The 288,358-nt window shown below is 45.2% G+C and overlaps 1 protein-coding gene across 1 annotated transcript; it reads right to left on the reverse strand.

Moving 5' to 3' along the window:
- Positions 1-38,416: 38,416 nt before the first annotated feature.
- Positions 38,417-220,629, reverse strand: ZFYVE1 (zinc finger FYVE-type containing 1). Its single transcript, XM_078659491.1, has 12 exons — positions 220,496-220,629; positions 183,955-184,560; positions 171,242-171,746; positions 108,337-108,551; positions 83,997-84,103; positions 81,638-81,746; positions 79,531-79,628; positions 57,439-57,556; positions 48,152-48,322; positions 45,460-45,640; positions 42,118-42,231; positions 38,417-40,425 (listed from the first exon to the last, which is right to left on the reverse strand). Exons 2-12 carry the CDS (start codon positions 184,444-184,446, stop codon positions 40,193-40,195), a joined length of 2,343 nt encoding a protein of 780 aa, XP_078515617.1. The 5' UTR covers positions 184,447-184,560; positions 220,496-220,629; the 3' UTR covers positions 38,417-40,192.
- Positions 220,630-288,358: the final 67,729 nt, after the last annotated feature.

A 288,358-nucleotide genomic window follows, 5' to 3' on the forward strand; every position in this document is an offset into this window, starting at 1 on the left:
CAACTAGCTCTGCTGCTTGAGCGGACAGGGTGTCAATACGGTGTGTCTCAATAACTTCGGTGTCGGTAGTCACTGCATACGCGGCGACTAGTTCTCCTGTACTTGTTCTCATGCATGAACCATCCACATAAAGTGTCAGGTCGGGGTCTAGTAACGGAATATCTGTCAGATCTTGTCTTGGCTTTGTCGTAATGTTAACTACTTCCACGCAATCGTGTGTGGCAGAATTCGAAGTAACTGATGGTAACAGTGTAGCAGGATTGAGAACGTTGCAGCGTCTGATTTCTATGTGTGGCTGAAACAGTGTCAATTCATAACCTGTTAAACGTGCAATTGTCAAGTGCTGAGTTTGTGTTCGGTTTAAAAGAACTTCCACGGAATGTGGAACTTGTACTGTCAGGGAGTGTCCTAATACTATGGAATCACTTTGTCTGATAGCTAGGGCTGTGGCTGCAACTGACTTGAGGCACGCAGGCAGAGCCTGGGCTACAGGATCTAATGTGCTCGAAAAATAAGCACAGGGCTTGTATTGTCCTGCTTGATCTTGTGTGAGAACAGATAATGCTGTACCTTCGCGTTCAGTGACGAAAAGTGTAAAAGGCTTACTGTAGTTTGGTGTCGCTAGAACTGGAGCTTGGCATAGGGCTTTCTTTAACTCATTGAAACTAAGTGTATGTTCAGATGTCCAAGGGAGTACAGTCGATACGGCTGCCTCCTGTGTCGTTAACTGTATCAGTGGCTTGGCTAGAAATGCATACTGAGGAATCCATTGTCTGCAGTAAGAAGTGAGGCCGATAAAGGCACGTACCTCCTTCTGGGTCTTGGGCTGAGGAAGACTCGCTATTAACTGGATACGGTCTGGTGTCAACTGCCTACCCCTCTTGGACAGTAAGTGTCCTAAGTAGACCACTTGCTGGACACAGAATTGAAGCTTAGAAGGGGACACCTTGTGCCCCATCTCGGCTAGGAAATACAAGACTGTAAGGGATGCTCGCTCGCAAGCACGTTCAGAACGGGCTGTGACCAGTAGATCATCGACATACTGGAGCAGGGCAGTGTCAGTTGGCATGTGAATGTTGTCTAGTTGTCTCTTAAGTGCTTGACTGTAAATACTAGGACTTTCTGTGAAACCTTGAGGAGCTCGTGTGAACATATAGCTCCTTCCATTTAAACAAAATCCGAAAAGGAACTGGCTGTCTGGATGAATAGGGACACTGAAAAACGCGTTCTTGAGATCGATTACAGTAAAGAACATGGCTTCGGAATCAATGGCTGTTAATAGGGAAGAGATATCTGGAACGACTGGGTACTGAGGAATAATACACTTATTAAGTTCTCGTAGGTCAATCACTAATCGATATACTGGGGGTGCATTTGGATCAGTACGTTTCATGACTGGAATGATCGGAGAATTGCATACATTGGAGTCAGTTTCTACAACCACTCCTTGAGCCATGAGCTCGTCAATAATTTTGGATAAGGCTGCTACAGCCTCAGGAGGCAATCTGTACTGTCTGATTCGTGGTAACACCACACCTGGCTTGAGAGTCACACGATGGGGTGTGATTTGCATATAACCAACATCAGTTGGACCTTGCGCCCATAGATGCTGCGGAACATTAGACAATCTGGGATCAAAATCTCGTAATACATAGTGACCCTTGAAGTCACGTAGGAACAGTCGTATTCCCTCTGGGGAACAGCATATAACTGCACCTAACTCTTTCAGTGTTTTAATGCCTAATAGGTTTTCTGGACATGACTTAGTAAGTAACAAATCAGTAGTACGGGACAATGGACCTACTTCTAGAGTAACTGGCTTTGATATTTCATTTACAATGGGTTTTCCTGAAAATCCAAGGGAAACATTTCTTGAGCCTGAGAGCGGAGCCCCTGGAACTTCGGCGTGACTAATTGTGGTCCTACTTGCCCCTGTATCGATCAAAAACTTTCTGTCTTTCCCTAATACTTGACTGTGAACGTAGGGACCTTCTTGATCTACAGGTATCTCGATGAGAGGCAAGCCTACCTCCCTCTCTAGGCTGTTTCATGAATATGGCTGGTACTCTGGATACTCAGACTGTGCATACTGGTACATCTGCTGTGTAACGTGCTGTGTTGCAGCAATAGGCTGCGGTACAGTAACTGTCTGTTGTGCATTCTGTGGCTGAGGAGTCTGTGAAACTTGTTCGTGTCTAGGCGGACGTGGTCTTTCTTTAGTCTTACCAGTGGCTATGTTGTGTTTCAGAACTGCACACTCATTTATAAAATGACCTGGCTGTTTACAATAATTGCAGTTCCCTTTAACGGGAGCTGCAGGATGACTGGCTTGATTCGGACCCCTCTTCTGACTGTCTTGAGGAACAGATTGTGCAACTAGTACTTTCATTTTCGTGTCTTTCATACGTTTTCTCTCGTGTTCTTGTTCTTCCCTGATCCTATTCTGGTGGTATTGGAGCATCTGTAACATCTGGGACGGGGTATTAGCTTGCCAGGTACTTTCGACTTTCAAAACTCGATTCCTAATTTGTGGACTTGAATTCTCGACTAATTTAGTAACAAAAAGGTGAGGGTATGACTCACTACTTGTCTTGAGGCCACTGTTGATGCTAAAACATTTCTCAAATCTAGAATAAAAATCACTAATGTCTTCGTCTTGTTTCTGTTTACAGGCTGAGATTGCATCCCAGTCTTCTTTTCTAGTTGTCAATAACCTAGGCAAAACTTGTATTAATAATTCCGGTAATTCTTTACATTTCGCTCCAAGACCGGTACCTGGTACTCGTGCCTTGTCTTCGGCTTCTAGAACTGCCCAATCGATCTTTTTCTCTCCCACCTCCCATTCTTTTTCCTTGAGCTTTTCATACACCCCTGCGGGCAACAGGACTTTTAACATTTTAATGATATCTGGATACGTGTATTCTCCCATACGGAGCATGTCTTTTAATTCTCTATGGAACCCTGCTGGATCTTTATCATGACAGGGGATTAATTTCTTCATCTCTAGGAGTTCCATCTTTGTAATCGGGGTGTAAACAAACACTCGTTCTAGTTCGCCACCCGTTCCTCTAACTGGGTGGACTTCTCGTAACGGATTCTGTCTCTCCATGTAAAATGGTTTACTTTCTGGGGGTGAGACATGAACAAAATGCGGATTCAAAAACGTTCTATATTTGTGACGCTGTTCTAGAATGACACTAATTAAATCGGTACCTAAACCTTTCCATCTATACTGGAGTAACTCGTTCAGGACATCGTGTAACGGACCTGGATCAGAGTGTTGACCCTCATACAATGTAATGAGGTGCTGAATCATATACATACCCGCCAGTCGTTGCTCGGCTGGGGGCATTTTCAGAAACATTTGTGCCACTATTTCGTCTGGAAAAGTGGTAGAATCAGTAGTCCATCGGACTGCCGATCGGGCTAGTTCTTGTTCATGCATGGTACTTAATTTACTGTAACCGATTCGTGATTTCAGAATGTGATCGGTAGCTTGAAACACTTGTTCTAGAGAACCTTGTTCTGGTGCTGGATGATGGAAAATAGACTTGTGTTCTAGGCGTAAATGGCGATCTGGAAATCTAGATTTTCCTACATACGCTATTCTGTCGGGATTCTCGTCGTCTAACTCTTCAGGATCAGAGTTACTTTCTTTCTCGCTTACTTGTGCTGCTTTACGTTGTTCGTGTAACTTTATTATTTCTTTACGGATTTTCTTGTACATACTTTCCATAGCACTGATGGTCTTGTGCTTACCCTCGGCTATATTATCACTCCACCTTGTCAGGGTTTTCATTTCAGCCGGATCTTTAGACGGGTAATCTTGTTCTCTTATTAGACAATTGATCAGAAACTTTAATATCATGAGCTGGGTCTCAGCTTTCCTTTGAGACATGGCCTCGCCAATGCTTTCTGGATCATCCCCTGTACGGATGAAACGATATATTCTGTCTAGATCTTCTTTCATATTCGGTAGGGTGACTAGATACTCGGTCACCTTTCTTACGCGGAATGAATATAAAACCATATTATCCTCGCCTGGGACTGGATCATAGCCGCATTCGGCAAGGGATTTTCTTATTTCTGCTACAGACTGATGTCTGGGCGTACGCTGTGACGCTTGCATATGTAATTCGGCTGTCGTTAAACGCTTGTGTGGCGGCGGGGTTTGAGGAGTACCTCCCCCTGCGGCCCCTAAACTGGAGTCGTCGACTGATCCTCTTCGTACTAGTGTGGCAGGAAATTGAAATGCGGGCTGAACTGGTATGGCGGGCTGGACCTGGGGGACCGTAGCAGGTACTGCAAGGGGTACCCCGGTGTCTGGAGAAACAGGGAGTGCCTGATTTACAGGGACTGGTGGAGCGGGGACAGGATTTGCATATTCTGGGACTGTGTCGTCCAAATAGGACGAAATAAAAATATCAGCTGCGGTCTGTTTGTGACGTAGCTTGGTCGGAACTAATGGTGGCGGGAAATTACTGGATGCCTCTGGGGTCGCTTTTGGCAAGCCCTCGGCAAGGAGAGGATACATACCCCTAATAAGGGCATTCCTCTGTCTGTCTGACTGTTCGGCTTTAACTTCTTCACCTATCTCGATTAATTCTTTTTCTTGTGCTCGTTCTAAGGATTCTCTACTTAATTCTGACTTTCTGATTTCTTTTTCGGTTCTTTTATGAGCTTCTTTGCGCCATAACTCGATGGCATCTTTCTGTGACTGTCTGGCTTTCTTTTTCCATAATGCCTCTTCTACTCGCATGATGCACTCGGCATCCCATGTACCCGATACGGGCCATCTATACTTTTCTTCTAACTGTTTGGTATAATCTACCCATAAATCTAGATATAGTATGGCACTTATGCCATGTTTCTGATACATAAAATTACCTGGACTGTCCCTAGGCGGAACTGGAACTGCTGCTTCCAGCAGACCCTTTCTAGTTTTTAACTGACGTAACTTAGAAAACAAGGGCATGACTGGACTGTAATCTAGACACAATACAATACACAATGAACACGATACTTATTCCCCATTCATACCACGACATTAAAATACATGAAGAACATTTAAAATAACAGTTCGAACAGAATACTACCTGGAATACGGAACACAGAATACATGAATTTTCTCGAGAACAGAACTGACTGGAACAGAAACTAGATGCACTGCTGAAACAGTACGAAACTTACCGGTCTCATAAAGAGACACGTCAGGACCCGCATCCACCGAAGTGGACACTTCGTTTGTGGGACTGTGTACCACCAACCCACGGACCAGAGTCAATCAGATTGACCCTGTCTAGATACTACCCCAGTAACGGTACTCACCGGGCAGAAAGAACGGAAGGCCTCAGACTGGACTGGACTGCCTCGACGTCGGACGGACGAACTTCGGACTTCTGTTACGGGTGGGCCTCCGGATACCTCGGACCTTGGACTCTCGGCTTGGGCTCTGGTCGGGACTCGCCGCGTTCCTCCACCGTCTCGTCTGGATGCTGGACCGCCTCCTCCGTCTCCTCCGTGGGCCTGAGGGATACTTGAAGCAGAAATATCTGCCGGTGCGCAGAAGAGTTCCGTCACGACTGCAGAGGGTCAGGGGGTCGGCGTGGCTTCACCGACGCGTGGGGAAAGGGCAAGTCCCTATTCGGGCGCCATTATGTGGTAAATAAATAAATAATACCCTATTTTTGAATGAATAAATGAATAACAGATAGCTCAATAAATAAGAGTCAAGATTCGAGGTAGTAGGAGTTTTGCAGGTTTAATACAGCATAAGGACAGGAACAGGACGACCTGCACAGGAATAGGATGGCAGGGCCCAGCAGCTGCTGGGGCTGGATCTGGGATGAGCGCGCTAAGGAAGGATGGACGGATAACTTTTTAATAACAGTGCATGAGCATATATACATAACGCAAACACATAGCATTACATTGCAATAGGCGTAGCAGTGGGTGGAGCAAAGGGTGTGACGCGTAGTAGTCGCGAAAGATAAGGGTGAAAAGAGGTGTAACAGGGCGTATACATAGACATGTGATGCAAACGTAACAGAATATGTCATGAATGGGGCGGAAACCATGGAGGGGGCTACCTGAGGAGCCGGGACCTCTAACCTGATGGTGCGCGCAAACTAACAATGACGTGTTACTAGGAGAAGCTGGGGGCTTCGAACTCTGTGCTAGGAGCAGAGACTGAAGTCTGGAGAGTCAGGGCGACATGTACCTAAACAGTATCTAGTATCTGATGTTTAGAGAACATGTTGATATAAACTAGAAGTCAGGAGGGGAAAGGCTAACAGACACTAAGACTGGACCATGCATTATTCTACATGTAGTGCGTGATGAAGAATACTAAATGACCATTAAATGCAGTATTTCTCTTACATGGAGACGTGAAGGCTAGACAATGACGGTAACTATTGATGCGATTCAGTAGCTTTAGGAATGCAGAGAAGGAGGACTGAACTGATAACTGGAATCATAACATACTCTTGGCAGACTCAGAGGCAGAGCCAGGCTGAGCCGGGCACTGCGAGGCAGGAAGTAAGTGAAGGGTCGAGGACACAGGTGGGGGCTGTATCGCTCCTCAGCGAGGCTTCAGGAGACAGGAGACAGGAGCTGAATCTGATGTCCGGGCCCTTTTGAGGCCTAGAAACGGGGACTTTATAATAAAATAACGTGCACACTGAGAAACGTGGCAACGTAACTTTACATAGGCCTGATATTCGTAGTATTCACGAGAACTGGAAACTGGCATACTAAAGGTGGACACAACTATAATTCCGTCTTTAATCGAACATAGGGAATACATATGCATATTTAATCATGCACATATAACATATGATGGATGACACGTAGGGACACAGAACATGACAAAATTTACTTTTCCACAGACCACCTGAACCTCCAGTTCATGACTGCTGCGAGACTCCTCTCTCCCCGCCAGCTGGGATGGATGCTCTTCTTCTCTGGTTTTCATTGTAACATCACGTATAGACCGGGTGCTGAGAACAGGAAGGCGGACGCCCTTTCCCGTCAAACGGAAGCATCGGCACGCCCCCCTTTGACGATCGGACCCATTATCCACCCGGCCAAGGTCGTAGGGGTGATACAACCGGACTCGTTCCTGCGAGGAGTTCAGAGGGATGTCCAATCCTTTGCTTGGAAGACCTGGCTGCAATGCCACAGGGAGTGGCAGGTAAAAGATGAGATTCCGATAAACGGACGACATCTGTTGGTTCCTACCTTGCGTCTTCGGAAACAAGCTTTTCGCTGGTGCCATGACGCACCCAGCGCCGGACATTTGGGGATCTAAAAAATGATAGAGTATCTCCACAGGCAGTTCTGGTGGCCTTCCCTGGGAGCAGATGTTAAGGAAGGGGTCATGGCATGCGACACCTGTGCCTCCATGAAATCTGACCATCGCCGTCCACAGGGACTGCTTCAACCCCTTCCAACGGCCTCAAGGCCTTGGGAGAACCTTTCCTTGGACTTCATCATAGGGCTGCCGGTGGATCAAGGGTGTACCGCAATCCTGGTGGTCGTGGACTATCTTACCAAGATGGGACATTTCGTGGCGTGCAGGCAAGTGCCTTCTGCAGGACGCTTGGCCAAACTGCTGCTCATGCATGTGGTGAGGTTGCACGGACTGCTAAGCGTATTTGTGTCCGACAGGGGTTTGCAGTTCACAGCCCAGTTCTGGAAGGGGTGGTGTTCTTCCCTACACGTCAAAACCGCACTGTCCACAAGCTACCATCCTCAGACGGATGGCCAAACCCAGCGTCTCAACCAGTCCCTCAAGCAATACCTGCGTTGCTTCATCGAGCAGGGCAAGGAGGAGTGGGTTGACTACCTATGGCTTGCGGAGATTGTGTACAACAACGCCACTCACAGCTCGACAAAAGCGTCCCCTTTCTACAGCAACTACGGACAGCACCCGCGGTTTCTCCCATTTCTACACCCAGTCAAAAATCAAAGTCTCGGCCGATAAGCATCGGAGACCAGGGCCGCTGTACCGGGTTGGGGACTACGTCTGGGTGTCGACCAGGAACCTGCACTTCCACAAACACAGCGTGTTCCACCCGCGGTACATAGGTCCATACCGCATCACGAAATGTGTCAGCCCGGTGAATGTGCGGCTGAGTCTGCCGTCACATATGCGCATCCATCCGGTGTTCCATGTCTCTCTGCTAAAGCCCTCGACAACGCTCCTACGGAAGACCCCTTACCCGGTGGTGGTGGATGCGGAAAGGGAATACGAAGTGCAGGGCATACGCGACTCGAAGTGGCGCAGAGGCAAGCTATGGTACCTGGTGGCATGGAAGGGTTACGGCCCTGAGGAGCGATCGTGGGAACTGGCTTCGGGTGTACATGCTCCTCGACTGGTGGTTTCATTTCACAGGAAGCACCCTACAAAGGCTGGCCCGGTGTGAGGCCTTGACAGGAGGGAGATGTACTGTCAGGTTCCCCCCTCCCTCCCCCCACTCCTCACCCCCTCATATTTCCAGGTATACTGGAGCAGCGTTGAGTCCAGCAGCGTCCGTAGGAGCCGCGGCACTACACCTCCCGGCAGGCGAAGCGCGGAGCTGGCTCGAGTCTCCGCCGCGCTGCAGAACTACACAACCCAGCAGGCCGATCGCGGGGCATGCGCAGGCCACCCCGAGCGGCATTTTCGGACGCTGCTTAGCATGGTGTCCTCCGTTGGCGAGTAGCCAGGACTAGTGCTCATGCGGAGGACGGTTGGTCCCTGAGAATCGCTCGGTATTGTCGGCCGAGTGGGTTCCGCATTGAGTAGCTGCATGGTGAAGGGTATCGCTGACCTTACTTTCTTATTGCTTCAGGATATTCAGGTTGAAGAAACCCTTTCTTTTGTGTTGCATTAAATAGTCTAACAGCACACTAACGAGTTGTTTGTATTGGCCTTCTTTGATCTCTCATTGCTCAGGGAACACAGTGTCGTTAGCTGTCATTACCTTGCAGATATCCCTCAGTGGCTGTTCCCATTGGCGTCAAACCAATCCCGAGGACCGGAGAGGATCACAGGAGCCCAGACTCTGCTGGAGACTAGAGGCCTCTGATCTCTGAATCTCTTATGTGGCCGCCCCATCCCAGAAGGGATGCGTCCGTCACCACTATGTGGTCTGGTTGGGGAAGGGAGAGGGATCTGCCATTGACTACATCCTGGTTGGTGAGCCACCACTACAGTTGTCGTGCAGTGCCCTCCGAGATCTGGACGCAATCGGACAGATTCCCCTGATGCTGCGCCCACTGAAACTTCAGGTCCCACTGCAGAACCCACATATTTCTACCTGGCATGATCGACTAGCAGGATGCAGGAGGCAATGAGGCCCAGCAGCCTCAGGGTCATTCTGACTGAAACCCGGGATAGAGGCTGAAAGATCGGAATCATAGCCTGAATATCCCTGACTCGCTGTTCTGGAGGATAGTGCAGAAACTGTGTCATGTCCAAAACCACTCCGATGAAGAGGAGCTTCTGAGAAGGAATCAGGTGTGACTTCGGCACATTGATGGAGAACCCCAGCAAATGCAGGAGGTTGGCCATAGTCTGGAGGTGGGAGAAGACTGCCTGGGGCGAACCCGCCTTCAACTGCCATGCGTCGAGATAGGGGAAGACTGAAACCCCTGCGAAAAACGCCATCACTTTTGTGAACACCCATGGGGCACTGGTAAGGCCAAAGGGAAGCGCGGTGAACTGAAAATGCTCGTGGCCTACCGTGAACCATAGGTAACGCCGGAGGGCCGGCAGGACGGGGATGTGAAAATAAGCTTCCTGCAAGTCCAACGCTACCATCCGGTCTTCCGGGTCGAGGGCAGACAAGACCTGAGCAAGCATCAACACCTTAAACTACTCCTTCTGGAGGAAACGATTGACATCCCTGAGATCCAAGATAGAACGCAGGCCTTTGTCCTTCTTGGGAACCAGAAAGTAGTGGGAGTAACAACCACGACGTACTTCTGGGACAGGAAAGTGCTCGATGGCTCCCTTAGCAAAGAGAGCCGTAACTTCCTGCTGGAGAAGAGCCAGATGATCCTCTGACATGCGGTGGTATCTCGGTGACATGGCTGGAGGCATAGTCTCGAAGGGGAGGGAGTAGCCCCTACGGACTATTTGCAAAACCCACCTGTCCGACATGATGGTGTGCCAGTGGGGAAGGTGATGACGAATCCTGCCGCCCACTGGCATTTGATGGGCGTGAAAGGTAGGACTAGAAGGGTTTGGAGGCTGCTGCAGGGGGGAGGGGGGTTGTGGTCTGGCATGCCCGCTGGCTCCCTGAACCACGACAGTTGTTCCCACGCCTCCAGCCGCGCAAAGGTTGCGTAACTTGCTGCGGCCTGTGGCTCTGGGTGGGAGGTAGCGGGACACCCCTTTTGTAGCCACGAAAGGGGTGAAAAGCAGACTGTGAAGGGTAGGTGGAGAGGCTCAAGGACTTGGCCTTAGCCCGTGAGTCCTTGAAACGCTCTAGAACATTGTCTGCTTTGTCGCCAAAAAGGCGACGGCCATCAAAGGGCATGTCCATCAAGGTGTTCTGCACATCCCCTGAAAAGCCAGTCGATCTCATCCATGTGTAGCGACGAAGCGCCACAGACGTTGAATTAGCGCAAAGAGTCGATGGATGGCAAACTTTGTTCCATCCCTTCCGTCGGCGACAGCCTGGTAGAGCACTGTCCAGGCCTCCTCTGGACACTGAGGCAGCACCTGCACAACCGTATCCCACATGGAGTGGTAATAGCGGCCCAAGAGACATGCAGTGTTTACCGACCGCAGTCTTAAGCTGGCGGAAGAGAACATTTTCTTTCCAAGATGGTCCAGCTTCTTGGATTCCCTTTCCGGTGGTGCGGTAGGGAATGTGCTTTTGGAAGTAGAGGCTTGGACTACCAAGCTCTCTGGGGTGGGGTGTTGTTAGAGGAAAGTAGGCTCGCACGCAGACGGCTGGTGGCGTCTGGCAATCATCCTGTCCACGGGAGCCCCCGTGTTGGGCCTGGACAACGTGCCCAAAAAGACGTCAGTGAGGGCCTCATTAAACGGCAGCAAGGGCTCTGAAGAGCTCGCAGCCGGTTGAAGCACCTCTGTCAGGAGGTTAGTCCTGACCATCACCGTAGGAAGCTCGAGGTTGAGAGCCTCGGCCACTCTACCCAACACCACTGCACATGACGCTCCCTCCTCCGTAGCCACGGTAGAAGGAGACAACATGCCAAGGTCAGGGGAGGTGTCCAACCACTGGCATCCCCTAGTTCCTCTCTCCAGTCCTGTTCACTGTCCAAATGGTCAGTCAGAGGGTCACCTGACCCCTCCCAGTCCTCCTCCTCTGGGTGCCATTGTGGTTGGAAAGGGACCCCAGGAGTGAACAAGGGCACAAAAACCCCTCTCGGCGCTGGATCCGGCATCGGACTCGCCGGTCCGGCTCCGGGTCCACGTCGGGGGATGGAGGCCAGGGTTGACGCTGGTCGGAGGGCCGGCTGCATGGCTGATCGGCGCCGATCGCGATAGTGGTGCCGCTAGGAATCGGCGCCAGTGAAGGCGTAATCAGGTCAACCGGCGCCAATCCGGATCCAGGACTGAATCCAAGGTGGGCCTGCAGGGCCAGGGTCGCCGGCAGAGAAGGCCCCGGCCAGGCCCCCAACCGAGGGTACTGCTGATGAAAAAACTTTCCGGATCCAGTCTGACAGGATCTGGGGGTAATTCTAAGGTAAGGAATCTATGACTAACTAATGTTTCTCACAGATGTATCGTTACCGAAGGTAAGCAACTTGTTCATTAAGACTTCAGTGACCAAACTAATGGTGGTTCATATTGTGTAAAGTGAATTGCACCATCTATTGTACACCAAATGGTATTGCTTTCCAAATGCCAGATGAGGATGTTTCTTTCAAAGTGATGTTAGCAAAGCAAGGGGCAGAAGTGAATGATTTGTGTGCTTTATTTACAGCGAAGGATCTGCCTGTTGAATTGAGAGAAAGTGATGAATGATGTGTGGGATTTTACAGGGAAAGATAATTGGATGATGAAGGGCGTTTATCCTATCCAAATTATGGAAAGTTTTGAATCCTAGCTGCATTGGGGGAGGCTAGAGTTGTGTGAGTGTTTAGCATTGCTCCCAGATATGTTTGCAGTTGTGAGGGTTGAAGATTGGACTTTTGTGCATTGACTGTAAATCCCAATTGATGGAGATGGTTTATGGTAGCTTGAGTGTGTTGTAAACACTTTCTCTGTGTGTTGGCTCTCATGAGCCAATCGTCCAGATATGGGAAGACATTAATTTGTTGTCATCTTAGATGAGCTGGTACTACTGCTAGACATTTTGTGAATACACTGGGTGCAGTAGTCACTCCAAATGGAAGTACTTTGAATTGATAGTGGTTTCCTGCTATCACAAATCTGAGATATTTGCGATGTAATGGGTGGATAAGAATATGAAAGTATGCATCCTTTAAGTCTAGTGTCGACATAGTCGCCTTGTTGTAGAAGTGGAAACACTTGTTGAAAGGTAACCATATGAAAGTGTTCCGACATTATGTATAGTTTTAAGGGCCTGAGATCTAATATTGGTCGTAGGGACCTGTCCTTTTTGGGGATTAGGAAGTAAAGTTATAAACTCCTAATCCGTGGTGTTGTAATGGAACTGGTTCTATATCATCTTTTGGTAGAAGAGCTTGTACTTCTTGTTTGAGGAGCTGTTGATGTTGTGATGGAAGCTTGTGATTGCGAGGTGGAATATTGGGAGGATTGCTGGTGAGTTCTAGGCAATAGCCATAATGGATAATGTCTAAAAACCATTTGTCTGTTGTTATTTTTTGCAGTTTTTTATATGGAGCGAACTTGACCCGAACCAAATAGGGTATCAGAGCGCTTTACATAGTACCAGTTACGTTACACAAGGACACGTGTTAGGCACGGGGAGATTAAGTGATTTGCCCAGAATCACAGATGTTATTGCTTGCCAAATGGGAAGAAAGTGTTGTAGTCTTCCCCCGACAGGTGTAAGGTGGTTGGGGGAAATTATAGGCAAGTCACTGTTTATTGGGAGAGCTAGAGGTACATGTTGGTGTGCCTTTTCCTCTGCTTTTGAAATTGTTTCCTCTGTAACCGCCCTTATAGAAACCCCTAGATGAAGAGGGTTGCATGCTTCATTTGTATGAGGATACATTTGAATCTGAGGGATTACTTTTGGATCCTCCTCTATGGAATGAGGGTGAAAAAAACGTTCATTTGATGGTGACTGAAGTGCTCCCATATATTTTGCCACCTCTGTATCTTTTTTTCATTTTCTCCAGTGACACGTACTCTTGAGACCCATAAAGGGGTTCTTTGTCAAATGGAATTTGAGCCATGCATGTCTTTTAAGGAGAATGCTGATGTTAATTCCCCTTATTACATAAAACAAAGGTACAAAGCTTGAGCGGATAATGCACTTGTATTATATAGACCACAATAGGCTGCTATATACCTTCCTTGCCCAGCCGGGCAGGAATTTTATTATAGTTGATTCAAGTGTTTACAGTTTAAAAATACATTTTTGCAGCAAAAAGGTTTTGCTGTAAGGCACAGTCCTGCGCCGTACTGGAAGATTGAAAAATTGAGGGAGAAAAGAAAAAAGGTAAAGACAAGTGCTTCAGGCAACAAAGGAGTGAGCAGTCTGGGCACTGTGAGGATCAAAGAAGTACGTCTACTAAGAAAGGTCGACGTTTCGATCCCGGGCTCTAATTAAAAGGGATCATCATCAGGACTTTAACATAATATTTGCCTGGTAAAATTATAAATGCGCCTGTTGAGGAAAAACAGGGAGAAAAAACAAGAAATAAACAGTTTAAAAACACTTCAGAAGTCAGCTAAGCCACGTTTCTACATCCGGAATCGCAGTGAAGAGTTGCAAGCAAGGCGACTTTCACACATTCTGATTTAAGGTGACAAATTGTGTTTTGCTCATTCAATTCTTTGGTGAGAAATTGTATGGCATGCTGTGACTTGCGACATGCCAAAATTACTGAGTGACGCTTAGTAAAGGAATATCGACTAACCGGCATCTCTGGGAGGGAGTGAGGTGGGTGATGGTGTCCGTGGATGGGGGTGTGTGCCGTAAGTGGGTGAGTCGAAGGATTGGTAGTGGTTTTTACCTTGGTGTTGGCTCGTTGTGACCACCAAGCATTCAGGGTCGCAGTTAGTGCAACGGGGGCTGCGTTGAGCTCCCGATTTGGAGGGAATGTTATGGACACTAAAAAGGGGGGTAAAGAGGATCGTTAGGTCACGGAATCACTATAGTGATTAAAGGGGGGGGTTGTTGAGTATCATGGCATACCAATTGCGCGGTACGTGTCGTTTTAGGCGCCCGTGTGACCCATTATTCTAAGGATGCAGAATGAAGGGCTTCCGTTGTTAGAGCGGTCGATTTCGGTGAGCTCGATCCACTGGGGAGAGAGGCATCAAGAGTTAGCGTGGCACGCATTGCGTTGGAGGCCGCCATGCCGGGAGAGATTGGACTTACCAATTGGGAGGTGCAAAGGAGAGGACCGCTTCAGGATTTGGGAATTTCAGCGTTTGGCGGTCGATAGGGTTGAGTCGATCCGCTGGCGAGAGAGGCAAGTGAATGTAGTTAAATGGACAATGCAGGGGGCGGCAAGCCGAGGGAGATTGGACTTACTGATTGATATTGGAGCAATGTCCAGATGAATACCAGTCTGGCTGCTGGTTCCTCGCCGAGTGGTGAGCCTGAACCGAGCGCCATCTTTGTTCAGGAAGAGGTGTGGCGCCGCGGCCAGGGCGACTGACGCTGGAATCTGGGGACCACGGTTCGATCCCCGGCTCCGGCGGCAGGTCAGCCCAGCACCATGTGACTCTGGGCAATAGCTCGCTTAATCTTCCCGACGGCCCCCCAGCGCCTAGAGACCCTTACGGGTGATTGTGCGCTTTACAAATGTGGACTTTACTTTTTTTTACTTTTTTTTTCAACCCCATTGCCATGTGATTGTGTCAGGTGACATTATCACATGTCCGGGGTGGATAGCAGTATACTGGCGGCCATCTTACAGTGGTGAGACGGTCCTATCGGGGTATTATTAACGTGCAAGTGCATTAATTGCCGTGTGGAATTAATTGTAGTTAATTGCCAAAATGTGACTTGCTGTTATACTATACGGGAGGCCAAGGTGACTGATTTTGTGAATTGAAATTGCGGCGCAGTGACATGGTGTAAGTTACGTTTTTGCATGTTACAAGAATATCAGTACACTAGTGAATTATTTCATCTCTTTGAACGGGACCAATCATGAGGGTGAACAGTTTGTTCATACAGTTTGTTTTTAAAGGAGGGTTGTCCAGTCCTCACTTCTGTTCAGTCCGGTTTGGATTGTGTTGAACTGGAATATAGTCTTTAGTTCTTCACGATTCAACAGTTGGGCTAAGTTGCCGCCTCTTTGTGGCAACTTTACAGTTTTTAGAATAGTTTGATATATATTTCGGGTTATCCGTAAAGATACCTGGAATATGAGTCCGCAATATTCCAGGTATCTTTACGGATAACCCGAAATATATATCAAACTTTAGCTACATTGGCACCACTTGCTCAAGGCATTGGCTCGCACTAGGCATTGACATAGCCACAGAGACTCTTAAATCTCTGGAAATAGAAATCAGTGACCTATTGAAACAAATTAACGATTCTGACCCAACTGCAGATTGTAAGAAACTACTTGACCAAGTCGAAAAGACTGTGGCAGATTTCCACAGAATAGAAGCAAACAAGAAATCAAACAAAATTAAGAAAGACATTAAGTCTTACAATATTGAATATACCTACCCCTATTTACACAAATATTTTTATACCAACAGGCCACAATTTAATCCAAACAGTAGGCCTTGGGGCAGGTACAATAAACGCCAGACCTTAGTCGGCTTCACTGACACATCGGAGGACTCCTCTGAGAGCTCAGACCCAGGCGAAGGAAGTAGCAATCCTCGACGTGGTGGTGGTGCCCAATCGAATTTTTTATCCATAGGCCAATCGAACACCCCTCAAAGGGGTCGAGCAAAGAAACCACAACGATGGTTCAATGCGCCAGGAGAACGCAGAACGAGGAACAATTGTTATCAGTGGTAGAGCAGACAGGAAGAAATGACCCCCACTCCTCTGGTCTGCAAATCTCCCAAGCGCAACTAATACCCATTTTTAACTTGTCTAAACACATCTTACAGGACAGTGAACTAGACGTTCTGAAAAAGGGATTCTCATTCGTACCCACTGTGCGTCCAGACTTCATGGAATTACAGACAGAATTGCTTAGATTTTTTTAGATTGGTTCGCTTAAAAGCGTTTTTTTAATTACACCCTTCTCCAACCACCATCCCAAATACACCATTTCGTCCTCCTTCCAGATTCTTGCCAACAGCCAGCATGATCCCACCAGAAATCATAACTTTTGAAAAACTGGTCCAGAAAGATCTTGTGGAAATAGAAAAGAAAAAACTGTTCATCCCATATAACATTTCTCGAAAGGAGAGGGACGCAATTAGTACACTCAAGAGCAATACATCGCTCATAATAAAGAGTGCGGACAAGGGAGGCGGGATCGCACTTCAGGACATTGACTCATACAAAAAATAAATCTTGCGCCAATTAGGTAACACTAATCATTACCAAAGGTTACCAGGGAATCCCACCAAAGACATCCAAGATACCATATTGAAACTTACATCGGACGCATGTGCCGAAGGATATTTGAGTAAAAAAAGAGTACATCTTCCTTAATGTAAAAAGCCCGCGCTTACCGGTGATATACACTCTCCCGAAAGTGCACAAAAATATGGACCAACCCCCAGGCAGACCGATTGTCTCAGCATGTGGTTCAGTGTTGGAACCCTTGGGAGCATATGTGGACTTTTTTATAAAAGAATTTGTACCTACAACAGCCTGCTACGTAAGGGATAGTATGGCAATGATTAACTTGGTAGAACATCACCCCTTCGATCCAGCATTGAATACACTCTGTACTTTTGACGTAGAGTCACTGTATACAAATATTCCGCAGACTATGGCTCTTCTTGTCATTCAAAAAACTCTTGACTCTCGTCCACGTCCACATAGGGTTCCCACCCTATTTATCCTCCAGCTACAAGAACTATGCCTTTCTCGTAACTTCTTTACCTTTGATAATGTTTTTTATCAGCAAATCAAGGGGACGTCCATGGGGGCTATTTTTGCCCCCAACCTGGCTATTTTGTTTATGGACGCTCTTGAGACTGGCTTAATCCTGGCAGGTGGTAACCCATTCCTACCAGGAATAGGGTTATGGCGGCGGTATATAGACGACATTTTTCTAATCTGGAAGCTTGACATTGCCACACTGAACCTGTTTCTCCATTGGCTAAATAACAATTGTGCGGACCTAACCTTCACTCTAACCCATGACAAAAACCAAATTGCGTTCCTAGATCTGACTATCTTCCATAATGATGGCGAACTCCTAACACGCCTCTACCGCAAGCCCACAGAACGTAACACCCTTCTCAGCTACAGCAGCAACCACCCTAGGGCTCTAAAAGACTCATTGCCCTACTCCCAATTCTTGCGAATAAGGCGCAATTGCTCTTCAAAAACAGACTATTTCAGGGAAGCAGACATCCTCGTAAACAAACTCAAGACCCGTGGCTATCCAAAGCGATTGGTCAAAACTGCATCAAAAAGGGCCTGGTATTGTCCGCGAGAGGTTCTGCTCACACCAAAAAAGCGTGACAAAAACGAGAGGATAGCGTGTGTAACTACATTCTCCCCGGTCTCAAACAAGATCCGTAAATCCATCTTGAAACACTGGCCTATAATAAATGCAGGTCCCATTAATCTAGAAAGACCTCTTTTTGCCTTCCGCAAGAACAAAAACTTAAGAGACCATTTGATCAGGGCAGCCTTACCAGCTCCCACTGCAAGAACGACAAGTGAATCCAATTGGGGCTTACCCCCAGTATTAGGTCATGTGAAATGTGGATGCTGCAATGTTTGTGAATTTACGATTGAGGCTCGTAATTTTTGTCACAATGGCATAAATGTAGAAATGAAATCATTTACAAACTGTAACACCTGTAATGTTATTTATGCTATTCTCTGCCCCTGCCCGAAAATGTATGTGGGTCAAACAACCCAAAAGGCAAAGACCCGCATCTGCCAGCATCGCAGCCGCATTCGGTGTGGCACACCCAATGCCCCTTTGGTGGAGCATTTTTCTGAACTGAACCACACGGAAGACGACATCAAGTGGACTATTCTAAAAACCGTGAAGTTGCCACAAAGAGACGGCAACTTAGCCCCACTGTTGAATCGTGAAGAACTAAAGACTATAATCCAGTTCAACACAATCCAAACCGGACTGAACAGAAGTGAGGACTGGACAACCCTCCTTTAAAAACAAACTGTATGAACAAACTGTTCACCCTCATGATTGGTCCCGTTCAAAGAGATGAAATTCTTCACTAGTGTACTGATATTCTTGTAACATGCAAAAACGTAACTTACACCATGTCACTGCGCCACAATTTTAATTCACAAAATCAGTCACCTTGGCCTCCCGTATAACAGCGAGTCACATTTTGGCAATTAACTACAATTAATTCCACACGGCAATTAATGCACTCGCACGTTAATAATACCCCGATAGGACCGTCTCACCACTGTAAGATGGCCGCCAGTATACTGCTATCCACCCCAGACATGTGATAATGTCACGTGACACAATCACATGGCAATGGGGTTGAAAACAAAGATGGCGCTCGGTTCAGGCTCACCACTCGGCGAGGAACCGGCAGCCAGACTGGTATTCATCTGGACATTGTTCCAATATCGGTAAGTCCAATCTCCCTCGGCTTGCCGCCCCCTGCATTGTCCATTTAACTAAATTCACTTGCCTCTCTCGCCAGCGGATCGACTCAACCCTATCGACCGCCAAACGCTGAAATTCCCAAATCCTGAAGCGGTCCTCTCCTTTGCACCTCCCAATTGGTAAGTCCAATCTCTCCCGGCATGGCGGCCTCCAACGCAATGCGTGCCACGCTAACTCTTGATGCCTCTCTCCCCAGTGGATCGAGCTCACCGAAATCGACCGCACTAACAACGGAAGCCCTTCATTCTGCATCCTTAGAAGAATGGGTCACACGGGCGCCTAAAACGACACGTATCGCGCAATTGGTATGCCATGATTCTCAACCCCCCCCCCTTTAATCACTATAATGATTCCGAGACCTAACAATCCTCTTTACCCCCCTTTTTAGTGTCCATAACATTCCTTCCAAATCGGGAGCTCAACGCAGCCCCCGTTGCACTAACTGCGCCCCTGAACGCTTGGTGGCCACAACGAGCCAACACCAAGGTAAAAACCACTACCAATCCTTCGACTCACCCACTTACGGCACACACCCCCATCCACGGACACCATCACCCACCTCACTCCCTCCCAGAGATGCTGGTTAGTCGATATTCCTTTACTAAGCGTCACTCAGTAATTTTGGCATGTCGCAAGTCACAGCATGCCATACAATTTCTCACCAAAGAATTGAATGAGCAAAACACAATTTGTCACCTTAAATCAGAATGTGTGAAAGTCGCCTTTCTTGCAACTCTTCACTGCGATTCCGGATGTAAAAACGTGGCTTAGCTGACTTCTGAAGTGTTTTTAAAGTGTTTATTTCTTGTTTTTTGTCCCTGTTTTTCCTCAACAGGCGCATTTATAATTTTACCAGGCAAATATTATGTTAAAGTCCTGATGATGATCCCTTTTAATTAGAGCCCGGGATCGAAACGTCGTCCTTTCTTAGTAGACATACTGTTGACCATTGTTATTATTGAATGTATGTTCTGCTCTGGGAAACACTGATAATCTTTGATCCTCACAGTGCCCAGACTGCTCACTCCTTTGTTGCCTGAAGCACTTGTCTTTACCTTTTTTCTTTTCTCCCTCAATTTTTCAATCTTCCAGTACGGCGCAGGACTGTGCCTTACAGCAAAACCTTTTTGCTGCAAAAATGTATTTTCAAACTGTAAACACTTGAATCAACTATAATAAAATTCCTGCCCGGCTGGTCAAGGAAAGTATATAGCAGCCTATTGTGGTCTATATAATACAAGTGCATTATCCTCTCAAGCTTTGGACCTTTGTTTTATGTAATAACTAATACCCATGGTCCACAGTTACCTATTGGGTCCCCCTTGTTTTTTTTTAAAATAATTCCCCTTGCTGCAGTGTCACCAGTGTCTAGTGCACATCTAATGGAGAAATGATATATTAATTTTCCCTCCTGCGCTAGTTCCTATCCTCTCTTTTCATACTCCTCTGGGAGGTGATGGAGTAGCTCCTCCATTTTGTCCCAGTGGGCTCCATCTTATCTCGCCAATAGTCGTAGTGTGTTGGCAATGCGCCAATGGTAGGCAGATTGTGCAGTTATTCTTTAGCCTGATGCATCAATGAACTTAGACTCTTTGTCTGGAGGAGGTGCATCTGCTGTAGTTTGTGAGTTTGCTCTCTTTCGAGCATTGGATACCACTAGGGAATCTAAAGGTAACTACCCCTTAATAAAAATTGGGTAAAATGGTGGAGGCTTGTATTTTTTGTCGAACCTAGGTGTTAAGATAAGGGCATGTATGGAGTATTCAAAAATATCATTGGCATATCTCATCATGCCTTTTAGCAGTTCTTGTGAGGAAAGTGTTTCAAATAGAAAATCCTCTTCTAAAGATTCCTAATATAGTGTAACTCCATGGTATGATGCTGCTCTTGAGATTGACTCCCTGTATGCTGTGTTGTCATTAGGAGGTGATGTTTTTGTAGGGTATAAATTTGAGTCATTATCCATAGGTTGATCAAAATTATCATCATTCTAGGGATCTATTGGTGGTGGACTATTGTCACCCCCTCCTCTATATCAGGCTGTGTATGTGGAGAACCCTGTGGTGTGATAGCTAAGGGGTCTGAGCTGGGTAGTGGTGCAGGCAGTGGAGGGGACTGTGTGATAGGGTAGACAGGACTTGTAGCCATGTCCTCCTTCTTTTTTAGAGGAATTTTGTAGCTTGTATCCTCTAGAACATTCTTTCTTTTAGGCGGTATTGCATCCTTGGCCAAAATAAATGTCTGCCAAAGGTTGTCTCATCACTTCACATCAAACTATTGAGCTTCCTGTTTTTTTCCCATAACAATAGTTAGTGTGTGAAAGTACGCTACATATTTTGGACGTTAAAAGAGCCCTCGTGTTTTATATTGACATAACTAAACCATTTTGAATATCCAATCAACTTTTTGTAGCATCTGCCAAATCCCCAAAGGGGTGTGCTATTTCCAAAGCTGGTACTGCTAGTTGGGTAGTTACATATATTCAAACCTGCTATGCTGTAGCCAATCGCACTCTACCTGTGCCTCCAAAAGCACTTTCAACATTTAAAAAAGTAGCCACATCAGCCTCTTTTTCAGTAATATCACTCTTATAGATATCTGTAAGGCTGATACTTGGTCATCTCCACACACTTTTGGATCACTGACGCAATATAGTGGTAAACCATATAGTTGATAAAAATATAATTTACTACAGTATCGTGCTCCTTTTCTTATAATGGTAAGTACAAACATAGGTGGAAAAATCTAGTTGACTCTAATATAGGCCAAAAATATGCAAACATTGTTTTATTTTAATATATACATTTAATATGTGAATTAAATACACTCTACTAATATTTAATACTATATATAAATATAAATACAAACACATGTGTGTTTATATAAATATATAATTTCGAGGCATGTGTGCTGTAGATAATTATGCTTTGTATACTCCTGCCATCTAATCTTGGGTCCGGATGTTTGCAAGTTGTTTTTCTTTGAAGAAGTCTTTCCAGTCATGAGGTAGGTGACTCCTCCTTTTGGTGATAGTGCGCATGGGCATCAACTCCATTGTTAAATTGTTTTCCCGCCGAGGGTGAGAATGGAGTTAGAAAAGGTAGAATAGAGATGTTCATGCGTATGTGTGTAAATAAGAAGAACTGTAACAGGTATAGGTACCCAGGGAGGCGGGTGGGTGGGCGCATGTGAACCTACAGCTCTACTTGCCAAGAACAGATGCTTACTGGGTAAGTAACATGATCAGTTTGAGGCACGTGAGCTGTAGATCACATGCTTTGCATAGACTATACAGCAGTATTCTCCCAAAGCGGTTGCTAACCTGTAGCTGTTGCAGTTGTCTTAAAAAGTGCTCCAAGTACTGCCTGGCCTACATTAGCTTGTTGCCTCGCTAACACATCTACACAATAGTGCTTGGTAAATGTGTGCGGTGTTGCAGCTTTACAGATGTCAGCTATGGGGATGTTTCCTGAGAAAGCCATAGTAGCCCCTAGTTTGCAGGTGGAATGCGCTCTAGGAGGTATTGGTAAAGTCCTCATTGCACATGCATAGCATGTTTGGATACATTTAACAATCCACCGGCAATACCCAATTTAGAAATAGGATTGCCTTTGTGTGGTGGAGCAAAAGACACAAAGAGTTGTTTAGTTTGACGAAATGGTTTTGTTCTCTCTATGTAATACATCTAAAGTGTGTAGAGCTTGTTCTGCCACTGAATCTGGTTTAGGAAAGAACACAGGCAACTCAACAGATTGAATGATGTGAAAGGCAGATACCACTTTGGGTAGGAACTTGGGGTTAGTGCAAAGAACCACTTTGTCTTTGTGGAGTTGGAAAAATGGTTCCTCTATGGTAAGTACCTGAAGCTCACCCACTCTCCTCAGTGATGTAATAGCAATGAGGAAAACAACTTTCCAAGTGAGAAACTGCAGTTCACATTTACGCAATGGCTCGTGGGGTGGACCCATAAGTCTGGTAAGGACAATGTTAAGATTCGACACTGGAGTAGGTGGAAGTCTTGGAGGAATAACTCTTCCAAGTCATTCCATAAAAGCCTTGATAACAGGTACTCTGAAAAGGGACAGATGCTGTCTATGTTGAAGGTATGCAGCTATTGCAATGAGATGTAAGCTTATGGATGTGTAAACCAATGCTGACTGCTGCAAGTGTAGTCAGTAACAAATGATATTTTAAATGGAAGCATCTAACGGGTTGATATGGTTATTATTTATTTGTATTTTCTGTGATTTGTAATGCGTACGGCTACTCAGAAGAGTGTCCTGGCGCGACCCAACAAAAAAACAGAGAAAAGGGAGGAAGACCAAGCTTAATTAAATTGGAAAGTTTCAAGTTTTTTCCTGAACTGAGAGGGATTTTGAAGACTACGGAGCTCCGGGGAGAGGGAGTTCCATGACCTAGCCTACAGATAAGATAGTGAGCTGCCATCTTTTCTTTTCAAACGAATTTTGGGTACAACGGCCAGACATGAATTTGAGGAACGCAGATGTCCGCCTGGAACATAAAACGAAAAGCGTTTCCTCAGATACATTGGACCGTATTCATAATGTGCTGCATGCGCTGTCACTAAAGCCTTAAACAAGACCCTAGCTTTTAACAGAAGCCAGTGCAAATCACAGAGATATTTAATAATAATAATAATCCACATTTGTAAAGCGCACAATCACCCGCAAGGGTCTCTAGGCGCTGGGGGCCGTCGGGAAGATTAAGCAAGCTATTGCCCAGAGTCACATGGTGCTGGGCTAACCTGCCGCCGGCGCTGGGGATCGAACCGTGATCCCCAGATTCCAGCGTCAGTCGCCCTGGCCGCGGCGCCACACCTCTCCCCTATTTCCTCACGCTAGTATGTTTGGGAAGGTCCAGCAGCAACTGAACAGCGGCATTGTGCACCACTTGCAATTTATCCATTAGAAAGCCAGGGAGACCCTCATATAAAGCATTAGCATAATCAAGACGAGAGGTGACCAAGGCCCTAATTACTGTTTCTTTGGTGGAGAGAGGCAACAGGGGCAGAAATTTTCTAAGCATCTTCAAAATGCTGAAACATGTACCTGTCAGTTTGCTAATTTGATTACTGACAGTTTTTCGTCAAAACAGATTCCCAGGTTCTTCACAGGGAGACCTGGGAGGATGGACGAGGGGCATCTGCGGGCCAACAGTCATGAAAAGACAGAGAGGAGAAGTCCCCAAAAAACAGTATCTCTGTTTTATCTTCATTGCATTTCAGCTGGGCCGCAGTAAACCAGTTGAACACCGCAGACAGACAGGTTCTAACGTGATCTGTACTATACTCGTGCTTTTTCCAAGTGAATAAAAGCTGGGTATCAACAGCATATGCTACTAGCTGGATTAGAGGGGTCATAAAAAATTAAATAGCAACAGACTCGGTGTGGATCCTTGAGGGACCCCTGTATGAGCAACTTGGGAGGTAGATGTAAAAGGGGGAATCCACACTTGCTGGGTTCTACCGTCAAGGAATGACTTTAGCCATTTCCATGCGGCCCGATGATACCAAGTCTCTGCAATCGGGCCAGGAGGTGAGCGTGGGGGACAGTATCAAAGGCGGCATATAGGTCCAATAGGACCAAAACTGCCCTGCCCAAAGCATCCAACGACTCCCGGATGGACTATGAGATTATTACAATATATAACAAACCACTTCCATTTATCTGTGTAGCAAGCCCTTGTAGTAGGCCTTCTGGCCTCCTTAATGATGTTCATACAGTCTGGTGAAAAGTTGAGATAACCAAACTCTATGACTTCAGGTGCCAGATCGCTAGGTTGAGTTTTTTGGGATCTGGATGTCTTACGTCTCCACAGCTCTGTGTGAGGAGACTGGGTGTGAGATGTGGTTTTTGATTCGGAACTACTGAGAGCTCCAACAGGGTAGTGAACCAAGGTTGATGGGCCCAAGTAGGAACTACTAGGATCAGTGTGAGGGATGTTTGTCTGAGCTTCCAAATCACTAATGGAATGAGTGGAAAAGGCAGAAAAGCATAGGCAAATATCCCTGACCAGTTCATCCATAGTGCATTGCCTTTGGACAATGGGTGTGGATACCTGGAGGCGAAGCTTGGGCATTTTGTGTTTAGGTGTGTGGCGAACAGATCTATCTGTGAAAACCCCCACATTTGAAAGAATGGGGGAGGAACTTGAGGGTGAAGTTCCCACTCATGAATCTGTTGTCTCTGCCTGCTGAGAAAGTCTGCAATTTGATGGTTTACTCCTGGGAGGTGTTCTGCCAAAAGAAAAATGTTGTGATGTATGGATCGCCTCCAAATGGCTTGTGCAAGGCATGTTGTCGGTGCGGACTAGGACAGCTTTGCCTGCAAGGTGAGTCTGGAATGCTTTGAGCGCTAGAAATACTGCTAGCAACTTGTGACGGGCGCAGGACGAAAAGGTAACACATGGGTTTTAGTTTTCTTGGGCTTTATTTGGTTATACAACAAATCAGAACTCTTCTTCTTGAAATGCACAGTCCGACGCGGTGAACGGCTTCCCTCGGCTCTTCGTGGACAGCGCTCTGTAGATTCCGGTTGACGGGTTCTCTCCGGGTTCCGTCGGGGTGTAGTCTCGTCCGTTTCCGTCGTGCCGCTCGGTACAAACAGAATGAGATAATACGGTGTAAGTCAAATGTCCTCTTTATTTTACCACTCTAGGGGGAAAGGAGTGAGGGAGCATCAACCCGTGCAACACATCTATATACAGTGCCGAAGTGAGGGGTCAGTGCTCAGGGTAGGGGACACAAAACCGGGGATGTGTGAATACCCAGGTTTCGCGGTAGAAACACTCTTACGACTGGCCCAGCCCTTGATTTTGTTTCGTACCTGTGTGAGCCATACACCTCCCCCAGGTGTATGGCTGGGCGACTCGTGATATCGGTGGCCTCCTGGCTTCTCCTTCTCCGCTTCCACTTTTCCGCCTCCCGTCTCCTCTTCCTCGAATTCTCCCAAACTCTCCTCCACTTTGCTTCTTCCCTTCTCCACGCTCCGCTCGACAACTCTCTCCCTCCGGGTGAACAAACACACTCCTGATTCGTCGTTCTCCGTATATGACGTCTCTACGTCCGGCTGTGACTCCTCCCACTCGTTGTTCCAGTCCGAGTTAAAGGGCCATTGTACTGTCTCCTTCTCTTGTTCTTCAAAGTCAATATCGACGTTCTGCGGGAAGTATAAAGAAGGAGAGGAGATAGTGGACATCTGGTGAAGTGAACCCTGGTCATACCCCTGAACCTGTGATGGACCCACGCCGTTACACAACACTAGATGATTTATGTGAAATTTATTTTGCTTCTGACTCCACAAGCCTTGAACTGTGTGAGTTTGGAGATGAGCTCCCCAAACGGTGAGCGGTGTGTCTGCTGTTAGCATTGTCTGCGGAACTGGGTTGATGAAGGACCTCCCTTTGGATACGTTTTGTGGGTTCCACCACTGCAGAGAGTGACAAGTTCCACCACTGCAGAGAGTGACAAGTGTGGCTATCTACCAACACTAGATCTGACAATTGACCCAGAGACTGATTCCACTGACGTGCTAAGCATTTTCAAAGGGGACGCATTTGAAGTCTTGCATGGGGAACTATTATGATGCAAGATGCCAATATTCCCAGCAGCTACATGTATAATCGAGCTGGAAGTGACCGGTTGGGCTGAAACTGTGAGATTAGAGCCTTAATATTGAAGATCCTTGCTGCATTGGGACAGGCTAGAGCTTTTTAGTATTCAGAGTGGCTCCCAAATAAGTTTGTGTGTTGGAGGGTTGGAGATGGGACTTCAACACATTCAGTGTGAACCCTAGATCGTTCAGTAATTGCAGTGTTATTTGAGTGTGCTGGAGACACTTTGGGTAAGAGCTGGCTTTAATGAGCCAGTCGTCCAAGTATGGGAAGACATGAGTATGCTGTCTTCGCAGGTGAGCAGCGACTACTGGCAGGCATTTGGTGAATACTCTGGGAGCAGTGGTTACTCCGAATGGAAGCACTTTGAACTGGTAGTGTTGTCCTGCTACCACAAACCTGAGATATTTGTGATGTATTGGAATACGGAAGTATGCTTCCTTTAAGTCTAAAGTGGACATAAAGTGGTGTAAACACTGGTGTGGACATAAAGTTGCCTTGCTGTAGGAGTGCGTTGCACTTGTTGAAGCGTAACAATAAGAAAGTGACCTGATTGAATATATTGAATTAGGTATCCGAGGTCTAATATAGGCCTGAGAGAACTGTCCTTTTTGGGTATGAGAAAGTACAGGGAGTACACGCCCGATCCTTGATGTTGTAATGGTACGGGCTCTATATGTTGTAATGGTACGGGCTCTATAGCTCCTTTTTGCAAAAGAGAGTGAACCTCTCATTTGAGTAGGTGTAAATGCTCTGGTGACATTTTGTGTGAACGTGGAAGCATGTTTGGGGGATTGTTGGTAAGCTCCAGGCAATAACCAGATTGGATCATTCCTAGAACCTATCTGTCTGAAGTTATTGAATGTCATACGGGGAGGAATTGAGAGAGACGTCCCCCAACCAGTGTAAAATGATCGTGGGAAGGGGAGGCAAGTCACGGTTTGTTTGTTGAGGGGGAGGTGTGGGTGTGGAACCTTTACCTCTTCCCTTGCCATTATTGCCTCTAAATCCACCTCGAAAGTAACCTTTTGAAGAGCTTGACTGACTGTTACCTTTATAGGATGTAGAGGTGTTGTCTGCAGATATGTTTTTAGAGCCCCCTCTGTAGAAGGAGTGAAGAAAAGAACCCCAATTGGATGGGGACTGTTAGGCTCCCATAGATTTTGCAACATCTGTGTCCTTCATCTTCTCCAAGGAAGTGTCTACAACAGGACCAAAGAGATGCTCTTTATCAAAATGTTTAAGTTTAAGATAGAAGCCTGTACTTCGGGTTTAAACCCTGAAATTCTAAGCCAGGTGTGCCTTCGTAAAAAGACACTGGTGTTGATTGCACGCACCGCAGTGTCAGCTGCATCTAAAGTGCATCTAATAGATGTGTTTGAAATTAACTTTCCTTCCTGAACTAGGTCATGTGCTTTGACTTATGTTCATCAGGTACAAATTGGGGCAATTGTTCCAATTCGTTGTATCTCGCTAAGAGAGCCTGGGTATTGGCAAACCGCCAATGATTGGCTGCCTGTGCAGCTATTCTTTTTCTGGAGGCATCTATTAGTTTAGATTCCTTGTCAGGAGGAGGGGCATCCCCCGATATTTGTGAGTTTGCCCGTTTACGGGCATTAGAAACCGCTAAAGAATCCAATGGTAATTGACCTTTGATGTAAACTGGGTCTGATGGTGCAGATTTATACTTCTTAACCACCCTTGGTGTAAGAATTTGTGTGCAAACCAGATCTTTAAAGATGTCACTAAGTATAGGCAGTATGTGAAGAGTTGGGAAGAGCTTAGTGCCTCAAAAAGAAAATCCTCTTTAAGTGTCGCTTTATGAAGCTGAACTCCATGATATTCAGCAGCCCTATTTATTAGGTCAATACCCTATATTATCATCAGGTGAAGAGGGTTTTGTAGGGTATAAGTTTGGATCGTTATCTGTGTTTGGATCTGTGCTATAATCGTTCGATGGATCAAGACTATTATCATCTATCCTGTCCCGTCATCCTGATTGTCAGGTGATTGTGGTGGTGGTGAATTTGTGGGAGTTATCAATAAATGTTGGTTAGGTGGGGTAGGAGGTGGAAGAGATGCAGGAGAGAGATTAGTACCAACATGTTTTATTTTAAGAGTAATGTGGTAAGCATCCTCCATTTCTGGTTTGCGTTTCAATGGCAATTTTGTTTGAATATGTCCAGTTTTGGGATTGATGACCAGTTTCTTTTGTTTCAGTTCTTTGTTTGAAGGCGAGACGTCGAAACGAGGCTCCTTTGATGGAGTAGAAGCTGTTTTATCTTTCGGTGACAATATTTTCAGAGCCGATGTTTTCAGCACCCAAGTGTTCAGATCAGAGGATGGTTTCAGTTTCGGTACCGAAGGAGTTGACTCAGAAACGTGTTTCGGTTTCGATGCCCGTATGTGGCCGACTCAACCCAGAGCCGGAACACTTTAATATTTGTTTCCGTGCCAGGCCCGAAGGCGGGGCATTTGAAACGTGTTCTCGGTGCCGACCTTGCCCCGGGGCCTTTTTCTTGGGCAGCAGTGGAGTTTGGGGAAGGGGAGGATCGGTACTCACGGTACGCTGACCCTGTGGAATCTCTTCGTCCATGTCGGAGTTGACTTCTTACATGGAAATGAACTCCTTTTCTTCCTCGGCTCCTTGTGAGTCGTCAACGCCTTGTTCAGAATCTTCCTTGAAGAGATCCGGAATGGAGCTGCTGTGTTGTTGTTGCATTTCGGGACATCGAGCCCGACGGTCATGGAGCGTCTTTTTGGATCGGAACGATTTGCACGCATCACAGTCTAGTTCGTCGTGGTCTTGGGAGAGGCATAAGTTGCACACTTCGTGCGAGTTGGTGTACTGGTACTTGACGTGGCACTGGGGACAGAATTTAAATGGAGTCTGTTCCATCGACTGCGAGATGGTCCGACACGGCTTGGTCCGACACAGCTAGGCCCGATGGTCTTCAACGGATTTTCCGATCAAAAGAGATTTTTGTGAACCAATACGATACCCGGAGAATGGGAAACGCGATCGAATAACAATACCGTTCAGGGTAAGTGAATTGTACACCAAGGGGAACCAGAGGAACGATTTTGAACCGGAGCGCAGCAATTCACGTCCGAACCTGATGGTGGAAAAAAACAATCTAACAATGGCGTCGATGCCTCGTGATTGAAAAGACTTCTTCTCAGAAAAACAACTTGCAAACATCCGGACCCAACACTAGATGGCAGGAGTATGCAAAGCATGTGATCTACAGCTAACATGCCTCGAACATGGTGTTTTTGTGCAGGTGGTCTGCCATGACTGTCACTTTGTAAATACACCTGGGGCTTTAGTAACCCCAAAGGGCAAAACCTTGAACTGGTAGAGTGTTACACTTCCCAAGACATGAACGTACGCCTTGTTCAGATACAGCGTTGCCATGAAGATGACATGGTATTGCAAGGGGATGCCATCCATGTGAAAGTGTCCTTCAGAGGCAAATCTATTAAGTTGATGCAGGTTGAGGATCGGTAGGAGTTAACCGTCCTTTTTGGAAATAACAAAATACAGGGAGTACACCCCTGCCCGGTTGTGTTTGTGTGCGGGTTTGGAGTTCTGTGGTGCCGTTTTCTAGGACCACATGCACCTCTTCCTCTAGGAGATAAAGGTGGTCTTAACTCGGACCATAACAGCGGGGTGGGATGTTGGGAGAGGGTGTGTGACATTTGAGGCTTTACCGTTTCAGCATAATGGATAGGGCCCACTGATCTGATGTAATACTTTCCCACTGTGACAGGATTTGCCTTATTCATCCCCTGACAGGAGTGTAATATAATATGGGGGAGAGGAGTCACTGTTTTAAAGCAGAGCATATCCATGTAGGGCCACCCTTTGCAAGGGCTTAGGATGTGGGGTTGTGAAAGGGACGTTGATACTGACAAGGAGGTTTCTCTCCTGGCCCCTTTGCTTGGTAACTACCCTGTTAAGCTGCTTACAAAACGCACTCCTTTAAGTGGGAGATTCTAGAGTGTTAGGTGCCCATAGACTCCGCTGTTTCCTTATTGATTTTCGAGAGCATTTTTTTTGGGGGGGGGGGGATTTTATATGGCGCGAGCTCAACCCAAAGGTATCAGAGTGTTTTACATGAGCAGTAGTTGCGTTACAGACAGACAGACAGGTTCATTTTGTTAGGCACAGGGAGATTACATGATTTGCCCAGAATCAAAGTGTTGAGAGTCCCTGCCAAGACTCGAACCTGGTTCCCCAGCTTCGAGGTTGGCCGCTCTAGCCATTAGGCCACATCCTCTTCCCTGATCAGCATCTGAGAATAAATAAGTGGCCCTGGGGTCCCCAGGGACAATAATGGCTTGAAAAGGGGGCCCCCCTCCCCTTTATTTTTAGATATGGCTCTGGGGGATGAAGAGGCTCGGAGAAGAGGGCTGCATGGGCCCCCTCTTCTTTAATAAAAATGTATAAAAGGCCATGTTTGATGTGGTCCCTAGGGCCAGGCCCTATGGTAAACTCCCTGCCGTGCATGGCCAAATGCTATATGCAGTAAGGGGTTGGCTGCCTGGTTGTGCAATGCCAGGCCTTGTGGCCAACCCCCGACCATGCACAGCCGAAGGTCGTGCACAGCTTGGGATTGGCTAGATGCGGGGGTTGGCCGCAGGACGTCATTTGAGATGGCATCAATGAGCTCACTTTGCCACTGGATTGAAGCAAGCCGGGCTGAAGACGGCTGAAATGCCAGAAACCGGTCTTCGGAAGCTTGTTTCCGGTCCAGGGAAGGCATGTTCTTGCTGGACTGTTCCCATGAAGCGCAGGGTCAGACTGATTTGCATATGGCCATGTCTGAACTGGGGTGGCAGAGTGGGCTAAAGAACGGTGACGGATTAAACCCAGATCTGTTGACTGGGTGTGAGTGTTTGATTGGTTCAGATGCTCCGTCCATCACCACCCCCTTTTGTACCACCATGGCATCAATGAGGTCATAGAATGTCATGAGTAATATCATAAGCAGTGCATGGCAGGGGCGAAAGTTATAGTTAGTTCTGCTAACTATAACTAGTGAATTTTTCTGTTCAAAACATTTTGCATCTCACCAAACTTTAGCGTTACTTTAACCTTTCGTTTTTTTCAGTATATATATAATACTTAGGTAACATAATTCTTATGTGTACTATTCATGCTTGGACTAAAAAAACAACAAATGGAAATCAACTAGTTCATAAGGCAGAGACTAACAGGAAACCACTGATTTGATACAAAGAATGTAAGGTCTTCGGAAGGGTTGTTTTTGTTTAATTAACATTGCGAGGAAGATACATGCACCTAATTCACAAATTGTTACAACATACACACTGCTAATGACATCATCTGTTCTTGTCATGTACTCTATAAAATAACAACTGCAAAGTGCATACTTATCCTTTCGATATACTCTACTAACACAAGAAGGATTCATACAGGTGTCAGCTGTTTTTTCGTGGAGATTCTTTCGATAACAGAAGTAGACACAATAAGAAGGAAAGGGAATAAACCTTTAGCCTATTTGTTGCAAAAGCTCTTCGTAGAGGACTTGGAATATTTGGTCTTAGTTTCAGAGGCTGTCCGCTTAAGGGTGAAGTGCCTGCACACATATAAAAGGACCAGCAGAGCCATAAACTATGTACATTTCCCCCCCACAGTGTTAGTTTACCAAATTACACCATATCAGCTGGGACACCATATTGCAATTCAGGATTTCCTCCTACAACACTTGTGAGGACCAATGCATCTACAATTGAGGAGAATGAAGACTGCAACTCCTAGAATGCATTGAGTTGTTAAAGTCCAGGACATATATGGAAAATGTTACTTACCCTGTAAGCATTTTTTGGTGGACTGTAGTGCTGTAGATTCACATGCTCTGCATATTCCTGCCATTAAGTGCCGGGTCCGGAGTTGTGCAAGTTGTTTTTCTTTGAACAAATCTTTTGAGTCAGAAGTCAAGTGACTCCTCCTCTCGGAAGGGAATACGCATGGGCATCGACTTCATGTTCTGATTGTTTTCCCGCTGGTGGGTAAGAAATAAGGATTTGTAAGTAATCCAATGACCAAGCTAAATGTATAAATAGTGAAAACTAATGAATGTAAAGAACTGCAACGGCCACATGTGTCCGGGGAGGAGGCTGAACGCATGTGAAACTACAGTACAACATGCCATAAATGGATGCTGTCAGGGTAACATATTCCAGTTAATGGCATGTGTGGCTGTAGATACACATGCTTTGCATAGTTGGTAAAACAGTCCCTCCTGGTAACCAATGGGTATTGCAGTGGTTTGTAAAAGAGTACGTAGCGCTGCCTGCCCTACATTGGCTTGTAGACAAGCTAAAAAAATCCACACAATGTTTGGTGAAAGTGTGTGGTGTTGACCACGTAGCTGCTTTTCATGTCAGCTATGGGAATATTTCCTAAAAAGGCCATGGCTGCTACTTTTTTGCAAGTAAAGTGTGCTCTGAGAGGCACAGGTAAAGGTATTTTAGCCTTAGCATAGCAAGTCTGATTGCATGTTACTATCCATCTGGCTATGCCTGCTTTGGATATAGTTACCTTTGTGTGGTGGTGTAAAGGAGACAAAAAGTTGCTTATACCTCCTTAAAGTTTTAGTTCTATCAATGTAAAAGAGCTCTTTTGAAATCTAAAGATTTTTTATGAAAAATATTTTTATTGATTTTACATTGACACGGTGAACACAGGAGTATGAGCATATAAAGCATTTACACGGCACTGCACAGGGTTGCCCCAAAGTCTGTTTGGTGTATGGTTCAAGTCCATTGTTCTGGTTAACATTGTAGACATACTCCTGGTGTGGCTCTGGTGGCGCTAGGTTTGTTCCTACACCTATAACAGAATCTGGTTGAGCGGAGAAAACTGGCAATTCAATGGATTGGTTGTGAGACTACCTTAGGTAGGAATTTAGGGCAGGTTTAAAGAACCACCTTTTCCTTGTGTATTTGGAATATGTTTCTTCTAGGATTAATGCCTGGAGCTCACTAACATATCTGAGTGACGTTACAGCAACTAAAAAAGCAAAGTTCCATGATAGCAATTGAAGACAGCATGAGTGTGGAGGCTCAAAAGGTGGTCCCACGAGTCTTGTTAGTACTATATTAATATTCAGGTGGAATAACATGCAAGTTCTTCCATGAAGGCCTTAATGACTCAAATTTTGAAGAGAGAAAGGTGTTGTCTATTTTGAAGACAGGCAGCCATGGCAGCGAAATGTAAGCGTATAGAAGTATATGCTAAACCTGCCTTTTGTAAGTGAAGTATATAATGTTTTGTATTGTAGCTGTGAAAGGGTCTTTTTAGTTTTGAACGGAAGTAGTAAGCAAAACGTTTCCATTTTGCTGCATAGCAAGTCCTAGTAGTAGGTTTTCATGCCTCTTTAAGAATGTCCATTCATTTTGCTGGTAAGTTAAGATAACCAAATTCTATAACCTTAGGCAGTCCACTAGGTTGAGAGTTTTGGGATCTGGATGTCCAAGATTTTGAGTGAGAAGGTAAAGCCTGTTATGGAGCTTCTCGTGTGGATCTACTGAACGGTCTAGTAATGTTGTGAACCGAGGCTGATGAGCCCACGTGGGAGCTGCTAGGGTCATTGAAAGGAATGGCTGCTTGAGCTTCCAAACCGGAAATGGAAGGAGAGGGAGACGGGGAAAAGGGTAGGCAAATATCTATGATCAGCTCATCCATAGTGTATTGCCCATGGATAGCAGGTGTTGGGTACATGGAGGTAAAGTTTGGCTATTTTGTGTTTTCTATTAGGGCAAAAAGATCTATTTGAGAGAAGCCCACTTTTGGAAGTAGGGTATGACTAGTGAGTGGAGTTCCCATTCATGGACTTGTTGCTGCATACTGCTGAGCAGGTCTGCAAAGTAGATGTCTGTTCCCAAAAGGTATTCAGCCAACAGGTAAATGTGTTGATGTAGAGCCCAGTTCAAGATGGTCAGAGAGAGTTGTATAGACCATGTTCCACATTTTTTTTGTAGATAATACATGGCTATCATATTGTTCATCCTGACCAGGACATCTTTGTGAACTAGGTGAGGTAGGAAAGCTTTCAATGCTAGGTGAACAGCTTGAAGCTTTAGGTAGCTGATGTGGAGAGATTGGTGCTTGACATCCTATAGGCCCTGTACTGTGAGGTGCTAGAGGTGAGCAAGCCATCCTGTCTTTGATGCATCTGTTGTGAGAGTGAGGTGTGGAACAGGGTCAAGAAAAGGCCCGCCATTCAACAGATTGGTGGTGTTCCACGATTGCAGAGAACAGCGAGTGTGGCGGTTTATCAGCACTAGATCTGTTAGTGCGCCCTGTGACTGTGACCACTGATGAGCTAGTCATTGTTGTAATGGACGCATATGTAATCTTGCATGGGGATCTATGGCAATGTAAGAAGCCATCATCTCTTAACAGATGCATGATCACTCTCCCTGTGAGTGGTTGGTTGGCCTGAAAGTGGGGCAGTATGGTCTAAAAGCTTTTAATTCTTACGGGACTGGGATAAGCTAATCCTGATTGCGTCTTTAGGATTGCTTTTAAGTATGGTTGAATCTGTAATGGTTGTAAACAAGATTTGGGGATGTTGATAGTGAACCTCAAATTGTGTAGAAGATTTATTGTCATCTGGCTGTCATGTTAGCACTGATTAAGAGTGCTGGCTTTGATAAGCCAATCATCCAGGTATGGAAATACGTGGACAGCTTGTCTACTCAGATACACTGTGACCACTGCTAGACATTTGGTGAATACTCGAGGTGCAGTGTGTTACCTTGTATGGCTAAACCTTGAACTGGTAATGTTTTACCACTATGACAAATCTTAAATATTTGTAAAGAGCCGAGTGTATTGTTATGTTGTAGTAGAGGTCCTTTAAGCCTCGTGTTACCATAAAGCCACCTTGTTGAAGAAGTGGAATGACATCCTGTAAGGTAACCATATGGAAGTGTTCTGATGGAATGTATTTGTTTAATGGCCTGAGATCTAAAATTGGCCTTAAAGACCTGTTCTTTATGGAATTAGGAAGTACAGAGGGTTTCCACCTGAACCCTGATGTTGAATAGGGATAGGCTCTATAGCACCTTTGAAGAGAAGAGCTTGAACTTCCTGTTTGAGTAATATCTGATGCTCGTGTGACAGTCTGTGAACACAAGGAGGAATGTTGGGTGGTGCGGTAATGAGCTCTAGACAATAGCCATGTTAGATAATGGCTAGTACCCACTTTTCTGATGTGATGGATTGCTATGCGGGTAGATAACTGAATTCTTCCCATGACAGGTGTTATGTGATCTGGGGAATGGGTAGGAGTCACTGTTTGGTGGAGAGTGTTGAACCACGGAGGAGGCACCCTTACCTCTACCTCTGGTGCAGTTTCCTCTAAAGGAGCCACAGTGGTAGTCCTTTAGGTGGGAGCCCGGAGTTTGCTGCTTTTGTTGGGAGGTGGAAGCATCAGAAGAGGTAGATTTTGAGGGTCCACAGAATCCCGCGCGACAAGAAAACCCACAGATAGCAGGTGTTTGAAGTGCTCCCATAGTTTTGGCCATCTCTGTATCTTTTTAAAAAGAATTCTGAGGAATCCATCCGAGGACCAAACAGATGTTCAGTTTCCAAGGGCATGTTTAAGACAGATTGTTGAACCTCAGTCTTAAACCCCGAGATTCGAAGCCAAGGGTGTAGCCTAAGTAAAATGCTAGTAATTACACCTCTGGCTGCGGTGCCTGAAGCATCTAATGCACACAGTATTTGAAGCTAAAGTTATCACTAACACTTCCATACCAACATTTGACCACGTATTTAGGGTTCTTCTGGGAGATACTGAAGTAGATCTTTCATTTCATCCCAGTGGGTGCGGTCATAGCATGCTAGGAGAGCTTGCGATCTGGAAACCCGCCAAAAGTTGGCAGCCTAAGCTGCAACTCTTTTCCCCGCAGCATCTATCCTTTTACTCTCTTTACTGAGAGCTGGAGTGTCTACAGTGGCCTGAGAGTTAGCACGCTTGCATGCCGTGGTGGTAACTAGGGAGTCTGGTGCCTACTGTCCTCTAATGTAAATAGGGTTGGATGGTGCAGGTTTGTATTTCTCATCTACCCTAGGTGTAACGATCCCAGCCCTAATAGGGTCTTTAAATATGTCCTCAGTATGCCTAAATATACCTTTCAACATGGGTAAGTATTAGGTAGGCTGATGCATGGTGGAAAGTGTGTTAAAGAGGAAGTCATCATCTAAAGACTGTTTTTGAAGCTCCACATTGTGGAAAGCAGCAGCTCTCGCTATAACCTCCTGGTAAGAGGCAGCATCTTCAGGAGAAGGGCATGCATGATAAATATCAGGATTCGTGTCAGCAGGGGGATCATTGTCATAGGTGTCCCGCACACCCACCCACCAGTGTCTGACTGTGGAGACCCTTGTGGGGAGTCATCTTGTGTGCCTCCCGGAGTAGATGGTGGTGCAGGAGACAGTGAAAGAGGCAGGGGTGGGGACGAAGGTGGTGGAGTTAGTATGGGAGGCGGAAAATGTGGAGGGCTAGTAGCTTTGTCCATAGTCTTCCTTTTAGGAGGAACTGGCATGTCTAAAGTTTCTTCAGAAGTAAGCTTCCCCCTAGGTGGTGGAGGAGAGGAAGGTGCAACCAGTATACTGAGCATAGAGGTTGGCTGGGACTGCTTTGGCTCTGAAGTTTTCAGCTTGGAAGTAGACTGTGCACTTGGTGCCGAGGTGGAAGATGGCCACTGTCAGCCCAGTACCGAAGATCGACTTGGTACCAGATTGTGGTCTTGGTCCGAGGAAGCTGAAGTAGAAGGCTTCAACTTCTCATGTGCTTTCGGTAACAAGCCTGAAAATTGGGCATACATAGGGGTATTTCTGTGCCAACCATAACCAGATAGCAATGGTGGCCCAGGGACCTGAGATGTTGAGACCAGCAGTGCCGAAGGTTGTTTTGTTAAAATTATATTGTTAGACAGGAGCAGGAGGAGGTGTACTCTCCGGTTGTTGAGCTGGAGTAATGTCCTCCACCTCAAAGTCCTCTTCAAACTTGCATCGACAGGGAAGTGGCTCCCGTCGATCGATGGCTGCTCTTCGGCATACTTCTCACCAAAGATGTTGGAAGTATCATCAGTGGCTCTGTAGGACATCTCGAGGAGACGAGCTCTCTGATCCCAAGAGGCTTTTTGGAGCGGAAGGACTTACAGGTGTTGCAGACCACTTTGTTGCGCTCAAGGGACAAGCACAGGTTGCACACCGAGAGTTGGTCTGTGTACTTCACATGGCAACATAGACAGAACCAAAAGGGCATTCGTTCCATTACCAGTGGATATTTTTCGAGAAGACTAGTGACAATGGAGAAGGTAGGCTTCAAAGGGCACCGATTCGAAGGGGTTTTGGTCGAACAGGCGGAGTTTTAATTGGGAGAAGGAGAAGGTAAGGCATAGGCGACAACAATACCGTCGAAAACAGAGAAAAGCATTGGAGAATCGAAACAAAACTCAAGACGAAAACGGAGCGGAGGCACACACGCCCGAACCCTATGGTGGAGAAAAAACCTATCTAACAATCGAGTCGATGTCCATGCTTTATACCACAGAGAGAAGGAGTCACTCGACATCGTGATTCGAAAGACTTCTCCGAAGAAAAACAACTTGCACAACTCCGAGTATGCAGAGCATGTGTATCTACAGCCACACATGACATCAAACATTGTATTCCTGATAACACACACCTTAAATATCCATATTGCTATGGTGCTACTGTGCCCAGTAGCTTTCGCAGACAATCTAGCACACCTGTTGAAAATACTGCTTCACCTGCAAATGGTTATTTTTTATAAATCTGCCCAGTGACATCCACCTATATCTCCAAACCACTCTCAAACATCAATAAAAGTCACAATTTTCAATAAATATTTTAGCTTTACAATCTGTAAGGGGCACCTTCCACTCATTTGGGAAGGCTAAACTCTCAAAAGGCCACAGAGATTTAGCCACATTTTCTGCATCAAGGATTCCTCTGCGTCTGACTCTGGAAGTCATAATCCAATAACATAACAAGAACATAATTTAAAACTGTGGCTTCTTTCTTCATTGATTATTAAAAGAATATGGCATATCACAAAAAATATGAAATGCGTTTGAGATCTGTTTCATCACTAAAGATACAGAATGGAAATTTATCAATATTACATTTGTAAAAAGAAAAAAATATAGCTGGAGGGAGCATTTTAAAACACAGCAGGTGTAATGTGAAAATTCACAGAATACCAATAACCTTGGATATTGGGAAGAGGGGAACTTAATAATAGGAATATTGCTATTTCAGCTAATTTAGTTCTGTGTAACCATGGACCTTCTTTACACTTTACACTCAACAATTTCCTAAAATAAAGGAAAACAAGGTATCCCTCTTTCCTTGTTTTAAAAGCTCTGACAACGCCCACTGATAGTTCATCCAGATGGCTTCCCTTAATTCAACTTAATTGGCATAGGGAACCCTGGAATATTTAAGTGGTTGCCTGCCATGCAATCCCAAGTGCAGAGTAAACTGCAAATACTCCAGGGCATTCCTGCATATACAACTATTCCATAACAATCTTTTGCTTCTGTCTTTGTCCGGTCCCATCTGGAGATATAATACAACAGCTCAACTGCATCACAATCTTGCTTCGACCAGGAAAGGGAGTTGTGCTTTAAAATGTACATGCCCCTTTGATACTTAATTTTGTGAGTCTTTGCAATCTAACTGCTGATCCAGTGTCAATAAATGTCCAGAAATTCCGACAGGAACAAGGATGTCTGTCGTCCTGTGTAAAATTAGAGTGGTATCCAATGTTGAGCTTCCCTACATCAAGACTCTGGTCCCATGATTCAGCTGCCAAAGGTTCTGCATGTACCCTGCTGCAAACACTGCCACAGTGCTTTGGATAATGTTGAAACCAGATATTTGAAAGTGTGGAGTTATTTCAAAATAGTCAGATTGCCAGCATTCATACGAATACAGTACTCCAAAAGGCATATCCGACAAAAGCAGCCTTTTCATAGAAGAGATTAAAGCATAAAACTAGAATGTGCATGTTCCAAACATTGCGACCTTGCACACCTTAACATACGCAGGTAAAAAATAGGTCGGTGTGATGCTCAACGGAAAGGCTGGCCAGGCTTTTTCATACATACGATACGTAAAGTGCTGTGGATTCATCTGTACACTCAGATTCTTCTGTGGTAAATACACACTACACATCCATGACTGCAAAACAAGGTTCACCTTCTGCGAATACATACTGCCCTTTTGTGATTATTTTGCACTGAAGTGGAGGACAATTCAGGCCATCTCTGACCATTTGCACTGCAAACACTTAGAATTCCGTCCTGTCCGGTCATTAAATGAAGCTCACACAACTGTGGGTGCAGGAACATACGACAGCCGTACAATCCACATTTGGAAGAGGTTTCCATAACATAAATTGTTATCACTTAAGGTGCATCATGTATTTAAAATAATAACAAATCCCTTATCCACGATGAGATGGCAGAAGAGGATGTGTTGTGGGTGATCAGAGTTCAGAAGTCAAAAGCATGCGCCTGCTTCCACAGGTTGAAGGTGAAAGGGAGATGCTATTCCTAACCCTGAGAACCTAAACAATTTTTAAGAGGCAGAAGAGGAAGCTAGGTGTTAGAGATCACCAGGCTTTTTATTGCATTTAAAGCAAACACGAACTGGATGGTCCCAGCCGCGGGAAGGGACGGGCCGCCGGTCACATGAACACTCGTCGCAGAAGCCTTGGCCACAAGCCCGGCAGTGGTGCTTGGAAGTCTTGACACTGAACTCCTTCTGACAGTGGTGGCAGTTTGCAATTTCATGGTCCGGCACCCAGTACAGTGGTCTGGCAGCGTCTTTCATGAGGCCTGCAAATAGATATAGCAACAGTTAAATCACTCGATTTACATGACCGTCCACTCACGCAACATCAGTTCCACAAGTCACTGAATTAAATGGCCCTATCTACCCAGCAACCAAAATCATGGCCATTAATCTTAATCCATCAAACTCTTATTGTAACATTCAACCTAGGTCTCAAAATTTATGAAAAGACTCAAGCACTACTGAATCATAACAAGGTGCGACCTAACCCCTTGGTTGATTTGCTTGTGGTCGCTCTCACCACACCATACCCTTACATGCGCTTTATGGTAGGAAAGGTGATATATAACTGGAGTTAATGTGCCTCTGTTAATTGTGAGGAATTTATTCATATCATGGCACAATAAAAGTCACTGTTCTATGCTTAACGTGCAGTATACCAAGCTCTTTGCAAGACATATGTTTCATTTCTTTCATTCATTCATCACTTTATGTGTCTCAGATGTCAAGCTATTTACAAGAAAGAAAAGGTTGTCCCAGAAGCAAAGTACAGATATAGAAGCTTGGCAGATTCCCATAACTAAGGACTGTCTAAGCTTCTGCTGGTCACACAAATGTATTTTGTGTCAAGCAGCCTACAGAGAGGGGTAGTGAAAGTGTTAATTTTACTTTCTGGCTTGGACTGCAGTATAAAGCAGACATTTCATCCCTATACATCGCAAACGTTACATGGTCACACCTTTACCGTCAACTTTACAGCGTCAATTACTTCACATCAACAGCATTTAAGATGACGTCACTTACACGTCACTTAACAGAGTTAACATTTGAGGACAGTGTTAGATTTTAGATGTAAGGGTAGGGTTGGTACTGGGGATACAGCTTTGGAACTGGGGTCGAGGTAGGGTAACGGGTCATGTTGGGGTTACGGTTATTGGAGCTGATAATATAAAAGCGCAATGGTGTCAAAATAGTAGTAAAATAGATGCAGGTATTGACAATAACATGCAATAAGTATGTGAAAGTAACTAAATGCTGATAATGAGGTGGTTATAGATGTACAGATAGGCTTGTAAGGAAATGTGCAGAGGGGTGCACAGCAGCACAGAGGTAGATCATTTATTTGAATCAGCATTGGAGGCCAAATACTCTAGAGGCACCCAAACTCACATGGGATTTGTTGAAAGATTCTGCAGATTTCTCAAGCTGCCAGTACAATTAGTATCTACTAATGATTAGTTTACTGAAGATTGAATAGGTTTATCCTTTAAACTAAAATGTAGAAGAGCCTGTTATCCTAGAAAAATCATCCAAGACTGTAGCATGTTAGTGACCACAACTTACTTTATTTCTCTAGTTGAGGCTCAAGAGTCAAATATGGAAAAACAGGACGGTGTAGCAAAGTAATCAGAGCAGCATTAAGCCACAGAGGATTCCGGAGTTCCTCAACGTCTGATTATACATGTTCCCATATTTACAACAAAATTCTGATTTAGAACAATTAAAGTCTATTCCAGATTTACCCAGATCAAAAATATGAAAAACACAAATCCATATACTACCCACATTTCAAAAACTTTGGGCCCTGCAAGCCTTACCAGGGCAGCAAATGCACAAACTTGCAAATGCAATAACAGATTTGTAAATTGGAGAGAGCAGACGCTCAAAGATGCCCAGTGAAACAAAGTGTCATAGCAAATGTCAAAGATGATAAACAAAAGGTGAAACAAACCCACCTAATGGGATATCAATGGCTGTGACCACCGCTCCAAAGGTGTTCTGCACGGCTTCCCCAACTTTTCTAGCAATGAGAGTGCCACCCTCTTCTTCGTCCTGTGTCTCATCAACATCTGTAAAACGAGGAAGAAACAGAAATGGATAGAGTGTGGTTCTTTCCATAAAGAAGAAAAAATATCACAGTAAGGTAATGTGATGCCAAATAAGGGAAGCATGGTTTATCCAGACTGACATTTTTCGGGCTTGTCAAAACAAAAACCATATGGTTTCTATCCTTAACCTAATTTTGTAGGCACATTTTCCCCATTTTAATCCAACACCAACACAAATTCATGTATGTTTGTCCTGCCACTTCTGTTGAAAAACTTGTATACACCTTCACTACCCTCTGTTCCAGTTACTCGTGAGTCTCCCTTTTTAAGTATCCTGTAGTGAGGCTTAAAATCGGTTGTATTATATGTTAATTGTGTGCATGACATAATCAGTAATAATACCCATCCTATCCTCATTCCTTTCCTAATAAATTTAAACTGTGCACCATTTTGATCATCAGCTTCTCTGCTGTCTTCGGTGTGTATCTATCCCAGAAAGTACTCCAGCGTTGCCCGTCCCAACTAGAAACAATACACCAGCAAAGCGTCCAGACGCAACACTTCATGAGCTAGTAATAGTACTTCAGATGTGGTATCCATTTCTAACACAATACTTTAGTTGTGGTCTCCAGATGTAAACACATCACCCAAGGATCTGGGGCCATATGTAGGTAAAACGTTTTTGCGATTCTCAAATTGCGATTTTTATGGAATCACAATTAGAGAATCGTAAAATGCAATGTAGGTGGGATTTGCAAAATATTTTGAGAATTCTACATATTCTTTATTTGCAAATCGCAAATTGAAATTCGCCAATAAGGAATGCCTTCCCATTCATTCCTATGGGCTAGAAGGCCCATAGGAATGAATGAGAAGACATTCTCAATTTGCGATTCTCAATTACAGAATAGCAAATTGAGAATGCAATTTCAAGGTTGCAACGGGGTCAGTAGGACACCCTGTTGCACCCCTGAAATAAGCATGTGTGCACATGTGGCGCACATACATGCCCTAACATGTATGTGCGCCACATGTATGACATGCAAAAAAGTGAATTTTTCAAAGAAATCGCAAACTATCACCATCCTGAAGTTGGTGGTAATTTGAGATTCCTTATGCCAATATCGCACAACTTGGGTGCTTCCTACATTGCATTTAAGGAATCGCAAATTGGGATTCTTTAAATGCATTTGCAAAATAAGGAATAGCAAATTTTGCGATTCCTTATTTTGCAGGTGGGTTTTTGTGTGCTACATTGCACACTGCCTAAATTGCGATCGCAAACGCTGAAATTCTGTGAATTTCAGCGTTTGCGATCGCAATTTTGTTTTCTACATATGGCCTCTGGTCTTCAAACTGGGTACAACATTCCAAATGAGGCCTGAACAGTGTCTTCAGACTATATAAACCAGTTTTATGGCACTTTGGCAACCGGGCCAGCTCCAGACAGTGTAGCATTTTCTACTGATTACAACACAGGTACAAATTTAATAAACGCGAATAGCGAAAACAAAAATCTATCTATTTTGGACAATGTGAAGGCACTACTATGGCTTTCAAGATGCCCATTTACTAAATGTCAAAGAAGAAAACCACACTTTTGGGCATAGAGGAGTACAAGCCCATATAAACAGAGACATGCAGCTACGCCATAAGAATTCAAGAAAAGGTTACAAAGAATAGGGTTAGAAGCAGGATAGAAGGAAGGTAGAATTAATGACAGGAAGACACAGGGTAAGGAAGGAAATAAAAACAAGATTCTTTATAAGCACCAAAAAAAGATCGCCCATAAAAACCTATAAAGACCACAAAAGAATTAACACACCAATAGCCACTCATTTTTACAATTTTTGTAAACATTGGAAAACACAGAAAAAGCCTCACCGGAATTCACTACAAATAGACACCCAAACAGGAAAGCCTATGGATAACCAAGTTACTCCATTCAGTAGCACAGCTGAGCAGTCATGGCCTACTCTAGAATGTTGTAGGGGTTAGAAACTGAAGGCTTGATTTAAAGTTTGGTGGACAGAGTAGTGACCTTCAGGATGCTGGAGGACATAACTATAACATCCTGAGCGTACTCCTTGCACCAGGTATAGAGCGGACTGTCAACCTGTGAGATAGCGCTGTACACTGAAAGGAACTGCTGTGTGGGTGGATCCTTTCAATGTACTAAATGTATGGTGTACGACTGCTGTACACAACAATCTGGCAGGGGTGGCAGCAGTTAAATTGAAATGGGCTAAGAACATCAGGAAAAACCTTGAGGTCATAAGTAGGGAAATGAGTGTTAGGATGCGTACCCAGAATCTGCACATAGAAACCTCGAGGAGCGAACTCCAAACTCTTAAAGCAAATTTCCAGGGAACACTATAGGTAGTATCTAAAGGGAAGCCTTCAGCCCAGTTTATGCTCAACTCTTGGCACAATGAAAATTATTAATTTATGTAGACTCACTACCTAACCATTGGCTCTGTTATGAACTGTTATGGTTGAGAATCAGCATTAACCCATGTTATAGTAGTGTCTAGATAAAAACGGATATGACAGATGTAGCGGGTAAAAGTGCACGTGGCTTGAGTGTAAAATGCGACTATTTGCACAACCACACAGATTGTCTAAAAGTCCTGCCCCTTCAGAAAACCATTTTAAGACCGCTTTTTAAAAAATATGGCACCAGTAACCGCATGCAAGCAGTGGAACTCTTAATGGACCTACGTTACTTGTTGCTGCTTGTGCCATTGGGAAATTTAAGATCACCGTAAAAACTGGATTGTGAGACGGTTTGCCATTTTTAAGTTGTTTTTAGGAAATGCCAGTGTTTGCTCCATAAGTTTAAGATATGATCCCATTCTTTGTATATTTTATGATGTTTAAGTTTTGCTTAATTTCATGATTGGCTTTTATTTTTTATAAACATTTATGATACTTTCTGAATGTATAGATTTTACGAGCATTAATGTTTGTGTATTTTATGCTATTTAAAGACTAAAGTTCTAAATAAACATTCTTTTGATTGACTGACTAAAATTCCTGAAGCTCTTTTTGGATCATTCAACTCAAAATTTTAAATCTGCCATTTACCATCGACCAGAAAAAGAATATCTACATTACGGGAATGACGCAGCTCATGAGTATGTTGTCATCGAAATTATTTATCACATATATCACTGTAATAGTTACACACAAAATCTGAAATTGTCCAAAAATTTCCACGGAAACCCATAAAATACAAATATGCATTACCTATTTGAGCCCCTCTCTGTTCATAGCAGCTGTCACACACTCGAACGGGAGCCAGGCCCCAACCTCGTTCTGGAACTGGGCGCGTCTTTTCTGAGCAGCCATCGCAGAAGCCCTCGCCACAGGCACGGCAATGATGCTTTGTGTCATTGTCTTTGAAGAGGCTACCACATTTATGACATTTCTGTGCAACAAAAAGAATACACTGTTTATTATAAACTAAACAAAAATTATTGGCTAAAATAAGAAGAGGCTCTCAATTATGTCTGATTGCTTACGACCAAAGTAACTCAGGACCGAGAACTGATGGGTATGTCAGCACAGTTAAGGTGGAAGTCGTCAATTGTAATGTACCAGAAGACACATGATCATTTATGATTAGGCAAAGTTCAGAGTGAACTATATCCACAGCTATGATAGAGACACATTTAATCATTCCAGCTCTAACTGAGTTGTGAAGGGTAGTGTTCTCAAATCAGATTCTAGTTGTGCCCTAGTTGTGCCCTTATACTTGCAGGATATCGGTCCAACTCAGACCTTTGACTGGCCTGACCATGGCCATGCTCCTTTGGGAGTCTTTGTGAGCCTGCGAAGGACCCGTGCCTGAGCCCAGGTGTGAAACTTTTCTTTCACTGGCAATGGAAAATAGACAAAATCTTAACTTTGAAATAAATAAATACCAACATTCTAACAGCCTTACTGTAGCAACTGGTTGTCTGCTCTGTACGGACTTAAATCTACCGAGGTCTAATATCCCTCCGGCTAGGTCTGCACCACATAACATGCCTGTAATAAATAATAATTTGTTTGAAGTGCTTATTCCAGCATCTAGCCACAAATGGAACCCCTTGTTTTGGCTAGAGTACAGGATTCTTTTCAGGGCCGGCTTTAGCACTGGTCGCGTCCTGTGCAACAATATTTGTTAGTCCCCCCTAGTGCCCTCATTCTCCATGGATTCCCTCACTACGACTCTCCAAAGGTGCCCCTTATCTCTCATAGCCTTCTCTCACATGTCTTTAATTTCTTTTATAGAGCTACTTATGCCAAATTAGTGCGTCAGAACACCTATCGCACACACCCATAATAGAAAGACAATTAATCATGTGTGTAAATCATTCTATAGGTAATGTTACATAAAACAATGTGGACAACAAGATGTCAGAGTCACGTGTCGTCCATATCAGTAGGTACTATATTTTACGAATGTTTGGATTGGAGAAGCACAAACTCAGGTTTTAAACATTAAAACAGTGTCTGGGATTGACTTTACTAATAAGAATTTATTTCCACCCAAACAAACCCTTTTAGCAACGAAAACTGGGTAAATTCAGTTTGCATGCAGCCTTTTAATGACAGTTCATAGCGCCCTGTGCTACATTACAAGGATTGTAACTAATAAACTGCAAGCAGAAAAAAGGTTCTCAGTGACAAAAGCAGTAACCCACTGACCTAGATGCATAACATACAATTCTGTGGTCTGCATGTTGCACATGCTTTCCAGTAGGCACATTAATCCTCGGTGCTTCTTTATGATGAGTCAAAACTCCCACTAGACAAGACTCTGATCTCTACAGCGGTTATATTCATCAACAGAGTTATCTTAACATTTTTATTACTGCATGAACATTGATAGGCACACATGGAACTCTCCAGCAACTGCTTTTAATTCTGCAAGAAATTTCAAAAGGCAGTGACCCTCGAGCTCTGCGCCTGGTGCGGTGGCACTGGCCACATTGCCCTAAGGCCTGCCCTGGTCCTTTTACAGAGCAAAACACACACAGATGATGGACGGAAAGCAGAGCAAATCAAACATTCACCCCCAGTCCAGAGATTTGGGTTAAATCCATCGTTCTCACCATGCCACCCAGTTTAGACCCAGCCATATGCAAATCAGTCTTGACCCTGCTCCTCATGGGTACAGACCAGCCCGAACTGCCAAGCCAGGTCCTTTTACCGAGGGACTAGGAGCAATAGATGCAAAGTTAGATCTTTCGGCTGGGTTCCAGACTCTGCTCAAGAGAAATATTCCCCTACCTGAACCTGTGTTTTAGTGACCAACAGCTGTTTCCATTACAGTGGCACGCTATGAATTCAAACTAATTCATTAACATCATTCTTCTAACTCAGACACTTGAGTCATAATATGCATGCATCTGTAGCACGATGAAAGGTATGGTATTGTCACAACTACATAGACTGCAAGCGTCAATACCTTCCTAGCCAGGGTGTTTGTGAAACCCAGTCCCAATGTTTACACAGACTATGCTAACATGGCTGGAACTCCTCCCTTGACATTGGTACCACGTTACTATGATATGTACACATACACAAACTGCATATTGTAAACACCCATTTATGAGGCAAATATAACAGAAGGGGAGACAAGGTGTTTAAATGAACATCACCTGGCCTTGTAAGTCACCCATATACTGCTAGAAGCCGCAGCACTGATTTTGCGTCACTGATCGACTCACATCGCAACCTGTTGTCAGAGTTTAAGTTAAACCACCCATACTATGTCACAAGAGCATGTTCTCTTGCCAATCTAAATGATGTTCCTGTGATACCTGTTAAACAATGCAAACAGACCACTCCAGTGCAGGAGCCATCAGGTAATGCAAGGAGCAAGGAATATTTAGTATAATGACAGATATAGACATGAGAAATCCTAAGAAGGAGAAACACAAATACTTACTAATATTTGGGAATTTGGTCTCCAGTATGCCGGGGCGATCTGATCCGTCAGCCAGGATGTCACCGCTTTAGTGGGGCCGATGCTCAGCTCGGTGACTGACTGTGCCATGAAGTTCATTCCGTCCAGGAGGCGCTGAGCCGCGTTGTTGTTGTCTTTCAAAAAGCCATCTGTCTGAAGACAAAAAGAAAGATTTGATGTGGTTCTTGGGTTAAAAAAAATATCTGCACCTTCATCTATCACATATCCCAATCACCAGCGTCAGATGCACAAGAAGACTGATGCACATCATAAGGAACTCATTTGGGGGTCACATTTTTAAAAAAACATTTGCAATGAAGTTCTTTGTAGTATTGTTAATATTATTGCATTAAGGCAGGATGATATTTCCTGGGTTAGTATGGAATGTGCTGATATGCCCATATTTGTGTAGCCTTTTTTATTAGTACTGTAAATTCTCGAAGTGCATCACAGGTCACTCCTCGCTGGTTTGCTGAAGTAGCTCCTTATGTGATACCCTGGGGATATCTACACTATCTGTGACATCACAGGAGTATTCAATGACAATTACACACTTCATTAATTGGTTACAACTTGATGTGCTAGAATCAGAAATACAATCACAATGCGTATATCTTCATTTATGAAGCAAATCTCATTTTATTACATACTAAAGAGTAGCCATGTTTACATTTAAAAATATATTTTAAAGGTCCAAAGAAGAATGCACTTCAATGCGGTGTAAGGGGTTTTATGTCCTGCAAGGCCTCCTCTCTAGGTGCTCGCTGCATGAAGAGTTCCACAGTGACCAGTCAAATTGTGAGTCTTGAAACTTTTATGGAAGGAGGAAGTTGCTCAGCGATGTGGATATAAGCTCATATAGTGACACTATCCTCTGGATAGGTCCTGGATTTCAGGACTAGAACAATTTTTGGATAGGCATGGAGAACATCCTAGGAAAAAGGGTGAAGAGAAATGGGCTTGATTTGCAATAGCAATGCGACGTAAATGGAAACATCAGTAGAAGACTAATGGTTTGTGAGAAGTACACCCCGTGGAAACTGAATTGAAAGAAAGCTGCAGAAAGCCTGATTGAGGCTGCTGCCGACATCCACTTCATTCCCCCTGGACTGGTAGTCACTACCATCAAGTTATGCAGTTGAACCAATCTGTGTTTTTTTTCTACTACACAAGATGGGAGGTGCATAGAAGGACTGTGTGGACATAGAATGGTCCTGCTAAAAGTCACCAAGCAGCACCTTCCCGAACCAAATAACAGGAGTGGTGCAGGAAGGTACTGGTGGGCAAGTGGCCTCAAAACAGCATAGCTGGAGAGGGATTGACTACAGCATGGGGCTGGAAGTGGCGCCATTTCAGGCTTGCAGATGCCCCCAGTAACATCGGAGGATTTAGCCGAAATGGGCTGATTATGGAGGCATATTACTGGCGCCTCTTTACACTGCTAAGCTTCAACTAGATAGTAAGATTAGACACTATGGCCATGATATAAAGGGGACCAAGATGGGATCCAGGACTGCAATTGACTAGACCTACAGTCCATGATTTGTGGTGGTGGGGGAAGGGCCTGGGGTTAGGGGTACACTTTGCATGTGTTCGTGTTTTGATTGTTCACGGGGTTCTATCGTACAAAATACTGTACATGTATATGGGCCGCTCTGGACCTTTTGTTGGCAAAAAACAAATCAAATTTGTTACGGAAAAAAAAACTGCATAGCTGGACCAAACATGCCCCACAAAGCCTTAGAACCTGATCCACTGAACTTGATGAAGAAAACCAAAAAGAGAATCAGCTCTTTAAAAAAAGTCTAGCAAGGTTATCAGAGATCCTTTACATGAACAAATAAATCATGTTGCTGCTCACTTATTCGGTAGATGTCTAGTTTTAAATATTTTGTAGGAAGAAATCTGCAGCCTTATAGCATGCGTAAAAAGTACATTTACATCGAACTACAACTGTAGCCTTCCACTTAGACCCTGCCAAACGCTCTCCCTGTTAACCAGTGTGCTCCAGACATCACAAATTTTAATTCACATTACATAAAAGTTGCACAAACAGTAAAGAAACAGCTGGGAGACTGAGGGAGAAAGGGAAAGCAGTGAAATGAAGTAAAGCAGAACATAGTCAGTGATTTTGCAGAAAAACATGGGAAGCAAGTGCCAACAGATAATACCAGCTCAGGATGCTTTCAGCTAAAGGTGACCCAACCTCAAAAAGTCCTCCTTTCCAATGCCTTTTGCATTCTTGCCACCCATCCTTAAAGCCATCGAGGCACATTTTTGCCTGGCCGCATTTGCATGAAGGAATCCCTTTTCCCTTCAATCACGCTGGGTATGTTACTTTGCCCAAGATATTTAAGTACAATTGGTGCAGAAAATGAACACTGCCTGGATCAGAACCAAGAATGAGCATTATGGACCAGAGTTTTGTTCTGTTGACAGTCACGCTGAGCTAAGGTCCATGAAGGCTAAGTGAACAGTACCAAGGTTGACTACCTTCTATTTGTTCAGCAAAAGCTGCATGTTAAGGCCTTGCCTGTAATATCCAGAACCATCATAAGGCCATATTTAATATCTAAAAGGACGTTATTTTTTTTAGAGCTAATCTATCAGCAGTCTTACCACAGTTTTCACAATCGAATCGATTAGTAAAATCAGACGATAACATTTTGGATCATCTTGGAAACTTTTTTTAAGACAGGCACAATAATGAATTTGGACCAGGGTTCAGGCAAACTTGAGCTACAAGCTTGTTTAATGTGTTTGTAAGTAATGGGACACATAGATGTAGACTGTGTTTATATAAATCCTTTGGGAAACGGTCTGGGCCGGGGCTGCCAGTGATACCCATTCGAATTTCTATTAGGAAATAAATCAAGGGCTTACAATGTGCAGTTAAGAGTGTTAAAGGAGAGGCAGGTGATGTTGCACACAGAGTAAATTCTGGAGAAGTGGGCTACCAGGCGTCAGCCTGGATTACATTATCAGTAACTATTTTAGAGTTATCACAAACACCCTCCCTAAAGGCATAGCTCCCAAAAATTCAGATATTATGTGTGACATTTTCATAATTTCAATGTAATTATGAGTGACATTAAATGACGGACACATTCCCGCGAACAAAATCAAGCAATGAAGATCAGGGAAACATAAATATCAGAAATCACACCCATTTGAACAATGAGAAACTCCAGGAAGATCTTGAAACTACTGCACAGGACCAGAAATGAAAGGGCACCTCAGTGCCTGTTCTGTCGGGCCATGGGATACTGCAGTACACAGTGGGGCAAGCGTTTTGCTGGAAAATAACAACACTAAGGTGCCGCCATCATTATGCACATGAGGGCACGGTCTCTGCCGGGGCCATGGGTCCAGATAAATGTTTATATTTATCAAAAGTTTCACTGAGAGAAAGAAAGGGGGCATATGATTCGCTCGCTCTGAGACAGACAGGGCAACGCTAGTTCATTGAGCAACCTAAAAATTCACAGTACAATATATTCAGTGGTTAACAATAGCCCCCCTCCACTGTGGGGCCGGGGTGGGTGGGGTCTCAGGGGGTCTCCGTCCGTCACTGTGCACAGAAGCAGTCCCCTGGCCTGAGAGCTCCTGACTGGGTCCGGAGCATGGGGGGCCTCCTCAATGTACTTTGCAAGTTTTGTAACACCACTGAATATATTCCCAAATGTTTGCAGACCATTTGCAGCAAGTCGTTCTAATAATAATAATAATAATCCACATTTGTAAAGCGCGAACAATCACCCGAAAGGACGCTGGGGGTAGTCGGGAAGATTAAGCAAGCTATTGCCCAGAGTCACCTGGTGCTGGGTAAATGTGCCGCCGGCCCCGGGGATCGAACCGTGATCCCCAGATTCCGGAGTCAGTCGCCCTGACCGCGGCGCCACACCTCTTCCTATGCACTGCACTGCAGAAGCTGCTAAAATTAATTAACTCCTGCGCAGTGAGATGATCATGACTGGACTGCCAATGAGAGACTGGAGCAGCAATACATTTGATGCTGCGGCTCCTGGTGCCTACACCCAGGGCTCTGCTCAAGTCACTGCAGTGCAGAAGCACTCATGGGTCACTGCGATATGCAGACACTCTCGTGGAATACTCATCAGCCCCGTCCTAGCCGCCCTACCACAGCGCACGGCCGATGAAGGGCTCGGAGCCGGCTGCCTGTGCAGCCCATGCCACAGCTCTGCCCCAGCCCGGCCTGCCCAACATGGACTCTCACAGTGAGAGTCTTGGACACAGCACGGCTGCAGTGCAACCGCGCCGCCACGGTCACTAACTGCTTTAGTTCACCCAGGCGAGGTGCGCGTAGGTGGTGAAGGAGCTAAAAATGGGTGATAATGCATTTTAATACGGTAATGCGGACCACCACAATAAAATGCATTAGTCTAACGCCTAATGCATGGTACTAGGAAGGGCTGTTTCTCACAAGTACAACCAAGCAGTGAAGTCTACCGAAAACCATATTAGCAGAAATTACCTGCTTTTTGAACAACAAAAAGCTCTAAAAGGCCTTGAAACTGCTGTAATCCCAGTGAAAGTAAAAGGCAGCCGTTTATAGGCTGTTAAATCAGACACAAGTCAGGATTTTGTACAACACACATTCTGGACTCAACAGATATTTGAAGGTGTCTCATACAGGATAATGAGCAACAAGCATTGGCATAGCCAATAGGTCTCGCTTTTGGGACCTTATAAGTATTTAGTGTATGCAGCACAATATCCTTGGTGCAACAACATCAACCGTTGCATGGCTAAACACTTACAAGGTGTCAAAGGCGAGACCTACTGGCTATGCCAATGCTTGTTAAACATGGTAATACTGTCTGGACAAGGATTTCACCTCTATAGTATCAATTTGGCAAACACAAAACTAAGCGACTGAAAGATGATAATTTAATCTTTGAAAAGGTGCTGCCGTTGTGTGCAACCATATTGATACGTTTTTGTAACTTTTGATCCGTTTGAGCTACAAACTTTAATTTTTCTTAATATCTGCACATTATGCAGCAGATAATGGATTATATGCATCAAATCCATAATTTATGTGGAAAAAAAGCAGCTGCCGCAGATATGCATAATTCCACTGCCATACACAGGTTTGACATGGAGCCATTTAGCGCCATCTCACTTCAGCTGGGGGGTGTGGGTGTTATACCATGCATGCAATGGGTCTGCAGAGGTGGTCTTGTGCAACAACAAACACTTGAAAGATGAATGAAACCAAGGCACAATGATCTTTGGTAAGACATGTTTCAAGGGCCAGGGGTTTGTGGATTCTTTGAGTTTACAGCTACTTTGGTTAACAGATTGATAGTTTTCTGAACTAAATTCACTTGTATATAGTTACAAAGTAATCCCTGAAAAAGATGTCAAATGCTTACAGAAAATTAGCTGCACCTCGGGAGGGCTTCAGCTGCACCTCGGGAAGGCTTCAGCTGCATTCCCTGGTTAGAGTAGATCCTGTCAACCAAAGCACCTCTCAGTTTCAGAGCTGCAGACAAAGGTGATAATGGTTGCGTGGAGGACGTTTCTAGAAATAAAGGGACATCTATGTTCCATTCAAGACCGGACTGGAATCTACAGGCCCCATCATTTTACGTCAACCCATGTATACATGTGTGCACCTCCTTCGGATGCTGTAGGTCCGTTGATGGGTTCGCCTGAGATGGGTGAAGTGCTCCGTCACCCCGCCGTTTCTGGCGCCCCTTTTGAGAGTGGTGTAGGCTCTGTCGATGCAGACTTTAGACTGTTCATAACAGAGCCTGCGGCCGCACGAGTAACTTCGGGGCTCGCTTTCGGGTAAAGTGTTATTAACAACAATTTACCTGAAGCTGCTGTTTATATCGCGTGTGAATGGCTCCGCTAACCCGACCAAACGATGGGTAGAGCATAGACCAAGGTTCAATAGACAGTATTGATTATTGTGACCTTTTTTTAACTTTCACACAGCTATTGTTGTTGAGTGAAGTTCGGATCGGTTGTAATTGTCTGTGCTGTCTTGTTTTAAGTAAAACAATGAAAGATGTGCTCGCTCGTCGGGCGCTGTGCCAGGCTCGTCATGCCTCAGCCCACAGAAGCAGACAATGCCAGCATTTACCTTACAGGGCGAGCAACGGCAGGCTCGATAACTGCAAACAGATGGCATTGCTGCTTGCTCCCGCAAGAAAATTGCCATACACGCACGAGGGCTCATAGGAAACAGTGCAAAAAATGCACGAGTTTCCACAAAACCCCGGAGTGATTCCAAAAGGTCCCTCCAAAGCAGCGCTTGCGCGCTGCATAGGCAAGACCTGAAAAGGAGGCTCAGTTAAATTATTTGTCTGAGATTTCACAATCTGGTCAAGCAGGAAATCCAGTAATGAACTCTGTTTTTCCTAGTTTTGCACTGTGGAAATTAACCACTAGATATGTGTCACTTTCTCACATCAAAATTTAATAAGCGGTCTTTGATATTATTTGCATTTATGCATTGGTACCAATTTGTTGGCAGTTTTATATTTGCGAAACATGATGCCCAGTATCAAAAGACTGCTTCATAACTGCCACAGAATGCTTTCTTATTCATCAGTTTAAATTGGGGAAAGAAGCATTACACATTTATTTTTCAGCAGTTTAAATAGTACAAACTTTGGCTTAGGGAAAAAAAGCGCTTCATAACTAATACAGGCTACATTAGTATCGTAGTCGGTCTTCGTTATAAAGCACTATTTTTACCCTTTCCGTATGCAAGGTTCGCGCTACTTAAGCTGCTGAAAAATAAACGTGTATTATGAAGCGCTCTTTTTTCCCTTTAGCAGTGCAATGTTAGCGCTATTTAACCTCCAAAAAAATAAAAGTGTAATAAGTACATGTTTTTTTCCCCAGCAGTTTAAATAGCTTGAATCTTGTCTACATACAAAAGAGCACTTCATAACTAATGCCGACAGCATTATATATTTATATTACAGCATCTCGTCCACCTGTACAGACCTCATTTAATCAGGCAGAGGCCGAAAGCTGAACTCTCTGTACCAATCCGTTGTGTGTGGCACTGATGGTGGGGTCATCTGGCAGGTGGATGCCTGTACTGGAATAGCTTGTGGACCATCTGGTCTGGGCACCACAGGGAGGAAAGGTCCTCGCTTTTACAACTCACTATGCAGTCTAACTACAGTAAAGAAGCTCAGCATGTGATGTGAGAGCCGGGTCCAGGCAGAAATGACTACATATACAGGACAGCCACAGTCCCGCCCCTCTTCAAAGCGTGGCCCGGCTCACGCTCTGACTGCCTACGAGGAAGTGAACGATGCGCGTAATACTTAGGAGTGAATCACAGATTATTCTGGGCCACGATTTTGAAGAATTAAGACAGTGTAAGGATAAAACAGAAATTGCCATCCAGCTCCCCTCTTTGCCACAGGAGCCTATGGGCCCAAAGTAATTATTTGACCACCACATACACGGGTGGATAACGGTGCCCCCCCCCCCCGTTCCTGAGGAAGACCCCTTTGTAAGGATCAAGGGTACCCTACATTTCCCTGGGTCGAAACGTCGACAATCTCCAATTTTATGCCAATGTGGACAACAGTGCTTTCTCACTGTGTCAAAGTGAACATAATGGTTGTGAATATGTGTTTTGAGCCCTTTGTCAGGCTGGACAGACTTTGTATATAACACTGTGGATGTATATATTGTCATTACCCTTCCTTTTCCACTGAAACCCTCACTTTTTCACACAACAACCTCCCTTTTGTCCCGCTTTTGGGGCACCTTTCCTAAAATTTCCAGATATGTGCTGTGTTTTGAACATATCAGTGTGTTCAATATGATTAAATAATATTGAACAAGAACCTTTATTGTGAGTAATTCAATGAATGTTATTATGCAAATAATTATTTTTCCACTGGGTTCACCATCTTTGTACCAATATTTACCCAGGTCCCAGTGCAGTCTCTGGGTTATACCCATTTTTTGTAACTACGCTCTGACTGCCGGAAGCACACAGCAGAGCAATTGTAATTGTTTTATATAGCGCTTACTACCCCTGACAAGGCGTCAAAGCACTTTTCAGCAAGTAGCACGCTACTCCGGAATCCAAAGAGGATTAGTGGAGAATTAATATAGGGAAATATAAAATTAATTTGAGCGGTGAACATGTGAGTGTGTTAGTTGGATTGTAAAGGATAGTGGAGGGATAGAAGAGGGAAGGGTCTAGAAAGTGCTTTTTTGGGGTGGGGATCAGAGCAGTAAGAGGAGGTATGGGATGAGTAAAGGGATGACGGAGGGGGAGAAGTCAGAGAGAATCAGTTTTGTGCACTGAACGTTCGCACACACAGGAGCTGCACGCCTTGACCAATTAAGGGCACTAAATGCATGAAATTTAATGCCATGGTGACGATTCGAGAATAGGCATTAAAATGCGTTTCCCTAATCCACGATGCGTGGCACTTGGCAGGGCTGAAAAGGCAGTGTTATCCTTAAGAAGGCTTGTTTTTGAGGATCAACCAAGGCTTCTCTAACCTCAAAGGCATACAGGATTTTAAGGGTGAAAACGTGGTAAATTGCTGCAAGGCAGGTACATAGAGGATTGAAGGGAGTTCTTCCTTTCTTTATTTAGGTTCTCATAATCAGAGGCTTGCAATGAATTAAACATTTTTAAGATCAGGAAAGTTTACCAGGATTGTTGTTTATTTACCTTAAAGCTAAACTGTGGAACGTTCTGCTTATAACTTTCAGATTGACTCCCAGACACCTGACCTTCAGAAAGCTTCTTAAACCCGGATAGTTCCACTATTCATTTTCTGTAATGCATTTGCAGCTGCTTCCCAGTGCCAGGACATATTCAACAGGATTTCTGTGCTCGATAAAACCATGACATAAATGACCAGTGAGGCTGATAACCCCTTCACAGGACCCATCAGGAACTGTGAGGTCCATGAAGTTACAGCGCACCTCTCATATTCCCCCCAGAGATTTAATAGTAGCCGAAAACTTTGAGGGAAACTGAGGGGGAGAAAGAGAAATGGCCAGGGTCAAATTAACCTGGAATTACGGATTCCTCTAGGTGATTCCTTATTCTTCAAGGGATTAAACTCTGGATACCCTTGAAATCTGTCCCTCTGAGGTAACGGAAGCACTGCATCATCAACTCTGGGGTGTGTGCGATCAACACCCATGTATCAGGGCCACTTATTCAACAGGATCAATAGTCACAGCAAACGTTAGTCAAAATATATCACGTTAAACAACCAAACTGAAGATGAATTACTCACTCCTGGCCAGACGTGGACAATTTCTGTCCTCACCACAGTGTCCACCGGATCCTGGTTACCAAACCAGTACTGTCGGCTTCGATAGATGACTCCACAGGTGGGGCACTCAATCACATATCTGAAAAATTGTGATAAATGGCAATCAGAAGGCAATTTACATGAGAGGTACAGTAAGGAGTGTTAAACTGGCTGTCACATCCCACGGGGAGGCACACTCTGCTGTTCAGTCTAATGAAACACCATGCTTAGTGCTCAGGAATAGATTTTTTGGGCTCAAGAAACAGATATCTCAGCGATCACAGGCTGCCTCTGTCAGATACACTTTGTCCTTTTTTCTTTGCATTCTAGCACACATAGTCGAACAAGGATTGGCAAAGCCAACAGGTCTTGCCTATGCAAGAGCTGTTAGCTGTGCCAATGTGTTTTAGCCATGTTGTACAACAGCATGACTGCAGTTCAGCATGGCTAAAAGTTAACGGCATAAAGGAGAGATGCGTGGCATAGAGTCTCAGAGTGGCGTGGTGAAGAGTGGTGTGGCTTAGTTTCATACAGTGCATAGAGTGGCGTGGCATGGAGTGTTGCAGAGTGGCATGGCGTGGAGTGTCGAGGAGGGAGCAGAGTGTCAGAGTGGAAGGGAGCAGAATGGAGTGACATAGAATGGAGAGGCATAATGCAGAGTGGGGTGGTGTAGAGTGGAGTAAAGTAACAGTGGTGTAGAAGGAGTTGTGTGGAGTAGATTGTCAGAGTGGAATGGCATAGAATGGAGGACTGACTATCGTACAGTGGAGTGGCATAGATTATTGTGGAGTGGCATAGAGTGGAGTAGTGGGTTTTAGACACCAGTGTAATGTAGGAGCATGGAGTGGCGTAGAGGGTGTTGCCTGGGGCATCGCAGAGTGGCACAGGGTGTTGTAGAGTGAAGTGGCATGTAGAGGAGTACAGTTTAATGGAGTAGTGTCATAGAATGGAGTGTAAAGGAGTGTAATGTCCTAGAGTAGAGTAAAGTGGCCTAGAGTGAAGTGGTGTAGAGTACAGTGGTCCAGAGTAGATTAGCGTAGAGTACAGTGGCATACAGTGCATTGGTTTTGAGTAAAGTGGTGTAAAGTGAATTGGCGTAGAGAGCAGTGACCGAGGCACTGGTTTAGAATAGATTGCAGTGGCGTAGAATACAGTGGTGAAGAATTGAGTAGAGAGGCACAGAGTAATGGCACAGCAAAGACTGCAGTGGCGTAGAGTGCAGTGATGCAGACTAGAGTGGTGTAGAGTGCCCTGGCATAGATTGGAGTGGGGCAGGGTAGAGTACAGTGGTGTGGGGTAGAGTGGCATAGAGATGAGTGATACAGAGTAGATTACAGTGGTGTCGAGTGGACTAGTGTAGATTGCAGTGGAGCAGAGTGAAGAGTAGAGTGCAGTGGTGCAGAGTACAGTAGCGTAGAGTTCAGTGGCAGAGAGTGCAGTCTTGCAGAGTGTCAGATTGCAGAGGTGTAGAGTAGAGAGGGGTAGAGTGGTGCAGAACAGAGCAGACTACGAGAGCAGTGGCAGAGTACAGTGGTGCAGTGTAGAATAGAGTGATGTGGAGTGCAGTATCAGAGTGCAATGGTGTGGACTGCAGTGGGGTAGAGTGGAGTGGAGTGGTTTAGAGTGGAGTGGAATAGAGTGCAGCAGAGCAGAGTGGTGCAGAGTATAGTGGTGTAGAGTGAAGTGGAGAAGAGTAGATTGACGTAGAGTGCATTGGTTTTAAGTAAAGTAGTGGATTGCACTGGCATAGAGTGCAGTGGTTTAGAGTAGAGTGGATAAGAGTAGAGTGGCTCAGAGGAGAGGGGTGCAGAGTGGAGTGGAGTAGATTATTTCAGAGCAGAGTGAAGTGGTGTGGAGTGGAGTGGTGCAGGGTAGAGCGGAGTGTTTCAGGGTAGAGTGTTGTGGCATAGAGTAGAGTGACAGAGTACAGTGGCATTCAGTTAAATGGCATAGAGTCAAGTTCCAGAGTGCAGTGGTGCAGCGTAAATTAGAGTAGTATAGAGTGGATTGGCACAGAGTGAAGTTGCGTATAGTGGAGTGATGCAAAGTAGAATGGAGTAGAGTGCAGTGGCATAGAATCCAGTGGTGCAGAGCAGAGTACCATACAGTTCAGTGGCAGAGACTTCAGTGTTGCAGAGTAGAGGGTCGTAGAGGTCAGTGATGTAGAGTGGTGTAGAGTGCAGTGGCTTAGAGTAGAGGTGCATAAAGAGTGGTGGCGTACAGTGTAGTGGTGCAGAATAGAACAGAGTGGCGATGAATGCAGTGGCATAGAGTAGAGTGTTGTAGAGTATTGTGGCGTAGAGAAGATTGGATTAGAGTGCAGTGGCATAAAGTGTATTGGCTGTGAGTGCAGTGGTGTAGAGTGTGTTGGCTTAGAGTGCAGTGGCGCAGGGTACAGTAGAGTGGCACAGGGTAGAATGGAGTGACAGAGCAGAATAGCATTGTTTACAGTTGAGTGGCGTTGTGTAGAGTGAAGTGGCAGAGTAGAGTAGAGTGCAGTAGATTGTTTCAGAGTAGAGCGAAATGGCGTAGAGGAGAGTGGTGCAGGGTCGAGTGAAGTGGTGCAGCATAGACTGCAGTGGCAGAGTAGAGTGAAGTGGCGTAGAATGGAGGAGAATGAAGAGTAAACTAGAGTGGCGTAGAGTGCTGTGGAGTAGAGTGGTGCAGAGTAGAGTGCTGTTGAGTAGAGTGGTGCAAAGTAGATTGAAGTGGCTTTGGACTGAGGCAGAGTGGAGAAGAATGCAGGGTGCAGAGAGCAGTGGCATAGAGTAGATTGTTTCAGACTAGAGTAAAATGGAGCAGAGTGGAGTGGTGCAGAGTAGAGTACAGAGTAGATTAGAGTAGTGTAGAATGGATTAGTGTAGAGTGCATTGGTGGAGAGTGCAGTGTTGCAGAGTGGAGTGGTGCAGAGTACAGTGGAGTGGTATAGAGAGCAGTGGTGAAGAGTAAAGTAGAGTAGAATGGTACTAAAGGAGCTTGGAGAGGCGTGCAGAGGAAGTGAGTGTAGTGGTGCAGAGAGGAGTTCACTGGCCTGTAGTGGTGTAGATGAGAGTGGCATAAAGTGGAGTAAGCATGGTGTAGTAGTGCACTGCCATTACAGACAACACATCTTTAATTGAAATGGCAGTCACATTTGCAAAGACATACAGTTTTACTGATAAAAGTATACAGTGAACAAACGACAATGTATGGAAATATCATCACTTAGAGTATTGATTTTCTTTGATTGTATTAAAAAAATTGTTTCCACCACACTTCAGATGTACCAAAAACGATGTTTTTGTGCCTGCCTAATTTTGATATATTCTTAAATATCTGCACAGTTCCTTTACAGACATTTAAAATTTGTTGTGTGCTGGACAAAAATCATATCCTACAGCCTTCCTCAAGCTCATTCCATTAGTTGGCATGATTGTCACATAAATCCTCTCACTTTGAAGTCAGAGAAAGAAAGGTAAACACCAAGCTTCTTCGAAAGACTAAGCCTGGCATTTAACCTCTGCCTTTGAATGCACAGTAAATGTTGCAAGATAAGAACAAGATTTGAAGGCCTGTTTACAGAAATCGAACACTGGTGGAAGGATACAGTAAACAAAACATGGGTCAAGGAAAGGACCAACTCAAGCTGGAAAGACAAAAAAAAAAGCCATCAAATAGAAACCAAGCAATTGTGAGCCACAAGTCGCAAAGCCAATGGTACGCAATGAGTGGAATGCATTCCCAGGGAAGCTTTCTGAATGTCCCCAAGATGTCTTTAGCAAACTTGACTGCTGTCTGGCAGGTTTCGACCTAAAAGGAGGAACAGATGAGTGACCTACATTTAACATGGGAAACTTGTGATCTATCTCTGTAGGTGCTCTTGCTGCTCCTAAAATGGCCCTAACAGTTGCCTTGTGTAAGGAAGTGGGTTTCTGTTGCAGTAACTCCCCACTTTTTGCCTGAAACCTGATGCACTTTTCCTTGGTGTGCCCTGGGTCCCTGCCAATCGGGTCCCCATGGCCTGTGTTCCTTCCCTAAAAACTGTACTAAAGCCTAAACCCAATTGGCATCTCTGGCCACATGTCAGCCCCTGGTAAATGGTACCCTAGGTACCCAGGGCATTGTGACCAGAGAAGACCCCTAAGGGCTGCAGCACTTATTGTGCCACCCTTAGGGACCCTGTACCCTGACACACACACACACACACTGCCTTTGCAGACTGAGTGTCCTGGTGCAGAACTAAACAAAGAGTCGACATGGCACACATCCCTGTGTGCCATGCCCACACATCCACTACCCTGGCATACATCAGCCATCCCTATAGCTGGGTGCCCTACGCCAGTGGTGTGGGCATAGGTGCATGAGCCCTGTGTCCCTACAGTACCCAGGGCCATTCCTGGGCACTAAGTGCAGTGATGACATTATGAGTATATGGTGCTGGGAGGTTGTCATTACGAACTCCACAGCACCATAATGGCTACACTGAAGACTGACAAGTTTGATATCAAACTTCTCAGCACATTTAACCCACACTGATGCCAGTGTGGGATTTAATGTAAAATGCACTACAGAGGGAATCTTAGAGATGCCCCCTGAAACCTAACCTACAATCCACATCTTGTCTAAGAGGCTGCCTAGGCAGCCACACAGCAGACATGCCCCCGCTCTCGTGGGCCGGCAACAATGCACATCCTGGGACGAGGTATCCAGCCTCCTCCCCCAGGTTGGGCAGGGGAAGCTTCAAAGGCATTCCGCCTTTGTGAGCTTCTCCAGACCACTTGCGGTACTCAGCAACTAGCCCCCACAAGCTCTGACCCCCACTCTGGGCGGGAAGACCGGCAGGAAACCCTACGTCAGGAAAGGGGGTGTGCCAGCCTGTGCAAACTCCACCCCTTAGGTGGGAGAGGCGAGGTGAAGCACGACCCCGGGCTACGGCGATCTTGAGGATGGGGAGCCCTACCCACTCACTAGGCTCCTGCCCCCCACCCATAAGAGAGGAGCAGGTTAGGGGGTGTACCCACCCCAGGATATGGACCTATTGGTCCCTGCCCTCACCCTACCTGTAACGCCCCTAAATTCAGTATTTAGAGGCACCCTGAACCTTCCTTCCTTAGATCCAGATTGAAACAAGAAGAAGAACAAGAAACAAGAAGACCTGCCATGCAGCTGCTAACAAGAGGACGACACCCACTGACTTGGCCCCAGAACCCTAGAGGCCTGTTGATCCTTTAACCTGCTCCTGCGAAACTCCGGCGTCTCCTGCGGACAGCAACCTCGAAAACCCCGGAGGACCTGCCTGCCTTGAACCTTCCAAAAGACTGGACTCCCACGAGCAGTGATTCTGCTTAAACAGCAATACCCCTGGTGCCAGCCAGGAACCGCGAATCCAGCCCACTCTGCACCCGTCGAGCTCGGCCTGTGCCGGAGTGAACAAAGACCACGAAGACGTCCTCCCGGCGACTGGGACCCAAAGTCCAGTGCCCAAAGACCCTCCTCGACGAACCAGACTACGCCTGCAGCCTCAGAACCAGGGACCCCTCCAACCGCAACCGCCTGAGGGTAAGATTTCACAACGCCAAAAGACACCCCTGCACCCGGCGCCTCACGGCCCCCTGTGCCTTCCTTTGGGGTACCAACCTCTTCTCCGAGATACCAACTTACCTCTCGAAGTGGTGGTCGCACCTGAAGAATCTCCGTCCCCGAGCCTGCAGCCTTATGTTCACTTTTGAACTTTCCCATTGGATAACATTGAGCACCCTACTGCTCAAAAGCACCCTGCCCCCTGAGTGCCGCTGGAAGTGCAACTACTACCCTACTCTACTTCCCCACTTGCCCCGAGTAAGTGACCAGGAGCTCAGCTCCCACAGCCGCATGGCCTGCTTGCTTGCAGCCACCAACCAAAGGCCCCTTACCCTCCATTGGATTGCATTGGGCCTACTCTCTCTGCACCCGGCTGTCCCTGTGCTGCTGAGGGTGTAACAACTGTACCTTTCCGACCCTGGGAGACCCCTGAGTCTATGCCCAGAACCTTAACTCCACCAGTCGAGTACTTACCTAAAAGAAGACAACTAATTTTCCTTCCATAGGTTAACATTGACTGGTCTCACTTGAAATTTCATCTTAAGTGTGGAGTTTTGAAACTTTAAAATATTCATCTAAAATCAGCCGAATAACGAATTCCGAATTACTCACCTGTGATCAAGGGAGAAGCCAGTACTGTACCATTCAGCTCAGTACTGAACCGCAAAAGTAATCGTAACTGTACTTACCAGCCCCCCTGCCTCCCCCCTCCCCCCCTCCCAGCAACAGGGATTTTCTACATCAGAGGGTGCTTCTGTGAGCTGTTGAAACTGTATTTACTGGGGCCTGTGAACTTCGTTTTTTGGCCAGCAGGGGGAGTAAAGCTTTATTCAATCAGTATTGTTAGATTTCGAGTTAGTGAAGCCTTTACCTGCTGAAGTCCAAATTTGTGGATTGAGCCTGTCTGTCTCCTAGGAGATTCTGAACAGGAGCAAGCAGCTCCCCAAACCCCGCCCCCAGGCCAGCAGACCATTGGCTATTCAGCTACCAGGCAAGTCTGAGCCCTCCCCTCACACCAGCCCAGGCCCCTAAGGCCTTGCTGGGTGCACCCCCAAATCATTCTCCTCCATCTTGTGAGTTGCAGCCTACATGTGGCCCAGATTGTAGTGAGCAGAGTCCAGGAAGTGGTAAGGAGACAGACTAGTGCTGTCTCTTCCCAAGACAAAAAGCTGTTTAAAAAACGATTTTCACTTTCTGTGCTTACTGTCTATGCCTGTGGTTGTTACAGTTTAAAATTTGTAGATTTAGCCTGCCTGTAATTGCATATTTTATCACCTGTGTTGTGTTTTAAATGTGTGGTTTTCCCTGCCCATGATTGCCTTCATTTAGTGTGTTGAATTGTGGGATTTGCAGTCCAACCTCTGTAGTTTGCCCCTCTAATTCCTTGGTGACAAATCAGTTTTCCCTCCAAATTTCTCCTTTGCTCTGTGCTTAGGCCTGTGTGCTCAAACAGTGCACCCCCAGCCTCCATTTTGTGTTCACAAGCCAGTGAGGCCAGCCCCCCTGCCTCCCTCCTCCCCCCCTCCCAGCAACAGGGATTTTCTACATCAGAGGGTGCTTCTGTGAGCTGTTGAAACTGTATTTACTGGGGCCTGTGCACTTCGTTTTTTTTTGGCCAGCAGGGGGAGTAAAGCTTTATTCAATCAGTATTGTTAGATTTCGAGTTAGTGAAGCCTTTACCTGCTGAAGTCCAAATTTGTGGATTGAGCCTGTCTGTCTCCTAGGAGATTCTGAACAGGAGCAAACAGCTTCCAACTCCCTGGCCAGCAAACCTTGTCTGAGGTTGCTGGGACCTTATATGGTGTGCTAGTGGTTGGCACATGTGTACACTGATTGGTGGTTGTACCAGGTATTTCTATTGGGTTAGGGTTAATGTCCTCATTGGTTGGGTATTTGAGGGTTCTGATTGGTTTCTCGGTCTGTGATTCTATCATTGCAGGGTTGGGACTAGGGCTAGGGTTAGAGCTTTAATTGGAAGTAGTGATTAGGGTTTCTGGTGTGATTGGTTGTTGGACCAGTTGTGGGACTAAGAGTAGGGTTAGGCTTTCTATTGGAAGTAGGGACTAGGGCTACCTGTACCAGTGGCTGCTTTGACTTGGGTTGGGACTACTGATGGGGCGAGGGCCTTTATTGGACGTAGAGATCAGGGTTTTTGAAATGAATGGATACTTGGACTAGGGTTAAGATTGGCTGCAAGGTCCTGGTCTCCTATTGGTTCTAGATGCTAGGGCTAGTGTTGTGATTGGATAGTGTTAGGGCTAGGGTTCCCATTGGCTGAAGGGGTCACCTGATTACTAGGGCTACAAAAAAGGCCAGGCTTAGGGCATCTCAGCCCGGGCGTCGAGGCTAAGGGTGTAGAGGACAAGGGTAGTTGCCTGTTTGGGCCTGTTAAGGGCAGAGAGGACAAGGGTAGTTGCCTGTTTGGGCCTGTTAAGGGCAGAGAGGACAAGGGTAGTTGCCTGTTTGGGCCTGTTCGAGCCTGGCCGGGACTAGGGCCAGAAATGCTGCCCTTATTCTCATTTAACAATACCCAGCCCATACCATCCACAACGACAAATAGAGCAATACACTCACACCAAATGTACACCACGCACAACGCAATGCACAGATTAATGTACCAGCATGCACTACAAACCCAACCAAACCACATCTACACACCCTACTATCCCAACTACCACACATATCCACCATCACCCACAAACAGTACACAACTCTATCCGATACCACTAACCAATACACTCATCACTAACACAACGCCAATCAACACCATAAATAACTACATCCCACTCAGACACACTCTCCCTGCTGTAATTACACCTAACAGTCCACCTTTTATCACTAACAAATATATAATGATTCTTCCATCAGTTGTCCAACAAACACCCTCCTCTCCCTTCTACCATAATAACACTAACACACAACACACACACTGCACACCACCTCACTTTGTAACTCTTGAAACAAACCAGGCTAAGATAAACACTCTCGCCTCTACTTCATTCACTCCTACACACAACATACACTTTACACATAAACACATCACCACCCCCTCTACGTCACACCCTCCTCTCACAAACAATACTACACAACCAAATCAGGTGCATGAAACATATACATCAGCACCCCTTTTCACCACACCTCAAAAGCGAAACATATCACACACACCAGCACAACAAGATCTTCAGAGCGCAACACCTCATAATACTTACCATCACAAAATACATACATATACCCACCTTTCAAACCACACAAAGGAACAAACTCCAATGCCAAGCTTTCACTCTTCCACCACACCTAACACAGATACAGCAATACAGCACCTCTCTTCTAACCGCCTCTCATCCATTGGACAATTTAAAACATTACGACATGACCCACATGCTGCACCACCTCCCCTGACTCATACACCTTCCACCTTCAACATACGCAAAAAATATAAGCAACATGCCACACCTCACAACTTTGCTTCCCCAAGTCTACCGCACAACAATGTTACACCACAAAAGCAACAGAGCACTCCAACTCATTCTCAAACACCATCTCCAACACATACACATGCAGACCCATCAAAATGCCTTCTTAGCATTCTGGATGAGGAACACGATACAGAACAGCTACACGATTGCTATCCTATTACAGCTAATACCAGCACTAAAAACACACCTGCTACACACCCACACAATACTGATCACTCTCCTACAAAACAAAGTCCCACTATCACAAAAGGCCACTATCTACACTGTCTACTAATAAATGCTCGATCCCTCTCTAAAAACAAGCATCACATCTACGACCTTCTCACCGATGCAAAACCAGACATACTATTCATAACCGAATCATGGTTGGGAGAGGATATGGCTCCAGTCCTGCATGAAGCCATTCCTCTAGGCTATCAAATAATCACCCAAAATCGTATAGCCAAAAAAGGAGGTGGTCTAGCTGTTGTATTCAGGCAAACAATAAATATCACTAAAATTGACAACATCTCCATAAAGAATTGTGAGGCTCTTCTAACAAGATGCAATCCTACACCGTCTTCCACCTGTAACTTCCTGCTCCTTTACAGACCTCCACCTAGCAAGGCAACATTCCCAGACGCACTTCTAGACACAGTTTCAAATCTGATAACAATACACTCCAACCTGTGCATTCTGGGTGACCTTAACATTTGGTTTGATAAAACCAATATGACCCATCCGAAAACAATAATCACTGGCCTAGACGCATTGAACCTGCATCAGATTGTCCCCAATCCGACACACATCGCTGGACATATCCTAGATGTCATTTTTGCTAATACTGAACTAGTTACCTTTCAAACTATAACTCCAGTCAGATGGTCAGACCACCACTTGCTTGCTTTCCAACATAAAACAACACTAAGCAACTCACCTAAAACTACCTTACATCCATCCACCTATCGGCCGTGGAACAAACTCAATTTGGAACACTTGGAAACACAACTAACATCCAGTATAAATCTGGAAACCATAAATTCTGTTCAGAATCTATACGAGTGGCTACAGGAAGCTTTTGACATCCTGATACCACTCAAAACCACACAACAGAACAAAAGGAAAAAAGCGCCTTGGAGAAACATAGAAATAAAAAACATAAAACAACAAATTAGAAAGCTGCAACGTACCTGGCTCAAAACAAACGCCAAACAAGACAAACTTCACCTACAAAAAATTAACAGATTATATAAGTCTGCTATCAAAAAAGCTAAAAAAAAGGTACTATTCAGACAGAATTCAAAACGCTAAATGTGCAAATAAAGAATTCTATAAAATACTCAATGAATTTCGAAAACCAAATTGCCTAGAAGGAACTCATCCTGTTACTCAAGATTTCACAGACAAACTGGCAAATCATTACAAGGACAAAGCAGACACGTTGGACTCGTACTTACAACAGAAACAAAGCACCAGCACTAACCCTTGTTCAAAACAACTATCCAAGAATGCTCTAATCAAGCCTCTCCGTTCCTTCCAACACATCTCACACGATGAATTTATGGACCTGGTCAAAGCAAGCAGGCCTGCCGGCAGCCCTTCTGACCCCTGTCCGCCACAAACTTTCAAGACAATTCTTTTATCAACGTCTGCTGCCATTCCAGTAAGAAGAATCAACAACGATTCCTTAACTACTGGAATATTTCCAGAAGAACTCAAAAAGTCATACATACGCCCTTTACTGAAGAAAACAAACTTGGACCCGCTGAACCCCGAAAACTACAGACCCATTACAAATGGACCTTTCCTGGGCAAACTGATAGAAAGAGCAGCGTTCGCCCAGATGTCCCAATTCATTGAAGAGAATGACATACTTTCAGATTTCCAAACAGGATTCCGTCCGGGAAGAGGCACTGAATCTTCCCTCCTTGCCATCTGGGATGACCTAAAGAATACAGTTGACCGCAACGGGGTTGCTGCGCTACTCCTCTTGGACCTCTGAGCAGCCTTTGACACGGTTGACCATGACACTCTGAAACAAAGACTTTATGAAGCCGGCATAGAGGGAACTGCTCTAGACTGGATCGCGTCCTACCTTCGAAACAGAACTAATGTCATCCACACCCCACCTTTCTCGTCCAAACCGTACTCCACAAAAGCAGGGGTCCCTCAAGGTTCTATCATCTCGCCCATGCTTTTCAACATCTACATGAAGTATTTACCAGTACTGATCAATAAATTTCACCTCACGTGCTACAACTATGCAGATGACACGCAAATACTCCTTCAACTGGAATGCCCCAAAGACATTGGAAAATCACCAATTTTCAGCTGTCTCAGAGCCGTGGATCAGTGGATGACTTGGAGCCATCTCAAATTGAATGCTTCAAAAACTGAAATACTCACGTGTGGCGATTGGAAAAATTACAACCCGCTTGCCGCATGGCCTGATGAACTGGGATCACTGCCTAAAGTATCGAAGGAAGTAAGAAACCTCGGAATGACCATGGACTCCAAGCTGTCGATGAATGTCCAAGTAAATAAACTAGCAAGATCAAGCTTTGCTACTATAAAAACGCTGCGACGAATTTTCCCTCATTTGGGATTTCCACACAAGGTCCAAGCTACCATCTCCCTTGTTCTATCCAAACTCGATTACGCCAATAGCCTCTACCACGGATCACCTTTAACGACCATGAAAAGACTACAACGGATTCAGAACTCGGCTGCCAGACTACTCCTGCATATCAAACCACAAGACCACATCTCCCCTGCCTTGAAAGCCCTGCATTGGTTACCGGTTGCCAGAAGATCCACGTTCAAGCTGCTTTGTATTACCCACAAAGCAATACATGGAGTAGGACCACTCTTCATCAGGAATAAAATCACCAAACACATTCAACAAAGGAACCTACGCTCTAAAGGAGCATCTCGCCTCAAAATCCCACCATACAAGAAAAAAACAATGGGTGGCACATCCTTCTCTGTTCAAGCAGCCAAACTATGGAACTCTTTACCCCCCAACATAAGATCCACCGACAACCACCTTATCTTCAGAAAACTACTCAAGATCTGGCTCTTCCCCACATAGGTACCATACGGAAATAGAAATTTACAGCATATCCCTCTGTATATAAGCATTTGTTTTCACTATAGATATGTATCTATCTTTGTGTATTACTTTATAAAACATGTAAAACAATGATGTTGTTAAGAGAAGAAAAAAATAATAATAATAATCATCAATAAATAAAAATCATTTTTGGTCTACATGTACATACTTCCATTGTACATCTATGTACCATCCATGTACTTGGATCTGTGTGTCTGTTACTTTTCTCCTGAAAAAAAGCATATCCAATGCACTACCCTATCTCTCATCCTGTGCCTCTATCAATATATTTAATCTAAATATACTTACTTTTTTATGTATCTATATATTTTTAATGTACTTATGGATCTATATACTTATCTCTTTCTTCTAATTTAGCATTTCCAATGCACTAGCCTATTTCTCAGCCTATACTTCACTCAATATATCTTCTAGCCCAACCTTCAGACTCCTCTCAAACTTCTTTCTACTACTCCTTCTAATGCACTACCCTATCTCGCATCCTATAGATCTATCAATATATCCTCTACATCCACTCTCTCATTTATCCCAAACCCCATACCACTACTATGATCGCCAAAATAACCTTTTCTAGACTCTCTCCTGCTCTACCCCTCCATGCATCATCTGACACCTTTTTACTACACCGATCCCCTAAAACAAACATTTCTAAACTCTCCCCTCTGACTCCTTCCCTCCAAAACTCCTTTTTACTCATCCAAAAGCCTCTTCCTACTACTAATATATATATAAAAAAAAAATCTTTTACTCTTTTATCCCTCCACTATCCTTTTTTCAATAAAAATTAACAGACTAACATGTTTCACTTCTCAAATTCCATATTCAACTATACTAATATACTGCCTAAATAACTGAATAACATATCTACTACTCAAATTACTTCATATTTATACTATACTAATTTTCAACACTAATCCTTTATGGGTTCCGGAGTGGCGTGCTACTCGCCAGAAAAGCGCTTCAACGCCCATCAGGGGTAACAAGTGCTATATGAATGCAAATCTTTCTTCCCCTTTTATCCATCCGCTATCCTTCTCACTCCAAGTAACAGACTAATATCCACCACTGAAATTACCTCATATTTCACCATATTAATTCACCACTAATCCTCTATAGGCTCCCTGAATAGCATGCGTCAACAAGCGAGCGATAGATAAATACGAACCTTTGTCCTACTCTATCCTTCTGCTATCATTCCAAATCCAAATAACTGATTAACTTATCCACCACTTAAAATGTACTTGCATGTTTCACTATACTAATTCAACACTAATCCTCTGTGGGTCCCGGAGTAGCGTGCTACCCGCCGAAAAAGCGCTTCGACGCCTCGTCAGGGGTAGTAAGCGCTATATAAATGCAATTACAATACAATACAATACAATACCAGTAACCTGCATTTTCTTTCATAGGAAACCATTGACTGTTTTTCTGTGAAATTTCTTTTAAGTGTCGATTTTTGCAAACTACAAATATTCTTTAAAAATCGTACCAACTACCAAAACGCAATTACTTACCTGTCTTAGGTAGAGGTCTCAGTGCTGAACCTAGGAGTCCAGTACTGGATTACAAAAGTAACGAGAACCTACTTTACCTGTGACTTGAATATCCTCCCATAGGATAACATCACTTGGTTTTCACTGAAAAGTTTCGAAGTGTCAACTTTGAAAATACCTTTATATTCTTTAAAAATCACTACAGTAACCAAAACGCTTTTACTTAACTGTTTACAGTACAGGCACCGAGACTGAATTTAGGATCCAGTCCTGGGGTTAGAAAAGTAATCCATACAGTAATCAACTGCATTTATCTAGAAAAACCCATTGAGCTCAATGTTAAATTGGGTCTGAAATTGTGTTGCCCATTGCAACCACTGTAGCTATTGTGTTTAAGATGTCTATTGCCTTTTTGCAAAGTAATTACCTAAAGTCACTCATATTGAGAAAAGTATATTTTGATACCTCTTGGTTCTTAAAATAAAACAACTATATCTCTTGATATAAAACCATTGGCCTAGAGTTCAGTTCTTGAATGTTTGAGACCATTTGCTGACTGAGTGGGTACAACAAATGCTTTACACTGTCCTCTGATACTGCCTTACTGCTCGACCAAGCTACCACGTTAGAGAGTAAGGTTCTATCTAACTTTAGCCTCTGCCAAACCTCTGGGGTCTGTGGACTCTGTACCTATTTGGGAACAGTTTATACAGAGCCACTTTCTTACATGATAATATATTTACATTAGTACTGATGCTTCATAACGTATACTGCAGCAAATATAACATTTGATACTGGTCATGCATGGGGAAACACGCATGCTGCCTGGTGTTTTTATTTCTTTCTGCCTTAATATAAAAAAAATCCCTTTGCTGGCGAGTACTACAGCTAAGGATGCATGTTGCTTTTTGGCAACAACAAATGGAGCAAACAAATACTGTGATTTATCACTGTGGCTGTCATTTAAAAGGGGGCAGTAGCGCAGTGTGTTGGTAAAAATGTTTGCTAACTAGGGTGTTGCATTCAATAATTTTGTTACGCAAGTTGACACCTCAAGGTAATTTTCTATCATGATAAACAGCAGCTTAAGGCTGCTACGAAAACATCTCAGTAAAGATAGACTTTATAGGTAGTAACCATATGATTAGCACTCATTATTTCATGACACAGTAGCCAAAACACCAAATGCCAGAATAATGCCTCACATTACTCCTATTACCCTGCAAGGCATTCCTGCATTTTTCAGCAAAACATGAGAGTATTAGCTGAGCTCTGTTTTTGGCACAAGCTGTGGGCAGTTTTCATAGGCATTGTCATCGCATAACTACCAAATTCTATGAGGACAGAAAACATTCTGGAACAACCATACCCAAAAAAGTTTCAGATTAACTTTAAGGCAAGATTCTCTAGGTCATTGCTGGAAAGAAGATGTGTATCCCACTTTCCAACACAATATAATTATGAAAAAAGTAATCACCCCACAAAACGCAAATGCCAGTGTAGTTTCCCATGTCTTCTACAAGGCATTGTATCCTATAGTCCACTGCCACTCTAAGCTGTCAACCACCTCCCAAGACCCATCTTCAAAAAGCCATCTTATTTATGTGATGGTCCACAAACTTCAAAAGTCTGAGAACAACCCCACAGATAAGAGAACATGCGTGTCTACAAAACCATCTAAAGCAGAGCAGAGAGGAATCCTTACTAAAGTAACCTCATTGCACAATGTCTCATACCTCAGACAGCCGGTAATACTTGGAGGGTAGTTACTCACACAGAATACTCAAAACACATAACTGTGCAACAACTGGGATTCTGGTCTCCGGATCCATGTGAAATCTCACAGCCCAGACTGCCCACAGCATCTCAAGGCTATCCCATATTCAATGACCTGGTTAATATTTACCATAAATCCTGCTTTTACCAGTAAATGAATAGTAGCCATCAAGAGAGATTTCATGTGTGAGACAGTATTTTTTAACAGGCTTCAAAAATTTGTGAAAACGTGGAAACTTTTGATATGGTACTTTACATCACTGCCTTTGGAAAGAGATTATACAACTGCAATAAGAGCATTGGGCTTGTTTGAGATGGGCAGTGAATGAACAGCACCTCCTTACTTAAGTGGTTTGATGTTTGGATAGGGTCAAAGAAGTGGACTGGTGTACTTGGTTTTGTTGTGAGTAAGATGGGGATGTGGGGGTCAGCAAACCAGCTGAATTTGTACTTGTTGAATCACTAATCTAAACTACGATAGCTGTGGACTTTCATTTTCTGAATTGCAAGTGAACTGGGCAAAATAACAATGGCTTTAGCATGCTTTTTCTGTGGTAGCACAGGCTGCATTTGGTGTGTTGTGTTTTTTTTATAAAAAATCTATAGAATATGTTAGAATTAAAGTGGGAGGCTAGAAGGTTTAGGAGAGCACAGTGCCCAAGGCCAACAATAGGAGATAAGGTGGTATGTGCACCCCACATTGAGATCCAGTTAGGTTAGGAAGGAATTAAAGCGTTCAAAAAGATCTTTGAGACAGAAGGATTTACCGGTTCCAATAACAATGATTTTAGATATGGCAGAACAAGTAAAAATGAAGCGCATGCCTCTTTTTTTTTAAAGCTTTATTTACGTTTTAAATGGTACAACAAGGAAAAAAAACACACAGTGACCTCTGTGGTGTGCATCATTTGCTGTCCAAAAAACAATACAGAAAACACCTGGTTCTACATTTTATACCAAGACATCATGACTGCAGAAACTCACAAGATTATCATATGCGACCCTCAATCCAACTCTCTTTATCATCAAGCTTCCACCTTGATTCTCTGACAGACACAGATGTGTCTCTAGTTTCCTTCAGGTCCTTGTACATTGTTTATCTCCTTCCTTCTGAAAGTACAATAGGTTCTCAGCGGGCCCCATGTGTCCCTAGGTCGCGAGTCCCTGGGCGACAATGTGCAATATGTTTCTGACATTTCATTACATAATTCTAAATCTGTGAGACAACTATCAACCATGGGTGGCGGTCCCTTTCCCTATTACATAGCCACACGTTGTTTTATCAGCAGTAGGACCTGGCCAACAAGATTTCTACAGTGTCTGGGTATCCCTTTAATATGGTTCAGAAATGCTATCAAGGCCTCTGGCCGTATTGGCAAATCCACGATATCGCTTAGTATTTGGAATAGTCGAGACCAATAATTTGCAATCCCCACACAGTTTCATACCAGGCATATAAAGTCTGCCACTGTTTCATTACATCTCTCACATGTATTGCTGCTAAGTATCCCATATCTATGTAGTTTAACAGAAGTGGAGTAGCTTTGAAGGAGGAAATTATAACGCCTGCCATTTATAGAGCCTTCCCTAGTGTGGTGGTAGCAATATTCTCAATATGTGTCTGTTACTCGGATGCCTAGATCCACCTCCCAGCTGTTCCTAGACTGGGGATCTACTCTGGGTAAGTCTCATGATGTAGTGGTGTACATAACATAAATGGTTTTGGTGTTCAATTAAGCCAGTGGCAGCAAGACTCAGCAATCACCAACCTGCCAATTCCTGAGGGTAAGTAGGGAAACAACTTCTTCGTCACTTCCTGCAGCCTGATATATGTGAATATCGCAAGAGATGTAGAGCTGCCCTTTTTCAGATATTAATTTAAGGGGAGAAATCCCCCTCCTCATATAATCTCCCCAGCATGAGGAGTTTTTTTATACCGTAATAGCGAATTACCAAAGGCTCTCTCCTGAGAAGTAATTTGGGGTTGTATATCAATTGTAAATGTGGGGAGTGCAAGATATCCACTCCAGAGACTCGAGCAAGTCATGCCCATGTCAATATTGTGCAGTCCACTACCTGTATGTCAGATCTTGGCCTTGTGGGGGTTTTCAGGATGACATTATTTAGCCTATGGGGGACTGGCAGGCCCAGTTCCAGAACCCAGTGTGGCACCTGCCCATAGTTATGAAACCAGTGAACTGCAAACTGAGGTTGTGCAATGTAATAACAAAGCTCTAAATGTGGAACAGCAAAGCCTCCCTGCTCGTACACCCTCTGCCATACCCTCAAAGCAATTCGTGGCTATTTAAATGCCCAAGTGAGCTTGGTTAAACAGGATTGTAGCCAAGTAGGAATTCCATGGATCAGTGGGACTGGAATATTCTGGAACAGATATAGGAGTGGTGGAAGGATCACCATCTTTATGAGGGCGACACAGCCCGCCATCATTATCCTCGTCTCTCTCTCCCAGTCAGTTACGTCGACTGCCGCCAACTTTAGATCTTGCATGGAGGCAGTCGGCCAATGGATGATTCACAATTCATTGAAACTGAACGGGGAGAAGACTGAGGTGATGGTGTTTGGAGGAAAGGAAGAGATCTGGTCAGCTGAGTGGTGGCCGGATTCACTGGGTGCCTGCCCTGATCCTACCTCATCGGCTAAAAATCTGGGGGTTATGATCGATCCTATCCTTAGCATGTGCCAACAGGTCAACAGGACTGTATCGACCTGATGGGGTATCATCCATATACTAAGGAAAATCAGGCACTATCTCTCTTTACAGGCAAGAAAGCAACTTGCCGTTGCGCTCCTGGGCTCTCGTCTGGACTACTGCAATGCGCTGTATGCTGGACTGAATAAAAGTCAGCTACAGCGCTTGCAGGTGGTCCAGAATGCAGCAGCCAGATTTGTTCTCGATCTACCTCGTCGTGCCTCTGCCACCTCTGCCCGGAAGCAGCTTCACTGGCTTCCCGTTGTGGATCGTATCTTTTTTAAGATCATGTGTATGGTCTACAAGGCTTTAGCTAAAACCAGCCTCACTGACATTGGATCTATTTTGTCCCATTATAATCCTGGCAGGAATCTTCGTTCCTCTAACAGACTTCTTCTTTCCGTTCCTCGTATTCGGAAGACCAGATGGGGGGGTAAAGCTTTCTCCAATCTGGCCCCTAAATGGTGGAATGCTCTCCCTCTTGAAGTAAGGTCTCTCCCCACTCTACAAGCTTTTAGATCTGCCCTAAAGACCCATCTCTTTGTACGCGCATACCTGTAGTGGTGCTTTGCAATTTCGACATTTTTGACAGGCGCCTTGACACCTTCGGGTTTAGTTTGCGCGATATAAATTGCATAATAAATAAATAAATAATTATGAGCAATTTGATCGATATGGTAGTATTGGTTTCAGTTCTGTCTATTAGAGTACCCTTAATTCACACGTAGAATGACTTGCATCCCTGTGGATTTGTATCTTAAAATAGTGGATGGAGTCTACCTGCCACTGGAGGGGATATTTAAGTTGTGGTGTAAACATACTGTTCATGAGTGGCATCATGAGTGATTTAGACCAATTTATGGTAAGGCCTGACCAACAACCAAAGCAGGTGATTCTAGCTAGAATGGGGTTTAAGTTACTGCTAGGGTCGCTAATAAGAAGTAGGATGTCATCATCATAGAGTGACACCAGTACTCTGTTCATCCAGAATTTAATGCGCCTATGTCTGTGCACTACTCTGAGCAAAGGCTCCAAATGCCAGACCAAATATTATTGTAGACAGGAGGCATCTGTGCTTGGTCTGCATTGTATTTCAATTGGGGCAGAAAGGCAGTCATTCACACATATGTGTGGCGTTGGTGAGGTATAAAGCAAAGGTATCCATTTTATCATTGTAAAGCTAAACTCAATTACCTCAAAACTGCAATGAGATATGGCCATTCTATAGAGTCGATCGCCATGGCGGCATCCAAGAGCACCACCACTGCATGGATTAATCTGGTGCAGAACCACGAAAAGGGTACAACAATTATCAGCCATAAGTCACTGCGGTATGTATCCCAATTGCTCTGGCAGGACCAGGCCAAGCAGCAGCGGAACCAACTAGGCTGCCAGGATTTTCACCAGGATCTTATTAGGGCTAGTGGTCTTTATGACCCACAGTCCTGGGCTGGTTTCCCAGGTTTGAGAAGAGTGATGACCAGCCCTTCCCACATGGTGGGCTAGAGCACACTGTTATGAAGGGCTTCATTATACATGTCTAACAAATAAAGAGCAAGGAGTTCACTGTATTCTTTATAAAACTCTGGAATGGTACGTTGCAGCCTGGTGCCTTACCATTCGTGAGGTCTCTAATGGCATAGAGCGCATCCTCTGTGGTGATTGGGAAGCACAGCATAGCAATTCTCACTCCGCACTTTCCGCCTAGGCTCGCAAGACCTGCTTGGATTAGTCTGTGAGCCCTTTCTCATGCGCTTGGTACAATTAAGCCTAAAGGGTCGGTAATAAACTGTGAATTCAACCAGGATGTCAGCTGAACGGGATTTGTAATCCCCTTTAGGGTATTGTAGTATTTGGGTTTAACCAGCCTAGCCAATGTGTGGCCAGGTCCTCTCCCTCCCCGTAGGTCCGGACAGCAGCATATTTTCCCATGTATTTGACCTTGTGGTCCACCTCTTCTCGAAATTCCTTCAGCTTCAACTTGATCTGCCGAAGTGTGTCCAGTTCCTAGGTCATTTCATACTGGGACTTTAGCTGTTTTAGGTGGCCCTCTATGCGACAGAGACTACCTGTAATCGATATGAGAATGCCTTGTCCCTTCTATATGTACTCCCCTCGTATCACGGTGTTAAAGGCATCCCATATTGTCCCACAGCTTTGCACTGAGTCCTTTTTGGTATCAAAGTAGTTTACTATGGCCTGTCTTATCTCTTCTTGGAATATCATATCTAGAAGCATGGCAGGTATTTTGTGCAGTCTTTGTTTGGCAAGTGCAGGGTAAGTGGCACCGGTGAATGATCAGATATTGTTTGGGGCATATGTGTGACTTCTATCCAGCCCAGTATGTCTTTGGTGCCCAACAAAAAGTTCAGTCGAGAGGCAGAGCCATGGAGCGTTTAATAGAATGTATATGCCCGCTAAGCACTAACATGTGCTCTCCATATATCAACCAACTCCTGGGTCTGCATTATATTAATCAATGTATGTCGGGCAAGCACATGCTGGCGGGGTCCGATGTTTGTGCTATCTAACATGTCGCTCAGCGTTAAATTAAAGTCCCCCCCACTACCCCTAGAGGAGAGTGCTCGGCTGGAGGCAGGTACAATGTGTCATGACCGTGCGGTAGAAATTGGAGTCATCAAGATTGGGCCTATAGATATGAATAATGGTAAGATGTGTATGATGTAGGATACCCTGAAGAATCAAATAACGGCTCTCTGGATCAGCCCAACCTGGGCAGGACGGAAGTGCTGGGTACCTCTAATTAATATGGCAACCCCTCTAGAATAGGTTGAATATGTAGAGATAAATCGGTGGAAGCTCCTTTGCCTGAAAACATGCTGGCTTTTATGGGGTAATAGGAGCGTCTCCTGAAACAGATGTACCTAACGTGTTTTTTAGGATTATTTGGGCCTCACACGTCCCACATCATCCATTTTATTAGAGAGGGTTTCCTTTCCCTCACTACATTAGGGCCGGCATATATTCGTGTGTGCTACAGAAGTGGTCATGTCGTGTGGTCACTCATAAACATATGCAACAGTTGTAACAAAAAAAATCCCAACGGGTACCCCCTTTTCAAGCCAAACCCTATCTGGTCTGTGACACATACCACATACTACCCCCCCACCCCCCCGCCACCCCTGCCCCAACTCATCTTCCCAACACCCCTTTTTGTTCCCAAACACAACCCTATAGCACAGGCATCTAGCACCTAGAGCTGGGTAGTAGAATGCTCACTGGGTCATTGCATGCATCAAACAAAATTCAAATTGGCAACACATTCGGAGTTCAAGGTTGTGACCACAGAACCCTCTGGAGCACATGGTTCTGCTGGGACTCATCACTCTGGGTCAGTTATAGGTAACTTCCAAGGGCATTCCTTTTGATGAACCATTACTCAAAAGTTGTAGCTAAAAGGTGATTTTTTTTTTGCCCTAGTTACCTTCATAACTATGAGAAGCAAAGCGGTCCTCATTCATATGAATTGTAAGATAGTTGTGAGAACAAGGGAATGCTGTGTGTTGAAATGACAGAGAATGACATTGGAAAGGAGCCACCCGTCAACACATTCACTGTTCCCAAAGAAGGAAATCTCTGTGGCCTTCATGGCTTGGAGGTGACTCCACATTGACAGAAAGCAGGCTGTCAATATATTGATATGTCCAGCAGTGGGTCCAGTGCTCATACCAAAGAACTGAAGTTGCACTCCACTGACAAGACCCAAACAGGGACAGTGATGGAAAATACAATGTATAGCTCGTGTGGTAAATAGGGTGATGAAATGCGCCCTTGCTGTTAATCCTCTTGTTGAGATCGCATTCTCTTTTTTTATGTTCTTCCCTTAGATAAGGGAATACATATATTTGTGGAGTGATGGGCCATTCATGCAGATTAAAAATAACTCAGAGCCTTAAAAGGGCACATTAGGATACATTTGATACTCACCCTGACCAGGCATACTTCGCTAGGCCCAACCAAGGCGAGTCAGAAGAAGCAGATGTTTTCGGCACCACATTAACCTCCTTCCCACCTTCATAGCATGCCTGAGAAACAGAATCAACAGATACAATTGCAGAATGCCAAACGCAGTAACCGTCTTTGCACAGCAACCCTCCTCAACACGCAGAATTGCCCAAAGTTCTTGAACATGTGCCACGAAAAATCTAGTAATTGTTAATTGCACACGCAGGCATGGGTCCTTAAGTCATTTTGCATCTAAGTTTACCTAAAGTGTGCAAATAGCAGCGTTTACATAATCAGGAATGCTGGGGTTTTGCTCTAAAACATGTGATGCGAAAGAGAAGAACAAGGGAAACCCTACTCACGACGGAACCAGGGTAACATGTGATAGCATGATAATTACACTAGTATGGTGAAAAGCCCATGTGACCACATCTCTTCGAAGCACGTCTGTAAACATTTTATGGTGGACCTACTTGTAGAGGTTAATGAAGGGGAACAAGTTTTGTCATGGGTTAAAGAGTTTTTTTTTCACTTTCTTTGGGGGAAATGTTCTCTAAAGTACTGCCAGCATTCAGCGTTAGATTCCCAGGAGTATTATTTTTGCAAAATCCAGTAAGGTGGGACATATACTCCAAACCTAGGTTTAAGCCAACTAAATCCAATGAAAACTTTTATCTTAGGAGTTTTGTGAATCGCCCACTCTATTTAGAATAGCTATAAATATTTTCAGCCTTATAGGCACAATATTTCGTAATCAAGTGAAAAAGGTAGAGCACACAAACAAGCAAAGTACACGAGAGTGCCACCTAATTGCGTCTGAACTTTCATGCCATGCAATTAGCAGAAGGCTGAAGAAGCCAAGACTTTCTTTGAGACTCGACCACCTTTCGAATGACAGCACTGGCAGCACTAACTGGATCAAATATTCCTCTCATGAAAGATTTTAGGTTTCATTTCAGAAAAATAAAATTTAGAATCATAGTACTTCAATTGTGGTTGCCAACTTGAAAAAGCTCCCAACATTCCAATGAAGATTTGCACCCTGCACAACATATGCTACAAAATCATAACTTTGCCAATGACCATTCACAAATGCTCATCAATCAGTCTTTGTAGCAGGATAAAAACACCTTACAATAACCTTCTTCCATGCCGCTTGAGCACAGTTACAAGCATCACAACCTTTTACATCCCAAACTCCACTTTGAAGACTTAGTTATCGCTACAGATAATCTTGGGAGACACTACCTCGAATATATAATATCAAAGACATATAAAGCCTTAAGATTGGTCTCATTTAGCAAAGGTTTTGACACTAAATGAAACGTGGACACAGCAACGTTGTTGCTTTGGAAGATCCCTGGCAAATGTTTGCTTCCAAAGCTATTCACATGGCAGCGTCCAACTTAAATACAGCTGAATTATTAGACTGTAGCTGCTTTATAAAGCCCTGGCCCATAATGGTTGGATTATGCATGCAGGGTGTGAGGCTATTAATCTGTAATTTGTTGAAAATCGAATTATCAGATGAAGTGATGTAAAAAGTGTTTGTCCACTCCAAGGAAGACTATATTGATTGTATATCTGCATCTACTGCCGGCCCAGCATAAACTGTACGTCGGCCAACCCATGTTTATTGCAAAGGGAAGGAGGAGCTGTAGACTAACCACAAGAAGTGAACACAATTTAGTTTAATCATAATCAAATTAGTCTTTTTGTTATGTTTTCCTAAACTAAGTTTCCTTTGCAAGGGACTAACCCTACTATTGACTGGTGCAATTGCACTGCTATATGGTTATCTGAACAGCTAAGCCTTAATATATAATTCATTATACATTTGCTCTTGGTGACACTAAGAAGCAGCAAACCAGAACACTGGCGCTGAACTTCTAGAAAAGTGAAATCAGAAAGAGGGTGACATAGGCACAGGAAGCAAATAATTTCCTTAGAGACGGGTGGTATCCTTTCCTCCTTATTCCAATGTCGCCTTGCGCCCTGTACCAAGTACCTCTGCCTCCCAACTACCCATTTTCTGTTACCCCCTCCACCATTCACACATTTGCCCATCGTCCATTTGCCCCTGCATCACCTTGCAAGTGTAGACCCGGTTGTCGTACTGGTGAGAGTATCTGCAGCGTCGATTAGCTTCGTGCGGGAGTCCTTCCTTCGTGTGATTCATGCAGTTCTTACATCCAGCTCTAGATTCCAAAGGGGAGACAATAGGTTGAGGGAGCAAGATATACAACAAGGAAGCAGAAGCATGGCTGCAGAAATGCTTTAATGAAAGAATATGCAAGGCATTTCTTTTATATACTGGGACAGTCAATGGTTACTGGGCTTGATAGTATACTGAGAATACGGTGTACTACTGGTATTCATGCAGCACCAATACTACTGCTCAGGCATTGAAGCATCAAGCCACACCCTCTCAGGGGCAGCAAACTCGAGCAGTCAAGGTTTATTCTAGGAGATGGCAGGGGTTACACACGCAGATACAGATTACACAGTAAATAACACCAAACCCAATATAAACCCCATGCCAAATCTTAAGAATAATATGGGTAATTTTTACAGGGAAGTGAAACAGATCAGATAAAATTTAAACACAGTAAAAAAGACGAGTCAGGAACCCAAATATTTTATTGTCTTTCCAAGATAGACACTAGACGTTTAGCAGGGAAATGTTTTCCTATGGGGCTGTACTTCCTAGGAAGTAAAGTCTTACTCAACGGGTTCAATGCTTAGTTGACTCAAGCTCCAACTGCTGGGCTTCCAGTTAAAATACAAACTTTCCTTCACCAAAAAAAACATTTATACAAAAAAAACTCCACCCAAACAATATGCTTTTTAGGGTGTCAACAGACTCCGTGTGCTGCTCAATGACTACGGAGGATACTCTAGCCGGTGTCCTACCAGAACAGAGTTTAAAGGTCAGTTAAGGGCCCAGCTAGTCTTAAGCATCTGCTTTTTGCCCCTTTCAAATGATCATCAGCAAGCATTATCATGTATTGCAAGAGACCACACTTTAAGGGCCAAATATATCAACAACAGCCAGCCAATTATGGAACCATGGGTAAATCCATTGGGCCTCTGACCCCCTGACTTCAACTAGGAACTGGACTTTAGTGTAATGGATTACCCAAGACTATAAAAAAGGATATATAGCGAACACTAGGGCTAAATAAATAGTTCTGAAATCAAGACTATCCACTCCGTGAAGGCAACTGTGAGGACGCAAGACCTCTAGGTTCCTCTGTGACTAGATGTTGGAAAATGTATGTGCTGCTGCACAAATAGGCATTTCTTGGTCTCTAATCTGTATTTCCACCTTGCTTCCAGGCCAGCTGGACTCCAGGGATCTCATAGCGCTGGGGTTTCCTAGCTTCCTTGAAACCTTCTTCACCCAGATATTTTAGTAGAGCCACATGCAGGTCTTCAAGATACTCAGAGAAGCTCCTCTCTTCAAAGGGCAGTACAGCTCTAAATCTAACACAGGTGTCAGAAGCAAAGTGTTCCATGATTTCATATTTGGCCCAACCAGCAGGATACCTCCGGCACTGCATCTGCCCACTACCGATGCGAAGGGTCCCCTCGCTGTCCTAACTATGAAAATGTTTTGCAAGTTCTTGGACCAGAGGACCAATATCTGCCTCATTTTAGATGCACAGGTGGTAGCTTTTGTGAGCCAACAGGTTCTCCAAATCATGTAGAAATGCATCTCCCTTCTTTTTTTCCCCATTTTCTCATGCTTTTCGAGGCATTCCAAGGTCATACCTGTTTAGACTGGGCAATGTGTTCATGTGGATTTATTCAAATTAGGTCCATTTTTGCTTGGCTACAAATAGCAACAAAGGGGTGGGTGGGAGTTTAAATAAAGCTATGGAACCCTATTCCGAACAAAGGCATGACAAACTTACCATGTGGCAGAAAAAGCCAGGTTCAAGTAGAGAGCCAGGAGTACAGGGATGTGCATGCTAACCTATCCACCATGGACAAGCCTACAACGTATCTGACCCCTATATCCAGACATTACCAAACTCATAGCTAGAATTTTCTATGACTGATTTACGGAGGCACTGCATCAACATTTGCTAAGCTCCACATTGACCCAAAAGCAAACCTCTATAAAGTTTGTCTTGACTCTCGATTAACAGTGCATAAAACAAAGATAGAAATACCACTGGTTTGCTCGTGGTTGCATGCAATTTTGTAATAAAAGACAGAGAACAGAATTAAAAAGACAGAAGTCTGAAGCACTCCCCTCTTCGTGAGAAAGGAAATCATATGCATGAGTTCCCCAGAGTAGCACACTAGTCACCAAAAAAGAGCCATAGTGCTTTTCCAGGGGTGACAGCATCAGGATGCAGTACGCCATCAATGTGTGGCTCCAACCACCCACACTAGGAGTATCCATGACAACACACTCACTCCTCAGTGTCACTACTTACCCACAGCTGAGGCAGATGGCCGAGCAGGTGAAATATTCATCTGGGAAGAAACAACTGTGTGCCATCTGATCATCTGGGATGTCACCACTGAAGCGGTCACTCAGCGCCTTCAAGACAAATAACAAAAAGATTAAAGTTATTTTGCCAGTGTGTCATTAAAAGTAATAAATAACCGTATTTTAAGTGACCAATGGCATACAGAAACAGGCTGTTTGTGGCCATTAATTGAACATTTTAGACTACCACTCCTACCTCAGTATAAGGCAATACCACCTCAACAAAATCTGTAGTAGTAGATATTCTCAAACTGAAATAGATGCATTGCAGCTAAATTGAGTTACCCGTGCACGTATATCAATCAAAGTCTAGGTGGGAAAAGTATATGGCTATGTTAAAAAACATACAATGAGCAAAATGTGTCACTTCGAAAAGAAAGAAAAGAAATTTCCTGTTTGCATGTTCCAAAAGCAACATTTAGTCTATGCAAATAGAAAAAGAATCATTGTTTTTATATATTTACATGCTTACTCCCATTAGACCCACGGATAAAATTATATATTATCAATTTAAATATCTCCTCTACCAAGGGCCAGCACAATTCTGTCTGACACAGATGGCCACCAAACAGGATGGTGCAATGGTTACTGTAAAAATACTTGTAGAAAGAAAAACATGAATAGAAGACTGTGCCTGACATGGTCATTGGGAAATCATATTTATTTAAAAAATATAGATGTTTTCCCAGTTTTACTTTACCATCAGTATATTCTTCACTTTGCTGGACTTGTCTGAAGCACAAGCTGTCTAATCAATTTGAGGGTCATGTGTTCAAGGCCACTCTAAGCATTTTAAACTGGAAAAGTTGATAAAAGAAGTGCAACAATTTTGATTTGATACCTAAAAGAATTAACTGACGAAAATTGCAACTTACAAATTATCTTAAAAGCAATTATGTTTGGTTTCTCGCAGAATTGTATAGCACTGTGGAGACCATTTAATGCCCAGCTTAATTTGAATATAGCCAGGGGTATTTGGGTGTTCCCTCTTTAGTTTAGAGATTCCAACTATTTGCTGTATTTTTTATGCCCTCTTTTAATTCTATTGTAATGTTAGGTAGCACAGTTAGCTAGATCCAAGTGACGCCACAATAGCTGTAGACATGCATGCATCCCATCAAGCAATCCCTTTCCACTAACATGACCCAAACGATCAAGAGTGATCCTGAGACAATATGAACATCTCCCGTTTCATACAACTGAGTATATGGCTGAATGTTAAACAATTTCTAACACCAGGCAAGTGAAAGCTATAAGAATGGCTGGGGCCTCTGGACCAGATGATGCTAGGCACACTTCTGGTTTTCGATGTGCATCATATTTTGAAGTGTTTTCTTGTACTTAACTGTAATACATTTCTTATATTCTTAAAAAGTAAGTACTTTGTTATGTTAAAAAAAGAGACAAACACTTTATTATTTACGATCACAGAAAAGGTCCAACTGTTCAGTAAAAAGAGCGTTGGATTACTCTACATTTACTAGATAATCTATTTCTTCTTGCAATTCTTCAATACACATACGTTCTGCGCACTACAACAGAACTTTGACTAGATTAGAACTGTAAAATATACCACACTTTGGACACTAGCTGCCAGTGCACTTAATCGATATATAGATTTCGGCACTGATAAAGTCGGTGATGAACGTAACAAAATGACGAAACACTCTTTGGCTACAAAAGTCGTAATTAACTGCTGGATGCATGTGAAGATACGGAAATTAAAGAGCCACTGATTACACTGGACTTTGAATAATTATACTTTAGGTGCTCAGGAGATTTTACAAATTATTGTTGGAAGCTTTGTTTCCCTCTTTGAAGTGTAAGGTGACCATTTAATCTCCTTGAAGCAACTTTATATATGGATCCTTTGTTTACACAAGAAGGCAGAAGCGTACTGGCGCATTGTTATGATGAAACTTAGGTTTACTAGTTGGTGGATCGAGGCAGGCTGGGTGGTGGGGTATTAAGTTGCATCAGATTGACACTGTTCTTATGACTCCCAGGATACCTTCTCTGAACGACACTACGACTACAAATAGTATGTGTTGTATTAGCAGAAAGGGCTTTGACCCTCTTGATATCACAATAGACTCTTAGCTGTTCTCTGCCAATTCTGAATGTGTCTTTACGTGCTAAGTGGAAAACCTTCAATGAAAAGAGTTCAATAAAAAAAAAGAAGCACAAGCCGGAGTTCAAGTTATTACCTGTTAGAAATTTTAGAGCCGTCAAACTAAATATTTAACTCCAATCCATATCTTTGATGGAGCCTCAAGTGTTTGACTCTGCTAACCTCAAGCGTCAAGTGCAAAACAAGCATTGGCATAGCCAATCGGTCTCGCCTTTGGGACCTTATAAGTGTTTAGCCGTGCAACAGTTGATGTTGTTGCAGGAAGGATATAGTGCTGCATAACTAAATACTTATAAGGCCCCAAAGGCGAGACTTATTGGCTATGCCAATGCTTGATTAAAAAGTGCTGTCATTAGGGAACGGGCCAGTTCCAAGTGCTACTTCCTGTGTACCTTCTAATGACAGACAATAAACAAGTTATCTTCAGGTAGTACCTTAGTTTAAATTGTGTGCCAGACATATACTTCAGTAGCATACCAACTGCCCAAACTGTGGCCAGCATGTATTCCATTAGCTAGTTGTAAAATAAAATTCAGCAGGGATTGGAGGTTTGTCAATAAATGCACGTTGGAAGAAGAAGGGAGACATAAAAGACGTTAGGTGGCCTGATGAGAAAATTGGGAGAACACCTAACTGTCCTGCAATGCTTGGGGCTTGCCAGGAGCAGCCATTAATAGTCTACGTCAGTCATTAAGGTGGCTCAGAGTCTGTTCATAGGGTTTGGTCTCACCTGCATTGTCAGGGGTGACTGGCACTTTGCAAAAGGCAATTTTGCACATATTGCTTTCTGAGGGAGCTGCAGAGATTCGTGTTTATTTACAGATGTCATGGAATGTAAACCTATCTGTGAGAGCTCCTTATCTGGTACTTGAGAAAGTAATTATATGGTACAGAGAGTCACAAACCACAGTTAGAAACACCTCTCATTTATACTGATAAACAGTTCTATTTACGGACCTGTATTCATCCCTAGTTCACTCTCTGCTTACAGTGTAATGTGCTGCAGAGTTTCAGAGAGGCAGTTGAGCTGTCTGAAAAGATTCGATGAATTTGTGGCTCTTGGCTGGGCTGTAAGCGGGATTAAAAAGGCTGTGTGTGTGGGGGGGGGGCTATATAAATAACGGCGTGGCTTAAACCTGTAAACTAGACTTCACCCAGTGTGCCACCATACCCAAACAACTGCAATTGGAACATGGACATTGCTCTGAGTGCTATGGAGAGAGGCCAAGGACTGAAAGAGCAAGTATTCTGAAAACCTTTTTAATCCACTCAAAGCATTTGCAGTGCAGCATTCCCACTCTCGACCTCTGCACTTATTGTTTTACAAATTAAGTGCTAAGCATGTGGAATATAAATTAAAAACGACATGGATTACACTAACGTTTTTCACACTTTTGTTCAAAAGATTCGTGTTTGACAGTTTTTGACTGTAAAATAAGGACATTAATATGTTGCCCATAAAGGACCTGTTTCAAAGTCCGTTTTTAATTACAACTGGATCTGAGACCCAACCCACTTCAAGCCCTGGCTCTCGAGTCAGCACAAGCACGCGCACAAGCAGCGCGTGACAGTGTGGCCAGCGAGACGAGGTCTGCATGGATGGATCTTATCACAGCTCAGGAGCTCACATATGGTTGGCTCACACATGGGATACACCCTGATCGGGCCACTGGAAAAGACTTTACGCAATTTGTAGCATAGAAGAATTGGGGGGAAGGGGGTCGTGTCCTGTTCTCTTGCAGCACAGTGATAGTTCCGGCTGTGTTAATCTGTGCCCATTCCGGCCCGGGACTCCTCGAGGACGGAGGGACAGACAAATATGATGATGCAGAGCAGGAGAATGCCTTCTGCTGCAAATTATAGAAATTGACTCCCGCTGCCCCCCCACAAAGGTGTTTTAAATATTAAACTTATTTCCACATATGGGTCGGTTATTTCTATTTAGCTGAGGCCTTGTTTAAAATCACAAACAGGATATCCTCGATTCACAAACTCGCAAAAAGCGGGGGATGGGTGTTGTTGAAGCAGTTACAGCAATAAAACCAAAGAGAAAAGAGAACAAAAATTGGTGGCCGCGAAAGTGAAAGTGGAGCAAGCAAGAGGAAAGCCAGATGGCTGCGCGTGTCCAGGCGTGCCTAACACCAAGCCTTAGGCCACAAGCAAAAGCTTGTGGTCGCGTTTCTAAAGCCCCCACTCACTAAATATCTCGCCAGAGTAGCACATGCGCTGGTTCAGGCGAGACCTAAAAAGACTCCCTTGATCACAGTCTGAATCAGTCACAAAAGGGAGGAACGTGAAGGACTATTGTTAAGATCTGCCAACTATATATTACAGACAAAAAATACAAAAAGATGAGACAAGATCTGGTTAATATGTGTACGGGTATCAAGCCCACAGCTTTACAGACTGTTTCTGCAGGATTCATTATTTAAAAGTAGAAGGTGCCTTCCCCCACAACTGTGGCATGCTTCATCATCAGGTTTTTGCTTCTCACCTTAGACCTGGATGTTGTCTGAGGTGGGCTCCCACTATTCACGAGTTGTCAGTGTGTTGTCTAGTAGTCTGATACACTATATACAAGAGTGGCTGCTTGTTATCGCCCCATGGTTATTGGTACGACTAATAGGGTAAATTTGCCTTGAGGTCTACAAATGTCCTCTATATTACGGTCTCCCTTTGGGAAGGTCAGAAGCACGAGGTGTATTGACATCTAACGTAATAATTAACAATCAATATCTAACCCTCACCCTCAAAGTGTTAGTATTTACAATATAGTAATGAAAATGTATAGAATAAATATTTTTTGGGCCCTCTGAGCAGATATTTTATATTGTTTTGCCAAATGTAATTTTGGATAGTTTTGCCTGTAGATAGTTATTTTATTAAAGTGAATCACACAGATTTTCGTAGTAGGTAAGGGTTTGGTATTTGTTACCCTAATTGACAAATCCTTCGAGTAGAAGATTTGCACTGTGAGAATCCTTATTAGGCGTTTCTACAAGGGGTTGTGGATTATTTTGCCAACTGTAAGTTTATAGATATTTGTAATGTATGGTTAGGATTTTGCAGTGTGCGTATTAGGACACTTTTTAGTCTGGCCTCACAGTTGTAGCCATTTGCCTGGCTTTTGTAATAATAAAAAAAAATCATTGAATGATTTACATATATATCTGCAAACTGCACTTGAAGGCACCCCTCTTCAGCTACTAGTCTATTTAAGTGTCATTCACATTCTACTTCCACCAATGATAGCTTACAAGATGGGGCAATTTAGTCTTTGCTCTAGTGTTACACTTAATCCTATGAAGCCACTACTTCTAAATTGGGCTGCTATCTTGGAATGCTTTTGTTCATGATGCATCCATGTAGTACTGATCCTAGAGAATGCACCATTTACAAGCAACAGGTTAGCAAATTTGGATCGGTTGAAGAATGGCACACCATGCACAATACCATCCCAAGATGGACGCACACTGGGATGTTTACCGAGCAACCATCATGAAATAACGGATCTTAAAAGATGGAACTTTTTAAAATGATGTACTATGCACAATCCCCCATCCCTACCTGGAGCATGCAGCATACAATATTGGAAGATCCCCCATTCAGACCCTCCCTGGAGTCAATGAACACAAAATATTTTGACAATAATGTTAAGACGGCTTCCACTAAATTGAAAGAACGGGATGTCTTCAAGGTGACACTGCGGGGCCACTGTCTGGGGATACAGGACAACATGAGGCAGCTATTAATAGTGATCTTTTTAGGTTACAACGTACGCATCTGGACCTTGAAACTCAGGCAACTGCTGATCCCAGTGCCACATAGGAATTAGCAGAAGCACAGCGCAAACACATTGCACTGTTAGAAAGACTGCATCACCTTAATTATGCTGCTCATTTGGCTCGTACACACAACACAGCTGATCGAGTTGGACAGCTCCTGAAAAGGCTTATCCAACAGGATCCGCCACAATGGCCCATAACTGTACTCCGCTCTGATGAAGGTTCCACCCCTTTAAACGCAGCATGCCATCCATGATGAACTAACACAACACTATATGAAGGTATTTCAAACAGTTATGGCCACTAAACCCGGAGGTCTATGACACCTTCTTTGCCAACCGGACACTACCCCGCATTACTGTTGACCTGATGGTTTGCCGATGGAGCTCTACAAGGCGTATGCATCCCAATAGCTCCAAACTTGTTGACGATGTACGAAGAGGCGTTGAATCTCTGCCACCCAGAGAGAGGCAACGTCTCAAACCGAACAAAGACCCAATGCTCGTAGGCTCCTAAAGACCATTAGTTCAGCTCAACACAGTTATAAGGTCCTAGCAAAAATACATGCGGATCGGCGGACACCCTTGGTCCCGTATATTTGGTCCACCAAGATCAAAATGGGTTTGTCCCCGCCCTTTATATCTCTCTGAATTTACACTGCTTCTTTAGAGTTATGACTTATGCCCGCCACACCTGGCCTCACGCATGATGTCTTGTCTTAGGCCTAGAAAAGGCCTTTTACTCCTTGGAATGGGATTGCCTTTGCTGTGCTGTCCCAATATGGCATCGGCCATCGCTTTGTATGCTTAGTACAATTATTATACACCAACCACCTAATGAGGGTCAAGACAGAGCCCTCCTATCAAATGCCATTTCCATGCACAGAGGGACGAGACAGGGCTGCCTGCTATCGCCTCTGTTGTTTTTCCTGACAATAGTACGACTAGCATTGGCCATGCGTAACTGCGGCATCCCACTAGGCAATAGGACTCATGTGATATCTTTATATGCAGACAGTATGTTACTTTACATCAGGGACACACACAACATTCATGCCACGATTGCTGCCACTCTGGCCAATTTCACAGCCATTTACGGGCTGCAGGTAAATGGGAAACAATCATGCCTATTCTCCTTTCTTCCCGATGTCCCCAATCCATGCTTTGCTCTTGATTGGGTGCAATTGGACTGGCAGCGAGACGCATTTAGATATTTGGAGGTGCGGGTGTACCAGTCCATGTCTGAACTTTTTGATGGTAATGCCACTCGTGCAGTAATGCACTCAGATGGCTTTCTGGTGCATACTTTCGCTGGAGAGGAGGGTGGCGTTGTTAAAATTGTGGTTTTGGCCGAACTTCTATATTTCTTTACCAACCTTCCTATTCACATCCCTGTTACATTTTTTGTGTGTGTTTGATCAATCGATTTGGGATTTTATTTGAACAAGTCGCAGTGCAGGGTGGCATTAGCAAAACTCTGCCTACCCATGGACAAAGGGGGTCTGGCAGCTCCGCACTTCGAGCAATATTACCTTGCTACCCAAATCCAAGCAATTGCCAAATGCCTGGCAGTTTTGCACCCATCAGACACAGCCCCATCTTCATCTGGTTGAAGGTTGCCAGTAGTTTGAAACTTATTTCACCCTTGCATGTGAACAAGAGTGTCCGATTCGCTACTGCTAGGGGTCACATACCGGTACTAAGTATGTGATCCTCTATGCGACAGGGTTTGCACTACTGGGTACGCCTAGAACTGGTACGCCCATATAGATCACTGAACTCATAACATGGCACGCTGCAGGTTAACACACACTGTGGGACCTGTACAGGGACGGCACCTATTCGACATACAAGATGTTGATGGGAGGACGATGGCCTTCCCCGGGTCAATTTTTATTCCATAATTCCCTGGTTGCCACACTGGGGTAATATGACTAATGAACTGCCCATCCATCACACAATCCAATATTTACAAGTGATGGGTAGGGGTAGACACCTCATACGTTGGTTTGCTAATTCCCTCCACTCCCACACTATTTCACAGCTCCTCCCTCTACGGTGACGCTGGGAAGCGGACTTGACTGGCCGCCTTGCTGGAGGGCCCAAGACATGTGCCGTGCAATGCCCAGTTTCAGATTATTCAGTTCTACATAAGGCTTATCTCACACCTGCCTATGTAAATTGGTTTTATCAGAGAGAGGTGGAGTTTGACTGGCACAGTTCATCCTGGTTTACCCTGCCCTGTGGGGTGCCACAGGGTTCTTCACTGAGCCCAACGCTTTTCAACCTGTTTGTTACCCCCCTCAGTTCGCTCATAAGGTCCTTTGGATTCAAACAGTGTTGTATTTCGATGACACGCAGATCGTGGCGTTCTTTTCTGGAGATCCGACGGACACTGCACTAAGATTCCAAGACTGTTGGCGCAAAGTCGGACACTGGATGTGACAAAACTGCTTCAAACTAAACGTAGGGAAAACGGAGATGCTCTTATTTGGGTGTGACACCTCTTTCTGGCAACCTAGCTGGTGACCTCAGGAAATGGACGAAACTCCCACTCCCGCCTCTAAGGTAAAAAACCTCGGAGTCTATTTTGATTCCAAGCTATCCGTTGAGGAGCAAATCAATGCAATCACCTCGTCATGCTTTTTCAGGAGCAAAACCATGAGAAAGCACCTTCCTTTTATCCCACTAGAGCTTCAGAAAGCGGTGGTAACAGTACTCATATTGTAGACGTGCAGGCTTTCTCAATAAAATGTAGGTCCTGCAGAATGCAGTGGCCATCCTGCTGCTTAATATCCTGAAACATCAATCAGTAGCACATGCCTTACCAACCTTACATTAGCTACCAGTTAAAAGAAGGATTGAATTCAAGGACCTCTGTATCGCCTTTCAGGCACTTCATGGACTCAGCTCTGACTTCTTGGCAAACAAGTTCAAGTGGTATTTTCCAGGGAGGGAGCTTCACTCTGCAAATCTTGTAGTCCCCATGGCCAAAATGGCATCTTGGGTGGGGGGTTGGGGGAAGGGGAGGGATTTTCGTTGCAGGCACAGCCAGATTGTGGAATTCACTCCCAATTGGACTGAAGACAGAAAGCAACCTCCTGGCCTTCCATAAAACCTTAAAAAGTCAGCTGTTTAACAACTAGCAGCTCCGCCTCCTCGAATCCCCATGCAGGCTCACACATCAGGATGAGCCACCGCGCCTAGACACCTTGGGGTATTCGCACGCGTTATAAATCCAAATTTCATTTAATTTCATTTCAGAGGGTGTAGCGTGCCCACATAAATGCTGACTTGTTGCATATGCAGTGGGCCTGTCCCCGCTTACATAACTAATGGACTAGCATCACATCCAGTTTATCGGCAAGCACCTGAATCTACACAAATGCAAAATATGCCTCCTGGTGTTGTATCATAGACACAAGAAAGACGGAGTGACTTCTCACTTTTTAGACTTGGGTTTCATAGTGGCTAAGCGTCGTATTAACCGCAAAATCCTCTGAACCCCCACTATTTGTAGCTTGGGAACGATCAATGCTTAACTGGCCCAAGCCGAAAGCGCAGACCGGCACAGAGACGAAACAGTAGGGCTGAGAAAGTCCAATAGCCACATATTGGGATACTATTCTATTTGACTTCCAGTCTAATCGAGCACGTGAGTCTGATGATAGTATTGATATTGTGGATGGGGCCCTGGACACATAGCCTGTTGGTTGCTACTAATTGACTTCTCCATTGGGATGCCCCTCATGCAAACACTTTCCCTTATCATTTGCACTGTGCATGTCATGCTATATCCTTCAGAAACGGCGGAGGTGAAGAGTGGTGGTGGGTCGCCAAGTTGTGCAGTCTTTTCAGTTGTTTTGTTAGAACTGTTGTTTCATTACTGCCAAACTGCATGAATCTGTTTTCAACACCACTAGTGTTTCGTCCTGCGCTTTGCCTTTGTATTATTGACATACCATGTTTAATGTGATGATTTTTTTAGTTTCTATGTCATTGTATGTTATGATGCACTCTGCGTTAACCGATGACGGCATTGTTGTTGTATTGTAAAATAAACAGATTCAAACAAAACAAAATGATATACTATGCATAATCCCATTCTAAGATGGCTGGTCACTGCTATGTTACTTACTTTTTACTTATTTTTATTTGTAAGAATATGCCCGCCATGTGAAGAGTGTACAGCAAACAAATGATGGATGGAATGCTGGCAATGCAAACATTCTCCCCCCGCCATGTGCAGAGAGCAGCATGTTTCCCATTTCAGCCCTTCTTCAAAAAGCAATCTTGCATATCCTTGTTGAGTTTTCATGACAGTTTTATTCTGGACTGATAAATGGATAAATGAAAGACTGGGTCAATTAGTGGATGAATGCAAGGGTGAGTAACAGAAGGCTTGTATGATGCTTTACTGAGTTTCTAAACTCCACAGTGGCTTAAGAGGCACTTTCAGTGAAAAGCCGATCCTACTGCCCCTTGCCAATGCTGGTTCAACTTTGAACTTTTATCCTTCTTTCAGACATTACTAGGATAGGAAGTTTAATTGTCTGTCTAGTTCCAGAGCACCATATACATTCTCGCCTACTCCATCATTTTCTTTTCCTTTCCATCTTTTTTATATCCTTCCTTAATGATTTGAGGTAAATGCTTAATGGCATTAAGCAATTCCCATAAACTCTGAATCAGGTGGTCTACTATTCCCAGCTGAACATTAGTATGCCACAACTCCAACAATCATTTGCAATGCAATAGGTCTCGCATTAGGAAAGTTTGAGCTATTAGTATTGTAAATGACAATTTTTTTATTTATGTGTTGGTTTTTGAGAATAGCGAAATGAATAGCTTTGTCATTTATAATGCCAATAGTTTTAACTTTCGCAAATGTGACATCTTTAGCATTTGTAATGCAATAGGTGTGGTATTTACATGACTTAGATGTATTGATATTACAAAGAACAATGGCTTTTATTTTTTTTAATAACTAATGAGACATTTAAAAAAAATATGATAACCTAACGTCCTCTATGTCAAATTCAGGTATGGAATGATGCAGAAAAATGCAATTTGTCTGACTTGGGATAGGGAATATAATGGGAGTGATGGCTGCCCTGCACGTAGGAAAGTTTCTGAAACATTGCTGCGCTTGATCTTCTGGGAATTTTTCTAATTCTGTGAAGAAAATAGATCCTACTTAATTAGTTACTTAGTTAGTTACTTAATTAGGACCCCTTTGCTTATTTGTATTATTTGTCTTATTACTCACATGCTTGGCTCTGCAGCCACCTATTTGTACTGTTTGATCTATTGATTTATCTGTCTGACTTTGCTCCCTCATGTACCCCTTCTATGTAAAGCGCTCTGATATCTGCAAAGATCTTGCCCGCGCTATATAAAACTTTCAAAATAAAATAAATAAATAAATACTTAAATAAAAGTGATTGTAATTTATAATGGCACTAGCTTAAATTTTTGTAAATAACTTTTGGGAAGATTATGTTCATTGTATTTTATTGTGACAAAAATCCAAGAACAGAAGTGAAATATGAACTTTTTTGGTGACATTTGTAATAAAGCGTGAAACATTGAGAAAACATATTTGAACCAGTTGTTGAATACCAGACTTCAACATCAGCCAATCGCGTTGATAAAGAGGTTTTAATGCGCACGATTCCAACAATTGCAAGTTGTGTACGATCGAATTTTGAGCAATATCTTCCTGTGACGTGCAGCAAGTTTTCCCTGTTGCAAAACACGATAATGGATGCCTATATAATGCGATATCTAATATTGCTGCGAGCGCAGACGGAACCTATGAACCGCCCCCCACCCCGCCCCTGCGAATCCAGCTCAGAGGAGAGGCGGCCCGCTGTGACCGCGGCGGCTGGGACACGCTAGTAGCCAGAAGGAGGCGTGCTCGCGACAGGCTGGAGAGCGCGCGCACAGGTTCCAGGCAGCGGCGGAGGCCTGGCACGCACCGCCTCCCTGTGCCGCGTCGCGCGCCTTGGGTCTCGTCCCCTTTTCCTCTTCACTCCGCGGGGGCCTGTTTCCTACGCTGGGGGCTGCAAACGCCGCTCCCTGCGATGTTGGCGGGGATGCGCCCCCGCGCCTAACAAGTAAGTACCGATCTCCCGATGCATGGGGCGGGGGTGTGTGTGTGTGTGCGTGCAGGGGGGGGTTAGGGGGCGGTGGCGTGTGTATGGATGCCTGTCTGTATGTGTGTGTGTGGTGGGGGGCGGCAGCGTGTGTACGTGTGCCTGTGTGTGTGTGTGTGTGTGACTGTGCAGGGGTGTGGGGGCTGGCTGTGTGCGCACGGGAATGTGAGGCACGAGATGGGCACGGCGCCATGCGCGCCCACGAGGTGAAATCTGCGCTCGTGCCCCTCTCATGTCTACATTCCCAGAAACGGGCAGCAATAGGTCTCGATGCTCGACCTAAAAACATCTGTCCATTCCTCAGACCGCAAATGAAATAAGGCAAAGTAGAAAATTGACATTTTGCATTGTGACCAGGAATTTGGAAATACAATGTCAAATGCCAACGCTCACTCTTCTGATCCCTGCTCCTCTCCACTGCAACCAGAAAGCCCGAAAGTAAATAAAATAAGAAGATAAACACATATGCCAAACTGCATGAACCATAAATTAATCCGATATCTGGAGTGAAATCTATGCCACTTCGCCACAATTCCTTTTAGAAAACACAATCTAAAAGGTACAAAAAGAGAGCAATACAATGTGATTTTGCAAATCCCACTGTGATTTTTATTATCAGTTTGGATTTCTCATTTATTTCAACACTTCTAAACTGCAGAATGGAGGTGGGACCGTTTGGGGAGGGGGGAGGGGTGCGGTGGAGGGGGAAGAAATCTCACCAAGTAATGTCCATGTTATACAGTTTTAAATTATTTGCCCCACCAATTTACCAAATTCTCATCAGATGAGTAGAAGGTCTCGGAGGACAAGATGTCCAAGAATCCCTGCACCTGCAATCTGTTTTGTTTACTGTATCTGAACTCCTAAACATCAATATAAATTCATATGAGGATCATAAACTACAATCATGTACTCCTAGTGGTCAAAACCAATGAATTTGCTACATGTGTTGTAACTGGCCAACAAGGCTTTTCTCCAAGTTGACAAATAAACAACAAAGCACTTACAGGCCACACTTCTTAACATTACGGTGCCACATTCAAATCTGAGAATCCGGCATCAACCCGGTGTCTGTTCCCATCACACTTGTTTAATGAGAAGTGTCACCTTGGGAAAGTAAAAGTGCGGAATGAGCCCGTCCCCATCCTCCTGTGACTCTTCATGAGAGCAAGGATGTATGATGGTATGTGCCCTCTGAGACCACAGTCTGCTCTTTGGGTGCCATAGCAACACAATGGAATTGTCCATTGTAACAAGAACTTCAGGCCAGGCTCTCAGCTTAATGGCAAAACAGGCTGAAAAACATAAGATTTAAGCTAAGAGGATCATAACTATGAGGTTTCTAAGGCAAAGTTGTGGCCGTACAGGTTCCCTCTGAAAATAATGGTGTTAATGGAATAGTTATCTATACATTCAGGGAGGAGGAGGTGGTGGATGTGGTGGTGGATGTGGTGGTGGATGTGGAGGAGGAGGAGGAGGAGGAGGAGGTGGTTGTGGTGGTGGATGTGGATGTGGATGTGGATGTGGATGTGGATGTGGATGTGGATGTGGATGTGGTGGTGGTGGTGGTGGTGGTGGTGGTGGTGGTGGTGGTGGTGGTGGTGGGTGTGTGTACAGAAAACTACATTTGAAAATGCACAAGAAGCAAGGAAGAGGTCAGGAGCGCATATTCAGATACAACAATTGTAAATCTTGAAGGAACGAGAAAGGTGTAAAAGAATTCTCGACATTACAATCAAGATAGGTAGCAAAGTTGAGGGGCTATGGACAAGCTGCAAAAGGCATATAAGAAGCAGCATAAATATAAGAAAAAGAGAGAGAAGGCGAAGTTAGCCCATTAACAAAGGAAAGAAAGTGGGTTTAAAAAACTTATTTTATGAAATGAAACAAGTAAATGCCAAGATTACGGCTCACTACAGCAGACAACGCCTTCTTTAGTCTCCACCATCTAGTTTCAACCTAAGACCGGCACAAAAAGATTTCTTCTTAATATCCTCTAGGATACTAAACAAGCAAAACATGACCTTTGGTACCTATAGATCTCAGCTACAAAGACAAAAGGTAACATCAGTAGCTGTCAACCCGCCAACTACCCTTTAGAGAACTCAGACAACTGTAATCCATAGAATCTGAAATTTACCAAGACTAACAACCTTAAAACATAAAATTGGCATGGACTGGGAGAGGACTTGTCACGTAATTAGTATAGCCAATGTCTGTGTAACAGGGGATTTTAATCTACACATGGGCAATCCCTCAGAGCGACTTCCAGCACGGTTCAGTGAAATCCTTGGAAAGTTAAACCTCTCTCAACTATTTAACCATCACCCACGGGGTCACACCCTGCCCACGGCACTTTGGTTGAGGGAGGGGTATGTGGATCAAAGACTCTTCTTTGTTCCTCTGTTTCATAAGGTTCGAACAGGAGGATGCTCCTTCACTTATGCAGCTGCAAAGCTATGGATGTCTATACCTTCTCACCTATGTTCCAAGACCTCTAAAATCTCTTTTAATGAATCCATTAAAACTTGCGTTTTCTCAACTTAGTTCTCCTTCCACTGCTGCTTCCCTGGGTTTTCAGCACTGTGACAATCAGTTTTGAGTACCTGCAAACTTAACAAATATTGATTAATTCAATGTCTGAGCTGAACATTGGGCTTCGGATTTGGGCTCCAGATTAGGCAACTTCCCAGCTCCTTTGAGCCAGACTCACCCAGAGTTCACACAACCTAAAGGAATACCTTGGTGGAGGTCTCTAAATGGTGGGCCCCTTCTCACTATGTGATATATAAAAAAACAGATATATCGTGTAGAGTCCATGGGTTCCCTTATGAGTGGACAGGGGGCTTTCTATGCAATCGCAAAGGGCTCCATTAGGGGTAGTGTGGTCAAGCAGCCTTAGGCTTAACACAGAGGAGTGCAAGACAGTCGCAAAATTCACACAATGCTCAATAAATGACACACACAACACAAGAAGAAGATCCTCACCAATTTATAAAAAGATCAACTATCTGTTTAAGCATCAGAGAAAAAACGTTCAGGTAAACGCGTTTTACATATAAATTATTTTCCCTTTAAAAGGTGGACACTGCAATTTTTGAAATCTGAAATGTTATCCTATGAGAAGAAGAAAAAGTTCTGCAAACAGGTACAGTATAGCGAATTACAGGACCAATCTCCAGGAGTTAAGGTGAGTGGAGGGCAAGGTCAAAAGAAGAACAAGCAGTACACCACCAGCGGCACGTGGGCGGCCCGGTGCAGATCGCAAAACAGCATATTTCAATGGGGATCGGTCACTGCGAGAAGAGGCTGCAGCCTCTGGCTGGAAGGCCAGTTGGGCTGAACTATAGAGGGGGCCTCAGGCCTTACGATGCTCAGGGACATAGGGACACCCTTGTTCTTCTTCTCCACGGTGCAGGGGCGATGGGTGCAGAGGTGTCCTTAGGTGTCGGGTTTTCTTACCCAGGAGCAGTCACGGTAGAGGGGGCCTGCATGCAGAGTCTGCAGGCGACGTCTGGGAGTTCATGAGGGGTGAAACCATGGTGGATTCTAACACTGTAGGGCTGGGGAACCTTGTTGGCACCAGTGGCCCACTTCAAATTGGACCAGAGGCGACGGCTGCAGTGGTTGCCTCAGGTGTTGGGGTTTGGTGGTTCCAGAGGCCTCAGTCTCTCTTCTCTGGATTTTCTGTAGGATGCAGGAAACAGTTCCACTGTTCTACAAGAGGTCTTGGTTCCTGGGTGAAGTGCTGGCAGGTCTCTCTGGGTCTGGGAATTCAACTGATGTAGGACAAGTTGACTTTTGGTGCAATGGGTGAAGGCAGCAGGCAGGCCGGCAGAGTTGGTGCCAAGTCAGTTGCTGGACATTCTGTTTTTGCTGGGGTGCAACTCTTCTCGTCCGTCTTAGTCTTCAGGATCTGTTTTTATGGTGCCATGGTCTCCCCTAAATACTGAATTTGGGGGTGTTAGGGGAGTAGCCAATAGACTACTGACCCTTGGGGTCACTATACCCCCTATATGACCACTTCCTGTGGGAAGAGGGCATTAACGTGTCCCAGAATACCCAAGTATGCCATCACAAAGATGGCTACTTCTGAAAAGTCATGTACACCTCAGTTTAGTCCACCTTTGGGGTAGTACTAGCCTGAGGGTGGCACGCCTACCAGACTGGCTAATTTTCCCACCTGTCCAGGTGCCAAGGGGGTCCTGGACAAATTGATAAACCCAACACTGGCATCAGTGTGGATTTATCAATACAAGACGTTTGATAGCAAATTTTCAGTGAAGCCATCATGTAGCTGGGGAACTTGTTTTCACCAGCATCCAGCACATGTCTTAAAATGGCTTGTCTGGTCACTTGCACTGGCAGAAATTGAACTGACCAGCATATGGGCGTAGCTGTTCATGCAGGTATGCCCTCACATGTAGTACTAAGTACCCGGCCATAGGGCTGTCAGGCTTTCTGTAGGGGTGACTTACAAGTATCACATGCAGTGGTAGCAGACATGGCAGACAGGGATGTGTGAAATGTTGGGTTTTCCCTTTTGTCTGCATCAAGACACGGAGCCTGAAATGACATGCTTGCATGTGCTTGGTGAGGGGGCCCCTTAGAGTGACAATTCATGTTGCAGGCATTGGGAGACCCTACTTTAGTTCCTCTGGCCCTAGGTACCATCTACTAAGGACTTACAGATGTGGCTAAAGGTTTTGTCAACTGGGAAACAATTGCACAGTTTTCGGAAAGAGTTCTGGCACTGGGGACCTGGTTAGCAGGAATCCTGTGCACTTTCAGTCACAGTCACATCATTTACTAGGCAAAAAGCGGTAGTGATCAAGTCAAAAAGGGGCACTTCTCTACACCCCTTGCAGCTTTAGAGGCCAGAGGCTTTTCTGGCAGAGCGTGGGCAAGTGCAGCATCCATCCAAAATATGATCTGATGTCCATTCTGGGAGATTAGCAAGGTGGGCTGCTTCTAGGTGTGGGGTTGGGGCGTCAGGCCGGTACACGGAGGTTCTGAAGTGGTCTTTGCACATCGCACCGGCCTCAATGCAGCCTGTGGTCTTCTGACAGCCTTCTTCAGAATAAAAGCCTTGCCGCCTTCTAGGCATGCAAGTACAGTACCAGCTTCCATTTGATATGCTTAAGGCCGCCGAGGATAGTCTTCCTGGGACTACATTCTGGAGCTGCCTCTCTCTAACAACCTTGTTAAGACTCGCCTCCTTGTTTCTCACCACAAAACGGCAGATTCAGGCTACGGCATTAGCGCATGCCTTCACAATAACTTGGCCTCTATATTTATCACACACAGCACAGTTCTTCGCTGAGTGACACTTGCTAGAAGACCCAAAGATCGGGACTCTAATGAAACTCTTCATTGGTTCAACTGCGGCGAATGTCTGAATTGACACCTTGAGTTTCTACATACTGAACTCTCTGTAAGGGCAGCAGCATGACGAAAGGCCCCTAAAATGAAGTCCATCAAAAGGAAATGCTAATCTTGCAAAAAAAACTCTAACCACCTAGCAGAGAAAAGCAGACTGGAATCCCAGATCTAAAGAATACAGCTATAAAGAGTGACATTTAACTCTTAGTGAAGGAATTTGAAAAGGCTATTTTGCAGCAAGGTGTTGCAAAGGCCCTATCCAAGGCTCAGCTAGAGGCCCATGTGCAGGCTATCTTTTGACATCTGCTCCAAGTGCCTGGGGGCTGTGAAATCATCCTGGTGCTCACTTATTGAGTGTTTTCAACATGCCAACTGCAGAAAAAAAAAAAAAGTTCAGGGAGTTCACTTTATCTTTTTTTGCAAATTTTTTTTTTAATTGAATTACCAATTGTGAAACAGACCATTATCATCGCAGATGATATTGACATAATAACAACATATATATATCAATATTTCAACAAATGTGGTACGCAAGGGTAACTGCACATGCCATAAAGCAGAAGTCCTGTAACGGTAACCTTATGCTAGTTTAACTATAGTAACACAGATGAATCCTTAAACTCAGGTCTATCTAGAACAATCCCATGTGGAACGTGTGAGTGAAAGGGCTTTTCCCAACATAATGCCACGTGGGGTTCCACTACCCAACCCGTACTCCATCCAAACCCCTCCCTGAGTTCACATTATAACTCTGTACACATTTGTCTTTACGTTTCGCCTATCTTACAACTTCAATGCAAAATAATATTCAGTTGATCGCCCAGAGAAGCAAAGGAGATCCTGAACATTGGAAACTCAGAGGCGATACTCTAGCATAGACCAGAGAGCAGCTAGGCAACTGCAGTGTCAACATTACAAATGGCTCCTCGATTAATCATTTGAGGAAGGCCAAGTACATGAAGCTGATCGAAGTTTATTTTTGTTTGAAGCATCACTATGTGACATTTATAATTGGCATCTTGAATTTGATGCTTTCGTTTATTTTTGTTTTCACTGTGTCCAGGATATACAGGATGAAGCTGTGGGGTGTTCAGCTGATGGAAATATCACTGCTACAATACCATTTTGAATACTTGCCAGAGTGGAAGTGCGCCCCCACAGCAATGCTGCCTATATAGTCTTGGCGTACCGTCAATGTCAGGAGTAACCTTAACTACCCATATTACTAGTCACGCTAAATGTACATAACCTAAAATCTATCATGAAATGGAAATGTCAGAGATGGTTACAATTAAAGAGAGGACCTTTAAGTACTGCAGGAATCCCATGTACTTGCTGGTGACCAGTCCCACTTGTGGTTCTCTGGTATCTACTATAGTTTCATTCCTTAGCACGGGGAAAATAGAAGAATCAGCAACTTTAAGCATGACATACCCTTTGTGGAATACATGGTCGAAATATATTAATGGTTGTGCATAAAAATTACTTCTTTGTAACAGAAGATAGCGTATTTCAAAATGTAGGGTATCCAGAGCTAGTGGATACACACATCAAGCACACCAAAAACTGCATATATATTTGATAGAAATAGAGTAAACTTGGAGTGCAGTTGATTGGGATACCATAACTCTTGCCAAAACCACAATTTCCCATAGAAAAAGAGAAATTGATAGGATTTTTCTGGAACAAGCCCTCGAGGGTATCTAAGGCATTTTGTGTAGAAGGCAATTTGACGGAGGCATTCCCCGTCAATGAACATTACATTTATGCACTGCAGTTATGATCAGCTCTCGACTTCAGCTGCAACCCCCTCCGACCCCCCGAAAGCTGGTTTAATATTAGAGAGGGACCACTCTGTATACCCTGTGGTTTTCACAAAGACATAGATGGCAGAGCAACAAGCTCCTATACTCTGTATGAACTTTATTAGACTATTTGACTCCTAAGGTGAGGCAACAACATTCCGCTCACAGCGCTGGCAATCCACAACCCACACATGGTGAAAGTGAGACCCTCCACGTTTAGGTGACACATTCGTAAACTGGAAGTACAGAGTAGAAAACAATTTAACCTCAGCCATATAGACAACTATGATCTTACGCAGCTATTATAGGCGGCAGGTCTGGACAGATAAGAGTCAGGCAATAGGGATTGCACTTCCATAATCAAACGAAGAAAGGATCTCCAACCCTTGACAATGTTATGATTAATTTACTACCTGCTACGAAGCATTATACTATGTTTAACTGAGACTGAGATCTAAACATCGAAATACCAGGCCAACAAGGTCCAAAATGTGGTCTAGAGTGACCTAGTTGTGTATATGTTCTCAGCACAAGGAAAGCACTTATAAAACTATAGTGATCCTAGCATACTCTAAGTTGTTGAGGGCATAGAACTTCCAATGACCCATCTGTCCTATTGCTAAGTGATCCAGGTGAGGATAGCATATACCAGATGATGACGTTAACAGGGAAACTAATCACACACCTTCTCCTTGCTGCAAGACTCAATACAGACCACAACTGCAAACTACAGTCCTCCCCACCTGTAGCTATGTGGCGGACAACACTGTGGAGGATCTATGCTTGGAGAAGTTGTCGCCCATTATAAATGACAGAAAGCAAAAATTTTACATTCTGCCTTTAAAAAAATACATAAATAGGGACAGTGTCATTACTGCAGGTACCTCATCCATGCCAAATATATTTGAAATGCTGTCTTTTCAAAATGTTGTCCTCCTCTGATTACATTATTCTTACAGATGTCCCCTGGCTATTGTGTAATGGCATCCTAATTTCTGAATGTGCTTAATAACTGATATCTACTGTACTGTAATCTTACGTGAAGTACGATTCAATATATTTACTGTCCTGTGTTCTATGTAGTCGAACTACAACGATGCAGTCGCAACTGCTCCCAAATAAAAATAAAGTTGTTTAAACACATAATATACCCAATTACCACAAGGTACCACCTTTTACCACTTGCTCCAGAGTCCACAGATAACCACACACCGATTAGCCACAGCCATTTTATGACATTACGGTCTACTTACTATCTCTATACAAAATATAACAATCCCTAGAAACCTGCACCCTGCCATTGAATCATAGATGACGGACTCCATGAAATTCAACAGATGCAAAGCTGAACATGGATGCAGTTGAGAGATGTTTCGACCAAGACTCAGCGCAGTCCATGGAAAATCAAAAGTACTTATGAGGGGCAGAAAATACATGGGAGGTGCTATGTGATGAAGCTGAAGGAATTTTTGGCACAAGTGTGTCACTAATGATCATCTAGGAATATAAACACATTAAAAAGGAGAGGTGTCACGGAGTTATCTTTCCAATAACTTCAATGTACGATATATATTGTGATAAGGCAGCTTGAAGATTCAGGAGAAAGATGTGATGCCCCACACTACGCCTCTGTATACCTCACCTTTCTGTTCTTCATTGTAGAAGCATCTGAAGTTAGAGCATCTAGTACTCTGCAGTCTAACTCCTATTGCACATTCCTAACATTGCCTCTATGTCTCCTTTGCTTCCATAGCAGAAAGAGGATTTATGGAGCACTGCTCTGTTGCAGACGTTCTCCATTACGCAATTTGGACACAGCATCCTAAACTCCCTTCCTAATCCCATCTTATCACGATTCACAGAGATCTTCCCAGTTTCTGTTGAGCGGTTGTACCAGCACTGAAGGCCAATGCAGACCTTCTTTCCACAAGGCATCACTGTGCATCATTATTCCCCTTTTCTTTTCTGAACAGGTAAAACATTGTTAATTCGTTGTAGAAATTGATAAATGCTGGATATCTTCATCGGCATCTAATCAATAGCACTTTCATTAAATAAATAATCCCAGAATAAGAGATGGCCTAAGGGAAAATATCAATATCATGCACATCCGGAATCAAAATGTATTATCCTGACATGAATTTGTAAAGAATCAGCTTATAGCCAACATACCTTCAGGTACAGAAGGCAGGCAGATGAACAGTCTTCAATAGTCCAAAGTAAAGGAAAGAGATGGGAAATAAAATAGAAGAATCTAAATCCCTCACCAGGAGTACTAAAGGTTCCGACACCTGGAATGCTGAAGAAAACGGAAACTACAGTACTAAAGGAACAAGGAACTAGAGGTAAGGATACCACAATTGGAGACAAAGTGAAAGGCACCAGCAGTTGGAGTTCTCTGTCGAGTCAGGAATTAAAGGCAGGATCACAGGGGCAAGGAGCAGCAAAGAGTATTGAAGACAGGAAACAGGACTAGAGACATAGGGCCAGATGTACGACCTGCCAAATAGCGCCTCGCAAATTGCGTCGCATTTGCAACTCACAATTTGCAAGGCGCTATTTAGCATGAACAGTGTGTTTAACACTGTTTGCGATTCCCAATGGGGTCGCAAATTGCGAGGCCCAGGAATATTAATCAGCCTTTCGCAATTTGCCAGCGCATTCGGAATGACAGGCCCTATTAGGGATTGTGGCCTGTCTGCGACTGCTTTTAAATAAAGCAGTTTTTTTAAAATAAATGCAAACCGTTTTCCTTAAAGGAAAAAGGGATGCATTAAAAAAAAACATGAAACGTTTTCTTTTCATTTTTTAAGAGCAGGCAGTGGTCCCTGGAACCTGTGCCTGCCCTTAAAAATAATATTGCATGCATTTGCAAAGGGGAAGGGGTCGCCTGGCGACCCCTTCCCATTTGCAAATGCATTACCACCTACTTGAAGTAGGTGGTAATTTGCAAATGTGCTTTGCGACCGCAATTGCAGTCGCAAAACGTTGGTACATAGCTTTGTGGTCGCTATTAGAAAGGGAACACCCCTTCCTAATAGCGAGCCGCAAAACAGTATTTTGCAAGTGGCAATTTATTTGCGAGTCGCAAAATACTGTTTGTTCATGGGCCCATGCTTTTTAGCATGTGCAAACGGGTCTAAGACCCGTTTGCGCACACTAAAAAGCATCGTACATTTGGCCCAAAGACTTGGAACAACCACTGGAAAATCAGGATGCATTAAGGCTTTGGAGGTACAACTGTCCAAAACATAGTGATGTAAAAACAAGGAGCGCCATTTCTGGTCCTGAAATATATCCCTCCAAAAGGAAATACAACACTATGGGTGAGAAAAGGTTACTTCCCTTTATTACTTTCCTTCCTATCCAAGACTTGGAAAGGAAAATGTATGCAGGGCCCTTGAAGGTGCTGGTGTTGCAGTTCTCAGAACAATATATACACTCTTCAGTGTGTCAGAACCACTTGCATGTACTCTGTGGAATCAGTGGTTCCAACAATGGAAAACAGAATTCCATCACTTTTTGTAAGTATTTCAAAAATAGGTTAAGTATTAAGATGGCTCAGAACTGACTACAGTATTAAAGTGTCACTTAGCTCAAATATGGTGTCTCAAATTATCAACTTGCTGAATTAGGACACTGATGTTGAAAGAACAGTTGCTTGGATAACCTGTAGTATACACCAAGAAAGTTCCCTCAGATGAGGGCAACTTTACACAGATAACATAGGGTTGCATGGCCTAGGGTCACGCAACCTTGAAAGGGATAATAACAGCCATGTGCGAGTCACTGAGGCTTCTAATAGCAAAATAGGCAAGAGCTTGCTTGCTTCTGCATACACTAAAGAAACAATTGATGGACGGAGTGCTTGACAATGCAAACATTCACTCCCAGTCACAAGGAACTGGGTTAAATCCATCATTCTTTCCCTCACCACACCACCCCAGTTTGAACCCAGCCATATGCAACTCAGTCTTGACCCTGTTCCGTGTGGGAACAGTCCAGCCCAAACTGCCAAGCCAGGTCCTCCCTGGACTGGAAACAACATCCTGGGACCGGTTTCAGGGCATCACCCTTCATAAGCCAGGCTTGCTTGAATCCAGTGGTGTATTGAGCATGGGACCCACGTCTGGGCAGCATACCCTTCCCACTTAAGGCGACATACCCAAAAGCAAAAGAATTATGGATTTCGGCCCAGATCTCTGTACTGGGGTGAATGTATGACATTGTTCAGCATTCGGTCCTTCAATTTTGATTTTTGCATTTGACACCCCGAGTGGGACGGGTATGCCCAGACGTGGGTCCCGAGCTCTCCATGCCACTGGAGTCAAGCTATCCTGACTGATGAGGGGTGAAACCCCGAAACCGGTCATAAGATGCTTGTTTCCAGTGCAGGGAGGACCTGGCCTGGCAGTTCAGGCTGGACTGTTCCCATTAGGCGCAAGGTCAAGACTGATTTGCATATGGCTGGGTTCACACTGGAATGGCATGAGGAGCAAAAAAACGATGGATTTAAGCCCAGATCTCTGTACTGGGGTGAATGTATGACATTGTTCTGCATTCTGTCCATCAATTGTACTTTTTTCTTCCGCATACAGGCAGGATGAAAAGGGTGAAATATAGTGAATATATATTAGGAAGGTAAAAAACAACAAATATACCAAAAAGTTCTTAAAAAGATTGAAGCATCAAAACACCAGAAAGGGTGCAAAATCCTAGTAAGTTGTCCCTCTCATTATTCCATTGTTGGAACACACTGGTTTTCAAAAAAGAAACATGAGCAATACCATGCTTCACTGAAAGTCATCTTAATTCTTTTGTCAGCTGTGATTTTAAGTTTACAATTACTATCAGCACAACACTTCAATCGGTTCGCTCCAGGTTAAGCTCAGGTCTGGCTAAAGAAGGCTGTTCTCAAGACTATGATTTCACCTTGTCTTTACCAATCTATGACACCCGTTTCCAGCTACTGTCTCCCCACCTCTCATTTTGTCTCTTCTTTGGTACTCAAATAAATGGTTTACCTTTAGAGCCTTATAAATGACACCTGGGTGCCGGGAAGAGCGTGTAGTGTTATTCTCAAGGTGAAACTCTACGGCCCGCCGCAGCCCTGAGAAGTCCGTTGGGGGATTATAGGTCCGTGTTCCCTTGTAGCGGATAGAGCTAAAGGCTTCAGGAAAGCGACTTAGCTTTCGAAACCTTTCTTGGATGAGCTTTTCTGGCATTTCCGCAGGGTGTTCTGCAAAAGGTTAAAAAGAAAAAAAGATCAACCATATTTTCACATTACAGAATAGTGTTAACATAGTCATACTTCAATATAACTCTATTTAGGGATAGGAAACTCAAAACATCGCAAACATCTGAGTTATTTGGTTTTGATAACTAAAGCTCAGCCAACTTGTATGGGTCCCTTAAAACAAAGAAAGCGCTTTAAAACCTTAGACCCCGACAAAACTCTCTGCAAAGACAGAGCAAGACTAGAGCGGAATGATAGGTCTGTACATTTCTTAGAGGTGTATTTTTATTGCACCTCTAAACAAATGCAAATTCTTATTCACTTTCTATGTTTGAAAAAGTTTTTCATTCAACACATAGTATAGGTTTTTTATTTTCTCATACACAATATTATTTTTGCATTTATTTGTCCTTATATCTTATATCTATTAGTGTTAGCTCTTTCGGAAGGTATTGGGTAAGCACTTGTATGATGTTACTCACTATTTAATTTACAATAAAACGTTTTGAGCAGAAACTTCCAAAGTATATGTACAATGCATACGCTACAGCACTTGCTTAAAATCAAATTTTTGCCCTCCATCCTGCATTGAAACAGTTTGTTTCTCATGTGTACCCTTACAGAATGCATCGATCATTTGCATATCCTCATAAGCGGATCATTTATTCTGTGATATGGAATCCAGAACTCACAATGCTATACAGACAAATGCTGCATCACACTCCTCAGGACGTACAATGCAGAAACATGCTTGGTTTGCAAGGGATGAAAGGCTTTGGAAATCCACTTGTCCACTAGAAAAAGCCACCTAGTGCCATGCAGGAAGGTGCCAAAGTGTGGCAGTGTTCTCATTACATCACAAGGTTGAACATAACTTCAAATATTATGCCAGGGCCAAAGTAAGTCAGGATTTGGATTCTCGTTATGCACAGGTTCCATTTACAAATGGTTTCGGTTGAGACCAGTTTTCTGATCATGTTGGTGTCTACATACACCAACTCTTTCATTATGCCAGACTTTAGATTATAGCAGAGTTCTGACTATCTAATGCTCCTAATTGTACTATTGCTCATTTTTGTGTTTCAAATTATGAGGAAGAGTCTTGAGAATAGATCTGATAAATTTACTTTTAAGGATTCAGTTTATTTCACAAATGGTTATTTGGACCAAACCTATATTATATTTGTGGTCCACTCCCTAGGTTGGCAGCTGAGGACCAACAAGACTCTACAGTCAGACCTTCTCCACTTGACCATATTGTGCACTTCTTTAGCAAATCAATTAATCTCCCTGCCTCTCAGTTTCCTTGCTTGCCCTTAGCATTCCATTAAGGACCGGACATTTACATTTTACAACTGACCAAACTCTGTAGGGTCAGAAACAAACTATTATGGGCCAGGTTTTCAACGCTATATTGATATGTAAGTTTGGCATACACACTCAAACTTTAGTTTTATGCTTTTTAAAAGAATTTGCAATTTTGAGCAATTCTACTCACAGGGGCGAGAAGCAGATGAGACGCACTGGTTTCAGCGCTGGACTGCCCCCGACATTGTCTGTGCTCACAAAGTAAATGTTTAACCCGTTCAGCGCTGCGGACGGCCGGGGGATTTCCCACATGACGGTGTGTGGAGGACGGCCTGGGGCCATCGGAACCCTGCCCACTGATTAATTCGCCCGCACCGCAGCGGAATTCACGCCATGGTCAACGGGTTAAACGAATTCCGCAACTTTTCTTCAACACCTTCTCACCCAGGAAAAAGTCAGACATTTACTCCTAACAAGGACAGGAGTATGTTTTCAAGGGTGGCTAGGGACCCTACACCACTTACAAAAGAGTGGAGGTATAGGTAAAGGAGTTTCTTTATGGAGGAACTATTTTCCACTTGGAAAAAAAGTTTGAATAAGTGAATTTACACTTACTCAGCAGATACGAATGCATATATTTTCTCGTGAGAAATAAAATGAATAAATATTTGCTAGATCTGCCCTAGTAAAACGGCAACTGTTGAAGGCTCCCAGGTCTACTTCCATAAACTGTTGTGAATTCTTGAAAGTTTTAAATCTGCAGATATTCAACAGTGGGCTCCCTACTTATTTTTTTTTAACAAGTTACCCATAAAGTTTTTACATTCATTCTCCATTAATATTATTTTAAAATATTAGCATGCATAAAGCATATTTTATTAAAAGATTGCCAGGAGAAATGGCATTTAAAGTTGCCCTAATAAAATGCACCACAGTTTAGCAAAACTGTCTGCACCTTCATTATTTTTTTGCAGGTAGCAAATATACTTTGGGAGCATATTATTTCGAATGCATAAAATCACTTATCTTGGTAACAATCTTTTGCATGTAATGCCTATATCTATGGTGCTGTTTCACGAATCGTCATGAAGTTTACTCCGAAAAGGTGTGCAGGTGATTCTAGTTGCGCATGGAAAGTTTCCGGGTGATCCTTCCAGTGGGGGCTGAAAAAAGGGGGGAGGGCTGAAAAAGGTGCATTTCCCATGCAAATTTCCATAGTCTCTTTGGACACGCCTGCAGCCCGAACTGAATTGCACCAAATTTGGCAGAACGCTAGATTTAGGTCCGCCGGTGTAAATCCGTTCAGTAGTTTGCGAGATATTAAAGAAAATCCAAATCTGTACTCGGCACAATCTCAAGCTCCTTATTATTTGTGAACACTTCAACTAGGAAATGTTGGTAGCCGTGTTTGGACTTTGAGTCAGTCGAGTCCCAAAAACAAATGCATAAAATAATAATAAATGGGGCAGGGTAGGAATACCCTGACCCCCAAGCCTTGGTCTTGAGGTCCTAGAGGGACCACGGCAGGGAAAAAAAGCATTTTTTTTTTTTTTTAATTCACAGCGATTTTCGCCATGAATTGAAAGAAGAAAATCAGACAAGCGCGGTCTCTCGCACAGGGCCCCCCTCCGAGGAATTGTTTTTGCCCCGGGGACCACCACCTCCTCTGGGATCATGTTAATATGAAGCAGGGGGCAGCGCCACCCCGGGTCTGTAATTAAAAAAAATATATGGGGAGGCCGCATGGTCTCCCTCCGTGCCCCAGGGACCACCAATTCCACGGGCTAACATACATATTGTTTGAGGGGCCTGTATGGGCCCTCAGCCCCAGGTACAATCACCTCCCAGAGGCTTTTTTGGGAGGGGATTTTTTGGAGGAGGAGTCACATAGCCCCCTCCCAGATCGTTCTCAGCCTTGGGGACCACCACCACCCCAGGGCCGGCTCCTGTTAGGTTCCGAATTGCACACCCCCAGGACATAGATGTTTGCCTCCGGTTGCAGTGGGCAGGAACTGTCAAAGTGCTCGCGCCTGCTGGCTGCGGAGATTTTATCTCTTTGCCTGCCCACAGATATGTGAACAGGGAAATAGATTAAACTATTGCTCCTGCACGCAGGGAGCTGCATTTCCAGCAACTCCCTACGTGCAGAAGCCATGCCGGTTCAGACTGTGGGTGCCTTGAAGCTCACCCCACGGTCCCCAACTTGCACACTGGGTGTCCTGGCCGGGACCAGGGCACCCAGAGACACATGGCCAGGCCCCGGGGATGGGGTCCCCAGGGACTAAATCAGCAAGAGGAGGAGGAAGATGGGATACCGGAGCCGAAATTGGGCCGAGGAGGGGGGCACCCCTCCACCATTAAGACAAGAACGGGCCCCGGGTGATGCGGTCACAGAGTCATTCTGGGCCTGATGCTCATTTCACAAAAATTAAATGTCAACAGTAAGCACTTACACACATAAACATAGCAGATGCCCCGGTTGATGCTCCACTTCTCTAAAGGACATATGGTCATAACTACTGGGCTTGGTAAAGGCAAAGCAAGTGTTTTCTTGGCAACTTCATACTGAAAAATGATCTGAAATCTTTGGTGGAGGTGAAAGCATCATTGTTCTATTGCAGCGCAATCTGTATGCAACTGTGACAAGTGGGTTCTTTCTTGTCCGTTCCTGGTGAGAGCAGAGTCTATGGTTCTCCCTTTAAATGACTACGAGTAAGGAAATGTGCAAATGACTTGAAAGCATCGCCTGTTTAGCCCCTCCCACCTTTGTAGTATGCAAAGGTCTTCCTGACTTTTGCCAGGATGATGCACAGCTTAACAAGCAACCCCCAGCACGCTTCCTGCTGACTTTGATGAGGAGTTCTTGATACGTAGGAGTATGAGGACATCTCTACCAAACAAAGGGGCATTTACTTCATATAGTTAAGAGGAAAGACACTTGTTTGGTGAGATTTACCTCTTTGTAGGCTTGTTGTCTTGATGTTATCGCATATTTCTAGATAAAAACGCACCAGGGACAATCACATTGCTTAATGCACACAAGGTCACTGGTGACATTTCATTGTGCTCCATTACGCAGCTGTAGTGTAGAATACGTACTCGACATTTACCCATGGAGGTAGCACTTAGTAATTAACCACTAGAAAGTACTCCACTTGGGTAGGTATTTTGTGTTGAACTGCAGACTTTTGTTGGATATGAGGGCAGGTGCAGCTCATTTGTGGCTGAGTCACTCATTCAGCTACTAACATATCTACACAGACACTTTAGACACCCACTCACACACTGACAGACCCACTCAGACACTAACACACTCACTCACAGTGGGACATTTATGCAGCCACTCCCAGACCCACACACTCACCTACACACCCACTGAGCCACTCATGCACTTACTCACACACCCACTGAGACACTCATGCACTCACACACTCACCCTCAAAGGTTACAGGTTAGAGTTAGGAACTAAAAACCATATGAATTCCCTGAAAAAACAAAAGATTACAAGAGCGTTATAGTTAGGCTCATATTTCACTCATACAAAACCAGTGAAATTCAGTGTAACTTTCGCCCTCACCATGCACTGCTTATGACCTCACATATTACACCACTCATGGCATGGTCAGTGATATCACTGATGACATCATCCACAGAACCACTCCCACACCCCTATACAACCTCTCATACACTCACTCTCACACAACCACTCACACACACACCCATTCACAGACCCATGCAAGTACTCACACAACCACTCACTCATCCAAAGAGCCAATCACACATCCACAGACTCACCCATACAAGCACTCACATGCTCACACTCACCCACACAACCACTTACATACCCATTCACACATCCATACCAGCACTCACACATCCACTCACTCACAAATCCATCCATTCACAGACACTTAATCTACAATACAGTCACTCACACACAAACTCACTTAACCAGCCACTCACTCACTCATGCAGCCACTTACACAGCCAGACACTCACTCATACAGCCATTCAGTAACCCACTCACTCATCCAGACAACCATTCACACAGCCAGCCACACAACCACACCGCTACTCACACACCTATGTATACACCCATACAGCCACTCAGACACCCAGTAATACATGGATATACACAGTCACACATCCACTCACATAATATATGCTAGAAATAGTATCACTCAGTAGTACACAAAGTATACTATTTTTAGGTCTCGTCCTTTACCATTGCGAAGCAATGGGAAATGGGGGAGAATTCAAGTGCTCGATCGGCTAGTGAAACCACTGGCGTTTCTTCACAGTGCATGTGAGGTCACGTGGCCACAAAGCGGGTCACGTGACCACACAAGCACGAGCATCTCCCTAATCCGCCTGCCCCCACCAGGCTCGCATTCCCGCCCCCTCACCAGGCCGCACATCTGCCTGCCACACTTCTCCTCCCCTCGCAGGCCGTGTTCCCTCCCACCTTTCCTCCTCTCTGTCCCTCTCTCTCCGTACATCCTTTAACTGTGTGACTGAAGCCTCCATTACTGTTGCCTTTATAAGGGTCGCTTGCCTTTATGTTTCTGGTGCACGTACATGTATCCTAAGCCGCACGCGCGCTTCCATGTATTTTCTGTGCTGTTCACACCGCCGCGTGACTGAAGCTTGCATTACTGTTCCCATTGTAATGGGCGCTTCCCTTTAGGTTTCTCGATACATGTTTCCAAAGCGAGGGAAGCACTTGAATTGAATTTTCTGTGCTATTCACATCACCTGTGCGAGTAAAGCTTGCCCTACTGTTTCTTGTTTGAGGGATGTTGCCCTAATGTTTCGATGTGCATCTATGTCCATGAACGCGCTTCTATCCGCCCGAGCCGCCTGCCTCCACATCAAAGCCGGCATTTCTCCTCCCCTTATTATTCACTGCATGGCCGGCCGGCCGGCACATCAAAGGCTGCTGCTCCCCATGCGTCTCGTCACCCTTCCTCCCTTGCTTCCAGTTAGAGCCTTGGTTTCCTGTTGCTTGTTGAGTAAGCGGTCAACTTAAAAAAATACAATTGCACGAGATACCAGCAGAAGACTGAAAGCATGTTGCTGAGAGACATGTTTTCTCAATTGCGAGGTGTGCCTTTGCATAAAAAAAAACTACAGAAGGTACCAGCAAACCGCCTTTTACTCTGTCATGGAATGTCACAAACCTTAATGAAAAAAGCTGCGATATTTCACACCCGTTTCCACCCGTTGTGCTTTCTTTGTTCACATTCGTGTTCTTTCTTTATTCCCTTCTTCTTTTACCCATGCCCTCTTGAGCCTTTTTCTGTTCTTCCCATTGTGTCGGCGCTCCTCGTTTCCGGTTTCTACTCCTCGATTCCCCCATTTAACCATCTTTCTAGCCTCTCTGCTCGCCCTATTTTTTCCCATCTGCCTATCCCACCCTAACCACTGTTCCTCCTCCCTCTCCCCATAACTAATCTTCTTCCCCTTTACCCAAACTCTCCCCTCCCCCGTCTCGCTCTCACCCCTCGCTATCAGTCACCCTAGGCCACGGATCAACAATTCAAATTGGAGGAAAGGTTTGCCTGCCCGGTAGCCTTTGCGACGGCTCTTAACATTATAGAGCAGATGCCACGCACCCACCGAGAGAGATAATAATACAAATAAGTATTGATCTGACTACCACTTTCCGTTTCCCCTTCCAGTATGTTTGACTCTTTCCATCCGTCTATCCCCCGTTGCTGGACCCCTCCCCTGCTTCTCCTCTGGGAGCAGGGGCGTAGCTACCATTGGTGCAGCAGGTGCAGTGACACCGGGACCTATTGCACCCTGATAAATGTTGCATTTTACTGCCACATCAGCATAGGGAGCATGTTGCTTCCATGCACCAAGGCCAATGGCATCCTTCTACACCACCGCTTCGGAGAGAGGGATTTTACTCTCTGAGTCTATCCCGAGTCTTTCTTCTTGTGTCATTGTCCTACTTGTGGGTCTCTCCATCTCTGAATTGCATGATCTCTTTTTAACCCTTACGGTTTTTCATTTAGTGGTATTTATTGCTATTCTAGACGAGATTGGTGTTTTATCACACAGCTGAATGGTGCAAAGTTTACTGACCTCACAAGGATGAGAGGCTGGGAGGGGCACTCGGGCTCGAACATACGACCTTCAGACTTCACATGCATGCCTGCCATTCATTTTGGTGCGTTGGTGTAAAGAGCTATCATTTGCGCCTTGTCTTGTCTCTCTTTTACCGCCTCTCGCTATTTCCCTTCGCCGCCGCTCTTTTCTCTTCATCGCTCCCGCTGTCGTCCTCTCTCTCCCTCTCTAGCTGTCTCTGTTGCATTGTGTTCTCACTGCCGAGATCAATCTCTCTCATGCCTTTTTGCCTCTCTCCTGATGTCTCTGTTTTTGCCCTCTCGCTCCCTCGGCCTGTTGAAATTCCTTGCAGTCCCATATTATCTATCTGCACTGTCTCTCCCTGTTCTGCTCTGTCTGCGTCGCTCTGTCACTCTCTGCTCAAGTCACTCGTTGGTATTCCTCTGCACCCTCTCACCCTCTCTCTGTCCCACAGTCTCTCTTCCTCCCTTTATCTCGCTGTTGTCTCTAGCTCTCCGCTTCTCGCCCAAACCGTTATCGCCCGACTTTGTCCTGCTAACTTCCTGGGTAGCCCCCCCCCCCGCCTCTATTCTATTGCCCTTTCATTCCTAAATCTCTGCCTTCATCTAATTTGTTCTCCGTGTCTCGCAACCCCATCTTGCCCCCGTGCTTCTCAACCATTCTCTACTGTTCTTTACCCCTTTCTTGCTCTCCCTCTCTTCTCCAGCCCCCCCTCTCCCTCCCCCGCAGACTCTCTGTTCGGGCAGTCTCTAACTCTCTCTCATCTCTTCATCATCCTCTCTTTTTTGCTGTTTCTAGCTCAACCCCTCAGCGCTGCGGCCTGACTGGTATGTTATCAGATGTTTGGGTAGCACCCATTCCACCTTCAGGCTGTCAAGACGCTGGGGCTCGCTGCGTCCCAAAACCAACAGCCACACAGGAGGCAATTGAGTCCCAAGCATGAAGTACCCCACCGTTCATTCACTCTGCTCCATGGACAGACAAGCCTGTGGAGAAAGGAGGGTGTGGATAAAGTTTGCTGGCATGTCCCTTCGTGGTTTAAGACACTTCTCGTACCGAGAAACATAATGCGCTGGGTGACATGACACAAATAAAATAAAACAAGCATTGGCATAGCCAATAGGTCTCGCTTGTGGGACCTTATAAGTATTTTGTTTGGCAGCACAATATCCTTGTAACAAAATACTTATAAGGTCCCACAAGCGAGACCTATTGGCTATGCCAATGCTTGTTTTATTTTGTAGTACCTTAGTTTATATGTTTAACACTCATAAACGTTTAGAAAACACTCACACTCACTGCATGATGTCATGAGTGATGTCAGTTGAGGTGTCATAAGTGATGTCACTGACCATGTCATGAGTGTTGAAATAAGTGAGGTCATAAGCAGGTCACTGCAGGGGCGTACGTTATAGTTAGCTTAGCTAAATACAACTGCTGAATTTCACTGGTTCTGTATGACTGAAATGTAAGCCTAACAATAACGTCCCTGTAACCTTTGATTTTCAGTGAAAATATATACACACACACACACACACACACAATGTACGTATACAACCACAAGTTAAGTATCAAAATCTATACTTACCTGCCTTTCAATATTTTGGTTTCTATCGTTTGTCTTCGATATTCGTGTATCTCAATATTCTAGCTTCAATATTCAGGGGTCATACCTTAAGCATCCCCTTTCATTTGTGATACTTAAGAAAAGAGCTAATTTAAATGTCTGCAGACACCCGCAATTCCTCTTCCGTTACAAGAGTCTACTTGGTTGTTCCTTATTTGTAGCTTGCCTTCTTGCATTTGACTAAGGTACAGGGATAGCATGTCTAGTGCTAGGCATAGGTCAGCTGATGGATTGGGAAAGACCTCATAAGTGTATCATTTGGGCAGAGAAATGCGTGGTAAACTCTTTGGCATCAAGGTCCACACAATCTGTAGCCATTCAGTCTCTCTACGATAGATGCCTGTGGGACAAATCACAATGATATGCAGAATTCTTTCTGGTGACAGAAAAGAGAACTAAAACTGTGGAAGAAGGCACATTCAAAAAAGTGTCTCTGTAATTGGATCAACAATGAAACAGATTTTAATAATTTTTTTCTTTAAGAAATGTTTTGACCTATCGAAAGTAATTGTTCAAAATGTTTTATAAAATGTAAAAGCTCATAACCATGCAGGGCTATATGTGTGGTTAAAAGTCAATTGGAAAAAGTACAATCCAAGAGCGTGATCATCAACTTCTGTTCATGTGTACAATTTAAAGAGAACGCTAAACGCACATTCTCCAAGAAAAGATGATGCAAGGGATGTGTAATTCCTTATTGTTAAGTGTAGGAAACTGGGTTTCTGTTACAGAAGTTCCCCCCAATTTTTGCCTAGTATTTGATGCAACTTTGACTGATGTGCACAGGGTTCCTGCTAACCAGGAACCCAGGACCAGTGTTCTTTCCCCAAAACATGGCATCTGGTCACTTGATCCCCAAGTGATCAGCCCTTTAGCACCTTTGTAAGTCCCTAGTAAGTGGTACCTCTGGTACCTAGGGCATAGGTACTAAAGAGGGTCCCTAAGAGCTGCAGTATATTTTGTGCCACTCTAAGGGACTCCGCACCAAACTCATATTGACTGCCACTGCAGGCTGCGTGACAAGGTGCTCTAAAAAGGGAAAAACCATGGCACACACTTGTGTGCCATGTCCCCTAACATTGCATGCAATATTTGTAAGTCAACCCTACAGCAAGCCTTACAGCCCTAAGGCAGGGTGCATTATATTACTTGTCAGGACATATCCGCATGAGCAGATATGGCCCTGTGCTGGCCAGTTCCATTAATGACAGTACATGTGAACTGGGTAGCCATCTTAAGATATGTACTGGGCACTCGTCAAAACGAGTTTCCCAGCTACATTATGGCTTCACTGAAACCTTTGGTGATTGGTATCAAACACCTCTGTATTAATAAACCCACACGGATTTCAGTGATGGATTTATTAATACATGCACCCAGAGGGTACCTTTGTGGTACCCCCCTGAACCCTACTAGTGTTTTCTAGTGTGCTGGCTAACTGGTCCAGTCCAGTCCAGCCTGCCACCACAGATGAGTTTCTGACCCACTAGGAAGTGAGAGCCCTGCTCTCAGAGGACAGAAACAATGCCTGCTCTTAAAAGAGGTGTTATCATCGCCTCCTCCAGGAAGGCGGGTAAATCAGCATATCAAGGCAGAAGGCTTCAAAGGCCTCTGCCGCCCTTTGATATGTGACCTAAGAATTCCCCAGACAGAGGAGATTCCATTCTCTGCCCTGGGCCCATCTGGAACCAGAACAGGTGGGGAAAATTAGCTATTCAGCAGACATGTTACAATGCCAGGCGTGACACACCTCTAGGGTGAACAGCCTGAAGTGAACACAAATTTAGGAATTCCATTATATTGTGTGTGGTGGAATTAGGAACTCTGGGACATGGTGATGCCCACTCGCCAAAGGAAGTGGTCATCTAGGGGAGTAGTGACCCCAGGGGTAAGTAGCCCAATGGCTACCGACCCTCAATCCCCTTAATGCATCTAAATTGAGTATTTAGGGGCCCCATGATACCGTGACTTTAGATTTTGACAGGCACAAAGGAAGAAGTGGACAAAAAAAAACTGCTATGTACGCAGGGGTTGCCCGAAAAAGTGGATACAACTATGGGAAGGGCGAAACATTCACAGGGGAGGGCTATGCACCTCACCAATCATACCCCAAGACCCAGAAGTATTGTAATGAAGGTTTTAACAACATTGTAATGTGATAAGCATGCATTGTATTAATATGTACTTATGACTGTGACAAAACAACTGAAGGTATGCACCTTTAACTGCAGCTCCACCAAACACGCCAACTGTAATGAGGAGTACCTGAATCTAGATATACTTTGCCTATGTATCATTTTAATGTGCAAAAAAAAGAAAAATATGTTAAAAAAAAAAAAAAAAAGGACGACTGCCCCGAAAACCATGTGGCACGACTGATTTGGTGCCAATCCTGCCAGCTGCACCCTGCCCTCGTGGAGCAACTGACTCGTCCTGCTGACGTCAATACTCCAAGAAACCCGGAGGGCTTTCAGTGCTTCGCCAATTACCAAAGAAACTCCCTTGGAGTAGAGGAGCTATTCCCATGCAGCAGCAGGCATCAAAGAAGCAATGCCCGGTATATCAACCTGCCACCTACGGGGACTGCCATTGCAATAGCCGCCCAGGAAGAGGTAGCTGTGCTCCTACATGTCAGATCCATCCTCCCACCAAGTATGGAGACTCCAGGACCAAATGAAGCTGCACAATGCCTGGGCTACTGGACCCCTTTCAGTAATCAAGGTGTGTTGTGCCCTGACCGGTCAGACCAGCACATTAAGGGACATCAAAGACACTGAGATCCACAATGACAGTGGCTCTGCCGTCCTGTTTGCCCCCTTCAGCAGAAACCAAAGACAAAGAGTGATTCCTCGACCACCGCCACACAATACCTCCAAGCACCCCTGCGCCCTTTCTCCAGAGTCTGAGTCTAAGGGAGGCGACGGTGCCCAAGGGGTCCTAACACCCAATAGAGCTGAGCCAATCCTTGGGTCTGGCCAGACTGGACTTCTAGTCACAGCCTGCAGCTTCTTTCTGCAGGCCCCATCCAACCTTGAGTGACTACAGCACCAAACCAGACGCCAAAAGACACCACTGCACCCGAGCCACACAGCCAGAGGAGAAGTGGACCAACGGTGTCCCCACATGCCCGAGCATCTTAAGGGTTGAGCCCCCTGTGGGTTCCCCCGGACTGGTCACCTAGACTCAGAATTGCAGCCTCTTTCCGTCCGGACCACTCTCCCATTGAAGTGAATGGAACACCAACGCCGTAACTCACCTCTGCACCCGGACACCTTAGAGACTCCAGAGGGGACCTGTTGGCGTGGCTTTGGACCTTGCTACATACTCACTGTAAGCCAAGAAGAACCATCCCATAAGTTGCTGTCAAGTGCCCGGATGCAGTACACGGTTTTCCCCCATAGGATAACATTACTGCTCCCAAAAATTGCACTGTCAACTTTTGAAAACTGCAAAAATTCATAACTCGAAAGGTAATGGCCTGATTCCGATGACCCCGGTATCTAAAATCATATAAAAGTATGTGTTATCATTATAAAATGTGTGTCTGACTTCTTTATTGAGCGTGTGTCTCACTTACTGCCTTTGTGTGTGCAATAACCTCTTCCCTGCGTCGGACGGCCTCTGGCCGTCTGACATCACGTTGGGCATGTGAGTCAGATGGCCAGGGGCCATCCGATTTGCGTATAATTCGCACACACAGCGGCAAAATGTGCGCCGCATTGAAGTGGCTAAATGCTTAGCACTAACCTCTGATATGCCTTACTGCTCGCATGCACTACTACAAAAGAGAGCATTTGGGGTGTCATTTCTGCCTCTGCAATTGGGGTTGTCCTGGACTCCTTACACAGTGTAGCTCTTTTTGGTCCTCTATATAAAGAGGCGGCTTCCTACTTTAAGGACTGTCTCAAGAGCGGTCGTTGGCACAGGATGTTCCACCTGTGCTTCTGATGACAAAGGCTAATGAACAGCTAAGATTGAAATGATAAAGGTGTATATCTGTCAATCAGTGGCAAGCAGCTTCCTTAGTGGGGTCTTATGCAGGTTTTAATAAACAAAACTATTTGTATAAGTACTTTTGCTTTACAAAATCCCCTTGAAAAAAATGATATACTTTTGCCTACTATTCAGCTGCTCACAGAACAAACTTGTGAGTTACTATAAGAACACATAAGCATGCACTGTACTTAGAGAGTATATCCTACATGTGGATGGATGAATGTAAATGACCTGCAATTAACCTTTGATCTTTGTTTTCTAGCACAATCTCCTAACGTTCATTAACTGTCTAATGTACAGCGTCCTGCAGAATCTGGGCCCTCTATGTTTGTTATGTATTTATTTTATAATGTTTTTGCATTATTTGACAAATTTGTTTGTTTGTATACCACCTCAAGCATTTATGTTCTTTTATTGTAAAGCGCTCTGTTACCCCATGGGTCACGTTCGTCTATATAAAACTTTATAAATAAATAAATAAAATAAATTTCTGTAAGACCAGAGACATTCATGCTGTTCTTGGAAAAATATGATTAATCATGCTTAAGATCAAAACATCACCTGAAAAATGATTCACCTGGTCTATTACTTTACGATCCACGTGCATCAAATGATGTGACCAGAAAACAATCTTAATTACATGTGACTCACACACGTTTGCAGTTACACAGGAGGTAGCCGGTGTACACTGCAAAAGGAATGCTTTGTTATGGTAATCTGTATAGAACCACTGCCCTCATCGGATTTGTTGGAGCAAACTTCAATGTATCATCCTAGAAAAACAGGAAAGTCTTGATCGGTTTCCCTTCAATCCTTCTGTCTAATATCTAGCAGGAATATTTAGGACAGCCAGATTGGAAGTATGGAGGCTCCTGGAAGGAGTGTAAATAGAGATTCTTGAAGAAATGTTTTCAGAAGCTAGCTGGTGATAGCAGCTATTAGGTAAGAAATTCCACCTTGTGCTGAGTATGTGCAGACACAGGGAGCCAGAGCATGGATCTCTCACCAGATTAAATACGGTGCTGTGTCCTAAGACCAATTATTAACTCGACCGTCACATATTTAGCTCCTTGGAGTCTTTGGATGTCTTCTCTATTCATTTGAGTATAAATACAACATTGCAGTGGACAACAATAGTAATAACAATCACCTGTGTTCCCCCCCAAAAACCTATTCACCTTTATCAAAGCAATCTCGAGTACCTAGAAATAATTAAAGTACAACTCAAAGATTTTTATCTAACCAGCCTCGCTCACCTTTCAAATTAACAAGTACATCACCCGGAGACATAGCATTCCAAGTTTCTACAAACCCCATTCATCAAATAAATGTGGTGCTCCCAAAATTGAAAGGCATTTTTTCCTCTGTAATCCTTGTCTATGTATTGCAAAACCAGCATCTATATCTATAGGAGATCTTCGCTGTGATCATGTATCTGGGCTGTCTTTCCTACGCCAGGTGTTCACAAACCATAATATACTACACAGCTAAAGTAGGGGTTTCCATAGGTGGGCTATCACAGTCTTTCTTGCTATTAAGACTTGAAATTTCAAATTTCAATCTTTATTTTGTAGGCTTTTCCATTATTCAGGACTGAGGCATTACTACGGTTACTGTGGGAAACTCTAAAATTGGAAGTCCTACAATCTCCCGGATTGCAGCTAGTACTTCTTTCTACATAACTGAAAGCCTTGGACATTCCCCCACATATGGAGTAAAAATCTTAACCACCCCCATTTGCTTTTTGATAAACAATGGCAACCATTTTGCTTAACTTCTTTAAATACCAACACATTACCACTTAGAAGGATGTCTCCATGCAGGGCCGGCTTTAGGGCAGTGCGACTGGTGTGGCCGCACTGGGCGCTGACCTGTGAAGGGAGACACTGACCTCAGGGAGTGCAATGTGTTTAACAATAAAACTTAAGATTGGATAGCTGAGGGGCACTTTTGCCCAGTGGTAGTGATAGAATCTGAGGAGGAGGTCATGGGGTTGCCAAAAATGATTGTCGCACTGGGCGCCACCAGCGCTAAAGCCGGCCCTGCCTCCATGAAAGGCCAATTTCTCATTTGAGGTAATATTCTCCCAAAGGATTTCCCAGTCATCCGTTATAGGTCTATCCATCATATGCTCCCAGCTCTTGCCTCCATGTGCCAGAGATTTTTAGAAGTTTGTAAATTTCCGACTCCACTCCCTTATTGCAGTCCAAGGACTTCACTAACTTTAATAAATCTGTGAGTTATCGAGTCAAAACATACTTGCTGAACTAGTATGTTGCCCAATGTCATAGCTTGCAGTACTAAACCCTTCTGTTTAATCATCCTACAAAAATATTTACAATTGTCATATGATCTGATCTGTCATCGTCATACAAATCATAGAGTAACCTGCAATGACATTGTTGCCAAGCCTCATAAGTTGTGACTTTGTTAACTGGAGTAAACGTTGTGAGCTGTGGTCAGACAGTAAGAGACTCATACATTTTAGGCAGTGCTAATGATGTGGCTGCAAAACGGTAATTGAGATTCAGAGCCCCTCTTCAGAAGTGACATAATCTGCCAAAATACTCTTGCCACCATTGTCTGAACCACATGGACACAATGACACAGGTGACCTTCTGGGACCATTCTTCCGGAATCCGGAGTTGGGGCGCCGGATAGTGTTTTTTAATGCAGTGGATTTCCGCTGCCATATGAAGTCTAATAAGGACCTTTCCTGGACTCAGAAGATTGCATCTTGATGCTTATTATGAATGGTTGAAAAGAACAGCTTACTTACCTTAGGTAATGCTCTTTCTGGGGGATACTCTAACTAACGACTATTAGAATACCCTTATGCGCCAGGGTGGATCTGGAAGAATTTTCAGCATAGGCCTTGTGCACCAGTGGGTAGCGTTGTGCGGCTCCGCGTCGACTCTGCTCTGCCCGGAACATGATGACTGAAACGGCATTTAGGGGCTACCCAAGTGCGCTGACGTCATCTTCTTTCTGGACATCGTCCATGCCCTCGAGTGCAGAGGCCTAAAAATGTTCATGTCAGTATGCAGAGCTCTAATTTGGGACGATCTTAAATGGAAAAGTGACCATTCGACAGAAGAGGGAGGAAGAAGGGTGGTGAGGAACCTGCAGTACCCATCAAACAGAGCATTAGAGAAGGTAAGTAACTTGTTCTTATGACAGATTACTCTAACTGCACCTTCGTCATAATTAGAATAGATACCCAAGAAATAATCCCACACCACTGAACGGCCAAAACGCGTTATCTATCAGACCTGTTTGTCAAGGCTGTAGTGCTTCATGAAAGTTTGCACTGAAGCTAATGTTGCAGCCTGACAAATATCCAGGACAGGCACGGCCCTGTTTGAATGGAGGTTACTTTTTATCCATTGCATAGCAGATTTCAATACAGAGGACTATCATGTGGACAAAGTCCATTTCTACAGTGCTTTTCCTTTCTTTGCCTTAAGCAACCCCTTGATCGTCCACGGTCCAACGGTCTTTGATGCAAAAGATGTAAAATCTGAGCTAATTCCTGGACTCCAACCAATGGCGTCTTTCCTCTTCTTTTGAGGTGTGCGGTGGGGCAAAAAACATCACAAGAGTGATGGATTGTCGGACGTAAAAGGGAGAGAAAGGCTACTCTATTACTCATCCCGGGTTTGTCTGGAAAGAAGGTGGTGTAGGGACCTGGAATGACAGAGCTTGAAGCTTACTCAAGGGACGTACTAAGGCTATTTCAATCAGAACAAGCACTGGCAAAGCCAATGGATACAGCAATCTGAGAGCTATTGGCGTTGTCAATGGCTTTTAGCCATGCTGAAGAGCAGCACAGCTGCTGTTCAGCATGGCTGAAAGTCTTGTCGATCTGTAGTCACATATGACTAAGGAATACAAGTCGCAGAATGCATAGCAAACTATGGGCCTGGTGATCTCTTCACTCATGGACTCATGAAAAAATGACAGCTATGGTGGTTCTTCCCCGGTTTTTGTATTTAACAATATTCCGATTCCCTTGACTAAGATATTTTTCACCCAGCTGAGATCACTGCTGCTACGGTTGATCTGGGGAAACAAAAACCCTCGGGTCACGTGACAGACACTGACCCTGCCTTACGAACAGTGTCGGCCTGTGTGTACCTAATTTTTATCTATATTTTTTAGCAGCAGTGTGTTCCTTTGCTTATGCCTGGTTTCACCCGGATGCCCGCATACTGTATCTGAAACCGGAGGCAGACTTGGCGCTACCGCACTCGCTGGCTACGCTTCTCCCTAAAGGGTTTCCTAGAGACCCCCGAAACATTCAGACCGTATCTTCCACATGCTGGGCGCGGGAAAAGCTCCTGAGGCTATTGAAGTTAGATGTTCTTTATTCACCGCTCCTTCCACTCCCTAATCCGCATTGGCTCCCTATCACTGGTGAAGCAGTGGTCCGTACCACGCTCTCCAAATTCGGCTTAAATACACTGGGCGACCTCTTCCCAGACGGGCATGCCTTTAGTCTGACGGAGGACCCCCGTTTTCTGGATCGCAACTTTATGAACTCCTTTGTCCTGTCCAGAATCCGATCCATGATGCGGGCCACGTTTTCTACCTTCCCACTGGCCCCAGAAGAAGCACTACCTTTGACAACTGTCATTCAACATCCCTCAGGGGCGCATTTGGTTACCACAATTTACAATCTTAGCATCGCGGCCACCCCCGCTTCTGATGTGAAGGTCCGACTGGCGTGGGAAAGAGATCTAGGGAAACCCATAACGGACGAAGAATGGGCACAATGCTGCACAATAATCAAACGGGTGTCGCTCAAGAGTAGGCACAAACTCATTCACTTTAAATTCTTGAGGCGCTTGTATCACACCCCTGCCTTGGCCCATAGAATAGACCCCTCCCGCTCTCCTAACTGCCCGAAATGTAAGGCTACGGACGCTGATTTTGCACATTTATCGTGGACATGCCCTCGACTGAGTGATTACTGGTTACAGGTACATACTACATTTGGTGAGATACTGGGTGTCCCCCTGACCGCCACCCCTGAAATTGCCTTGCTGGGCTATGTGTCAAAATTTCCACAAGCCGTCCGCAGACTGGCAACGCTGGGGTTTTTGTTGGCCAAGAGGGAGGTGGCCCTGCTGTGGTGCTCCAAGAGAGGTCCAAGTGTGAAATCCTGGCTAAAAAGCTTGGCCTCCTGCAATGTTAGCTGTGTCGAATATTCTTCCACCATTCCCACTCCATCTAGACCCTTGGACATATGGGGACCTTACCGTACTTATATTGCCAAAATTACGGCGGAGCGTCAAGCACAATTGGACAATCAACTGTGTGGAAGAGGTGTGGCGCCGCGGCCAGGGCGACTGACGCTGGAATCTGGGGACCACGGCTCGATCCCCGGCTCCGGCGGCAGGTTAGCCCAGCACCATATGACTCTGGGCAATAGCTCGCTTAATCTTCCCGACGGCCCCCCAGCGCCTAGAGACCCTTACGGGTGATTGTGCGCTTTACAAATGTGGACTTTACTTTACTGTATCCAACAGGGGTGGGTTAACCCACGGTATTATTGGACTCTTAACAATGTTAATAATGTACTAAATGCATGGGATGTATGGGGATGTTATTGAACTCATGGCTATTATGTATCTGTAGACCATTGCGATGGCTTTCCCCTTCCCTCTTTATTTTTATTGCTATGCTATGGAGTGACGGACTTGGTATATTTCAGTACACAGTGGTTATGTGCTATTTACACTGATGATTGTTTTTGTACAATGCTTGTGAAAATGACAAATAAAGTTTTTTTTAAAAATGACAGCTACGAAACTGATAAATTGCGTAGTTTGCTTTTAAACACTGTAGACTACATACAGCGATGACCTGTTTTTCATCTGGGAAGGACCTAAACGTGATTTGGAAGAGTTTTTGGTGCATATTGTTCATAATGATTTAAATCTGTCTTTCACACACAAAATACATCACAACATGATGGACTTTTTGGATGTTTCAGTAGAGGTCTGTGCAGGCCAATTTCACACCAGACTGTTTTGTAAGGAAACAGCAGATAACAGCATTTTACATGAGGATAGCCTTCACCCGCAGAATCTAAAATGGAGTATCCCTTATGGTGAGTTGCTACGAGCAAAGCGCAATTGCAGCACTTTTACCATGAATAAGGAGGAAAAGAAAAGGTTGTTTAAGCATTTTCCAGCCAGGGATTATCCAACCAAAATCCTTACAAGAGCCAGAGACAAGGTATCTCAGGTGGCACAGGACACCTTACTTGTGAAGAGGAAAAGGAATGACAAGGGTCGGGAATCGGTCAGATTTGTCACGACTTTCAATAGTGAGAGCCAGGTGGTCAGAAAGGTCATCGCCCGACATTGGCATCATGCAGGAAGTGATTCGGTCATTGGTAAAATGGTGATTCAATTTCCCTAGATCACTGTGCGGCAAGAATCCTCCTGGATATCCCCCGCCGAACTTCAGTCAGAGCCAGATTGAAGGATCTTCACTGGCTCCCGGTGAGATCCAGAATTGAATTTAAGAGCATGTGCATCGCACACCGATCCTACTGGGGTACAGGCCCCTCTATTAACTCCCCCCTGGTGAAAGCCTATCTACCCTCCCGCCCACTCAGATCTACGACCTCCCACCTCGCCTCAGTACCACGCATTAGGAAGGCCAGGTGTGGAGGCCGCTCGCTTTCTTACAACCTGGCGAGGATCTGGAACTCCCTTCCCCTCCCTATCAGATCAGAACCTAACCTTCTCACCTTCCGTAAACTATTAAAAACTTGGCTCTTCAGCAAAATTCCAATCTAACTTTTCACTCAGCTTCTCTTACTCCAGCCTCTCCAGCCCAACTCACTCTTTTCTATAGCGCTGGGACGCCCCTGGGTAGCCAACGCGCTTTACAAATCATCAATACAATACAATACAATACGTATCGCAAACCCAAAATATTACATGATACTCTTGTACATAGCTACCCAGGTACCCAGAGTAGGAGACAGGGATGGTTACAAGAACAATAGTTTGTTTTTAAATGTGGCAGGTGCAAGAGAAGTAGTAATACTAGAGCATTCACCACAGCCACAGGCAAACAGAGATGCATCAACAAATTTATGACCTGTGGAAGTGATTTCTGGGTTTATGTCCTCACATGTCAGAGTGGTCTCAAATGTTGGCAGCACCATTGGCTGTGTCAAAAAGTGCATCTTCGAACACTACAGGGCAATAAAGAATTTGGATCAGGCATACTGGGTTGCTAGGCACTGGGCTAGGATGCATCAACAAAATGCTGAACTTTTTGTTTTCTTTGCTACTGACAGGATTGAGAGAACAGTCAGAGGTGGTAACAGAGTGAGACACTGGGGGCAGAAAGAGTCTGCATACATCATTCTGCTGGGCAGCAAGTTCCCAGTAGGACTAAATGAGAGTGATGAGCTTCACATACACATCGGCTGATGTGGTACTTTACTGAAGTTTGATCATTCTGTTTTTCCTCATGATTTTCTCTAGGGCCCCAGTTCCTTCCTTCCACTATTTCCTACTCTAGCACATTACCCTGTGTTGCTTTGTAGTGGCCACTGCTTCTAGACATCCCTAAATACCACCCCATCGCCAACAGTCTCAGTGAGCTTCACTGGCTCCCGATCCAGAAGCGCATCAAATTCAAAGCGCTTTGCTTTGTGCATAAGGCACTGTATGCAGGAGGGTCTCTGGACCTTCAGCTACTATTTTGCTGGCATATCCCGCGTTGTGAACTCAGATCAGCCAATAAAGGACTAGTTCAGGTCCCAAAAATCTGTAGAGCTCGATGGTGGGGGTAGAACCCTTTCCTATGGGGCAGTCAAACTTTGGAACACAATGCCAATCTCATTCATGCTACAACCTAACAGAGTTCGGTTTAGAAGAATGATCAAAACCTGGCTGTTTCCAACTATATCATCCTAATCCTGTCCACTAAATACCAGTTATCACTCATTACAGCTCAGCACCAAGACGCCTCGACAATAGTTGCGCTTTATAAATGTATTCATTCATTCATTCAGGAAATTATCCCCATTTGGTTCTCCATAAAAAAGAGGTAAGAGCAGTCATTGAGAAAATAAAGCTTTCCCGAGCCGCTTGCCCCGATAACCTTCCAGCAGTAATAATTAAAACGAACAGTGTTTGATGGACAACGGTTTACTCATCTTTGTTCAGATGGATTACTTGATCCGTCCTCCACCCTTCTTCATGGAAAGGGTCCATAGTAAAACATATTCTAACAAGCATTGGCATAGCCAATAGGTCTCGCCTTTGAGACCTTATAAGTGTTTAGCCATGCAACAGTTGTTGTTGCACTAAGGATATTGTGCTGCATAACTAAATACGTATAAGGTCCGAAAAGCGAGACCTATTGGCTATGCCAATGCTTGTTTTCAGAGTGCTGGAGAGGTGCACCAGGAGCTAAAGCTGCATTGTCTTCCCTTTCCTCTTAAGTAGCCTCTCCAGGGCCTCCAGTAATGCAAATCTGGGCTGCTTTCAGCACCCATCATCCAAAATCCAATGGGAGCAAAGTGCTCACCCATAGCTTTCCCCCAAAGTTGTCTTCCTAAAGGAGAATGCATGTTTTGCTTAGTTGCTGGCTAAGGGCTCCCACGCAATTCCAGGCAGTCATAGGCTGCGAGCAAATCACAGGCATACACACTATTCTTGTGTCGTATGTAGCTGAAATGTCATTCAGCCTTCCTGATTGGCTGTAAGCACCAGTTTTCCGTGATTTAATGCCTAGTTATCCCCTGGACAAAATAGACATTAAATCGTGTTTGTATGTATGAATTCCACACCTCACTGCTTCTCACTGTTAGTCCTCAAGGTAGTTAACTCTGCTTTTTTGACTTTTAGTCTCTTCAGCTTTGAATATACTCTAACCTGGATTGACCGGAGTGTGCAAATGAACAGAATTTCAAATACTAGATGACTAGTTCATGTGTATGTCTGTTAAACTCTGATGGCATATCCATTTTTATTGCTTTCTTTGAGTCTGGTTCCCTAGTTGAATGGTCGTATGGTTTCATTGGCTACAGGCAACAAACATTTTACCCTATGTTGCAATCTGCATGTTTTTTTCTTTTAAATAGCTGTCAATGCTTGTGAACACATGTATTTGCATTATATTAAGCGTATGTATGTTTGTTTGCTTTAAACATGTATTCCTGGGTATAGTCGCAGTCGGTTGATGAATGGTCTTGGAGAAAGTTGCTTACACTGTTTTACGGATTTCTTGTTTCCATTCCAGTAAGTGTAGTATTCAAATAGAATGTAGCTATACATTTTAAGTTGGTGTACTGCAGTTTTGCAGACAAAGCCAAATCATGAATCTACTTTTCATCTTTATTCTGCTTTTAACAGAAATATCTACTCTAATATAGTCAGAGGGTTTTCCTTCCTATCCATTCCACTAAACAACATTACATTTCTTGTCTCTTCCTGAAGCAGGAAGGGAGTTCTGATACCATTTGTTTAGTCTGTTATGCAAAAAAAAAAAAACATTGTTTGAGGCATGTGTGCTGTACATACACATGCTTTACATACTCCTGCCATCTAGTGTTAGGTCAAAGACTCCAACTCCGAGCTGGAGATTGAACTGAAGTCCCATGATGTTTCAGCCGGTCAAGGTGCTGTGAGTACCAAAGCTCTTTTACCCACAAAACCCGCTTCTACTAAACATAAAGCTTCCGGGCCGCAACTGCCATCCAACCATGGTATATCGAAACAAACAGAAATGCCAGTACTGATGCCAATTCAAACAATTTTGCCGAACACAGAAGCTCCTGGTCAGTCTGTATCTGATTGGCTAGTAATCTTTATTTCATTATAAACCACAATACAAAATTTATTTGCAATCAATTTTTTCAACAAATACGACGCCAGTTTGCACAAAAGAAATGTGAAAAAAGTTAATGAAGAAAAACAACACAACTAATGTTCAAATGGAATAGATCAATATACAAAAAAGATCAAAAGGAATCAAAAAGCCAATTCATTCACCCAAGAATTTCATCTTTCATACCACATTTAATCATCCTACTCAACATTCATACACATACTAACGGCCCCATACAGAAAGCGAAAAAGGTTTTCAAAGTTTTTGTTCATAAAGAAACTAGAGGGGCCCAACATCAAACAATGCGAGAATATATATACAAAGGCTTGGATGTGCACACATTTTGAATAAAATTAATCAATTAAAGACACAATTTAAACACCGCACAGCCAGCCCTTTCTGTCGCAACAGAGCAATTGTTTGATAGACAAAAGAGGGTCTCCTCGTTTCGAACCCCTTTAAGTTTTGTGGGGTTCTCCTCAGGACCAGAAATAAGGCTGAAAAAGAAAAGGAAAATAACTTGTGTTTAGAGATTCAGACTTCCAATCTCAGGAGTTAGCCACCTCAAAGCAACATGCCACTGACAACCCTTACCTACTTTGTAGATCAACGAATGGTCAATAAAGTTACATGTTCAACCAAGGGAGAGTGGTGTATTCTAAAAATAAAAACCATGAACACCCAATGAAAAAAAGAGAGAGGGAAAAAAAGAGAGAAGTCGCACGGCTGTCTCCAAGAGTTTGTACAGTCGATCGCTGGATGAAACCAGCAGTCATGAGCTCTTACCGGATTGTAGCTTGAAAGCGTGATGTGGTCGTTGGATTTACTGTTTTGTAAGTTGATTACGTTTCCTGGGGGACAGAAATGTAAAAGGAAAAAACTTGTTGGAGCTGGTTGCTTAATGACTAATGTGTTTTTTGTACTAGCGGTATAAAGTGATTTCATACCTGGAGACACAAGTTATTTCAAATACGTCCGGAACTCAGGCGCGAGGAGCCGATTGATTTGATATGATTCTGAGAGAAACGCGAGCGAGTTTCAATGAGCCAGACTTGTCACTTAATTTAACGACGACTGCGAAACTCTTTATCAGAGACTATCATCTACTTGTGACCGTCCTCTCAAGTGGCGGTTTCGTGTCTCTAGGGCGGCTAACTTGTTTAAAAGAACGCCTTGTCAGCATACCTTATAGCTTTGAATTTCTGCGTGAAATGCAAAGCTGCCGTAGTCGCGGTCATGTGCCTTTGTGCTTTTTCGAAAAAGGCTGTAACAAAAAATTAATACCAATTACAACACTTTCGTTGCGGCGAGTTGATAGCTGCATAGGTTTCAAAAACGGATTAGGCGTCATACCTTTCTATACCGTTATCGACGAGAGTCGTCTAGGGTGTGGCAAAGTCTAAAACTTCCTGCGTTTAAAGCTGCAACAGAAACGACAAGGCATTCAGTCCTGACCTAGCGTCAGCTTGTCAGAGCGCGAAGGTTTTTTTTGGGGGTGGACAGCTTACCCACATTGGATGTAAACAACGTGGCTCTTCGAGATAGGAGCGAAGTCTCCTGCCTGTGTTTCCGGGTGTGGCTTGCCTCTTCTCAGGCTCGAAGCCATATTAATGAAAACAAGCAGAAACACGAGAGACGGCCTGCGGCCGTCAAAGTGAAGTGGACACGGCGGGAGGGGGCGGAGCGGGGAGAGCGGCATGAGGGTGTGAAGCAGCAGGGGCCTGAGATGCGGCCGCCCTTGATGTGATAATGCGAGGCAAGCAGCTGGTGGCATTGTGCACGCGCTTTCACATGCACGGCAAGAAATCGCCTGGGAATCCCCTGATCTCGGTAAGCTCTGTTTAAGCCGCAATAGATCGAGCTCCCGCTCTCAATGCGCATGCGCATTGAGATAGGTCGCTCGACCTAAAAAGGGAGCAGCTCAGACCCCAAGCATTATAGGCTTATTAGCCTCCTTGATATCTTGCTAAAGATCTTCTCAAAATGTATTTTATCTAAATTGGAAGACTGGGCTACCGAATTCAAAAGAATCCCAATAGAGCAGGGAGCTTTCAGGAGGGCCCCTCTACCACAGATTACTGCTTTGCGTTATGGGCCAGTATCCAGAAAACCCAGGAGGTAATTCAAGGGCTGTGCTTCTGTTTTGTTGACATCAGGACAGCCATTGATTCTGTGGACAGGGACATGTTATGGGGAAAACCTGCCGCATGGGAGCTCCCTTCAACCTCCTCAGTGTACTTCAATCCTTGCACTCTGACAACTTGGCTCAAGTGGAATTTGATAAATCAGGCCAATTATCTCAAAGAATCCCTATAGGAAACGGCCTTCAACAGGGGTGTGTCTTAGCACCCTTGCTGTTCAGTCTACTTCTACTAGTTCTCCCCACTTTTATATCTCAAGTCATTCTTCACCAAAGTTGGGAAACAACACATTGACTGTCTGCTCTATGCAGATGATCTAGTATCATTAGACTGTACCCAAATTGGTTTGCAGAGGAAATTAAATGGCCTTGCAGCTTATAGCAAGAAGAACCAGCTCCAAATTAATTAGGAGGAATCTGAACTGGAGCATGCATAGGGACTGCACAAAGCAGAAGGCACTATTGCAGGCTAGTTGTCGGTCTAGATTCAACAGTAGATTTGGGGGTTTATCTCTTTTTCCACTACTAAGAGCTTACGAAGGTAAGATACCTATGTTGGCTCTGTATGGAAGAGAGATTTTTTCCTTTGATCCTGCCTATGAATGGGACCGATTAGAAGGGGCATTTCTTATGAGTCTTCTTTCACTTCCTCCAGGCACTATGGTTCAGGCCGGAAGGAGAGAGCTCAATCTGGTCTCCTGGAGATTGCTGGCCTTCACTCGGACCCCAAGATATTTTAATAGCTTCTCGGAGGGTGATGAAGCGCCTAAAGTATCTAAACTCTGCTGGGATGAGATACAAGGAAGTAAGAACTAGATTGACCTTTATCAAGTACCTCCATTTAGATAGTGGCACAATTACATCCTGGCCCCTCTTCCCAAGAAAACAAGCAATGAAAGAGTCTGTAATATTGGTGACTGAAATTAGTGACCTGACCTATTTGAGTAAGAAAACATCTATCAGTTTCTCGATCTCTACTCTAGGCCAGGACATCGTCTTCCCATACCTGACACAGTTACCTGACCCTGGCCTGTGAAATAAAATATTAAGGGCTAGAGTGGGATGTAACCAAACCCACTCATCCCGCCCATGCTTGGCCAGGGTTCAGGATAACAGTGGTCTCTGCCCCTGCTCCTTGAATGCAAAATGTTCCCAACTGCATATACGTATGGATTGCTTTTTTTATATTCTAACCATATTATGTTTTTAAGACCTCTGTTTTTTTAAATATGATACTGTCCATACCAGGACAGCTGTGGAGCGGTTATCCGAAATCTTGATGTGGCAGTAGGAATGGTTTGGTTTTTACAGTCTGTTAAATAGAGTTTTAATGATAAAATGTATTAGGAAGGGGGTTTTGGGCAGCCAAGATAGGGCCCTCTTACCGATTTGAACTGTTCATTTGTTTTTAGAAAAGGTTGTCTAAATACACGTATTTTTTACTACTACAAAAGGTTTAGGATGAAACATGTAGACCAAGGATTTGAAACAACGCAGCACAACAGGTGATTCGAATAAGGATGCTTGGCTCGTTAAACACAAAAAAGCTGATAGGGCCGGTACATAACATTTCACAGTGCCCACTGCAAGTACTTGATGGGCTAAAGACAGAACAAATAATAACACATCCAATGGTTTAGGCTGTATAGGGTCCGGGTTACAGGTGTCACACCAAACTATAAACTTGTCTCAGTGTCCAACATGAACAGATTTGGTAGAAGGAAGATTGGCCTCCAGGACGGTAGATTAAATTGTAGTCAACTGCTGCCACTCAATCTCCATACATGGAGGTGAAGATCGAGGAGGCCTGGTTGCAAGAATGAATGAAGGGAATCTTATACCGCGCAACTTAGCCCAAGGGCATCAAGGCGCCAAACAGGTCATCCATTCTGTAATTCTCCATGTGTAACATTACGGATATGCCTCAGTTAAAAAACAAGTTTTTAATGCTTTACGAAACAGCGCAAGGGAGGGTTGCCCCGCAAGTTCAGGGGTAAGCGAGTTCCATAGCCTGGGTGCCAACGTTGAGAAAGCTCTACCACCCCATGTCGCTTTTATAAATCTAGGAACCACAAGAAGATTTTTATTGGATGAGCGAAGAGCTCTACTGGGGGAGTAGGTGTGAATGAGGGAATCTAATACCCTCTGAGGCAGTGCCGTAAATAGCCCCATGAGCAAGACAAAGGATCTTAAAAGAGATCCTGGACTGGATGGGCAACCAATGCAGGTTTCTTCTGGCCAGCGAGGCCGAGGAGAACCATCTTTACCGCCGCATTCTGGACTATCTGCAAACGATGGATAAGACTTTTATTAGTACCCACATAGAGGGCGTTGCAGTAGTCCAGTCTTGAGAAAACTAATGCCATAGTGGCTTGCTTCTGAGCAACGGGGGAAAGATAGTGAGCGATCTTTGAGGACCCTGATGATACCGCAGCAGGTGGAAACAGTCCTGCTGACCTGACGGTCAAAAGAAAGTGAGGTATCTATGAGCACCCCAATGTTCCTGGCAAATTGACAAGGAGGGGCACAGTCCCCAAGTGAGGCTGGTCACCAGTCATTTGACCAGATGTCCTGATTGCCCCCGAAGATCAAGACCTCCGTCAAGACCCTGCCCTGCCGCTGTGAGAGAAGATCCTCCCAAAGTGCAGCATGATCAGAGAACAAATGCTCTGAACCAAAATTTCTGGGTACCACACTCCCATGGCCCAACCCGAAACCACTAGGATAACATGAGCCCTTCTTGATTTTCTACAGACTGCTCAGCAGAAGAGGTAGCAGTGGGAATAAATACAAGAGTACTGTGCTGTTCTGCTGTAGGCAGAATGCATCTCTGAGAGGGAGCCTTCTTGAGAACTCCAAAGCACAAAAGTGTTGACACTGCACATTATCTGCAGTGGCAAACAGATCAAGTCAGGGATCGCCATGTTGCTGGAAGCTCCTTGCGCCACCCCGAATGTAGCTGCCATCGTGATCTGCCAGTCATCACCAGCTTAGTTTGTCCGCCCTTGCATTTAAAGATCATGCCAGGTGGTGTACAACCAGGGACATGCTGTGAAAATTCAGCCTAGTCCACAGGCACAGAGTCTCTTGGCATAGAGCCCAGAACCATAACCCACCCTGCTTATTGCAATGCCACATGACCGTGGTGTTGTCCACCAGCCTCCCTTTGATGGACTGTAGAAAGGCGATCCACGCCAAGCGAATGACTGGGAACTCCAGGAGATTATTGTGGAGATGGGTTTCCACTGGAGACCAGTCTTCTGAGCTCCACCTCTTCCAGGTGATCTCTACAAGTCAGCAGTGACGAGCCTGTCAGAACCATCAGCTCTGGGTGAGGTAAGGAGAGAAGTCTTGTCCAAATGTGGTTGAGAGACCATCACTGCAGTGTCCTCCAAAACATGGGTTGAGTATGACAGACTCCCATTGGTCTGGTCCCACTGAGACTTCAGACCCCACTGCAAAGCCTCCATTTGCCACCTGGCATGGCTGACTAGCAGGATGTCGGAGGCCAGGAGGCCAAGAAGCCTTGGCGCTTTCCTCACTGAGACCCAGGACCGAGTCTGAAACATTGGGATCATAGCTCAAATATAGTTTACACATTGATCCAGAGGGAAGACCTGAAAATCCACTGTATCCAAGATAGCTCAGAAGAATGGAAACCTCTGCTGATGAGTCGGGTATGACTTCAACACGTGGACAGTGAAACCCAATGACGTCATCTGGATGTGGTCTAAAGAGTGATTGTGGTGAGCCAGCATTCAAAGAATTGGCTTGGTAGTTTGGTCTGCCCTGTTCCCATGATGCACTGGGCCAGGGACAGACTAATTTGCATATAGCCAGGTTCTGAGCTGGGATGGGGCAGTGAGATAAATAACGGTGATGGATCAAGCCCTGATCTTTGGACTGGGTAAGAGTGGTCTGCTTAATTAAGACACTCTGTTCATCACCACCCCCTTTTCTGAATCGTTTTTGGCCACTATAGGTGTGGCAGGGTATACTCAGACATGAGTCCCTTTCTCACTGCTCCATCAGGATTCAAGCAAGCCGGGCCGAAGAGGCTGAAATGCCAGAAACCGGTCCCCGGTAGCTTGTCTCCTTTCTGGTGAAGAATTGGCTTGGTAGTTTGGTCTGCCCTGTTCCCATGATGCACTGGGCCAGGGACAGACTAATTTGCATATAGCCAGGTTCTGAGCTGGGATGGGGCAGTGAGATAAATAACGGTGATGGATCAAGCCCTGATCTTTGGACTGGGTAAGAGTGGTCTGCTTAATTCAGACACTCTGTTCATCACCACCCCCTTTTCTGAATCGTTTTTGGCCACTATAGGTGTGGCAGGGTATACTCAGACATGAGTCCCTTTCTCACTGCTCCATCAGGATTCAAGCAAGCCGGGCCGAAGAGGCTGAAATGCCAGAAACCGGTCCCCGGTAGCTTGTCTCCTTTCTGGTGAAGAATTGGCTTGGTAGTTTGGTCTGCCCTGTTCCCATGATGCACTGGGCCAGGGACAGACTAATTTGCATATAGCCAGGTTCTGAGCTGGGATGGGGCAGTGAGATAAATAACGGTGATGGATCAAGCCCTGATCTTTGGACTGGGTAAGAGTGGTCTGCTTAATTCAGACACTCTGTTCATCACCACCCCCTTTTCTGAATCGTTTTTGGCCACTATAGGTGTGGCAGGGTATACTCAGACATGAGTCCCTTTCTCACTGCTCCATCAGGATTCAAGCAAGCCGGACCGAAGAGGCTGAAATGCCAGAAACCGGTCCCCGGTAGCTTGTCTCCTTTCTGGTGAAGAATTGGCTTGGTAGTTTGGTCTGCCCTGTTCCCATGATGCACTGGGCCAGGGACAGACTAATTTGCATATAGCCAGGTTCTGAGCTGGGATGGGGCAGTGAGATAAATAACGGTGATGGATCAAGCCCTGATCTTTGGACTGGGTAAGAGTGGTCTGCTTAATTCAGACACTCTGTTCATCACCACCCCCTTTTCTGAATCGTTTTTGGCCACTATAGGTGTGGCAGGGTATACTCAGACATGAGTCCCTTTCTCACTGCTCCATCAGGATTCAAGCAAGCCGGGCCGAAGAGGCTGAAATGCCAGAAACCGGTCCCCGGTAGCTTGTCTCCTTTCTGGTGAAGAATTGGCTTGGTAGTTTGGTCTGCCCTGTTCCCATGATGCACTGGGCCAGGGACAGACTAATTTGCATATAGCCAGGTTCTGAGCTGGGATGGGGCAGTGAGATAAATAACGGTGATGGATCAAGCCCTGATCTTTGGACTGGGTAAGAGTGGTCTGCTTAATTCAGACACTCTGTTCATCACCACCCCCTTTTCTGAATCGTAGCATTCAAAAGCCAGTCATCGAGGTAGAGGAAAAACTGTACTTCCAACCTCCAAACGTACGATGCGGCAACCACCATCACCTTCGTAAACACAGGGGGTACTTGTGAGGCCGAAAGGGTGCATGGAAAACTAAAAATGCTCATGGCCCACCTCGAAACATTGGTAGCGCCTTTGGACCAACAGGATGGCGTAATGTAAATCTGTGTGCTGCAGGTCCAAAACCACCATCCAGTCTCCTGGTTCCAGGGCAGTTAGAACTTGAACCAGAGTGAGCATCCTAAATGTGTCCTTTTGCAGGAAGAAATTGAGGGGCTGAAGATCTAAAACAGGGCGAAGGCCTCCACCCTTTTTTGGCTCTAAGAAAACACAAGAATAGCACACAGTTCTGATCTGCAAGACCGGGACCCTCTCTATGGGTTCTGTCTCTAAAGAGAGCCTGAACTTCCTGCTGAAAAATTGACAAATGGTCCTTCTAAAGCCTCTCTGTTCTAGGGGGAAGAAGAGGCAGTACAGAAATGACTGGATGGGCATAAATCCTTTTACTATCAGCAGAACTCATCTGCCGATGTTATGGCTTACCCCTGTAGAGAAAATGGAATCCCGGCTGGGAGTTTCCGGTTATATCTGGCCGTGACTGCGGCCATAAAGAAACATTGGAAGGTGGGGCAATCAGAGCCTACGACCACGATGGCGTGCCAATATGTGGTGATGTCAGCGGGGACGTTTAAGGCGATTACGTGTTTGCATTCCCGAATGCTTCATGAAAGCCTGCCACCCCTTACGACGTTGAAACTGAAATGGGAGGAGAGTGTGGGGAAACCTATACCAGATGCCACTTGGGGTCAAATCCTGAGGAGGGCGTGGAAAGGTTGTAGGAATGCCCGTTTCCAACAAGTACACTTTTTTGTAATACATAGGGCCTACTTAACACCGGGCAAGATACAAAGGCATTTCCATGCGCAGGGGGCGGCGTGCCCAGGATGCTTCTTCCCAGGGGCGGAGCTGGACCACATGATGTGGGATTGCCCGAAGCTGGGCTTGTATTGGACGGAAGTGGGAGAGCTATTGAAGGGAGTGACAGATAGGCAGGTGATTTATGATAAGGCAGCCTGTCTGCTACTTTGGTTCCCCCATACAAAGAAACGAAGATTACCAGTAAATTCATGGACCTAGGACTTATTTTGGCCCAGAGAGAAATCACCTGGCACTGGAAGTCGTCGGAGGGCCCGTCCAGTAAGCGCTGGGCAACGGAATTGGAAAAATGGGCAAGAAGTGAAAGTATGGTCCGGCTTAGACGGGCGACCCGCGTGGCTGATGAGAAGGGTTTGGAGGCGGCAAGGGCATGGGAAGGTCTAGTACTTGCCCTGCATGAGTATCAATCACAGGAAAGAGACCAGGAAGACTGAACTTACTAGAGGGTTCCAGGTGGCGCACAAGTGTATGAGTGTTGCTCCCCCAGCTCCTGAGTAACGAGATTTCCTCCTGATTTCAGCTCACACCGGCGAGAGACTAGGGGGTGGGTGATGGGTGGGAGGGTAAGGGACCTCTGCCTAAAGAATGAGGATGATTGCTGAGAGTGGATGGAGAGATGATAGCAGGATGCTGGGCTCGTTGGGTAAGTCCCGTTAGAGGAGGCACAGGACATTGAACTAGTTCATTACTCTTTATCATGGCAGGGGAGGACATGTTACAGGTTGGGGTTAGGGGTTAGGTGGGGAAAAAGAAAAGCAGCTCTTTTCCACAAGCCTGAATGTACTGATGTCAAGTGAATATAGATGTTGTTGTCTTCTCGCCTGGTCTCTGTACGGACTCCTAGTTGTCGCCGCCCTGCCTCCGGGATGAGGGCTGATTGGCTGTGTGTTAATTTGCTCATGCATGGGGACCGGCGATAAGCTGATACAGGCGGAATTGTCTCTATGATTGTACAGTTATAAATCTGCAATAAAAATGGTTTAAAAAAAAAAAAATCATATTGTGGGTCAAAGTCCTTTCCACCATCACCAAAAGCTGGTTGGCTCTGGTAAAGTTCGATCCAAACATTTTTTGGAGCACTGGAGCGCTGCTCATAAGCAAACGCAGTGTCTTATAGTCAGAATGTATGGGGGCGGGGAGCGTAGGGATGTCTTCGGTCAAGACTGATTCGGCTCAGAGTCGGAAAGAACTATGGGATCAGTGTCCTCCTCTGGTGTCAGCAGAATCTGTGCTGACATCAATATGGCAGGAACTGGGATGGATCATGGTGCTGTCCGTGTAGTCTGCTCTGTGAGTTGGAGCCGAACCTGAAGTGGGTTCAAGAGGCACAAATGTCACAAGGGGGGGGACCGGCCGGCGGTAACTTCTGTGGATACATGGGGGCCAAAGTGGTGCCAGAAGGAACTGTTAGGGGGACAAAGATGCGCAGCATGGCCTTCTTAAACATTTCAATCTTTTGTGGCGTCGTGAACAGTCTGCAAATTTGGGATACATTGTAATCAGCTGAGGCACTGGCTCTTCTGTAGCACACTGGGAGTGAGATAGTGGGGAACCTCGACGTCCTCGTGATTTCTCAGAAGGAGTGGCAAGGCTGGGCCGATTTTCTCATGCAGGGCTGATTAATTGACAGTGAATGCAACACAAAACTCACCTACTGAATGGCTGTGGCATGGCTCATCATAGGTTACCTTACCCTGTACTGGTAAGATAATACTGCCTGGATAGACTCAACCTCCTCATTGAAGGAGTTCTTGATAAATTAATACTGGGTACAAGAGGGGATCCATGGTTATGAATTTAGAAAGGGAGGTCTCATAAGTACTAGGACTCAAACACGCTCATCACTATCTAACATGTTTTAGTCGGGAGCTTTGCTCATATGGGTCAAAAGCCTTCTTCAGGACTAGAAAAAATCCCTACATAGCTGCCACATGTACTCATACACACTAGGCCCTGATAGGGAAATATTTTCATACTTCACTGGATCAAAAGATCGCGATGGATGCAACCCTAACTAGGATATTATGTCATCATGGTCATAATGGGGAAAACACCCTTTGTAGAGGTCATGCCCATCTTTTTGCCCAGTACTTACTCTTGGTCGTGCAAGAAGGCGCAGAAAGAAAGGAACGAAGTTCAGTGCACTTGGGTAGTGCCTATATGCGGCTTTTGCTGTGACTTCTGTGGCACAGCAGATTTGATGCAGACACTCAAGGCAGCACCTATGGGTGTGCATGGGCTAAGCTAAAAATTCTTCAGGACCCAGCCTGGTGCCTGGGGTTATTCTAAAGGTGAAGATCCTGTGGTTAGAAATATATATATTACACTGGTACAGTTACCTTAATGTCACTATTCCGGCTTGCCAAGAGAGATCAAGGTACCAGCACCTATGCAAATCCATTTTAATGTTCTCTCCAAGTGGTTTGATGTTAGCTCTAAACAAATCTGAAATCCATATTACTCTGCATATTCCTCAGTGTTTACGGATCTACTGTTTGTTTTAGGGGGAGTCACACAGCGAAGTAATTCCTGCTCTGCTCTAATAATTTGTATTGGCAATATTTCTCACTTTACGGTTTGTTATTGCAAAAACAAGGGAAAATGTTGGGCACCTTTGTGCTGTGTCCCTCTTTGTAATCTCATATCTCAGAGAAATGTGTTCTGGGTATAAATAAGGGACAACTTTTGCCTCCAAATTCCAACATTATCTTCCTCAGAACGATCTAACTCACTCTATCAAGAGCCTCTTTTAGTAATCTATTACCAGTAAAGCCAGCAGTATTTTTATCTTACTGCACTTTATAACAAGGTTTACTTTGTATTCCAATTATGTCAATGTGTACGTGTTCAGGGTAAAACCAGACATCCTCAAATATAATATTTGGAATGCTTGGAGCAAAGATATTCAAATGTCCAAAGCTAATATACAGAGCGTGTTGTCTATGTTCAGTAAGGCGATATGGCAGTAGGAGTTTCATAGTTCATGATCCTTACCAGGCTTCAAAGAAGCACCATGTCACCTTCAAACAGTCAGTGGACACTCGCTATAGATTGCTATTGCATGTGTGTGTAGGCTCACTATGTTAGAGAAGGTCTTAAATAATTTGTGTGTAAAGCCACACAGGCATAGTAGTTTGTAATATGTTGTCTCTTTAGTGGTTACCATTACCTCGGTTTCAGTAAAAGTTATGAGGTGCCCATGAGTTATTTATGTTTTAAAACTATATGTATTTTCCATACCTCATCTAGTCGGAGGTGAAAGCTTGTTGACATTATTTGCCGAAGAACCCTTGGTGGGGAACGAGAAAACAAGAACTGTTGGCACCAGGTGCTTGCCCATGCAGGGAATGTATACAGAAAGAACCGCCTGGCTACAATACTGACTGTGAAATAGTGGCTAAATGCAAGTTGGTTCATTTATTTCAAGAGTTACTTCTTGTACAACATATTGGTTTGCCTTTCTCATTTCCTTGCGTTGATATCCAACTCCTGAATCACTGCCATTTCATTAAATATTGGCATGCTACTTGATTAATTAGCTACGTCTTCGTAACAGGAGCAAGTATTTTCTCTGGTCCACAAATATCTCGGGGCACGGCAATCCCTTCTGCACACCTTTTTTGGAAGTAATGGGTTTTGTCTCGCCTTGTTTATAGAAAAACCAAAATAGGTTCCCTTTTTTCGGTCTCTAAACATCAATATTCCATTACGTTTTGTGAGACATAATACCTGCCTCCATTCTATTCAGTTTTCAAAGCCCTCATTAGGAGGTTATATGCTTTACTCACATATGTATAGTGTTTTTGGACAAAGGTACGCTCAGATCTACTCACAAGTATCATGTACTCTGATGGATGTAACCTTCCTTCTGTCTGATCTAGTTCTGGTTTGCTTGTGCTTTTCCTCTGCCACGAAGTTCAGTTTCTAGTTTGAGTTGGACAAGCGCCCTTTTTTAATTGCCGTTTTAAATTAAACTATTACAATAAACAGTCATAAGTCATGCTGCTGTCTCATTTAATCTTCCCCTGCAAGTACATATCGGAAATACATCCAACATTAAGTCCGTAACCTTGTTTTTTGCCAAAATTATGAACAGTGAAAAAACATGCAGCTCGATTAACCAACCGGCCAATTTCGTATATTAACTACACCCTCTAACAGCTTGTTTGACTATCGCCAGTATGGAGTATGTTCAATATGCAAATTACATGTCTTCTCCAAAATGTATCATGGTCTTATTTAAATAGTAGTAGACATCTTCAATACACAGTTTCATTGACCTGATGGGGCTCATATCTCTTGGCCTGAATGTGTTGGCTTTAACGAAGCACGTCTCTGATCTATCTTTGCGCATGGCCACATCTTTCAACCAATCATCTTTCTTGGGTGAGTTACTTCCACCCCAATGCATTGCAATCCTGTGCTTCGCTAAGATCAAAACATTTGCTGTGAATCGGCTTGTCCTGTGGGGAATTCATTTAAAATAGCCCTGTAGGAATGTCATTAGGTTGACCACAATTCGACTGCCTACCATGCTGAGATAGTCAGAATAATCTCATTCCAATTAACCAAAATAGAACAACAGGATCAGGCCAAATGGAGGAACCCAGCATGTGCTGCTCCATATCTCAGTCACTGGCGCAGTTTGGATGGATCTATTCTATGCGGTCTCTCAGGTGTGACGTATGTGCTATGTAAAAGCTTAAAAGGAAGTCGTTTGTGATTCATGGACACCAACTGAGTTTGCACATAGTAGTATGTCAATTTCACTTTGATCAACTCTTTCCCAAGCTCAAATTGCCAGGTCGGTCTGTGGCGGGTGGCCTTGGTCGCCCCAAATTTAGGTCTCAAAATGTATAGCCTTGACACCCATCTGGTAGAGTCCATGGATCTAATTAACCAGGTTCATGGTTCAACATCAGCTGGTTTTCCATGGTATTCAGGTGTCTTCTTACAAATTGTGTTTGGTGTTCAAAAGTACGTAAATATGTTCAAAGGGGTGGGGTCACATCTACTTAAACTGTTCCGACATGAGAAATATCCCTTCAGTGTAGAGATCTTTCAACTCAGTCAACCCGGTTTTGGTTAATGCTTGCATGACGTTACCTTCTGTGTGAGTGAATAAGTGGGTTCTCTGCCAGAGGTATAAGTGGTGATTATAATTGAGAAATTCCGACTCTACAGCTGAGAGTTTTCAATGCCTAGTGTGTAAAAGCTACTGTGATAATGTTCCTTCCCCCCGGGCCTCGGTAGGCCTCTGGGTAGTACTGCTGTCAAAGGTAAGCCATCTGCCTGCTCTTTTTTGTGTATAAACTAAAGGATCCTTCTATCCGGGTGGTACCAATATCTGGCTTCATAACTAGGGCTCCATGTTTTATTGTATTTTTTTTGTTTTTAACATTTCTGTCTCTATTTATCCATATTTATTTTTTGTTTTGAGAATAAATGGAGTCGTAAAATGGTATATTTCCACATTTATCTAACTCTTAGACGTGCACCCATATATGGATGCCCGTCACGTTTCGGCAAAATAAGCAGCAACATATAACAATACCCTACACTCACAGGTATTAGCTTTAAACTACAAATGTATGATAACATATGCCTGTATTTAAGGAAATCTCATCCTGTTTTTTATCCTCCACATGCTGTCTATCTGCTCAGCTTTTGCCTGGAGTCAATGAGACAGCATGGAGAGTCTCTCAAAAGAACCACCATTTTCAGTATTTTACCACTTTTAAAAATAAATACAGAAAGGAAACACATTGCTTTCGGTCTGTATTGATCTGTAAAAACGGAAAACTGAGAGCCCTGTGTCACCAAGTAGTAGCGTACAAGATAGGGTACTTTAAATCCTCTACTGTCAAAGGGAAGTATCATAACCCCGGGGCAAGGACATGCCCAACATCACCCGTCAAAGCAGGACAAGCCAGGGCAAAGCCACCCAATTTGTTTCTGGCTTTCCATCTCCTCTCAGATTCCAGCTAGATTTGTCATACTCATCAAATGCCCAGCTTTTGGACATTCTTTTAACTATTTTAATGCTTAATTCTTTTTCGTTTGTAAAGCTACTTAATTCTGTTTGGGGGTTGGCGAGTATGCACGGACAAAAAAGTTGGCTGACAAAGTCTAAATGATAAATGCTTAAACATTTATTTACTCCCATTGCCAACACTTTAGCAGGTTGCTGGCGGTTTTATTTGTGTTCTAGTATTGCTAAGCGTATTTCACGTTTTATATTTTACATACTTACAGCTCCAGGACCTCATGTTACATAATCTACTTTCGTATTAGTTATTACCCGCTGCTGAAATGGATAAGTGAAAGGCCACAGGCAGTCCAGCAGGCCCACAAAGCCATATGAAGTTCAGCAAACATCAGCTGACAATTGTATGACAGGTAACATTGACTCATTGACAGAAGAGGTGGAATCATTCAGAAGGATAATGGTTCTGCAAAGGACACCCTGTTAATGGGAAAAAAATAGCAACAAGTTTTGAAACGAAGTAGAAACAGTCCATGAATAGTGTTCAACTTCCCAAGTCGATTAATTCAGTAACCATTGAAACTAACCAAAAAAATAACACAATCACATACTCAGTTGAGTTCGTATAATGGCAGGGTGCCCTTAGAACTTTTGGTTGTATGTTCTAATAGATATGAAATTCTACAACACCATCAAATAGATGTTGTAGACGTCCCAACTAAAGACTGTGGAAAGATCAGTTAAACTTTTCCCAGCGCAACTGCCCTTTACAATTGCAAACTGATGTTTGCAAACTCATCCAGAACTTTAGACAATAGATCACCGATCTAAAACGAGTTGTAAACAAGCTTGTTGGTATTTTTCAGTCACATCACACTACCCAATTAATTCCTCAATCAAATGTTTTGCCGAATGATGTTTCAATAGCTAGGGCACAACATGGCAGCACCGTTTATGGCCGCCCTATGCTAGAATACAACACTGTTGAAAAAGGCACAGCTAGGAGGGGAACAGGTGGATCGACGGTTACCAGGAATCAACCAAGATTAGTGAATCTTGGAAGCAAATGGGTACAGGCAATAGTGAGTTGGTAGAAAGGAGACATATACCAGGTGTAGCACCATTAAAGGTGAGCCAGTCTTAGTTTTTGGCTTGAAGACAACATGGCCCACTTGAACAGGGCCCATGGGTGGAATGACTTGGATCACTCCCCTAGTATTCATTTTCATACTCGTACCCCCCCTATCCACCCCCTAGTTTTCCCAACAGTCACCCTAAAAGGTCACACAACAAAGGTTATTTCCTTAACTCATATCACAAAACTATGGTGCAATGTACATAAAAAACAGGATTCTTTAATAAATAAGGTCATCTACTGGATCTGCTGCTGTTATTCTATTGTTAGATGGGATAAAGACCCACCGTCTAAAGACTCTCTTTCTGTTCCTGCCGTTGGTCTTAGCTACAGGAGTAGCACAGCCCTTCCAGTTAAAGCCCCGCTGAGTGACTGGGAGCGTGAGGCCGCAGAGGAGGTCGAAGCGCCGGCCCCAGGACTGCGAGGACCAGCATTCACCATCTCCAGCTGGTCCTCTTCCTGCGAGAGCCGCGCCCCCTTCCAGTGCCCCGCCCCCAGCAGAGCGCTACAACCTCTCGCGGCACCCGCTGCGCGGGTGCCACTCGTGGAGAAAGACCCACCGTCTAAAGACTCTCTTTCTGTTCCTGCCGTTGGTCTTAGCTACAGGAGTAGCACAGCCCTTCCAGTTAAAGCCCCGCTGAGTGACTGGGAGCGTGAGGCCGCAGAGGAGGTCGAGGCGCCGGCCCCAGGACTGCGAGGACCAGCATTCACCATCTCCAGCTGGTCCTCTTCCTGCGAGAGCCGCGCCCCCTTCCAGTGCCCCGCCCCCAGCAGAGCGCTACAACCTCTCGCGGCACCCGCTACGCGGGACGCGCGCGGGACGCAGCTCGGGGCGAAGCCCGGGCCAAGGGCGGGCCCGTTGTTGCCCGTTAGTGCCCGATAGAGTCCGGTCCGGGCCACCCCTCTTTTATCAACGACACAGGAACAAGGCAAACATGCCAGCCAAAACACGAAGTACCTCAAAACCAAAATCCAAACATGCGCAGGAGGTAGCACAGGTGACAGGCCCCATTGACCTTTTTATAACGCGGGTCAACGAGACTATAAATCAAAGCATAGCTCTCATGGAGAAGAGAGTATCATTGGACCTTATGAGCGCAAACGCTAAGCGATCCTCATTAGGTGCTATAGCAAACGCCGCTTCCCCAATCAATCTTAACACCCAAAATAGCTCCCTTCCGGTGACTCTAACAGCTCCAGACTTTAATACTGTACCATCGGTAGTCGATCTGTCGGTTACGCATTCTGAGACGGATCTTTCCATAACATCGGACGATCTGGAAGTAACTCCCGACTTAGCTGGCTGCCAAACTCAGGGAGATTCCGAATCCACCGACAACCTGCCCCAGCAAGGTGAGAGAGAAGGAGCAATACCGAAAACTCGACTAACAAATAGTGGAGATACACACAGCTTAGTCTGCCAGGATCATCCAACGCCTCACTCAAACTCCTCAACGCCTAATAGCATTCTATACATCCCCGAAACAACTCTTCCACACAAGGCAATCTCGAGTGATAACATCTCTAACCAATGTAAGACCTGCAGTATCACTTCGCAAGTACTTACTACAACTAAAGACTTACTGTATCAATACTTAAAGCCAATTCAGTTAAGTATTAGAAACCTTGAAGCCCAATTAACAATAATTTCGGCCACCCTTTTAGACTCAAATACCCGGATAGATATAAAAGGGCAGCGCAACATCTCGCACCCACCAAAAAAGCAAAATCAACTACAGACGCAGACAAAAGTCATCCACTCAAACCAGACATCATTAGCACAAAAGAACCCAAAGCAAACTGCTACAATACCCAAACCTAACGTGAATATTCCCCACCCCCAGAAGGTGATACCCCCTCATAAAACAGTACAGCAAACAGTGTCAATAGATACAACCACAGTAAGCACCCCATGCCCAGCAGCAAATATAGATTCCAGTAAAACCTGTCCAGAGAAGTCCGAACTCCACACATCGAAGCCCCTGCCCCTCCAGAATATACTTAAAAATACACCCAAAAACACACCAAAAAAATCTTTTACAGCTAGACGCCCTGCCCACCTGCCCCCGGAAGCCACTCCTCACACAATAGTTCTAACAGGAGTACCCGAGTTAACAGATGATACATCGGAAACTGCATGGTCACTTAAAAATAAGACCATGCAGTGGCTTAGCATCAACAGACCCCTCGAATCTCACCTGTCGGGAGGGATCACCGCAGCCCGAAGGGTAGCCTGGATAGGCAAAACGAAAAAAACAATACGCGGTGACTGTATCATCGTAACCTGTAGAGACCCCGCAACTGTAGACTACATTTGCGCTTGGCCTCAACTTGATAAGAAAGGGGGAATAGATGCCCGTCACCTTTCCTACTTCTACCCCCCAGTGAAGCAACACCGCAACCCTCTTCCATGGGTATGGCACCACCACCCCAAAGATCCTCGAAACCAGGATCCATGGTACCAAGAACCGTGGAATCAGACGGAATATCCGCACGACTATACAGTTAGGGGTGGACCTAGTGAAAGGTATTTAGAACGCCAAATTTCTTACCGGCAGGATAGACCGTACCAAGTATACGAAGGATGGCAGGGCTTCCCTACCCAAAACCGTTTCAATTGCCTCGAAACGGTCGACTGACCATTCCTGGATACATTTAGTCACGACAAAGCTGACACCACACAACACCCTGTGCCAGATAAGCAACATATAGTACAATCAGAGATGACCCTTATAACTGAGATACCATTCTCCCACCCAAACGACCTCCGGATCAGTATTCCCTTGGCAGAAGCAAACATCAGCCAAAGATCACATAACGAGCTAGATATAGCTAGGGAAGTCAACACTAACAACACGACAATATCCATTAATGTGAAAGACAAAGAAGTCATGAGCGTAGATATAGCCTATTGGAACATCGCAGGCCTAACCGCAAAAATAACTTGCCCCATATGGCTGAACACCGCAAGGACCCATCAAATCCTATGCCTTCAAGAGACCTGGCGTATAACCCCTCTCCATCTAGTAGGCTATAAGACCTTCTTCACTAAAGCAACGCCGAGCTCCATGGGAAGGCCAAAAGGTGGACTCATAACTTACTTCTCTAACACTATCCCACTTACAGTGAAATTAATAAAGGAAACAACTATCTTCCAAATCATCCAAATTACCCATCAGCTGGCAGAAACGAAAAACTCATTCATACTTATAAATTATTATAATAATGCAGACACCTTAGAACGCTGCTCTCATTTAGATGAAATGATGGAATTCATACTATCATTTCAAAGTGCAAATCCTAACATAACGTTTAACCTTATATGGGGAGGTGACTTCAATCAAACATTATGTTCAAATTACAAAAGTGGGATCTGTGGACTACAGAATGAATTCGAAAATCCCATCCCTCACTTTGTTCACACTCCGGGCGGAAGTAAGCTTAATGAAATTCTCTTCACGTTGGACCTAGACTTTGCCAACAAATTAGTTGACCCGGAGCAAGAATTTTTACCTACCTTTCACGGGCGAGGCTGTATGACAACTATTGATTTTATCTTAACATCAAACACCTGTAAAGGCTTACTAAAAAACTATGAAGTAGGATCCAGTCCAATTAGTGACCACTATCCCCTGAGCGTGGAACTCCTTATGGGAAAAGTGGGTTTATCTTCAACAAAAGCCACTTCTCTTGACCAACAATCATTGGCCATAAAGAAGAAGAACGGTTACACCATCAAGTGGTCAAAGATCGATCCAGAAGAGACCACACAAAAGATACTTGCAAAAACGCAGATATGGCTAACGGACTGTCTGTCTGCAGAAGCATCTCCTGAATTAATCATCGCTTCTTTTAACAACATTCAAGGAGCAATAAGGGAAGAGCTCTTCAAAAGCACATCAAATAAATTAAAACCCCCAACGACGAGATGGTTTGACTCTAATTGCCAAAAGGCCCTCACATCTCTCAAAGCAGCTCTTCGCCAAAAACCCAGAGATGCCCAACTTATTTCATACCGGCGGAAAAAGTATAACAACGCTCGGAATAACCGTAGGCGACAGATAAAGCAAGACCTATGGCGCCAACTACACGAGAGTGCATTAAAAAAAGACAGTATTTCTTTTTGGCAGACAGTAAGATCACCCTTCTTGGACAACCTCACTGACCCCCACCACTTAGACGTGGCAATAACTGAGAACGACTGGGTCGGTCATTTTAAAAAAATCTTTGGCTTAACAACGGACCCGCTCCAATCAGAAACTCAGGAACAAGTAACAAATAACGTCTACCCCACCAACCTACGTTTTACAGTTACTGAGATAAGTAAAGCCATAAAAGCCTCAAAAACCGGCAAGGCCCCGGGCCCAGACGGGGTACCTATGGATTTGTTTTTACATAAAAGCGACTATTGGTCACTAATAATCACCCGGGTAATGTCTGCAGTCACCGAAATCGGACTCCTTCCATCATGGTCAACATCTACCCTTTTGCCAATATTTAAGAAAGGGGATCGTAATGACCCTGCGTGCTACCGACCAATTTCCCTTCTGGACTCCACGGGCAAAATTGCAGGTCGATTACTCCTGGACCGACTACAATCTTGGGCCCAGGAAAACAACACCATCACAGACCTGCAATACGGCTTCCAGAAGGGGTTGGGGACGGTGGAACAGGCCCTAAACCTAATCCTCCTGGCCGGGAAATACACACGCGCGAAGGGAGGAAACATCTATTTGGTCTACGTAGACCTGAGCGCGGCTTTCGACTGTGTTCAGCATGCAAAGCTGTGGCAGACCATGACAAGCCTTGGGGTGGATCCATCGATATTAGCCTTCCTTAGGGAACTATACACCAACGCGGAGGGCCGAGTTCGTTATGGCACTGGCGGCTAACTATCACGCCCTTTCAAAATATCACAAGGAGTACGGCAAGGGTGTGTACTGGCTCCCTTCCTGTTCAATCTATACACCAACGGGATTGAACAGGCTATGTTGGAAGGGAGCCAGGACCTTCCACAGATAGCACGCCGCCCGATACCCATTCTTTTGTATGCCGACGACTCGGTCATCCTGGCTCGGACACCCAACCAACTCCAACGGCAGCTGAATAAATACGTGGCATACATGGATTCCCTGGGCCTAAAAGTGAATATCAAAAAAACGTTCACAATGACCATTGGACCAAAAAGGGGAGCATTAAAATCCATACTCATCAATAATAACAGACTGGAAAAAACTTCGGTATATCCATATCTGGGTATACTTGTGGATGAGAAAATGACCTTGCACAAAGCAATCGAAGCCAGGAACCTCAACTTTCGTCGAGCAGTATCAGCACTAAGTGCCTTTTCCAGGAAACTTGGTAAACCTGCACCAGCGGAATTGCTGACGATTTATTATGCAAAATGCCATAGTGTGGCCACGTATGGAGCAGGCATATGGGGCCACAGTCGCATTGATCAACTTCAGGTAACAGAGAACGCTTTTATTAAATATATTCTAGCCCTTCCTCAAAGCTCCCCGACTCTATCAACACATCGGGAGCTGGGCATGGAATATATAACAGACACCATACGATGCCAGCCCCTCGTACTATGGCATCGTATATGGTGTAATCCCGCAAGCCACATAACACGCTCCCTTATTACCGAATGCCTTGGCCTAGCACACTGGAACAAAATACCGTGGCTCAACTATATCCATAAATTTTTCCAAGATCTAGATCGTGAGCAATATTTCCTCGAACCACCCTCAATAGAAGACATCTCAAAGAAACAGCTTAAAGAACTCTGCATGGGCCATTTAAGAGAGCTTCGCAATCAAGCTGAGATTGCTAAAACACAACATGAAAAAATCCGCATATTGCAGCCAGAGAAATTGATGCAGCCCTACTTGAGGTTTTTTCTTTCGAACTATGAAAAATTCCTATTGACAAGATTACGGTTCGATCTTTTCTTCCGCATAGTTTCATTCCCCGAACTGAACAACTGGTCTAGGAACATGACATGCTGTCCCTGTGACGGACTTTCTAAACAATCAACGGTCCATGTCATTTTGTTCTGCAAATACTATAGACCAGTAAGGAAAAAATGGATTTTGCCCCTCCTCCGACTAAGTGGACTCAGATATACATATCCAGCACTTGCTTATCTCCAGACACCGAAAAACCCTCACGAAGCAAAATTGATAGCGACCTTTTTAAAATCAGTAATAATAACTCGTCGCAAAATCGTTTCTTAATATATAAATGTCCTATGTAAATGACTTTTCCTTTTAATATACTGTATTAATCTATGTTCTTTATATAACTGTACTTTTTATGATTATATAACTTTATAATCGAATAAAAGTTTATGAAACTGAAACTGAAACTGAATATAAGAATTACTCTTCTGTCCTGGGAAAATGGTGGGGCTACATAACAAAAACTAGTGATTCGGGTATCTAGCTTAAACTGAGGCCACTACACCTTATACAGACCCGAGCAAAACTAGGTTAACACTTATTGTGACATAATATGGGGAAATTCTGCAAATTCCACTCTAAACTAAGCAGAGATACATTGGTTAACTCTCATGCAACTGATGTAATGGATAATCAGAGTTCTGCAAATTAAACAGGATTATGCCTACATTCCTACTGCTATACCTAGAAATAGGTCCCCTGGCCGACGTGGTGGAATCCTGTGGAGTCAGAGTGGTCTCATACGCTGATGACACCCAGCTAATATTCTCCTTCACTGACCACTCTGACTCCACGTTTGCCAACTTCCGCCAATGTATGGACAACATCAATGCTTGGATGACTAATAATCACTTGAGACTTAATTCTGACAAAACAGAAGTTCTGTTTTTTAATCAGAAAATCCCCATTTCCCCTTCCCTATGGTGGCCTTCAGCACTTGACCCCGCTCCTATCCCAGTTCATTCTGTACGCAACCTGGGTTACCAATTCGACGATTCACTTTCATGCAAAGCACAAGTCAATAAGGTCACCTCTGCCTGCTTCATGAAGCTGCGGATGATTAAAAAGATACTCCCCTACCTCCCCTTGGCCGCCCGCCGTACGGTCACTCAGGCCCTCATCACCTCGCATATGGACTATGCTAACAGCCTGTACGCCGGCGCCCCTCAATATCTGATAGACCGACTCCAGATCATTCAGAATGCGGCGGCTAGACTAATTGGAAACATCCCCTACCGTCAGTCAGTCGCCGCCTATCGTAAGGAGCTACATTGGCTCCCTATTGCAAGCCGTGTCCAGTTCAAGATCCTAACTCTCACCTTTCGAGCAATCAACGGCCTGGGTCCTATTTATCTTCAAAAGCTAGTATCAATTTCCCACTCCGTTAGATCACTGCGATCTAACCACTTACGCCTCTTGACCGTTCCTCGCTTTCGACGTGCCAGAATGGGCGGCAGAGGGTTCAGCGTAATTTCTGCTAAACTGTGGAACTGCCTCCCAATCGACCTCAGATTCTGTTCGACCGAATCCATCTTCCGTGCCAGATTAAAAACATGGCTGTTCTCCGGACTCTGATTCCTTCTTCTGCTGTCCTTTCCCCCCCCCTTTTTCCCCTCGCGGATCTGGTTCCAGCGCCGGGACAACCCTTCGGGGGTAGCTGTGCGCTCTATAAACTACATAAATAAAATAAGGGGAACCCAGAGAGGAAGTCTAGCTTTGAAATCCAAATTGAAGAACACCTTTAATAAAGAAAAATTGACCATTCCACCTAGCACTAGTTACTGCTGCGAGAGAAATGGAAATAATAAACTAAATACTTTGACCCTTCGTCTACCGTGATCAAAAGTTCCAGAAACCAGATTAATATTCCTGTTAACCAGCCTGAGCTTTCCTTAATCAGTTGGAACATACTAGAGCTAAATTCTAAAATAGTGGCTCATGGATGAAGTACCTTCATTGAGGGTTTTGACGATTGCCTATTCCAGGAAAACTGGGCAGATATCCCAGTACACAAGATGGGATATAAAACTTTTAGTCTCGAGGCCCACCCACCTAAAATAAGTAGGCTGTCAAGAGGTCTAGTAATCTGGGCAGTTTCTATTAATTGTAAAATGAGCCTCATTAATACATGTTCTAAGGGCATCCTGGGATTGCTTACTAGTACAGTAAATGGAAAATCCATTGCTTTATTCAACATCTATAATAGAGGCATGTCCCCTACTAAGGAGACTATTATATTAACAAAATTGACCACTATTTGGAAATCTGAGAATAGGAATTGTTATATAATCATTGCAGGAGATTTAGATACCGATTATGAATCTTCTGTGGTGGTATCCAGGCTTATTGAGTTTCAGCCATGTCTTCAGCTGTCAGGTATAGCAGCTCCAGGGCAGCATTCCAGCAAACATCAATATCATTGCCATATGGTTTTCGTGCCTTCCTCAGTTGATTAAAATCAGATAGCCCTGTGCAGTGCACTTTCAAGAGGGGTTCCCATAAGAGTTATATCGACCACATAATGCTAGACTTTCGCATCTGGCACAAATTGGTGGATATGGTCGTACACCCAAGGACTGAGAGTGACCACAACCCTCTTCTATTAACCCTAAAAAATTACTAAAACGTGCACCTTGGGAGGTGGAATGGGTCATTAGTCAGATTCCATTGCAATGATAAACAATTGAAGAAACGTAAATTGGACCAAAATTATCTCATACCAGGACACCACAGATCAAATCTATGATGCACTTGTGCCTTTGTTCTCTTTATATGCTCATGATAATGTAAATGATGAAGTCATTATGGATTTAACATCTGAAGCAGTTTTTTTGCAAAGAAGTGAGAAGCACAAAGTCCACATATTGGTAAATACAGATGGTATGTTAACAAGTGTAGAGCAGCAAAAAAGAATTAATCTATGATATAAAGATGGGTGAGAAAGCAAAGATTCTAGGACCACCTATAAGAAGGTCAAAATGTTGTCCAAAAAACATTGGGAGGCTAAGCATTTGAATGATCTGCAGGAAGCTTGCATGCCAAATGATGAAAAGACTTCATTGCTTATGGGGAAAGGGGCTACTCTATGAAAAACTAAAAGTGAAATACACATCCAACTTTATGACTGGGTTTCCCATGTCTCCAACTTACATGAAGATATCCCTATTGAATATTTATTCCTTACTTGCCCTCCTTTATCTAAAGTTGACTCCTTAAGCCATAAAAGTACAAAAGATTGTCAACACTCCTGGCATAAATAAATTCCCCAGTGATTTATTTTACTCCTTTGGAGTGGGTTCAAATTTGGAGCTCCAATCCCTGATTCTTGGTGAGGAGCAGAGATCATACCTATATATAAAAACTGGCTCTTCTACCAGTAACAGCAACAATCGACCAATACGTTTAATTGATTATCTGCAGAAGATATTCTGCAAGCAGATGTTGGATAAATTACACCTATGAATGGAAAAAACCCAAATACTTTCCTATTAACGAAGAGATTTTTGTTTGAGGATTAGTACTATTGTTCAGGTCTTCTGTTTTCATATGGTTAAATCGAAGAACAATTGACCGGACTCCCAGATATCTTTATCTGGCCTTTCTTGATTTGAAGGTCACTTTTGACCTTGTGCTGTTGAAAAAAACTTTGGGTCGCATTGGAAAGCCAGGGAATCCCACATGGCTTGCTTAAAGTATTAATGTGGCTACATCCAGCAACTTTTGCACAGGTTCGCTGGGGTACACATTGCAAACTAACCAACAAAAGGTCCTTCAGAAGAGGGGTTCGCTCTCGCACCCATATTATTCCTGCTGTGCATAAAACAATAGTCTTCAATTTCTGATACATTGTTTGAATGATTCCCCAAGTATCTCTGGCCAAAAGGTACCTGGCCTTGTAATTGCAGATGATGCCATGCTGTTGTCTAAAAAACCCATGAGTGAGAGTATTATTGGAAAGATTCGGCTTATTCTCTTCTGAAATTAACCTAAGTCTTACTTTATGGTATTCAACCCTCACAATTGATTCAAAGGAACTATGATTTTAAATTATACCATCCTCGAGAAAGTGCATAAATTCTGCTATCTGGGCCTCCGCTTGTGAGATTCCAATAATTGGTCTTCACATATTCTCAAAAGCCATCTTATAATTGAATCTGGAACGACTTCCCTTCTTAGATCTAAAAAGAATATTACCACTATTCCATTTCCCTCTTACTATAAATGTATAGAGCTGAGGTAGTTATTGTGGCCCTTTACATGGGCTGAACATTGAGACAATTGTTAAGCTGAGAAACTATATATAAGAGAAAATAAGTTCATAATATCCTAGTGAACTTTCCCCACAGCTCCCTAACTATACCTATGCTGCTCGATGTTGCTCTTAATCCTATTTCACTTTTTATGAACATGAAACCATTAATTTATTGGAAGGGTATCTGGGCGACAGGGAAATTAATTGCGTTCAGAGAGGCCCTACAAGATGCAACAAAATGCAATGAATCGACTTGGTTCCTCGTGTTGTCTGGGCTTTATTAAGTAAGAGCTTGGTTTCAACTTCTCTGACTTGGGGCTACTGGGATAACTCCACAATGATACCTAAAAACACTTCTCAAATTGTTAAAATCAGATAATGGCAGGTAATATCCGGTATGTGGTCAAATGTGGTAGCTGATAGCCTAACAAATATATTTTAGAATCCAAACAGGATTTGAAATTTGAGGAGTTCTTGGATAACATCAACACTTCAAGCACAAGAACACTTTACGTTAAATTAAAACTGGGCACTTTACTTTTGACAGTTGTCACGCTTAAATGGCCGAATCCTAGCATGAGTTCCCTAATCTGTCTAATTTAGCGAATAAGAGCGAGGAGCACATGTTACTTTTTGGCAGAGGATATTTAAAACCAAGGAGCAAGGGGGTTATACCACTATGCAGGCTCCTGGGGATTAGATAGTGCAAGACAGCATAGAGGATATGCAAATTTGACACAAGTCCACAGACAGTATTTGCGGTTTCAAACTTCTTGGAATCGGCATCGTACAATAGAGGTAACATTTTAGATTAACTGTTTAATGTACCTTATGTACTATTGTGGTCATGCTGTCTTACAATTATTGTTTTACAATTATGTGTCTTGAAAATGTTATTAAATACTGTATTATATTATTGTTTTTTATTGCTGATAGATCTGTGATCCGATCAAACAAACAAATTAATAAATAAATAAAAAGGTCTTGTTAAGTAGGTGTGGGATGTTCATAAATAAATAAAAACATATAGGAAGGTCCACCATCTTTATAAGTGCCAACCGGCCAGTCATTGAGAGAGGCAGCTTTATTCAGATATCAATCATGTGAGATAGGCGTTCAATTGCTGTGCCGTGATGAATCTAATTATGGCTTCAGAGTCTTGGTGCAACACTATCCCCAGGTATTTTACGGTTTCCTCCACTCATTGAATCAGGAATTCTTGAGTGGTCTTTGTCGTGGCTTGCGTGAAGAGGACCTGTTTGGTTTTACTCCAATTCATGGATATACCTGATCATCCTCCATTTCTAATAACGTCACATATTATAGGGGAAAGAGTATTGTTTGGTTTACATACAAACAGCAAAATGTTGTCTGCATACTTCAAGAGAAGCTTTCTCCAAGAGGTAAAATACCGGCCTCTGCATATATGAAGTTTCATAAAGTGCCGGGCCAGCGGGTCCATCTCGAGCACAAAAAAGTAGTGGCAAATGAGAAAAGCCTTGCCTGGTGCCCTTCTCCGTTTCAAAAACTCTAGATGTTAGATCATAAGCGTGTACAAAGGCTACCGGCTTTGAATAAAGTAGCAAAAGTGTCCTTAAAAAAGACCCACCACTGGCAAATCTATGAAACTTGGTCAGCAAGAATGGCCACTCTAATGAATCCAATACCTCCTCTGCCTCTTGGAAATGGCTGCTGCTAGCCTAGGATATACATGGTGTAAAACAGCTAAAACACTGAACCAGGGAGGCTATGCTTTCCCTTAGTAGTGCTACTCAGTTGGCTAGTTCGTTTGCCAAGTTCTAGTTATCTAGACTGAACAGCGAAAGTGTGTGAAATGATACACATTTGGGGAGGTATTTTCTGAGTTTCTGGAGAACCAGAATTACAGCTTCTTTCATGTAGGGCGGCTGTTCAACTCAGTATGAACCTAGAGAAGGTGCAGAGCTATTATATGTTTATATACCTTGCAGAATACAGAAGTGAGGTTGTCGAACCAGATGCATTCCCACCCGCCAGGTTACTGTAATCTCATTTAGAGCAACTGGTTCATTTAAGAACTTCCTATTTCACCAGAGTATTTTTCAATGACGTGTGGAGTGGAAGCAATTCTAAACTAGTATAGGTTTCTGTAGTACTTCACAAATGCCTCAAAAATCTACTCACTAGTTGTGATTGTTTCGCCACAATCTCCTTCAAGCTGCAATTTAAGACTCCAGTGCCTGTCTTTCCTAAACATCATTGCCAATGTTCTACCATGGCGCTCTCCCACTCCATACTGCCTGGCTCAGGTGTATATGCCCATGGGAGCTCATGAAACCTCCGTAATAAACCATTAATTTCTCCCAGGTATGTGGCCTGCCCCGTCCGTCATTGAGACTCGGTCGTCCAATTTCCTCATCTCACTCACCATGGTTTTTCAGTGGGTGCATATCACTTTTAAAATTCCTGAATTGCAGAGCTTAATTTGCCCTGGAATACTGGGTCAATGTTAATGTTAATGTTCATGTTATTTTGGAATTTATAAAGGTCAAACTATCGCTCCGAAAGGAGCATCCTGGCGTAATAGAAAAGGAGAGGTCAACAGAAGTGAGATCTATATGGCAGCGAGTACATAAGCATCTGACAGATTAAAAAGCCAAGTTTTAAGTTGTCAAGAACAGATTATATACAGAATGTCCAGTAGCAGCCACTCAGTCTGGCAGAGGGCATAGATAATAGCATCTACAAAAGGGAGTGGTCTGATAATGTTCTGGGTAGATAGGTGATCTCGAATATCCAGATACACAGTGTAACCAGCCAATAATTTGTACACGATAATGTGTTGTGTGGTGAGAATTAAAATGCATACTCCTTCTTATTCCCGTGGCGATGTCTTCATACATCTACTAAATCTAGCATATATATCATGTTAGCAGTGTTACCTCACCGAGGGATTGTGAGCGCCGCTGCCTTAGGATGAATCTATCTATCTATCTATCTATCTATCTATCTATCTCTGGTTTAATACCAGGTTAAAGTCTCCGTCCTACACAACCAGCCCAGTTTGAGTATGTCAAATTCTACTGAAAATTGTTAAAAAAAAAAAGTATTCAGGCTTATCGATATTTGGGGTGTATTTGTTGATCAGTACTATCTTTTTCATTGAGAAGTCTTGTTAACATAACATATCTACCATCTGAGTCTTCAGTTATTTTATCAGACTAATGTCTAGGGAGTTTCTTATCAATATACAGACTCCCCCAGAGTATGTACTGTAGGATGAGAAAAATAAATGTTGTTCCCAGCATCTGTCAAAGCTAGTCAAGCCTCAAAAGCCTGAATATGTTTCCTGAAGAATGGCTAAATCTACCCTATGCATGTATAAGTATGCTGATATTTTCCTTGCTTTCTGAGGGTTGTTCTAGGATATTAGAGACAACATTCCCTGTCCGAATTACGTATGCATCATTGCTGCCAATCTCAGCTGCAATATTGTCTACTTGTTTCACCTTGTGTAACAGTGTAGAACCTACATTAACTACAACTTGTCTCTCAACTGCCAACTCCCACACTGATGACTCCAATCATTATTATTATTATTATTTGTATAGCGCTTTACTGTCACCCCAAGGGCATCCTGGCAATCATCAGTGCTAATTTCTCCATTTTCAAAACATACCCAGCCCTCTAGGTGTGGTAGTGGAGATACACACCAAAGGGGTGTGATGTGCCTGCCAGTGTCCGTGCTCTGTAAAGTATATCGTCACAACCTTTGTGTTATTGGCATGGTGTTGGGCTCTTAGCCTCTGGGGAAGCATTTGAATATTGTCATAATTATTAATATTGATACCACCGAAGGGAGCTTCAGTATTGAGGTTTGTGTACATACACTGCCTGCTGCTATCCAGCTACACACTTATGTAGCTCAATGATCTGTCTCTTCTTAATAGGGTCTTGAATAATTAGCCGAATAATTAGCCACACTCCATCACTTGATCTTTGCTCAGGCCTCCAGTCTTCTTTTGAGGGTAGCAGTTGCAGCTTCCATGAAGGCGCACAGTTCTTGCTAAACTTGGCCAACACAGTAGCATCAGTCTAGTAGGGTATTCAATGTTTTAGATAAGTTCCACAAAGTTGCATTAGGCCTCTAAGACGGCAGTAAATTCAAGCTATATGGATATGGTCATACCCTGATATTACATATGGCCTCTCTCTCACACAATCTGTAGAATTGTGTCGTAGTCCCTAAAGGTGAGAAGTTGTTCGGCTCCATCCAGTGAAATGTTCAGATAGCCTGTTGCTCTGTCATATGACCTAAAAGCGATGAAAGCACATCTATTTTGCGATTACTGCAATTGAGACTGGCCTTAAGATCAAATAGAACTGTAGTAGTAACATCACTGGGGGACTGGCTGCTCTTGAGTTTTATTTCATCTGCCATAGATCTGGCAATGGCTGTCACACATTGAGGAGCTTTCTGCTGCCTTCCGACTACATGGGTGTGTTCCCAGACCTTGGTGAAAATATGTATGGTATATATAGTGTTTTTTAGGTCGAGCTGACGTAGCATTCATGCGAAAGCATGAATGCTGTCAGCAAGACAACTAATGCTGCCCGTATTTGGGAATGTGGACAGCAATCAGGCGCGTGCCTTTACATTGTCAGATTTCACAGCGGGAGCGCGCTTCTGAGCCGCGGCTGCGCAGACTAACTCGCTTCCCTCGCATGCAACACAGACACAGCCAGCCCCCACCCCTCTGCACGCACACACAGGCGCGCGCACACACACACACGCCGCCGCCCTCCTCCCCCCCCCCAACCGTCCCCCTTACAACTAAGCCTTACTCACCGCATCGCCGCCACTCCGTCCTGACTTCTGCAGCCACCGCGGGTCATCAACTCCGTGGGCGCGGGCTTCGCGGAAAACGGAAGTCCCGCCCCACGACAGGCGTGACGCTCCCGAACTTCCGTTTTCGGGCTGCGCACGCTCGCAGCTTGTCTTTAAGCACTCTGCCCTAAATACACATGCCTGCGCACTTTGTGTAGCTGTCTTCTCCTCCCGTTAAACGTCTGAGGGTGGCGCGACCTGCATGTGGATTTGAGTCCCCTTGAGACTTAGTCTTCGTTACCGCCCACAACACTCTCTCCCCCTGGAGCGTGACTTTGCCTGGGAGGCCTGTTGTGATCAGCAAACACGCGAAGTATGACTTCGAGGAGAGGAGGGCTCTCTGCGCACCCGCCAGCCCAGGGCGCCAACAAAAGGGGTCTGCACCCACAGAAGGTGAGCAGGCTGGCGGCTATGCCACCCCCGCCCCCACAATTGCTCTCGTCGGGGGCTGAAGGCAAGGAGCCGGTTATTTTACCGAAATGCACACTGTGCATGCGGTGCCTGCATATGTGTGTGTTGGGGAGGGGAGTTACGAAGTGGCCAGGGTCAGTGGCGTTTGGGCGGCGTATTGGTAAAGCAGGGTTGCTGCCCCTCTGCCAGTGTGGTGTGAGGCAAGAGGGTTCCCCGTGAGAGGTGGGGGCGTTTTACTGCCTCCGGTGTGTGCTGCAGGATCGGGTTGTTTACAGGAGCCCCCGTTCTAGGTGGAGAAGCCAATAATTGACTTTAGTTTGAACTCCTTCAGGTGAACGGGGCAATCGGTGCTGGGGCTCCCCATACCTGCCTCTCTTTTGTGTGCGGACAGCAAGAGGCTCGTTTTCTGCCCTGCCCTTTTGAGATCATGTGTACCCAATGCCCAATTAGCTGGCTTTGGGAGCAATCCTTCCAGGGAAGTTGAAGCAGATGGGTGGTATTGTGCATGTGCCGTGGGTCCAAGAAAAACATCCTGGCCAATGCTTTCTAGGTTTAGAGCGAGCAGCGCAGCTAATAATACTGACTTAGTGTGTAGGGCGCACCTAGCTAAATTGTCTCGCGGGGGTTTAGAGTAGATGCTGTTCGGAGCGTGTCAGCACTGGAGCGCCGGGGAGTATTTAAATTCCTGAATGGCTCAGTGTACCCAATGCCCAATTAGCTGGCTTTGGGAGCAATCCTTCCAGGGAAGTTGAAGCAGATGGGTGGTATTGTGCATGTGCCGTGGGTCCAAGAAAAACATCCTGGCCAATGCTTTCTAGGTTTAGAGCGAGCAGCGCAGCTAATAATACTGACTTAGTGTGTAGGGCGCACCTAGCTAAATTGTCTCGCGGGGGTTTAGAGTAGATGCTGTTCGGAGCGGGTCAGCACTGGAGCGCCGGGGAGACACGGGGAGTATTTAAATTCCTGAATGGCTCAGCGCAGTAAACGAGGTAAGTACGCATTTGCAGCAGGGGCATACTTCAATACTATATGATATGCGCATTTCACTCGTCAGGAACACTTTGCTTAGCGCGCTGTGCCATTGTTAGTCTGTAGGTGCTGTGTGTTTGGGTTTGCGACAGCCTTCGAGCAAAGCATATGGAACATCCCCAGCGAACAAGTTGGCAACCTTATAAGCACAGTGCGTGGGTTGAAACATTTCCCGATAAGTGTCTTGGTAACACTGCTCTGTGCCCGCCCTTGTCCTGTCTCCTCGTCTACCGTGTTTCCTCCCGCCTCTCTTGTGCTCCCTCCCGCCTCTCTTGTGCTCTTTTTCTCCCTCGTCTACCATGTCTTTTTCTACAGTCAGAAGCCTCTTCTTTTCACCATTTATTAGCTTAAGTCACCCGCTCTTTTGCCCACGGTCCTTATACCTATATTTTCCGCCCTGATTTAAGCCCATCTATAACCTGACATCTCCGTTCTTCCTTCACCCCCTGTGCCAAACCCTTTCCCTCTCAGACAGCCACTACCTTGCGTGCACCTCCTCTCCTCATCCCTTACATTTACCCCCTTCATCCCCTTCTCTCCTCCTCTTGCCTCTATTGTCCTCCCTCCCTTACACACATACTCTGCTCCTCGAGGTTGTCTTGGGGCAGCCTGATAGTCCACCCGATCGTGGGCTAAAATAGTAAGCGGCAGGGTCGGGGCTCAGTTGCACCAGATGAACAATAAATATCCCACTTCGGCACTTCCGGGTGTTTTTCCCCAGAGTGTGTCACTTGTTTTTATTTTCGTCACAATAAAATACACTGAACATAATATTCACAAAAGTTATTTACAAAAGTTTAAGCTATTCCCATTATAAATTACAATAACTTTTATTTAATATTAATTATTTAAAAAAATTAAAAGCCATTGTTATTTGTAATATCAATACATCTAAGTCCCGTAAATACAACACATATTGCTTTACAAGTGCTATAGGTGTCACATTTGCGAAAGTTATAACTATTGGCATTGTAAATGACAAAGCTATTAATTTAGCTATTTTCAAAACCAACACATAAATGAAAAATGTGTAATTTACAATACCAATAGCTCAAACTTTCCTAATGCGAGACCTATTGCATTGCAAATGCTTGTTGATTTTAGAGTCATTGGTCACCTATCAACCGCCGGTCCTTATCAGGTCTGTAATTCTATAAAGGCCGAAATGAATCGACCAACTAGTCTTTGGAAACGCCAACAAAGGATGAATTTTGATAATTTCCTATGCTGTTGCATAATTTAGCACACAAAAGCTATTGGTAGATTACCTAGGCTACCCCATGTGGATTATAGACTCTTTGAAGGACAATTATAAGCACCATTTACTATTAGGTCGAGCATTCAAGACCTCTTGTATATACTTTAGTATATAATTATATGTGTATGTACTTTGTGGGCTCTGGAGATCAGCCCTAGGATTTGTCTGCTTCCGCTTAGGGACTGTTTTTTCTGTTCAACTGCCTCCATTTAACTTGATAGAAAACGACCACTAGAGATCGGTAAAATACCAGATTTGCTTTCTGTTTGTTCAAATGCCTCTATTTAACTACCTTGATAGAAAACGACCAGTAGAGGTCAGTAAAATACCTGAATTGCTTTCTGCTGAGGGACTTTCTTTTTTTTTCTTTTTCTGGCAACTAACTCTATTTAATTTTCTTGTTAGAAAACGACCAGCAGAGGTCAGTAAAATACGAGAACCACTTTAGCATTCTCTAGATTCCAGTCCATAGAAATTGTCTTCCACAAGCACCCATAGACAATAATATTTTTTTCAAATCTTGCATTTTCAGTGATATGACCACCGAAGGCCCTGCTTTTATATTAAGAACAGATCTTTGGACTATACCATTTCCCGCTGAAAGGCAATATTTCTCTCCATGTGTTCCCATACCTGCTGTGTCACGCAGTTTGGTGCTTACTTTCCCTCCATGTTAAAGAACAGTAGACGTTTCAGCACCCAGACTAATGTGCTGTATAGCTAAATACATAAAAAGTCCGAAAGGTGAGACCGATTGCATTGCAAATACTTGTTTTTTCAAAAGGTGTGGTCGGGATAGGCAAGGAATGACCACAGAATGTGTTTTTGTTCTTTGTGATTAGATGTGAACGTGCCTGTCAATATTTACCAAGCTTGTTTTTAAATGTATATATTTTTTTCACTACTGAAAAATAAAATACTCCAAAGGTCGAGCACAAAGACATATGGTTCCAGTGAGTCATTGTAACTCAGTTTGTCACAATGTATTGTTGTGCTGCACAAACAAATATTTGTTGTTTGGCATATTTACTTAGGATACATTTTTGTTCCTCCTCTTCCCATTTTTTATGGACATTATGTTCGCCCTATAGTGGCAGTGACTAAAGGGCACCGCCCCTCCTGTGTTCCCTCACAGGATTCTACTACAGGTTAGCTCATTGCTCACTCGCCAAGGCAGGGGCTGATGGCCACCCCTGGCTTTTGCTATCTTCCTGGCCGCTGTCTCTCAATGCCAAGGATTGCAACAAAACAGCAAACTAGTTGGGCACAAGCAGATCCCCCTGGAGCCAGCCCATGCCCGTCCAATGTATTGGCCGACCAATAACAACTAGGCCGCATAACACTGGGGTGCACAGACCCTGAAATCAAAGCTCCTCTAGGCCACAGTGCCATCAAGCCAAACTGCCTGTATCTGCAGGGAAAGCAATCGAGAACACCCATCCCCAGGGACTACGTTCACCTACGCCTGCCTACTCCCCTACTGTCACTACTAAATCTCTGGCATAGTCTTCACACCATGTTTTAAAAAAAATGTTTTGAATGTAGACTCATAGAGCTGCATTATGTGGTCATCTTGGCTGTGGCTTAATCACACCACCAACCCCACCAAGCGCTCCGTTTCGATTTTCAGTGAAAGCTTGGGCAATAAGATGACACCTCACTACTGCTTTTAGTGCTCCCGACGATATTTCCCATGAGATTTCTGGTGTATCATTATTGACCATTAAATCCTTGATGGTCGGAACTATCTCTACCCTGTGTACCTTGTTTTGCAGACAGTATTTTCCAAGTCGAAATTTTCTGTCTTTAGGAACAATATCAATTTTTTTTTTAAAAAGACTTAAACTGGGGTGTGACTGTAGATGGTAATACAAGTCCAATATCTATTTTCTCTACTAAGGGACCTAGGCCACTAGATAAACACTGTCCCTCTATCCTGTGCAAAGAATTTTACATTCTATTCGCATGTACCTCTCATTCAAGTGGAGCAATCATCACATATCATTATGCTCAGGTCTAGTTATATTTCAAAAACACTGGTCATTCCAATACTCCTTTCAAGTCCCTGTCCATGACTTGGATAAAGTCCCCTCCTGATTGGACTTCTCCCTCTGTGAACCCAAGGTGTTTTTTAATTACCCTAAGTAAAAATGTATCCAAGTCCTATGGTGGACATACACCAAGGCCAGCCGCGGTCTGTGCAGGTAACAGTGGGGACGGGTAAGGGGGGGATTTCGAGGGATGATGGAGAGGGAAAATTAATGATTTATTTAATTTTCCCTCTGCATCGTCCCTCGAAATCCCCCCCTCACACGGCCCCACCGATGTACCTGCATGGACCGCTGCTGACCAAGGCGATCATAAATACTTGCCCAGTCTACACTTTGCAAGGCATCCCTCCTGTCTTTATCAAGTACAGATTGCAAAATGATCGTTCCCATTGTGTTCCTGTATTGCTATCACACATTTCTTTACATCTGCTGCAAAATATAGCAGTTATTACGGCGATGGGATTTAAACCTCTCCTTCTCCTCTCCCCCTTGTTCTATATTTGTCTCTCTAAACATCAAACAATAACAAACAAGGAAAAAAGGAGAACAGTCAATGGCTCCTTGACCGGATCTTGTTCTCCACCCGATCTATCTTTGGCTTTCTCCCTACTCAGTTCATTGCCCTGCAGTACTTCACTAATCTTCAGTCCTGAAAAGGACAGGGCAAGACTGGTCATGTGTTCTTTCTGCTTTAGCTTTTCCATTGAGCTATTATAAACAGCCTAATTTTAATCTTGTGATAAGGCGATGAATGATGGATGGAATGTTTGGTTGTGCAAGTTATGAGCAGAATATGCCCGCCCCATAGCATTTGAGAAGGAACTCAAGTAGAAGGCTAACTGTTGTGACCATATTTCCACTGCTGCAGTGATTACCCAGCATTATGGATACCGCAGTGTCGGTTTACATGTTTTCAGCATTGTCCACAAGTGAATACGGAAGGAGCGTGGAATTGATACATCATGGGACACTAAGGGCCACTCTATTTATTGCAAGAGTCAAGTGACTCTTTATTTAAAATTGCTGTGGATTTTGCAGTACACTCTGCCTGAGAACACAGCTCAAGGCACGACAAAGAAGGTAACAGAGTTTGTAGCACGCCAAGGTGAGGCTGTGCATGACACATGTTTAAGTCACACATCACACACATGCATGGCACAACACCCTTCCTGAAGTTACTACACCAGTTGCACAACACCAGGTGCAAACCCTGCAGTAAGAAGATTAGTACTTTGATGATTTTTGTAAACCCCTTTAGGTAGGTTTATACATTGTTGTGCCCGAGGTAATTTTGTGCATAATTATAATATTCTAGCTGCTAAAAGCTTGAGGGTTACCTTGTGGGGTACACAGTAGACCAGAGTTGATGATGGTGTCACACCAATGATAAAGGTTATAGACCTAAATGGTTAATTAGGAAACTTTGTGTCAGATGCTACAGGTCTGATGTGTTTATTAAAAAAAGGTTTTGACAAAGACAGTAGGCCTGAACAATTAAAACATTTGTTAAAGACAATAGGCCTTTAATGGTGGATTTTCATTACACCGGCCTGAAGGGCATACACAGATATTGCCATCGTTGGCAAGGGTTTTTATGTTGGTTACCTCATCTAACATACACTTGGAGATGAAGATTTAAGAAGTGATAATCCATGTAGGGCCCTTTCAGAGGGGTTGTATATTGTTTTTCCAACTGTCATTTTGTATGTACTCGCAACTGAATGACTGTATGCTCAGTGGTTGGCAGTTTAAGTTCAATACAGGAGGCCCTGGTTGGTAATTGAGCCAACCCAATGATGAAGGCTATAGACCTCATTGGTTCATTTCAGATGCCATGGGTCTGATCTGTTTATTATGAGAAACAATTATGACAAAGATAGTAGGCCTGACTTGCTATCTTATTGTGGCCTTTATTTGTTAAAGCCATTAACAATGGATTGATATCACACTGTTGTAAAGTTTAGATTGGTATTTTATTACTAAATGAATCTATGAGATTCCAAGTAAGCGAGGACTTTAGTGTTGGTCACCCCTCAGACTAACCATTGGGATAGAAGATTTGCACCATGGTAATCCTGGTTACACCTTCATAAGGTTTGTATATTGTTTGCCAACTGTAATTTTATACGTATTTGTAATCTTACTGGCTGTTTACCTTATGGCTGTCTTGTGAGAAAGCTCATACGTGATATAGTAGGCGTGAGTGGTTATGGCGATGAGACAATGATGAATACTACAAGCCTGATTTGTTGATTAGGAAAAAAGTTATGTTAGAAAACAGAGGTCTGATCAGTTTATTATGAAAAATTAAACCGTATAAATATGCCCAATTTATTTATTGCGAGAACCATATCTTAAAGGCAATGTGCCTTTAAGGGTGGGTTGTTACAGTGTTAAATCACGTCGACAGGTAGGTTGTTACATGGAATCTCAGAGATCACTGGAGACGATCTGATACTGTTTCTTTTTACCAACCCTGGGGTTGAAGATTTGCACTATAATAATCCTTGTCAGACCCTCTCAGGAGAGCGTGGCAGAAATATCCTGCTAGGCCTTGCAATAAAATGTTTTTAAAAACTCTACCTACAAACATATACATAAACAGAGGGTATTTTGATCAGTCGTCTTTTGTTAGAATGTCACACTGCATGGGGCAATGTGTTAACCCACTTCTGTGCTTTGTGCTACTGCCCTTGAGTGAGGTCATTTTGTATAATCGCATGTGCACATTTGCCTAAAATTAGTGTGCTTCAGTGCCCGGGCTAGTTATTTATCTATTTTTCCTTATTCTATTCCTTCCAACCCCAAGAGTAGCCTGCAGTGCCAGATGGTCCTACTGTACCCCTCTCTTTGCTTTTAATCTTAGTTTATCTTGCATACTCTTGTTGAGTTTGTCTTTCTTTTTTATTGGGGATGAGTAAGTGGTGTATGGAAGAATCAATGACTGCAGACGACTTTCGATTGGCACTGTCGGGGTTGGTTTTTATTTATGAGTTATCCTTGAACTAAAAGGTACTGTAATCCAAAGCCTGTATTTTTCCTGTGATATGCAGGGAAAGTAAAAAGGGTCACTATACCTGTTCTAATTAAGGCCTACAGAAAAATATTACAATTATATTCAATGCTTACTTTTTAGTCAATTTTATTGCAAGTACATGGCCACGATGTTTAGGCAGCACATGTGGTTTTCTTTTCTTAATTGTTTGTGAAATATGATTGCAGTAGAAAATACAAAACAAATTAACTATCACACATGCTTGCGAGGGCCAGACCCACTGGTGCTGCCAATACTTCCTAATAAAATGAAAAGTGAGTTTCCATTTGTCAGAGGGTATTGATTTTTGTTTTTTTTAAACAGATTTTTATTGGGATAGAAAAACTCAATATTGCAGCACTTTCAATCGTAAAATATATATCAATGCACCTACATAGCGTTCTGTCCAATCAAATGGGACAGTAACTGTAGAGAACGACAAGAGCTAACAATGTAAAATATGTATGAAATCCCCACAGCAAGTCAAGATAAGCACATTCTAAAGAAGACTCAAGTGGTCATTGAATTGGCATTCATCATTTGAGATTGAATAGACATAGAATAAAACCTGAGCAAACAAACACCCAGTCCCGCCTCACCCCCTTTCTTCCTGGGGCATGTCACCTCCCCTTCCCTCAGAGAAAAATTAGGGAATCAGGTAATGGCGACAGAAAGGGGCATGTCTCAAAAGCACTGCATGGTGGGAGCGGTGCCCAATATTGGAATAATGATTCAGGGGAGCTGCAAGCACAGAAGTAAACTCAAATATCAGGCCATGGAGAGCCTTACAGGAAGAGCGCAGTGCAGGAGACATTCAGTCAGAGGTCTCATCTGCACTTTCAGTCTCATCTTCCTGGAAATCTGCCAGAATTACATCCCATGCCCTTGCTGTTCTAAAGGGTGTCTGCCCTGGTGTGCTTCACAAAGCAGAAGATACCGTCCCAGGTTGCCCATAGTATTACGTCTGCCTGCCAATTTTCAATCTGTAAACGCTCAGTGTTTTTCCATAGCATAGTGATTTTACGCTTAGCCAGCACCAAGGTCAGGTCAATAAAGTAGTTAGTGACTCTGTATTAAGTTGGCGAGGGTAGATAGATACCCAGGAGGCAAATCTGCAGCGAAGGAATTGGGTATTGAAGATGCAATAAATGTTGTGCCATGGCGGAGTTGCTGGTTGAAGAATCGGGAGAACAGAGTTCTATTCTAGTTCCCAACTTGTATGATCCTAGGTAAATTAAATTATCCAACTAAGCTTCAGTTCATCTGTCAAAATTGCCAAACCATCTACTAACCATTATATTATAATAAAAACTCCACAGTGGTTACAGTTAGCAGACCTTACTTCCAATATCTCACTTACCAGTGCCAAGGAGTTTGGTGTGGATCGTCTCATGAAAAATGATGACGCCTGGACCAAGAGTGGAGAGGGGAACATCCAATCCACAGCGTGCTGTGGTGGCTTTCAACTCCTTTGTAAAATATTTCAGATACGCTTCAGAAGCATCCCCAAGAAACTTGAAGAGGTCGTTGTGGAGTCTGTCTGCATGTGTCCGATAAATAACAAGGTCTGAAATGGCTAGAACCTTCAGCAGTAGGCGCGTCCTCTGGCTCAGGTTCACAGTGGCCCCTAGTAGCCCCTCGGTGTCAATCACCACCACCTTATGGATAGGATCGAAAGCTGCCCAGACACCCACCGTGCAGGACTCCTGGGCAGGGGAAGTCTTGAAGACCTCTCGACCATAGAAGAAGGTGTGATTGAGGGTGTGAGACTTGCCATCGCCTGTGTTACCAAAGATGGAGATAACTTTCAGATGCTCTTCTGGGTTGCAGTCCAATTTCTGGATAAATTCCTCTTCATCTGCCACCTTAAAAAAAGTAGACAAATTAATAAACTCCACTGCACACAATACTGTTCAGGAAAAAGACAATACCAAATGATCTTAAAGGTAGAATTAAGAGTAACTCCGTAGTGACCAAAGACCCTAATATTTTAGGATTTTTTCTGAGAGGTTTTAAACGGATAAGAGCGAAGGAAACCTGAATTAATGGAGGTGAGTACCCCATAGTACCCCAATTCTGAGAGAAAAAAAAAGCGAGAGAGGGAGAAGGGAGACAGTTACGAAATGGTGGACATGTCACCACACTTCTCAGGTCCTTGCATTGACGCATATTAGATTTTTAATTTGCTGCCATTCACTCATGATGTTCAATGAAAACTCATTTTTACCTGAAAATTTAAACAAAGAATCTATATCTCCGCCCGACCGTTAGGTGACTCTGCTGGTGGTACCCTCGTAGATGAACTATTTATTGGTGTATTCTGTTCCAGGAGAAACAAAAGTTTTCAAACCAAACACTTCCAGCTTGGAATGATACAACTAGTGATATGTGATTAACTAAAAAGGACTGGGCTTCTGAGGGAAAGGCATAAAGTTTACTTCCTGGTTCAGTTAGTTAATCGTCCACTAGGGTACATTCTGTAAGAAGGTGCTCTATAACTTTCCAGCAAGGTGACAGGGGTTGGCTTTACAAAAGAAGATAGCATAGAAAAGTTTTGAAAGAAAATAAGGAAGCTAGTCGAGTGAACAACAAGATAAATGAAGGAGGCAAAGAGTCAATGTAATGAAGTACATTTTTAGGTCTGGCGTTAGTAGACCATTTGATTTACTAAAATTGCATATCATATACATACTTAAAGGGCTTTCAGTTAGGCCACTTCATCCACTGGCCTGTTCGGTCATTCACATATTTCTTCTGCCCAATACTGAATGCATGGAGCATAAGTTCAGTCCACTTCAGCATGCTTTTGGGGGGGAGAGGGGGAAGACAGGCCAAAGCCAATGCTTATTGGTGATAGCCAGCTGCTCTTCAAAAATAAAGTTCCACAGCAACCATAACAAGCAAGCATTGGCAATGCCAACAGGACATTAGCCATGCTGCACAGCATCCACAATGTTGTGAAGCATGTCTGATGCTTTTTCTTTCCTCGCTAGATACCAGTCTATGTTAGATCTGTAACTAAAAAGAAAAAGAACGCAGGCGGGGGGGAAGTAACATGGGGTGAAAGCAACAGGAGTGGGGGGGTAACATTGTGGGTGAAGGTCGGGGGCAGCAGCAACACATGGTGCAGGGTGGAAGCAAAGCAAGGAAAGCAGGTAGGGGAAGCAAGACGGAAAAAGCGGGTGAGGGAAGCAACAAGGAAGGACTGACGCAAGGAGCAAACGGGCGAAAGAGCAAAGTGGAAATGGTGGAAGAAGAAGGCAGGCGAAAACGCAATGCAAGGGGGTGGGGAGAAGCGCACGGACAAGAGAGAAAGACAGAGTGGGGATAAGGGTTAGTGAAGTGCGCGAGGGAGACAAATGGAAGGAAAGTCCACACAATCTGGCGAATAAGAAGCAAACAAAGAAGTACAGCAGTAAAAGCAACCAATAGTAAGCAATGGGTGGACTATAAGCACATTGTAAGTATACAATATCTTTTGAATCAGACAACGCATGTACTGCCTCGTAGGCCTCGGCATAAACACAAAACATCCAATAACGAGGCCAAAAGGATGGCACCCAACGTCAGATCTATTTGCAGAGTCAATGCTAGCTAGCAGTGGAGTATGCTTTTCATTTTAATAAACACTTATTTTGCAACATAATATCTAACTATTTCTTTATACTTAGCCACTCTTGCATGAATACAAGACAGTAAATGGGTGGATACATATGCAATAAGCAGTATAGTTCACCAGCAGTGATCCATATAATGGTCAACAGTTGTCCTGAATGGTTACCAAACTTTCCTTGTCAAGGACGAGGATGGGCTTGGGTATTCTATGTTACACTAATGAATTCACGGTACAACCGAAGACTAGTTCTCTTCTCTTGCCTAGTGCAAAGTCCCAAATTAAAACATGTTCCAGTCTTGCAGTACGGGCTGCAACTCCACTTAAAGGGCAAGGAGCCCAATTCAAAAAATACTATTAATAATTAAGCCCAGGTTAAGTCCAGTAGAGTATTACATTTCCACCCATTGCATCTACGCCCATCTTCGAGCCTCCTGATCTTATACGGTAGAACGATGACAGCAGGCATGCCTACACGGAAATCAGATAGCTCAGGTCCTGCTCAGCATCAGTCAAGCTGCTAAACAGGTTAGAAAGGTTTGCCATTACAAACACATTCACCAGTGACTAATCACAAAAGCAGCTTCAAAACAAGGTAATGTCAGGAGGCCTTCTGTGTCAGCGAATGAGTCCAGAGGCAGAAATGAGTGTATCAAGATTTTAAAAAACACTGCTTTCAGTTAGTACCCAGGAATATCATTCGCAGTTTGATTTCAGCTAAATGGTGGACAATCTTTTTTTTCTTTAAAGAAACAGTGATATTCATGTTCATATCTGTGCTTTAAGTGCGATTTAGGACTCAAATGAAATAGCATATGAGAAATGCCATGGGCTGTGTTCATGTTAGAAATATTTTTACTACTAATTAGTTTTCCGCCGCGGTGTGGGCGTTCTAAAGGGTAGGCGTGGCTGCGTCGGCCGTTGGTCGTGCGCAGCACTGGGGAGGGAGTGCGTGCGACAGCCAACGGCAGACAGCAGCGACGAAGGGCTAAAAGATGCTCTATTTATAAAACAAGGAAAGACGAATGACTCCAATACCCATGGGCCACGACAGCTAAAACTGAGCTAATTTCCCAACTATTATACCCTATAATGAATAACTCTACACGAGTGACAAACTGACTGAAGAGGAGGTTTACTTTTAGAAAACTACAATTAATACGAAAAACCAGCTATGTTGGTATTTTCTACTGACTTCTTTGTGGTCTTTATTGTTTGTTTTCAAATAGCTGTAAAGGTTTAAAATACAATTTACAATAATCTCCATCCATATGGCTCTTCGTGGCCATGTTAAAATGCAGGATAACAGCAGGGTAACAACCCATGGCTCTGTTCATGTCCACAAATTATTTTACTTAGCGGAATGGTCTGCTATTACCATGAAGGAAGGGTCTGCAGGACATCATCCTTACCGCAAAGCCATGCTGGAGTGAATCTGGGCCTGAGGGTTCCTTCATCTTCCATTCTCCATCACAGTCTGTGCCCTACTGCAGAGCTCACCTGCTCTAGCCCTTCTTTTGACACAAACACAGACAATCTGTTGTGTACATTACAGCCATGCCAATAGTCTCTCAGACACTTCGAAAAGCCAGCAGCTTCTTGTGATCAAGACAATTGTCCATTTACGCTTTACCTCAGTCGCTTATTGTCTCCAATAAGCATCAGGCATTGTTTTGAAACCCCGGCTTCACAGGATGCTACATTAGGAAGGAATCTTCCAAGGGAACAGAGAAGATTACTAATTCCACAAGGGTGGCTCAGAAAACCAAAACAGATCCCATTTTACAAAACTAAAATTACCATCAATAAAAATACTACTACTACTACTACTACTACTACTACTAACAATACAGCAACGACGGATTGTCTATGTAGCACACCACCACAATGCTCGAAGCATCGGAGCTTTGAGGGGTTCAGAGTTTGTTTTACACAAAAATACCCCAAGCAGGAAGAAAGAAGGAAGAATTTCTTTTATGTTTGAATTCTGTAAAGTAATGCATACCACCATGCATTAGCTTTGGGACACTATGGGTAGAGCAAAATTAAGACTTCGGGATAGAGGGTGGTCAATCAGCCAGAAACATGGTGATGTCTGCTGGTATGACCCTTCACTCAACAGGCCAAGTGTGATATTGAAGCCTTGCATGGTTCAGCAATGTCATCTGTGGTCTGGAATAGTGAAAGCAGCAGCCAGTTATAGGGGTCTTGGTTTTCAGAGTACAATTTAAGTTTATATACCGGCCTGCATTCTCGAGAAATATGTTCATGTTTTATCAATTGCACTGATTTTTTTCAAAGGGATTCCACAGGACACAGATCCCACTCGTTTGATTTTTGCTGACATATGCTTGGGAGCAAAGTGGGGCCTCTTCTACCCCTAGCTCCTACTTCTCCTTCTTAATATTTACTGGATTAACAGCAGCATACAATTTCGATATTTTCAAGAGAATTTGACATTGTTCACGACGAAGGAGTAAAAACATACTGCTAACATATTTCTCTGTACGTATCCACCTGACAATTGGTACAAAAACCTGGAGTCCTCCCTTCAGGAAGCAGAATCCCCATAGATAACAATATAATGGCAGAAAACGTGTACAGATGAAGAAATAGACACAATTCTATCAGGTCTCTCCTTATTAACAGACCTTAATCTACCACAAATGTTGGCCCAAACAGTAGACTGGGATCACTTACAGAATTGAAAAAAGATCTAATGAAAACAGCCATCTACGAAGTAATGATGACGGAATATCTGCGTGTGAATGCAGCACCCAGAGGATTATGGGTACATAATGCTCCACACATCTTTCTGAAGGACTTAATATTCAGGAAAGATTGGGCATCCGTCTCCTGGCGTTGTACCAGGGACTGACTAGTGTTAATAATAAAGACAGCGACAAGATTATCGGAAGCGCTCACTATGAAAATACAGATTTGTGCAACCAAACTGAAATCAATGGGTCATATCTCTGTATTTAAGAAGGAATTGGATGATATGAACAAATAAATGTCTGAGCTAAAAGACTATTTGACACAGAGCAAGATACAGAAATTAGGAAAAGATCTTAAGCGATTTTCCCAAGTGAAACTTTACCCATACATAAGAGAATACTATTCCCCTCCCAGAAATAGAGTACTGAAACCAGTAGATTATGATTCATCTAGAGGAAGCTCCACAGACTCAACTGAATGGAGTAGCAATAAAGAAAACCGAGGACAAAGAAGATACAGAGGTAGGAACAGAGTTAGAGGCAGGGGAAGACAACAACCCTGGCAACAACCATATTTCAACCCTACACCCCACAATTTGGTGATTGGCTTAACCCCTACATTGTACGAAGCCCTCCCTATGTTCAATCTATACCTAGGCCTTTTTTAGGAAGGGGCCAGCAACAACTAAGAGGCAAGAGAAAAGAAGTACGATGGGAACTCAACTGTACCAATAGAGATCCTGTCTTTTGAACAAGCAATATTCAAGGAGGTTGAAAAATTGGAAGCTCAAAACATTTTCAATAACATGACCACCAAGGAGAGAACAGCCTTATTAACAATAACTAATAATCCTGATTTAATTGTAAAACACAGGGTCAAGGCTGATTTGCATATGACCATGTCTGAACTGGGGTGGTGTGGAGTGCAAAAAAAACGATGGATTTAGGCCCAGATCTCTGTACTGGGGTGAATGTATGACATTGTTCTGCATTCTGTCCATCAACTGTTTTTGCATTTGTCACCCCGAGTGGGATGGGTATGCTCAGACGTGAGTCCCATGCTCTCCACACCACTGGAGTCAAGCTATCCTGGCTGAAGACAGCTGATAGCTAGAAACCGGTCCTAGGATGCTTGATTCCGGTCCAGGAAAGACATGGCTTCGCAGTTCGGGCTGGACTGTTCCCATGAGGCACAGGGTCAAGGCTGATTTGCAATGGCCATGTCTGAACTGGGGTGGTGTGGAGTGCAGAAAAACGATGGATTTAGGCCCAGATCTCTGTACTGGGGTGAATGTATGACATTGTTCTGCATTCTGTCCATCAACTGTTGTTTTTAATTGTAAAACCGGATGATAAAGGAGGAGGGATCATATTACTAAGTAAAAGCGATTATGAACAACAGTGCACGGAACTGTTGAACGACACAAGATATTATCAGATCATTACAGAGGAACCCACAGATAGATTGAAAGGTATGATCAAAAGCATGGTGGAAAAAGCGGAAGTGCTTGGTTGTATCTCAAAGAGGGAAGCAGACTACCTATGTGCAAAAGAACCTGTAATGCCATATTTCTATTCCCTCCCTAAAATACACAAGGGAAGAATACCACCACCAGGACGTCCCATAGCATACGGGATCGTCCCAACTCTGGAACCTTTTTCGCAATTGGCTGATTACTTTTTACGACCTTTAGTTAAAAAACACCCACCTATCTAAAAGATAAATGTGACATCTTGAAATGAACGGAGGATCTATTCATTGACCCAAAGAACAACTTACTCATAGGACTAGACATAGAGTGTTTATATACAAGACTACCTCAGGACGCTACCCTGGACACAACTGAACAAATACTCTCAAGGAAGGAATGGAATTTCCAAACAGCCCGGCACTTTATCCTAGAATGCTGCAGACTAGCTCTAAAGGATAACCATTTCAGGTATAATGAGCACTGTACATCCAAGTCCACGGGACATCTATGGGCAGCACGTTTGCCCCATGTCTGGCAGGTCTTTATGTCAACGAATTTGAAAAGAAACATATTCTAAGCAATTATAACAACTTTCCCAAGCTCATAGTACTTTGGAAACCATTTATTGATTGGATCATAACGATTTAGAAAGGCACGGAGGACACAGCTCATTAATTTCTAAGATGGATCAACACTCTAGACAGACATCTTAAATTCACTAACACAGTAAGCAATGAAAGCCTGGCTTTCCTGAACAGAACTATATCCGAAGAGAATGACCATCTATGTACAAAAACGTACCAAAAACCAACGAACAAAAACAGCCTATTATATTCGACAGCTTCCACTCACGTACTCTGATAGAGAATTTACCCTATGGTCAATACCTGCACTTCAGACGCAACTGTGGCACACCAAATGATTTCAAAGCACAAGCTAAAGCATTTACCAGTAAACTCAAATCCAGAAACTATCCATCTCATATTGTAAACAAATGCCATAAACGAGCAAAGAATAAACACAGAGATACTCTACTACAAGATAAAACCACAACAGAGAGTCAGGAGCAACTTACCCATGTAACAATGTACGGTTCAACATCTAATCACATAAAGAAATTAATTTTAAACAATTGGAATAGTCAACACAGGCACTTTCAGATGGCAGAAACCATGCTTTGCCTATGAAAGAGAACGTAGTCTAAACGATATACAGGTATATATTCGACCAAGGAAAAAAGGAACAACTATGGGGGCCTTCCATCTGCAGTAGACCATCACTCCTGTGGCAACTGTTCAGTATGCCACCTAACAAAAACCACGAAAACAATAAACCTGAATCTGATTTGAATTGGACATTAAAGGAAACATACTAACTGCAACAGCTCTCATGTTATATACATGATAACGTGCCCATTAAATGATGGTGCATTGGGATGACCTGCAGAAAGGTGAAAACTCGCATCTGCGAACACAGAAGCAACATCAGATGCAAAAAAATTGATAATGAAAGTGAGTAACCATTTCCTTACTGTGAGCTACTGCCCCAATAAAGAGGAATGGAATGTGCTAGAGAGCCTAGATTATGCCAGCATTAATGTGGAAAAAACATACTCCAGAAGGAACAAAGATGGATTTATCACTTGGGCACATTTAAGGTTGGGCTCAACTACCAGATGCCCTGGAGTCAAGTAATTCAACAATAAAAGACTATACAGCCACGAGAGATAAGACCATCTCCAAGGAATTCAGAGCCTATGTAAAAGTTAAAAAATTGAACAAAAATCATGCCCAACTTCATTGGATAACAAGTAACAAGAGCTCCTATTCACTTTGCCGGCATATGTTTGAGGAAAGAGGACATAATACAGATAACATACCTTTACGCCAATTCCATAAGAACTCTATAACCATTCATATAACTAAGATATTTTATTATACAACACCAATCGTTGATACATGTCATTAAGAATATCCCAGTCAAAAGAACGAAATACATATACAAAAATCTTTTAACGCATTAAGCGGATAGAATATTTCAATAGATTAGTATAGTCCCAACACTGTGATACAACATGGTCTCAAAAACGTGGTAGAATTCCCTAGGGTGAACTGCCACCCCGATCGAAAGAAAGACTCAGGGCAACCTCCAACAGTATTGTCTCCATTTCCATACCAGCACACAAGTCCATCCGCCAGAACACTTCCATGTAGAAAAGGAGCCGACGAGCATGCCTGGTAACATCCTGGACGGGAGGAACGATCTGGATACGGTAGCTCAGTTTCACAGGTAAGTGTGGGCAACATGACAAAAGAGGATTGAGCGTCTTTTGATTAGACGCCAAATGTTTTCATATCCATAGACCGCCGTGATAAGATATGTAATCATTCCTTTCTCTTTAAGGAGGGCGGCAGCAACGTCTTACCTCCGTACCTATGGGGACCGCATACACCGAAAGAGAGGTCTTTTTTTATACTGTATCTTTCTAAATAAAGTAAAATGTTTAAATTAAGGACCTGCTAACAGGCCAATTATACAATTTAACATTCAAGGGAGAAATAGCAATTGTAATGTTGACACAAATCACCAGCCAGATGACATATACTGTTGGACGGTGAACATTACTGGAAATTGTGCTATCTAGCAGATAATTACTGACTAATTTACGTACTCGTAAAAACGCCTAATGTGTAAATGAAGCCACAAACGTACTTGAGTGCACCGTAGAGTACTGCCAAAACAACTAAAATAGACAATTTAATCTGTTACACATGACTACAACTCGCTGGTATACGATAAAAGAGAATTAAAAACAACCTATACCAACCAGACGCTGATACATAGACAGAAACTTTGGAAATGGCCCCAATAATGTGACTAACACTGGTCAGGACACAGAAAAACACAACACCGTCACATGTACATATGTTAGTACACGTATGCAAACATCTGAGATAGCATTGCACAACGAAATTACTGTCCATCTCCATTCTAGTCTTTCTTCAACTCTTTTCATACTGGGGACCCATACCCTAACAGGACTCAGGGGACAGTGTCACACCTGACCTTATTAAGACTAAGGCATGCTCTGAATTCTATCTTCTGATCGGGTTTGATGAAAGCCACCAACCCTTTATGGGTGCACGAAGGCTGAAACATGTAGACCGTGACCTCACTCAAAGATGTGATGGATACATTACACTCCACCGTACACATCTACTTTTCTTTTAACTCTATCCTTGTCCAGCTTTTATTAAATGTTTGATGCTGGACAAGAGATCATTTTTAGATCACTTACTCAGTTGTGGATCCCTACGAAACATTTCTCTGATGAAAAGAGATGACCTCCTGGTTGGAGGAAGAAAGATCCGATGATGATGCGATCAACTATCAATACACAAGTGGCAAAACGTAATTCACTAACCGTAATTAGTTGTTGAGGGTCCCACAGATTTTTTTTCAAAGGGATTCCTCAGGACACAGATCTCACTCTCGTTTGATTTTTCCTGACATATGCTTCGGAGCAGAGTGGGACCTCTTTACCACTAGCTCCTCCTTCCTCTTCTTATTATTTACTGGACATTTCATCAATGCTCCATTTTTTGAGAGGAGGCAAACTGCCTGTTGTCCACTTATTGTTTCTGGACTCACTTCCTGCACAACCTTTCAGCTCCAGCATCAGTGACTTTTACTTCCAGGCACATCTCAACAATATAAACAACACAACTGGATGTGAAGCTTTCAACAGTAACAACTCTGGTTGGACTGGGCAAACAGGATCAGATTAGAATAGTAACAGCTCTAGTTATTGAATCTCATTGTTTCTATGTGACTGAACAGGTTACTTGCAAACTCTTATGTTTTGTTCATAGGATAGTCTATACTGCTGTCTTTTTCCTGGCATGCACATATCAACTCTAACAGTCTTTACGAAGCAATACCAAAGTACTATGAAGCTTACATATTTATCAGGTTACCTGAAATGAGACCTCACAGGTTTTTCTTCCTGGAAGCATATGTGTCACAGGTTTATTGAATACATGATTTGGTTAACTTACAGGCTAGTTATATGAAGTCAATGACTGGATGACCTAAGCAGACATTTACAAAAATCAGGAACACTGGTTTTATGCTTTTTGTTGTTCGCCTCATATTTGGACTGCATAGGTCAGGAAAACACTGCTCCCAAACATGAGGGAGCAAATACCAGGCCAGGCCCACATCTTCTCAGTATTTCAACTGCCCAACATGAATATTGTGTGGCTGTTGCCTTTACACGGGGCTCTGCCCTGCCCTGTGTTGTCTTGCCACCCCATTTTCATTCCCTACTGGGGTAGTTCCCTCAATTTTTTCTCCTAAAAATGGGATTTCAGCCTTTGCTCCACTCATTCGGAGCCAGATGGCACCCATTCAGGTTTCAAATTCTCCCACGCACCACTATAAATAGTCACATTATCATACTAAGTGTATCATTGGCATAGGGTCGTTATGAGACATCCCACTCAAAAGGGGGGTTTGGTATCTGCAGTAAAGAGCAGCAATGAGACCAGTGATCCGTGTCACCAAAGACTAACTTACTGGGAGGGTGATCACAGACAAGCTCTCAACTTACGTTCCAAATTCGATACTAAAAGGAATGAGTGAAATTGTAAGAGTTCTTGGTCCAAAACGCTAGATATACAAGTCAGGTAAAAGAGGGGTACATTGTGATCAACAGCGTCATGTAGGAGCCCAACGAGAGTCAGTAACCCCAGGTCAGCGGTTAACCTGATGGTGTCTAACTCAGCAACATAGGTTCTGTGATCAGCCTGGCATCCTGAATGTCTTACATCCAAAAGCCCAGGCCCTTCCCACTGAGTTGGTGTGTTACTACCTTTTCTAAATCTTTGCTTAGTTTGGAAAAGGTATGTAGGGCATTGAAAGCTCTATGGTGCTTTGGGGTCTGACACTTTTTAGACCAACATGATGATGATGATGGTGGTTTTGTTGAAGGCATTGGAACCTTACTTTTCTTGAGCTATAAATTCTCTACATTGCTATTAATGGGGCCACAAAGAGCTGTGTTTCTCCTACTTACTGCACTTTGGAGTGAATGAGTTGGCTTCAGTTTTGATAGCAAGCCTATACCTTTCTCATTGTTGGTGTTCTGGAAATTAAATCTTGGAAAACGACTCTCTCTTCCCCAAAGTAACATACAGTTATTTGACAAATGACCTCCAGTACAGTGTGTTTACCTAGCCACAAGTAGGGCTAAGACATCTGAGAGGGTGTTGATTGAGGTTTGCAGACCCTCTGATGCACTCCCTTAACTTAGTCACCATTCAGGCAAACCACATCAATGTTGTCACTTCCTATGAACAGAGATATTTATTGTGTTCCACAGGTATAGAAGTTAATTCTGCGACAGTGAATGACACCTTTTGCTTGCTTACTCAATACATAATCCAAGAGAGCTGTTTTTGCCTTCTTGCCAAAAACTATTACCTAGTGAGCTCTTTCTTTTAACCTACAGGGAGGGGAAACTTATTTTAATGAATGCTTTTCAGTTTTTACCTGACCTTTCAGATGTTTTAGGATGGACTTTTCCTGATACAAAGCTAACAGCCAGTCTTGAAGAGAATCAGTTAGTCTACAACCCCTGATCTATTGCCGGGAGATGACTAATCCAGTAGAATGCTTCTCTGCCATTTTGAAACTAGAGGTCCTGCCCAAAACACAAAACTAAACATAGAAAGAAACGAAATGATTTTTATATCCAGCCCTCAATGTCAAAATGTTAAATTTAAAAAAGCAATCTGAAAACAATTTAGACCAGACGTGGGTGTTGCGAATGGGAACAGCTGCGCCAGTCTAGCTGAGATCACAGAAAGGCACTAAAACTCTTCTATTCCACAAAGCACTCCAATGCTTAATCCTATCAACTATTATAGTAGTATGTCCTATCCTTCCATTTCTTTGATAGCCGCCTTCTTGTCCTATAAATTAGCATGTGGCTAACAACATATCCCAACATTCATTCATGCCTATGAAGTCACTACAAATTACTTTGTTCAGTCATCCATTCATTCAGATGTGAAAGTCGAATTTAAACTGGATGAAAAACAGGTTACTGAGGCAACTCTTGAATGGGCACTACAGATTTCATGATTAATTCATTCAAGAATAAAAGGTTAGGAGACAGAGTGAATATCAAAATGTTCATGAATTCCGTCTACCTGAAGCTGATGACTCAATGCTTTCTTTCATTAGATGCAAACACATCAATGCTCACCTGGATACTTTCAGTTTCATCCACCAACAGGAAGCTTACAACGTTTTCAATCATCTTCTTCTTCTTGGTTTCTTCGTCCATTCCTTCACTCTCTTGCTGCTCACGGGCCTTGTTAACAGGATACACAGTGATGGGGTGCTTGCGCCTGTTGCCGCCAGAATGGGCTTTCTTTTGGCACTCGACACACAGGTTGATCTTGCATGACTGGCACCGGATAGCTGCCCGCTGCCGGGTGCCACTTGGCGAGACGTTACCACTGCTGTTTTTACAGGAGTCACAGTACGGCACATGGCCGGGCTTGATACGGATCCGTTCATGGTTTCGCAGCCTCTCCTGCCTGTGTAATTCCTGCTCACACTGCTGGCACTGGAGGCTGCCACACTCGTCACACTCAAACGAGGCTTCATCGCTGCCACCACAAGCATAGCTTTCCTGGCACATGAGTGAAGTGCTTGCACCCTTGTCCGCTGCTGGCGGAGTCGGAGCACTCATAATTCCTCTTAACAAGACAGGGTGCCGCTGTTCCTTAGATTTGTAAGAATTCCAGCTGTTCGGAGCACTGGGGTCCGTCTTTCAAGGATCGGCCAGGAGCGAACTTTTTGTTCCCTGTTTAAGAAAAACAATAGCGTAAACACACTTGAGGTCTACAGTAGATGAACAGCACATTTCAAATTTCTTGAAATGTGGGTGTCAAAATGATCACAAATAACAGAACATGGTATTTAGTACTTTAAAAAAAAATAAAGTAAAACAGTGAATGTTCTAAAACTAAAATAACACTTCACAGCTATGAGAAAGTACAGGTGTCCCAAATGACTTGAATATATGGGGACGCTTTGCCAAACCTTGGACCAAGTTGGAATTTCCTCTCACAGCCTACTTCTTGCGGAACCCGCTTCGCGGGTCCCGCTGCGTCAGGAGGGACGCCTGCAACTTGCCTAAGGGGACAACGAGGGAAACTGAATCGCCGGGGCTGCGAGTGTGTGCGCGCGCTGCACTGGGACTGCATATCCCAGGAGCGCCCGCCTGCCTGACGAGACACACCTGGGCCGCTCTCCCCGACCCCTCCCACCCCTTCACCGAGCCTTCATCTACTGTGCTCGCAGAGCTTGCGAGTGGGACGCTTTGCCAAACCTTGGACCAAGTTGGAATTTCCTCTCACAGCCTACTTCTTGCGGAACCCGCTTCGCGGGTCCCGCTGCGTCAGGAGGGACGCCTGCAACTTGCCTAAGGGGACAACGAGGGAAACTGAATCGCCGGGGCTGCGAGTGTGTGCGCGCGCTGCACTGGGACTGCATATCCCAGGAGCGCCCGCCTGCCTGACGAGACACACCTGGGCCGCTCTCCCCGACCCCTCCCACCCCTTCACCGAGCCTTCATCTACTGTGCTCGCAGAGCTTGCGAGTGGGACGCTTTGCCAAACCTTGGACCAAGTTGGAATTTCCTCTCACAGCCTACTTCTTGCGGAACCCGCTTCGCGGGTCCCGCTGCGTCAGGAGGGACGCCTGCAACTTGCCTAAGGGGACAACGAGGGAAACTGAATCGCCGGGGCTGCGAGTGTGTGCGCGCGCTGCACTGGGACTGCATATCCCAGGAGCGCCCGCCTGCCTGACGAGACACACCTGGGCCGCTCTCCCCGACCCCTCCCACCCCTTCACCGAGCCTTCATCTACTGTGCTCGCAGAGCTTGCGAGTGGGACGCTTTGCCAAACCTTGGACCAAGTTGGAATTTCCTCTCACAGCCTACTTCTTGCGGAACCCGCTTCGCGGGTCCCGCTGCGTCAGGAGGGACGCCTGCAACTTGCCTAAGGGGACAACGAGGGAAACTGAATCGCCGGGGCTGCGAGTGTGTGCGCGCGCTGCACTGGGACTGCATATCCCAGGAGCGCCCGCCTGCCTGACGAGACACACCTGGGCCGCTCTCCCCGACCCCTCCCACCCCTTCACCGAGCCTTCATCTACTGTGCTTGCAGAGCTTGCGAGTGGGACGCTTTGCCAAACCTTGGACCAAGTTGGAATTTCCTCTCACAGCCTACTTCTTGCGGAACCCGCTTCGCGGGTCCCGCTGCGTCAGGAGGGACGCCTGCAACTTGCCTAAGGGGACAACGAGGGAAACTGAATCGCCGGGGCTGCGAGTGTGTGCGCGCGCTGCACTGGGACTGCATATCCCAGGAGCGCCCGCCTGCCTGACGAGACACACCTGGGCCGCTCTCCCCGACCCCTCCCACCCCTTCACCGAGCCTTCATCTACTGTGCTCGCAGAGCTTGCGAGTGGGACGCTTTGCCAAACCTTGGACCAAGTTGGAATTTCCTCTCACAGCCTACTTCTTGCGGAACCCGCTTCGCGGGTCCCGCTGCGTCAGGAGGGACGCCTGCAACTTGCCTAAGGGGACAACGAGGGAAACTGAATCGCCGGGGCTGCGAGTGTGTGCGCGCGCTGCACTGGGACTGCATATCCCAGGAGCGCCCGCCTGCCTGACGAGACACACCTGGGCCGCTCTCCCCGACCCCTCCCACCCCTTCACCGAGCCTTCATCTACTGTGCTCGCAGAGCTTGCGAGTGGGACGCTTTGCCAAACCTTGGACCAAGTTGGAATTTCCTCTCACAGCCTACTTCTTGCGGAACCCGCTTCGCGGGTCCCGCTGCGTCAGGAGGGACGCCTGCAACTTGCCTAAGGGGACAACGAGGGAAACTGAATCGCCGGGGCTGCGAGTGTGTGCGCGCGCTGCACTGGGACTGCATATCCCAGGAGCGCCCGCCTGCCTGACGAGACACACCTGGGCCGCTCTCCCCGACCCCTCCCACCCCTTCACCGAGCCTTCATCTACTGTGCTCGCAGAGCTTGCGAGTGGGACGCTTTGCCAAACCTTGGACCAAGTTGGAATTTCCTCTCACAGCCTACTTCTTGCGGAACCCGCTTCGCGGGTCCCGCTGCGTCAGGAGGGACGCCTGCAACTTGCCTAAGGGGACAACGAGGGAAACTGAATCGCCGGGGCTGCGAGTGTGTGCGCGCGCTGCACTGGGACTGCATATCCCAGGAGCGCCCGCCTGCCTGACGAGACACACCTGGGCCGCTCTCCCCGACCCCTCCCACCCCTTCACCGAGCCTTCATCTACTGTGCTCGCAGAGCTTGCGAGTGGGACGCTTTGCCAAACCTTGGACCAAGTTGGAATTTCCTCTCACAGCCTACTTCTTGCGGAACCCGCTTCGCGGGTCCCGCTGCGTCAGGAGGGACGCCTGCAACTTGCCTAAGGGGACAACGAGGGAAACTGAATCGCCGGGGCTGCGAGTGTGTGCGCGCGCTGCACTGGGACTGCATATCCCAGGAGCGCCCGCCTGCCTGACGAGACACACCTGGGCCGCTCTCCCCGACCCCTCCCACCCCTTCACCGAGCCTTCATCTACTGTGCTTGCAGAGCTTGCGAGTGGGACGCTTTGCCAAACCTTGGACCAAGTTGGAATTTCCTCTCACAGCCTACTTCTTGCGGAACCCGCTTCGCGGGTCCCGCTGCGTCAGGAGGGACGCCTGCAACTTGCCTAAGGGGACAACGAGGGAAACTGAATCGCCGGGGCTGCGAGTGTGTGCGCGCGCTGCACTGGGACTGCATATCCCAGGAGCGCCCGCCTGCCTGACGAGACACACCTGGGCCGCTCTCCCCGACCCCTCCCACCCCTTCACCGAGCCTTCATCTACTGTGCTCGCAGAGCTTGCGAGTGGGACGCTTTGCCAAACCTTGGACCAAGTTGGAATTTCCTCTCACAGCCTACTTCTTGCGGAACCCGCTTCGCGGGTCCCGCTGCGTCAGGAGGGACGCCTGCAACTTGCCTAAGGGGACAACGAGGGAAACTGAATCGCCGGGGCTGCGAGTGTGTGCGCGCGCTGCACTGGGACTGCATATCCCAGGAGCGCCCGCCTGCCTGACGAGACACACCTGGGCCGCTCTCCCCGACCCCTCCCACCCCTTCACCGAGCCTTCATCTACTGTGCTCGCAGAGCTTGCGAGTGGGACGCTTTGCCAAACCTTGGACCAAGTTGGAATTTCCTCTCACAGCCTACTTCTTGCGGAACCCGCTTCGCGGGTCCCGCTGCGTCAGGAGGGACGCCTGCAACTTGCCTAAGGGGACAACGAGGGAAACTGAATCGCCGGGGCTGCGAGTGTGTGCGCGCGCTGCACTGGGACTGCATATCCCAGGAGCGCCCGCCTGCCTGACGAGACACACCTGGGCCGCTCTCCCCGACCCCTCCCACCCCTTCACCGAGCCTTCATCTACTGTGCTCGCAGAGCTTGCGAGTGGGACGCTTTGCCAAACCTTGGACCAAGTTGGAATTTCCTCTCACAGCCTACTTCTTGCGGAACCCGCTTCGCGGGTCCCGCTGCGTCAGGAGGGACGCCTGCAACTTGCCTAAGGGGACAACGAGGGAAACTGAATCGCCGGGGCTGCGAGTGTGTGCGCGCGCTGCACTGGGACTGCATATCCCAGGAGCGCCCGCCTGCCTGACGAGACACACCTGGGCCGCTCTCCCCGACCCCTCCCACCCCTTCACCGAGCCTTCATCTACTGTGCTCGCAGAGCTTGCGAGTGGGACGCTTTGCCAAACCTTGGACCAAGTTGGAATTTCCTCTCACAGCCTACTTCTTGCGGAACCCGCTTCGCGGGTCCCGCTGCGTCAGGAGGGACGCCTGCAACTTGCCTAAGGGGACAACGAGGGAAACTGAATCGCCGGGGCTGCGAGTGTGTGCGCGCGCTGCACTGGGACTGCATATCCCAGGAGCGCCCGCCTGCCTGACGAGACACACCTGGGCCGCTCTCCCCGACCCCTCCCACCCCTTAACCTACGTTGGACTATACTATATTAAGCTCCTTGAACCCCCGCTGTGCGGGAGCACGCGGGAGCGCCGGGAGAAGCCCGGGACAAGGGCGGGACCGTCCAAGGCCGTCACAGGCCGGAATAGGCTGGGCTGGGCCTACTCTCTTGGTTTTGTTTGACTGTGCTGGTAACTGCTGGAACAATTGATTTATCAATCTGTTTACCTGCCTTGTGATTCATATTGGAGTCTCTCTGAGTAAAATAATGCCTTCCCCGGTTAGGGAGAGTACCCCACAGAAACCGGGAGGAGCGAAAACTGGGACACTTGAAAAGTATTTCTCACGGGCAGTGGGGGAAGCTGACAAAGAGGGAAATCTGTCCAGGTTGAGGGCGGAACGCAGACGATCAATAGATAATTTGAAAAATACTCCCATGGGAGAACAATCTATCACAGTTAGGGAGGAGCTTACTTGTATTGAGGATGTCCCACTCCTGTTAAGGGAGTGCGTTGACACACCACCAGTTGGAATTAGGAGTCCAGCTTTGGTTACAAGCCTCAGTCCCGCCAGGGGGACTATTGATTTAATCTCCCAACTGCCTAAAGACCATAATGATAGAAACTCCAAACTGAAAGTAGTGAACACACAAGTAATCTTGGGACCCCCTCCAAAAAAGCGTAGGAGAAGGGCAAAGGGAGTGCAGGGAAGTAGTAAACCCAAGATTTCACACATGGATTTTGGCAAATCTCTTAAAAACCCTGCATCTACAGTAAAAGCACCGGCAGAGCCACTCCCAAAACCCAATGCTCTGGCGAACTCAGTTCCAGCCCGGATCGATAATGCAGGGACCAGTATTGTTAATGTCCCCCTCTCTGTTGTGCCGCTGGGAAATGTGGAATTCCTGTTAAGGTCGCTGCTACTCCCAATCAGCGAAAGTATAAAAAAGATTGAGATCAGGCTAACCATTTTGGAGGCTACACTGGGAAGTCTGAAAACTCGCGCTGGCGGACAGGGAAGTGACCCAGAACCTAGCACCACCACTGTACCCCCACAAGGGTCGGCACACAGGGTAGTAAACTCAGGCCCTACACAAGCTCCAAAGGGGGTAGCCCTGCATCAATCCCTAAACCCGAAACCTGTAACTACCAACCCACTTTGTGTAAATACACTTAATCCCTCTCTTGCACTAGTAGCTTCGGATCACCGGGTAGATAATAGTGGCCCAGACCACCAAAGGAAGCCCCCTGTAAAACCCCGTCGTCCTAACTTACCACCAGAGACTAATGACCTTACTGTGGTTATGGCAGGGGTCCCGCAACTTGATGAAGGAGAAGTAGAGGATTTTTGTGCCCTAAAATCCAGGGTAATCAAGTGGCTAAACAGAAATAGACCCCTCCCGAGACACCTCAATAATGAAATTATAATGGTAAGAAGGGTTCCATGGGTGGGGAGAACCCAAAAATCTATACCTGGGGACTGTTTACTGGTGAGTTTTAGGGACAAGGGTACGGTGTCACACATATGTCAAGGGGAAAACATATCGAGGGAATCCACTATCCAAACTCTTCGTGTGTCCTTCTTCTTCCCCATTGCCCCAGGTCCATTTTACCCACCCCAAATTCATGATAGATGGGAGAGGGTTGGGAGAAGGGGGAGTCACCAGGCCTTTCAACCTAGGCCATTATTTGGCAGACCAGTACCTCCCCTCCCTACTTATAACCGGTTTGATTGCCTGAACGGCCTAGAGGGGGTGGATTGACAAGCAGAGAAGGCCCCTAAGGAGAACATAGAAAAGGGTGTTCAGGTATCAACACCGGAGGAGCAAGGACACCGGACCCTGCAAGTTCAAATATTCAGGGAGGTGGAACCCATGTTATTTGAAGATAATGGTATGGCTGTGGATGGGTTGGTGGGAGGAGGTGGGGGGGACGTACAAGGGGAGTTGCAGGAGATGGGATCAAGGATCCAGGGGGGTGCAGTTTTGGGTGGAGAGGACATGAGGATTATCTCTTGGAATGTAGCGGGCTTAGCTGGAATATTTAGTAACAAGGAGTGGGTTGATTTTGTTAGGAAATTTAACGTTATTTGTCTGCAGGAGACATGGGCTGTGGTGAATAACTACCATCTTGAGGGTTACAAGTGTTTTTTTGTCCCCGCTCGAAAATCGAGTTCTGGGAGAGCAATGGGGGGCTTAGCCATTTATGTAGATTTATCTCTCCCAGGCATTTGGCTGTCTCTTGATTGGAATTTGTACGGAATACAGGCAGTTCGGTTCTCTGGTAAGGGGTTGAAATTGTCTGTTTTTAATTTTTATAACAGTGAGATATCAGACACTAATTCATCCCTATTGGCTGAACTGGATCAGAGGTTGGGTCAAGAAATCATATCTCAGAATAATGGGCCGTCTCATGGCGTACTTTTGGCAGGAGACTTTAACTGTCACCTCTGTCCGGCTCTGATAAAGGCAAATACAGACTGGGGGCAATGCCCGATCGAGAAGGGGCCGCATTTTGTACATACGTCGACCGGGGTTGCTCTTGGGCTGCTTCGGGCTAAGTACGACCTAGAGCATACCATCAACATGATAGACCCACAGCTGGACGGTATGCTCCCACCAACTTTTAAGGGTAGGGGCTGTGCATCTATTATAGATTACATCTTGGTCTCGAGACCGTTGATTAACAAAATAATTAGTGTAGGGATAGAGTGGAGTGGTTTTAGTGATCACAATCCGCTCACCTTAACGTTCCTCTATAAAGCGGGCAGTGTAACCAAATCCCGTTGTCAAATTGAGGAGAGGGCCACTGATCAAGGTAGGAGATTGAAGTGGTCTAAAATTGATGGGGCACAGTTTTATAAAACCCTGGGCGATAAGGGGCTAGTAGCCATTAATGATTGTTTGGATTTGGAAATACAGGGCCCAAGGGTTCTGGAAGCGTTTGTCCACATTGCTAGCCTAATTGATGAACTATTGAGGTTTAGTGGGCCAATACGTATCCAGGCAAGTCCCCGCTGGTTTGATAGAGATTGCTCTAAGGCACTGAGGGAACTGAAATGTTCCCTCAAGACGAAACCACGGGATCCACAGATTATTAGGCTCAGTAGAGAAAGGTATAAAAAAGAGACTAAAAGGAGGAAACTCGCCTTACAGGCAGAGGCATGGGCAGATCTAAGGGAAGCTGGGGAAAGAAAAGATTTAGCGGGGTTCTGGAGAATCATCAATAAGCCGACCTTTTTAGAAAACGATTCTCCGGAGATAGGGGCTAATATTCTACCGGAGCAATGGGTAACCCATTTTAGGGGTTTATATAATCATGAGTCGGGCACCCATGTGGAACCACCGGATTTTTCAATACAGGCCCCACCAGTTACATTCTCTCTTAAGGAGATTGTGACAGGGATGGAGGGTCTAACTAAAAATAAAGCCCCGGGTCCGGACGGAATTCCGCCAGACCTGTTCCTCAGCAACATAGATCTATGGGCTCCCTTGATGACAAGGGTCTTAAATACCGCTATTACCTGTGGTCTCCCCCCTTCATGGTCCAAGGCGATCATCGTACCAATTTTTAAGAAGGGCAATAGAGATGACCCGAAGTGTTATCGGCCCATTTCCCTGATTGACGTATCGGCCAAACTTTTGGGAAGGGCAATCCTGAATAGATTGACCGAATGGACAGAAGAGAATAACATCTTCTCGGATACTCAGTATGGGTTCAGGACAGGGAGGTCCACCAGTGACCAGTGCCTAAACCTGTATATGCTGACTGCCAAGTATACCCTGGCCAGCGACGAACCCATGTATATGGGATTCATGGACTTGGCAGCTGCATTCGACCACGTCAACAGAGGAAAACTGTGGGATATGATGTCAGGTATGGGGATAGAAAGTGGCCTAATCACCATATTGAGGGAACTGCACAGTGATACCACGGCCAAGGTTAGATTCAACAGGGAGGGAGGACTGTCTGACTCCTTTCCTTGTAGGAGTGGAGTCAGACAAGGTTGTATACTTGCCCCCTTCCTGTTCTCTCTCTATATCAACAACCTGGAGCAGTTCCTTCTGGGTCTAAAGACAGACTGCCCAAGGGTTGGGCTGCGGCATATCCCCGTCCTGCTTTATGCAGATGATGCGGTTTTATTAGCAAGAACACCACGCAGCCTACAAACCCTGATAGAAGGGTTTGTGGAGTTTATGAGTAACTTAGACCTATCTGTTAACCTAGGGAAATCATATGTGCTTCTGGCTGGCAAAAAACCTTCCACCAAATTCGTTTATACAATTGGCTTACACCGCCTGGAGCAGGTTAAGACGTTCTCCTACCTCGGGGTAACTTTTGATGGTGCCCTGCAATTTACCCCTTTGGTGGTAGAACGTTGCGCAAAAATGATTGCTTCCAACGGGGCAATAGCTGGATATGGTAGGAGGGTGGGCAGATGGAGCCCGGAACAGGTGATGAATCTGTACGGCTCCATAACATGTTCCAAAGTAATTTATGGGGCAGAAGTCTGGGGGTTTGTGAATACAGCAAGTATCCAACAAGAAGAAACTAGGTATTTGAAAGCTATCCTGAGGGTGCCACCCAGCACGGCTGGTTTTATAGCCCACAGAGAACTAGGGAGGCCATATTTGGAAGATTTGGTAAAACTCAGACCAATAGTGGCCTGGTTAAAAATATGGATAAACCCAGATGCGCATTTAAGTAGAGAAATCCTATTGGACTGCCTAGGTAGGACCTATTCAATGCGCATCCCCTGGCTCAAATACGTGAAAAATACTTTGGAGGAGATAGGGCTGGGGAATCTTTTCACAAACCCTGCCTCTATTTCAGCACAGCATAAGAAGCGGGTGGGGGAATTATTTTTGGGGCAAGTAACCCAACGTCGAGCGGATGCGGAAGGAGTGAAAAAGACTGTAAGGGCCCATGGTTTGGTAAAAAGTGTGGAGGGTATGGAGCCTTACTTATTCCTTCTGCATAATGCACAGGACAGATTTTTAATGTGCCGCCTCAGACTGAATTTGCTCCCCTTTATTCTGGCTATACCTGCAGGGTTTACCTCAACTATTGAGCAGAAGGGTCCCTGCGGCTGCGACAACCGGTCTCCGCAGGATACCCTTCACTTTGTCTTGCTCTGTCCCTATTTTTCCATGCCCAGGCGCAGATTCCTTGTAAATATTTTAAAAAAAACGCGATTGGAACACGCCAGGGATGCCCTAGTATTTCTGTTAAAAGCCTCTGACCCATTAACTCTGTGTAGCATTCTGAATTTTATTAAAGTTGCTATACGTTTAAGACAAACAAGCGGAGATGAATGAATGAATTTGCATTTATTGGGCCCTTATGTTGGCAAATCCTTTTATTATAACAATTATGTACAAGGATCTTAAATCAGTATTTAATAATGTTTTATCTGTTATATGTGTATATAAATGTGCTTTTATGGTGTTTTTTATTCACCGAATAAAGATTCTTGACTAGTGACTAGTGACTTGAATATATGCCTTTAGGCAGGCAAAAAGATGTCAAATGTTCTTGTTAAACAATACTTCAAAATTGAAACAGCTACAACAGAAGAAACCTCGAGGGTATTTTTCAAGTATTAAAAGATACACAGGTTAACATTAAGTAGCAAATTGATTCAGTTTCTAAATGTCACAATTACTGTAATTAAGGGCGGTGTTTCTGTCTGATGAATTCCACTCCCCAACCAACCAAACCAAAAAGCCTGTTGCTTGGACATTCCTGATGAAAATATCCTAATGAAATCGTTTCTAAAAAGGGTACTTTTTCATTATGCAATTTAGTCTACACCTCGTTTTACAGAACACATTCCTGCATAGCCACTATCCTCTCCCTTCCATGTACAGTTCACCATTCTATCACCAAACTCATGCTTTACCCTTGTCCTCCTTCCCTCCAATCCCAGGATTGCTCGCAACCCTGACAGGTTTCCTGTTCCTAACTGCAGGCTCAATCCCGGAATCACTGTATTGTCTCATGTCACCAAAGAAATGGGAAAGATACTCCTCCAACATAGTTTTTTTTGTCTTGCCTAAGGACGAGGATCCTTTTCCTTTTAGCTAATACAGCACTCTATTTCTGTCAAAATAAAAGCTGGTGAAAGTTTTTTTAAACTTATTAACATGAACTTATTTCCGCCATTCAGGATTCAAATCCTTAATGATTTTCCGGATATGGTAATTCATTGCAAAGCCTATATTCATCATCATTTTAGCAGGTAAGCTTTCTTTCAGCAGGTTTTTCATAGGACAGGCACAAATTATTTTACCACTACTTGTGGGGCAATAGATATTTCCGATCAGCGACATGTAGATGAATCCGGAGGTGTTAGTTTACAGAAATTAATTTTAAAATTTCAGAACAAGGTAACAGCTATTTTATATTGGCGGTAATTTCCGGTAGCTAATAATAAACAGATCTACCACAAATGGGTCACTTGCTTCTCTACAGCTGAACTGATCAAGAAAGTTTTATTCCTTAAAACGTGTGACATTATCAGTCTGTTAATATGTTCAATATGTGTTGCCTTTTTGGGTTGCTTTTTAAAATAATAGTGTTTGTCAGCACAATTAGTTAATCACTATTTATTAATATTATCTGCCAATTTAGCAAGGTGCATTAAAAACAACAGGGTAATGCAGTGACCTCTGAACCTTTTTATTTCGGGCTCCCACCTTCATCCTGCAAAATAATGTGGTGCGTCCTCTCAAAATTATATTTTCTAACAATTGTTACTTAAGATGTTAGATACTGTGATGAAATAAAATAATTTTACATATTCCAAGGATAGCCGACATAGGACATAACGTAATGTCATGGACATTTCGCCCCAATTATCAAGTGTTATTCATTATACAACATGGCGGGTCTTCCTCAGGACTAAAACAGACCAGAGGGCAGCCTTAAATGTATTTGGGAAACGCCATGTGTGTCTTTCTTTAAACAGTATCCATTAGTTATGTACCATGACATCCCAGAACCCAGTCAGGGTTCACTCAATGTGGGGATGGGGTTATTATTACCCTGCTTCAATTGCAGTCATCTTTGCCCAATAGTGGCTTCGTTTAAAATAAACTGCAGCAACTCCGGTCGTTTGCTGTCTCCCAGCTATCCTTGGAATATGTAAAGAAGATATAAGGATACACTGAACAAACCATTTTTGGGACATTTTGATTATTTGTGGTTCCAAGGTCTCATGTTTGTGTTTGTGATCACCGGGAGATTTGTAATTTTCACTATGTTTATGTGATATATTGTTCTTTATGTTCTCTGGACAGCTGTTGAAAAGAGAAATAAGAAAAGAGGTAGCTACACATGTTTTGATATATGAAAAAGAATATATTTGAAACAAGTTAATGGTTGTGTTCTGTCAGTGGTTTTTGTAAATCATTTTTCTTTAAAGATTTGTGCTTTTTGAGTAGGAGAAGTTTCACATACGCTTGAGGGATCATTTATAGGCCCTTTAAATGTTTAATGAAAAACATTATTTTACAATTCACCTTGAGGAGACTTCGTTCACCAGACATAACTTTTATTTAGCACAACTAATATGTTCCACAACCATGTCAGAATATTAAATTTAAATTAGGATACAGGGGCCAGGGTCGAAAGTTGTATATCTTAAATGAGATTTTTTTATTTATATTTTTGTTTACAAAAAGAAGTGATATTCATTGTTACTCTTAATGTTTTCATATTAACCGGTTTAATATTTCAAGCAATGTAATAATGTTCAGCTTCCCTTTTGAATAGCGTGCTATGCATACAACTTGGAAAAAGTGGTTGTGTTTTCAGAGACATTGGGTTGAGGCAACAATAGGCCATCTCTTTCCAACAGTCTAGTGCCCCCACTGACCATCTCTGTGTGTGCCAGGAATTGAAGACCTCTGAAATAACGTGTAGGTTACACAGCACGTTGTGTGTGACTAAACTATAATTAGTAAAGGGCACCACAGAGTTAAGGAGCAGCAGAGGTCGAGAGGATACAGGGGCATGAGGACAAGGTTCTTTTCACTTTGTATACATTACAGACAGAAGTCCCCAAATCTGCTGGTAATGATACTACAGGCCTTCAAGGATCCCTTCCCTCGCCAAGTGTCTTTTATTCTATTTTATTTACAATTGTTTTAATTAATAAGGAAGAATAGTCATAAAACTATTACTTATGTAATTTGTAGTGAAAGCAGTGATAGCTTAAAATCGTACAACCTGATCTGCTCCTAATATATTGCTTACACTATACCTTTTCAGTAGGATGAAGAAAACCAAATTAAAATTGACAATAAGGAACAGACAATTGGTCCCAACCAGTATAATGCTGGAGCTTCAGCTGCTAGCACACTGCAAGGGATTACCATGCAACATTAATATTCAGGGCAGGGTCAGGGCAATCAAGACTGTAATGTGCTTCCCTGCTTCCTCCTGATGAAGCATGTCTAGATGTTACTCACTGTGTATACCCAACACCTCAGCAGTGCCTGCAAAAGGGGTTAAGGATATTCAAGGCATTTAACTGCAGCATCTATATCTGGGAGGATGCAAATAATTGCACGTGCAACACTTCAGTCTCTAGGCTCCACACTAAGATAATAAGAATTACTTACTGATAGGAATACAATTGTCTTCGCTACTGGTATTAAGAATAAACTGAAAGTAAAGTCTGTAGGAGGTTCATGTTGGACGACTAGTCACAACAGTGGAATCAGTTTCTCTGTTATTCACCTACTGAGGTTTTCCAGACTTCTTCCAGATTACTGAGTTTGGGGATCTGAAATCTTGATTAATAAACTGCAGTATGTAGAAAATCTGCAGCAGATAGGATTAAGAGTGTCATTGGCAAAAGAACTTCACAGTATCCTGAAGAATTCAGGCAGGCAGGGACATGTATAACACCGATTTGAGGAAAATCGAATGTTGCCCTGTTATGTGTCCCTACGTGTTCCCCAACATGTAATATATGTGCATGATTTCTATGCATTTCCCCTTCATGACCGAATATAAAGACGCATTTACAGTTGCGTCCAACGTTAGTATGTCAGTTATCCAGTCCTCCTGAAAGCAACGTGAATTAGGCTTTTAGGCCTATGTTGCCAACGTATTTATATGGTGCACGTTAAATCATCGAGTTGCACCCGTTTCTAGGGCTCCACAGGGCCCGGACACAAGATCCAGGCCTCAAGTCTCCTGAATCACTCCGAGAGATGCAGCCCCGCCCGCATCCCTGACACTTCCCTTACTTTCTGCCAAGCAACGCGGTGCCCGGCTCGGCCTGGCCTGCCTGCCAAGAATATGTTATGCCTACAGTTATCTGTTCAGCTCCCCGGCTTCACATTCCTAGCTAACGAACAGGATAAACATATTCGTCTACAGTCCAGTCTTTCTATCTCTATGCAAGTGATTTCCTGAATTAGTATTCATAGAAGATCCATAGTCCACGCAAACACATGAAGAAATATATGCATACACTAGCCTTTAGTGACAAGCAGCCTTTGCCCTGATGACTTTTAGAATCAAGCAACATGTACTCTAAACACAAGATATCAGATATGCTATAGGTACAGGTCGTTCTGACATCCCAGACTTCAGTCTCCTCTACTAGTGCTAGAAGTCAGCGCCCCCCAGCTCTCCCCAGTTACACGTCATGACTCGTTTTGTGCGCACCAGTAGGTTAAAGGTTCCAGCTGCCCATGAAGCCCCCTCCATGTGTCCACCCACTTATGACATTTCTGTGACGTCTACATCACACACGCCCTGTGCACGCCTTCTTTTCACGCCCATATGTTCTTATCTTTTCTTTTCCACTTGTTACGCCTACTGTATTCAATGCAACTGTACTGATTTACTATATATATTGTATGATGTTAACGAAATATTGAGATTGTCCCTTCCTGAACCTTAGTAGGTGATGGAACCCGATGTCCATTGGCTCGAGCCACTTAATTAAAGCCCGTATGACTCAGATACCACGGACTCTGCCTCTCATTTATTGAGCTATCCTTTTTCCTTTAATGCATAGAAAAATAGTACCGGTAATTTATTTATTTACCACATAATGGCGCCCGAACAGGCACGTCCCCTTTCCCCACGCGCCGGCGATGTAACGCAGGCCCCCTGACCCCTTCTACAGCCGTGACGGACCCCTTCTGCGCACCTGCAGGTTTTCCTGCTAAACTCCCTCAGGCCCACGGAGGAGACGGAGACTGCGGTCCAGCATCCAGACGAGGCGGTGAGGAATGCGGGGAGTCCCGACCAGAGCCCAAGCCGAGAGAGCAAGGTCCGAGGTATCCAGAGACCCACCTGTTTCCGAAGCCCGAAGCGCATGCGTAGTGGGTGGCAGTAACCAGACGTCGTAGCAGTCCAGTCCAGTCCAGTTTCCGAGGCCTTCAGTTTTGCTTCCCGGTGAGTACCGTTGCTGGGAACGCATCTAGACGGGCTCATTAATTTGTGCCCGGTCCAGACGGGTTTGGGTACACAGATCCGGTCCGACGTGTTCACCAAGGTGGATACGGTATGACGTGTCTCTTTATGAGACCGGTATGTTCTGTACTGTTTTAGCAGTGCATCCAGTAATTCTGTTTTCTAGTATAGTTTCTCGAGACTTCCAGTATTATGTTTTCAATGTACTAGGTAGTATCTGTTCGAACTGTTTTCAATGTGTTTTAATGTCGTGGTATGAATGATTTGTTTTTCTATTCATTACTGTGTTCATAGTGTATTGTGTTCAAGTTCGAGTACGTTCAAATATGCCTCTGTTTTCAAAGTTACGTCAGATAGGAACCAGAAAAGGGATACTCGAAGATTCAGTTCCTGTCCCACCTAGGGACAGTCCCGGACATTTCATGTATCATAAACATGGCTTAGATGCCATATTGTACTTAGACTTATGGGTAGACTATACCAAAAATCTGGAAGAGAAATATAGATGGCCTGTTTCAGGAACCTGGGATGCTGAGTGCATCATGAGAGTAGAGGAAGCATTATGGAAAAAGAAAGCCAGACAATCCCAGAAGGATGCCATAGAATTGTGGCATAAAGAATCGCATAAAAGAACAGAAAAAGAAAGCAGAAAAGCAGAACTAAGTAGGGAATCATCAGAAAAAGCCCAAGAAAGGGAACTACTAGAAGAAGGTGAACGAGTAAGAGCAGAACAGTTAGAAAGACAAAGAAATGCCCTTATTAAAGGCATGTATCCCCTTCTCGCCGAGGGCCTGCATAAGGCGACCCCGGAAACACCCTGTAATTTACCGCCACCATTGATCCCGACTAAGCTACGTCATAAACCGACCGCAGCTGAAATTTTCCTTTCTTCCTATTTAGACGATACTGTACCAGAATATACAAATCCGCGTCCTCCCCCGCCTGCTCAACCTCAAAACCCTGTTGATAACGCAATTACTGTTCCTCCAGCCACCGGTCCCGGGAATCCTTTTAATCCGCCAGTAACCCAGGACCAATCCACATCACGTATGCCTACTTTACCAGTCACATTACCAGCGACCGCACATCCAGTATTAGTTGACGATTCTAGTTCAGGAGGAGCAGGGGGAGGTATCCCTATCACCCCGCCTCAAGCAAAACGAATGACGCTAAGAGACGTAGCATTACAACGCACGCCGAAAGTGGCTACATACGCAGCCCTCAAACAGTACCTTACTGATTGTAGATATGATCCAGTACCAGGCGAAGATCACATGATATTATATTCCGTACGTCTACGACGAGTTGCAAGCTATTTGACTCTCTTACCTGGAATGGGGGAACATTTAGACAGAATATATCATTTCATCCGAACAGGGGAAAGACCAGAAAGTATTCACGAGGCTATGGCCCACAGGAAAGTCGAGACTCAAAATATGATCCTGCAGTTTTTGATAAATTGTTTAATAAGAGAACAAGACCAGCCTGGTAAAGACAAAGATGAGATGAAAGTCCTGACAAGATGGAGTGACAACATAGCAGACGGAAAACACAGTAAACAAAGTTGTATAGAAACCATGTATAGAAAGATTCGTAAAGAAATTCTAGGCATACACGAAAGGGAGAAAGCAACGAGAGAACCCGAGAAAGAGAATGACATTTCAGACGAAGATGCAGACACAGACAATCTAGATAGAATAGCGTACGTAGGTAGGACGAGACCTTTTGATAGATCCACACGCCTAGAATGTAAGAAAACCTTCCTTCCTCCCGTACCAGAACAGTGTTCTCTTGAGTATTTATTCCAAGCTACCGATAGAGTCCTGAAACAACGAATAGGTTACAGTGAGCTTAGTACCATGCATGAACAGGAACTAGCCCGATCAGCAGTTCAATGGACTAGTAATTCTAGCACATTTAATGACGAAGTAGTTGCCCAAACGTTTCTGAATCTTCCCCCAGACGAACAGCGACTGGTGGGTATGTACATGATCCAGCACCTCATTACACTGTACGAAAGTCAGCATTCTGATCCAGGTCCCCTATATAATGTATTGGACGAGTTACTCCTAAACAGATGGAAAGGCCTAGGTACCGATTTGATTAATGTCATTTTAGAACAACGCCACAAATACAGAACGTTCCTGACTCCACATTTCGTTCCTGTTCCACCCCCAGTAAGGAAGACATTTTACATAGACAGACAGAATCCCTTGCGAGAAGTCCATCCTGTTCGGACAGAGGGAAGTGCGCCCGAACGCGTATTTGTTTACACCCCTTTAACGAAAATAGAACTACTGGAAATGAAAAAGTTAGTGCCCTGTCACGATAAAGATCCAGCAGGGTTCCACCGTGAATTAAAAGACATGCTCCGTATGGGAGAATACACGTATCCCGATATCATTAAAATGCTAAAGGTCCTGTTGCCTGCGGGCATATATGAGAAACTTAAAGAAAAAGAATGGGAGGTGGGAGAGAAAAAGATTGATTGGGCCGAATTAGAGAACGAAGATAAAACACGAGTTCCTGGTACTGGTCTTGGGGAAAAAGCCAAAGCATTGCCAGAGTTGTTAATACAAGTCTTGCCAAGATTACTAACCACGAAAAAGGAAGACTGGGATGCCATCTCAGCCTGCAAACAGAAACAAGACGAAGACGCTAGTGACTTTTATTCCAGATTTGAAAAATGTTTCATTATTAATAGCGGCTTGAAAACAAGTAGTGAGTCGTATCCACATCTTTTTGTTACCAAATTAGTAGAGAATTCTTTATCACAAGTTAAAAATCGAGTACTGAAAGTCGAGAGTACATGGCAAGCTAATACCCCGTCCCAAATGTTACAAATGTTACAGTACCACCAGAACCGAATCAGAGAAGAGCAAGAACACGAAAAGAGACGTATGAAAGACACGAAAATGAAAGTACTAGTTGCACAGTCTGTTCCGGCAGATAGTCAGAAGAGGGGTACGACTCAGACCAGTCATTCTGCAGCTCCCGTTAAAGGGACATGCAATTATTGTTAACAGCCAGGTCACTATATAAACGAATGTGCCGTTCTGAAACATAACATAGCTACTGGTAAGACGAAAAAGAGACCGCGTCCTCCTAGACAGGAACATGTTCCACAAAATACGCAACCACCGCAGAACGCACAACAGACAGTTACAGTACCGCAGCCTATAGCTGCCACACAACACGTTACACAGCAGATGTACCAGTACGCACAGTCGGATTATCCAGATTATCAGCAGTATTCATGAAACAGCCTAGAGAGGGAGGTTGGCTTGCCTCTCATCGAGGTTCCTGTAGATCAAGAGGGTCCCTATGTACACAGCCAGGTATTGGGGAAAGACAGAAAATTTCTGATTGATACAGGGGCAAGTAGGACTACCATCAGTCATGACGAGGTTCCAGGGGCTCCTCTCTCAGGCTCTAGAAATATTTCCCTGGGATTTTCAGGAAAGCCTATTGTTAATGAAATATCGAAATCAGTTTCCCTAGAAGTTGGTCCATTGTCCCGAACTACAGACTTGTTACTTACGAAATCATGTCCAGAAAACTTACTTGGTATTAAAACATTGAAAGAATTAGGTGCAGTGATTTGTTGTTCTCCGGAAGGAGTGAGATTGTTTTTACGTGATTTCAAAGGACATTTTGTGTTAAGAGATTTTGATCCAAGATTACTGAATGTACCACAGCATTTATGGGCGCAAGGTCCAACTGATGTAGGTTATATGCACATTACACCATATCGTGTCACTCTGAAACAAGGAGTTGTACTACCACGAATCCGACAATACAAGTTACCACCTGAGCCTGTAGCAGCCTTATCGAAAATTATTGACGAGCTCATAGCTCAAGGAGTGGTTGTAGAAACTGACTCCAATGTATGTAATTCTCCGATCATTCCGATCCTCAAACGTACTGACCCAAATGCACCTCCAGTTTATCGACTAGTGATTGACCTTCGAGAACTTAATAAATGTATCATACCCCAGTACCCAGTGGTTCCAGATATCTCTTCCCTATTGACTGCCATTGATTCCGAAGCAGCGTTCTTTACTGTCATCGATCTCAAGAACGCCTTCTTTAGTGTCCCCATCCATCCACACAGCCAGTTCCTTTTCGGATTCTGTTTAAATGGAAGAAGTTATAAATTTACACGTGCACCTCAAGGGTTCACAGAAAGTCCTAGTATTTACAGTCAAGCACTGAAACGACAACTAGACAGTATTCAAATGCCAACTGACACTGCCCTGCTCCAGTACGTGGATGACCTATTGATCACTGCCCATACAGAACGTGACTGCGAACGTGCGTCACTGACAGTCTTGTATTTTCTGGCAGAAATGGGGCACAAGGTGTCCCCTTCGAAACTGCAATTCTGTGTCCAGCAAGTGGTATACCTTGGACACTTGCTGTCCAAGAGGGGTAGACAGCTGACACCTGACCGTATCCAGCTAATTGCACATCTTCCACAGCCCAAGACACAGAAGGAGGTACGAGCTTTTATCGGCCTCACTTCTTGTTTCAGACAATGGATCCCTCAGTACGCATATCTAGCCAAGCCACTGATACAGTTGACAACACAGGAGGCAGCGACATCGACTGTCCTCCCTTGGACCCAGGAACATACACTTGTTTTCAATAAATTAAAGAAAGCTTTATGTCAAGCACCTGTTTTAGCGACGCCAAACTACAGCAAACCTTTTACACTTTTTGTTACTGAACGTGATGGTACAGCATTATCTGTTCTCACACAAGATCAAGCAGGACAACACAAGCCTTGTGCTTATTTTTCTAGCACATTAAATCCAGTAGCCCAGGCTTTGCCTGCGTGCCTCAAATCAGTTGCAGCCACAGCTTTAGCTATCAGACAAAGTGATTCCATAGTGTTAGGACACCCCCTGACAGTACAAGTTCCACACTCCGTGGAAGTTCTTTTAAACCGAACACAGACTCAGCACTTGACTATAGCACGATTGACAGGATATGAGCTGACACTGTTTCAGCCACACATAGAGATCAGACGCTGCAACATTTTAAATCCTGCTACACTGTTACCCTCGATTACCTCAAATCCTGCCGCACATGACTGTGTGGAAGTTATTAACACCATGACGAAACCAAGACAAGACTTGACGGACATTGCATTACCTGACACTTTATGTGGATGGTTCATGTATGAGAACAAGTACAGGAGAGTTAGTAGCAGCATATGCAGTGACTACTGAAACTGAAGTTATAGAAACACATCGTATTGTCACCTTGTCTGCTCAAGCAGCAGAGCTCATCGCTCTGACTCAAGCCTGCATACGAGCCAAGAACCTGAAAGTAAACATATATACAGATTCACGTTATGCATTCGGAGTCGTTCACGACTTTGGAGTCCTCTGGCAAGAAAGAGGTTTCATGACCTCTCATGGAGCCAAGATTCAACATGGCCCCCTCATTCAAGCTCTGTTAGAAGCAATACATTTGCCTACAGCTATAGCCATTATGAAGTGCAAAGCACATACGAAAGTCACTGACACCATTTCCCAGGGTAACGACCTGGCAGATCGAACAGCCAAGCTTACAGCTCAGACTCCAGACATTCCAGCTGACACGACAAAGACAGACGTTTCAGTCCTGACGACTTGCATGACAGTTAAGGATCCTACACAAGATGTATTAGACATACAGACACATGCTACTCCAGACGAAATCAAGAAATGGTCTGAACAAGGAGGGGTCCAGACAGATCAGGGATGGTTGACGAAGGGAAAAGCCACATGGTTTCTCCCCGACTCTATGGTTCAAGTCATCATTAATACAGCACACAGTCCAGCACATTTAGGAGAAAAAGCCATGTTAGACAGTATCCAGAACCTCTGGTTCAACAAGCATTTACGAGCAGCAGCGAAGCAGAAAGTGCGTACCTGCATGATCTGTTGTCAGTTCAATCCAGGTAAAGGTGTCCCCGTGGAACAAGGTGGATTCCATCCTCCTGACCATCCTTTTGAAGTCCTCCAGATGGATTATATCCAGATGGATCGATGTCGAGGATTCAAGTATGTCCTCGTAGTTGTCTGCGCTTTGTCCAGATGGACAGAGGCATATCCAGTCCCGGATTATACTGCCGTGACCACTGCCAAACAGTTGGTACGTGAGTTTTTCCCTCGATACGGTTTACCCCGTGTCGTGTATTCAGATAACGGACAGCCATTCTCGTCCGAACTCATGAAACAAGTATCACTTCTGTTAGGGTACCAGTGGAAGTTCCACTGCGTACGACATCCCGAGGCAGCTGGCCTTGTCGAGCGACACAATCAAACTCTAAAAACACGACTAGCGAAGGTTTGTGCAGAAAAAGGTGTAGATTGGATGGTAGCCCTGCCGGTTGCCCTCTTCTATATGCGGATGGTCGCTCACTCTAGATCTGGTTTGTCACCATACGAAGTCGTTTTCGGTCGTCCCCCGAACCTGTGGGGTACACCTATGCCTCGTAAAATCACCGATGTTGACAGTAACATGCTGACAGATTACCTAGCTTCCTTGATGTCTGCACTACTCTTGTCGTTCACAGGTCGCGGCTGCCTTCCCGGACAACACCCAGGTGAAACCGCACGAGGTCGTTCCAGGAGATCTAGTATTGATTCGGAATTTTGATCGCTCAAGTCCTCTGGAGCCCCGCTGGAAGGAGCCAAAACTCGTTCTGATGACCACAAGGACCGCCGTAAAGCTAGAAGGAAGAAAAGGCTGGCTCCATTCCAGTCACATCAAGCGTTTCCATGGACTGCGTCCAAAGACTTTTTTCAAGGACTGCCCCGATACTGACTCTAAACTTCCCCTGTTAGAGAAAACTCCGCAGCAGGAGTATAAAGTCAAATTGAGGTCTAGTAAGTCAGACAGCGTTTAATTGTTTAAGTCCCCCTCGGGTGAAGCGGTTAGACAGGTTTCTGACATGTATGAGATAGACCCACATAGTGAGAGAGATAGACGAAACTTCAAGAAAATGAAATATTGTAAAAGTCTCCGAAGTAGATGCATCGTTACATTATTGTTTATGTTTTTTCTGAGTCTTACGATCACATGTATAAGTTGTTTATTACACGTATTCTTTCCTCCTCTTGGTTCACATGTACACCTTTCCTCTAATGATACAGTAGAGCACACATTTAGTGAACTACCCCCTCACGAGTTATCTTATCGACTTGCAATGCGCAACAATACTTTTATTCGTATGTTACACTATTCGCATCAGACCAGCAATGCCACTAATTGCTGGGTATGTGGTCGACTCCCCCCTTTCCAGACTGAAAAGGGAGCTCTGCCACTCTTTCCCTATCCGTTTTCACACAATGGTTCGTGTGGAGCATGGTTTACATTAACGTCATCTTTAGACGATAAGTCCCTTCTGAATACAGTTATGAATGAAACCTGTTTCCCAGACAAGGACGGTTTTTCCCATAGGACAGGGTTAGATCTAGAAAATGAAGTATACGATCTAGGTAATTTTTCCTCTAACCTCATGATTTTGAATGTTCAGTCCGAGACTAATTCAGACTTGCCTTCTATAACAGTTCTACCAGTAAAAGGTGAGTTATGTGTTAGAAAGAATGGTTCAGTACACCTAGGTCACAGTGATTGTACTACTGTGGTCGAATACAGTGACAGTGGGAAGTCTACTTTCAAAGCTTCACGTCATTCCTATTTTATATGTGGTCAGACCGCTTATGTACGTTTGCCCCTAGATTGGGATGGGACATGTTACATTGCATTCCTACTGCCACCAGTTTTCCTAGCCCCGTCCGATTATCACCGAAATACACATCTAGTACACGTTAGACATAGAAGGGAGATCGAGTCCCCAATTGTCGATCAGACTGAAACTGCATTGGAACAGTATACAGATTTCAATAAAGGTTTCTTCTTCTTCATAGGCCCCGTCCAGAATAGTAAATTAATACGCAGGTTAACCAGAACCCTTGAAGTAGTAGTGAATGAGACTACTTCTGCCCTAGGTAACTTAACAGAAGAGCAGTCTGCTATGAGATTTGTTGTTCTTCAGAACCGCCTTGTTCTTGACGTCATACTGGCCGATAGGGGCGGAGCTTGTAGAGTCATCGGATCTAGTTGTTGCGTTTTCATTCCTAATAACGCACCGTCTGTATATTCAGCTATAACTAGACTTCATAAAATAGCTCATCAACTACACCAGAATCCAGGCACCTGGACTTGGTCCGGCTGGCTCTGGAGTGTACTATCTGCATGGGGATGGAAAGTACTGTCATTCCTGGGAGTAGTAGTAATGATCATATTCAGTTGTTGTCTCTGTTTACAATGTGGCCCAGCGATTTGCGGCTTGTGCGCTACATCTTGTATTCCACGTCCACAATCCCATTCCCAAAAGAAAAAAGACGAGCAAATGATGCTGTATGAACAGATAGATGGTCTCATGAATATTGATGTTTCCTGAATGGAACGTAGGGAACAAGGAGGGAATGAGGAAAATCGAATGTTGCCCTGTTATGTGTCCCTACGTGTTCCCCAACATGTAATATATGTGCATGATTTCTATGCATTTCCCCTTCATGACCGAATATAAAGACGCATTTACAGTTGCGTCCAACGTTAGTATGTCAGTTATCCAGTCCTCCTGAAAGCAACGTGAATTAGGCTTTTAGGCCTATGTTGCCAACGTATTTATATGGTGCACGTTAAATCATCGAGTTGCACCCGTTTCTAGGGCTCCACAGGGCCCGGACACAAGATCCAGGCCTCAAGTCTCCTGAATCACTCCGAGAGATGCAGCCCCGCCCGCATCCCTGACCCTTCCCTTACTTTCTGCCAAGCAACGCGGTGCCCGGCTCGGCCTGGCCTGCCTGCCAAGAATATGTTATGCCTACAGTTATCTGTTCAGCTCCCCGGCTTCGCATTCCTAGCTAACGAACAGGATAAACATATTCGTCTACAGTCCAGTCTTTCTATCTCTATGCAAGTGATTTCCTGAATTAGTATTCATAGAAGATCCATAGTCCACGCAAACACATGAAGAAATATATGCATACACTAGCCTTTAGTGACAAGCAGCCTTTGCCCTGATGACTTTTAGAATCAAGCAACATGTACTCTAAACACAAGATATCAGATATGCTATAGGTACAGGTCGTTCTGACATCCCAGACTTCAGTCTCCTCTACTAGTGCTAGAAGTCAGCGCCCCCCAGCTCTCCCCAGTTACACGTCATGACTCGTTTTGTGCGCACCAGTAGGTTAAAGGTTCCAGCTGCCCATGAAGCCCCCTCCATGTGTCCACCCACTTATGACATTTCTGTGACGTCTACATCACACACGCCCTGTGCACGCCTTCTTTTCACGCCCATATGTTCTTATCTTTTCTTTTCCACTTGTTACGCCTACTGTATTCAATGCAACTGTACTGATTTACTATATATATTGTATGATGTTAACGAAATATTGAGATTGTCCCTTCCTGAACCTTAGTAGGTGATGGAACCCGATGTCCATTGGCTCGAGCCACTTAATTAAAGCCCGTATGACTCAGATACCACGGACTCTGCCTCTCATTTATTGAGCTATCCTTTTTCCTTTAATGCATAGAAAAATAGTACCGGTAATTTATTTATTTACCACAGATTCCAGCTTCGCCTGAACTCCACGAAACTATCTTCCTTCTTTCATAACAAAATGAATGATCATTTTGGAGTCAAAGAGACTCAAAATGTTCTATGGCCTCTCTTCATCGGGCATCCCCCACAGGCTCACAAAGCCTCAGAAGGTTTGTTGAAATCACTGTAGAGGAAGAAAACTACCTGATTCTCTCTATTTTTTCTGTGTCTCCTGATGACCCTTGCCCTGTACAGTGATATAATTATCACAATCTCTGTTTTATCCTTTTCTCCCTAGCTTGTTTGATGTTTTTGCCCAACACAGCAAAGATTCTCACGAATCAGAAGCATGCCAATGTGCTTCCTATATCAAAGAAGACGACTGCAGATTCCTCCAATTTATCCAAATATCATCCCAGTACCTGGAAGAAAGCAAGATATTAGATCTGTCGCTATTCGGTTTCCAGGCAAATCACAGTATTGAAGCTACCCTTCTGCCAGTCTCAGATGTGATCAGGACCAGCATGGATAAGGGCCAACCTGTGGCCCTCATTATTTTAGATCTTTATGTGGTCTTTGACACAGTCTCACATGCAGTCCTGATCAAGAGGCTACATGAAATTGGGATCCATTTCTTGAAATAGACTGGGAAACTAAGCAGCTTTGGTGTCTGGGACTTACTAGGGATGTCCTTGAGGGTGGCAAGCTTATGTTGTTTCTCCCTCATTGCTCACTCTCAACAGGGTATCCCAGCTTTGACTGCCCAGATCAAATCGGGTACGTGTTAGGAACCCTAAAATAACCAGGTTTTGAGCTATTTTTAAAAATTCCTCAGATTGCTGCATGCACGGATGGATAATGGCAGTTTGTTCTAGTGATATGGGACAAGATACAAAAAGAATGGCCATCGCTTCTAGGCATGGTAAATTTACCAAAGCCCTATCTGAAGGACTAAGCATTTTACTGGGCTGGTAGAAGCTGGCCCTAGTCTGAAGAAAACAGAGGCTCCCATCATACAAAGCTCCGTAAGTATGACAAAGCAGTTTAAAATACAACACTTCTTAATGGGCGACCGATGATGGGCATTCAGAACTGGTCCAGCAGATGTCCTAGGAGGAAAATGGCTGACCAGCCTTGCTGCTGCATTCTGTACAATTTGCAGGCGCAACAGCAGCGACTCATTTATGTTTTCCCAAAAGTGTATTGCTATCTTTCAAATGATTGGTAGTGAGGGCTTGTGTGATAGTCTTCCGACAATGTATGGGCGTCCGGCTGAAGACTTTCCTAAGCATACACTAAATTTCAAAGCGGAAGCCGCAGACGCTGCAACTTGATTTTTCCATACTATGTGAATTGTCGAATCAAAGGCCTTGTTTTTGGCACCTTTTTGGTGGGGGAGGGGTGTCACGTTCTTGAGGCCTTCTTCCTTCTGTTCATATTTCATTGGCCTAGCCAAAAAGGACATTCTCTGACTTCTCCCCATTAAGCTGTAGTTTTCAAGAAAGATGCCACCAAGCTCAGACAGTTACAACATCTGCCTAGCCAAAAAGGACATTCTCTGACTTCTCCCCATTAAGCTGTAGTTTTCAAGAAAGATGCCACCAAGCTCAGACAGTCACAACATCTGGTTGCCTACTGAAAATAGAACATGTACATAAAAGTGCAATGGGCACCACAGAGATAGTAGGGATTAATCTAACATGGCATGTCAGTGATTAACTACTAAAAGAGTAAGGACAGTAGTGAAAGCCCTGGATTAACTTGTGCATTCGGTGTCAAGGACCTTCCTAGAGAAAGGCACTGGTGGCACAGGGGCTTCCAAATGATAGCATTATCTGCACACAAGAGGCTAGCAGTTTGCTTTGTGGCAGTACTTGGTGCATAGAACATTCCAATTAATGTAATAGTGGCAGTGCAAGGTGTACAGAGGAAGCCCTTTGGCTGCCTACTAATGAGGCCCAGTGGTAGTCAACCAAATTGGTAATGATATTGCAGAATTAGCGGCTGCTTAATCATAGTACAAGTTGTACCGATGATATGCAGCTGCTTCCTAAGAGGGCAATGCGCTTTTGAGAGGACCTAGTAATGCCTACTTACAGAGCAAACTTGCACAAAAGCCCCCAGGACACGCTGTTCACAGAGGTCCAGCAGATTCCTAGAGAAACTAAAAAGAAATACAAAGGAGAACCAGGGGTGGTGCAGGGACAGTGTAATAAGAATAAAGGAGGCCCAGGGTCTCTCTACTGCAAGTGAAATATATATATATTGGCAAACTTTCGTGTGTTGGATGTAAAGACGGCCGGCCCGGTCGTGGGAAAGCCCGCCATTTAGCGATGGACCAAGCTGGAGCAACTGTGCAGCCAGTTGGTGGACAGGAGGTTGTGTTCGAAGGATTATAATGTGCAGTTTGTTTTGAAAGGACGATTTACAAACACCAACTTTGGTTTTATTTTTATCTCACTAATTGGCAGAACGCAAAGCGGCTCACTGGAGTTTGAATCCAAGGCACTACATGGACCATCGGGCTCAGCACGAGCCAACGCCCATTGGGACTGGGAACCATTATGATAAGTAGTGCCTTTCACGCAGCGTATGCTAATGATGCCTCTGAGGAAACGCTCGCAGAGCGTGAAACGCGTCAGGCTGTACATTTCTTTTGTAAACTGCTCTTCAACACGCTGCAGCCTTTGAAATAAACACTATTGGAACCTACCTGTATGTGGCTTTCCTAAATTGGCAAACTTTCGTGTGTTGGATATATATATATGTATATATATATATATATATATATATATATATATATATATAGAGAGAGAGAGAGAGAGAGAGAGAGAGAGAGAGAGAGAGAGAGAGGAGGCCGTGGCTGCTGATTGATAAAGTGTGAAAAGATGTTTTAATCAAAGAGAACTAGTCTGTATAGACGTGATGAAGTCACAAGGGTGTAGGATTAATGATGTCTGTGTAAGGAAAAGTGTGTTTCCTTTTTATAAAGCCCTCACCCACCAACCTAGTTGGTGGCATGCTTCATCATCGGGCCCACCCGATGACACAGAGTGTGTCCAGGGTGTGCCTGTTTACAGCGGAGCAGGTATTTTTCTGAGTGTGCAGGGTTGGTGACGTGAGAAGTGAAAGGTTTAAAAACTGTCCAGTGGTCCCATATACCCAAAAGGATTTACTTTATTGTTTGAACCTCTGGCAGTGGTAAAAACAAGGCTTTGGATGTAGATGGGCACAGACTAGTTCTCTTTGATTAAAACATATTACCCCCGGGGATCAGGACTAGTCCGTAAATCCCATCTCTCTTTTTTGATAAAAAATAATAAAGTGTGAAAAGAGACATACAGGCTGATTATTGACAGTAAATACAGGAAGCTCAAGGAGATGGCTACTGTTGTTTAGCAGAGGCCTAGCAACTGCCTGTTTACCTTGTGATGTGTTGTATATATAGAAGGCCACAGCATTGTCTGTGATAAAGTAAGGTGTACACAGGCAGCAGTTGCTGACAGTACATAGCATACAAAATAGGCCAAGGAGCTGCTTGTGGAAAGTGAAATGTGTATAAAGGAGGATCAGTAATTACATACTGATAGTAGAACATGTATAGTGGAGGCCAAGAGAATGCTAATTTACTGCATAAGGTGTACAGGAAGTGTACACAAGAGACTCAGGGCAAAATCTGCCAAGGCTTTATGCAGTGTCAAATGATTCGATTCGCAAAATTGAACAGTTTTGAGACTACACAATGACCTTTTGGTATGTACCAAACACAAATTGCGATACTGTAACATGTAACTGAATTGCAATTTGGGTTTCCAACTACATACCAAATCAGTATCTACAAGGGGCAGGTATAGGGCGTCCCTTCCAAACACTGATCAGAATGGGACGTATTAATGGTTTGCGACCGAAATCCAACTGCAAAACGTTAATACTTTACCAACTAGACAAAAGTAGGGACTCCTTCCATTTTATGAATGTTGACAAAAACATTTTTCTAGAGTAAGTAGTGGTCCCATTGACCACACCCTACTCTTAAAAAAATGTTTGTTAAGCGGTTTTTTTCTCCAAAAATGCATTCAGCCTTCTTTAAAGGGAAACGGGATGCATTGAAAGAAAAATACTCTATTTAAAAGTAATCACAGACATGGTGATCTACTGACCCCAGCAGCCCACCATCCCAGCGAAGACTGCTAACTGTAGTAAGTCACAATTTGGGACCTATCTCATTAACATACATGAGGTAGGTCGAATTATGACCCACTAGGATTCAGTATTTTGCGAACCAACCTATTAGTACATAGTAAATAGGTTGAGCCAGCAAAAGCTTATTCAACAAGAGAGTAGTTTTTCTTGTAAATCATAGTAAAGCATTAAGGGCCAGATGTAGGTGGCCTAATACCGGTCGGTAACGGCCGAAATTACCGAATTTCGGCCGTTACCGACCGGTATTGGGCATTTGAGATGTAGGGGGGCCCTAAATTGCAAATTTGGTAATTTACCGATTCAGTATTTTAAAGAATCGGTAAATTACCGATTCCTTAAAATACCGAATCGGTAAATTACCGAATTTGCAATGTAGGGAGCACTCAAATGAGTGCTTTCCCCTTTTTGGGATTCGTTATTTACCACCAACTAGAAGTTGGTGGTAAAAAATGAAAACCTTTGAAAAAGCATTTTTTTGCTTTTCAAACAGTGCCATGTTGCAGACATACATGCCCTTAGGGCATGTATGTCTGCAACATGTGCACCCATACACAATTGAGGGGTGCAACAGGGTGTCAAAGTGACACCATGCCACCCTTCAATGTTTCCCCCTTTTACCGAATCGGTATTTACCGATTCAGTAATTGACATTCATTCCTATGGGCCTCCAGGCCTATAGGAATGAATGGCAATTACCGAATCGGTAAATACCGATTCGGTAATTACCGAAACTTACAGATTCGGTAACTTTTACAGAAAAATTACCTACATCCCATTTACCTGTTCTTAAATACCGAATCGGTATGATTCGGTATTTAAGAGTAGGTAAACTAGGATTACCTACATCTGGCCCTATGTATTGATAAACAGGTAAGTTGGCACTGGCCTCTAACCCCCAAGATAACTTATCGAGCTCACTGCTCATTGCGGACATTTGTTGCGAGCCATGAGTAAAGATTCAAACTGTTGGGAAAGCCAACTCAGCTTTTCACTATTTTCCAATGTCAACAAATTGAATAGCATTACATTAGGAAAGAGAAAATCTAGTTACTTGTTAGCAGTCAGAAACTCCAGTCTGCTCGAAAATAAAAACAAATTATTAAGTGCTGAGTGTAGAGTATAACAAAAATAATTAAAATTACAAGAAGTGTGAAAAGGTCGAACACGAGGTACTTGTTATTCTTGCCCCTCCGCCGTCCACAGTGTTGTTCAGCATGCATTCTAGATCAGCATCCGACTATGCTTACATGGGTGTCATTTAGTGGTTGCCAGGGGTTGCTGTTGCAACCACTAGCCTGTCCTTTGTTAGCCCTAGCACTGCCTTTGCGATCCCTGGCCTCGGAGGTGGCAAAATCAGTGCCAAGAACATATGTAAATGTAAATGTAAATGTAGTGTACTTGTATAGCGCACGAATCGACCCCAGCTGGGGTATCTCGGCGCTTGTACGAATACCGCTGTGGAACCCTGCCTGGCTTTTCCCTGTGAAGTGCCCACGCCTGGGCACCCCCAAGGTGAAGCCAGGCATCCTAGCGTTGTTGGGGCCGTTGTGGAGATTAAGCAAGCTATTGCCCAGAGTTGCAGAGTGGGACCCATGATTAGAATAGGCACCGAGGCGAGAATTATCAGGTCCGAGGAAATTGAGCCCAAGACCCGCTGTGGCGGGAATTGAACCCTGGTCCCGGGCTAGACCTCTGCATCAGGGTCTGCCGCTCTAACCATTGAGCCACACTTCTCCACATAGGGGTGTCGTGCATTATCAGAGTCAGGCTCTAACCTCATTTTCTTTTCATTTTTATTACATTAATAGTGAATAATAGTTTATTATTCACTATTAGTGTAATAAATCTGGGGCAGCAAGATCTAGAACTTTACTGGCATCTGAAGAAAATTCATAAATAAAATAAAATGGTTTTAATGTATGTTGTGTGCGTGCATGTGTCAGAGTGAGTTTGGGTGAGAGAGCGTGTATATGTGTGAGCATTTATGTTTGTATATGGGATTGTGAATGTGTGTGTGTGTCAAAATGAGTGATTAAGTCTAAGTGAGTCATAGTAAGAGTGGGTGAGAGTGAGTGCACAAGAGTAGGTGAAAATGAATGAGTGCAAGTCAGTGCTAATGATAAATGATAGAATGAGTGTGAATAAGTGGATGTGAGTGAGCATGTGTTGTTGTGCTTGCAGATCCGCTGTTGGACTGGTCTTATAGAAGCACCCTTGACAACATGTTGGCACTGGAATACTGGAGGCAATACTTGCATATGAGATACCCTCTGCAAAATACTACTATTGGCACTCTGTAAGTACATTTGGGCATGAAGAACCGATGAACAAAAGTAACCCCTGGACACTGGAGGAAATTCTTGGCATAGTTGGCACCTGCGGCAAATTGCTGTTGCTGGCATACTGGAGGAAATTCTAGGCAAATGGGAAGACAGCTGTGTCAATGTCATGGGGCCATCCATGACAAAATGAGGTCCTTGACATATAAGACATGACGGACCTTCATAGTGCAAGAGAAGCAGCGTTAGGAAACTTCTGGCACTGACATATTGTATATAATGTTTGGGCAAAATGGGCGACCATAACAATAGAGGTAATTTTTTACATAAGTGCCACCCATAGAACATTTCAAAAAGACAATTGGGTGAACTCTTGTGGGCTGTCAGATTTCAGTAGCTTGAAGGGGCGGCCCCTTCTTTAGGGCAGAGGAGTGTCACCTCCCCTGCTGCCAATGCCGCAAAGGGAAAAAATAAAATGACAATAAATTGTTATGTTATGTTATGTTATGTTATGTTAAGGCCATATTTTTTGAGCGCACGGTTGCCCGAGGGGGCGTCCCGGCGCTTTTGCAAAGAGGCCTAAGATCTACAAACACATAGAGGAGCAGCACAGTTGTCAAAAGAGTTACACAGAAAAGAGGAGAGTCTTCAACTCTTTCCTAAACGCCAGGAGGTTCGTAGCTTTGCGTAGAGGGAGAGGGAGCTCATTCCAACATCGGGCTGCCACAAATTGAAAGGCTCGTTCTCCCATCCGAACACGCTTAGCCGGAGGCACCTCCAATTTAGCCAGATCGGCAGATCGTAGCACCCTCCGTGGCACATAGAAAGCAATCCGCTTCCTAATATAATTAGGACCGATGGAATGAAGGGCTTTGAAGGCCAGCGTAAGAATTTTAAATCTAATTCTTTTCGAAATCGGCAGCCAGTGCAGCCTATTCAAAAGCAGATGTGCGCTGGCTCTCCTTGGCAAGCCGAAAATAGCTCTGGCCGCCGAATTTTGCACAACTTGCAGTCTGGCCAGAAGATACTTGGGCAGACCTGCAAAGAGTGCATTGGCGTAATCTAATCTAGATCCCACCAACGCCTGCACTACTGTCTTCCGATATTGTAGGGACAGCAGAGGAAGAAACTTCCTCAACATCTTGAGGATGCCAAAACATTTCCCGGATATCCCCATAACATGGGGGCTAAACGAGAGAGCATCATCAAGCAGCACTCCCAGATTTTTTACTTGGGAAGATGATTGCTCAGGGGGAAACATGTCCTGGGGCCACCAGGACTTCCAGTCCGGATCAGGAGCACAGCCGAAGAAAAGCAGCTCAGATTTATCTGAGTTGCACTTCAGGCTGTGCCTCAGAAACCACGCAAATACTGCATTCAAACAGCCCCTTATCCTGTCGCCGTCAAAAGCCTCACCTTTGCTGCAAGTGAACAAAAGCTGGGTGTCATCAGCATATGAATTTATTAACATTTTATTTTCCCCTTTCCCCAGCCCGAGATTGTGTTTGCGGGTGGGGTTACTGCTGATGGCTTGCAGCAGGGGAGTGGTGCTCATTCCATCCGTTTACACTAAGCATGTCACTTTGGCCAGCTGTCTTGCGAGGCCAGTCTGACATGCGCACTGTAAACCTCTCCACCCATCTGTCTCAGACAGCTGGGTGGAGAGCAGGCACAGGCACACAGTGCCTGTAGGAGCATTGAGGAAACCCACTCCAGGAATATTCTGGTACTGTTTCATGCTGCTGAACATTATCAGCAGCATGAGAGCAGCCTGAATTGGTTCGGAAGATTCAACTGCTTCAAACTTCCAACACCGAGGGACTGAAGCAGGGAAATGGAGGAGGCCAGCCAGCGGAGTGGGTAAGTACTCTCTCTGCTTGTTCTGCCTGTTATTTTGCTTCTTTCTGCTCGTTTCGGACCTTTATTTAGCCTCTTTCTGCTCTTTTCTGACCTTAATGCTAGTTTCTGACCTTAATTTTTTTTCCTCTTTCTGCTCGTTTCTGACCCTTAATTTTCCCCTTTCTGTCCTGGCTCCTCAAATGAGACATTGCTTCCACAGCGCCCAGACATTCATACTATACAAATGCTCATTGATAGATTGATAGCTCGTGATTGCAACCACCCATTTGCCTACCTCACCACTCTCTGGGGTTGCCAGCCGCCACTGGTAGCTTGGCACACCATGAAAGGATTTGAATATTTAGTTAATGTTTTTTAATAGCCTATGGCTTTTTGGCAAATTTATGTGAAAATTGTGCTTTTAAAATGCACTAGTCTAGCCCATTTTTTTCAACATTTTCTCTGGGAAGAGAAACCTCCACCCTTTGCTCTACCCCAAAAAAAATATAATATGAACTATGCAATTATGTAACTACAGCAATGTTAATTATTGTGGTGTCATCAGGATTAAGGTTAAGTGACATCATTTCTTGGGAAGATGCAGGGTCAAAGGTCATATGATGTCAGTTCTGGTGACATAATTAAAGTCAAAGGGTATATGATGTAATTTTCGCTACCCCTGGCATTATGGTTAATCAACATCCATGTGGGTTCATATTCGTTCATTTTTAGTATTGCAGGCTGACCATATTTCCCTATGAAAGCAGGGCGAATACTTGCTCCATCCCTTCCCTTAATCCAGATGAGTAGGTAATTCAGGTGTGGGAGAGTGGGGGGGGTATGATCTGTGGATGAATACAAAAGTTGTCCCCATCACGCACCCCCACGAAAAGCACCCCAAGCCAAAGGCTATGTCCTCATACTGCACTCACAGAGCCAGAGGAGACCTCTTAGGACTATGGGCAAAGAGGCAATATGATTACAATGTGTGAAGTCTGATACTACAGGTCTAAAAGGAGCAGTGCATGTTTAGATGTTTTTCACTTCGTCTGGTTTTTGTATCCGTCACGATTTACAAAATAATATATTGCAAACTATTATATATATGAGGTCCTGATAAAAAAAAAAATGAAGAATTCCCTTTTTTTATCCTTCTCTTAAAAACATATACAGACAGGGGCAAATAAACCAAGACCGGTCACAGTTTTTTCTTTTATTGGCCAAAGCGGTTAAGAAAAGAAGTTGGGGCAGTTTGCAAATGATTTGAAACAAACCTCCCATCTTCATTACATGCGGTCCCAATTCCGTTTAGGTTTTGGGAAAGAAAGCCATCATAAGGATTTGGGAAGGAAACATGTATTTGTGAAGATGAGCGGGAGACTGCTCTCCTAGTTGCTTATGTCATGTCAAAAGCTTTTGACACCACTGTGCTACTGAAGTAGTTGTCCACCAATTTCCATCACAATAAAATTAGCTGACAGCAATAAAAATGTTAATGCTATATATTAGTTCTGGGAAACTGGAGGATGATATGTAAGCACATAGCATTGAGCTACTGGGTAATAACTGTACTGCTTGTGTAATTATTCAACACATCATTGTAAAGCACAATCGGAGACCAGAGGGGAAGAATTGTTGCTGCGTTTTCATTTGCTTACGATGGGGAGAGGCCAGGCTCAGCTCGAGGATCATAGTGAACCTAGAGTAGAGACAGGCCTCTGGCTCGAGCCCTTCGGAACTCGCACACCACTTATGAGTAATAGGACAAGCGTTAGAGTATGTCAATGAGTTTCCTGAGGTGAGGACTGATGTGCGTCCTTCTGGAGAGGTCGAGGATGAGTCTGGCTGCTGCGTTCTGGATGGTCTGGTGTTTGGTCATGAGTTGGGCGGTGATTCCTACGTATAGGGAGTTGCCGTCGTTTAATATGCTGTTGTCAAGTACTTCACCTAGAGTTGGGTGCGAGCCATTAAAAGAACTTCTTGAGCATTAGGACAGTGAAGAAGCAAGCGGAGGAGATGACGCTGACCTGCTTCGTGGATAGCTGCCTGTTGAAGATGATACCAAGGTTGCAGGGATGTTCGGTGGTTTTGGGGGTTGGACCCAGCTCAGGAGGCCACCATTCACTGTTCCACAGGGTGTCCTTGCTATTCCCGAAGATGAGTACTTCTGTCTTGTCTGTATTGAGCTTAAAGACAGTTGTTGTTTATCCAGACGGCCACGTCTCTCAAGCATCTTTGGAACTTGTTGTTGAGTCGTTGGTCAGGGAGAGGATGAGTTTGTGTCATCGGTGTAGGAGATGATGTTAAGTCTGTGGCTCTTGACGATGTTGGCCAGGGGTGTCTTGTATATGTTGAAATGGGTAGGGCTGAAGGATGAGACTTGGGGTACACCACAGCTGATGTTCGGGGGGGGGCGAAGCATAGAGAAGGAGGATGACCACCTGCGTTTTTCCTTTTAGGTAGAATACGACCCACTTGAGGTTGCTCCTTGGATTCTAAACTGGTGGAGTCTCTTGATCATTGTGTGGTGGGATATGGTGTTGAAAGGGGCTGAGGTCGAGGAGGATGAGGGCTGCTGTTTCTTCATTGTCTAGCATCAACCTGCTGTCATCCGTGGCTGCAACTAGGGCTGTCTCTGTGCTGTGTTAGGCTCTGAAAGTGTAAGTTGTGTGCATGGCCAGGGACTAATGATTGACATTGTAAGATGTATACACGAGACTCAAAGGCATGCTTAATGACAGTGTTACACAACAACACAAGGAATTGTCAGAGACTACTTATTGGTGGTTCAACATATATACAAGAGGTCCATAGGTTGCCCACTGTAGAGAAGACTTAAGCACTTGCCTTTCTATGGACAATTAAAGGTTATATGGGAGTTCCAGCTACTGCTTACTGAGGAGGCCAGTCACAGGGTAAACATGTACACTACAGGAGGCTGGTGGGTTTTCAAGTCATAGTGTAGAAAGGAGGCCCGAGGATTATCGATGGCTTGAGGTTCATATAGGAGAGCAGTGTGCACAGAGAAGGAACGAAGGTTACACACTGACATTTAAAACGGTATTAAGGATTCAATAGACTACCTATTGAAGGCTAAGGTGTTTACATGGGGCTCATGACCCTCCGGTGGGTTCTGTAGGAAGCATTTGGGAGGAATGGGACGACTGCTTGGTGTACGAGGGAGGTCTACGGACACCCACAGGCAGGGCAAGTGCACACCGAATGGATAGGGGTTATGGAGTGACACCCTAAGTTGTGTACTGGAGGCCCAGGGGATGCCTATTGTTCACCCTCTGGACTGCCTTCTGCGACCTGGGCTTGGCTGCCTGCGCCCCTCTCCCTCCCAGGAATCCTCCTTACCAGCAGGGGCTAGGCTAGCTTGAAGCGCGGCTCCTCTGCGCCCATCCCCCGGCTCCTGCCGTCTTCCTTGGCTCCGCTCACTTAGGATCAGCTGATCGCACTGAACTTACTTCGAGGCTCTAATAGTGTATTCCAGTACACAGGAAAATGTTATGCTTCCCAGGCGGGGCCTTTCTGGGGCTTGTAGTTCTTACAGTTTTATTTTCATCCGGTCCTTCGTGCAATCCAAAGGTAACACTGAAAGCATGGACTAAATGTCCCGGCATGCAACGAGGTAAACCCGGAAAAGGTGTACACCAAAACATGTAAATAAAATGCAGGCACGAATGACAAGCGCGTACAGTAACTTGAGGAGCTTTGCATATAGTGTCCGCCATTTTAATTCTCCACCAACCCTTAAACAAATGCAGGGAAAAGGTTAAAGTGCACGCGATTTTCATATATTTTCTTCTAAAATGTGATTAATCAAATCAGCAGAATTTAAGTGCATCCTTAAAAATATGTTTGTAACAATAATACCAGTATTAATTGTTTATGTTTTTTTATGTGTTGATGTAAATGTTCATAGCAATGTTAACTGAATGCTTTAATTATTTTTTTGGTATATATGTAGATTTATTTGCTACTTCGTTCTTTCTTCGAAGCTCTATCGAGTGTGGGTTGTTTTGATTCCAAGATGGGCGCCACGTTGCCGTAACTGAAGTTATACGACGTATGAAAGGTTTCATTCATGGGAGACGGGGAGGAGGGCTAAACAAGGGATCAACTAGAATGAACATACTGAGGGTCTTGTCCTTAATCCCTACCCGAAGGAGAGTCAGCATGTAATGGGTTGGGATGGTGTTGTTTTTGTGACCACATCAGAGGTTTTATTATTCTCTTTATTTATTATGGCTGTAACGGCTGGCACTACTTACACCAAGCAGTTTCACTCCTGTGACTGATCTCATGAATGTGTCCTTGTGTAATGTAACTAGTGCTCATGTAAAGCGCTCCAATACCTTCGGGTCGAGTTCGCGCTATATCAAACTTCAAAAAAATATATATATTCTTTTAGAAGACACTTAACAGTAGCGCCGATCTCATAGCTAGTTATAATTACTAAGCTCCTAAGTTTCCTATGTTTTTTTGTTTACAAATGTTTTTATTAAAATTATTCAACAGAGCGGCAACAATGACAGTATACAGAAAACCACATAATATGGTTAGAGTACTTAAGTCCATGTACATTGCTGTTATAAAATCAAGAGTAAGTTGCACAATGTGGAATAATTACTTTGGCAGTGCAGTCCCTCCCAGGCCCCCCATCCTAGCCCTAGTCTTCATCTGAACTATCCACATCTGACTCCGGCAGTGGGTCACAGATGTCCCCCCTGGTAAGTATTCCAAGCCGCCCAAATTTTTGTCCATTTGCGGGGGCTTCCCCGATTAGCATATACTGTTCGTTCTGTGATCATAGCCAGATCCATATCTCTGCACCATGCTGTCAGCGAGGGTAGCTCCACTGCGCCCCATTTCTGCGCAATATTTTGTTTCGCCACCATCAGTCCCAACGTGACCCACGTCTGTCCATGACGCGTTAGATCATTAGGTTCCCATATGTTGAGTAGGCATCTGTGCGGTTCTGGCAGAAGGGACATCTCCACGACCTGTGACATTGTTCGCAATACCTGTCGCCAATATTCTGCTAGAGCTGCACACTCCCATATGGTATGTAGAAACGAACCCTCCTCCCCACATCCTCTAAGACATCTATGTCACCTAAGTCTGCCACCCATTTGTCCCGCAGAGAGACTGTCGGATCTGGTAGATTATTGATCAATTTCTTGTATGTGAGGGATGTGGCGCGTTTCTGCATGTAATCAGTAAGTAGCCGGTCTTCCAGCGGGGCGACCTCGGGGACAGCAGTATCCGGTGGGATCACCGTTAACAATCCATGTCGTATCTGTGCGTACCTGTAGGTCTCAGTCGGGCTCAAGTCATATTGCTGCTGTAGTTGGGTAAATGGTTGTGGGAGGGCAGGTCGGATATACAGACGCGGAGGCTGAATATATTGTCGAACAGCACTTTTATTATCAGGATTTAAAGTCTTAGGTTTCACAACGGGGTCCGCAATTCCTACCTCGGCAATTGTCTCTTCAAGGTTGAAAGGATTGGCCGTGATACTCAGAGTGGTTTCTCCCTCTTCTGCCAGATGATAGATTTCCTGGGGCGATGAGGGCTCGGTGGCGTTGGTTTACCCGGAGGTACCGAGAGGGAAAGAGAAAAGGGGCCGTCAGATGGTCTGTTCAAAAGTAACCCTTGTCCTTACACCCGGAGGTAGTGCTCGACAAATGGAATGATGATAGGTTGTGCCCAAAGGTTCGGGATGTGAAGGTTTGGGGAGAGGGAGGAGAAGGGAGACTCCAGGGTGAGATGATAAGAAATAGGGAATAGCCGTAGACCAAGTACTATCCCAAGATAAACAATCAGAGTGCCGCTTTCACGTACTATTGCCAAGATAAACAACCAGTGTGCCGCTTTCATGTACTATTTCCAAGAGAAACAACCAGTGTGCCGCTTTCACGTACTAAACAACCAGTGTGCCGCTTTCACGTGCTAAACAACCAGTGTGCAATACTTTCCCCTTAATCCATTCCACCCTCCACCCACGACATACACATCACCACCCACCACCCGTAACACAGAGCAATTCCAGAATAGTCCCCAGGCCAGTTTACTCACCGGCCCCGCCGTAACTCTCCTGAGTCACGGCACGCTCTCCAGCCTCCTCCGGGGGACACCACCACTCCTCCGTCCAGCGGTCTTCGGCCTCCCCCGCCTCTTCCTCACGCTCAGCAACGCTGTCTTGACTCTCGGCGTTCAGCTCCGGCTCCCGGCTCCGAGATTCGGCGTCTTCCGCGTGGTTCGTCCCAGGTCCCGCCTCCTCGACGTACGGTGACCCCTCTTCCTGTGTAGCGTCCGTTTTTACTCGTTCCCGCTCTGTAGCTCCTCCTCTCGACCTTGTCCCTCGCTGTGGAAAGAGAGGAGAGACATGGACCGCCGTCCGTGATTCCTGTGTGACGGGACTTTTAGGACATCGTCCTGTTGGTGCAGGTAAGTCTGGGTCCCGTAGTCCGACCCTACATGGAGTTCCGCCTGGTCCCTTCTCACATCCCCTTTCCCTTGCTGTCTTGATACTAGGGTTTCTTTCTTGTGGATATCTGGACAGAAAGTCTACGTTTCCCTGTTCTGACCCTTTCCGATGTTGTGTGCAGAATCTATATGGTTGTAATGCCAGGAACCACCTCAACACTCGATCGTTGTTTCCCTTGTTTCGGGCTAACCATTCTAAGGGTGCATGATCTGTGAACAAGGTGAATTCTCTTCCTTCCAAGTAATATCGCAGTGTTTCTATAGCCCATTTCACAGCCAAGGCCTCTTTCTCGATGACTGCATAATTTTGTTCTCTTGGGAACAATTTCCTACTGATATACAGAATGGGCTGTTCTTGTCCTTGACGGGTTACCTGAGAAAGCACCGCCCCCAACCCTTGGTCCGATGCATCTGTCTGTAGGACAAATGGTAGGGAATAGTCAGGACTAGCTAATACGGTCTCTGACGTGAGCGACCCTTTCAAGGTTTGGAAGGCTCCCAGGATGTCTGGAGTAGGATGCTTTAAACATTCTTCTGTTTTAGACACTTTTTTCAGGAGAATGGTGAGAGGGGAGGCTATTTGGGAAAAATTAGGGATGAATCTCCGATAGTACCCCAGGAGTCCTAAAAAAGCCCTAAGGTCTTTTTTTGTCTTCGGGAGGGGTATTTGGGATATGGCTGTTAGTTTAGAATCTTGGGGCCTAATCATTCCTTCACCCAGTAAGTATCCCAGATACTGTACTGTTTGTGCTGCCAAGTGACTTTTTGAGAGGTTAATTTTAAAACCATGATGTCCTAGCGATTCAATAACTTGTCTCAAGTGGTGTATGTGTTGGTCCCAGGTATCCCTAAAGATGACTATGTCATCGATGTATGCACTCGCGTACCTCTCATGAGGGCGTAGAATGCAATTCATGGCTCTCTGAAAAGTGGCTGGGGCATCATGTAACCCAAAAGGCATAACCTTGAAATGGTATAACCCATCAGGAGTGGAAAAAGCTGTTTTCTCTCTGTCTTGTGGCCGTAAAGGTATTTGCCAGTACCCTTTACACAGGTCAAGCGTGCTGATGTATTTAGCTCTCCCGATTTTCTCTACCATCTCATCCACCCTTGGTAAGGGATAGGTATCGAATTCAGACAGTTTGTTGACTTCTCTGAAGTCAATACAGAACCGGACCAAGCCGTCCGGTTTTGGAACCAAAACAATAGGTGAATTCCACTCACTAGAAGAGGGTTCAATGATGTCCATGTCTAACATCTTGTGGACTTCCTCACGTATGGTGTGACGACGTGCCTCTGGTATACGATAGGGCCGAAGTCTCACCCTTTTCCCTACAGGTGTCCTGATGGCATGTTCCACCAAGGTGGTTCTCCCAGGAGTCAAGGAAAACACTTCACCTAGGGGCATAAGGCCTCGGGCCAACTCTTCTTTTAAATGACTAGGAAGAGTGCTGTCTATACACTGGGCAAACAGGGGGTTCTCAGTCTCGGCTTGTACTGTTAGGATAGGCACAGGTCCTTCCCATTTTTTCAATAAATTGACATGATAAATTTGTGAAGTTCCCCTGGCTGCATCTAATTCTATTCGATAGGTTACTGGGGTGACCTTCTCTGTGATTTTATAGGGACCCTGCCATTGGCCAAGCAATTTGTGGTCAGAGGAGGCCATCATCAATAGCACGTGGTCTCCCACCTCGAACTTTCTCTCTTTCGCTTTTTTATCATACTGGGTTTTCTGAGTGACCTGGGCTTCTTCCAGATTACTACGGACAATAGTCCGGATCTGTCCCAGATGGGTTTTAAGAGTTGAGACATAATCAACCAAGGGTTTGGTATTGTCTGGTTCGCTCTCCCATTTCTCTTGAGCCATGTCTAAAAAAGTACGGGGTTGATGTCCATATAACAACTCAAAAGGAGAGTATCCAGTACTTTTTTGTATTTTACATCATATAGCAAATAGTGCCAAAGGTAACATGTCCTCCCATTTCCTGGTTTCTAACTCTAATAGTTTTTTCAGGGTTGTCTTAAGAGTGGCATTGTATCTTTCTACCAACCCGTCTGTCTGAGGGTGGTAGGCCGCCGTTCTAATTTGGTGTATGCCTAATTGTGTGCAGACTTGTTTCATTACTTTTGATATAAAGGGGGTTCCTTGGTCAGTCAGTATCTCTTTTGGAAACCCTACTCTAGAAAATACTGTTATCATCGCTTTGGCAATGTTGATAGCATCAGGACGACGTAGGGCTATAGCTTCCGGGAAGCGTGTAGCATAATCCACCAGCACAAGTACGTATCTACACCCACTCCTAGAGGGCAACAAGGGGCCTATGATGTCCATGCCTACCCTATTGAACGGTTCTTCTATTATGGGAAGTGGACGTAAAGGTGCACGGGGTGGTATGTACCTGCTGTGTCTCTGACAGATGGGACATCCCCTACAATACCTTTTGACTTGTTGATAGATACCAGGCCAATAAAACCTCTCCAAGATCTGTTTTTCTGTTTTCTCGGGCCCAAAGTGTCCTCCTAAAAGATGGCTATGAGCCAGAAACATTACTTTCTCACGAAAGGGCATAGGAATTATTAGCTGTGGGGTTTGATTAGGACTTCCTTTCCTATAAAGCAACCCATTTTTCTTGAGGAAATAGGGACCTACATGAAGGGGGTCTTCCTGGTCTAAGGCATTCATCCAAGCTTCCTGTAGTACCGGATCTTCTCTTTGCGTGGCACGAAAACTTCTGTCTGTTTCCCATGGGTTCTCTTCAAGTATCGCTGGAAGTACAGTAAATGGTTTCCTCTTTTCTGTTCTTCTCTGTTTTCGACTTTTCCGGAGTTTTGACAATGGCCACTCGGGTTCTTCTTCTTTGGAAAAGGGGGCTTCAGCCCACCAATCTTCACTTTTTTTACCATCATATGCTAGCATCTGAGAGAGATGTGGATAGTCATTTCCCAAGATGACTTTTTCAGGCAGATTAGGTATGAGGCCTACTTTTAGGGATGTTCCCGGATCAATAACATGTTGGATCTTAACCTGTGTGGTCGGGTATTGTTTGACATCTCCGTGCACACACCGTATAGCAACCATCTCTTCACTTGGTACAACCCTTGGGTGGAGATCCTGCGGTCGAACTACACTCTGTCGGCACCCGGTGTCTGCTAAGGCCAAGGTGGGCTGCCCATTGACCTTTACTTCACAGTGATACGGGGGTAGAGGTTCTCCTGATGTAGAACAGTAGTAATTCCTGGCTACCCCTATCTCCATAGGTTCCTCTTTTTGTGGACAAAACTTAGCAATGTGTCCTAGCCCCCCACAATGGAAGCACTGGGGTCCAGGATTCGGGGGTCGGAACACTGGGGTGGGTGTAACGGGTCCCGGGAAGAGAGTCACAGGTTCAGGTTTTTTTGGTGCAGAACTGCGGGGTGGTCTATGGTGTCCCGGTCCACTGACTCTCCATTGAGTATCCTCTCTACCCTTTTGTATCTCCTGTGCCCTGTTGTAGGCACTAGCAATCTCTACTGCGGTTTCTAAAGTCAAGCGAGGTTGTTGTCTGACCCACTTCTGGATTGGCGGGTGAAGGGAGGTCAGATACTGTTCTAAGTAGATTTTAGACATGATACCATCTTTATCTGTTGTAGCAGGTTTCAACCAACGGTCGGTCATGTCTTTTACCCTAAAGTACAGAGCTCGGGGTGTTTCTTGGGGTCCCTCTTTGATCTGGCGTAATTTTATCCTGTAGGATTCGTCATCCACTCCCAACCTTTCCATTATACACCGTTTAATGTCAGCGTATGGCACTGTCCCTTGTATAGTGGCTGCCTGGTATGCTGCCTGCAAATCCCCTGATAGGAGAGGACCTAGATACTGACCCCACTTATCAGCTGGCCATGCTGCAGCGGTGGCTATACGCTCAAAATTAGTAAAAAAGAAATCAGGATCTTCTCCACTGACGTATTTCTGCATGACCATAGAAGGAAGTGTAGTGGGTCCTCTTTGGTTTCCCAGGATTTCAGCTAATTTGTCCATAGCAGCTCCATGTGATTGACCTTGTCCTGTTAGAACCTTCTGTGTCTTCTCGCGGTCTTCTTCTACGACATGTAGACATTTTTCCATCACCTTGCCCAAATGTTCTTGGTGTTCCGCCATTCTAGCGAGCCCAGCCTCCATGTCTCCGTTGGATCCCACTTCTGACACCACTTATGGGAGGGCAGGTCGGATATACAGACGCGGAGGCTGAATATATTGTCGAACAGCACTTTTATTATCAGGATTTAAAGTCTTAGGTTTCACAACGGGGTCCGCAATTCCTCCCTCGGCAATTGTCTCTTCAAGGTTGAAAGGATTGGCCGTGATACTCAGAGTGGTTTCTACCTCTTCTGCCAGATGATAGATTTCCTGGGGCGATGAGGGCTCCGTGGCGTTGGTTTACCCGGAGGTACCGAGAGGGAAAGAGAAAAGGGGCCGTCAGATGGTCTGTTCAAAAGTAACCCTTGTCCTTACACCCGGAGGTAGTGCTCGACAAATGGAATGGTGATAGGTTGTGCCCAAAGGTTCAGGATGTGAAGGTTTGGGGAGAGGGAGGAGAAGGGAGACGCCAGGGTGAGATGATAAGAAATAGGGAATAGCCGTAGACCAAGTACTATCCCAAGATAAACAATCAGAGTGCCGCTTTCACGTACTATTGCCAAGATAAACAACCAGTGTGCCGCTTTCACGTACTATTTCCAAGAGAAACAACCAGTGTGCCGCTTTCACGTACTAAACAACCAGTGTGCCGCTTTCACGTACTAAACAACCAGTGTGCAATACTTTCCCCTTAATCCATTCCACCCTCCACCCACGACATACACATCACCACCCACCACCCGTAACACAGAGCAATTCCAGAATAGTCCCCAGGCCAGTTTACTCACCGGCCCCGCCGTAACTCTCCTGAGTCACGGCACGCTCTCCAGCCTCCTCCGGGGGACACCACCACTCCTCCGTCCAGCGGTCTTCGGCCTCCCCCGCCTCTTCCTCATGCTCAGCAACGCTGTCTTGACTCTCGGCGTTCAGCTCCGGCTCCCGGCTCCGAGATTCGGCGTCTTCCGCGTGGTTCGTCCCAGGTCCCGCCTCCTCGACGTACGGTGACCCCTCTTCCTGTGTAGCGTCCGTTTTTACTCGTTCCCGCTCTGTAGCTCCTCCTCTCGACCTTGTCCCTCGCTGTGGAAAGAGAGGAGAGACATGGACCGCCGTCCGTGATTCCTGTGTGACGGGACTTTTAGGACATCGTCCTGTTAGTGCAGGTAAGTCTGGGTCCCGTAGTCCGACCCTACATGGAGTTCCGCCTGGTCCCTTCTCACAATGGTATTACAGTTCCTATGTCCCACATATCCCCCACCGTGGAGATGCCTATGTTGTCCCACTGTGTAAATCCCTTGCTGTTTCATAGCTGTCCCAGTTTCTTTGTGTCCCAGAGCGGGGTACGTTTGGTTATAACCCCTTTCCATCCCAACCGTGTTTGCGCTGTATGCCGTCTGGGGCCCTTTAGTTTCGGTGTTAGCCCTTTATTATAAAGGATCGCTAGCATGTTATGTTCTCCCAAATGGGCTCTATCTGCCCTATATGCTGGGTCATCCCGAGGCGCGTAGATCCATTGGTTAATGACCTTAAGGTGCGCCGCCCAATAGTATAATTGTGTCAGGGACTGCTATTCCGCCGTCATACCAACTTTTATGTAGTTTTGCCTGTGATATGCGAACGGACCGGTGGCCCCAGAGAAGTACTGATACTTGTGCAGCTATTTGTTTAAAGTACCGGGGCGAGACCGGAAAGGGCGTAAAGAAACCGCGGTAGGGCCATCATTTTATATAATGCCGCCTTACCGAGGAGCGTGAGGGGCAAAGATGCCCAGTGTATCACATCTCTACTTAAGCGCTCCAGAGGGGAAGCCAGATTCTTGGAGTGGAATTCTGCTTCGTCCTGTGTAATATGTATTCCTAAGTACTTAAAAGGATCACTAGCAACCACTAACGGGCAATCTGCGGAAAGTTGTGGTGCGGGCCCTTTCAGTATATAGAGTCCCGACTTGGATCAATTTATTGTGTACCGTGACACTGTCCCGAAATTATCACAGATGTCAAGGAGCACTGGTATTGAGTGGTCTGGGTCTGTGAGGTACACCAGTATGTCGTCCGTCTATAATGAGAGACGGTTCTCCCATTCCTCCTTTCACCGAATTCCTCTTAGCAATGGGGCCTCTCTGATCAGTGTCGCCAGAGGTTCCAATACAAGCGCGAATAAGAGTGGCGACAGAGGGCATCCCTGGCGCGTCCCTCTTGCCAACGCTTTCTCACCCGAGAGGTGTCCATTAGCCGTCACCCGAGCCAGAGGTCTCGTGTATAAGAGCCGCACCCATGCACAAAATTTAGGACCAAATCCCAGATGCGGGAGTACCCCAAAGAGATATTGCCATTCCACCATATCAAAGGCCATTTTTGCATCTAGGGACAACACCCCCGCCGGTTCTGACAATGATGGAGCCTTTGCTAGTGTGCCATCTAAGCATCTGAGGTTGAGGGCCGTCTTCCTATTTTGCATGAAGCCCGTCTGGTCAGGGTGTATTAAGTGGGGTAAGTGGGTCATTAACCTGTTAGCTAACAGTTTAGCTAAAATCTTAGCTTCCGCGTTTAGCAGAGATATAGGGCGGTAGGAGGTGCATTCAGACGGGGCCTTACCACGTTTTGGAATCGCCACTATTGTTGCTATTCATTGGTCCAGCGACAGTTCGCCCTTCTCCAAAGTTTCATTGTACATTGCCAATAAAGGCGGGCACACAGTCTCTGGCATTTGTTTATACCATTCAATCGGAATCCCAATGGGTCCTAGTGCTTTGCCTGATTGTATCGATCTAATTGCCTACTGCAACTCTTCGGTCGTTAGGTCTGCCTCTAATTCCAGAGAAGCTTCCTGCGTTAGCGTTGGCATCTCTATCGTTCGCAGGGACTCCGCCACCTCTGCCTCCGTCACACCTGATGTCGGTGTGTAAACTACTCGGAAATGCTCTGCTAGTGTACTCACAATTACTTCTGGGTCTGTCGTGAGTCGTCCACCCGCCTGCCGTATATGTCGTATACCCTTAGCACTGCTCTCTTGTTTATCGAGCCATGCTAACATTTTCCCAGCTTTGTCACCTACATCATATATTTTATGTCTGGACGCTGTCAGGTTGGCCACCGTCCTCTCCTGCAGGTAGTCCTTATGCTGTTGTTGCCGAAGGTGCAGAGTGTGTGCCGTATCTGGTGTGGGGTCTGCTGAGTGATCTGTGTCGGCTGCCTGTAGTGCTAATTCTAAATCTAACAGTTCCCTTTGTTTGTTTCCCTTTTGTTCTGTGATCAAAGCTATTGCCTGTCTTCTAAGGACGGTTTTGTACGCTTCCCATACTATGGATGGCGACGCAACGGACACAGTATTCTCTTCAAAGAAATGCTTTGTGACTTTACGGAGTTCTTTTTTCATTTGCAGGAACGCGGAGTTAGCCGGGGTAAATAGGGTATAACCTCCAGCGCGACCTGTAGGAGAAAGTCAGTATCACCGGGGAGTGATCCGAGATGCCCCGGGGCTTGATTTCTACCTCCTCTACATTTTCTAGGCTGGCGTCTAGTGTCATAAAATAGTCTAAACTGGACAGACTGTTATGTACAGTGGAGTGGTACGTGTACTGGCAAGCCGTAGGATGTGTATGTCACCAAACATCAACGAGTCCCATCGCCTCCACAAAACTCTGGAGGCGAGAGGTTCCCGGTGTCGGGAGCCAAGCCGGGTATTTATCTACGGTGGTGTCTATTACTGCATTGAAGTCCCCCCCCAATGACAAGGTCTCCCTCTGGCAAAGCAAGGAGGAAGTCGCTGAATGCTGGGAATGCCACTGTGTGCAGTGCTGGTGGGATGTATACTGATACCACATTAATGAGTCTGCCTTCCCACTGACCCTGTAGTGCTGCGAACCGTCCCTGGCCGTCCGTCTTAGTCTGAAGAACTATGAAGGGGGAGTTTTTCTTTACCAGAATGCCTGTCCCCCTGGAACCGGAGGAGAACTCAGAGTGTACTGCCATTTTATACCCCCATCTGTCCATTGCTTTACATGCCGTCCCAGTGAGGTGCGTCTCTTGCAATAGCGCTAATGTGGAGCCGTGGTGTTTCAGGGCCTGCAGTACCAGACCCCTTTTTATTTTATCTCCCAGTCCTCGGACGTTCCACGTTTCAAACTTTAGAGGGGTTATTGGAGCATCTTGGGTTGCGTTCAGGGTCAGGTTGCGAACCTAATGCCATGGGTGCGTTGTATAGATACCGGGAACTGCTGCCTAACCAACTCCATCAATGGGCTGCTGATCAAACTTTTCTCTGCTCTATCATCAATGCCACTACAAACTAGAACCATTCTAAACAAAATCCAAACTCCCATCCCCATTATCCTCCCTTCCCACCCTGCCTCCCTGCTTAACGGACTGAAAACCGCCCGCCGCCCCAACTCAGGAGAGTGCTTCTCCCCAACCCCAACCATAGTACTTGCTTGACGGGGGTAAAGAGTCCAGTGGAGGTCCTAGTCCTTCCTCCTCTCCATGGCCTGCCTCATCCCAGTGTCCAAGGTCGGCGTGACCGTAGCTTTGTCTAGATGGGAGTTATCTCCCGGGCAGTATCGGGCTCGCAGGATTATCCTTGACCGGTCTCTTCCGCTTCTGACCGTGGTGAGTGGGCCGGGTCTGGGTGCCTTGCTGCTTGGCTATCTGTGTCTTTCTCCTCTTCTCGGTATTGATGGCCCCTAGTCCCGCGTCGCGGTTTGTCAACTCGTCTCCAACCTTCAAGCCAATCGTAGGCCTCTTCCGGAGTCTCGAAGAACCAGGTCTTGCCCTCTGCTACCACTCTGAGTCGGGCGGGAAACAGCATGGAATAGGGCAGTTCTTGCGCCCGTAGTGCTTTTTTTACTTCCAAAAAGCTGCGCCTACATTGGGAAACCGCTACTGTGTAGTCCGGGAAGAAGGCGATTGTTGAATTGTTGATCCGAATTGGTGGGGAGTTTCTCGCTGTTTGTAGAATGGCATCTCTGTCCCGGAAATTAAAGAGTCTGGCGAGCACCGGTCTGGGAGGTGCTCCCGGTTTAGGCTTCCCGTCCGGAACCCTGTGTGCTCTCTCAACCGTGAAAAAACTAGAGAGGCCTTTGGGCTGCAGGTGCGTTTTCACCAGTTCTTCGATATAGAGGTCCATAGCTTGAGCACCTTCGCTTTCCGGTATACCAAGGATACGTACGTTGTTCCGGCGCGAGCGCCCTTCTTAGTCATCGAGCTTCTCCGCAAACTGTTAGTTTTCCACCTCCAGTCGGGACATGGCTTTCTGCATCTTCATTGTATCCATCACCAAAGACTTGGTGACTATTTCTACTTCCTTAACTCGGTCCGCCGTTTTTTGAAAGTCTGCTCGGAGTAGTGTGACATCTGTTGAGATCGTCCCCACTGTTGTTTGGACGCTCGAAAGGGCCGCCATGATGTCCTCTAGCATTACCTTTTTTGTCTCGTCGCCTTCCGCCCCCTTGCCTGAGGAGGCGCGTCCCTCCAGAAGTGGCAGAAAGCCTTTGTCGTAGGCATATTTGTCCAGCTTGGCCTGTGTATTCTGCATTCGCGGGCCCCTGCCTGACATGGCGTCGTTGATGGCGGGCTTTGCGATGTAGTGCGCGGCGTTAGTCGCCTTCCCGGCGTGTGGGCCTTGTAGGTCGGTAGGCGCAGAGTCGCACACTGGCGCTGGCACGTGGAGAGACAATGGATTATGGGGGTGTGCCCCTGCGTTCTGGTATTCAGAGCCTTAAGGCCTGCATCTGTGTCTTGCTGCGAGTGTGGTCTCTAGTCCTTGGCTCTCAGCCCCTTGACTGCGCCCTTGTCTCCTGTATCACGATGGCCGGTCACCCAGGGTCGATGTTTTACCTCAGGCTTGCTGCATTCCTGACGCTCCAGTCCCCGATGGAGGGGGGGGGTGAATTGGGGGAAGCCCAATACTCCCGGTGTGGCAAGCACCCCCGCTGTTGCTGCCAGGTTCAGTGCCTCCACTCTGTTTGGGCCGAGAGTGATCACGGCCTATCACGATCCGGGCCCCCAGAGAGTGTTCGATCTCCAGGCCTCGCCGCACATGTGACGCTCCTCCTGCAGTGCCTCTCCCACCGTCAGCCAGTTCAGGGCCCCCGGGGGGGTATCTAGATCACCGCAAGTCGCGTTGGCCGGGTTCGTCCTCCGCCCGCGGGGCAGCACTCGTCTTGGTCCGCCGCTTCTCCGCCTCAATCTCGGGTCTGAAATCACGCCATGCCCCGGTCTCCTCTCAGATGGTAGGCCGCCACGGGCCTCTCACGGTTTCAGGTGCTTCCCGATGACAGATTTATTCCAGGATTCCGCCGATCAGCGCCGCCTGGTCCCGGACCTCAGCTCAGGCCCTTGGAGTGTCGTAGTTTAGCGGATAAATGTCCGGATTAATTCGAAGGGCTACACCGTCCCCAGAGCTCTTCAACTAAGCAGCCATCTTGCTCTGCTGTTAGCCATACCCCCAAGCTATCTATGTTTTTATTTTTATTTTAAAAGTTTTATATAGTGCTAGCTTGACCCGTGGGTATTGGAGCGCTTTACATATACACAGGAGAAAAAGGTTACATTACATAACATGACCTAAGGAAGCAAAAAGTATATAAGCAAAAGCATAATAATTAGGCAAAAACAGTGAGAGATAAAGGTTGCATTATATTACATGAACTAAGGAAGCAAGAAAATATAAGCAAAAAAAATAACAAAAACCTAATAATTAGGCAAACGGTGGGGGGGGAGACCGAATAAAAACAAGTATCTAATCCCTATCCCCCTTATCAGTCCAGACACTCACATCTCCAAAACAGTTGTGTCAGATCTACACTGTATGCTCCATAACTGCAGATCTGCAACCAAACACAAACTGGAAATCTCTGACACCATCACCCACTACAAACTCGACATGCTCTTTCTCACTGAGACCTGGTGTAATGACTTCTCTCACACTTCATTTAATCTTTTGATACCTACTGACCTCTATCCTCAGAAACGACAGAACAGACAAGATCAGGGGAGGTGTTGCGATTATCTTCAGAAATTCCCTCCGAATCAAAGCCTTTCCACACCATCCTCTTTCGCACTTTTGAATACCTTTCCCTAGAACTCCAAGTTCATCATGGTTCACCCTTCAGGTTCCATGCCATCAACCACCCGCCTGGTAATTGCTCTTCCTTCATGGAGGAACTCATCGACTTCATTAGTGACCAATATTCTCAAAGCGACAAGCAGATCTTCCTAGGTGATTTCAATCTTGTTGGACTTGGCCCGTCTGGCAGGTCCACCCCTGAAGTTTTTATGATATATGTAACCTGGGGATGGTGATTCCCCCTCTGAGTGCGTGTGAAGAGAGAGAGACCTACCCTTCCATAGGAATGCATGGGGAATGTATGTGTCCTCGGTAGTCCCCGATGCGTAGGGTGTGCAGGGTCAAGTCTGGTATGTATGAACTCGTGAGATTGAATGCTGCGCAACGGTATATGCGGCATGAGTGTGTCTAGTGTAGAAGTCCCCCTTTTAGAAGTTGGCATATTTGTGGAAGGTGTGCCTGGCGTATGATTGGCTGAGGCTGGCTGGGGAGCCTGGCTCCAGTTGTCTGTGTGGGTCTGCCCCGGGGATGAATGGAGAGATTAGCATGCTGATGTGAGGGAGGAGCTGTGCCTGTATCCTGTATGGGGCTGGGCTTTCCCCCACAATGCTGGCTCCGCCCCCCTGGGGTGCGTCTGATGACTGTCCTGCCTGATGAATGAAAGGGGTGGTTGGGGAAAACAAGATACTCCCAAAACCAGCTGCGACTGGTTTCTCCCCCACCCAGCACCTTTAGACAAAGGAATTTATGGTATAAAAAGAGGCTGTGACCTCTTCTCAAATGTTCTTGTTCTCAACTTGAATCTACCAGGGGCTGCCGCTGCTTGGGCTCAGGGTTGGCTTGCCTCCCTGGGCCCTGCCCTACTCCTGGACTGCTGATGGCCTTTTCCCTGCCAGGAGCTGCTATGCTCCCCCCTGAGTTCCTGGACTCTTTTCTGGACTTTGCTGTCTTCTCTGACCTGTAGCGCTTGGGAGCGCTGTATTCCTGCTACCTGCGCTGGGAGCACTGGTTCCGACCTGCTAGCGCTTGGGAGCACGTCATCTTTGACCTAGCGCTTGGGTAGCGCTTTATTTTCCCTTCCGTGACGGACCAAGCCGCTGCTTGCCGATCGTACACCTCCTGACAGGTGCCTACCCTGCATGGGGACTCTGCGCTGTTCCCATCGAGTGCCCACCTCGATTTCTGTCCCTTCTACCCGAACCGGTGCCCACCCGGTATTGCCCGGAGACCGTCACCGCCGCTGCCGGATTCCGCCTGTGAGGTGCGGCGCCCGCCCCCCTATCCAGGGCCGCGCTGTCATTGGCGGCCCCGGAGAAAGCAGGCCGCATGCTCATTGGCCCCGGCCGCCGAGACTCCGGCGACGTCATTGCTGGGCCGCGCAGGGATTGGCCCGACCCTGAGGGCTTCCCCACGCGCACCCAGAAGTCCGGTGATTTCCCCGAGGGGGGAGCGCTGCCATCGCTGCACCGAGGAGCCCAGAAGAGAGGAGCTGAGGCCCCGTGGAGCCGCCGCCTCTAACAGCCGGTGAGTGCGGGCGGACTACGGGTCGCTCCTCTGCCCTGGGGAGTGCTGTGGATCTGCGAGGCCCCCTCCCTTGGTTCTAGAGTCCGGAAAGGACTCCCACGATGCTCCACCATTGTCTCTTGCCCTTGCGAGCCTGCGAGGCTCAACCCCAGCACATCAGTCCCCGAGCCCGTGAGGCTCCCCCCTGCTGCCTAATTATTCCGAGCCTGCGAGGCTCCAACGCGAGGCTCCACCATTGTCTCTTGCCCTTGCGAGCCTGCGAGGCTCAACCCCAGCACATCAGTCCCCGAGCCCGTGAGGCTCCCCCCTGCTGCCTAATTATTCCGAGCCTGCGAGGCTCCACCATTGTCTCTTGCCCTTGCGAGCCTGCGAGGCTCAACCCCAGCACATCAGTTCCGAGCCCGTGAGGCTCCCCCCTGCTGCCTAATTATTCCGAGCCTGTGAGGCTCCAACGTGATGCCCCCATCATCTACAGCTGCCCAGCACTTCGTGGGCAGCTGCCACGTTTAGGCTTATGGTAGGCTACCTGCAGCCTACCCTGACATTGAGACCTTGGGCGTCCTAGCCCCGAAGGCCAGTGGCCTGTTGAGAGTACTAGCTAAATGTTAACTGTGCTCCTTGGGAGTTATTCTATGTTTCCTTCCTACAGGTACCTCTGTTGTGTTATGTACCTTGTCCCTTCCCCCCTGAATACCCTATGTCCCCTGTATGTGACTTCTGGTTAGAGTGAGTTCTACTGCTAGTTCTATTGTGGTCCAGGTTGTCCTGTGTTCTAAATGCTAGCTCCTGGTTGTGATGTGTTCTGGTACTAGTTCTAGGAAGCTCCCAGATGTTATATGTCCTAAATGCCAGTTCTATCATGCGCATAACCCTGACAGTGGTCCCCAGACCCTGTCCTGTATATATTCCCTTGTAAACCCTGCCCGTGCCCCTGGCACCTTGTAAATTGTGTATTTACCCTTAAGTGTGTCCTAATACAAAGACTATTTTCATATATACTTGGTGTGGAGTTCCTTTTGTGGGAGGCCTGGGATGTTGCTGTTGGTGGGTGCGTGCGCAAATGCTTCACACATGTCCTCCGAGATAGGCCTGGCTGCCCGCGCCGCGTTACCTAGAGGGCGAGCAGGGGTCGACTTTATATAGGAGTGGCGGTCTCTGACTGGCTGTGGCGCAAGCCCTGGCCGGCCGGGGGTCCCATTTCTTACACTGGTGGCTAGCGGTGGGATCCGGACTTGTGTTTGCGCAGTACCACAACTATAACTGGCCTCCCTACAAAAACTCTGTATTGTAACTGGTCGCAAAGAAAGGAGATTATTGTTTTTAGGAGGTTACTTAAATGTCCGTTCTGTGAAAAATGTGTTCTGGTTAGGTGACCCTAGCCCGGGAGGGTAGATCAACCCCCTAGTGCAATGTGTTTTCTGGATTCACCAGAAGGGTGGGATCCAGTGGTGGCAGCATAATTGTGTTCAACGTGTATGGTCCTTGTCCCTCTCCTAGAGTAATGGTACCTGTGCCACATGGGTCAGGTTGAGGAATCAGGGGCGGTGGAAACTGTCTCACCAGTCCAGGGGAGGGTGTGTGGATGAATGTTGAGGTGTGCTGATTAATGGAGTGTAAGTTCTCTGAGAGGGGGAGCTTGCTGAATAATGGAGTGTAAGTTCTCTGGGATGGGGAGCTTGCTGAATTAACGATAATTGTGTCTTACCTACCCTGCTGAAAGCGTTTGATGCATCATGTGTTCCGTACACCGCTGAATGTGTTTTATGCGTCAGGTGTCCCCCTTGTTGAATGTGTGTAAAGTTGTATCCCGGACAAGGAAGACCTGCTGGCTCGGCCGCGGCTTACCTTGGGGAGAGCGGAACACTGAGACCTGCTGGCTCGGCCGCGGCTCATCTTGTTTGTATTTATGTTTAGTTGTATCCCGGTCAAGGAAGACCTGCTGGCTCGGCCGCGGCTTACTTTAGGGGAGAGTTGATCACGGAGACCTGCTGGCGCGGCCGCGGCTCATCTTGTTGTGTTTTAGGTGTCAGGTGTCGCCCTGGCTGAATTTATGTTAAGTTGTATCCCGGACAAGGAAGACCTGCTGGCTCAGCCGCGGCTTGCCTTGGGGAGAGCTGAACGCTTAGTTCCCAGGTGGAAGACCAGTGGAGGGAGGAAGTTCCAAGACTGGTAGGAAAGTGTGTTCTGAGGGTGTTTCTCCTGGGAGAACGCGGAACCTCAGAAGTAGAGGTAGGGTGGGGCATTCTTGCCCGTGACCTCTGGCAAACCTGAGGGTGCGGACCCTAGGTGGAAGGAACAGTGGTAGTCGTGGCTACACTGAGAAAGGGAGTGGAGAATGGCTCTTGTGGGCCCGGGGTACCCCCCCCCACTTCGGATTAGCAGGGACCAGTGGTATCTGGATGGCTTGGGGCCTGGTCCTAGTCAGTGACAACTAAGGAGTACCAGGGGAGTAGCCTGGTTGGGCCTATGTCTTCATTTATTTCTTTATTTTTTTTTTGTTGTTTTAACTTTTTTTTATTTTTAAATCTGGGTATGTCTTTTGGTCCGGCAGTGCGGGCCGCGTCCACGTTCTATCGCCCTGCAGCAGGGAAGTCCATCACGGTAGTGATTGGTCTGCCCTGCGTTTGGGCTGGGAGGGGCATGTGTTGGACTTGGCCCGTCTGGCAGGTCCACCCCTGAAGTTTTTATGATATATGTAACCTGGGGATGGTGATTCCCCCTCTGAGTGCGTGTGAAGAGAGAGAGACCTACCCTTCCATAGGAATGCATGGGGAATGTATGTGTCCTCGGTAGTCCCCGATGCGTAGGGTGTGCAGGGTCAAGTCTGGTATGTATGAACTCGTGAGATTGAATGCTGCGCAACGGTATATGCGGCATGAGTGTGTCTAGTGTAGAAGTCCCCCTTTTAGAAGTTGGCATATTTGTGGAAGGTGTGCCTGGCGTATGATTGGCTGAGGCTGGCTGGGGAGCCTGGCTCCAGTTGTCTGTGTGGGTCTGCCCCGGGGATGAATGGAGAGATTAGCATGCTGATGTGAGGGAGGAGCTGTGCCTGTATCCTGTATGGGGCTGGGCTTTCCCCCACAATGCTGGCTCCGCCCCCCTGGGGTGCGTCTGATGACTGTCCTGCCTGATGAATGAAAGGGGTGGTTGGGGAAAACAAGATACTCCCAAAACCAGCTGCGACTGGTTTCTCCCCCACCCAGCACCTTTAGACAAAGGAATTTATGGTATAAAAAGAGGCTGTGACCTCTTCTCAAATGTTCTTGTTCTCAACTTGAATCTACCAGGGGCTGCCGCTGCTTGGGCTCAGGGTTGGCTTGCCTCCCTGGGCCCTGCCCTACTCCTGGACTGCTGATGGCCTTTTCCCTGCCAGGAGCTGCTATGCTCCCCCCTGAGTTCCTGGACTCTTTTCTGGACTTTGCTGTCTTCTCTGACCTGTAGCGCTTGGGAGCGCTGTATTCCTGCTACCTGCGCTGGGAGCACTGGTTCCGACCTGCTAGCGCTTGGGAGCACGTCATCTTTGACCTAGCGCTTGGGTAGCGCTTTATTTTCCCTTCCGTGACGGACCAAGCCGCTGCTTGCCGATCGTACACCTCCTGACAGGTGCCTACCCTGCATGGGGACTCTGCGCTGTTCCCATCGAGTGCCCACCTCGATTTCTGTCCCTTCTACCCGAACCGGTGCCCACCCGGTATTGCCCGGAGACCGTCACCGCCGCTGCCGGATTCCGCCTGTGAGGTGCGGCGCCCGCCCCCCTATCCAGGGCCGCGCTGTCATTGGCGGCCCCGGAGAAAGCAGGCCGCATGCTCATTGGCCCCGGCCGCCGAGACTCCGGCGACGTCATTGCTGGGCCGCGCAGGGATTGGCCCGACCCTGAGGGCTTCCCCACGCGCACCCAGAAGTCCGGTGATTTCCCCGAGGGGGGAGCGCTGCCATCGCTGCACCGAGGAGCCCAGAAGAGAGGAGCTGAGGCCCCGTGGAGCCGCCGCCTCTAACAGCCGGTGAGTGCGGGCGGACTACGGGTCGCTCCTCTGCCCTGGGGAGTGCTGTGGATCTGCGAGGCCCCCTCCCTTGGTTCTAGAGTCCGGAAAGGACTCCCACGATGCTCCACCATTGTCTCTTGCCCTTGCGAGCCTGCGAGGCTCAACCCCAGCACATCAGTCCCCGAGCCCGTGAGGCTCCCCCCTGCTGCCTAATTATTCCGAGCCTGCGAGGCTCCAACGCGAGGCTCCACCATTGTCTCTTGCCCTTGCGAGCCTGCGAGGCTCAACCCCAGCACATCAGTCCCCGAGCCCGTGAGGCTCCCCCCTGCTGCCTAATTATTCCGAGCCTGCGAGGCTCCAACGCGAGGCTCCACCATTGTCTCTTGCCCTTGCGAGCCTGCGAGGCTCAACCCCAGCACATCAGTTCCGAGCCCGTGAGGCTCCCCCCTGCTGCCTAATTATTCCGAGCCTGTGAGGCTCCAACGTGATGCCCCCATCATCTACAGCTGCCCAGCACTTCGTGGGCAGCTGCCACGTTTAGGCTTATGGTAGGCTACCTGCAGCCTACCCTGACATTGAGACCTTGGGCGTCCTAGCCCCGAAGGCCAGTGGCCTGTTGAGAGTACTAGCTAAATGTTAACTGTGCTCCTTGGGAGTTATTCTATGTTTCCTTCCTACAGGTACCTCTGTTGTGTTATGTACCTTGTCCCTTCCCCCCTGAATACCCGATGTCCCCTGTATGTGACTTCTGGTTAGAGTGAGTTCTACTGCTAGTTCTATTGTGGTCCAGGTTGTCCTGTGTTCTAAATGCTAGCTCCTGGTTGTGATGTGTTCTGGTACTAGTTCTAGGAAGCTCCCAGATGTTATATGTCCTAAATGCCAGTTCTATCATGCGCATAACCCTGACAGTGGTCCCCAGACCCTGTCCTGTATATATTCCCTTGTAAACCCTGCCCGTGCCCCTGGCACCTTGTAAATTGTGTATTTACCCTTAAGTGTGTCCTAATACAAAGACTATTTTCATATATACTTGGTGTGGAGTTCCTTTTGTGGGAGGCCTGGGATGTTGCTGTTGGTGGGTGCGTGCGCAAATGCTTCACACATGTCCTCCGAGATAGGCCTGGCTGCCCGCGCCGCGTTACCTAGAGGGCGAGCAGGGGTCGACTTTATATAGGAGTGGCGGTCTCTGACTGGCTGTGGCGCAAGCCCTGGCCGGCCGGGGGTCCCATTTCTTACAAATCTCCACTGGGGCTCCGTGGAAGACTCGGCTGCCAACAAACTTGCAACCTTTCTCTCAGCTAACGACCTTGTTCAACACTGCTCAGAAATGACACACGCCAAGAGCTCAATTCTGGACCTTGTTATTTCTAAATCAGACCAGCTTACCACTGCTCCCCCATCCGTGTAGACTGGTCAGACCATTTCCTCATTCCCTTCCGTTTTCACCTCTCGCACATTATAACTCTTGGCAAACCTAAAAGAGTCTCTACTTGGTTCCGCAACACAAAAAACATTGATCTTGGGACTCTATGTGATTCTGCTATGCAATACCTTTGTGGGAGAGGTGTGGCGCCGCGGCCAGGGCGACTGACGCTGGAATCTGGGGACCACGGTTCGATCCCCGGCTCCGGCGGCAGGTTAGCCCAGCACCATGCGACTCTGGGCAATAGCTCGCTTAATCTTCCCGACGGCCCCCAGCGCCTAGAGACCCTTACAGGTGATTGTGCGCTTTACAAATGTGGACTTTACTTTACTTTACCCCCTTAACAGTCTTCAACAGAGAATGGGTGTGGAAGGCACAGTACTCAAATGGTTTGCCTCATTCCTCTCAGACAGATCCCTAATGATCAAGATTGCAAACAGTCTCTAGTCTCCACTGGTGGTTGGTCAAGGTGTCCCTCAAGGTTCTATCCTTGCTCCCACTTTGTTTAATCTCTATCTTGAACCATTAGGCAACCTCCTAAGCAAATCTGGAATCCTCTACCATCTCTATGCGGATGACACCCAAATCTACCTCAAGGTGTCTTCCTCTCATGATCTCTCACTACTCAACTCTACTCTCAACTCTATTCACAACTGGATGTTAGTTCACCAACTCATTCTCAATCCCTCCAAAACGGAATTCCTCCTCTTATCTAGCTCTCTCTCCCCGCCTCCTATTCAATCCTGGATGGATCAGTTGAATTTACTCAACAGTAAACCTGTCATTGTTGACTGCGCTAAATCCTTAGGTGTCATTCTTGATAAAAGACTCAACCTAATCTCACACATCAACTCCATTGCCAAGAGCACACGTTATCAGCTGCGCCTTCTATGGGGGATTTGTCGGTTCTTCCCGGAGAATGACCTAAAAACCCTGGTCCAATCGCTAGTTCTCTCTAGACTGGATTATTGTAATTCTCTTCTGACGGGCCTTCCCAAATCTCACCTCTCCCCCCTCAAATCCGTCCTCCATTCAGCAGCCCGCTTCATTTCTGGGTCCAAACGAAGTGACCACATCACTCCTATCCTGTCTTCTCTCCGATGGCTTCCCATCGAGGCTATCTACAAAACGGCGTGCATCACCCACAAAGCTTTGCAATCTTCCTCCCCTCGCTATCTGGCGAATAAACTGAAATTGTCTGGAGGCTCAAGACCTTCTCAGAATGCGGAAAAGTTCCTGCTTGAGCCCCCCTCCTTCAAAAAGGAAAAATCGATGGCGCAATCGTTCTCAGGTAATGCGGTGAGAATCTGGAACTCGCTTCCTCCTTTGCTCCGTGCCATCACCTCCATCCAGATCTTCAAAGCGGCCCTCAAATCTCTGCTATTCCAAAGACACATTCAGAACTAATTCCCTCCTTCTCAGACCCCGCCAGGAAGTTCTTTAGTCATTGTAAATTTGTCTTATATATTTATATTTTTGTCTGTACATTCTGTGCTTGTTGTGTTTGATATTGTGTTCCTTTTGCCTGCGTTGTTTTGATTCTATGGCCTGCTATTTTTCGCCAGGAAGTTTTTAGTCATTGTAAATTTGTCATATATATTCATATTTTTGTTTGTACATTCTGTGCTTGCTGTGTTTGATATTGTGTTCCTTTTGCCTGCGTTGTTTTGATTCTATGGCCTGCTATTTTTGTTTGTTCCATTTTTGTAACAGTTCTCTCATGTAACGTAACTGGTTCTATTGTACAGTGCTCTGACACCTTCGGTTAAAGTCTGCACTTTATAAAAATGCTTTAAATAAATGAATAGGTGGTTGGGACAGTCCAGTAACCACCTATCCTTGATGGTCAAGTGAGGGGGAGTCAACTAGGTTATCAGAGTCTAGGTTGGTTGACCTTGGTTGGTAGTTTCGATCCTTCTCTGGTAATGTACCCAGGATGTGGAACTCATACCCTAGAGACCTCAGATGCAAACCCTCCTTTTCCTGCTTCAAAAGGGACTTGAAACTCCATCTCCTCCTCCAACTCCACCCTCCACCTCCAACCTCCAACTCCACCCTCCAACTCCACCCTCCAACTCCACCCTCCAACTCCACCCTCCAACTCCATCTCCACCCTCCAACTCCACCCTTCAACTCCACCCTCCAACTCCAACTCCACCCTCCAACTTCACCTCCAACTCCACCCTCCAACTCCACCCTCCAAATCCACCCTCCAAATCCACCCTCCAACTCCACCCTCCAACTCCAACTCCACCCTCCAACTCCAACTCTACCCTACAACTCCACCCTCCAACTCCACCCTCACCCTCCAACTCCACCCTCCAACTCCATCTCCACCCTCCAACTCCACCCTTCAACTCCACCCTCCAACTCCACCCTCCAACTCCACCTCCACCCTCCAACTCCACCCTCCAAATCCACCCTCCAACTCCACCCTCCAACTTCAACTCTACCCTACAACTCCACCCTCCAACTCCACCCTCACCCTCCAACTCCAACTCCACCCTCCAACTCCACCCTCCAACTCCAACTCCACCCTCCAACTCCAACTCCACCCTCCAACTCCAACTCTACCCTCCAACTCCACCCACCAACTCCACCCCCCATCACTCAGGGGCACCACCACATCACTCAGGGACACCACCACATCACTCAGGGACACCACCACATCACTCAGGGACACCACCACATCACTCAGGAACACCACCACATCACTCAGGAACACCACCACATCACTCAGGGGCACCACCACATCACTCTCAAGGGCACCACCACATCACTCAGGGGCACCACCACATCACTCTCAAGGGCACCACCACATCACTCAGGGGCAACACCACATCACTCAGCCCAACCACATCATCACTCAGCACCACAACAGCACTGTCCTTGCTTGCTACCAACAAGGATTGCCATAGCCAATAGGACTCGCATTAGGAATGTGTAAGCTATTGGCTTTGTGAATAACAATGCTATTAATTTATATATTTTCAAAGCCAACACATATTTAAAAAATGTGTCATTTACAATACCAATAGCTCACACTTTCCTAATGCGAGACCTATTACATTGCAAATGCTTGTTCTCCTTGACTGCTGACTCGAGGTGTTGTTTTGGGATCAGCTGTGCTCTAGTCGACCCAGGAGTGGAATGAGCATCCTCCTCAAAAGTAGGGCCGCAGCATGGACACACATGGGGAAAGGTAAGTGACAGACTTGTATTACGTTGCCACTTACATATTTAGCGAAAACTGCAAATGGTTTTTACTAAAGTCTGTTGAGCTGTTGTAAGTGACTCTTCTATATATATTTGCTAGCTGAATTGGCACAAGTACTATTTGTTCCTTTTGCATTTGTCGCTGGGAAGGGTATGCCCAGATGTGGGTCCCGTGCTCACTTCGCCACTGGATTCAAACTAGCCTGGCTGATGAGGAGTGATGCCATGAAACAGTCTGTAGTGAGGAGGTCCATGCAAAAAGGTTGTAATTAAGGATGATTTATTCAAGCAGGTAACATGTTGTAAAGTTCAGAACAACAAGTATTCAAGTTCTGAAGGAGAGCCAACCAGGAGCAGCCTATCTGCTGCTCAGCCTATGCTCAACTGTCACTTCCCCTCTCTGTGTCCCAACATTCCGGACACATCATGACTCCAACATTCTATTGAACACAGGCACTGGCTGAGCAGGAGGTGTAAAATACATAAAATATCAAATTGTAGGGGGGTCTAAGTGGGTTAGTTTATTGACCGTAGTGCCTCACAACCCTAGGCATACCAATAAATACAAAAGGAGGCACCTAGTCAGAAATAGTATGTGCTGTCATGAAATAGAATAGTGTGAAATTACACTCGGCTGAAAAAATTCCCATCAGACCACCAATGTGGCGGATTCAATCGTCATCTGGGATACGGATGGTATAGTCCAAGTCTCACCCAACACATCAGTTGATGGTGTAGAGACAGGAAAATCGTGATTGCCTTCTAGCCACAGTGTATTTCAAAGTGGTGTTTGATGAGTGTGCAGTGCTCAGTGAAAAAATATGTGAAAAAGAGTGTTTAAAAATAACTCCCAGAACAGAAAATATGTTTATTAGGCACTGTTCTGGTGTCATAAATTAAAACAAGCGCTGTACAGTTCAAAATTATAACTATAATATAGCGCTGTGCAGTGTGGTCGACATGTTTCAGCTGTCAAGGATATTACCCAGCTTTCGTCAGGACCATGGTGTCAAAGAGAGGCAACTGCAAAATATAGAATAATAACAATTCAAATAATAAACAGTACTCCTACCAGGAACTTGGAGCCCCAATGTTAGCTGGAGGAAACTATAAGTGAATCGTCCTTTCCTAAGGAAACAAATACAGACAACAAGCGTAGTGTAAGACTTGCTATCCTTAGCCATCCACATCTAACAAGATAACAAGACAAGCAACACACATGTAGTGGCGAGCAAGAATATTCACCACTGTGTCAAGAGACAAAATGTTCTCCTGACTCAAAAGTTAACAAAATGTTTACTACTTTGAAAAAAGTGTACTCACCCAACATTGTGTGGGAAGTAACCTCACCTCACCCGGCACCCACTCGGGAAGTTGAGGCCCCGCTCTTTAAAAATAGGAGACATAGCTATACTATGGGGCTTTGCAGTATGAACAAGCTCCAAAGCTCAGTCTTGCTATGTATAAATTGTATTTCCTTTATTAAACATAACTCAGTTGTCTTCAAGTAAAATAGCTCACCCTTGTCAAAAATGGAGGCTAGCTGTAAGTTGATGAAAAACTATAAGCTCTAAGCTCAAGCCTACTGATGGTGAAACTCAAATAACATAAAGAACATTAAGAACAAGCACAGGGAGAGAGCGCCCACCTACCTGTCCGTCGGTACCTCTGGCAAGCGTCCAAGAGGGAGTGGAGGTGACGGACAGGATAGAGGCGCGCCCCTAAATACTCGTGCTAATTGGCCAAAGCGCGCCAAATTGCGCGTTAATCGAGCAATCATCTCTATTGAATTGTGCCATGTAGTTTAAAGGGGCGCATGCTCGGAGCTAGTGAGGCTACCGACGCATGCGCGGAAGAGCCAATAATTAACTATCTTCTAGCGCAGGCGCAGATCCAATATCCGGCATTGCGCATGCGCTGTAACGAAATACCGTAGAGGCAGAATCCACGCGCATGCGCCGAGCCGAACTCAGATGAAGTAAGCGGCTCATGCATGCGCTATGTAGTCAAGTGCGCGAGGGCAATGCTTGTTCGCCTCGACGAGCTACATCACTTATATAGTACCAAAGCCATGTCGGGTAAAACACGGGAGGAACTACAAAATGCTTAAGACTACCATTTTAAAGGACGACAAGCCCAGTATACAGTGTGCTTGAAACAAAGTGCAAGCAATACATAGTCAGACCTACATATCAACAGCGCAAGCAAAAAATACAAAGTTCTTAAGACTAATATTTTGAAGGATAACACACTCAGTGCATAGCGCACTTGAAACAGCGTACAAGCAATACATAATTAGGCCTATATGTCAACAATGTAAGCAATAAGTGAAGAAATTATCCAGTCACTAACAGAATAGTACGCTTGTACGTGTTGTGATGTTATAAGGGCTGGCATGTGGATAAGAGAAATATTGCTCAGATATATCCAATGAGGATATTTATAACGCTGTCCATGTGATATCATCGTTAAGACCCCTGCTGTCACATTTCAAAGAAAATATCCATTTCTGTTCTTTGATGAAGAGAAATCTGGAAATGTCACTGATGTGTGATGGTATATAGGGTTGTTCCAACACAACCCACCTGAGGTCTTCTGCAGTGTGTTTATGATTTATGAAATGGTCAGTGAGTCTGGTCGACTGCTTCTGGCAACGAATGGTGCTTTTGTGTTCTCCAATCCTGATTTTTATCTTCCTGGTTGTATACCCTATATATCTTAAGGAACAAGGGCAGGTAATCATGTAGATCACTTTATCTGTGTTGCAATTGGTGTGTTTTTTAAGCAACCACATCCTGCCTGTACCCAGATCTATTTGTTCCGTTTTTGCAGTTTGTGGACAAACGCTACACGAGCCACATGGGTAATGACCCTGTACAGGTGGTAGATCCCAGAGCGTCGATGGTCTAGACGTCTCCTGGGATCTTGGTCTTGTATGTACAAGACTGTCACGCAAACTGGGTGCTCTTTTGAACGAGAACAGGGGTAAAGAGATTTTCTCATTGGTGATATTGAGAATATTCCAGTGTTTGCGTATAGTCTTTTGGATGTTATTTGAAAGTACGCTAAAGGTACTAACAAAAGTAAGTCGATCCAAAGGGGGTTTCTGTGGTCGTTTCTCCAGCAGAGAGTCTCGATGGGTATTCGAGGCGCGTTTCCACGCTCTCTTAACCAGATTTTTAGGATAGTGTCTCGCTTGTAATTGTTGGGTTAATTGGTTGGCATGCTTGTTGAACAGGTCCCTGGAGGAGCAGTTCCTTCTGAGGCGAAGGAACTGGCCTATTGGTATGTTGGCTCGTAAAGAGCGAGGATGATGGCTGTCGAACAATAATAAAGAGTTCCTAGCCATGGGTTTGGTGTATAGCTCGCTCTCCAATTTACCCGCCTCTGGAAAGATGGAAAGATCCAGGAATGAAAGTCTCTCGTTGCTAAATTCAACAGTGAATTTTAAATATGGATTTTGAGCGTTCAGCCATTGGTGGAATAGTTGTACCTCCTCTGATGAGCCTCGCCAAACCACAAAGATATCGTCGATGTACCTCCTCCACAGCAAAACCTGATGTAAAAAAGGATTGCTATGGTGGAGGACTCGATCTTGTTCAAATTGGTGGACGTAAAGATTGGCGAGGTGTAAAAGGGTGACACTACCAACCAGAATATAAGATCCTTAAGTATTGCCCGGCGGTGTCGCCTCTTGAACCCACAAGGTATTTAACTAACGAAGAGGCAGGCGCTGGAGACTGGAAGGCAGGAAACAAGGTTTTATTCTCTCCGGAGGAGAACACAGCAAAACAGACAGCAGGTATCGTTCTGAGGTGCTCTACCCGCATCTCTGAGGCCTGGCCTCTTATACACAAGTTAATCACTTTATTGCATGAAACACATTCTCGTTAATACTTTGATGTACGAAAAGACATCCTCGGAATCTCCCCTTCAGGTCCGTTCCCACACATAGTTACAGTTGAAGTCCCCACCCCGGTCACAACAGGTGGTGATCATCGCGCAGTTGGATATTCCGCCGATTCATGGAAGGTGTGGGGTTCGATCGGATCTCGTAGGGTGGGGGTTTTGATCGACCCGAGGGTCCGTTAATGGGAGGAAGCTTCCTACTGTACTGGGGGTAATAAACAGTATCCGCAGAGCCAGATGGTGGCCTCGGAACGGGGAAGACAAACGGGCACACAGGAAAAAGGGGTTTGCATCAAAGGACCTGGGACCATGAAAGGAATGAAGGGAGGTGTCGTGCTGGGAACAGGATGGGATTCCGAGGCAGAGCTGCGCTGAAGAGGGGTTTATGACCCGAGACATGTGAGGGCGAGGGGGTTGCCAGCATGCGGGGGATGCCCGTGAGGCTAGGAGAGGGAGAGAGACGCGCTGGTTATCAGAAAAGGGCCGGGAAGCCATGGTGTTCAAAATGGCGGCTGTTTACGTGCACGAAAAGGGTTCGAGAAGAGCAAGAGGGCGCTGATAATGTTGACGGTTTCAGCCTAACTTTCAACAGTCCTCCCTTTTCAACATATGTAGCCAACTTGCTTACTCAATGTCAATTTTCATCAAATTCCTAACCTCGCTATCGTATAATGCTCTCATGTGTTCGCTTCCAAAGTCCACAGTTTTGGGGAAAATACAACTTGCACATAAAGAACACAGAGGTGGCAGACATTGAATTCCTAAGCATAGACCACAGATTATAACTACAGGAATCAGGATGATGGTGAGCAGTCTCCAGCCCCAGTTCTTAACGGAGTCCCAGAACCAACCACCAAGCGACCATCCTTCTTGTTCTTGGTGGACTTCCGAAGAGAGTCTGTGAAGATGTTCAATGGCTTTGTACACTGAGGGTGAGTTGTCCTGTATGTATGTACAACAGCTGGACCCAATAATGCGGCATGCTCCTCCACGGTCCGCCAGAACCACATCTAGAACAAGGCGGTTCTGGAGAGCCACCAGACGGACCGCTTGGAGCTCGGCAGTGTTGTTAGCAAAGATACCAGCTGTGATGTTCATGGTTGTCTCAACTGCCTGAGTCAGGTGTCGGATGGCACGGCTGTTTGCCATCGGGCCCCAGAGGGGGACGAGTCCTTTCATAGCATCGAGGAACTGTGCTCCTGTTGAGTCGGCTTGCTCAATGTCTTTGGCTCGTTTTTGTCTATGGTGATTCGCTGGGGCCACATAAGTCGGAGGAAGGATGAAGGAGATGAAACAAGTGCCCCCCCAGCCTTTGGGGAGCCAGGTGTAGGCCTTGGTGCCGCAGACGAAATACATGTTTGGGGATGACACAAAGGAAGGTGGATCCGTGGAATCCAAAGTTCTGGTAAAGCGGCAAGCGCTGCGACCCACCAGCTGTGTCCCAAGTCCTTCTACACACATGTGGCCTGTGACGTTGATGACCGATAAGGCCACAGTCAGAGTGGCAGCCGTTCGCTTCCGCAGATAGGAGAAGGTGGGTCTGGTTGGATTGTTGAACACCTGCATTTCGATCCGTTCTTTAGCCGGGATGTCCATTTGGATTGAATCGTTGGAGGTCTGCGGGCAGAAGTGTATCTTCGTTTTGTTTCGCCGGACCCCGTGGGAGAAATGCGTTACGGTTCTGCCGGAGGTGGCATTGTCCTTATAGCTTTCTTGCAGGAGGATCAGCCAAGCAAGGCAGGAGCCGTGAACAGAGAAGGGTGAAGGGATGAATGGTATTGAATGTCCAGTGGCATGGGGTAGCAACCCACAGATCCAGCAGTTGGTGGCATTGGTGGCAAGATTGTGTTGGTGAAGCAGCTGCACGAAAGAGTTATTCCAAAATTCCTTTCGCCTCTCTCTTAGTTGAGGAGAGAGCGAAATTAGATAATGTTCCTTCATGGTGGTAGGCTGAGCAGTGGTTAGGAATGTTTCGCGAGCAGGTGCATGTTCTTCCATAATCCAGAGCGTGGTCATGAGGAGAAAGCAGAAGAGGATTACGATGAAGAGTGCAATTGTCTTTGAGCTATGGAGTCTGTCTGTTCTCGGATTTCTGTAGTGGGTATTTCCTGTTGTCTCCATCGGCTTCTTATTTGGCGCTTCCATCATCTTCTTATCTGGCGCTTCCATCATCTTCGTTTTCAAGGTGCTCGGTAGTGGGCAGGACCACAGACTTAGTTTAGCTTCTCTCCAGGTAACCCTTGGTAGTTTTGGGTCACCGTTCTGAGACCTTTTAACCTAGTCAGTGGCCTACTTAGCCGAAGCTCCCTCCTTTCGACGCAGGAAATACCCTTCTCGAGATGGCACAGTGGGATCAGAATGTTTTGAAAGTTCAAGTGTCTCTGTGTCGGGATAGCAGTTCAATGATGGTCGGTCTTTGTTCAGGAGCTCTTCTTGGGTACTGACGTTGTCTGTCGTGGCCAGGGCTGAGGAGACCTTTTTGCAGTGATGGGCGTGCAGCCAGTGCTTCTTCCCCTCCACTCGAAGTGCGGTCCGAGTGGTGATCAGCACTTGCCAGGGGCCCGTCCACCGGGGTTCCAAACTCTTTGACCGCTGAAAATTCCGGATCAGCACGAAGTCCCCCGGTTGGATGGCATGACCCGGACCCCTGGAAGCATCGGGGATGGCCTGCTGCACCTGCTGATGAATGACAGACAGAGTTTCAGTCAATTTATACAGATAATCAGACATTAGGACGTCCGGGACGTCATGAATGGAAGTCGGTTTCGGGGCAGACCAGACGCTCATGGGTCGACCGAAGACAACTTCATAAGGAGTTAAGTGATGTCGGGTGGGGGTAGAGCGCATCGATAGCAATGCCAGTGGGAGGGCGTCTGGCCATTTCAGACCCGTGGTAGCCACTATTTTGGCCAGTTTAAGCTTTAGTGTGGCATTGTGTCGTTCGACAAGCCCAGCAGATTGGGGGTGGAAGACTGCGTGGAATTTCTGTTTAATACCCAACCCATTTAGGATGAGCTGGATAACTTTGGCTATGAAGTGGGGGCCATTATCACTCCATAAAATACGACAGAGGCCATAACGGGGAAAAAACTCCTTTAACAGAACCTTTGCAGTGGCCATAGCGGTGTTGTCACGGGTTGGATATGCTTCCACCCACTTGCTAAATGCGCACACCACAACAAGTACATATTTTAGGCCTTGGCATCTGTCTAGCTGGATGTAGTCCATCTGCAGGACTTCAAATGGGTGGTTTGGGACCCCAAATCCCCCCCGGGGTACTACAGTTCCTTTCCCGGGGTTGTGTTGCAGGCATATTAAGCATTGTTGGACCAGGCGTTTGGCGGAATCTGGGATCTTATCATTGTGCCAAACTCTGGAGACAAGTTCGATCATGGGGGCTGATCCTATGTGGGCAGGGGAGTGTGCCATGGTCAGTATGGGAATCAGGTATGAATCGGGTAGCAACCATTTGTTCGTGTCTTTTGTCCGCCAGCAGCCTTCATCGTCTTTTAATCCCACCCGTGTCCATTCAGTCAACTCGTGTTGTGTGCTAGCCGTTTGAATGTCCCTGATAGTGTCTCTAACGTCAGTCCATTTTTCCGCTTGTGACCTGGTCACGTACATATGTGTTGTCGTCCTATTTTCAGCTGTCGTTCGGGCAGTGATGTCGGCCAGTGCATTTCCCTGTCCAATAATGTCTGTCACCTTCTTGTGTGCCTGGCATTTGATGACGGCAAGCTTGTTGGGGAGAAGGACAGCTTCGATTAAGGCAGAGACTAGATCCCCGTGCAAAATGGGTGTGCCGTGTGAGGTCAAGAATCCCCTTTCCCTCCAAAGGAGCCCAAAATGGTGAACCACCCCGAAGGCATACTGGCTGTCGGTGTAAATGTTCGCTGTGGTTCCTGTTGCCAGGATGCAGGCTCGTGTCAAAGCAATCAGTTCCGCTGCCTGGGCAGATCGCTGGGTGATGCGGGCTGTTTCTACTACGGTTCGAGCCGTGGTGACTGCATAGGCAGCGGAAGTGGTACCGTCGGAGAGTTTGATGTAAGAACCGTCCACCCACAGCTCCCCGTCGGGGTCAGGGAAAGCCGTGTCTCTGAGATCAACCCTACTCCTGGTTTGTTCGTCCGTAAGAGTCACGCAGTCATGTACAGGGTGCACATTGGGATCGTTCTCTGGCAAGGGTAACAGAGTTGCCGGGTTCAGTGTGGTGCATCTTTTCAGGGTGATATGGGGTGCAAGCAAAGTCAGTTCGTATCCAGTCAGTCCTGCACTCGTCAGATGTTGCGTCTTGGTTTGGTTCAGGAGGGTGTCGACTGCATGGGGTACCAGTACCGTGAGGGAATTCGAGAGTACAATTCCCTCACTCTGTCAGATAGAGATTGCAGCAGCAGCTACAGCTCGAAGGCAGGCAGGCAACGCTCTGGCGACAGGATCAAGAGTGGCAGAGAAGTAAGCGCACGGTCGTTGCCTAGGGCCGATGGCCTGGGTCAGGACAGATAAAGCGCACCCCTCCCTTTCGTGAGTGTAAAGGGAGAAGGGCTTTTTGTAATCAGGGGTACCTAGGACGGGGGCTGAGCAAAGGGCATCTCGCAGTTCCGTGAAGGAAGTTTGACACTCAGGGGTCCAAGGGAGTGGGAAAGGGACGTCTTTGTTTAGCAGAGAAAGCAGTGGTTTTACAACGAGGCTAAAGTTTGGTAACCATTGTCGGCAGAAGGAGGTGAGGCCTAATAGGGAGCGAACCTGCTTCTGGGTCTTAGGGACAGGGGTATCTAGAATGGTTTGGATTCGATCAGGAGTGAGTTTTCTTCCATCTTTGGACAAAAGGTGACCTAGGTAAGTGACCTGGGGTTGGCAGAATTGCAACTTCTTCTTGGAGACCTTGTGGCCATTTTCCGCAAGGAAGTGCAGGAGTTGAATGGTGGCGGTAACCGCTAGAGGGGTGGTGTCGGCTGCCAAAAGGATGTCATCGACATATTGTACTAACACCACTCCGTCGGGTAACTGGACTTGATCTAGTTGTCTTTTGAGGGCCTGGCTGTAGATGCTAGGGCTTTCCGTGTAGCCCTGGGGCGCTCGGCAAAACCTATATGAGCGGGCTTTTAGGGTAAAGCCGAAGAGATATCGGCTGTCTGGGTGGATGGGGATGGAAAAGAATGCGTTTTTGAGGTCGATGGCGGTAAAGGTGGTGGCAGTAGAAGGAATCAAGGTCAGGATGGTGGTGATGTCTGAGACCACAGGGTACTGGGGTACCACCACTTTGTTGATCTCTCGGAGGTCGATGATAAAACGGTATGCTTTCTCATCTCCCTCTCCCTGTTTCTTGATAATGGGCAAGATAGGGCTGTTGCAAATGTTGCTAACCACTTCCTCTACCACTCCTGCGTCTATCAGTGACTGGATAATCATTACCAATGCCTTCTCGCCCTCGGGCTATATTCGATATTGTGGGAGTTTTGGGAGTGTTGCGTCTGCTCGGACAGTAATGTGCACTGGGTCAATTAACATACGCCCTACGTCCGAATCCGCTTTGGCCCACAGATACGGAGGCAGAGTGTCAAGCAGGGATGCGTCAGCGTCGGTGATGGAAAACATGTGTTGGGGAGAGCAATGTCTAAGCAGCACGCGGTTGTCGTAAAGAAACACTCGAACTCCATCTTGAGAACACCTGATCGTGGCCCGGAAGTGTTTCAGTAAGTCAAGTCCCATAATGGCGTCAGGGCTATTGGAGGAGAGCAAAAACTTGGTGTCAGTGGTGTTGTTTTCTACGTCAAAGAGAATCGGGGCAGACAAAGGGTTGGTGGAGGGCGTTCCATCGAAACCTGTCGATGTTATGAGTGAGCCAGACAAGGGTGCCCTTGGAATCAGTCGTTTAGATAACGCACTACGTGTTGCGCCAGTGTCTACCAGAAATGGTGACTTGGTACCCAGGACCTTAGCAGTGACGTAAGGGCCCTGCTGGTCAACATAGAGCTCGACTGGATCCCTCCCTTGCCCTTGGCTGTCCTATGCGAAGTTGTGGGCGTCTTCATAGTCGGATTGTTGATATTGGTTCTGCCTGGGTCGATCAAACGTATTTGGTCTGCCTGATCTGTCGTTAGTCGTGTCATTTGGGGGCCCTCGCTGTTGTCCCTTATTTCTCAGTCCATTTGCTATGTCCCTGGGGTCTTTGTTTTTGATTATTTCCAGAAGAACTGGGCACTGGGATTTCCAATGGCCAGTCCCTTTGCAGAAAGCACACTGGTTCTCTCTAAGGTCTGTGCGTCCACTGTAGGAAGTCAGAGTGCGGTCCTGGGGAAATGTAGTCTTAGGGACGTTCGTCTGGTAGTTTCCCCGATATTGGTCTCGTCCTATAGTCACCCCTTGTAGTTTGGCAATCATCACCCTCTCTTTCAAGTCCTTCTTCTTTTTCTCTGTTGCCCTATCGTTTTCATTTTTCTGATGTTCATAATATTGGGCCATTTGGAGAATAGCTGTAGGTTTGGAGGCTGCCCAACTACTCTCGCTGGCCTGTAGTTTCTGGGAGATCTCCGATGACAGGCCCTTAACATAATTCTGGACAAACAGATGGTGTCCGGTTGCAGTGGTCATGTCCTGGCCGCTGTAATCGGAGAACACCGTTTCAAACCGGGAGAAGTATTCCGATACATCCTCCTGGGGTTTCTGGCGACAGGCTGTTACTATCGACCAGTCCACTTTCTTTTCTGGGATCAGGGTTTTTAATTTCTCTACGATTTTATCTGGAAGGTCTAGAATGGATTTCAAAGGCTTTTGTCCTGGTCCCCGTTGTTTATCCAGGTCATCGAGTTGTGACCAGGTATGTCCAAACAGCTCAAGGTGGTCGACTTTCCGGATTTGCTTCCACACATCAGCTGGTAGACATAACCCGAAGAACAAGTCGATGTCAGCCAGGGTCATAATCGTTGAACCCAGGGCTGTACCCAATTCAGTATAAAAGGCAGTGGGGTTTTTACGTAGGTCGGGTAGAGATTTCCGGAATGTCAGAATCTCTTGCCGGTCCCATGGCTGGTAGACCCAGTTGTACACTACCCTTCCCTTCGCATCTTGGTTGTTTGCATCATCGTGAGTCCCTGTACCTCGGGGAGGAACCCAGTAAGGGGCAGCCTCTCGTATCGGCATCATGGTGTTAGATTGCTCGGTTGGTGGTTCGGTCACTACGGAGGTCGCGGATTTAGTTCCCGACTCTCGTTCAGTGAGGTGGCGGAAAACCTCAAGCGTACGCGTAAGGAGGTCCGACACATCACACTCGCCCTCATCCCCGATATCGACCTTCCGGTACAGAGTCGTTAGGCTCCCGGGACCGTTGTCTCGATATCGGTCCTCATATGCATTCAAGACATGATAACACAGTCGTACGGTAAAATGTCGTCTGTGACTCCCTGTATACGAGTTGAACATATCCGTGATGTACTCTTCACCTTCCTTCCTTTCTACCAGTGTCCTTGCTATTTTGTCGATCCCTGCTCGCTCATCTTTGCTTAGTCTGCTTGTTCTTGCAGGGCCAGCCCCTCGAGTCTCATGGTCGTCTAACGTTGTTGTTGATGCAGTATTTAATACAAGGGGTTCGGCTGGCACAGAGGCTATTGGGGCCGAAGCTGTGGCGGTACTTTCGTTTGTACCTGGGGGTGGCGCGTGCTGTGCTAAGGGTTGGGAAGGGGCATATGGAGGGGGCATGTAGATGATAGGAGGACCTAACAGCAGATCATCGTTGGCTCGTTGTTTCGAGGGTAAATCAGGGTAGAGCATGGAGGGAGTTCTAACCGGACACTGGCTCGGTGTTTCCATTTCTAGTTTCTGTTTAGCTTTCTCTCTTTCCTTTATCTCTTTTTCTAGTTTCTGGGCAGCTAGGTGGGCTGCTTTTCGCAGCTCTTTTTCCAACCTACTCTCAGTTTTCTTTTTACGTTGTTCAGTTTCTTTGCGCCACATGCCGAAACTGTCAAGCATAGTGGGTGTTGTCTTGTTTTTACCAAGGGCTGTTTCTAGCGTTTTTATTTTATCATCATCGAAGGATCCTATCAGTGACCACTGACTTTCTTGACCCTTTTTCGTATATTTATGCCATAGTTTGCTATAGGCTATAGCGGTCAATCCATGCTTCATGAACATGTCCTTATTAGGGGTGCCTTCCAGTGGGGCTGGATGGTCCATCTCTAATAAGCGGTCCGGGCTAAACAGGCTACTAATCAGTGGGGAGAAGACAGACATGACGGCTCGTAACGAGGGACTAAAAGTCAGCACTGCCTATCTTATCACTGGGTGCAAAGACTGGACAGTATATTTCTATTCTACGTTGTTTGCAGGCAGTGAATACCTCATGGATCAAAATAACAAAAGACCAATAAATATTCAATGGGGAGAATGAGTAGGTCCGCAAAGATCTGCGTTACCTACCCTTTTCACTATCTGCAAAAAGGGTGGTCTCTTCCCTGTTTGCAGACAGAGAATCTCCAGAAAACAATAGTTTTGCGAACAACAGTTCAGTTTCAAGTAATTATTCAGTGGGGGAGAAAAAATAGGCACGACTGCTGCCCTACCTATCCTCCACTGTTTGCAAAGAGAGGGCCCGTTGTTTCTCCGTTTGCAGACAGCGAATCTCCAAATAAATAAAAAGAGCAATACTAGTATTTTTTTTTAAACAATCAAGCAATCATTTCGCAACTTGTCGTGTTTACACGACCTTACCCGGACCGCATGGACAGTTTCTTGTCTTCCGAATCCAGCGCCCGATCGTCCTCTCTTCTCCGTTATCCTCGCGGCACTCCTGATGGTTCCCAGTCAGGACCGTAGATCACTCGAGAGAGGTCTGTTCGGAACCAGTGAAGTTCGGATGATCGGCTGTCAGACGAGGGTCTATCGGACAGACGCGTTCCCGATCGTTGCAGTCGTTCACTCTGTCGTCAGGACCTCTCCCACTGGATCCACGAGTCGCTGATGGGCCCCACGCTTGGGACGCCAATTGTAAAAGGGTGACACTACCAACCAGAATATAAGATCCTTAAGTATTGCCCGGCGGTGTCGCCTCTTGAACCCACAAGGTATTTAACTAACGAAGAGGCAGGCGCTGGAGACTGGAAGGCAGGAAACAAGGTTTTATTCTCTCCGGAGGAGAACACAGCAAAACAGACAGCAGGTATCGTTCTGAGGTGCTCTACCCGCATCTCTGAGGCCTGGCCTCTTATACACAAGTTAATCACTTTATTGCATGAAACACATTCTCGTTAATACTTTGATGTACGAAAAGACATCCTCGGAATCTCCCCTTCAGGTCCGTTCCCACACATAGTTACAGTTGAAGTCCCCACCCCGGTCACAACAGGTGGTGATCATCGCGCAGTTGGATATTCCGCCGATTCATGGAAGGTGTGGGGTTCGATCGGATCTCGTAGGGTGGGGGTTTTGATCGACCCGAGGGTCCGTTAATGGGAGGAAGCTTCCTACTGTACTGGGGGTAATAAACAGTATCCGCAGAGCCAGATGGTGGCCTGGGAACGGGGAAGACAAACGGGCACACAGGAAAAAGGGGTTTGCATCAAAGGACCTGGGACCATGAAAGGAATGAAGAGAGGTGTCGTGCTGGGAACAGGATGGGATTCCGAGGCAGAGCTGCGCTGAAGAGGGGTTTATGACCCGAGACATGTGAGGGCGAGGGGGTTGCCAGCATGCGGGGGATGCCCGTGAGGCTAGGAGAGGGAGAGAGACGCGCTGGTTATCAGAAAAGGGCCGGGAAGCCATGGTGTTCAAAATGGCGGCTGTTTACGTGCACGAAAAGGGTTCGAGAAGAGCAAGAGGGCGCCGATAATGTTGACGGTTTCAGCCTAACTTTCAACAGAGGCTCGGAGCAAAAATACTCCCCATTGAGGTCCCAGAAATTTGAAGGAAGAATTCATCTTCAAATTTAAAGAAGTTTTCTGTCATTGCTATTTTGGCGCAGTCTATGATAAAATGGATAGGCGTAATGCTTTCAAGATTGCGTAGAGACAGCAGCTGTCTAATGGTTTCTAGAGTCTCCAGCTGTGGAATACAGGTGTACAATAACTCAACGTCGAAGCTGACCAGTAGGTCAGTCTCGACGTTGAATTCCACATCCGGCAGCATTCGTTGGACATCAGCCGTGTCCCGGAGAAACGTAGGCGCATGCGCAATGCCGGATATTCGATCTGCGCCTGCGCTAGAAGATAGTTAATTATTGGCTCTTCCGCGCATGCGTCGGTAGCCTCACTAGCTCTGAGCATGCGCCCCTTTAAACTACATGGCACAATTCAATAGAGATGATTGCTCGATTAACGCGCAATTTGGCGCGCTTTGGCCAATTAGCACGAGTATTTAGGGGCGCGCCTCCTTCCTGTCCGTCACCTCCACTCCCTCTTGGACGCTTGCCAGAGGTACCGACGGACAGGTAGGTGGGCGCTCTCTCCCTGTGCTTGTTCTTAATGTTCTTTATGTTATTTGAGTTTCACCATCAGTAGGCTTGAGCTTAGAGCTTATAGTTTTTCATCAACTTACAGCTAGCCTCCATTTTTGACAAGGGTGAGCTATTTTACTTGAAGACAACTGAGTTATATTTAATAAAGGAAATACAATTTATACATAGCAAGACTGAGCTTTGGAGCTTGTTCATACTGCAAAGCCCCATAGTATAGCTATGTCTCCTATTTTTACAGAGCAGGGCCTCAACTTCCCGAGTGGGTGCCGGGTGAGGTGAGGTTACTTCCCACACAATGTTGGGTGAGTACACTTTTTTCAAAGTAGTAAACATTTTGTTAACTTTTGAGTCAGGAGAACATTTTGTCTCTTGACACAGTGGTGAATATTCTTGCTCACCACTACATGTGTGTTGCTTGTCTTGTTATCTTGTTAGATGTGGATGGCTAAGGATAGCAAGTCTTACACTACGCTTGTTGTCTGTATTTGTTTCCTTAGGAAAGGACGATTCACTTATAGTTTCCTCCAGCTAACATTGGGGCTCCAAGTTCCTGGTAGGAGTACTGTTTATTATTTGAATTGTTATTATTCTATATTTTGCAGTTGCCTCTCTTTGACACCATGGTCCTGACGAAAGCTGGGTAATATCCTTGACAGCTGAAACATGTCGACCACACTGCACAGCGCTATATTATAGTTATAATTTTGAACTGTACAGCGCTTGTTTTAATTTATGACACCAGAACAGTGCCTAATAAAATATTTTCTGTTCTGGGAGTTATTTTTAAACACTCTTTTTCAGATATTTTTTCACTGAGCACTGCACACTCATCAAACACCACTTTGAAATACACTGTGGCTAGAAGGCAATCACGATTTTCCTGTCTCTACACCATCAACTGATGTGTTGGGTGAGACTTGGACTATACCATCCGTATCCCAGATGACGATTGAATCCGCCACATTGGTGGTCTGATGGGAATTTTTTCAGCCGAGTGTAATTCCACACTATTCTATTTCATGACAGCACATACTATTTCTAACTAGGTGCCTCCTTTTGTATTTATTGGTGTAAAATACATTACATTACAAAAGCAGGATACTACATATCCCTTTTCCTTCCATCAGAAGAACAAATACACTATGTGATAAAATGTAACAAGAGTGAGCAAAGGACAGAAAGCAAGGAAGGAACAATGGAGTGACAGAGCGAACGTCAAGGAAAAGAGCAAAGAAGGCAGAGCGAGGAGATAGATGGGAGAAGACAAGGAGGAGAAGGCAAAGTGTAAGTATGCAAATAGAAAAAAAAACATCCTCTACAACAATGAAATAGAAAGAAGGGGACAGTGAGACGCAAGAGAAGAAATAAGAAATGTAGAGAGATAGACATACCAAAGACAACCCCAACGCCAACCCACTGGCCAGGCGGGCAAGCAAGGAACGAAGGACAAGGCACGGCGGAAACAGAACAGAAGACATACCCAAGCGCAAGGAAAAGAGAAGGAAGGAACTCCTCCTGAACAAGGAAGGAGGAGAAGAACACTGCAGGAAGGGAAAGGTTGAAGACCAAGGAAGAATAAAAGCGAATGTGTATGGTACAGATTCCAAATCTGAACTGGAGAAAACAGAGAGGAAGCGAAGAGACACAAACAGTGTCAAAATACTCCTCCCCATTTCCAAATAGACAATTCAAATAAGACAAGAGTGTAACTTTGCGCATGAAAAATAGCAATGAAACATCACAGAAAATTACATAGGAAGTAAATAACAGCCAATGGGACTAATACCCATGACCATCCTCAAGCCCAATGCAAAAGATTGAGGAGCACTGTGAATGGGACCAAGGCCCATGACATAGCAGCCCTTGTAATGTCAACCCCCATGTAGAGGAAAACAGTAGTGCCATGGAGAGATGGGACTGTCACCCATAGAACGCCCTGTGTGAGGGTAACTGTGTAAATGTAAATGGGACTGTGACCCATGAAGCGTTGCCCTATGTAGGGCACCTGGTAAATGTAAATGGGACTGTGACCTGTAGTGTAGTTCCTATTATCCCAATAGGCTCTGCGTATTGGAATAATACCTTCAATAGTATAGGCCTAGACCAGACGTTAACTAGGTCTACTACTGTCGATATTAGACTTAAAGTTTTGGGTTTGCCAGCTAGCTCAGAGTTCACTAGAAACTTTCTCGAATAGGCAAGGAGGAGTTGAACCTCCCTGGATAGACAAGAAGGGATTTAGTTTCTGACAACCATAGAACATGACAACTTTGCTCTCCCCTAATCAAGAGTGTATCTCTAGAGTCGTGTGAAAACAAAAGACCACTTATTTTACTCAGTCAGTACGTGCATTCTTAGTCTCACCAGATTGTAGAGAAAAGGAAGAGACGGGCGTGTTCAATAAAAGATGGTATTTATTGATCAGTCTCTTTTCTCATACAAGAGAAATGGATCGATATTATTGCAATACTTATGGTTAAGTAAAGTGCATACATTAAAAGCAGAAGTATAAAATAATACTGTAAAAACATTGATATGGTTTCTAAGCCATATGAAGGTTTAAAATGAATAAAATAGATACATACACATATACATTTGACTAATCGTACTCAACTGATGTTTCTAGCTACGCCTACCCCGTGTACCTGACCTAAGCCTAATACGTGGGCGGGGATAGAAAGTTACAGTTTAAGTTAAGTTTGTTTTGCCAAGTGACTGACTAAAGAATTCTCTGCGAGGGGTTATTCAGTTCTGTACCTGGAATCTAGGATGAATGAGGGATGGTATCTCTCGTCTCTGGTCTCGATATTCCAGGCTGCCTGCGAGGGCTACCCAGAAGCGCCGGAGCTGGATTTCTCGGCAGGAGAAAGCAGCGTCTCGTTCTCAGCGCATCAGGAAGGCGGGGCTGCGCCAACGGGGGTCTGCTCTGCTCTGGGCTTCGGCAAGTCTGGCTGCTCCGATCTCGTCACCACCGTGTGTGTTTGCATAGGGCAATATCGGTAATATTTATACCTTTAAGGTGCCGAGATTGACGTAAGGATGGACATAGATACGTCAATAAGGATGTCATACGACTTGGTCGTTAGCACATTCTTTTGCTGAAGTTCTCGAGGAAATCAAAACAATGGCCGCAGGGTTTTTCCCAGGTTGTCATAGGTTTGATTTGTTTTGAGAACTCCGTATGCCTTATCAGGGGCTGGAGGAATATCGCTTGTCTAATTAGATGGCAAGCGTTATGACCTAATCAGATAACACGTTCCTGTGCCGTAGTGTGGCTTTATCAGATAACGGTTCCTGCATCATGGGGGTTTTCTGCATCATGGGATGGCTGCTAGTTAACTTGTTAACCAGAATAGGGTCAGGAATAGGGGGATCGATACAGAACCTATAGGAATACATCACACCCACTCCACGCTAACTATGGACATATTTACTAATCTAGGCATAGTAAAACATACTGTAGAGTATAGTGTATACCTTACCACCCCAAAATACATAAATGCATTTTGAAATTATCAAATATACGGAAAAAGGCAGTCACATGTATTATATGCACTCAAGCTGTAGAATAATGCTAAAGTAATCACGCATATCTATACATTATCACTAATTTGTATATGAGAATTTACACATGAAATGGCTCTTAATACAGAAAAAAGGTTCGAGACCATTTCATCACAGAATAAGAATAATTATGAACATACCAGCGGGCAGCTAATGTCTATAAAGTATCTAAAATTAGAAATTTTAGTTCTCTAAGAATAGTTCTTACTTTAAGCAGAAGATAAGTGTCCCGAAAAATTCTAAAAATATTTTGGGGCTGCTGAAAAAAATTGCTGTCCGTGAACTGGAGGAAAAATTGTTCATGGTATTTTGCTATTCTAGTTGAAGGCCAAATTCAGGGAACGCCGGGTGCGAGCTTGCTCAAAAGTCTCTATTTCTGCTCTGGTGAGAACATCATATCATTTAGACTGTCGAAAAAGCTGTCAACAGCTTCCTGGGAGAGTTCCACTAACTCGGAAAAAGGTGTAACCATGCATTCGTGCGCATGATTGTCTCCATTGACGTTTTGATTAGGATTGCTGACAGAAGGTCGTACCTGATCGATGCTGCTTTCATCTTGAACTTCACTACCCCTTAATCGTAGTGGTGAAGCTTCCACGAATGCCGTCATCAGGATTGGTAGCCGTTGAGGGCAGCACAAAGCATGAGCCTTTATTGGACTCAACAATGTTTCTGCATCCATTGGCGCATCCGATTGTAGCGTCAGACAGGTGTCTAACACGCATTCTTCTCCGCATAGCAAGCACCTTAATACAGGTAAAACACATCGATGCCACATTGGTCGAAATGATAGAAACCAAGTCATGTTCAGGTCTTAAGCCGGGATAGTCCCAGGATTTTTGATATCCGGTCCCGGTATCCAATGGCTCGGATTGTTTCTTCCCTTGTCGCAGGTGTTTTGTCTGTGACATGGTTTGCCATAACGAAATATTAGGACCAAGAATAGGATTCTTGCAATTAGTCCCAAAATGAGGGGAAGTCCGCCAAAAATCGAATGGACGAAATCTGGAAAAATACCCAGTATGGCTTTGAATGGTGTTAATGCCATCGAAAATACTGTCTTAAATACTTTTGAGACTCCGCTGGTATCAGAAATATTTAAGATTTCATTCAGGATTTCTGCGAAATGTATGGGGGAATTAGTTGATAACAATGAGTGAATCTCTGCAGTCGTCCTTGCGACTAGGAGATCATACGTTTCTTTTGATGACGTGAGCCTGGTCGGCGTCTGAAGAAGCACTGTTTTCATTCTGCTTAAAGTATCTATTCGAATAGAAGTAATTTTCAAGTTGGGCCATGCCCTTGCCTCCCTGTCTGGAAAGGAGCTGGGGAACAATGAGCGTCCACAGCACTTGACCTTCGCAGTCGTAGTTACGAGATAAGGAGTCCCGGGCATAAGACTACAACATCTGCGATCTACAATTAGAACGTAACTCCCATTATAGAGTCTTTGAAAGAATGGTTCTATCTCTGTTGCAGGTGCGCCTAGTTGGTGACATGAAAGGTTATATGAATTCCCTTCACAGGCTCCATGCAAACTAATTCCATTACACAGAAGTGTACCGCTTAGTGACATCGCACAATTATTGCCACTAAGAAACACTTTCTGTCCTTTATTACTGACACATGCATGTGAATAGGGCAAGTTCCATGTTGTTTTAATGTACCCTTTTCCCAGCTTTTCGTACATGCCAGCCTGTATATATTTTTGGCAGTATTGAAACCTGAAGGTTGATATTGGAATATTAATTAACCCATGTATTGTCCATTCACTGACAGGTCGTTCTGACATTGTCACTGGTAATCTCTCGAGTTTCTCAATGCTCAGGATTGTATAATCAGCACCCTTCTGTGCCATACTGATTTGTTTATCAGTAAGGTTAAAGATATTGAATAGTGACGTTGTGTTGATTAAACGCCAAGGCACATAGCCTGAACGCAGATTTTGTAACGTCCAGCCAAGCTGTACAATAGAACGCAATTGAGACTGACCGTGTTGTAACAACAGTAAGTCTTGCGATATTATGTCGATTGCTGAAGACACAATGCTGTCCAAAGAAAAAATTCTGTAGGACAGAGTCATTAACCCATTGTCCACTACAGAAAGTGATTTTTCCAAATTAATACGGTCAATTTCCCGTATTCTTTCTGCTGTTTCAATTTGAGTCACCTTCCAGGCCTCGTTGTAAGCTGCATATACAGAGGCTGCTATGAAACGTTTTTGACGCTGTTTGCGCGGTCCCATAATGAAATCACGCAAGTCAGCACCATCAGTAAGTAAAGTTAGGTGTTGCTTAATTTCTGCCAGTGTGGAAGTTTGTAGCCATTGAAGGCATAATTTGCCCACACTGTAGGTGGTTATTATCCCTGGGTGTTGTCTTTGGGGATATCTAGGGTCTGGCCTGGTCAATTTGAACCCCTGTGTTTTGTTCAGGAATCTGTCTTGACAGTTATTAGTATCTGTGGGCCAGATCAACCACTGTTTCCAATCAGGATGTGTTCTGTTTTGGTTTAATACACAGTTTACGTCTATCTCTTCATCTGTAGAGCTATTGCCGTTCATTGTTGGTTTTGGAATAGACGGTTTATTTAAGTCTTTGATTTTGGCTAGGCCAAGACAGGTAGTTTGTTGAATAGTGTCATTCAAAAATATAATTTGTTCTGGGATCATGCAGGCTCTAAACAAAGATTCTATACCTTGTACTTGCCATTCTTTTGTACCCCAAACACTTTTTACTTCAACATTTTTGTCCCAATAATCAAAACCAAAAGTATTCATTTGTTCAAAGAATGAGTCTGAATATATCAATTTCGTGTTTGTTATCATGGTCTTTGTCCCTGTCTTATTTGACAATTTAAAATAAAATGTTTCCGCATTACTTGTGTTAAAACCTGAAAAGTATGAATATTTGTCATAAAAGGTTCTTGAGCTTCCTTTTGGAGGGGTTGCACAATGTTCCCATTGATTACAATTTAAAACATTTCTAGGTTGTGCAGATTTATGTAGAAAATGGTTACCATAGTGGTTGTAGCAGAACATACTATCATAATTTGTAGAACCCTGCAAATAATCATGTTTGGTAAATTTAGCAGACATCACTAAGTCAGACATCATATTATTTATACTTTCAAAGTCCCAATCATCAGCAAATGAGCTTGGTTTTACAAAGTCACTCAATGAGATCTTGATTTGGTGTGGATATTTCAGGATTTCAACCGGACCATAGATTTCGTAGTCAGTGTTGTCCCATGCTACCCCACCCGGTATAGGATTGGCTGTGAAGTTGACTGAAGAAAGTTCTCTTTTCTCGACGTGTGAAGATGTGTGTGGTTTGAGGATCAAGTTGATTTTCTGACTTGCTGTGTCCATTTTAGCATATTTTCCCTCAATGAAGCGTCCCAAAGTTAGTACCATGATGAGCCAAAGTATGAGGATAAATGCACCAAAACCCACCCAAAATTCGATCCATGGAGAAATTAGATATGTTTCTTTCAGTTGTTTCAAAAGTTCTTTAGCTTTATCTTTAAAGGTTTTTGTTGATGGCTGTGCTTTTGATTCACTGAAGCCTTCAGAGGAATCATCGAAGTTTATGAAGTAGCCGGATGCAGTTCTGTCAATTGTTCCAATTGCTTCACGATTACTGTTTTTCGCATATTCGTTTGGTACTTCATTGTAGATTGGTGTGTTTCTGCTAAATGTTTTTATTTGGGTTTTCAGAGGTCTAAGTTCCATTGCATTGTTGCATAGTCCTTCTTGTTCTTGTGTAGGCGTATCGAATGTGATTAGCCTCTTAGTTAGGACCTCTGTATTGGTAGCAAACCTTGGTGTTCTGCTACTTATTGGGAGTCCACTTGGCCTACTGTTTGTTATCGGCCACATGATTGTGGTTTTACCAGGTCGATTGATACAACTCGGTTCTCCTTTTTACCAGCAAGCGGCGGTAGTACAACTGATCTTGTCCCGTTGATAGACAAGACAGGAACTGCTTTTCTGTAAGAAGGCCCAAATTCCTTCTTTACCGCGATCTTTTCTCTGACTAGATCCCCGACTTTTGGAATCCAGACAGGTCTCGCTGGGACAGGTGGTGGTTCTTCAGTGGTTGTTGGCTGTTGTTTCAACTTTATGTTGCTCAGGTCTTTTCTTGTTTCGTTTAAGTCCTGTAAAATAGCCAAACGGTCTTTGATATCAAAGCTTTTTTCCTTCACCACTGAAGTCTGACTGTCGAGGTCTAAGACTAACATCCTAGTTCCAAATAATAATTCGTACGGACTGAATCCCTTCAGAGAATTTCTTGGCAGGTTATTTAGACTACGTTGGACACTTATTAGATGTTTGACCCACCCAGCTCCCGAACCTAATACCCTTTCCGTTATAGATTGCTTTCTGCCTTGGTTTTTTCTTTACACCATCCCGTATCCCTCAGGAAGGAAGTGAGAAGAATCCCGCTGTGCTATGCACATTTGGCCATGTTTCCCCACAGGCTTGAGGGCTAATGTGAAGACATTGGTCAAACGTAGCATGTTCCTAGCGTATATGCCATTTAGACTCGCTAATCTTTGTATAACAGTCCAGACGTCAGCCGAGTGCTGAGGATCTACATTATAAGTGGAAACTAGCCTGTATATGTTAATCGGACGCTTTGCTTTTTACTGTTGATTTTTTCTGGAGTGAAACGCCACGGTAGTATACCGTTTCTCTCGCCACTGCGATCTCTGTTGCAGTCCGGGCATTTTTTTACAAAAATGTGATGCTGCAGGCTCATGCCTGGCCACCAGTACCTTGATTGTAATTCTTCCAGAGAATCTTTTAGTTTGAGGTGTCCGAGACCCTCACCCATATGTGCGTCTGCAATTAACAAAGTTCTCCTGTCCATGTTTGGAATTACTCTATCCCCCACTCCAGGGATTCGAGCAAAAGGGACGGAGTTTGCATCGATTATGTATGTATAATTGAGTGGATAGTTGATCGGTAGTGCTGAGCAGTCGCCTTTTGATGACGTTTTCACCGCCAGCACTGTTTCACCGTCAATGTATTTTATTGTACGCTTTTTTCTGACTACGGAAGCCGATTTAGTTGCTGCCGCTGTGGCTGTCTCAGCCAATGAATTCCCTGCAACGTGAACGCCATCACGCTGATGACTCAGTGAGTGTGTCACGTGAGTCTTTGGTAGTTCTTTTTGTAACAGAACTATTTGTTCCCAAAGCAATTTTTGCTTTATTGTTGCACCTGTGTCATCTTTGTAACTGTTTTGAATCCATGTCTGCAAATCGTTGTTATATGATTTGACGCAGTAATATGAATCGGACACTATAAGTGTCGGGAATTCGCGATCCGCATTATCTAGCGCCATTTTCAATGCTAATATTTCAGTCCGGTGTTCTGTATTAGTTTCTACTGAGTGTGTTTTTGTTAATAGAGGTCTTAGTTTACCTCCGCGCCACACTTCTTTTGTAATCTCACATGTGGGGTTGTATGCTTGTTCTCCCCAAACGGAGGGTTGAGCATGTCCGTCTGTATAGATTACACAGGCGTACTGTTGTAAGGGCAGAATGTCGATTGGCAGAGGGAATGTTCTTTCATATTCTAGATTTTTTAATTCTGGATCAAAATAGTAGTATACTTTGTCCGTTGTAATTGAATTCACCCATTGTATCCATTCCGGATTCAATGTTGTTGTTGGTAAATTACATGGTGTTGTTAATGCCTCAAAGGCTGGTTCTGCTGTTCTGACCGTGATATGTCTACCGTCAGCTTTATCTTTTTCTCTAGCTATTGCGGTTTGAACTGCATGAACAATGTTTTCTTTAATACTGAACTTCTTTTCAGCTTCTGTGTACAAGTGTGATTTGAATGCAATTGGTACCTTTTCTCCCTCATTAGAGGTCAGGTATGTGAATCCGCATCTTCCTGGGATGACTCGAATCACAAGATTGCGTGTGTTATCACGTGTTTCTAATTTTGTTTTAAGTAACATGTCTGTTTGTAAGGATCTCAGAATTTCTGTGTGTATTTGAGTCCAATTGGTTCTTTTAAAATCTGGTTTTATTAGATCATAAAGGGGTTTGACCCTTTCTGCGTAATTTGCAATGTATGTTCTTCCGAAGTTTAGGAAGCCTAGAATTGACTGTAGGTTTTTTAGTGTTCTAGGTGCTTGGAGTACGGCACATTTCTCTAGGAAATTGTCAGCCAGGCTTTTGCCTTCACTTGATAATTCATATCCTAAGAACAGGACTGTCAGATGGGCAATTCTGGATTTTTTAAAGTTGAATTTGTAACCCTCTGCTGCGAACCCAAGTATTATGGTGTTCACTCTCTTCAAGTGAGTATCCAAGTCATCATCTGTTAAGTATATGTCGTCGACATACGATAATGCTTCGTCATCATATGTTTGTAGTAATTCTGTTACTCTCGCTGAGAATACTCCTGGGCTGTTCTTGTACCCCTGGTCTAACCGACAGAATTGTTTTTGAGTGCCATTTATTGAGAACGCAGACAAATATCTGCTCTCTGGTGCTATGTTTTGACAAAAGAATCCATTAGAGATGTCTAATGTTGTTTTGTATTTTTGGCGCACTATGTTATTCATTAGTGCAGCACTATGCGAGTTTTGCACTGCAAAAGTTTTGCAACATGAGTTAAGGTGTCGGTAATCCAAAACTAGGCGATATGAATTGTCTGGTTTGGAGACCTGAAACAAAGGGTTGTTCATTTGTGAGGTGCAAGTTTCAATCACCCCTGGTATTCTAATTGATCTAGGATTTCTTTTACCTGTTTTTTAGCTTCTTGCTTAATTGGGTACTGCCTTTGTGCAGTAGGTTGTGATTTTAACTGGATTTTGTGAGGAGGAGAGTCCTCATCCCATCCTACATGATTTTTATATAAAGCAGGAGCTTGAGCTACTGCCCACTTTCTAGCAAGTGTGTATTTTTTATGAATTGGGATATGATTTGAGAAGGCAGGCATAATTATTTCTTCGCCATGAGGGCAATCCCTGACAAACTCTGGTGGCCAGTCTTTTTCAGCTAGAAGGATGTCATAGCCCTTGGAGAGATTATCCCAAAATAGTCCCCTTATTTTTCTAGTCTTATCCCCCTCTATACGTAATGTTATTTCATATATTTTGTGAGGTTTGCTAACTCTGGTGTCTGCAGTTTCCACTTGAAGATATTCATTCGTGTCCACTGTCTCCAGATGATTCATAAGGACTTTGCGAGCTATGCTCACTTCTGCTGCGCTGTCTAGCATTGTCTGAGCCCATTCTCCGTTTTTCAGTTGTGTCCTCAGAATTCTGGGCATTGTTAACTATTTTAATGCTGGCTACCTTATTTTTTGGAAATTGAAATTTCTTTTTTAGATGAGCAGGTTCCTTGTCTTTGTCTTTGGACTTGGCGTGCTCTTCTCTTTGTTCTGATCGTCCTCTTCTTTCCGATTTCTGCGAGGAAGTCTGAAAAGATTGAGAGGGACGTGTATCAATGTCTTGATATCTATCAGGCTTCTTTATATTATCCCTATTTCTAAGGTTATATCTTTTCCCAGAGGGGTCACTTTGGGGTGACCTGTGTCTTTGGTTCGGAGATTTTTCTCTCCGCCGAGGTGACCTTCCTCTGGACTGGAATTTCTTTTCTTTAGGATTGGATTGTTTGTTTCCATCCCAGCTCTTTTTTTGTGATGTTGAATTATTATTAAAAAATATTTTTTCAGGACTTTCAATCAGTTGTGGTTTTACTGGTATTCCACCTAAACTATCTCTACCTAGTTCCTCATAGGATTTTTCTATGATTCTGGCAATTTCAGCTGGTTGGTCTGCTATATCTGTCTCTTTTAACCTCTGGCGGATCGCCACGTTTGCTGCTTCTCCCTTTATGTTGGCTAATAATATAGCCGAGACCTGCTTGAAGTCTTTTAGTAATTTCATACCAAGAGTTAAAGCGGGTTCTGGACCGTATTCGTCTTGAATTTGTTTTAGCACATCTGGTATTACCGAGATGGATGGAACACCATGTGTTTTTGTATAAATGGAAGCAAAGACTGTACCCCAAGTGTCACAGTCCTCCACGTGTGGTGCGATTCCCATTGGAAGACAGATAGTCAGAATCCTGTGTTTTTCTAACGGGGTGGTGTCTGGAAACACCGCCTCTATTTGGGTGATTTTTTGTGCTAGCCAGAATGGTATTTGTTCCCGTTTAGCCGGTACTTTACCTAGGCAGGACTGTATGTTCTGTGGTGTAATTTTATTTGTGTTCCCCTGATGAGGGGTCAGCTGTGGAATTTTAATTGCTGGTTGAATTGTTGAAGTCCGCATTACATATTGGACTAATTGTCTATGTACTTTTATTAATTGTTTTAGTTGTACTAAAAGATCTGCTGCAGACATTCTTTCAATGTCTGGATGTGGTGTGTATCCGGCTAGGACCGGCCACGTTGCTCCTGGTCTACCTAAAGGACCGAGCCTGGTGATGTGATTATTATGTTTTAGGGTGCCATTAAATAAGAGCAGGTGCTCTTGAAATTTAAGTGGTACTTCCACCTCCTCGAAAGGAGTGTACGCATCAGGAGGTTCCTCTGTTTTGTAATAGTGGAAGTACTTTGTTACAGCATTTGCTGCTGGAAAGTGTATCCATGAATAGAACACCTCTGTCTGCCGATATTCGTGTGCCTCTATTACGAATATGACTGTGCCACCTCTAGGTGTCAGTCCATTTTCTATAAGTTTTAAAGTTATAGATTTTCTTGTGTTGACCGAGATGATTATTATATCCGGGTCTGCTTCTTGCATAGCAGTATCAGCTGCTGCGAGTTCAGTTGCTATTCTAACTGTCTCTCTTTCATCATCACTGTCTACCATTTTACCGACAGGAAGGTTATTCTGTTTGTTTGCAGATCAGGTTTCTTATGGAAACAAAGATTAGATGCACAATATTTTGGAACAGTGTATCCTTCAACGTTGACTAAACCAAGAACCATACATAGGAGTTTCCTCCTGCGAGGTCTGGCGGATATGACCTTTCACCCACTCCAGACGTCTTTGGAGTATTATGGGAAAAAGGGGTCTGAGTGAAAAAGCACGACTGAGTTACTCTAAATGTCTTACGTTAGTTTTATCGCCCATCCAAACGCGTTGGGCGCCATGTAGTGTAGTTCCTATTATCCCAATAGGCTCTGCACATTGGAATAATACCTTCAATAGTATAGGCCTAGACCAGACGTTAACTAGGTCTACTACTGTCGATATTAGACTTAAAGTTTAGGGTTTGCCAGCTAGCTCAGAGTTCACTAGAAACTTTCTCGAATAGGCAAGGAGGAGTTGAACCTCCCTGGATAGACAAGAAGGGATTTAGTTTCTGACAACCATAGAACATGACAACTTTGCTCTCCCCTAATCAAGAGTGTATCTCTAGAGTCGTGTGAAAACAAAAGACCACTTATTTTACTCAGTCAGTACGTGCATTCTTAGTCTCACCAGATTGTAGAGAAAAGGAAGAGACGGGCGTGTTCAATAAAAGATGGTATTTATTGATCAGTCTCTTTTCTCATACAAGAGAAATGGATCGATATTATTGCAATACTTATGGTTAAGTAAAGTGCATACATTAAAAGCAGAAGTATAAAATAATACTGTAAAAACATTGATATGGTTTCTAAGCCATATGAAGGTTTAAAATGAATAAAATAGATACATACACATATACATTTGACTAATCGTACTCAACTGATGTTTCTAGCTACGCCTACCCCGTGTACCTGACCTAAGCCTAATACGTGGGCGGGGATAGAAAGTTACAGTTTAAGTTAAGTTTGTTTTGCCAAGTGACTGACTAAAGAATTCTCTGCGAGGGGTTATTCAGTTCTGTACCTGGAATCTAGGATGAATGAGGGATGGTATCTCTCGTCTCTGGTCTCGATATTCCAGGCTGCCTGCGAGGGCTACCCAGAAGCGCCGGAGCTGGATTTCTCGGCAGGAGAAAGCAGCGTCTCGTTCTCAGCGCGTCAGGAAGGCGGGGCTGCGCCAGCGGGGTCTGCTCTGTTCTGGGCTTCGGCAAGTCTGGCTGCTCCGATCTCGTCACCACCGCGTGTGTTTGCATAGGGCAATATCGGTAATATTTATACCTTTAAGGTGCCGAGATTGACGTAAGGATGGACATAGATACGTCAATAAGGATGTCATACGACTTGGTCGTTAGCACATTCTTTTGCTGAAGTTCTCGATGAAATCAAAACAATGGCCGCAGGGTTTTTCCCAGGTTGTCATAGGTTTGATTTGTTTTGAGAACTCTGTATGCCTTATCAGGGGCTGGAGGAATATCGCTTGTCTAATTAGATGGCAAGCGTTATGACCTAATCAGATAACACGTTCCTGTGCCGTAGTGTGGCTTTATCAGATAACGGTTCCTGCATCATGGGGGTTTTCTGCATCATGGGATGGCTGCTAGTTAACTTGTTAACCAGAATAGGGTCAGGAATAGGGGGATCGATACAGAACCTATAGGAATACATCACAGACCCATGGAACGGTGCCCTGTGTAAGGGTACCTGTTTAAATGTAAATGGGACTGTGACCCATACAAAGGTGCCCTGTGTGAATGTGAAAACCGTATGTAGCCCAATGTAGGCAATTGTACGTGAGGAAATGGGGCTAAACCCATTCCCATCCCTCTGTAGGGAAACAAAGTGTAAGGCGCAACCATGAAAATGCAGCAAGCCCACGAAACCCACTAAGCAATCCCCAGCAAGAAAATTGCATCAAGACAAATATGTGGGAAATGCAAAGTCAAAATAATAGACTAATTAGAAAAATACACCCTGTCATGTGGGAAGCATATATTACAGTTTGAGTGATGTGCCAGAGTAGCAATCTGACGTGTATTGCCCGAAACAAAAGTGAAGTACGATAGACATTGAGATACCAGCAAGTATGTAACAGAAACATAGTACAGTCAAACATTTCTGACAATGCGAAGTTACTATCAAAAGGATCACTGACTGTAACTGTACATCGAGCCAGGGACAGTGATCAAATTTCACTTCACGGAATGTAAAGGCAATAATAGGGTAGAAGTGCGCTAATTAGGAGTTACCCGAGTTCCTAAGCTGACGAGCATAGCCAAAAACTGACAGCAAATCCACAGTAAAACTCTTACAATTAGAATGAGAAGTCCAGCGGGAGCGGTAGCGTAGCCAAAACCTTAAAAAATTTCCTGCTAAGGGATGCTAAGCAAAAGAGAAAATTGATCCTGCGACGAACAGTAACCCTGGAGTTTGCGTGCTGTTAACAATCGCAACATGGCGGCACGTATGATGGGCAGCGCCGGGTGGCTCCCTGCACACTCATGCCTCCAATCGTAGTCACTGAGCGTGGGGATATGCTGTTGGTGGTCGTGTCATCATAATGGGCACAAGCTGAGGTGACTCTCTGTACGCTTCAAGTGTGAGGTAAGATGCAAGCGCGCGCTGAACCAGTAAAAAGATTTTGAAGTCCAACTGCAGGGTAACGGTTTAACGGCCACAGCCCCCATGTCACTGAAGAGAAAAAAGCTGCGTTGAAGGGAAAACTAACTCACCAGCAGTGTCCCGTTCCACAAGAAACTGAAGCAGAGTAGGCATAATGGTAAATGCCACAACTTCCAAGCGATGAAGAAGAAAAGTCATTAACAACATTTTCTTCAGAGAGAGAGAGCGGCGAGGGGAGGGAGGACCTGGCTTGGCAGTCTGGGCTAGACTGTTCCCATAAGGAACAGGGTCAAGACTGATTTGCATATGCTGGGTCCAAACTGGGGTGGCATGGTGAGCAAAAGAATGATGGATTAAACCCATATCTCTGTAACTGGGGGTGAATGTTTGCATTGTTCAGAATTCCGTCCATCATTTGTTCCTGTCAGGATGTGTCAGCAGCACAAGAAAAGAAAACGCCACTAACCTCTGATATTGGCCAGCGGGGACGACGGCTGGTTGAGGAGCCTCCCTACTCCCCTGGGTGCAACCTCCCACAGGGTAATGAACACTGCTTTGTAAGGGAGCACTCCGGGGAAAAGAGAAGGGGATAAAATAACAAATACTGCTGAAGGGATGGCCCCTTGTCTCCCTAAGTCTGGTCTAGGGCTCTGGATGTCTTTACTGATCACTCCTCATATGACTACTGCATAGAAAGGAAGAGAGAGAGGTATGAGAGGCTGTACAGGAAGAATCATACAGACACACTCAACATGTTATGTAGCTGTTCATACACTCACAATGTGCCATGCAGCAATACACTTCTATATACGTGTATAGAATGTATAGAACACCAATCCTGTAGAAGCCACGACTTCAGAGAACCATCAATGAATACCAGGATCCTGCGTGCTCCAAGAACAAGAATATAACAAAGAATAGTAGGTGATAACAGTCACTTGCACTCAGTTCATTGAGGTAGACTCCCCACTAGTGTCAGAAATCGTGGGCAAGTAAGACACCAACAAGGTAATGCCCCCAACCGTTGTTGAGACTCACAGAGTGCAAACCTAAGGAGTACGGACATCAGCAGACGTTTCAGGAAGCAGTGCACCCCACCGCTGTTCGAAACTTTAGCGTATTTCGACTAAAGAAATGTGGGGCGTCTCATAGAAGACATTTGTATCTTTGGAAGCAGCAAAGTGCACTTGTTGGGCAGCAATTCCAAAATTCTAGTGAATTAGATTTGAAAATTCAAACTGTGGAAAAGAAACCTGTGAGGCATAATGATAATAAGGTCTCCGTCTATATTTTCTCACTACAATCCTTAAAAATTTTCGGCTTTCTCCCGCATGGATCGGTAGGAACAAAACTTGTTGAATTGTGCACTTTAAAATGAAAACACCTTGGAGAGAGCGGCGGCACTCACTGTGAGTAAGGGAAGGTGCCTCCTTTGATAAAAAGAACGCATTAATAGCAGCTTTTGGCCCTGTGTCTACAAATCCTTTGCTCCTGTCCCCTAGTTAATGTTAATGTTAATGTTAATGTTAATGTTAATAGGTATTTGTAAGCGCTCGTACGCCCGGGGGCTTCATGGCGCTGTAGGAAGGAGCTAGCGCGGGGTCACAGGGAAGGAAGCAGCTCAACAATGCGCCTGAGTAAAAAGCCAGGTTTTCAAGGAATGTCTAAAACTGAGGATGTTGTCATTCAGTTTCAGATGGAGGGGAAGGGAGTTCCAAAAACCAGCTGCAAGAAGGTCAAAGCAACTGCCTCCAAGACGCTTCCTTTTGTGAGATGGAACAGTCAGAAGAGATTTATGAGTGGAGCGGAGATTACGTGAGGGAGTATATCTCTTGAACATGTCTCTGATGAAAAGGGGGCCAGAGTCATGCAGAGATTTGAATACAATGCACCCTGTTTTAAACGCCACACACTGCTCCACAGGCAGCCAGTGTAGCTGTTTCAGGCCGGATCTTACAGACTGCCTCTTAGAGAGGTTCAGGAGGAGTCTGGCGGCCTGGTTCTGAACCAGCTGAAGGCGTTTGAGCTCTCCAGCTTGAATGCCAAGGTAAAGGCTGTTGGAGAAGTCAAGTCTGGACAGAACCAGGGAGATGACTATCTGAGTGAGAGCGGCCGGGGAGAAAAAGCTTGAAATTTTCTTAATTTTCTTCAGCTGGAAGAAACTAGCTGAGACAACTGCCCCGACTTGTTTTTTAAGGGAGAGGTCTTCGCTAATGTGTATTCCCAGACTCTTGACCGAGCAGGACTTGGATGGGGGAGTTCCCATACAGGAAGGCCAGAAGCTGGGGTTCCAGCTGAGGGCGCTCAGCCACGGCAAGACCAGTTCGGTCTTGCCAGGGTTGAGCTTCAGATGACTGCAGTTCATCCATTTTAAAATGTGGGACATAGTGTTTTGGAATTCAACCACCGCATCCTTGGTGTTTAAAGGGAAAATCAACTGCAGATCGTCTGCATAGTTGAATATCGTTACCTTGGCCCTCCTAAGGGAATGCAAAAGGGGGCGTAGATATATATTAAAAAGCATGGGTGATAACGAAGAGCCCTGCGGGACTCCGCAGGTAGAGGATATGGTGGGGGCAGTGAAAGATCCGAGTCTGACAGCCTGAGTGCGCCCCGTAATAAATGAGCGGATCCAGCTCAATGCCAGGCCCCTGAGACCTGCCTGCTCGACACGGTCGACCAAGATGTTATAGTCGACCGTGTCGAAAGCGGCTGAGAGGTCCAGCAGCACCAGAGCCTGATGTATTCCCTCATCCGCATTCCGTCTCAGGGTATTCTGCACCGAGAGGATGACTGCCTCGGTGGAATGACATGGGCGAAAGCCGGCCTGGTTCGGTGCAAAATACTCTGATTCTTCCAAGAATTTGGAGATGCTGTTACAGACATGAGCCTCCAAAAGTTTGGCACAGTAAGGCAGCAGGGATATGGGCCTATAGTTTTGCAGGTCCTGCGGATTAGCACCTACTTTTTTTAACAAGGGAATAAGAAGGGCTTTTTTAAGATTTACAGGGACTTTACCCTGAGAGAGCGTGCCATTCAGTAAAGCGAGTGTACCCTCCGGAATACTGGCTCCCACTTCTCTCAGGATGAAAGGGGGGCAGATGTCATCGGGAGAACCTGAAGTAACTTTGGAGAGAAGATTGAGCAGCATAATGCTGTCAACTGGGGGAAGTGAACTCAAGGTCGCAGTGTTGTGATAATTGTCAGTCAATGAAAGCGGAGACTGAGCAATAGGGATGCTTTGCTTGATAGCACTGATTTTATCCGAAAAGAAGGAATTTAGTGAGTTACACAGCTCCTGAGTAGGGGCTATCGGGAGGGACGTTCTATCGCTAGCACTAAGGTTCTCTACGATGTTAAACAGCTCTTTAGATTTGTTGTGAGCATTAAGGATCTTTTTAGAGAAGTAGTCAGTTTTGTGTTCCTGAAGCAGTTTTTGATATTCCTTACGTGTCTTGCAATAATTAACTCTGTCTACTTCTAAATAGTCTGTCCGCCACTTGCGCTCCATCTGACGAACTCCAAGTTTAAGACTTTTTAAATGAGGTGAAAACCACCTATGAGCGTCGTTGGGACAAGAGCGGGGAAAGTTAGTGCACGGAGCATAGACATCGGCTGCCTGAAGTAGCCACCTGGAGAATGCCGCTTCCATTTCTTCAGTGTCCTGATCTAAAAGAGGGCAAGAAGATCTTAAAGTGCCAATAAAAGCCGAAGTATCCACATTCTTCCAGGTTCTAGTTTTGCCTCCTGGCTGAATAGGAGGTTTCCTGTTGTTTTCAACGGTCAAGGTGAACTTGACCATAAAGTGATCTGACCAGATGCAAGGCAAGATGGAGTTGATGGCCAGAGGGATGTTCTGAGACCAGATTTGGTCAAGGCTATGACCTTTTATATGAGTAGGGAGGTGGATTTGCTGAGTGAGGTTCATATCTAGAAGGACATCTTTCAACGCAGCTGCCTGAGTACCTAACTCCGCCGAGTCCAGCCAAAGATTAAGATCACCTAGCAGCACTATTTTTTTATGGGAAATTATTAAGGGGGCGAGCTGTTCTGCTAAAGCAGCCGCAAAGCTGGTCATATTTTGAGGGGGGTGGTAAATGAGGATCATAAGTAGAGTGCCGCATTTGTTATCCAGTTTGATGATCAGGTTATCTGAGCATGTAAGGTTCAAAGATGGTAGAAGAGTGACTTTATGAGACTTGCGTAGGATCACGGCGACCCCCCCGCCCCTTTTGTCCGCGGGTCTATCCACATGCAGAATGTAATAATCTGAAGGGACCGCTGCCAAAATATCGGGTAAGGAGTCGGCATTCAGCCAAGTCTCAGTAAGGAACAGAAAGTCAGGCTGCTCAGTTTGTAGAAAGAGAAAAATGTCCAGCTGGTGCTTAACCATAGACCTGGTGTTGAGGTACGAGCATTTGAGGATAGTTTTAGGATTAAGGGGAGGTGGGAAACAGTCGGGGAGGCTAGGAAGTGGGGTTTTACCGATGGTAAACTCTGGCCTCAGGATACCATGGGTGGCAGCACGTTTTAGAACATAGGCAGGGAGGACAGGTCCCATGCTAATAGAGGGTCTAAGTGACAGTAACTCAGGGGGGGAGTATTTCAGTATTTGACCAGGGGTTGTGGCCCCGAGCCCCAGACTGCCGCGGACGGGCGCAGACGGGCTTGACTTTGGCTCGACTTCGGCGCGCTTCCGGCGCGCCCGCTGCGCCAGCCCGCTGCGCCGTCTGGTTGGGTGACACATGATATAGGGAGGAGGAGGGCGGGAGGCCGGCCCGACTTGAGCGCTGACCTCGCCGTCCTCACCCAAGATGGCGCCCACCGCCGAGTAAAATCTCAACCAAAGCGGGTTGAGGCTCAAGATATAGGAGGTAAGGGTGTATAGGGTGTCAGTGTGCCTGCAATTCAATTCCCCATTCTAAAAGCAGCCCCCAGAATATAAATGCGATATAATTATTAAAATGCTAAAAATGCTCCAAATTATTTTTTTTAAAAAGCCTGTGAGCAGTGCGCAAAGGTTTGCACTTCCTCTTGTTGCCTCAGCAGCTCGCAGCCCCAGTAACCTCGCTAGGGAGAGCTCACTGTAGGGCAGGGAGCGCTGGGTAGGGCGCGCCTAAATACTGTGGGAGGGCGGGAGGCCGGCCCGACTTGAGCGCTGACCTCGCCGTCCTCACCCAAGATGGCGCCCACCGCCGAGTAAAATCTCAACCAAAGCGGGTTGAGGCTCAAGATATAGGAGGTAAGGGTGTATAGGGTGTCAGTGTGCCTGCAATTCAATTCCCCATTCTAAAAGCAGCCCCCAGAATATAAATGCGATATAATTATTAAAATGCTAAAAACGCTCCAAATTATTTTTTAAAAAGCCTGTGAGCAGTGCGCAAAGGTTCGCGCTTCCTCTTGTTGCCTCAGCAGCTCGCAGCCCCAGTAACCTCGCTAGGGAGAGCTCACTGTAGGGCTGTAAAACTGATGTGGGTATCTGGAAAGGTCCTGATGAAGGTGGTCTAACTACTCTTCATATACCGCCGAAACGCGTGTCGACCCTATGCTCAGCCTTGTGCTTTGAACATAAGAATCAATCTGGTAGTGGAGGCCCTTTTGTTATACGTAACCTCCACCTTGTTCAGATGCTGTTTGTATGAAGTTTTTGTGAGTGTGTATGTGTTTGAATGGTTGTGATATGGATGTATTTATTTGAGTTAGTCCAGGGGGTGTTTTTCATGATGTGGATTTGTAGTTGTATGATGTACATTTTATGCAATTATTGAAGTGATTTTGTTTTCTTTGTACAAGTACTTATAATCAGTCTTTGTCTACTTACTAGTATATAAAGCAATGAAATAATAAAAATAATAAGAATTGAAATGTTAAGTGTCACTTTTGTGATTATATGTATGACATAGCCCAAGAGAGATTAAGGGCCAGATGTAGGAAGCCTAATTCCGGTCGGTAACGGCCGAAATTACACATTTCGGCCGTTACCAACCGGAATTATGCTTTTCATATATAGGGGCCTAAATTAAGGATTCGGTAATTTACGGAATCAGTGATTTAAGGAATCAGTAAATTACCGAATTCTTAAATACCGATTCGGTAAATTATCCAATCCTGATATGTAGGGAGCACTCAAATGAGTGATTTCTCATTTTAGGATTCGTTATTTACCACCAACTACAAGTTGGTGGTAAATTTCGAAAACCCTAAAAAATGCAAATTTATGCAAATAATAACAGTGCCATGTGGCAGACATACATGCCCTTAGGGCATGTATGTGTGCCACATGTGCACCCATACACAATTCAGGGGTGCAACAGGGTGTCAAAGTGACATCCTGCCACCCTTCAATGTTTCCCCCCTTTTACCGAATCAGTATTTACCAATTTGTTAATTCCCATTCATTCCTATGGGCCATAAGGCCCATAGGAATGAATGGGGAATACCGAATCGTTACCGATTCGGTATTTACCGAATTTTACAGATTCGGTCAAATTTACAGATTAGATACCTACATAGCATTTACCGATTCTAAAATACCAAATCGGTATAATTCGGTATTTTAGAATCGGTAAATGCTGATTATCTACATCTGGCCCTTTGTCTCTTATATAAGTAATAGATAGGCTATGAGGGAGCATATGTAGTGTTTATAATTGTTGGCCAGCTTCTATGCCTCCTCCCCCGCCTGCTGCTGCAGTGACTAGGAACTTGGGAGTTAAGTTAGAACAACCACTCTCATTTCAACCTCAGGTTGTGGAAAAGCAGTTTCTTTGGATGACCTTTTCTAACACTGCTTGGCATTAGTCGCCTCTAAACCATTCGATGATTATGAAATAAAGAGGCAGGCGCTGGAATTGGAAAGCAGGAAACAGGTTTTAATTCTCTCCGGAGCAGAACACGTCAGATCGGACAAACAGGGTATCGTCTCGAGGTGCTCTAACCGCATCTCTGTGGCCTGGCCTCTTATACACAGGTTTATTGCTTTTTGCATACAACATATTCTTGACAATACTTTGATGTTCGGAAAGACATCCTCGGAATCCCCGCTTCAGGCCCGTTCCCACATGTATCTACAGTATAAGTCCCCACCCCAATCTCAGCAGGTGATGGCTATCGCGCAGCTGGACATTCCGCTGGGAACAGAAATATGTGCGATCGGTCGGATCTCGTGGTGTGAAGACATTGATTAATCTCAGCCCCTTTGAAGAGAGGCGAGTTTCTACTGTAGGGTGCAATATACTGCATCCACAGGGCTAGGTGATGGCCTGGGATCAGCTCGGACAATCGGGCATAGAGGAAGGGGGTTATCAAAGGGCCCGTTCGTGTGAAAGGGATGAAAGGGTATGTGGGTTCAGCACGGGATGTGGCTCCGGGGCTGGGTCGCGCTGAGGATTTTTTTATGACTCTAACATGTGCTTGGGGGTTGCCAGCGCGCGGGGGATGATCGCAAGGTCGGGGAGACGTGCAGGCGATCGGCAATGTTACGAGAGTGGCCACAGTCTTAAAATGGCTGCCGTTTACGTGCTCGCAAAAGGCCTGAGTGGGACAAGATGGCGCCAGTAATGTTCACTTCGCAATCGAATATTCAACAGTGTGCCCTTTGAACATACCCCGACATCTTGCTAGTTTATGTCAATGTTCATTATGTGGTGGATCTCTGTCTCGTACAATGCTTTCATGTGTTCAAACTTATTGTCCAAAGTCTTAGGGCATATCGCATTCGCAAAAGGAGAGCACAAGGGCGGTATGCATTGTATCCCCAGGCAACACCCACATAATTCAAAAACTGGCACCAATACTATTATCAACAATTTCCAGCCCCAGTCTTTCAAAGTAGTCCAAAACCAGCCTCCGAGTGTCCAGCCGTCTTGTTCCTGGTGGATTTCCGAAGATAGTCTGTGGAGGTGTTCTATTGCTTTGTAGACAGAAGGTGAATAGTCCAGGACAAAGGTGCAACAGCTGGCACCGATGATGCGGCATGCTCCTCCGCGATCCGCCAGTACCACGTCGAGCACAAGGCGGTTCTGAAAAGCCACAAGGCGGACCGCCTGCAGCTCAGCTGTATTGTTAGCAAGGATGCCGGCCGTGATGTTCAATGCTGTTTCGACTGCTTGGGTTAGATGACGGATGGCTCGACTGTTTGACATCGGGCCCCAGAAAGGAATGAGTCCCTTCGCAGCATCGAGGAATTGCGAAGAGGTGGAATCCGCTTGTTCTGTGTCCATTGAGCGCTTCTGCCTGTGGTATGCTGCCGGTGCCACATAGGTGGGGGAAGGACAAAGGAGATGTAGCAAGTGCCTCCCCAACCTTTAGGGAGCCAGGTGTAGGCTTTAGTGTCGCAGAGGAAATACATGTTGGGAGATGCTACAAATGAAGGGGGGTCAGCAGTATTCAAGGTCCTTTTTATGGGGCAGGAGCTGTGGCCCACGATTTTTGTCCCATGGCCCTCGATGCAAACAAGGCAGGAGACATTTACCACAGACAGGGCCACAGTCAGAGTTGCAGCAGTCCGTTTGCGTAGGTATGAAAAAGTGGGTCTGGCTGGATTGTTGAATACCTGTATCTCGAGCCGTTCTTTCTCCGGAATGTCCATTTGAAGCGTTGTGTTTGAGGTCTGAGGGCAAAAAGGGAGTGGAAGTTTTTTCGGTTTTGCCCAGCGAGAACCCATCATAGAAGTGTGAAATGGTTTCGCCAGAAGTTGCATTGTCCTTGTAACTCTCTTGCAAGAGTATCAGCCAGGCAAGGCAGGACCCATGAACGGAGAAAGGCGAAGGGATGAAGGGGATAGAATGTTCAGTTGCATGTGGCAGCAGCCCACAGATCCAGCAGTTGGTGGCATTGGCAGCGAGGTTGTGCTGGTGTAGCAATTGTACAAAGGAATTGTTCCAGAACTCCTTGCGTCTTTCTCGGAGCTGGGGTGAAAGTGAAATGAGAAAGTGTTCTCTTTTGGTGGTGGGTTGCACAGTGGGTATCAAAGTCTCATGGGCAGGTACACTTTCTTCCACGATCCAGAAGGTGGCCATGAGAAGGAGGCAGAAGAGAAAAGAAATGAAGAGGGCAATTGTCTTTGTTTTATGCAGCGTTTCAGTCTTGGGACTTTTACAGTGGATCTTCGGACGTTCGGTTGCTTCCATCATCTTCATGCCGGGAGCTTCCATCACCTTCAAGAGGGCCCGGTAGCGGGCAGAACCGCACACTTTGTCTGGCATCTCTCCTGGTAGCCTTTGTAGTGTTAGCTACCGCTCTGAGACTGTTGACTCAGTTAGTGGCCTGCTTTGCCGGAGCCCTCTCCTTTCGTCGTAAGTTGTACCCTTCCCTGGATGGCACAGTGGGATCGGGAAATTTTCCAATTCGAGTGTCTCTGTGTCAGGGTAGCAACTCAGGGTTGGTCTGTCTTTGCTCAGGAGCTCTTCTTGGGTGTCCACGTCTTCATTTGTCATCAGAGTCGGTGATATTTTCTTGCAGTGATGTGCATGCAGCCAATTTCGTTTTCCTTCCACTCGGAGTGCAGTTTGGGTAGTGATCAAGACTTGCCAGGGGCCCGTCCACCTGGGTTCCAGACTCTTCGTCCTTTGAAAATTTCGGATCAAGACGACCTCACCGGGTTGGATGTCGTGTCCGGGGCCCCTGGATGCGTCTGGGATGGCTTGCTGCACCTGTTGGTGAATAACAGTTAGTGTTTTTGTTAAGTTATGCAGGTAATCAGACATTAGGATGTCTGGGACATCATGGATGGATGCTGGCTTCGGCGCGGCTCAGATATTGTTGGGTCGGCCAAAAACGACTTCATAAGGGGTTAGGTGGTGCTTGGTAGGAGTGGAGCGCATCGATAGTAATGCCAGTGGGAGGGCGTCTGGCCATTTCAGTCCTGTGGTGGCAACTATTTTTGCTAGTTTGAGTTTCAGTGTGGCGTTATGTCGTTCCACTAGTCCTGCAGATTGGGGGTGGAAGACCGCGTGAAATTTCTGTTTTACACCCAACCCTTTCAATATGAGTTGGATAACTTCGGCTACGAAGTGGGGGGCGTTGTCGCTCCACAAAATCCGACAAAGGCCGTAGCGTGGGAAGAATTCCTTCAACAACACCTTAGCAGTAGTGATGGCGGTGTTGTCTCGAGTGGGGTAGTCTTCCACCCATTTGCTGAATGCACACACAATGACAAGCACGTATTTCAGACCATGGCACCTTTCTAGCTGAATGTAGTCCATTTGAAGGACTTCGAAGGGATGGCCAGGGACCCCAAACCCTCCCCGGGGTACTACAGTCCCTTTCCCTGGGTTGTGTTGTAGGCATATCAGGCATTGTTGAACCAGGCGTTTCGCTGCGTCGGCTATTTTGTCATTGTGCCAAACTTTAGAAACGAGCTCAGTCATGGGGGCAGATCCTATGTGTGCAGGGGAGTGTGCCATGGTCAGTATAGGGATCAGATAGGAATTGGGTAACAGCCATTTGTTTGTGTCTTTCGTCTGCCAGCAGCCTTCATCGTCTTTTAGTCTCACCCGTGCCCATTCAGTCAGTTCCTGTGGTGTGCTAGTCATTTGAATGTCCTTTATAGTCTCTCTAGCGTCTTTCCATTTTTCTGCTTGAGACCTGGTTACGTATATGCGGGTTGTCGTCCTATTTTCAGCTGTGATTCGGGCAGTGATGTTGGCTAGTGCATTTCCTTGTCCTACAATGTCTGTGACTTTCTTGTGTGCCTGGCACTTGATTACAGCTAGTTGTTTGGGGAGGAGAACTGCTTCGGTCAGGGCAGAGACTAGGTCTCCATGTAGGATCGGTGTGCCATGTGAGGTCAGGAATCCCCTCTCCTTCCAAAGGAGCCCAAAGTGATGAACCACCCCGAAGGCATACTGGCTGTCCGTGTATATGTTAGCGGTCGTCCCTGCTGCTAGAATGCATGCTAGTGTGAGGGCAATCAGTTCTGCTGCTTGTGCGGATCGCTGTGCGATACGAGCTGTCTCAACAAAAGTTCGGGCCGTGGTAACGGTGCATGCGGCGGAAGTGGTGCCGTCGGGGAGTTTAATGCACGAACCATCTACCCAAAGTTCACCATCAGGTTCTGGGAAAGCAGTATCTCGGAGGTCTACTCTGCTCCTAGTCTGTTCGTCAGTGAGGGTCACACAGTCATGGAGGGGAGCGACATTGGGGTAATTCTCGGGTAAGGGTAGCAAGGTTGCTGGATTCAGAGTGGTGCATCTTTTCAAAGTTATGTGGGGTGCCAGTAAAGTCAGTTCGTACCCAGTCAGTCGTGCGCTAGTCAGATGTTGAGTTCTGGTTTGGTTCAGAAGGGTATCAACGGAATGGGGTACTAGCACGGTGAGGGAATTAGAAAGTTCAATTCCTTCACTCTGTCGTATGGAGACAGCAGCGGCAGCTACGGCTCGAAGGCAGGCAGGCAAAGCTCTGGCTACAGGGTCAAGAGTGATACAAAAGGGGATGATGGACGGAGCGTTTTAACAAATCAAACACTCACCCCCAGTCAACTGATCTGGGTTTAATCCATCACCATTCTTTAGTTCACTCAGCCACCCCAGTTCAGACATGGCTATATGCAAATCAGTCTGACCCTGTGTCTCGTGGGAACAGTCCAGCCCGAACTGCCAAGCCATGTCTTCCCTGGACCGGAAACAAGCATCCTGGGACCGGTTTCGGATTCATAATCCTCATCAGCCAGGCTATCTTGAATCCAGTGGCCAAGTGAACAAGGGACTCACGTCTGAGCATACCCTGCCACACTTAGGGCGAACAAAGCGATACAAAAGGGGATGATGGACGGAGCGTTTGAACAAATCAAACACTCACCCCCAGTCAACTGAACTGGGTTTAATCCATCACCATTCTTTAGTTCACTCAGCCATCCCAGTTCAGACATGGCTATATGCAAATCAGTCTGACCCTGTGCCTCGTGGGAACAGTCCAGCCCGAACTGCCATCATCCCCTTTTGTATCGCTTTGTTCACCCTAAGTGTGGCAGAGTATGCTCAGACGTGAGTCCCTTGCTCACTTGGCCACTGGATTCAAGATAGCCTGGCTGATGAGGATTATGAATCCGAAACCGGTCCCAGGATGCTTGTTTCCGGTCCATTGAAGACATGGCTTGGCAGTTCGGCCTGGACTGTTCCCATGAGGCACAGGGTCAGACTGATTTGCATATAGCCATGTCTGAACTGGGGTGGCAGAGTGGGCTAAAGAACGGTGATGGATTAAACCCAGATCTTTTGACTGGGTGTGAGTGTTTGATTGGTTCAGATGCTCCATCCATTACCACCCCCTTTTGCACCGCTTTTGGCCGCCATAAGTGTGGCTGGGTATGCTCAGACGTGAGTCCCTTGCTCACTTTGCCACTGGATTCAAGCAAGCCGGGCTGAAGACGGCTGTAATGCCAGAAACCGGTCCTCGGAAGCTTGTTTCCGGTCCAGGGAAGGCATGGCTTGGCAGTTCGGGCTGGACTGTTCCCATGAGGCACAGGGTCAGACTGATTTGCATATAGCCATGTCTGAACTGGGGTGGCAGAGTGGGCTAAAGAACGGTGATGGATTAAACCCAGATCTTTTGACTGGGTGTGAGTGTTTGATTGGTTCAGATGCTCCGTCCATTACCACCCCCTTTTGCACCGCTTTTGGCCGCCATAAGTGTGGCAGGGTATGCTCAGACGTGAGTCCCTTGCTCACTTTGCCACTGGATTCAAGCAAGCCGGGCTGAAGACGGCTGTAATGCCAGAAACCGGTCCTCGGAAGCTTGTTTCCGGTCCGGGAAGGCATGGCTTGGCAGTTCGGGCTGGACTGTTCCCATGAGGCACAGGGTCAGACTGATTTGCATATAGCCATGTCTGAACTGGAGTGGCAGAGTGGGCTAAAGAACGGTGATGGATTAAACCCAGATCTTTTGACTAGGTGTGAGTGTTTGATTGGTTCAGATGCTCCGTCCATTACCACCCCCTTTTGTACAGGGTCAAGAGTGGCAGAGAAGTAGGCACGAGGGCGTTGTTTGAAGCCATTGGATTGTGCTAGGACAGATAAAGCGCATCCCTCCCTTTCGTGAGTATAAAGGGAAAAAGGCTTGGAATAGTCTGGGGTTCCTAGAACGGGAGCTGAACAAAGGGCATCTCGTAATTCTTTGAAGGAAGATTGGCATTCGGGGGTCCAAGGGAGTGGGAAGGGGACATCTTTGGCCAGGAGGGAAAGTAATGGTTTAACAATGAGGCTGAAGTTTGGCAACCACTGTCGACAGAATGAGGTGAGGCCTACCAGAGAGCGGACTTGCTTCTGGGTTTTAGGGACGGGAGTTTCCAAAATGGTCTGAATTCTATCGGGCGTAAGTTTCCTCCCTTCTTTGGACAAGAGGTGGCCTAGGTATGTTACCTGGGGCTGTCAGAACTGTAATTTCTTCTTGGAGACCTTGTGACCATTCTCTGCAAGGAAATGTAGGAGCTGGATGGTGGCTGTGACTGCAAGTGGACTGGTATTGTCTGCTAGGAGGATGTCATCTACATATTGTATCAACACCACTCCATCCGGCAACTGGACTGCGTCTAGCTGTCTCTTGAGGGCCTGGCTATAGATGCTGGGACTTTCAGTGTAGCCTTGGGGTGCTCGACAAAATCTGTACGAGCGGGATTTTAGGGTAAATCCGAAAAGGTAGCAGCTGTCTAAGTGGATAGGGATAGAGAAGAAGGGGTTTTTGAGATCAATGACAGTGAAAGTGGTGGCAGTGGATGGGATCAGGGTCAGAATGGTGGTGATGTCGGAGACCACGGGGTATTGTGGTACAACTACTTTATTAACCTCCCGCAGGTCGATGATGAAGCGGTACGCTTTCTCATCTCCCTCTCCTTGCTTCTTGATAATCGGTAAGATAGGGCTGTTACAAACGTTGCTGACCACCTCTTCTACCACTCCAGCATCTACTAAGGATTGAATGATCTCTACCAATGCCTTCTCGCCTTCGGGTGATATCCTATATTGTGGGAGTTTTGGGAGTGTTGCGTCCTGTCGTACAGTTATATGCACAGGATCGATCATCATCCGCCCTACGTCTGAG

Source organism: Lissotriton helveticus, chromosome 9, assembly GCF_964261635.1.
Source record: "Lissotriton helveticus chromosome 9, aLisHel1.1, whole genome shotgun sequence".
Taxonomy (NCBI): domain Eukaryota; kingdom Metazoa; phylum Chordata; class Amphibia; order Caudata; family Salamandridae; genus Lissotriton; species Lissotriton helveticus.

Excerpts from the sequence above, each read along its gene's own strand:
- ZFYVE1 (XM_078659491.1), bottom strand. The coding sequence starts at position 184,446 with ATGAGTGCTCCGACTCCGCCAGCAGCGGACAAGGGTGCAAGCACTTCA. Across the intron at positions 81,747-83,996 it reads GCCATCTGCCTCAGCTGTGG|AGCTGGATGTAAGAACTGCA; the intron begins GTAAGTAGTGAC and ends TTTGGAATCTAG. Across the intron at positions 79,629-81,637 it reads ACCGGGTCTACACTTGCAAG|GCATGCTATGAAGGTGGGAA; the intron begins GTGATGCAGGGG and ends TCTGTTTCTCAG.